This window comes from Numenius arquata, chromosome Z (genome assembly GCF_964106895.1).
Source record: "Numenius arquata chromosome Z, bNumArq3.hap1.1, whole genome shotgun sequence".
Lineage (NCBI taxonomy): Eukaryota > Metazoa > Chordata > Aves > Charadriiformes > Scolopacidae > Numenius > Numenius arquata.
This window is the reverse complement of record NC_133616.1, coordinates 22,409,220-22,697,577: the sequence shown is the minus strand read 5'-3', so window position 1 is coordinate 22,697,577 and position 288,358 is coordinate 22,409,220. Positions and strand designations below refer to the sequence as shown.

The window sequence follows — 288,358 nt, the reverse complement described above, 5'->3', positions numbered from 1 at the left end:
CTACGAACTGCACTTAGAATAGGACAAAAAGAAATCAGTGAGATTATAACACTAAATGATGACATAGGATTATAAACTGAAGATCCAATCTCTAACATAGCCTGGATAAACCAAATATGGTCTTTACTCCCTCCTCCTATTGTCTTTTTTGCAGCAAAGACGCAGGTAATTATGGCTGTCCTTCCCTCAGCTGTAGCAGTCCACATCATTACTCCATTATCAAAGTGTTTTCTAATTTACAGTATTAAGGCAAAAGAAACCAGTATTTACTGGTACCTCTGGCAGAAAGAATAGCTATGGCAGCTGAATTTCTGATTCTCTCTCCAATGCTTCCCCAAACAGTTACAACACCTGAAACACACTAGAAGATCACTCTGGAGTTCTGAATTTGGAGGTTGGCCAAAGATTTTATTTTTTTTCATAAGTAACTTATTCGCTGAAAAGCAGACTCCTGAGAATAAAAAAAAATTCAAATAAGTTAAATAGTTGAGACCTTTTTTTATCAAGTATTTTTTCATAATAATATGGTGTTTTTTTAGAAAATTGTCAATCCTTTGTTTTAATGATAATTCAATGGTATTTTTATATTTATTATCCCAGAATCATTGAGGTTGGATGGGAGCCCAAAATCCTGTTATCTCAGTGACCAAAATGAGAAATGTATAGCAGCCATTCTGGCAGTTTTCAATGTAGTGCTCATTGCTGTTTTCCCATAAAATAAGATATTTGCTGCAGAACTCTGAAGAACCTAAAAACCATGTCCCATAGTTACTGAGCTGAGTCTGCAAAACAGGTCACCTGCTTCATCGAAGCAGAACAACGGAGACATCCAATGGACCCTCATGTTTATTACAGCTGATTAGTTCTTCTTATCATTAGTTACACCAGTTACACGTCATATTTAACTGCACCTCTTGATCACACCCACGTGCTACATCTTCAGTCACCACACATCCTGCCTGTAGACACTGCTTTCCACATCAGAAAGCATTGGGATCTCTGACATGCTGTCATCAGGTTTTCTCCATTTTAGTGCATCTTAAAGTGTTCACACTTCATTGCATACAACAAGGTCCATCCGTATTAGAAAAAAAGATCTTTCTTTCCAATTTGCTATGTTTTGTTCCTTTGGATGTGACTGGATCTTAGGATGGCTTATTAGATCCTCTTCTAAATGCTGTCTGTTACTGTCTCCTTCCAAATTGCTAGAATTTTTTTATAGATTACTTTTTTCTTCTACTGACACATTTTCTGCAGAAATACAAAGATCAAATATTTCCCTTGTATACTGAAACCTGATACATTTACTTTCTATATCTGAATTCCTAATTGCAATCAAAAGTGAAGGCAAAGGCCTTAGGGTCTGGAATGGCTGCAACAGTGAATCTCACCCCACAGAGAGAGGGCTCTCCATGCCATTTCCACACCTAACTCCCAGTAGCCTCAGTACCAGTCTGCACAAGGATTATAGACATGATGGAGCCACAAGATTAACAATCTGATTGCATTAGCATTTTCCTTTTTACCTGATAATTAGAGTTGTTTCTATAAATATTTCCCAGGTAATTAATGGTATTCTGAATGTAAGTATTGCATAAATGTAGGCACATAGAGCTAAAGAATACTGCTTTTCCATTTGTAAATTCCTCAGGAAAAAGCACAAAAGAAGAGCAAAAGAAACATCTTTAGGTCCTTGCTCAAGTAACACTCTCAATCATTTCATTAAATCTAAAAAAAGGATGAAAATATGGATGTGGGATTGTTGCTATATACAGACACCAACTGTTACCGGGTGATTTATTGTGAAAGGGTTCTCTAGCTGATGTGGGAACGTCCGTGGTTGAAGCACAGGTAAAAACTGCAGAATTTGCCCTCTTGTAAATCTTTGCTTTGTATTGGATTCATAGATTCATAGGTTGCCCAGGGAGGTGGTTGAGGTCCCTTCCCTTGAGATATTCAAGGTGAAGCTCGACGAGGCCCTGGGCAAGCTCGTCTAGTTGGGGGTGCCCCTGCTGACTGCAGGAAGGTCGGACTAGATGACCTTTGGAGGTCCCTTCCGGCCTGGACCAATCTATGAACCTATGAATTGCAGAATTTGCCCTCTTGTAAAATCTTTGCTTTGTATTGGATTCTTTATATTTGGGGTTTTTTTTGGATGAATCTACTGATGACTGAAAATGAGTTGCTTCAGGATTGTAGATGCACTCAAATGAGACTCAAATACAGCAGTAGGTAACAGCTGATGTGCAGAGCAGAGGAATGACTCCACTTACGTCCAACACTCAAGATACGGGGACATTTCAACACACGGATGACCTGTGCTTTTGTGATTCCACAGTTTCACTTGTGCACTGATGTTAACCTCAAAGAAAATAATCCTTGACCAAAAAAAAAAAAATATTATATTTCTTGTGTTGTTAAAGACCCCAAAGATTTGTTCCATTACTGTATATATAATGCAATATAAGAATGTTTTCACTCAGTTTCTGTTCAATCTCAACTCAGGCAAAAATTCATAGCAACTCAAGGGGAAACATTTACCTTTGTGGAGTTGAGCACAGAACAGATCTCTAGATGTGACTTTTAATGGTTGTTTCTCCGTTGCTTTTTTACTCTGGATAGGTCCCAGCAGGCAGATTATTCTCACAAGTTTTTTGAAGAGCCAACTGGTGATTCAAAGAACTTCTAAAAATATGCAAGCAGAGCATACAAAAACCTGAAGGGCACAAACATGTAAAAAATACAGAAATCCAGAAGAGGAAATGGATTTCCCGTAGGTTATATCTCTGAGTGAACTGCCGTTCTTTGCTACTGCTGATCAATTATCCATCACAGATCACACAGGCTGCTGGACACACTCTCAAGAAAAAAGAAAAAAAAAAGAAAAAAAGTCATGTGCAAATGGAACAATGTAGTTGTTAAGCATTACTTAGTCTTTGTTATAGGATTGGCATAATGACTGCAAAGAGGGGGAGTCATATTTCTGCCAATAGAACTGGGGAGGCCCTATGACTAAACTGGAGCATATTGCAAGGACTATCCACTATGACAGAGAGGTGATTTTTACAGTGATTCTACAAGGCAATGGTCTGCTTGACTTGGAGTAAGAAGCTAGCTAGTTTCAGGGCACACTTCCCTGTTAAAAAGAAAAGTTCATTCACTTGTCCCACACTCAGGAAATTTTGGACAACCAACAGCTTTCCAGTTTAGAAATTATGCTACTTGGCTCACAAGAAACTTTCTGAATGTTTCTCCCCTTGTGTTGCGTGGCATGAAGTTTAGAAGATACTGATTTATAGTAACTATTTGTATTGCATGCCAAGTCGAATACACTCAGTAAATTAATGGACACCTATAGATCTTGCAGTTTCTCCTAGAATTCTATAAGCATTTTTATCATAAATTCCATTTGAAATGGGAATGTCATTTCAACCTTACAGACATGATAAGGCACTACAGGCTTCAAATGCAAGAAATTACATGAATCCTAAACAAGTGGAATAGGAAAAGATTCCCAACAGGAGTGCATTGCTGTTCACAGCACTTGTACGGAGTCAAGGCTGACCAGTAGAGTCAGCAAATCCCAAATCAATTATGCCTCATTCTAGCAGCAAGAGAACAGCAGTATCTTAGATCAGTAACAGTGAGCTATTTTTTGTTTTTCTTTCATGGTGAGGAGTGTGACTCACCACACCTCTCACAGGTACGAGCTTTCCTACGTCAAATATTACCACATTATGATCTTCCTAAATGACAAAGAGCTTCAGCAAGTCAGGGCATCTCTGCTGAACATCACAGTTTGCCCCAAGCTCCTGCTCCTTTTATGGCTCTAAAGGGCACAAATAACGACAAGAAAAGGTTCTTGGGCATTAGGAGCAAACCAATTTTGTGGCAATGTAACTACATTGGTTCCCAGCAGAACCTTTTAAAAAGTGGGAATAAACAGCTACAAAGCTAAATTGTGCTCTATATATTAGTCTAAAGTGCACTAAAAGTAACTTGTGTTTCTCTTTCTGTGTAAAAATAGATATAACAAAAAAGTTTTATTATGCTGAAAGCTCTTCTTCTACAACACAAGGTGCTATTACTTTAACCATATAAAATCATATAATGGCACATAATTAGAGTAAGCGTGGCTTAATTTACCTTTTTCTAAAGAAACAGCAAGCTCATTAAACATGCAGATTTAACCAAATATCCCTGCTTGTCTGTCATAAATACAGGAATGAAAAGCAAGGACCATGTAGGTAGTATGTAGCATTAGCTTTCCATCAGAGTGCAAATATCCCACTCCCAAAAACGTCGTTTTATTTCTCCCTCCTTTCCACTGTCATTATCTTCTTTTCTTCCTCCATCCTTTTAGATTTTGTCATTGTTTCATTTTGGTGATCACAAGAAATATGTAATTTTCATTGCTGATGTTCTCATTTGCAACTTATTTGCAGCGACAGAGAAATGTCATCTAGATGGGCAGTCAATTTCTGTTATTTTTCTAAGTGGATGAAACTCTGAAGGACAGGATTTCCTCCCAGGACGTGCCCCTTCATTCAGGGGAGAACTTACTGGTGTAACATCTCCAGGATTAACATGAAGATCAATGATCCCTTACTCCAAATTTGGTGAGACTGGAGCAGTCAAAAAATCCATCTCTTGGTCAAATCCCGCTCGCTGCCCACCCCACGTTGCTCTCCTTGCCGTTTGCCCTCTGTCTTGCTCTTTTACAGACCTTTCACCTTTTTTTCTCCTCTCGCCTATTCTAGCTTAAAATTCTCCCTTTCTCTTTAACCCACAAGTGATTTTTCAACTTGCTTTATTCTTGTACTTACTATCTGGCCTCTGGAAACTATAAAAAAAAAAAAAAAAAAAAAAAAGAAAGAAAAACAAGAGCCTGAATAGCCAGCAGAAATAAATACAGTTGCCTCTAGGAGCCACAGGCATGAACTGATGCAGAAACTGAAGTGCAAGTAAAAAAGGAGAGGGGAATTTAACTACAGTAAAAAATCTTCCCCCAAAGGTGTTTTTTGGCAAACATACTTAATTTTGCCTTCTCTTGGCTTATTAGTGGTGTTCAGGTTTAACATAGTCATCATTCTCCAATGTTAGAAGAAAGATAAAAAAATCATGAAAAGCCTTTTTTGCCTTATAGCAGCTACAAAACAAAAAGCTTTTTTGTATTAAAGATATTTATTACATATCACCAGCAGCATTTGAAGTGTATTTGCATAAATATTAAAACTATTTGTCTTAAATGATCCTCCATGAATGCAAGTATTTTTAATTTTAAATAAAGATGGAATTTTTCTGTGACATAAACATATTGAGTGTGCGACAACTTCTGCATTTATTCAGTTTAATAATATGTTAATAATAATGTCTTATAATACTTTACCGCACTCACCCCTGCAGCATGAATACTCATTTGAAAAGAAAGTTACATTATTTCTGCTTCATGCTTCATTCCCAGGAAATCAGCCAGGCCTCTCTGTCTTTTCTTACGTTTCTATTGTGGATTCTTTTAAACAAGAGTGAATGAGGTACATGGCAGACAGAGAAATCAGTTCTTCAATTCCAAGAGCTGTGTGAAAATAGGTACTGCTAAATGGCTTTTTTTTCTGTTAAAAAAAAAAAATATAGAAAACAAACCAGAGTTGTAAAGGTTTTAAGGCCTTTTTACTTTAAATTACTTGCCTTTTACATACTGGGACATCAGAGAGAAAGAATTATTTTCCCCCACTGAAAGTCTGTGGTTGTACAACAGTGTCACAAAACCCACCACTCGGAAAGACTGAAGGAAAGATTGGCAAGGTGGGCTTTTAGTTACTTCACTTACCTTAACTCCACTGGACTCAAATAGATCTGTCTATTTAGCTGTCAGTATTAAACCCCTAAAAACTCTCCACAATGACCCCTAGTAACTGGATCAACAAAGCTTGGAATTAACAAAGTATGATATAACTAGTTGATATAAAACAATGGGCAACCAAGTCCGTAGACAAAAGCATCCATAAAATTACATCAGCAAGGAAGGGATCTAGAAAACATGGAACAATTTCTTAAGACTATACCTATCCAGGGAAATGTCTTGCTATGTAACCATACCATTAGAAAAAAATCCTTTCGCGTTCTGATTTTGCAAAAAGGTTCACATAGGAACACCACAAAACTAGGATTCCTCGCTTGCCCTAGAGTTAGACTCAGGGGCTCTAGGGGGATTTTGTGCTTTTGATTGAAGAATTGAAGTTTGAAAGAAACCTTCCATCTGAAATCCACAACTGAGAAAGAAATAGCGAGCAAGAAAGAAAAAATAAGTCTACTGAGCCATTTCCATCAAAAGGGAAAACTAACACACTTTCAAAATAATCAGACTACTTTCCTGTCTAGTTCATCTTAATAAGGATGGCTTTTATCAGCTTGGATAGGGGCTTGAGCATCTCATGGACTAGTTTATTTGTATGTTGCTCCAGCAAATGTCTAGGCAACAGATGGAATATAAAATAAGCATCATAGTGAAACTTGGTTAATCTGGAATCATTTACAGTATATTTAATATTTTTAATTCTTTACTGCTTTAAGAGCCAGTGTTGCTAGCAGAGCAAAGCTGAGGGAGAGAACCCTGTAACAAAGCAAATTTGCTGCAGACTCTACTCTCCTGCAAATACATACACTTCTTTTACATAAACTCAAATATCAGTATATCATGCATAAAATAATTTAAATGGAAATTACTTAATGCATGAGAAAAAAGCATTAATCTATAGTGTTGGAAAGGTTGTGCTCTCATCCTTCTCTTACTGAGGAAAAGCTTGCGTTTAAAACATAAGCTTTGCAAAAAGCCAACATAATCTCTTCACCGTGGGTCCCTTTTTTGCTGCCTGAAATAACATGTATTTATTATTGGACCAGATAGCTAGACAAGGAAATTTCAGACACGCTTTAAAAGAAACAATGTCTTTGCAACTTCACTACAGTATAAGAAACTGGAATTGAGCATCAACATGAGCCAGTGGCAAGCTATGCGACTTTGTTTAGAATCTGGACAAATACTGACAAATAAACCGTTCTGTAAACTATCCAGACGGCTTCAGTCCCACCCATTTAGAACCCCCACAGACTAAGAGCAGGAAAGGAACAATTTCAGAAAGACCACAGTCACAGACTGCTCCATCACACTACTGAGATCAAACCCTATGAAGATTTTCATGTGAGAACAACAGAATTTGGACTTACTGTCAAGTGCACCACTGCAGTGATCATCAAGACTTCATAAAACTCTTCCTCTGTGATGAAATGACACACTATTTTTGTTCAAGAAGCTAAGCATACCATGCAGAACTAAGATGATATCATGATATTGTGTTCATGGGACATGTGATGTGAAGTAGAAATGCATTTTGTTTGAACTTTATAGTATTCCGCGTTCACTGAAAAGAAGACTGCACTCTGGCAAAGTTGTCTAGGATTCCCTTACAAATAATTCCTTTTACAATATTAAAAAATGACAAACTCACTATAACTGGAAAATTAAAGCTGTTTGACTAAATTACTTTTTAATTATAATTATGTTTTTATTTTATCATTTGACTGAAAATGTTATTTTTAAGTATTATAAAAAATGCAAAATATGTTATTCACCAGTCACTTTGCAGAGCAAAATTAGTATTCAGAGTGAGAGTGTGATAATTAGGTGTAATGTCTGTGTGCCTATGTGATTCACTAAAGTATTTTTCTCAATTCTATTTATGTTAATAGTTTTGAAAATTTATAATTTTCTATTTATGTATCCAAAGACTTAACTATGGCATTTTCTACAATGTAATAAAGAGAAACTGTTCAACTGAAGAAGATTAGAAGTATCAAAAACTGCAGTGTGTGAACTGTCTAAATATGAGTGAATTTTAGAGAGAAGGCAGAACTGGCCTTGATGTGTTGCATCTGAATTTCTTCAAATATCAGCTCTGGGACAGATCGCTGCTGGTGAGCTGTTTCACAGGCACAAGCAAATGGCATTCACTGAAGATGAACAACTGGAACTAGTTGAACTTGGTATAAAATGAAATTTCACAGGATAAATTACAGATTCAAGTCTCTTTGGCAAGATTCAGAGTGGTTATGTTAGTGTCCTAGCAGGATTTTAATGTTCAATGTACTTTTCAGAGAATCTCACATAAGCATGTGCAGAATTTGCTTTAACAGCAGGTAGATATTATCCTGAACACAGGAGGATATAAAGCGATATTTTGGATGCTGGATGGAGGAATGCACCCTTTCAAAAATCAAAAGAATGTCAGCCCATCCTATATACAGGGGAAACTGAAAGCCTTTCTTTTGAAAATTAAAGGTTTGATGGTAACTCTGTCCATTATTCCTCAGCCGTTTCTATTGCTACTCTGTTTATTTCTATGTTCTTGTCCTAGAAATACACAAAAAGCCCACATGGGGGCCAATCTATACATAGCTCTGCTATTCAGGCTGTCAAAGGGTAGGGGGTTTTGCAATGATGCAGAGGTTATAGGGGACATCTCTCATGAAAAGAACTTTCAAGTGACTGGCTGAAAACAAGCCAGCAGAGTATAAACTCGGTGCTTTTAGATCTTTTGGTTCCCTCCATGGTCTAAACCTGATGATGCCTCATGAGAGATGACACTGCTCAGACTTACAGACCTGGCTTCACAGTGTTGCTGCTGCAGTGCCATTGCCTGGAGACATCCCTCCCTTGAGAGTGGACTATCCTGTGTCTGCAGAGGGATGCAGCTCTAGGTTCAGTCCTCCATCTGTCTTAATTAGGATGCTTCAATAGAGAGATGGAGGCCTGTTTGGAGAACTTGGCCGCTTACCAGCATTGCACACCAGAGGAACACAACTGTCAAGTCAAGAAAAATTAAGAATAGCTCCTACACAATATTTTTCATTTGCATTTCTATGTGATGACAGACTGTCATCACCACATACTTTGCACCTTTTATTTATGAGAAATCATTGCCTCTTTTTAGGAATCTTTAGTAAGGCTGCATCAAGCACCAAAACCAACAATTTCGGAGCATACACTTTCCTGGAAAAACAGAACAAAGAGACCTTTACAGAAGAGTTCTCAATACCATTTCTTTAGACATGGATCTGAAGAAACCTAATATGCCTTTCAGCTCTATTAAACTAGCAGCCATTTCTGCTCACCACATTTCAGAGCTTTCCAATGATAAAATGTTAAAATGTGTTACAAAGGGATGTTTAAGTTGTTCTCACCTGTGGAAAATCCAGTCCATTACTAACCTGTATCTGGCTCTCAGGATCTTCCCAGGACCAGCTTTGGAGCCTACAGGCACACACACACCATTACACTTCCTTACGAGTGTGTTGTTCTTAGTGTTGGTGGTTTCTGTGGTGTGGATGGGAAGGGTATGTTACCAAAGGAAGAGCGGTCAAGAACATTTATCCTTTCCAGATGCATATTCCTGCGTGGCAGTCTAACTTATCCCCAGTTGCAACCTGAATTTCATCTTAATCACATAACAAATGTAGATGAGCATATCCCCCTCACCCCAAGTCTTTCCTAGCTGCATTATTATATTTCATCTCTTGACATCAGCCCCTTTTTTTTTTTCTATTTTTTATTTAATGAAAAGACACAGATCCTTCAGCTCATTCCTGGCCTTCCTTGTGCTGATAGATCCAGCCTCCCACCAGCAGGTGTTAAAAAGTAGAGCAGGTAGTACCAAAATCTGTTCCAAGTTGCCATCATGGACCTTCCACACAGTGATCAGGGCACGCTCTATGGGATACTAGTGACATCTCTGAGAAATGCCTCTCTTTCTGAGAGCTGCTGAGTGGCCATCTGGAGTTCCAGTTACACCGTCACTGCAGCAAAGCCGCGTACCACAGCAGCAGCAGAGGGAGCTGATGTAGCACTTGGTGGTTGGGCTCGCAGACCTCATTTGTGTGAAGGACTCAGAGACACACCTAGATGTGGCTGTGTGAGCACTGCTTAAGGCACACAATGCATAAATATTAATGCTGAATAGTCTCTCAAACATGCAAAAGGTGGGGTTATTTACTAGTAAACATACTTGCCTCAGTCGTTCTCATAAATCCCCCTCTTCTTCATAATTTTTCACCTTATGACCATCTCAGGCTTGTTGGCTGAGGTGGTGTCAGGCATCCTCTCCTCTTCTGATTGAAGCCTGAGAGATATAGAAAGCTTATGCTGGGTTCTGCAGAGGAAAACAACATCAACCCAAATAAAGTCAAAAACTTACGGTATGAATCCACATCACAAAACAACGTGGAAAACATATCCTATGTCAAGGTACAGAGTGAGCAGTTTAGGAAATGGTTTACATGCAGTAGAGGAACAGAGTGTAATAGCAAAAGTCCAACACACTTTGGTGACTTGCATTTTATATGGAACATTATTGACTTAGTCAGTACATTGTATCCTATGGCTGAACATCCCTGCACTTTCTACCCAAAGAGAGGATAAGGCTGAGCACAAGCAAATCCTGTCAGTTCTGAACCCTTTAACTGCATTCGCAGGGGTGGGCTTCACCATATGGATGGAGACAAATGGATGTTGTTGTAAAACAGGTCCTTCTTTTTTAAAAAAAGAGTGGATTTTAGAAGAGTTGATTCAAACAATTAACAAAAATGAGGACAGGTTCCTCTTGGAGAGCAAGTTTTGTGATCACCGGAGCAAAGGCAGCATGAAATGGCATTAAAATAATGGAGAGATGATCGCCTTTCACAGAGCACAGCAGAGGAGGGTTATCTTTCAAAAAATGTGCTAAAACTAAGGAACAGGTATTAAACCTTCCATCTCCTTGTGACACTAGGGATTTAGGTGGGGTGGCAAAAAGAACGTTATGTCAACAATGAGAGAAAAGGCAGAGTTGCAATCATTTCAGAGTCAGACGGCTTGACTGAGCATGGAAGATGTACTAGCACATAACAACTGAGGGCTGATTCACAAATAAAAGTTATTGATTGAAAAACAATTCTTTTCATTTCTTGGTTCATCGTGAAGCAAAGAAAGCCCAAAACTGGACAAGTATACAGAGAATAACAATTCAGTATGAGACACTAGTAAAGCACCATCATTTGCTCAGGTGGATAAAACCTCATATGGACACCTACAGTAATCTGTAATTTGTTGCAAGGCTGAATCTTGAATGCAGATGAACAAAACACTGCATGAGACCTTATTCAGAGCCAATTATGCTTCTTCAGAAGCAACGCGGCACAAGTGGATATACAATAGATACACAATATATTTTTATTATTTATAATACTAATAATTGTTATACAAACTATTTCTCTCTGACAACCAGAAAGCAGCATGCAAACATAATGCAGTTCAGGTACAAGACTGGGAGAGGTATGCAGACTTGTGCAGCAGCATCACAAAGACCCATATAATATAACCTCTGTGTAAGAGGAGGTGATTCTACCCCTCTACTCTGCACTCATGAGACCCCACCCGGAATACTGTGTCCAGCTTTGGAGTCCTCAACACAGGAAGGACATGGACCTGTTGGAATGGGTCCAGTGGAGGGCCACGAAGATGATCAGAGGGTTGGAGCACCTCCCCTATGAAGACATGCTGAGAGAGCTGGGGTTGTTCAGCCTGGAGAAGAGAAGGCTCCGGGGAGACCTCATAGCAGCCTTCCAATATCTGAAGGGAGCCTACAGGAGTGCCAGAGAGGGACTCTTTGTCAGGAAATGTAGTGACAGGACAAGGGGTAATGGTTTTAAATTGGAAAAGAGGAGATTTAGATTAGATATTAGGAGGAAATTCTTTACTGTGAGGGTGGTGAGGCACTGGAACAAGTTGCCCAGGGAAGTTGTGGATGCCCCATCCCTGGAAGTGTTTAAGGCCAGGCTGGATGGGGCTTTGAGCAACCTGCTCTAGTGGGAGGTGTCCCTGCCCTTGGTAGGGGGGTTGGAACTCGATGATCTTTAAGGTCCCTTACAACTCTAACCATTCTATGAGTCTATGATAATCTGACACTTGGTCAGTTGCATCATTCTCCGGCAAACTATATTAAATGCTTTAGCAAAATTATTCCTGTTGTTCATCATCTTCTCTAAAGGCGGAGTGTCACACTGGATTTCTTTGTGCCAAGTTGCTTCAGTCTGCTGCTATTGCAACACACAGAGCCGAGCATACAGACTACAAGGGCAGCTTTATGTCGCACATTCTGGGTTCAACATGACCAGTTGCGGTTAAGAGAATAGCTGGAATCAAACCCACTGTGTCTTGTCTTCGGCCGTGTCTTTGTGTTAGAGCCTCAAACTCCTTCTCTATGGATGATCTTGGAATTACAACTTCTGCAAAAGATGGTCAGAGATGGATCAAGCCTTTAACAGAATGTTGCTTCTTATGCATTGCATTTCTCACTCTTTAGATACATGCACCCTCTTGGCTCTAAGACTAAAGAAATTATGAAGATGATGAACTAAAATGAACCTTACTGAGAATGATAAAGAGGTTATTGATGTTAAAGAGAGAATGAGAAGCAGTAATACATGGCAATCTAGAGTTTTTCAAAATAAAAAGTTTTGATTAGACATAAAAGCCAGAGACTACAGCCTGTCTGGTTTGCTACAATCTTAGCAATAAAAAAAAAAATGATAAATTATTAATCTGCAATTTAATCAAAGGATGAATAATTAAAAAAAAAAAAATCACGAATAGGCAAATAAGCAGGTCACACTGGAATAGCCAAAACTGATACCAGGACAGGGAAATGTTTAGGAAATTTTAAACACATAATAAAGTTAGAATCTGCTTTTCATAAATCATGTGCATCAGCAGAGACACACATTAAAGCAGTACACCTGGTTATTAGGTAACTGGTGAGAATATGTTCATTGCTGATCTCAAACCAGAAATTTTGTGTATTATTTAATTACAGCATAACATAAAAATATGCTAGAAACAATTCAAGGTTATAAATGTGGCAGCAGCTGCTCTTCAGAACAGGCAAGTCTTGTCTATAATAGACACTGAAAAAAGACAATACTTCAAATGGGATATGATTTTCTCCATCTTTCTTCGCTTCGAGGAGGTAAAATGTGCACATAATATATATATATCTCATGTACATAATACATATTACAAGTTTAGCTTGAAAAATAGGAGTGTTAATGGTCTCTTGAGAAACTGTGTTCTCTCTCTGCTATTCAGAGAGCCTGGAATTAAATCCTCTGGGGGTTTATCATCTCAAATAAAAAGCAGTTAACCTATAAGTAGTGTTACTGATCTTGAAAAACAGCTGGTTCAGCCCATAGCAGATACCTGTCATAAGTCTGTGTAGCCTGCCTGCAGGCTCTTATGCAGCCTAATTTACATGAGAAAAGTGAAATGGTGAAACTCTTTGTAAGTTACTCTAGTAGTAAAATAAAAGATAAATGAATGTGTGAGTTAGAAGTACTCACACAGTTCAGGACCAATTCATTTTATAGATGAGAATGGCGTTTAAAGGAGGCTTGAAATCTTGTGTGTCTCTTCCTGCCTCTCAAAAGTGTCTTTGTTATGGTAACACTGTGCTGCCCCAAGTCAGAATGGCATTTTGCCAGTATCATACAAACACCGAATAAAATGACCTCAGTGAAACAGGGACCAAGAAATGAACGCAGGTTGGTGGAAGAGTGCACATGTACACACCCATGCCCTGGGACAGAGAATCGTGGATGGTTCAAAAAGCAGATAGCAAGATGATAAAATAACAGCACGACAGCTACAGGGATTCATCAGGTTGGGCGCACGTGGCTGACAGCAGCGTATCTGTAGGGGGCCAGCAGGCACGGCAGGCGCTGTTACACCCCCCACAGTCAGGGTGGCAGACAGCCATCGTGGTACCCCTGCAGACTGGCTGGGAAAAACGCTGGAGAATAACCCGCAAACCCCACAGCACCAGTCAGCTCACTTAGAGATTTGTAACACTTATATCATGCACCTCACAGATCCCAGAGAAACCTTTCCTCAACAAAAAAAGGAAAATTAAATAAAACAGTACACTTCAGTACATCAGGTTCAAGTGCCCCCTGTTTGCATATATATCTTGAGGACAAGCTTCTGAATATTGATCTTCCATGACATGCAGAGACTAGAGAAATCTTTGTAATTTGTCTGAAAAACATGCTTCTGTTAAGCGTATCGGCCAGCTGTCATTCACAATTTCCCGTTCAGGGTGATCTTCCCCCACTGTTAGTCTTGGCTGCTCACTCCTTTTGTGAAGAAACTCTTGACAAGGTGTTTTAGGAATGCTCTGCAGTGAATGAACAAGGTGACCACTTCTATCAGCCTTTTGCAACAGAGTTACAGGAGATGAAAGGGAAAATAGGTAGCAAATATATTTGAAAGGTAGTACATATTAAGGTTGAGCACCCAACAGTGCACAAATGGCTGCAATCCATAAAAGTTTCTCAATAAGTAGAAAATGAAGATTTATCTCAATCCAGCAGAAAAGGCAGAAGAAGCAAACTGTAGATTTTTACTGTAGGTTTTTCTTGCTTATTAGCTATTTCAAGCAATTTGTCTGTGGCTGTGTGACCTTAAAATGTGTTAAGGCTTGACAGCTCACAACTGCAGGAACATGTTTTCCTGTTCAGTCTACAAGATTCACAATATTTCTTTATGTAGGGTTTTTTGGTTTTTTTAAGTCTCACAGTGTATTCCAGCCATAGAAGTGTGTATCCTCTAGGGAGAAGAATTACTTATTTGTTCTGGGTTGAAGTTAAAGTCCTGTTGCCATAGGATGGTATCTCCTTCTGCACTGACCCATTGCTATTTTTATTGTGGGTCTGCTCCATCCCTGATATGAAGTAAAAAAAAACAAAAACAAAAACAAAAAAACCCATATATATATAGCATTCAGATCAAAATGGTGGAGAAATACCTTTTTTTAATGCTTTCCCTCTGAAGACTTGCAGCTTACTATGAAAACAGCACAACTTTCCTAGGGAGCCACCAATGAAAATATCCATACCATTACTCTGTAAAATGTTCAAGCACTCAATACCTCTTGACATTGAACTTACTGGAGAATCCTTCTACTGCCAGGTACAAAGATGGTTAAGAAACTTGAGAGCCCTTCAGCACAAAGTCCCATGCACTTTCTTCAGTTCATTACACAAAAAAGATGTGATACACACTTACTAGGGACACAGAATATCATTAGCACTTCCCTGCCTGGCACCCCAACAAATCACGAGACCTGAACGAGCCCTGCCGTGCAACAAGAGAAGGTATTTGGCTATAAAACAGACCTTAGTAAAACAGCCCACTAGCACCATGCGTGCAAAACATGCAAGAAATGCTTTTATGCAGACTTCTAACGTGTTTTTAATAGACTTGGAAAATGTCTCCACACAAATAGCAAATTGCATAACAACGCACACATTAAGTTAGATTCATGTCACGTTATCTTCAGCAATCACCTAACTCTTAAGAAAGCATTTTCCAAAGTGACCAAATAAGTCAATGGTAGAAAGGGAAGCGGAAATCCAGTTCTCTATTTTAATTTTTACAACATATTGCCTCCTGAAGATTATATTTTCCCACCAGCTACTTCAATATAAAAGACAAGGTAGAAGGTGTATTCTCTTTCGTCTCATAAACAGGTCTCTAAGTTAGAATAATGTGTAATTTCACTAATGAGGCAAAACAAAGAGTATGATGTCTACAAGGAGCTTGACAGTCATAGGTTTTAAGATTAGAAAGGCTTAATAGGGAATCTTGCCTCTGACAAAGTACACGTTAATTGATGTCACCTCTGCTCACAAATAAAGATTTGTTTAAGGCTGAAGAGCATGTATGCCTAAAGTTGGAGAATCATTACTCCCTCCATTTTCTAACTATGCAGTAAAACTAGATATCTAAAGGATATCACACTAGAAGTATTTTAACTTAGAAAAATTAGAAGAGTATTGGTAAATTGTTACATAATCTCAACTCTGAAATGCAACTTAGATACATCAATTGTTTGATAAATATTTCTACAGTTGAAGTAGTCAGTTTATCACAAATTTGAAGAGCAAAAGCACATGGCTAACACGTTCTGTAATGGTCAGTGTAAAAATAGTTAGAATCTAGCCCCGTTCTTATAGAGATTAAATAAAATTTAATACTCTCTTTAATGAAAACATAATAGAGCCTTTAATTTCCCATCAGAATTAATCATCAGCGCTGTCAATAAAATATTTTTTCTGAATATACATTTTGAAATTACAAGGCTGTTCTCAAGTCCTCCAAACACTTACTCCTTACATCTGAAATTACATTTTGGTTGATAGAAAGGGCTTTTTCAGCATTTCATATCATAGGCTTTCTTATAGAAGAGGTAACCTAAGACTCCCTCTGATACTTTTTCCTTGAGTGGCTTATGTCAGGTGCTTCAGTGGAAGGTGGGACATTGTACCATAAAAGAGAAGAAAATTCTTCCTTAGTCCACCTGATGTTTAGCTTAGGTCATGAAGCTTTTTGCTTCTGAAGTGCCAAAATGATAGTTTCACCCTTAGGAAGGAAATTACCATATTTCTGGTTTCTATATCTGTACTTTCTTTATGGAAAATATTGAAGATTTCTATTTTTATTACAGCAGAGTACCAAGAGAGAAAGCATCCCAACAACAATAAAACCAAGACATGTCTGCATCTCTTTAGTACATCATTTCAACCCACAAAAGCACACCATCCCAATACATGCACAGGTGCAGTTTAAAACATAGAATAGCATGCATTTTAATTGCTCTTCTCCTCAAGTACTCGTTTCGCAGAAAGATAGCAACAATTTAATGTGGTTTTGAAATAATATCTAACATATATGGGGTAATATTATCTATAGCACTACTCAGTGTATAACTTCATACTTTTGACTCCTGTCACATGCAATTAAATTCATTCTAAGAAACAAAAATAAAATGGATGAAGTAATATATACAAGTGACGGCAGCGACCAAAAGTACTCTCTACTTAAAAATTGCATTTGCATGTTATTGTGCATCTCTATAATAATACCTGCCTGCACCCCACAGCAATGAACAGCTCACAGCAGTCAGTAACATTGCCAGTAGTGCCCTCAAGGCCAATACCATTGCAAGGGACCAAACAGGTTCACATGCATATGATGATAAATACAGCCAGAAATCCACAGCTTTCCAGCCTCCTACTCTGAAATTCCTTGGCAAGACAGAAAAATGAAAGCTTCTAAAAACCTGTAATCTGGAAACTATTACCCACCCATGCTCCCTGCTGCGTACAGAGATCCGTGGGATCCAGTAGGTTGATTGGCTTGTGGGCACTGGAAGAGACCACTTTGTTTCTTTTGATCTGCATGTGGCAAGTGGCAGGAGTGGATCATAAAGTCACAGGAACATAAAATATGACAAACCCCTCATCTCAGCACTCAGAGCTCAGAGCTTCAGCACAACACATGTCTAAATTGCAAAGACAGTGCCCTGTGCAGCATGGAGAAGAATGGATTTAGAGAAGGCACTTCAGCCAGAAGGCCCTGGTACTGCGGAACTGCAGCAGCTGTGGTGGAAGGGTAGTTTTATCTGGGCTGGCATCAGAGGCAATTTCCAAGCCACCATGGACATCATGTCTACTTGCGAAGGTGTCAAAAGATTTTCATCCTCTTGTTATTTGAAAACACAGCAGTGAGCTGTACCCTTTCCCTGCTTTACCTGCTGGCTGACATAGTCTAAGTCTGTAGTTTAGAAGAGTATCCTCAGAGCAATGCCAGCAGTACTGCTCTACTCACTTGAGATTGTGTTAAACCGTCACCATCACAAGTCCACTTCCCTAGAGCTGCCATAAAATAACATTAAATGGTCTCTCATGAGGTGCAGAGTAGCTGTGCTGTTTATACTGTTCCCTTGGTGTTTGTACTAGGGTAATACTAGAGCACATACAGTGTTACGGGGAAAAAAGTCTGCACATGCTGTGGTTTACTTCACTCTTGCATTTATAAATAACTCTCATAGTATCTGAGTATTTTTGAAATGCAATACTTATTGTATGCATTGCACAGGGTTCTGTAATATTACAAAATCATGTGAGTGTTTATGACTGCTGAATTAAGAATCCCATCCAGGAACAGTATATTGAGTACACAAATGTCGTCGCACTAATCATTACAAAGGATTTTATTCTTGTTTTGTTGCTTTCTTGATTGCTTGCCTCGGTTTTTAAACACAGCCTAAGAGAATTAAAGCCTTCTCACATAATAAATTTTAAACCCTGAGTATTCAGTAGAGAGACAGGTATTTTAAAACATTTATATCCTGGATTAACTAGGGGAAAATTTTACTTCTTTCAAGAACAGGATTACTTCTTAAATATTTATGCACCACCACTGCATAGCTGGTTAACAGCAACGTGTTGCAAAGCTTAATTCCTGACTGAGAAAGATAAATCCATACCTTCCTGAGCTTAACAGAGAAATATTAAGTTACACTGTTTTAATTTCAAATTCCCTTTGAAAGGTTAACTTTGGATTCTTCACACTCACTGCATTTTTAGGAAAGAAAGCACCCTATGGATTTTATGACTTTCCTGTGAAAACAAACCTTTCAATGCTCCAGGAGCTTATGAAGTGTCTTTCCTACCTGGCTGGTTTTCATGTCATAAATTAAAGATTTTATATAAGCTAAACTAAAGATAATATTGAGCTTTCTTTGGGCTTCTTAGATTACCAGTCTGTACATGCCATCTGCCATAACATTATTATAGAAGGCTATCCTATAAACCTAGCCAACCAATTTACATTTGCTTCCCTCATGTACATTTCCAGACTTTCCTTCAAGCAATTCCCTCTTTTAGAAATCCCATCTGCCATCTTCTATCTTCTCTTCTTCTAAACCTCTCTTCAAAATGTTCTTACTTCAACAAACTTGAAAATGCCAATCTGCCCTCTTAAGATAGGTATGACAATTGATATTTTTGTTAAACCCATAAATTATATATTGCTCACCTATGTTGCAATCTGAAATTTATCGTGGTCATTTTTCTCACATCCTAGTACATTTCTAAATATTTTTAATTCTCTCATTTTTCAGCTGGCTTTTATGATGGGATACAGTTCTGTAAAGTTTAATAAGCTGAAAAAGTGCTTGCTGGAACCAAACATGAGTTTGCACAGGACCTGAATAAAACAGTGCCTTTGTCTGAAAAAAAACTAGTAGAGTAAGTGGGATTTTCAAAGATAAATACTTGCAATATTATGATGTCTAGTCTATAAAAAAAACCCACATTTGCGTACTCATTCATCAGAGCCGCTTGATATTTGCTGCTTCTTTCAGATCTGAAGAGGCCTCTCCTGGATAACAGTTTAGTCAATTTTTCCAACAGCACCATCAATCTACAGGGGATACCCTCTCTCAGCAGCCCTGCTTTTCTCATACCCTTTTCCCAGCATTGCTGCAAGACTTCTAGCATAAGTTCAAAAATACAAAACTTTTTAAATTAATTTGAAAAACATAAAAGATTACTTCCATAGAAAACTTAACCACACTGCATATACATTTTCTGTTCCTTAGTCAAGCTGGCAGCCAAATACCTCTGCTGCTCACTGCATACTATATAACATGCCTATGCAAACACTACTGTACTAATGTAATTTTAAGTATTTTGTGCTATGTAAGTATACTTATCTACATTTAATGACCAATATCTACAGAATCATAGAATCATAGAATTGTCTAGGTTGGAAGGGACCTTTAAGATCATCTAGTCCAACCATCAACCTAATAACCACCACTAAACCATGTCTCTAAGCACTATGTTAACAAGTCTTTTAAATACCTGTAGTGATGGTGTCTCAACCACTTCCCTGGGCAGCCCATTCCAATGCTTAATAACCTCTTTCAGTGTAAAAATTCTCCATAATATCCAATCTGAACTTCTCTTGGTGCAACTTGAGGCCATTTCTTCGTGTCCTATGGCCTGTGACATGGGAGAAGAGACCAACCCCCACCTCTCTACAACCTCCTTTCAGGTAGTTGTAGAGAGCAATAAGGTCTCCCCTCAGCCTCCTTTCCTCTAGGCTGAACATCCCCAGCTCCCTCAGCCTCTCCTCATAAGACTTAGTCTCCAAACCCCTCACCAGCTTCGTTGCCCTTCTCTGGCCCTGCTCCACCACCTCAATGTCTTTTTTGTGGTAAGCGGCCCAAAACTGAACATAGTACTCAAGGTGGGGCCTCACCAGTGCCGAGTACAGGGGGATGATCACCTCCCAAGTCCTACTTACCACGCTGTTCCTGATACAGGCCAAGATGCTGTTGGCCTTTTTGGTCCCCTAGGCACACTGCTGGCTCATGTTCAGCTGACAGTCGACCAACACCCCCAGGTCCTTTTCTGCCAGGCAGCTCTCCAGCCACTCTTCCCCAAGCCTGTAGCGCTGCCTGGGGTTGTTGTGAGCCAAGTGCAGGATGTGGCACTTGACCTTGTTGAACCTCATCCCATTGGCCTCAGCCCATTGATCCAGCCTGTCCAGATCCCCCTGCAAAGCCTTTCTGCCCTCAAGCAGATCAACACTCCCGCCCAACTTGGTGTTATCTGCAGACTTACTGAGGGTGCACTCAATCTTCTTGTCCAAATCATTGATAAAGATGTTAAGGAGAACCGGCCCCAATACAGAGCCCCGAGGGACACCACTCATGACCAGTCACTAACTGGATTTAGCTCCATTCACCACCACTCTCTGGGCCCAACCCTCCAGCCAGTTTTTAACCCAGCAGAGAGTACTCCCATCCAAGCCATGGGCAACCAGTTTCTCCAGGAGGATACTGGGGGAGACTGTATCAAAGGCCTTACTCAAGTCCAGGTAAACAACATACACAGCCTTTCCATCACCCACCAAGTGGGTCACTTACTTTGTCATAGAAGGAGACCAGGTTTGTCAAGCAGGACCTGCCTCTCATGAACCCATGTTGAGTGGGCCTGATCTCCTGGGTCTCCTTCATGCACCGCATAATGACACTCAGGGTGATCTGTTCCATGACCTTCCCAGGCACCGAGGTCAGACTGACAGGCCTGTAGTTCCCTGGGTCATCCTTCTGGCCCTTATTGTAGATGGGCATCACATTTGCTAGATGCCAGTTGGCTGGGACCTCCCCAGTTAGCCAGGACTGCTGGTAAACGATGGCAAGTGGCTCTGCAAGCACTTCTGCCAGCTCCCTCAGTACCCTCGGGTGGATCCCATCTGGTCCCATAGACTTGTTTATATCCAGGCATTGGAGCAGGTCCCTCACCACCTCCCTTTGGATTACGGGGGCTTCATTCTGCTCCCCGCCCCTGTCTGCTAGCTCAGGGGTCTGGGTGCTCAGGGAACAACTAACTCTACTACTAAAGACTGAGGCAAAGAAGGCATTAAGTACTTCAGCCATTTCCTCATCCTCTGTCACTGTGTTACCTCCTGCATCCAATAAAGGATGGAGAATCTCCCGAGTTCTCCTCTTGTTACTAATATATTTATAGAAATTCTTTTTATTGTTCTTAACATCCAGGGCCAGGTTAAGATATAGCTGGGCTTTGGCCTTTCTAATCTTTTCCCTACATAGCCTTATAACACCTTTGTAACCTTCCTGAGTAGCCTGCCCCTTTTTCCAAAGGCCATAAACTCTACTTTTTTCCCTGAGCTGTGACCATATCTCTTTGTTCAGCCAGGCCAGTCTTTTCCCCTGACGGCTCCTTTTACAGCACACAAGAACGGCCTGTTCCTGCGCTTTTAAGACTACATAAGCTAGCTCAGAGGAAGTCACTGGCTCAACTACTTGTGAATATGGCAGTAGATGTGCTCATCCTATACATTCAAGGATTCGCACAAATGTTGTATAGTGCTATGAGCCTTATTTGGTTTGTATCTAATACACAGGAACATATGGTTTAGTTGGAGGCTATTTCCTGGGAGGCTAAACCAAGCAGGACCCAGTATGGTTTGTATTGAGGTGACTGACTCTGCCAGCAAAAGACATCTTTAACATATACACTTTTCATAATATTGCAGGTGTAATGCAAGATGCAGGGGGAACCCTGGCATGATTTCCTGCCTTCCTTACTGTAAAGGACATATTTAGGGAAGATTTACAAATACATACCTTCATGAGATGTTAAAGATTTTCATACAGTAGAGATGGATTTTAATAGAGTAAAAACACAGAGGTGACAGCTTAAAGAGTTGCAACAATTTTCCCCTCATCTCCATCTAAAGTTCAAAAGTATTTTCCCACCTGGAAACTTTAATTGCTTTCCTTATAACTCAATGCAGAAAAGGCACTGCAACTATTTTTAAATGAAACATACATTTATTTTGTAAAGTTGTGATTAGATGAGAGAAAAACATTTAGCCCTCAAGAGCAATGTACCCCTTAACCTGTCTATCCACAGACCTCCACTGTACTGCAAGGATATCCAGACACATCTTCTTGAGTGTGCTTTGCAAAAAGCACGCCAAAATTGTCAGAAATTGAGTTACAATGCCCTTTGAAGTCCTTCATTTATCACATATCCTTACATTTCCAAAGATATAGCTATTTACAAGAAAGAGAATATTAAATTGTAATCTGTTCTGTCTCATAGCACTGTTAGTTTATCACATGGTCCACAGAAATTGTGAGGTTCAGTTCCTCCAGGGACTCAGCCCTTGTTCAGTTTCCCATTAATCCAGTGCCTATAATTCACAGCTACATCTTCAACTGCTGTTGGCTTTGTTTTCCCTAGGCAAATCCCAGTTTTTACATTTCTTTTGTTTGAACTGAAGAACAGGCAAAGCCAGAAAAACTGCACTGTTATATGTGTAAAAACTGAGGTGTACGTGGTGATTGACATACTGAGTGACAGTATGGAAATTATGATTATTGAGTCAGAGTCCAATATGTGCAATATAGCAGACATACAGCTACATCAAGCTAAAGTACAACATCAGGAAAGATATGTAGTTCAGTAGTACTTTTTCATTGGCTATTTTTATATTGAGAATCACATGTATGCTGCAATTTTATAAACTAAAACATACTAACACATTGCGAAATATTGTCTGTTCTATACATGATTCGAAGGTAACACAATTCAATCATGGAATCACAGAATTCTTAGAGTTGGAAGGGACCTCTAGAGATCATCTAGTCCAACTCCCCTGCTAAAGCAGGGCTGCCCAGAGCACATTACCCAGGACTGCATCAAGGCGGGTCTTGAAAATCTCCAGAGAGGGGCACTCCACAGCCTCCCTGGGCAGCCTGTTCCAGTGCTCTGTCACCCTCACCTTAAAGAAGTTTTTCCTTATATTTCAATGGAACTTCCAATGTTCCAGCTTGTGCCTGTTACCCCTCGCGTTATCGCTGGGAACCACTGAAAAGAGTCCGGCTCCATCCTCCTTCAACCCACCCTTTAGGTACTTGTAAACATAGATGAGGTCTCCCCTCAGCCTTCTTTTCTCCAGGCTAAAGAGCTCCAGCTCTTTGAGCCTTTTCTCATAAGGGAGGTGCTCTAATCCCTTAATCATCTTTGTTGCCCTAGGTTGGACTCTGTGCAGTAGTTCCCTGTCTCTTGAACTGGGGAACCCAGAACTGGATGCAATATTCCAGTTGTGGCCTCACCAGTGCAGAGTAAAGGGGCAGAATGACCTCCCTCAACCTACTGACCACGTTCTTCCCTATGCAACCCAGGATTCCATTGGCCCTCTTGGCAAAAAGGGCACATTGCTGGCTCATGGAAAGTTTGCTATCCATCAGGACCCCCAGATGCTTCTCTTCAGAAGTGCTTTCCAGCAGGTCCACCCCTGACCTATATTGGTGCCTGGGGTTCTTCCTCCCCAGGTGCAGGACCCTACAGTTGCCCTTGTTGAACCTCATTAGGTTCTTTGCTACACAGATACGCCAGACCACATATGAAAAACTTGCCTGCACTGCCCAGTGCATCACATGAGGCCAGTCTATTTCGTTGACTTCTGCAGCATTAGCTTAAGCCTAGACAAGCAATTCAGCTTTTACCAAGAAACAGGACAAGTCTCCAAGGCTATTAACCCAAACATCTCAATCTGTTAGCTCTGAGGGCTCCCTGACTGGGTTAGTGCAAAATAAACTCCTCCTCCCTATTCCTTGCTAGGTAATTTTAGGTCAAAATTTATATTCCTCAAGGATCATTAATGACAAAGGGATATATAAATCACCAGATTTACTGCAAAGTTTATAAGGTGAAGAACTTTATGGTTTCCCTGGCTTTTTCACAAGATTTGTACAGTAGTATAACGAAAATGAATGATGGGTTGCCATTAAATATCAGAGATTTTATGTGCCTGTCTACGTAGTAACGGTCTTAAAAGAGGAAGATGAAGAAAAAGTTCTTGTAAAACTGAGAAAAATGTACAGAAAGAAAAACACAAAAGGCAAACAGTAGAAAAATTTACAGAATTAGCAAAATCAGAACAAATAAAGAATCTACCTGCCATAAGGAAAAAGGAAATATTAGTCTCTCTAAGAAACAACTGAAAAGTGTAACTATCCAAAATAAGGAAAAATCTGGGCAAAGCAGTTGCAGAAAGAGAAAAGAGGAGAAGTTTATTGGAAAATTCACATAAAGTTACCTAAATAACTTTCTAAGCCTTGTAGAAGATGAAAAGAAAATCTTCCTGTCCTGAGCCAATACAAGTGGGGAGCAAAAGAAGCAGATGTGCCTTTTATATCCTTAGCACAAAGCATTGTGTAAGATGTGCTTCATCAGCATTTTACGTTGCCATTTCTACTTCTGTACTTTTACATCTCGAGCATTTGAAACTGGATAGCAATTATTTTCTTCTTCTAATTTATAACTGAAAATACGTTAGCTGCAGAAATGATGAAAACATTCCTAGGGCTCATCTCCCAAGCTGCAATACAGGATGGGAAAAAATAACTACTCTTCCCATGGCATCAGTGCTGCTGATATCTGAAGACCATGTTTTCACCAAAATTTGGCCTTCTGACTGTAGAAAACCAGGAGTATGTGCATATGAATGGCTAGTAATAAACTTTATTGTCTTTTCTTTATGGGCAAGCAAGAAAACTGCAGAGTTCACAGAGGCGCAAGTGTGTACCTGAGGTTTTGAAAGGCCAGTGCTGGTTCTTGCTACGGAACAAAGTAGGTACTGCTGTTTTCACTGGACATGGAGAGGAGCAGGTTCCACAAAGCAATCCCTCTCATTTTACTCGGACTGTTTGTAAGCTAAAATATAGTTCACCTCCCAGGATCTGGCATTTCAAATGCACACAGAAGACTGCTGTGCTGCATAGTCCTCTAGCATATGCAACATTCATTGGTACTACAATGCTTTTAAGATGGACTGATTGATTTATTGAAAAGTTTTATTTCTTGAACTGAAAGTGGTATTAGTATTTTGTTTGCATTAATCTAAAGGGAAGACTTAGAATCATCCCCTAAAAGTGCAAAATTCCAAATTGCGGCAACTCCCTGTTGTACTTCTCTATATGTGGATCCCTCTGGCAACAAGTAAATTTGCCTGCACTTACTCCGAGGCTTTATGATCTGTATTGTTTGATCTGTAACAATGGCTCACAGTGCAATTATTTATTTATTTATTTATTTATTTATTTATTTATTTATATTAAGTTGAAGCTTGATCCATTAGTTGGATCTGTGCCACCTGGGATATGTTCACCAGATCAGTGTCAGCCTCAGGGCAGATGATTTGCAGCAATCCCTTCTGAGACCTATGGCCCTTTTGGGAGAGAGGAAGACAAGTTTTGCAGCAAGCTGGAGGTCAGATGTGACACTTCTGGAAACTGCATCTTTGACTTAATGAAGCTTTGCAGAAATGTGACAAATCAGGTTGTATATCATCCCACCTTGCCCGGGCTGGCCTGGACCTCATACTTGAGCAATAACAATCCTGGTACCAGAAAAAAAAAAAAAAGAAAAAAAAAGAAAAAAAGAGTAATAAATCCACAGAACAAAGCAGAAAAGGGATGAAAGAAAAATGCCAAAGTCTGCATACAGGGAAAGATGAGCCCTTAGTTGGTTATTAATGCTCAGTAGTGAGACCTTGCAGGTGGGACAGTCTGTTGCACAAAACAAGCAGCTCTGAGTTCTGTAGCAGTCAAAAAACCAAGACATGCATTGGGAGTTTTTAAGATAGGAGCAGAGAACAAATCACAAAATGTAATTGCGTCACTGTACAAATCCTTTACTTGAATGTAATACCTTGAATACTTTGAGCAGTTTTGATAGCCCAGCTTCAAAGGAGATGCATTAGAACTGGAAAATTTTTGAGCGTAGGCAACAAAGATACTCAAAACTATAAAGCAGCTTTCATGTGAGGAATGGCAGAGCATTCTAAATTTAGACAGCTTGGAAAAAGGACAATGCTTGAGTGAAATGACAGGGGTTTATAAGATCATAATTATCACAGAAGGAGTGGATAGGGACTGGTTGTTTCCTCTGTTAATGCTGATGAAGCACATCTTGCACAATTTCTCATGCTTTGTGCTAAGGATATAAAAGGCACATCTGCTTCTTTTGCTCCCCACCTGTATTGGCTCAGGACAGGAAGATTTTCTTTTCATCTTCTACAAGGCTTAGAAAGTTATTTAGGCAACTTTATGTGAATTTTGTGTGAACTTTATGTGAAGGCAGAGGCCTTCAAACGAAAGTGTCTGGAGCCAGATTCAAAACCAGCAAAAGGTGGCCGCTTACAAAACCAGTCATACATAGACATGTGAAGCCCCTTGCCAGAGGATTCTGTGGATGCAGGAGCTTCAGTTGGCTTCAGTGAGTGCTTAAAAAAGCTGCTTTGAATTTTTTCAAAGCACCTGTGTAGCAACAATCAAAACAAGGCTCTGCAGCAACCAAAAGCTTCCCAGCAGCAGCTGAATCCTATCCAATGACAAGAACAATGTTTAAATAACCCCTTGCTTTACCTTGCTTCCATCCAATGTGCTGCAATCTCTAAGCTGTAGGTCTATCAAAGATTCAAGTCCTTTTTAACAGTTTGAAAGTTTAAACAATGTTGCGAAGAGGATGAACAGTGGTATGAACTAGTCACGCTCCTCTTCAGGTCTGGTTGTACTGCTCTGGTCCCTCTCACCACTCCATGGGCTCTCAGGACTGCAGACACCCAGACATGTTCCAAAAAATCATTTTCTCTGTAGATATGGTTATGTTGCATTTCACAATAATATGGGAAAAGGCAAGTATTTATCCCTTCAGGTGCAGGTCACCAACAATTCTGGTTACACTAGCAGATACTAGTAAGAAGTGAAGCACAGTAAGACAGTGAGGAAGCAGGGCATTCGGAATACATTTCAGAGAAATCTTACTTGCAATTCCTACTAACCTCAACATCACTGTCATGTACAAAAGCTAAATACTTATGATTTACGCTGCAGATTTACTACTGAAGGTGTTTTAAACTCTATCCTGCCTCCATTAAGTGGACTTATAATCTCAAACATAAAATTTAAAAGTTTAATATACAAAGGATTTTGACAGTCTTCATGCAGCGTTAGCTGAACAATGCTGTATTCCCTCATGTCAGAGCACTACAAGCCTAAAGCAGCCCATAGCAACCAATTCCTCAATTACAAAGAGCTTTGTCAAAGATATGCATATCACAAGGTACCTGACTACTCTCAGATTATGGGGTAATAGCAGCTCAGCCCTCACCATAGTGAAAACATGTCCCTGTTTGAAGAGAACTCGGGTAACATCCCCTCCAGCAGCAGCAGCAGAGTAGCTGAATGGGCCAATTCAAGACAAAAAAAGAGATGCAGCACAACCCCCAGAGCAAGCAGGCACGACCTTCCTTATCCCATTTCTAGTCATTCCTATACCTTCAGCTGACAGTGTCCCGTGACAAGCCCTGCTCCCTGCACATCCCAGCCTTAGGCAGCTCCCCAGTGAGCCCATTTTAAATGTCTGCTCTCCCCCCTTCGCTGCTCAGTGCAGTACAAAAGGTATATTTAATACTCCTCTCCCAATAGTTCAGTGTGCTAAAAATAGTTATCAGAGATTAAAAACCTGCCAAAAAGTTCAGCTTTACATTTTTGAAAGCTCCCCTGGAAACAAGGAGCAAGCTGATTTTGAGGTTATGAAGAATGCACAAAACTAGGGGAGACTGGGAAGTGAGAAAGAAACATCCTGGATACACGCTGGGTATGCACAGAGGTGCCAAGAGGTGCCAGAGGTGCTTGGGTATTTGCCAGGTACTTTTCCAGAGAGAGCTGCTAAGACAAAGTATCATCCACAGTGTTATCTACAGTACCTTCCTTCCCATGTCTACTGAACCTGTCATTTGAATTATCTCCTGTAAAATGTGAGGAAGAGAACAACCCAAATTAAACAAGCAGGCAGTCCTACCTTTCCAGTTTTGAATAAATGACAGCTCTGCCTAGCAATATCAGAACCCAAATCTATATTAAATTTTCACCAATATCTTTTGGAGCAGCAGTTTCATTTACTGAACAAGAAGGAGAGGAAATCAAAGGAGAAAATTAATTATACAAGGTATAAGGTTTACTTTCTCACTGCAAGAGGCAGTCAAAGCACCATAGCCAAACAGTCGTCAGGCAATGCAGAAAAACCATGGGACGTGTAAGCTAGTTTGCAGGTGAAGAATACAACAGGCCAGCATGGGATATGACAACAATCCAGCTCCTGTAGATGACGACAACATTGCTAACGGACCATCAAGCAGTCTGGGGTCAAACAGGTGAAAATGCTTATTATACTACTCATTCAGAGACAAGGCCACTATTTCACTAACAAGCAGGACTTGTTTGGGGAATTCTAGCTATATTCAGAATATGGAGACCAAAGTAATGAAGATTCTTATCTAAGATAAAAAATACAATTTTATTTTGCTCATAGTGATGAATGACAAGTCTCACAGCCTGAAATATTAACACCTTGTGAAGTGAAACAATTATTAAATGCCTTTATAATTATTTGTAATACATCAATAATCTGGTTTTGCAAGTTCTCATAGCAGATTCAAAATTTCTGTCCCTGATGTTTCACCTGCTTCAGCTTTTGGACAAATGCAATTACAGCAGCACAGGGCAGGTTTTCACAAACCTTTTAAAACCAAGTGTTAGGAAAGTCTGGCCCTTTGAACTGCTCCTATTTCAGTTTGATTTCACTGACAATGCCAGCATATTAAATTTTAAAAAGACAACAACTTTGAATGAAATAGAAAACAAATGTTCAACATTTCAATAAAATAAAATTGTTTCTATTGATTTGAAAAGGATTTGTTTGGAAGTTTCAAAATGTTGTGTCAAAATTATAAATCTAAATTGCCCAATTTAAAATTAAATTCAAAATGGATTTAAAGAATTACCATTTTTCTATTTTCATATCATTTTGTAATGCACCATATTATGGCATAATTGTCAAAAACTTTGTTTTGTGTGAATGTTTGCTATTGTATTTTCAACTTTAAGATTCATTTCTATAAAACTTTAGGATACTACAGCAAACGAAGGAGCAACATTGATCCAGAAGAAAAAATATATCATAACTAAGTAGCAGCAGTTCTTGGTAACTTTTACAAAAGTAAAATTAGAGCATGTAATCATTGCATGCCAGCAGCAGTGATAGCATGAACGAAGGCTTTTATAGGCTTAAGCTACTTCTAATAATAAAAATTAACACTTTTCACATTTTCGCTAATGAAGTAAAATTCTAGTACTTTATCTTATATTTAAACATATTTTTGCTTGAAAGTTTTTTGAGAATTTCCCAGAAATTTCACCAAAAAAACCCCAACAGCTTGAGTAAAATAATATACTCATCCAAAATCTAAAGCCTCTTACCTTATAAAAAACTTAAAATCATCAAATATTTGTATTTCCTCAGTATTTTTTTCCCCCTATGTAAAGAATGCAAAGCAAAGACACCTGAAAGAAAAGCCCACAGTATTTCTTTCCATAGAATATTAATCCTAAGGTGTCCAGGGGAAGAGACTATAGACAACATTTAATTCATTGTAAAATTACATGTCAGAACCATTGTTAGCTTAGAAAATGCACCTACAGTTTTAAACAAAATCAGTTCTAACTGGAAAGTAAGGAAGGAGATATATACGTGCATATGCAAGTTGTTCTCAACATTAATGAGATGTCACAGACAATATTGGAAGAGATGGTAGTCCAGGTATACTAGCTTATCTGTATCACTTAAATTTATGACTCTGTCAACTGGAATATATTTCTCTGATTTAGAAAGCTAAAAATAGGGTTTATATTTGCAGCCTACCTTCAGGAGAGCTTAAGACAGTGAAAATAATAACCATGACCTGTATAAGAAACAGTAGGACTTTTCCTCAAGTGACAGGATTTACCAGAATGATCTGTAAGACAGCATATGAAACCAGGGACCTTGTATTAATTGGAGCAGTCTTTCTGTTTCACCTCTTGACTAAAACTGTGAGACTCTGCTTCCTCTGTCATAGATTCCCTCTCTTCAGCCTGATGCTACAAATCCACTTTTTTCCCTTGCTATTCTTATTGTAGAGGAGAATCATGCTACATGACTTGTTGATGTACTTTAAGTTTAAAATTCTGGTTTTGGTGCCACATGTTGCACTCTCATTGGTAACAAGACTGGATTTTTGTATGTAGCTTAGCCAGATCACTGTACACAGATGTCTGATCTCCCTGTTAATCTTTTTTCCTTTACAATAATTATGGTAGGTGGACTATTTTTTTCTAGTTGATCAAGAGAGAGAAGACACAATCTTCTGAGAAATATTTATCTGGATTACTCCAGTCTGCCTTTAAGCCAAGCTTAAACAACATCAGGCATGGGTAAACTTATTTTTAGTGTCAAAATAATATTATGTAAACTGGCCAAACTTCTGTGCTTGAAGAGAGAATGAAATACTACGGTATAGCTAACTTGTAATTAGCCAGCATAAGATTTACATTAGAGAGAAACGAAAAAACCCTCAGAGAAGCTTTATCTTTCTCCTAGGTTTTGTCTTTCAACATTAAGATTTAAGTAATCATATGATAAATTTTTAGACTGACAGTTCAGCTACACTTACCTATTAACTTCCTTTTCATTTTTATATATGCAAATTTGTGCTTTTCCTTATATTAGAAAAAATTTGCTAAAAATACACAGTTAAATAACTGGCTCGGTTGCAGCTTCTCACCCACGTCTCTAATCATATCTTGTCACTACATTTATCCAGAAAATGGATGTATTTTATATGCAAAGCTGTAAAATAATCCTGTCCATTCCAAATGAATGAAAAAATAAAATCCAAAAATGTTTTTTCATTAATCAAACTGAAAATTTTCTTGTTGATTACTTCATACTAATTATGTTCAATCCTTTAACAGGAGAAAAAAGTCTGAAAAGACTTCAATTAAACTAATGAGACTATAATTCTATCGAAAAATAACATACTGCATAAAACTAGGTTAAGGAAAGGATCCTGCTAAACAGCAGCAATTCAGTTGGCTGACTTGGTACCACCTTTCACAAAGAACAAGGAGGGACTTCACATCAGCAGCAAGCGAGAAAATATTGTTGGCTGAAAAGGACCAGTTTAGCAGGACAGAGGTACAGTAAGGAGAAACCATGCCTGCCTTACTGCAAAATTGAGGGCATGCCAAACACTGTCCTTTCTGCTACCTAGCAGCACTTGCATCAGTGACTCACACCGACAACATACTCCATCAGAATTCCCTTCTCCACAGTCTCACACCCATCACACATGGACCCGCTATCTTGCACTCTTTTTCCCTCAAAAGTACTATTTCAAAAGTCCTGTCACAGAACCTTTGGGTATGGGTTGCTGAGAAACAGGCATATCTTGAATTCAAACCTTTTGGGGAGACATAACATTTTTATTCCAGATTCTGAGACAAAAGCCACCTAAGCAGGACCTAAGAAGCCCTTAAGAGGGCTGGCAGCTCTCAATGGTGGGTGCCCCATGCGGGGAGTCCTGCCTGTCACTTGGGAAGACAGACCGCAAGGCCAAAGGAAGGTCTCGTCCTTCTTCTTGCATGTTGGAGTTGCTCCCTTCCCAGCAGTGAACTGTTGCATTGTGAAACCTCTGATCCACACCACACAAAGTTCATTTGGAGAAGCAGCCACCCAAGGTGTTTGCGCAGCAGACCTTTCACCCATGAAGCCCGCTCCTCATAAGCAACCCTGCTGCAATGCATACAGTGGACAGGTAGCTGAAAGGAGAATTGGATTGCTCTCAGCAGCTGGGTATCCTGAAACTTCAGAGATCCCTCAGTCATATGTTCCTTCAGTTACAACAGAAGGATTTTTTTTTTCATTTCCTTGAAATGTCGCTAAATGACTTAACAGTCACTAACACAGACATTCATAAGGGGTATTAATAAGCAGAAATTTGTAATTGCCATTACCAATACTCTGTCCAAGTTAGTTGCCCATTTTTCCCTACTGCAAAAGCACACTCTACCGTTTCCTCCAGAGTGGGAGCTAACAGTCAGCCTCATCAGCCATCTCCGAAGTTGTGCTATTTCAATTTCCTCTCTTGTTTCTTGATGTACTCTTGCACAGCCTTTCAGAGCAACTCCGTGTCTGCAGCCTGTGTCAGAAGCTGCTGTGTGCAGTGGAGTTCATAAATCTCAGAGCCAATCAGATGAAAAAGGAACACCTGCACTGTGTTCCTGCAAGGGAAATTGTTAATTATGCAGCTGAATCACTTTCCTTATTCCTCTTAAGATCAGAGTGGTGGTGTTCTTCAGCACCCCTCAGTCCACACTACTAGTTGAAGACCCCTCTGGACAGTCATAATAAACATCCAAAGGCACAATACTTTTCAGCACCAGCAACCTCTGAACAAACTGCTGTAAAAACAAGAGTCACTTCAGGTGACATTACGGCATACCTGCTTCTTTCCAGTTCCTTCAGAAATGTTAGCTGAATGAGAATAGGGAGCTTGAGAGGAGACAAGAATAGGAATTATGTTAATACCTGCTCTGCTGAACTTATTTTGGAGAAGAAAAATGATGTGCTTCTCATATATACCAGCTTTTTGTAGTGGTATTTTCATAAAGTAGCACTTCAAAGATTCACTTGCAGTCAATTTAGTTGACTTGTATTGTAAGAACAAGTTCTTAATTAATTTATAATTTCCTTCAATAGTTCATTCTGTAAGTATTCCCTTGTATATTAGCACTGGGCAATGGACGCGTACAGCATTATTAATGTGTACAGGGCTGCACATTAGAGTTACCACTATTAAGCAATCACAGAACAAATAAGGAACACAACAGTGCTTAATTTCAGGATAATTTCTTTTCCTTGTTTCTCATTCATTGTTTCAAATTTGCTTATTCTCCACTAACCCTTTCTCTTTTCATTGGCAAATGAAACTATACAGTTATTTTAATTAAGTCATTTGACTTTTTTTTTATATTAAGAACTACAGTAATTAACTACGAAAACAACAAGTCCAGCTGAAATTACATCCTATGACCACACAAGATTTTCAGTGTATTCTGATTCATTTCCATTCCCAGGGGTGCTCTTGAGTGCTATTCTATAGCCACAGAAATTAAGCAAACTTGGAACACAAAGAGAAATACGCTACTGATGAAATGTATGCTATTTTAGCTGTGTGTAATTGGGCATCCTGCATACATTGATACCATTTAAGGGTCGCCATTTTAAAATTCAGTTCAGAACCTCCACATTATACTCACTCCTCATTAGCAAGCCAACTCTACATTTGTACTGGTTTTCAATTCTTAAAATAAAGGGACTTTTTTAGATTCTTCTCTTAACCTTTATGGAAAGTAACCACCTTTCATTTATTTAACAGTCACTCATTGTTAAAAAATGGTTCACTAATTTCATAGCATTGCACTTAAAATTTGGAATCTATGATCTCCAGAAAATACATCTTACCTGGAGCATTAAAGTCTGCGTCAGAAATTTTATTAAATTCTGTGTCTCTGTACCAACAGTACTCCTCAGAGAAGGATGACTGAAATCTTTTCCATGTGTAATAAATGAATGACGTTGTGTTGGCTATAGGTTCTTCAGTGTTTGTGAAACCAAAATTTAGCTGGATCTGTATTTACAATTTTTCTCCAGAGGTACATGTCTGCAGTGTCTTCCACTCTGCTGGTCTTCAGTCATTCCAGTGTGTATGATTTCCTTCCTTTAGCTGCATCTTTCTGAAATGCAGCATATTCCTCAGCATTATGCACCAACTGTAAGTAAATACATCCAATGAAACTGCACACTGATCCTACAGAAACATACATTTACAACATACACACTAAGATTGACAAACACATCTGAAGGCTGGCACTTCCCAAACTGCTTTTGAAGACATTGGTTTTATCTTCTTTGCTTACAAATGTATGGAAGATGGAAATTTTTATCAGCTAAATCATACATTTTCTAAACCATATGATATTTTTATATCATCATTATATGTGGTCTATATATTCTATCAACCCTATGTGATATAGAGGACATGGGGCAATTAGGTTATAATTTAAATTGGCTGATTGTGCATGCTTAAAACCTGTCATGCAGCTAAGCCTTAGCACTGTCTGCAGAAAAATTTATTCTGATATTTGCTATCTACTAATATTCCTGATACACAAAAATGATGGCAAAATATCAGAAGAAGGAATGAATAAGGCTGGAATGAATTATGTAAACATTTGAAAAAAAATATTCATGGAAACCCAGTTTCATTCTGGCTATGATCAGATTCTATGAACAAATAATTTCTAAAACCCAAAGAGATCATATCAAGCATAAGGAAAGAGTTGAGATTTTTTTTTTGTTTTGAACTCCACCTTTCCAATTCAAGTGTTTATTTTTCTAGTTTGAAAATTCAAATCCTAATCTTCAAAAATGTCTTTCCCACCTACAAATGCCACATTTCACCTGAGCAGTGGAATGCTGAGCTCTCCAAATGCACACATCAATAAATCAGAGTAAAACTGCAATGAAATCCCATGTCAGAGGTTTTATCTGTTTTTATAAATCATTAATTAAGCATTGACAGTTGATATGTTTGTTTGTGCACTATTCGTATTAAGATCCAGATATTTTTTACGCATTACTTTATATGCATTACTGTGCATATAACATACAACAAAACCATGAAGGAATAATACTTTTGGGAAACTTTTATTTGTTTTCTGGAAGGCTTATCTGAGATGCTTCTAAAAAGAATTCAAGCAACCAGTAACTCTGTTGTCATGCCACTGTAACCCGTAATCTGGGGTTCAGCTACTGTGACCCGGGGCCCAGCTGTGCAGCCCTGATTTATCTTTCTTGAAAAAACAGTTGTTGAGCTGTGACAGAGTATAATAAAGATAAACCCAGGCAAGACAGGAAACATTAAAAAAAAAAAAAAAGGTGGAATTTAAGTCAGTAATAGTAACTCAAGGACTGAAGAGAAAAATACAACATCAACAGTATGAAAACCTGAAGGAAAAAGCAAACGAACATGGCAATTAAGCAAGGCCGAGGAACAGCCTGTTTTGGGGTTGATAAAGACTGACATATCGTCACCTGGCTGACAACTGTCCAGACACCAGAGACCATTTAGGTGACCGCAGAGGGAAACATTTGATGTCTTTGGTCCCCAGCTGGAGCCAGTGCTATCTATTTATTATTTTTTTCAATACTTGCACAAGATCTCTGGTAGAGATGGCAGTCGTGGTTGTTACCAGCTGACAATTCTCATACCATTTTCTTTAGTTCAGTTACCATCAAATGCCCTGGGAACGATCAGGCTTTGGATGATGAGCAGCAGGCTGAAGCTAATGGCTGTAGAAGACTTGTTCAATTCATTGTCTCCACATTCAGTGATGGTAGGAAGACTACACATCAGCACTGTGCAAAACCCTGAAGACCTGTGGTTTTTCTCCTATGTTCAGAGCAGTGGTATCAGTTTCCAAATATTTGGGGTTTACTTTGTTTCCATGGTTTCTGTGGTTTTGTCCCCCTCCTCTCAGGCGGGAACTATTCATTTCCATCTCCACCATGGGCTGCTGTGACTCTCCATCCTTGAAGTTCAACATGAGGATGATGCAGGTATAACATCTGGAATCAGATGTGGCTGCCAGGCATTCCCATGATCCAGGCTGCTGTAGTTACCACACGCTTGACCTTGTGTTGTTCCCCAGGGACGTTCTCATGACATTGAAAGCTTTTAACTCTCATTTTCACTACTATTAATTGATGAAATCCAAGAAACATCAGAGAGACCATTTTTGGTCTGTGAAACACTGCAGTGGCTGCACTCTGTCAGGACAATAAAGACAACAAAGCCACAGGTAAGTCCTGTTATACTTGAAATAGGCAAAAGTACCTTGCTTCATTTCAACTGATGGTGATTGCAAAAACCTACAAAAGTTGTAGTGGAATCTGTTAACAACAAAATCTTCCATCACTTGTTTTCTGAAGAAATTACTCCAGCTCAGATGGGAATTTAGGAAAGGTCTAGATACTCTGTCAATAGGGGAGATCAAACCACATGAGCCACAATCGTTTCTAGCTTTATATTTTATGAGAAAAGGGCAAGAAAACATTCTCAGTAAGGAGATTAGACTACGGATCACCATAGAAATTAATTTAAAATTCTATGTATCTTCAGCTAACATTGCAAGAAACTTTTTCCACCAGTAGTAACACTCAAACTCCTGCTCTCACCCCTTCATCCAAATGGCATGCTACATTCTCCAATGCAAGGAAAAAGGAAAATGCAATCTTTAAGATTTCATCACCCCTGTTAATTTTACACAGAGGGTACAGTAAAGTTACCTACCTTCTGTAAGATTAAGCCTACTTTAAAACTTTTTAATGGGAAGTATGTTACACATAACTATAGTCTACCTGAACATTTTCCCGTGTTAAGGTCAGAAGACTTGACTGAACATCCCATACATGTCTGCACATCTGTTCATCACAGAATAGAGGATGATTCCAGGACCCATGCAACACAGACAACACATACACCTGAAAAAACCTTTTCCCACCATCTCGCTCCTTGCTATGCATTGCCAGACCCACTGAAACAACAGACCTGAAACATTATCTAGTCATTGCAGAGGGACACAGAAGACAGAGTCCAACTTGCTCCTTTGTCTACCTGCTCTATTGCTGCTGCTGGCCCTGACAGCAATGACTCTATCCTGAAATCCTCCTACACAATACATATATAATCAGCAACAAGAGAAGTCCAAGAAGATTTCGGTTTTATGATATTCCAACTGGAAAAAAAAAAAAAAAAAAAAAGGAAAAATAGATAATGTACAAAATGTAAAGACATTTCCAGAAGATACTACATGATCTGTACATTCTATGTTCTACTGGGAAGAATTTCCAAGAATTAATGATACTAACAAAGCTTTGGAGATCCTGAGCCTTTCATTTGCACATGTTAGTTCAATAGCTTATCATATCATATCCTGAATGGACAGAAAGCTAATTTTTAGGCATCATTCCTTACCAGACAGTCTCAGATATTACCAGAAAGACTTATTATTTTGTAAATGAACAACTGAAAGCTTTTGAAAATTTTTTTCACTGGGGATTTCAGCTCAAAAGAGGGGTTTATGCAGCAAAACATGTAATATTTTTTTGCCAGTAAGTATTTATCTGTATGAAAAAAAAAGGAGCTTCTATTCTTTCATTTTAGCTGAAGGCATAGGTGTTGAAATCATCTTTTCCAGAGCACGCATCTTCTTCTTAACTTCTAACTTCTTAGCTGAGTGCACATCACCAGCACACATCCAAGTATTCAACTCAGAATGCACACAAACTTTGGGCTCTGTGCATTATTTGTGTTTGGTCTTTAAAAAAAAAAAATAATTAGGACCTGGCTGGTGCTCTTCAGGCAAAAGCACTGAAGTATTACTACATGGAGTTCTGTTATCCTGGAGAGCTGCTGTATGTGCTGCCTGTGTGTTGAAAGACCACAGCATTAGTACTCCTGCAATTGTGCAGAAATGTGACATTAAAGGATAAACTGACATGTCTGAAGCTCAGCTCTTTTCAAGCAGCACTAGCCCTACTGAAACACTCTGGCACAGCCTTTGGACAGGGACAACGAGACCAGACCTTCTCAGTATTCCTTTCTTTTACCTCATTTTAGGGAAGCCAGGTCCAATCTGGTTCTCTGCTGTGGAATATATAGATTTTTTTTTTGTCTATAATACATTTCTTTTTCATCTTGCTTATCTCTTGTGTTACTGAGTTCTTTTTCTTCATCTTCTTGAACCAAACCCTAAAGTGTTAACTCAGACAAAGCTCTCGCAGGTGTCAGTAGGAGCTTTGTCAATGTCACTTTTGCTGTCACTTCAGCAGAGACTTCAGGTTTTATACCACATGATGACAAATTTCAGTAGCTACATTGAAACTTCAGAATTATTTACACATGCTTTCATCAAAACGAAGTTCCAAGGAGGGCTTGAGCCTTGAAAAAAAGCCTGCAGCATCAAACAAAAAAGAGTGTCCAAGTGCAGGAAAAAATCTATGGAGGATGGTCTGATGTTCTACAAAACACTGAAGTTTCTTCATAATAATTTAATTTTTTATTGTTGTTACTTCCCATAACCTGCACACTGATCTTATCTGGAAAAGCATCACTAAATCCAGCAATATTTACTATGGATTGTTAAAACACTTGCATCTGAACTACGGAACTCCTACAATGGTAAACACAGCTCTATGTTAGCATTGGCCCAAACCTGGAAATTCAAAGGGCAGCTTTCTACCAAGCCACTACTCCATGTGACTATTGTCTCACTTGAAAACCATCCACATTTTCTTATTCTGTCTTTCCTTCCTCAAAAACATCTGTAAGCACACTGATTCCTACAAAACTGTAGAACTATTTCACTCCGTAGAACAAAGTAGAATCAAAGTTCTGCTTTACTGATTTTTTAAATATATATCATTGTTTCATAGCAACTTATTTCCCATGTTATTATTCAAGTACCATCAGTGTTGTAAAGCCTGATGATGTGTTGCTTACAAGGTCATCACTAGCAATAGGTTAATGAGCTTCCAGTTTGCTACACACAACAGCTTCTGTTTCAGAACCTGTATTTGATTGTATCAAGTTGCACCTGTGTGGGCATTACAACTGTATCTCTAATCTGTTCCTTTGCCATTTTCCTCCAATATCAAGACAAATTCCAATGCTTATAAAACAATAACAAAGGTTCTCAGTAAAACATTCAGAAATCTACATAGAATTATTTTAACTCAAAGTAGGAATTTTTTATGGCTAATTTTGTACTTAAGTACTCGAGGGTTTTCATTCCAAATTTGCTATCAAAGCATTGCCAAAAGGAAAGAGAGAGGTGTGAGTGGGGGTGGTGCATTTTTACCATCACTGATGCTGTCATAATGGTTTAGGCTTCTGGTTTTATCGGCAAAAGTAGCAACGAGTGCTCTGATTTCACTGTTAGGCATTTTTCCAAGAAAGTATTTTTATTTGAAAATGTTTGATCATTTCATTATCTGACTTTCACTGGGGTTTATAAATTAAACACAAAAATACACTTAAAAATAATTACTGTTGCCCTCATTAGAACTAGTACTTCAACTTCTTTCTTGGTAACCAACCCAAAGCAAATAGTGAGCGTCTGTTCTAGTTCGAGGTAAAACAGGGCCAATTTTCTATTCGGTAATTTTACTTTTCAGTTAAGGCTTTTCTAATTAACTGAACTCTCTGAAACCAACTGCATATTTTTCAGACAGAATCCACTTCTAGCAAAGATAAGGCCTGATGTTTGTAGTTAATATCAAGGCAAGGTATACAAAGGGGATCCTGCTTATATTTGTTGCTATAACAACCAAGGTCAGCTCACTTTGTTGTATGTCTTGTTGGAGGGCTGGAAGCAGAAAAGCACAGAAGGGTTGCACCTGTGGGGAGGAGTCAACAGAACGGGTGACGCAAAACTGACCACCAGGGTATTCCACCCCATTTACATCATTCTCAGTATAAAGCTGAGGGATCAAAGGTCATCATCCTGGGAACTCAATATTGGTTTTGTATATATATTTCATTATTTTCTTTTTTGATATTATTATATTTTCTTTTTGTTATTTTGTTATTAATGTTTCATTAGAGTAAATTAGTTTCTCTGAAGCTCATAAGTCTCTTTTTTGTCCTTCTCTCTCTTAGCAGAGAGGTTAGGAAGAGCATCTGTCATTCATTTCAGTGGCCAGTCCAGCCCAAACCACCACACCATCCTTTGGGATGAAACAAAATTAATGAGACATTAGCATCTAATAAATATTCCACCTATATTGCCTAATGTGAAAAACCAAGCATGTAAAGTGCTTTCCACGAATACTACAGTACTTGACCCTGCCGCAGGAGACCACAGTTCTCAGCCTGGGAGGGCAAACAGTACCAGAGTGCACAGGCATCACAGTGGGAGGTAGGCTAGATTTTGGGACAATGCAATACAAAGAGCAGGAGCAAAAGAACCTTGGGACTTCTGGACACCATAACAGTACCCTTCAGGCTCCCTCATCATTTTTCTGTTGCTTTGGAATCTCTACTGAGAAGTAACAGCAGAGCTCCAGTAGCAATGGCACCTATCAACAAGCATGCCCTGAGCCTTCCTTTCAACGTGGCTACATTACCAGTCTTTCCCCCAATCACCCCATTTTACCTGATTCAGGTCAGTACTCCCAGAGGAATACAGCTCAAGCATCAAAGCTTCTTTCCCAGCAGGATACTTTTCTGACAACATTTTAAAAAATAAATAAATAAATAAATAAATAAAACACCAAAACAAAACAAAAAAAAAGCAAAACAAAACCCAAAAACCCACACAACAGAAAAAAACCCCATACCCCAAATTATTAACCATTCTCATATACATGTATTTGTGAAATTTGTGAAAAAAATAAGACAAATAAATTGAGAAGTGATGCTCTAAGGCAGCAGCATTTGATTCATCTGCCACCCATTGTTTTGTTTCATTAAATAAAATTTTACTTTTTAAAAATAATTTCTTATAATTTCCACAATAAAAAGGAAAATGCAGTTCAAGTACTAAACTTAATTTCCAGCAGCTTCCAAAAGCTGTTCTCAAATCTTTATTCCAATCTTTTAATCATACACCACAAATATGCTGAACAGAGAAACAAGTTAGTTGTTTTCTCTGGCATACATCAACTGAGCACTAGCTGGACCAAATCTCAGTTTAGCAGGAGTTGTTGTAGTAGAGATATTGCTGTTGAAAGAAAGGATCTGGATAAATCTCTGATCTGAAATGACTCCTTCCCAACAGTTCACAGTGACACCAAGAAATTCTTAGAGATGATGTAGAAAACTGTACAACATTTTCTATTAGTAGATACAAATACACCTGCAGATGAATGTGTACTCAATTACTTCGAGGCATTCCTTCATAGAAGGCCACCAAATTTGTCAGACATGATTTGCCCTTACTGAAGCCATGTTGGCTGTCACCATTCATCTGCTTATTTTCCTTGTGCCTTAGCACAGTTTCCAGGAGGATCTGCTCCATTATCTTGCCCAGGCACAAAGGTGAGACTGCCTGGCCTGTATTTCCCAGGGTCTTCCTTTTTTCCCTTTATAAAAATGGGGGTTATGTTTTTCAGTGGGAACTTCAGTCAGAGGGAACTTCACTGGACTGCCATGACTTCTCAAATGTGACAGATAGTGGCTTAACAACTTCATCCCTCACTTTCTTCAAGACCTGCAGATGCATCTCATCAGGTCCCATGGATCTGTGCACCTTCAGTGCACCTGATCTCCTACAGTGAGTTATCCTTCATTGTCCCAGTCCATGCCTTTGCCTTGTGATTTAGGCAATCCGGCTAGAGCACTTGCTTATGACGACTGAGGCAAAAACGTCTTTGAGCACCTCAGCCTTTTCCATATCCTGGGTGACCAGGTCTCCTGTTTCCTTCTGGAGAGGGCCCACATTTTCGCTAGTCTTCCTTTTATCAGTGATTCACCTATAGAAGCTTTTCTTGTCCCTGATGTCCCTGGCCAGATTTAATGCTATCAGGGCTTAGCTTTTCTAACCTGATCCCTGGCTGCTCAATTTCTCTGTATTCCTCCCAGACTACCTGTCCTTGCTTCCACCCACTGTAGGCTTCCTTTTTCTGCTTGAGCTCGTCTGGGAGCTCCTTCTTCACCCATGCAGGCCTCCTGGTGTTTTTGCCTGACTTTCTCTTTGTTGGGGTGCGTCACTCCTGAGCTCGGAGGAGGTGATCCTTGAATATTAACCAGCTTCCTTGAGCCCCTCTTCCTTCCAGGGCTTCATCCTATGGTACTCAGCCAAGCAGATCCCTGAAGATACCAAATTCTGCTCTCCTGAAGTCCAGGGTAGTGAGATTCCTGTGTGCTCTCCTCACTGCCCTAAGGGTCTTGAACTGAGTCATCTGCAGTACTAGAAGAAGAATATGATAGCTCTTATAATAGACGATAATTATAATATGTAATGTTAAATATTATAATAAAACTTAAAATAAAAATCTTAAGATGCTTGAACCAGTAATGAAAGCTTAAAACACCATTTTGCTCTAAATAGGGTTGAGAAACATTAACACCCATTGGCTTTTTAGGAAGACAAGGAGACCAGCATAGCGACATCCTACAGTCTCCTGATAGCTCTTACCCTTTTTCACTCTTACAAAAACCAAAGCTAGAACAGACATCATCAGATAGGTTGACTCAAAAAAAACCTTGAAAACAACTGGTCCCCGACCTGAGTGCACTCATCTGTCCCTTATCTCCAACTTTCTCTCTACAAAAATAGGCTTTGCAATGTGCCCTTGAAAGTTATTATTTTAATATCTTGAAAATAAATGAGCCATACTGACAGGACAATGAAGCAGAAACTGCACGTCCTCCTTTTGTGCTGCACTGTATTTATAAACAAAGTTTCATCACAAGCACACTATACTTACTGTTCATGCCATACCAGATAAAGGTGAACAGTGATCATGTATCAAGACGGCAGTTTAGAGGACATCAGAACCTCCAGTATGACCTGCTACAAGATCATCCATGTTTTTTAACATGAGTTCATTACTATTCACGCTGTGTGCCCTTTCAAGGTATTAGCCATCATCCCAAGTGTTCTTTTTGGGAAGGCAAGACTCATGCTGACAGCTGAGGGATTTAACATCAAATATTTCAGGACTGTAATACCTATATACAGGAATTTAACGCAATCCTGACCGGTATGTCAATACCCACAGTGTTCTAATGATAACTGTCCATGAGCGTTTCCAGGAATTTAAAGCTCAGCTGTGAGAATTTGGACTGAAATATGACATAATATCTGGAAGCAATAATCTGTACAAACTGTAATGTAGCTAGCTTGATCTTATTTAATTTCAAATGCTATATAGGTATGTTTACATTTAGTAGGTACAGAGGACTCCCTGCCCTCTTAAACAGTTTCTGATCAATCTCAATCTGCCTAAACCATCGTGCAAAGTGAAGTATGTGAGATACACATGAAACATTTGTACATATTTACGCATGGTGATTCTTAATTGTTGAAAACAAAGCCATGTTTATTAGATTTTTGTACTGCTGAATCATAATGCGGACAGTTCTCAGCTCTCCAAGAAAATACATGGACTCAAGTCCTAGTGTGCTAAATACCATGCAAGTATATAACGAGACATACTCTCTAACACAAAGTTTATAATCTGATAGTCTAATCAATGGTGAGATGCAATAAAGTCATGGAGGAATGGAGGAGAACAGAAAGTAAAATAAATAAAAGAACAGGCTCAGTAGAATATGTGAATAGACAGTGCAGTGGCTGTACTAAGTGATGGCATTGCTATGAAACATCATTAGATCCCACCCAAACTCAGCTTTTCCTTGTCTCTAAACGTGGTTTGATTCATATCCATGCTCTTCTGAGGACAACATGCGTCCTGAAACTTTACAGCAACTTTCTGCACGTTTATTCACCAAAGAGTATGTGTTGACATGTTTTCCATTCCTTTAAGAATTCATATGTACAAGTTTCTTAAGTATCATGACCACAGGAATAACTAGAGCATATTCAGTATTCAGCATTTAGGAGAGAAATTCCAAGGAAATGATCACTTTTTATAAGTCTAGAGTTGTTTCTTAGTAAAACGTTTTTGAACATATTTGTGGTTTTCTTCTCCTGGGGACCCTCACTGAAAGCTACAGTAGTAATTTATTTTAAAAGCAAACACGTGGAGATCCATGGAAAAACAGAGGTTTGTTTAATAACTCTTTTTTTTTTTTCACTTTGTTTCACTTGACAAGTTCTAGACAGCTTCCTTTAGGCCTGTAGGTAAGCTCCACTGAGCAGAATCCCATCCCACCACACTGCTTTGTGTCTCAGATTTAGCAACACATACTGCATATACAGCTACTGCAGAAAATAAGACGTGTACCTTTTCAGCGTGTATTTCTCAAAGGCTGGGTGAACGACAGCCAAGAGTGCAGAGTGGTTGCACTATTCCATCAGTTCTATAACAGCGCAATGCTTCCCTATGTTGTTATCATATTATGTTCTTCAGAGAGTGTCTGATTTAGCTTTCAATTTCAAATTAAAATAAGTAGACTAAATCAAGTGTAAATAGAACTGTGAAACTGGAAAGTGAACTACAAAGGATATTTCTTAAAGTTTTCTCACTTAGCTCAGCCTGGCTGTACCTGTTGCCAGCCCAGCAGTCAGATAAGATTTAATCTCTTTTCAAGTGAATCCTGGAGGGATATAATTACCCCTAATTTGTAATAAATTAAAGGAAACTGAGCAATAATATAATACTGCATCATGAATTTTTATTCAACAACTACTTTTAAAGAGAATGGTTTTACAGTCTTGGAAAAGTTGTAAGCCAGAGTTGCTGGCTTAGCAAACACACAACTGGATTTAAATTTTTTTCTCAGGGAGTGAAAATGGCAGCCCAGTACACCTCATCCTGATACAAACAGGTAGTAGCTATGTTGTTTTGCAGGCTGGCTGCTTTAGGAAAAAAAAAAGGCCAACAAGTAAGGCCACAGATGAGCCGGGTATTGTGCCAATTCAGTAGTGTCAGAAGGAAGGGAGTTCAAGAAGCCTTGCCTTCCTCAAAGCATGGCTCACCAGATTCTCAGGAATTCATCAGCTGCACGGCACCTCTGGGCTGCAAGTGCATGAAAGCCAGAAAGCAAGAAAAATACTAGTACATCTCTTTTCATCCTACAAGCTGATGGAAGAAGAATTATTGGCAAGGTAACAAACATGGAAAAACAGCTTTAAGACTATTTCATTTTGTAAACAGGAAATATTTTCTTTCCCCCTCAGATACCACAAAGATATGGCAAAAAAGTAACTTTGTTCTGTAACTGAGGTCACCCTTAGCACAGCAGGCATGGTATTCAGAAGTGTGAAGCACTAGACTCTGAGTCAGTAGGAGTGCAGACATTCATCAGTAATAAAAAGTTCTGAAAAAAGCATCAAACAAAGATGTTTATGATACAAAGTTCATGGGTTTGTTGGGATTTTTGTTTGTGGGGTTTTTCTTGGGTTTATTTCTTTGTTTTCTGGGTTTTTGTTGGTTTTGGTTTGGTTTGGTTTTGGGAGGGGGGTTGCGGGGTTTTTTGTTTGTTTGTTTTTTGTTTGGTTGGGTTTTTTTTATGGGGAGAATGCTAGTGTAAGAACTCATTTCTAGGCTTTATGGAACTTACTTGATCAGTTCTGTAGGTCTGCATTAGAAAGTAGCTAATCTCTATGCTCCTGCCCACCCTGCCCCACAGACTGCTACCAAGAAAAATTAAGGTTTTGTGACACAGAGGTAAACAGACTTGGGTTTCAACATCTTGACCTTACACAGTGCAGAGGAACTCTCTCTCAATAGAGAAAACCAACACAATTCATACTGAAAATAGGTGAGGTTGAGGAGGCTCATGTCTTTGAGGGTTTAATCACAGAGATTTCCAAGATGAAGAAACACTGAAGTTTTGTCTTTTTTTTATTTTGTTGGGCTATAGTTCGGTGGTGGCAAATCACTTGTCTAACGGTGCTTTTCCCACCAAGAGGTCATATACCAATTCAAGTTTAAAAAAGTTAGTGTTCTTTTTTTACATCCTATTATTAGGATAATCTTTAATATAGTCAACTACCATATATGTATGACCTTCATTAAGAGTACTAGTCCATGAAGAGATTTCTATTCAGTGCATAGATCATAGGACAATGAAATGTCAATGATCATTTTTCAAGAAAGCCAGTCTTCCATAATACAGCCAAACAATGCTCTATATACAATGGAATAATCGTCTCATTAGCTTCGTATGAAGGACACTGACATCTTCTCATTTTTCTCAGTGACATGAATCCTGACATCAACAAATTCTATAAACTCTCCTATGTATAGTCATCTTTTGATGAAGCACTTCCATTGAAGCTCTATTCCGTGAATGTTTTTGGCTTGTGTTTAATTTGGCATAATTATATTATGTATTATATTTATATATGTGAATAATCTCACTTAAAGTCAATGAACCAGCATAAGCATCCTCTGCACTTAGGATCAAACCCCTGGTTTGGAAGAATAGAGATAATTTTGCCCTCATTAAGAGCTGCACTTGTAAAACTGGGGCTAGAAGCAATCCTCAAAAGGTTTAAAATAATTACACATAATTTCCTGAAAAGCCTGTACCCCAAATAAAAACTGTATTCTAATAAATTAATTTTTATTCTCGTGTATTTCCTTCTGAACAGGAAGTCACTTGTTATGGAGCCTGTTTTTCCATAACAAAGCATTTAGATGTTCAAAAGATCTACAATGTGTTTCTCAGTTGTGTCCACATCTCTTCTCTTGCATTTGGCCCACTGATTCCAATAAAAGCCTCTAAATTGTATAAGCCTGCCTAGAATAACATTTCAGTTAGGTTTGGAAAGAGGTTTTTGTACATTTATTTTTATTAAATTATTAATTATTACTTTTTTTTTTTTTACTCTTTCTTCCTTCCTGACATTTTTTAGATGGGAGTATTAAACAGTTTCACTTGTAAAAAAACCTGCTAGATCCTTTACTATAGCTTTGTTTAAGTTCGTTTTAATAACTTTCTTGTAATAATGTCAACCATTCTTCAAGTACCTGCATCTTACAACCAGGCAGAATCTGAATTTCAGAACAAGCAGATTATAGCCCAAGTTTTTTATTATCAAGAACATTTATTTTTCCTCTCCAAATCAAAAAGGAGGTGAAAATTATGTCACCACAATTACTTTTTTCCTTGCAGATCATACTTGAAATGAAGAAGGATATAACATGATAGAAGAAAAGCAAGCAAATAAATAAACAAACCCCTAGAATAACTGTATTTTATTCTACCAGTTGTAGGTATTATCATAAAAAGCAATGAGTGTTCATCACACAGCTGATACACTTCCATAGACTCATCTGTTTCCTGTTAGCTGCTTTTGTAGTGCAGCAGTAATGCATTAAAAGCATTGATGTTCATAGATGAACTGGATATGGAGGACCTTTTTTATGCAAAAATGATATTCAATAAGATGAATAAGATGAAGAATCATATTCATTTTTAAAAAGCTTTGATCTTTACTGTGTGTATCATTCTTGTTAACTTTGGCCACTGTAACTTTCAAATATAGACTCACTGACATATGTGTCTCCTTTTATACAGTACTGTGTATTCTGAACTGATGTTTAGCAAACTTTCTCATCACAAAGGCTGGTCTTCATCATTTTAGTTACACAGAATCAACTGGACTGCAGGTGCCAAGGGGCATCTCAGTTCCTTGAGATCCAAACTTGCTCTCTAACTTGTTGCTTAGTTTGCAAAGAAGATACGCAATGTAAGTAGCTGCTCACAACTGCAGATTAGTTGAGGTTTTCCTTACCTCTGACATTGCCCACTCTGCACTAACTAACCACGAAAGCTGAGATTTGTGCAATAATGAAAATATAATTTAAAATATTTTCCAATAGTGTAAGACACAGACATAAAGCAAGCCATGTCAAAAAGGTTGCACTAGAAAAATCATAGAATCATAGAATGATTAGAGTTGGAAGGGACCTTAAAGATCATGGAGTTCCAGCCCCCCCACACACACACACCATGGGCAGGGACATCTCCCACTAGATCAGCTTATTTCTAATAAATGTGTTCTCTTAACTGAAAAGAAAATGCAAGGTTCTGAGCAAAAACAGAAAAAAGAAAAATTTGTCTTGCTATTTTTCTCCCAAGTAACTAATTATTTGTTTTAGTTATTTTTTTTTGTTATAAAGAAAAGTTATTCAAAGGTGGAATAAGATAGAAAAACATTGCTATTCCCAATCACGAAAAAATATCCCAAAGTCTCTGAAAAGAAAACAGCATCATAAAGAAGTACTACATACATCATAGTCTAATACAGTTTACAATGAATAGAATCATTCAGAGATTTTTCTTTTCTAATAATAAAAAAAGACCAGAACAAGAATTAAAATGAAGGCATGACTGACTTGGAAGAATGAGAACTAAGATGAGATCTACTTTGGTGTGAACTTCTGTTTGCTGATTTAGAGCATTTACAGTCTGGAAATTAAACAATGATGAAAGCATTTCAGCTTTAATTAAGTACCATAACAACATTGACATAATTCATTAATCATGAATGCTGACATTACTTAATGTTCCCTTCTGCAAGAAACCTTTTTAACTTGAATTATTTAACTCAGTTCTTCAGGTCTGTAAGTTTTCTTACTTTCTCCATTTTTTTCTTTAAATCCAGAGTGGTCAAATATCTAGAGAAATATCTTTGTGGAAAAGGCATCTATGTTTCTGGCAAAACACAACACCAGTAACAATAAATCTTTCTTCTTGTTCACAATCTCAACAGCCATCAACCTCTGATAACTATAAGATCTCTGTAGATCTGTACTTCTTCTGAACAGCTTCTACTGAGACCAAACTTTTAGAGGTCTTTATAAATAGTGCAGCTGTGTAATTTTATTTCACTTCCAACAAAAATCCAACCACCTTCGGCTGACTCCCTGGACATACGGTATAGCCATCTGTAATAAAAACAATTTGCCCCACTACAATGACTGGAATGGAGAGTTTGATGCTGGAAATTAATGGGCAAGTGAAAATAAGTTATTTAGTAACCAGTACCCAAATTCAAGTGTCTGCAGTGCATTCCTCTCCTGGGAATGTGAAAAATATTTTTGAACAAGAAGGCCTTGGGGCAACAGTAAATGGAAATCAGATGTCAAATATGCATGCTTCTCTCTGAAGGTAGCCTTTGAGTCCATGGACTTTGCCTTTGCATTAGCACTGAAGAAAAACTAAAGCATAGTGCTTCAAGCAATCTATATTTAACCTTTAGAATACGCAACCACAATCCCCCCATGTTTCTCAGTGTTGTAGGCTAGTAGTACTACATCAAAAACCCAGTAACAGCTAATTCCCCCTGTAACCCTATTGTTCCAACAAGACTATAAATTCTTTATAATTCTTTATAAGCCTTACATAAGTCTTACATAAGGAAAATATAGTTCTTTATAATTCTTACACAAGTCTTTAGAATTGAGGAAGCTGGGAGGAGGAGAGTAAGCTTTCATGGCACAGAAACCAAGACAGAAATGGAAGGAGCAGTAGGTGAGAATACCCAGGGGTAGGGGTGCCAGTAATGAAAATGCAAAGAGCAGTCAGGAAAGGAGCCTTTGAAAAATAATGCACTTACCTTGTATATAAAATGATACATCTGGATTTTTCCAGTAACACAGCAACTTTCCAACTGAAAACTTGACTGCTTTGGGCTGTTCTGCTTTTAAAAGCTGCACATTTGAAATATTCTGAAGTCCAAAACATCTCTGTTAAGAGAGCAACGCACTGGTATAAGGTGGCTTATCCCAAGTCGCAACTCTATCCTCTGTTTTGTTTTGGGGGTTTTTGTTTTTTGTTTTTTGTTTGGTTTGGTTTTGTGGGTTTTTTTGAATAACCAAATTGGTTTTATGACCTCTGTAGTAAGAATTTGAATAAGAATTTGCTACTGAATTTTCCCTTCAATCTTCTTTTTCCTTGTAAAACATTTCATCTTAGTTTTTCAATGAGGAAGCTCAGATTCTGGGTCCTTTCTGCTAACAGCTGCTTTTGTTTTGCCTCACCTAGCCACACTTCTGTAGCTGTCTTTCTACCTGCCTTTCACTCGCTCATCTATTGCTGGAAAACCTAGGTGCAAAGCAGAGCATTTGTATTTAGAATAAGCTTTTCAGTAGAATAAACAGTAATATAAAGTTATGAGGTGGACAAAAAGAAAATCTGATAATGTTTCTTAAAAGGAAATGTCAGAGGATTTCTTGAAAACGACCAGTAACTTCTGACATCTCATGCCCTCTGCTCATCTCCAACTCAACCTTTATTACAAAAGCCAACATATTCTGAAAATACAAGTCTGTAGGAACTAGTCCCTGTTTATAACACTGCTCTACAGCAACAAGAGAGTTGTCTTAAAATTAAAAGTATTACTAGACAAAGTAACACAATAAGGATACCTATTTGATATAAATTTACAACGATAACACACTTCTGGTAATAAAGGTCTTAAAAAGAAAGCAATCTCCAAAATGGAACTTTTCCTACAAAAATGTATTTCACAAAACTAAAAGAAACATGCCACTTGTACATTACAAAAGCAGCTCCAGTTCTGAAAACCACAGCAGGAGAATAAAAATAAATATCAAGATGCAGTAGTTTATAATTACAAACAACAAATACTCACAACAAATCCATAATCAGCCAAGCTAAAAAGCAGTTTAAAATGTAAAGGTCTGCTGCTCCTCAGCAAAGGAATATGAGGAATATGTACATACCTGTGCTACAAGACAAACTCCTAGTTTAAAGACAATTTCTGATGTGCTAATACTTTAAAACACCTGGCTTCAATACAGCATGAAACTCTTTTCAGAGGAGCCTTAAGTTTGCCCTCTTATCTTCCTCTAGTTCTTTTTGGAGAATTTTTTATTATCAGTAGTTTCTAATTCTGAAAGCTTGATTGGAAAATACTTGCACCTTCAAACCATTTTCCGTTCTGATTTTTAATCTTCTACTGGTGTGCACATGAAGACAGAAAAATAGCTTTTAGCTTTGAGTCACTTTGAATAAGTGGCCAACCCCATCAAAGTTGTGGCTTACTGAATGTTTTATGAGGTTAATTCTCCTTCAAAGCAGGTATTTAACCTGTAACTCCCACACTGAATTTTTCATAAGTGATCCTACAACATTTTGCTGGTAGGTTCAGTCAACATAGGTCTGGAACTGGAAATTTGTAATGTCATAAATCTACATGTATGTACATATTCTTTAAAGCCCATTAATAAAAATAACCATAGTAGAAAGGTATACCCACAATGAAACCAAAATTACTTAGAGAAAAACTTTTGACAAATTATTTTTCTCAGTGTTAGGTTGATGTTTGGACTCGATGATCTATAAGGTCCCTTCCAATCTAGACAATTCTATAATTCTATGATTTACTTTCCAACCCTTCAGAGCTCCAGCCTTAGGATCATCCCTCAGCAGGGCCAAGCCTCTCCCCTTGGCATTTTAATCTCTGATTAAAGGAAAAACATGGAGAAAATAGGAGAAATTTTTAATAACTTTTCTATTATCAAATGTATTTTATCTATAACCAGTACAATGCTATCCCACTTGTACAATGCTATCCTGCTTGACTGCATTCAAGAAGCATGTTGAAGAGCAACAGAACAGGAAAAAAAGACACTGCTAGAGGTAAGACACCTGTTTCACAACTTCAGAATAGTCAGAACATAGTGGCTAGGAAAGCCACTATTTTTCAGGTGCAAGAGAGTGATAGACTGATTTGCTAAACTTGAGACCCTGATGAGAAAAATTGTAAGTAGGTAAGGGGATGAGTCCATTTCAGGAAAGGAGGAGTAAGTTGACAGAAAATTCTACTAGGAAGAAAACTAGCAAATGTTTATCACAACATGAAAGAAAAAAGGTCTTTAAAGATAGGAAATAAAACTGATTTTTATAGTTTTATCTTGTCTTTATCTGCAATGTATCCCAAGTTGAATAAATAGCATATTCATAAGCTATTTTTGAACTAGTGATCATACAATATTTCAGGTTATGCATCACATGTACCATAGGTGCAAGAAGAGAATGGTTCAGTATATGGGCTTGCCTTGTTCCCATGACGATGGACACAGTATCCAGGTTTGTGTCTTAGCCCTTGGTCACTGTCTCCTCGGAGTGACTGGACTGCAGCTTTTCAGCCTTGCAACAGGAAAGAAGTCATGCCCATCTTCCCAAAGGTGCTCTCAGGAGAACTGGAAGGCATCTGAAGCAAGATATGTGCAGTCACCAAGATGAGGTACAAGGACATTTTCAGACACAAGGGCAAACCTGCTGGAATAGAAATGCACATGTTCATTCAGAGACAGGAATCAATGCAGCCATGTCCACCACTGCCCCTCCTGGCCTTCCTCCTGGCCTTCCTCCTGCCCCTGAACCAGCAGCAGAACAGCTGGGACACACATTACCCTGGCTGTTCAGCACAAGTTGACATCCTTTCCCCAACAAGTAAAGGGGTGAGCCAGTAAACTACATCTGCTTAAAGCTATAGTAATTACATGTTGAACATTGGGACACTCTAGGGAATGCACTGCAATGGATTGCTCTGCCACAAGTCCTCACTGACCAGCCAAACACCAGCTGGAAGGACAGAAAGTTGTATAGTTGGCAATGGATGTTCTGCTTCCCCACAAATCATCAAAGTATTTTCATCTCCTACCTGTGACTCTTTCCTCCTCTCATGAATAGCTAAATAATGAAACACATGCAGATTTTTGGGTAACGTCTACTCAGACTCAGCTTATTTCCATATGCAGAAGATGGGACACATTTTAAGTGAGAAAGAGCTCTCATTAACTCACCATGGATCACTCATCTTACAAAATACTGATGGCAGGAAAATCAAGTCCACCTCATCACCCCAAGGTAGTAAATTCAGACTGATGCACTAATAACACCTGCCTGTCTGAGACCTCTCACAAAGTGCTAAAGGAAAGTTCTTAAATTGTGCTCATTTAGGGACATCCAACCAGCAGTCTGCATACATAACAAATTTTATGGAAACAGCTGGGATCAGGTTATACAAACTGGATTTATTTTAATACAAGTACATGAAAACCATGAGTTTCCACATAGGCAAAATTCCCCAATAACAGCAAAGTGACTGAGTGGCACCCTTGTGATTTGATTTTTATTTCAAGGTCTCACTGACATTTATTTTTAGAACCTGCTTTCATTTCAAGTGCTACTGCTGCCATATAAAACTGAAGCACAGAACACACTGTTCATAACCACCTCATACAGAGTTTTACGTATATACATAAACTTACCTGATTTCTGTTTTATTTGCGCAGAGCTCTGGAGGTGGAGGTAAAAAATATGGATCATTTACTTACCTTGTTTTGCCAGCTCATCTGCCTTCTTGCTTATTATCCTGAACCATGATGATAACTGATGGCATGATTACTAGGAGTGTTTCAATTCCTGTGAAAAATTCCTGTGAGGTTTTTGCTCGAGGCTTACAAATGTGAAAAGATGGGGAAAGGACCTGAGTTATTACATATATGTATCATTCAGGTGTAATTTATATCTAACATAAAACACAAAGAAATTTTAAAAGTCATCTATGCTGACTCCCTGTTGAGTACATTCCAATACAACCCACTTAGCCCAACAGGACTTAACAACACACTTAATTCTGTGCATACTAGATCTTTCCTGCATCTAAAACCAGAAGAGGGGTATTTTTCAATAAATTCCTCTTTAGGCATTTCTGTCCAGTGTAGGCAGCACTCAGATTCACAAAGCTATAGGTTAGTAATGTTGTTTGTACCTCAATTGTACCTAATAAATTGGCCTTGATGTTTTACTTTCAATACATACATAGCTTGAGATGGCATTGTTGGCTTGGACATCTGGCCAACAGGTAGATTAAGCAAGCACAAATCCAGGAAACAATTTCCGAAGACAGGTTTAACATCACCCCTTCTTATTAACTAATCATTACAAAAGTGTAGGTGAACATCATCTCTGTCCACAACTGCCTTATCCTATTCATTATTCAAACAAAAATTAAAGTACATATTGGCAGAGTTGGCTCACTTGACCAAGTCTGATTTCTTACTACAGAAAAGCATTTAAGTGAAGATATGCACAAAAAAGACAGATGGTCTTGCAAGCTCTGCCAAGCCAACGGGTCTTACTATTAATAAATCAATGACAGAAGCTATGAAAATTAATTTACCTACTGATAATTTTATCTCCTTTAAAGGTGAATTCTCTGCAACTGCTAATAAATCCACTTATACCAGAGATTGTGTGTTTGATGGAAGGTTCAGAACAGGGAAGACAAGGGCTGCATTTCAAAAATTCAATATGTAATGAAGGTCCAGTGTGAGTAGCAAGAACTTCAAATTAAATATATGAAGCAGTGACATTTTTAATCAGTTTCCACACAGCACAGTTTTGAAGTAGAAGGCTGGTCAGTCTGTATTAGAAGAACTTGCGATGAAGACACCTTTGCAAAGTAACTCAAGACAAGTAGATGTACAATACTCTTTAATATTTATTGTAAGTACAATCACAACTAGGTACCAAGACAATCATCTTGATCACCACAGGCAGGTTATTCATGCCAAGGACAGGACTTCAGCTGCTGCACCTCATTAATGCTGCTGTGCAGGTTGCCAGTCATGGCTCTGGCAGCAGCTATACAAAGGAATTCGTCTCAGGAAAACAAGCAAAATAGCTGAGAAAGACCACCTATACTGGTTGTATGTAGAAAGATGTCAAGCTCAGTCATCATGTAGTCCAACACTTCTTAGCACTGCTTTTATTATCTACAATTAGCAAGGGGTCGATAATATAGAAGTATAATATATAAGTGTTACACACCAAAAAGATGTCTAAGCAATTAGGATTACAAGGGAAACAGTAAATCTGCCATCCCCTCAGTGGCTGTAGAAGAAAGTTGGAATATAAAACCTGGCACTGTGAAAATGACAAGACCTCAGTTTACCACCAGAATCCCTGGCAGATGACCTGGTCAGCCTTCAGCCCATGATGAAAACATAATTTTTGCTTCTCTTTTCTGCACAAATTCTTTTGTCCTGGTTTGAAAGCTTCTTTTTTTTTTCCTTTTTCTTTGCTTATTTTTTTTTTTTTAATAAATTCTAAAGCCCTGAACAAGTCTTCACGAACCATAACATTTACTGAAGAGTTGTGCAATTTATGAACTTCCCACTCGGAAGCATTTTTTTTGAGATTTTGGTCTTCATTATTATAAGTTAGATGAACGGTTTCCCTACATGTCCAAACATTGATTTATTTTTTTTTTCTAAGCTTTACTTCTACATCTTTGAGTTTCAAAAGACTAGAAATAAGAAGAAAAGGGGCTGGTAGGTTTAACATCAGCTGAAGAACAGAGGATAGCTAACTTTCCTTAACAGGAGTCACAAAAGATGCAATTTGCTAAAGATGAAAAATAAGCAGCTCAAAATCTAAGAAGTTAACAGCATTAAAAATTTTCTAGTTCATGTATCTATAGAGCTTATTCTATGAATCTTGAAGAATGGTGTTGGAAATGAGTTTAATGTCTTGCAGCTGAATAAATCCTGGTTGTGTAATATTAGATATTTGTTGTTTGTTTTTTTTTTTTTCTTTCTTCCTCAGATAAGCTTGCTCAATTCACAGACGTCAAAGCCTTTGGAGAGAAAATCTCAAAAGAAAACATTTATATTTTTGTAATACTGAGGATTTAAGTGCAGCGTGGAATATGCTATTGTTCATTCGAGATAGACTTGAGGGTAAAGTGTAAAAAGCTAAGCAAGCAGCTAATTAAAAACTTTCTTTTGCACACTCAATTAACCCTGGCCTGAATGCACATAATTTTAAATTATTACATGGATAGTTGATGGCCCTAAGGGGCTGACACGGAACTTGAAGAACAGTAGTAGCCAGGGTGGAGCTAACACCATCCTCTCCGGCTAGAGGCTCTCACTCTTTCCACCTCCCCCTGCCACCTCCATCAAGGTAGCAGGTTAGTCCCCAGTGCCACCCGCCGCTGACCAGCATCTCCTCCCTTTTTCTATTCCTGTTTCCCAGCAGTGCAAAGCCTGGTCTGGGTCCTGCCTTAAAGCAGGAAAGTAACAGTGTTGGATCAATCCTTGGCGAAAACTCTCTAAACACAACTAAAACATAATGAGGCATTACCAGCAAAATCCCAGAATTATGATGGGAATCAATAGTTTTGGTAAATGGTGAGAGAACTTTTAAGTACTCTTTTCTTCATTGCAGCTGAAATAATGCTGACAATCGTCAGGGCTGATTTATCTCCTAAGATATACAGTATGGACTAACTCTCAGGTACATTATCCATTTTCTTAAGTTATGAATTTTTTCCCATATCAGCAAAATTGATTTTATAACTACAAACAAATGAAAAAAAACTTTCTAAACTAAAATATTTCTATCTATAAGTCACCAGAACATCCACTCAGCCTAATTAACTACTCCAGTTCACTCGCATCAAGTCTGATTCATATCTGTGTTTTGCAGTGGCAAACATACAATCAATCCTTCTAATGCAGATGAACTTAGGCCAATAAGGACTGCCCAGGGACATATATCACAGTCTTTACACCCAGAGCACATATAGGATTTTGGGGAAATGGGTTCCTCACCACAGAGGCAAGCTCTCCAGGCGGGGTGCTCAGGGCTGTGCTGCTCCAGGACACACTCTAAATTTAAGAGCACTATTAAAAACACAGACTAACAAGTCAACCTTTTTCTTTTTCATGCCAAGTTCATTAATGGAGAGAAAGGCATCATGGCAAGGAAATATTAGTGGAGTCAGCTCTGTAGAAGGTAATATGAGGACAACCAACAGACTCACTGGAACAAAATCCTCATCACACACCTGTGAATAATTCTTGCCCTCCAAACTGAACTGATGCCAAGTCACCCCTTTATAAGCATACAGTTATCCCCTACAGCCATAGAGTAGATTTGCATGATCCTTGTGTCTCTAGGACACCTTTCCATATTCCTCATGAGCGGTTCCAGAGCAGTGAGCAGGAACACAGAAGCCCTGTGATAAGGGCTGGCGGTCTCTTGGGTAACATTTACTTGACAGATTCTGGCATCATATTTCTGTTGTTGCAGCAGAACAAGAGCAAGGTGCCTAGGGCCTGCTCTGCTGCTCTCAGTAAAGATGATCACTGCAGCAATGGTGATGCTACCATCACTCTAAGGATGCATCTGGAAGAGGGCAAGCAGTGCTTTTGCTCCCTCAGGTGGCTAAAGCTGTGCTGCTTCTCCCTTGTTATGCAAGTAGAGAACATGCTGTAGAACATGCTGTAGATGAAAAAGCAGTAGCAATTCTGCCTTATAGAATGAATCTATCCTTGACCAACATTAACATAAAAAGTACTGCACAGGGAGGGCTGGATATCACTGATTATTGACATATGTAGGAAAGAATAATCTAGTGGTTTCTCCTATTTTAACTCTAACACAAAGGGTATACAAACTTGAGCACTGATAACATCCATTTGATTTTTTAAATACAGTGTTCTCTTTCTGAAGCTAGTAGTAATTATTCTAGATCTGCAGGCCAAAAGAAAAAGTCAACTGAATGACAAGATTCAAAACTGTTGACCAGAGATATTTCAGGTCACTGGGCAATGGAAATAAACCAAAGAATTTTACACCTCTACTTCACTCTACCAGGAAAGAGACTGTTAGCCACGCATGCCATAAAGGGTAATGTCAGTGATGAAATCAACATTGCCTATAAAGCAAAAATTTCACAGAAAACTGAGAAATCTGTATGTCCATATATGTACACAAGTAACATTGTGTGTATATATATATGCATGTATATAAAATCAAATCATGCTTAACTAAATGTAAATCTCATTTTAGTCTAGTTCTCTCACCAAAGCCTGATCATCGCAAAGCAAACTGCAAATTCATAAGTGTATCTGAAAAATAGGTATGCAAATTTGAGATTTGATCCTCATAGCTGGATAGCAAACAAATGTTACTGCAGACTTATATTCCAATCATACCGGTTTTCCAAACACAGTACAGAGTCACCACTGATGTGAAATCTATCTGCAGTGCTTATAGTCTGCAATTTAAGCTACCTTTACTCATCCTGCTGAGATAGGTGGTAAAGAATATGCTTGTTTGTGAGCAATGAAGGGTCAAAAAATGCTAGACCTGTGAACCACACGCCTCATCCAGAGTCTGCTAGCAAAGCAACAGCAGTCAGAAGCTCACAGTCAAAGAGATTAGAGCTATAATGTCCTATTCATTCATCCCAGCTCATTCCCCTGAAAACTCAATATCCTTGCCAGAGCTTTGTGCAATTCCCTCTCACTATTTTTATTGTTGAAGCTTTTCCCTTCACCTTTAGGGTCAGAAACACACTGAGTAAACCTATTTGTATCTTTATCTGCAGATAACTATCTGCTCTCTCTTATAATCATAATCTCAGTTTATCAGAAAAATGGTAAGGAAAGGACAAGTGACTGTCTCATAATTTTTTCATCTTTTAAAATGATTACTACAGTTTATATTTCTGAGATGAATGAAAAAAAAAATCAATGTTATTTTGAGTGAACTTGAATTCTTCTGTTCTGATACCTTCTACCCTTTAAACTAATCATTTGGAAAAGAGATGAGTGTAACTGCTTCAGACACTTCTGATCTTTCTGTATTTTATTCAGGTTTGTGGTTTATACATTTTATCTTTTCACTCATTAACATATATTGCTTATATATTATACGAAACATAAGATGGTAAGGTATGTCAGCAGAAATGTACTTTAAAGTGAAGGGACCTTGTGACCTAGAATATCTAACAAATTTGTTATTCAAACAATGCAGATACACTAAAATTACAGAAAATGGGCCTGAACGGAAGCTCCTAAGGGAGGCATCACAAAATTAAGAAATGCATCATGGGAAATTTCTAGCTTCGGTCTAAATCAATCTTCATAATACCAAAGACTCAATTCTCAGACAAAACCAAAGACACAATTCTAAGTGTAGTTTTGCATTTCAAGAGAGTCTTATGAAAAGTCAACATAACACTTGAAATCCCTAATGAACACAGGTGCTTGATCTCTGAGGGCAAAAAAGTTAGACTTGATACCCAGGGGTGCAACAAAGAACCACCACTTCTTGAGCTGAAATATAGAATCAATTAGTTCCCTTCTTGAGTTGAAATACAGGATCAATTAACCCACAAACAAACTGCTGAATACAAACATGTTACTAGTTTCACATTAACAACAAAAATCATTATTCTCTAATAGCAGTTGCTGGTTAGCTCTCTCCAAAAACAATGATATGACGCAATGAGAGCTGGTGTTTTCCAGATTTATTTTTTGGGAAAAAGAAGTGAACTTTTGTTGCAACTAAATTCTTCAAGTATGACATAAGCTTCAGATGTGTCAATGGTCAGATGTGTGAGGAGAAATCACCGATCTTTGCAACAGATAGCTTCCCACTACCAGGCTGTATTTCCGAGCAAAAGTAGGGATAGGGAGAACGAGTGACTTCTGGATACAGTAACAGGGGCAGATTCGACCGTAGAAGAGATATTGAGAAGTAAGTATGTGAACAGGAAACCTACCTGTAAGCAGTATCTCTCTCTCTCTACATACCTAGCACGTCGGCCTGGCAAACACGTTCAAGCTCTAGCAAAATTGTGCATGGTAATAGCAAGGCAGGAAAAGTCCTGTTCAGTCTGCATTTTTGGACAAGCACTGCCTCCCAGAAGTAGTTTCAGCACCAGAAGAAGCTCCTTCACACACCCCACCCAAAAGCCGAAGTCACGCTCCTCCGCTTATGGGCAGGCTGTTCCAGGACCTCTCCCCGGTGCCAAAGCCACCAGCTCCCATGGATGGCAACACAGCACCTGGAGAAAGGACAGACAGTCTGGGATGTTAGCTATCTCAGCAGGAGCAGGAAAGTCTCCTACGCTTTGAGACTGCTTCCTAATCCACAGTGATCCAGAGAGGAAAAAAGTGGCTTTTCAGCTGAAACAGGGTGACAATATGGAGGCAGAGACAGTATGGCCGGCTCAGCCTGGCTCTTTCCCCATGCTTTCTGGCTTTACAACCTGTGTAAAAATAAAATCTCATCAAGGCAGAAGCACTACAAATAGTAAAAGTAACCATGAATGAAAGTTACCCCACCTCAGGAGATAAGAAGCTGTGAAAGTAGTTCCTGCTTCAGAAAAAAAGAATTATAAGAAACAGCACTTGTGCATCCTTTGAGGCTTTCCCGGGAAGTTTTGGTGCTAAATCCTGAGTCCTGCTGACCTAAACTTGTCTGCCAAAGAAACAAATGTTAATCCCTCAGCTCCCATATTTCAAAAAAGCACAAGGTTTCACTATGTGAGCTTTAGGTGGTTTAGGAAATGCACCCATATAAAGACCCCAAAGTTTGGATGCTTACCTAAAATTCAACACAACCAAATTGGTTTGTAAAACAGGACTGAAATCCCGTCTGAATTTTTTGTGACAAAAATTCTTTTTTCTGTCTGGACTCAGACACACATACAAATTTCTGCTGCCTTCTGTCCCACATTAGCTGGACCAAAGCAGCACACTTACATTTTTTTCTCCCTATTTCAACATCCTTTTTCTGACTCCAGAAACCCCACTCTACAAAAGAATACAGAAGTACAACAGTACTTATTTTAACAATATGTATCTTTTACTGTTTTATCAGCCCATCCCAATTTCTGCTCAACATGAATATAAAGGTCAACAACAAATCTTATTCTGGTTCCATCAAATCTTGTATCACCTTTTGAAACTTAGCAATCCCTGAAATCCTTTAGTCAAAATGAGGTTATTCTGATCTTTTTAAACAATATCACCGGCACTAACTAAATTAACCTCAGAACATGATATAACCTATGCAGCCATTATTGCCATTCACTAGACACTGCAGATGATGAACAGGAATTTCCCGAGGTTTGATAACCAAAAATGAGACCAAAATCCAGTTTATTAAGGCTCTCTGCCTCCTATTCTAACGTGCACGACACAAAAACTATCAGAATAAAGTGAAGGCACTGACAATGGTTTAGAAACCTGCAGAACTATCTCTGGCAAATCACTTCAACACTATAAAAATAGGATTGCCCATAACGGGTAATTGAGGAACAGTTACGAACCTCCCACTCAACATATGCACATACACACACTGCAATTATAATAGAAAAGCTGCAAATGGCAAGAAGTCCAAAGTGTTTAGTGTTTTTATTTTTAAACAATTGGCCCGTGACAAGAATCATCCTGTCAACAGGTTCTAGAGGAACAGAAGAGCTGAACTTCCAAACCTTCAAAAATTCTCCTGCTTATCCTATTTTTAGAATTCTATTAATACACTGGCCTGAATAGATAACTGATGACAAATTCCACCATCCCAAGTGGAATTTTTCGGTTGATATTTAAATAGGAGTTAATTTTAATTTTTTTTTTTATTTAAAAAGGACAGTTTCTTTCTGTCGTGTTCTCTCTTTGTGTTCACAAACACACTCAAACCACAGTGTTCTCAGCAAACCATCACATCATCTTTGTACCTTCATGAGCACTTCTTATTGAGCTTTGTCATCGTTACACACTATCACTAAAACGGCATCAAGAAAACCAGTTACTACGCACAAAGGTCAGCTTTTATTCACTGAAGGAGATTAAAACCCTCCTAAACCCCTTCATATCGTCAGCCCTGCCATGAGCATAGAGACTACTTCTCTCCTTTTTACAGCAAAAGGCCTTGCAAAGAAGAGGACTCACACCAAAGGAAACAGAAAAGAAAAACAAAATAAGGTGAAGTAGCCAAGGTATAGTAAAGTTGCTGCAGAAGTCTCTCTATACTAACAGATGGCAGTTTTATTTGAAAGTTATGTTTAGCTCAGCAGTCAAATATGCTTCATCAGTATGACTGCCTGCTTCTACTATATTAGTACCTTAAAACTCTCACAGGTTTCAGAGGCCCTTGCCCCAGGAAATCCTAGTTTCTGCATAGTAAGAACTGCAAATTCCATTTTACTATTAATGCTAATTCAACATTTGCAGTTGATAATCAGCGTGTTCCAGGCATATATTTTGCCATACAGTTGATTATTAATTCTCCCTTATTGACAAATGTTCAGAGGCCTAATTTTTATTTTCACGCATGGCAAATACAAACGATTGCGAGTTCTACTTCTGACTATACAACACCACCATTAACAGATTTGCAAACATAGAATTAGCATTAATAATAAAATGGAAATGAAGAACTGTATCCATACATTTTAAGGGCCAGAGTGCAAATCAGTGGAATACAGTCAACAGGGGCTGAAACTACCGGTCTTTATCCTCCACTTCAGAGAGTTTACCAGCCATAGAGGAATGTGAAAGAACTGTTTAAACAGCTTTAGGAGAGACATCAACAACAACAAACTATAAAGAAGGCTATTGCAGCCTTTTTATATATATTACAATGTGCAAAACACTAGTTTGCATTCCTCTAAGTACAAATAGTCTATTCCCCCATAGAGCAAACATATATGTATCTAGGTGCTGTACCGCTAATGCAGAGAAACTACTACTTCTGCATCTGATTTATCTGAATTATTTCAGACTATCACTTTCCAAGGACCTAAGACAACCAACTCTAACGTAAGCAGATGTACTCTGGGGCATCTACACTTCACAAGGCTCATCCCACTCTTTGTGCCTGTGTTAAGAGTTATGCAATTTCACAAGTATTTGCATACATGAAAACTATTCACACATTTCAAAAGGCTGTCCAGATATGCCATAGCCAAAAATCAAGTAAACTAAGACAGATTTTGTTTGAATACTGCATACTGTTAAGCTTATGATAGAAAACATACTATGCCAAGTAACACTATTTTCAGACATGCCACAAACTGGTTCTAAAGCTATATAAATACACACACATTGTCCCAGGTTTCTGAGTAATGATTTTCTAAAAATGCAAACCAGCTCACTCTTCATTGTGACAACCATCTCTTCTCCTCAATCATCATGAACTTCTCAAAAGCACATGCAGCTGGTGAACAGCTTTGTCCAACTGACTGATGCTTTTTCTGACACAAATGTTTTCCCCAGAGAAACAAATCTCCTACTCCTACCCATAATGGCCCTCACATTTACCTCAAACATATAGCCAGTATTATCAGAAGTTTTGTTCTCAAGCTACTTGTTGCCTCATGAGTGCCCAGAGAACTGACATTTGCAAGCAGTCTGGTGAGTTACTGAAACATTCCTTTGAAAAACTCAGAGCAGTGTTCTCATTGTATGTTGAAATGTTGTTCTCGTTGTTGAAACATCATACCATTAGAGAAGACAGCCCAGTATCTTTTACACAGTTCTGATACGTTTTTTTTTCCACACTGTGTGCAAAGAGGCTGTGCAACTCAATGTGACAGCAAATCTCTGATTAAAGGAATTAAAAATTTAAAAGGAGATTTATAAATGTACCAAGGATTTCAAAAGTTGCCATCAAGAACAACTGTACATTCTTTGTATATTCTGACCAAGGTTCTGGGATCCATAGTGATCCTGCAATAACTTGGGATCCACTTCTGATACTGGAGGAGAGCTGGAGCAAGGGTAGTGTTAAACTTAGAAACTAAAATTGCATTTGGTGTTTCTCTAGTTAAATGGCTCATCCTACCTCAGATAATACAATAGTGTTGCAAGCATATATCTCTTTTAGATACACATCTCTGCAATCCCTCTCTTTTTGCTCACAGCGGACATTTGTTATTGGATATAACTCCTGTCCAAGGTTGTATGTGGAACACATGTAATTTAGTTTTGAAAGAGACGAATTTAAATTTTGGTGCCTTGCAATTTGTTTGGAATTAAAACCACAAATTATGATTCTTCATGTGAAACACAGAACTTGCTTTTTGTCCTGAATATCAATTCCTGAGGTCATTACATCACTACAGAAAGAAAAGGAATTAAAAGGCACTTGCAGAAACTTTAAAACAAAAAAAAATACACATTCTGGATAGTTGAAGACATAGTAACTAAGATATCTGACCCTCTGAATACATGTTAAAACAAAAAAGTACATCTATTCTGCATCCTACTAGCCTGTTTCAAAAAATTACTCTCAGGAAAAGCAGGTGCGGCTTTTTTTTTTATGTATAAATAAAAGAGCCATCCTAAACGCGTACCTATGAAATCTTCATGAGATGATTTGCACCACATACTTTTCCCATATATGAAAAATCACTAATTTATAAACCAAAGTATTAGTTAGAGGAAAGTATTTGTAGGTTTCTACATTGCTGCATTGCAGGGACTGGTGGTGTGTGTCTGTTTAATTAGCAGAACTTCAGCTCTGCTAACAGCCTCTGCATTTGCACAGAAGCACCACAGCAGCAGTGCAATGGAACATGTAATACGATGGATTGGTGGTACTTGGGGTTGGTGGCGTTGCCCGTATTCAGCTGTAGAGTTGAATAAACAGGTCTGACAAAGCCTGCTAATGTAAGCAAGTCCAATAGATTTATTCCCTTTTGTCCTTCCTGAACATCAAAAGCAAAAACCTCTCAGGTATAATTGTGATTCTGTATTCAGAAACATTCTACCCCAAAGGAGAGCTACTAGTTATGTCTTTCCATTCATCAGCTATAGGAACAGAAAACCGTTTCATGCTGTTAGGATGTGCTATCATCCATTAAGATAATTATACTCAATACAGGATTATACCTCCTCCTCCTGTGTATTACCATTAAAAATTGCCATTATGCCACTTATATTGAGTTTGTTCTTCCTTTCTTCAGTTCCCTAAGCAGGAAGCTTTGATCAAGTGAGACTCTCCTACTTACAAAGCAGTTGTTCTCTGCTTATGCAGTGTCACTCAGCAAACATTTGCTTTCAGCAAATTTTATAGCAACTGGCTAAACTTGGGACTAATGCATATGTCACCTCTTAACTCATTCACATTGTCTGTAATTCACAGCGTGCCCCAAATTATAGCAATTTAACCAACAGAGGAATTTTCCTCGGTAGTTCTCGTATTTTTGGTAGACATCATTAGTGCCACATCAGTTAATAGCTCTTGAGTTGTCACACACCTGTTCATTTTTGCTTGTCAGTTTGATGTGATACAAAGCACGAAGCATCATCAAATAGAAGAGCCAAAGTTTTAGCTAGGCTGTTTTACTAGAACAGTAACAACCCTCACTTGTAAAGTGTAACACACAGAACACCACCACTTACTATGCCTAGGAACAGTAACAGGGCTCTAGAAGAATCTAGAGACAAAGCAAAAGATGAGAAGAGCAGCATTTCTGTCTGCTGTATCTTAACCACTACCTCTCTCACCTCAGTGAGTGTACACCACGTGGTGTGACATGACATCAGGCCCTTGATGTTGCCTAGCAGGAACCCACGATGCCCAACGCCTGCCTGTCCTAAGGACAGAAGTGATGAGGAAAATACTCAGACTGCAGCTATATAAATAATATGTGTAGTCAGAGCTCTGCACAGAGTCAGTATGAGTGAGCATGAAGCAGTTTTCTAATTCTTTTCACTGTCCAAGCCGTAGGACTTGTGTTGCTCCATTAAGAGCCTCCCAACTTAGAAGCCAAGTCAGGGTTGCTCTTCACACACCTCTCATCCAGCTCATGTACGCTCAAGCAGCCACAGTATGGAGATGGACTTAAAAGTTTCAGTACGTTTTCTGAAAACAAGATGAGTCCAAACAAAATTGGGTAACCTATGCATGAAGGGACCACAATTCATGTTATCTAGATCCCTGTTTCCTTTGCACCTCTACCAGCGCAGGCCAACTGTGGACAAGTTAGACCCATCAAGGTATTTTAAACTTGGCTTTAGTGTTGCTGATTTAGAGTTTTCAGTGATGCATCAGAACATCCAGGCTGCAGATTAAGAGGGCAGCAGGTATAGAAACATCCAAATTGCCATGCTGTTGCCGTGAGCTTGGTCTGGCAATGTTTATTAGCTCAGATATGAAGTAATTTGAGCATAATTTATAAACAAGAGGCTAATTCAGACAGATAAGCACTACTGCTGCTATGGGGGGACCATAAATAACAGGTCTTGTTTGGACCTACCCTAACACATGCAGATCCAAACATGGTGTTTCTGACCACCTTTCTTGACTTGGGAATGCTAGACACAATAGTGCAAGGACATCTGTAGCAAAGCCAGCTCAAGTGCAACTGATGGTTTCGGCTCTGCACAGCCTTCACTAGAGCTGTGCTGGTTCCTGCAGAGCTTGTTACCCGGGTTCTTGGAAAGCACAAAGCAGCAGACTGTGTCCAGCACTGGCACAGAGGCAGCAGAACCCCAGAACTCAAGTCCTGGAAGCACAGGATGCTAAGCAGCTCTGCAAGAGCAAGGACAGCCAGCTCCGACTTGGAGCTTTAAAACCCTGCTAAGGCTTCACTTGGTGTGACCAATATCTCTGCACTATTTCTCACTGTGTTGTCTAATACCAACATTATCCATGCAGTAAATTATAGTAATTCAGCTGTACGGGCTCCAAAACAACTTAACTGGGAAAACCAAATCTTCCCATCCCTTACCCCAAGCACAAGTAATTTGCCTATTCCTGACCTACGCTTTGCAATTTCACATCATAAAAGACAGACTGGAGAGGAACGGATGCCCTATCACTTACACCTACTACAGTTCTTAACAATTTCTTATAGTAATAGTGTCTGTTATCTTATTACTGTCACAGCTTTTTCACTTTAAATTCTGTCTCTACTTAGGATAGAGCTTCAACTAAAATCTATCCTATTTATTGGCTCTACAGCTTGTATTAATTATTTTATCCCAATTTACTGCAAAATAAAGATGAGTTAGAACTTCAATTTAATCTGGAAGCTGCACACGAAGTACCTGGACTTAGGATTGCTTAAGATTTTATTACTGTAAGATTTTATTGACTTTAAAGTGCAAATACAACCGTGGGCAAGGGGAAATAATATAGATTTCAGATATAATTTCTACTGGAAGAAGTGTTAAAGTAACTTTGAGTGAATTTAGTATTTGCTAGACTGAAAATTCCAGAGATAAGATCACACAAAACACTCACTCTCTGAAAGGGGAGGCAAATATCCTGCTGGGGTTTTATTGTTTGTTTGTTTCTTTGTTTCTTAATCAAACCCATACTTCAAAGCCATGTTTTTCACTGGCAATGCTTACAGTAAGGCTTTACTTCTAAATCTGGAATATGCAAGATGATCAAGAACAATCGTGTTATTGTCACTTGGTGATTTGGGACTGATTTGCTGCTGTTAATATCTGAAGCTCCACAATCCTGTGCACCTTTGGTGTGAGTTCATGGTGGTTTAAGCAAACGCATTGTACTTCCTGTTTAAAACAGGAGGAATCACACACAAACAGCATACCAAATCTACCAAGTGGTAACTTGATACGCTATGCTTTCTATTGCTACTGTATGAATACAGCTTTAAGCACTGAGTATCTTCTTTCTTCACAACTAGAGAGATTCTGGCAAGAATGTGCTCAAATGCAAGTTTCAAGGGCTTCCTTCACTGGGGAAGCTCTGAAAAATACAATAATCCTGGTAACAGTCACAGAAACATGTGAGACCATGCACACATGCCAGCATGTGTAACGAACAAAACATTATTATTACTCTGACATTGCTGCCTCTGTTTTTCCTGTTTTTCATCCCTTTGTATTTATCATTTTCATAGTTTAGTATAATTCACTTCTTGCCTCTGTTCCCACATCAGCTCTCATCACCTTCCTCTTTCTTTTTCTTTCCTACTATACTTTTCCTGTAGAACACTTTTTCTATCCTCTTCCTCCCTAAGGCAGTCCATTTCTCTTCAGCTCCTACTGAGAGTATCTTGTACTGCACCTGCTTTCTGTAAGCAGGCAGTTGAAATTATCCTACTCCAAGCTATGCAGAGAAACCACGCAGTAGAGAACACAACCTGGTTGTCTTCAAACTGCTGAGGAGTCACTGGAAGTAATATGCAATGCAGAGACAAATTAATCCACAGGAGTGACGCTGTGAGGTCCATGCTACCATCCCAATCTCCAGGCCAGACAGAGCTAGTTTAAAAATACATTAAATAAAAAAGCGCACCTGAAGTCATTCTCAAGTGCCAATAGAAGCAAACAGAATATTTCTGAAAGCCTGTGAGAATCTTCTTAATTTCTAACTATCAGTCCATATCCTCTTGTTACTATGGGTCCACCCAGTTTCCATACCCTAACTCCGAGCAGTTCTCTCTTCTGAGCCACAATCAATCTTGTTTCTTTTCCACACCAAGTAACCTTAAGATCCACTGAGTTTCACCATTTCACCTGCATTAGTGGGAGAATTTTTCCAGCCCATCATCTACTCTGCAATTTTTCCCCTGAAATATCTCCACAATAAAAGACTCTCAAATCTTGAGGGATCTTCACAGCACCTATAAATACCTGATGGGAGGGAATGAAGAAGAGGGAGATGGACTTTTCTCAGCAGTGCCCAATGACAACACAAGAGGCAGTGGGCTCGGACTGAAACACATGAAGTTCCATCTGAACACAAGAAAACACTTTTTCACTGTGAAGGTGATCGAACAAGTTGCTCAGAGAGGTTGTGGAGTCTCCATCTGTGGAGACACTCAAAAGCCAACCAGACATGGTTCCGGGCAACCATACTTTTCACATTGTACTGACAGAACCTCAAGAAAGATGCAAAAATAAACTTTCTGGGCCTGATTTCAAAAGTGAGACAATACATCAAAATGCTTCAACAAATGACCATAGCTAGCAGCAAAAAGTTAGAAAGCTCTTGGGATCCAGGGACTATTCACACATGTTGCATTACAGTATCATTGAATAAAGTGCATAAATAGCCTAATATTCTCTCTAATAAGAGAATGTAGGACTCTCACTGCTTCCTACACCCAATAGCTGTTAGATTGATTAATCTAACAGGCAGGAGATTGATTATTCTCCTGACTGTTTTATTGCTGACCAGAGTGCTCGGTGGCCTGCACGTAAGGATTTCATTTATGTATTTAAAAATTGAAAATCACAAGTGCTAGTGAACCAGCAGGCACTTGATACAGATGTAGTAAAAACTAGTACCTTCTGCTGGTACACGGAATGGGAAAACACAGGGCAGACCATTTCAGGAGCTGAATGAGACCAAAACGTTTTGCTGCATGGACACTTTATGCCTGTGTGATTCCGTGCACACCTGCCTACTGTTTAAAGATTTGGTGGGTGAACCATCACAGTGAAGGTGATGTTTTCAGGTCTCTAATGTTTCCCTTGCAAGCTCAGTTAGTTAGTCTGGAGTCATAAGCTCTGCATGCGTGTAGAAATTCCAACATTCCTGCTGTATTAGAGTTTCTAGTTTTCCTCAGTATCCTGGAAAAATGGGGAAAAAATATCTGCAAGATACCTTTGACAGATTTGTTTGAAAAAACAATAATCAAATGATAACTACAATAAATAGAATATTTCCAATTGAAAGAAAGACTATTTGGTTTAAAATACTTGAAGCACAACTTCAGAAATTACTCACTCTGTATTTTTGAAACACTGCCATGCTGCAAAATAATAAGATTTAGACTTTCTCTACCCAGAATTTACCTATTAGCAATTCCACTTTTCTCAGGTTGGTAAGGTAATGGATAATATGTCTGTGCCATATGATTGTTTTAGTTGGTTTCCTGAGTAACTTGTGAAACTTTCTTAGCTTTGACCACAACCACTGGCCACCAGACAGGCCCCATAGTGTTCTGTTACTTTCCCTGAGTAACACCAAAGATTTTGCTGGTGCAAATATTGAAAAAACAAATGTCACTTTTGGGTCAAACATTTGCTTCATTTAAACATTTTTTGTCTATTTTTAAATGCTGCTTTAATGATCTTTCTTGCTAGGAAGCAGTTAAAACTGCTGTGGGAAGTGATGACAACTCACAATCACAGTCAACATGACTAATTTTTTGTTGTTGTTTAAAACACCAACGTGTCCCTTTATTAGCACTACATTCCATAACAGAATTGGATAAACTTTCCAGAGGTTAATAAAACACAGGAACTGAAAACTACTTTCAAGTGGTAAGAAAAAATATGCAAGTTCAGCAAATTGTTTTACCTAAGAATATTTGTTTTAAATGTTCTAGGATTTTGACATGTTTAGAAGTGACAGCTTGACTTGAAAATCGGTTGGTATTTTATTAAAAACTAGTTAAAAAATCAAAAGAAAGAAATACAATATTAAACCTTGGGTCAAGTGGAACAATTTTGCCAACCTGCCATTTTTCCCCTGTTCAGAATGAAAAAGTCAATTACTTGCACAGCTCCGGGCCAGGAGACATGCTTTGCCACCTGCTGACAGCCACAGCTGACTTCAGAAATGACATATTCCTCAGTGTGGGATGTGATTTTATTTTGTATAATCAGCTGTTAAGGGGTATGCTTTACTTACGTTTATGTATTGGTGGTGGAATTTGCTTGTTTGCAGCAAATTCACTTTTGCTCCTTTTCACTTCATTTTAGACCACTCTTTGGAAACTGATCACCCATTTTGTGTAAATCTGAAGACTAATTCCTTCATGATCAATATTTTTAAGTAGTGTGTAATAGTCAGTGCAGCAGTATGCACTCAGCCTAAGCAAATGGTGCCTGGCCAGTGTGGAGAACAAAGGATGTAACATTTTTCAGCACTCCTTATGAATCAGCAATAAATTTTTAAAGGTGGCTGACTACAGTTAATTTGATTTCATTTTCCCCACGCGTCAGCAAAATCTGGTAAAAACAAGCTATTGTACCTTATGAAAAGTTTCTACAGAACCAGTAAAATCTGATTATCTGATGATTAGTCATCATTATTAATCACAGCTAGCAGTATGAAGGAAATTGTGAACGTTTTAAAATTAGTAATTAATCATTTATTTTTTGAAGCAGCAGTGTTGAAGCAAGACAAGTAAATGAGTTTGGAAAACCTTCAAAATGTGTACCTTAATTAAAAAGGTGCTGCTTCTACTAAGTGAAGATGTGGCATATTCAGCAGTTCAGAGAACACCATGAACTGCAATTTAGGAGCACCACAAGAGTTTGGAACCAAATAAAAATTAAAAAAGAAAAAAGTCAAGCATACAAAACATTCCTAAACTGAATGATATTGACTGTAAATCTGACAGCATGGCTGTGCTAATGTGATCCACAGAAGTGATTTTACCATTGCTGAACCATCAGAGAGATGAGCCCAAGAGTTACGATTTGCAGGTGTGAGCTGTGACTCTGCCTAGGACTTTGGCCGTCCCTCCTGCTACCCTGGGAGAAGATGTCTGAGCATCCCTTGGGACCAACAAGAAAACAAAAAGGATCTTCATGAGCAGCTCTGCTAGGGAGTAAACACTGTGGTGGTTCCTTTTGCAAATGAAAATTGTGGTTCAAACCTTGGAAAACAGACAACTTCACAAGAGGAAGGATGAAACCTTAGTGCTCTGACATCCTTTTCTTCAGGGCAGTACTAGAGCTCAAATAATGCAACCTGCAGAGCAACTGCAAAAGCTCTTCCTCAGTGAGACGCCAGAGCACTGCAGGAGCCGGGCTTCCCTCCTGAAAATCCTCTGAGGCTTCCCTGGAACCACCGAAACCCCCAACTGATGCATGGCTGAAAGAACAACTCTTGCCCTCCATCACCGACACCGCGGGCACTCACTTACCTGATGAGAAGGGGAGTTTTCTCCAACGGCTTTGCCCAAAATGGCTCCCAGGATGGTGTGTAGTGCTGCAGCATCTACAGGCACCCACCGCCCCGTGCTCTCCCCCTTCACCTTCTGGGCCACCACAATGGCGGAGGTCATCAGGAGATGGCCTGGCCCTTGGATTTGCTCGCCAATGACACAAAAAACCTCTACGGTGTCACTGAAGTGAAGGTAGGCGGCCACAGCCTCCCTGGCAGCGGGGCGCCGGCCATGAGGGGGGTGGCCGGAAGGAGCGGTCAGGCCTGGCCACCACACCAGCAACGTCACTGGCCCCAGTGGAAGAAACACCAGCGCCTGTTACCTCCCAGCCCCGTTTGTACACGATATATGTCTATCTACACGCACATTTTTATACACATACCTATATATATATATATATATATATAATTTTTATATTTCCCTTTACTTTGTAAATCTAGAGCTTTGAGACGATAACATTCCTTAGTTAGATAAGGATAAAGTTAGATCCCTCAGGTTATCTACCTTCAAGAATATCATACTTAAGGTTATCTACCATACCTCAGGTTATCTAACCTGAAAGTATTTCTAGGAGTAAAATTACTCCAGTAATTGTTCTGTATGAAACAAACGCCTGGACTGTCTAATAGAATTACATTGCAGTGTGGATAAAATTACCTTTAGAAGCTGAAAAAAACTTCAACAAGATACGAGATTAGATGGGTTATTAACATTTCAGTTAGGCAAAAGGCCTAAAAATGGTCACTTCATTGATACATCAAAGTTAACTTTTTGAAGATTATTAGAATTAGTCCTCTCAGTTTCTTTCAGCACGTACCTTCAAAGACATTTAACTCTTATCAGAGACAGAAAAAGCTTGTCTTCAACACACAGTCATTGCCTCTTCTAAAAGGTAAACTGATAAAATCTGTAAGCCTCAGGAGTTTAATTGTGCTGTAGAAAAAAAAAATATCCCAATTTAAATTATTTTTTGCCTTGAAAAACGAAGCTTAAAGGGCAATAGGATCAAAGACCCTTCCTCACGAGAATTTCAGAAACTGTATTTTACTGCTTCAGTGTCAGGCAATTTGTTGCATTTGGTTTCCCTTCTTCTCCAAGCGGCTAAAGTCAGAAATTTCAACAAGGACTAAAGCTTGCTGCTGTCCTAATCCACAACCTTCCAGGGAAAATTTAATCCTATATATAAGGATTTAATATATAAGGATATTATATATCATTTTTTCTGCTGTTTTAAGCTGAAATTTCTCTATTTTCTCAGTACTAGATTGCTGCTGAGCACAGACGGACACTTGTTTTGCTCTGTGCTAACTGACAGCGGTTGTCATACAAGCAGTTATGGTGATGACAATTGGTTTCATTTATAGTCCAAGCCTTGGAGTAAAATCTTCCAAGATGAAAAGCTAAACACCTAGTGACAAATTTAACTTGTTCCCTAATGCATATGAAAATGAATACATACACTTATTCAGAAACATTACTCAGAAAGTTAATCACAATGTTATCATGCCATTATTAGCCAAAAGTACATCCATCATCCCTGCCAGGGTCTGTGCCAGCATTAGTTACCATGGGCTAAAATAAGTTGCGGATCACACTCCACCACCATGTGAGGTAACGGGGGTTTGGATATCTCGGAGAGTGATGCAGGCAGGCAGGTCTGGCTCAGCTGCGCGCAGCCGTCCTGACAAGCTTGACCTGAGACTGCGAGATGCTGCACCGGGAGCCTGGATGCTCAGCCAGGCAGCAGAAATGCAGAGAGCAGCCTTTTGGCCAGGGCTGGACTACAGCAGGTAGGACCTCCCTCCGTCCGGAAGGTCAGGGAGCAGCACCATTCGGCGCTGTGCATGTCACTTTTTTTTTTACCAAACGGTGATAGAAAAGTATTGCTTCCCGACATGGTGTTTTTCTGTACACCATCCAGTCACGTGGTGCAGAGCCAAAGCTAGCGAGGCCGACCAGACCCATGCTGGGTTCACATCGAGCTGAAAGCTGGGGGTCTCTGCAAATAAACCATGCAACAAATGCAGTTTCAGTCAAATGCCACCAGGTTCTGCCAACCCTAGCTCACAGCTGAGAGGGACCGTTAGCACACCGAGTCCCTTCCCTTTCAAGTACCAAACATAACCAACCAAAACTCTTCATTTTGAGACCTGATGTTGGTGGATGACTGAGGAAATGACATGTAGATAACAGACAAATTGTAACAATTCTCCTAACCTCCCTCCACCAAGGTAAAAAGCCGGGAACTATGAATTATCAAACAACTTCTGCAGACAGATGCTGGCACCTGGGTACAGGAGAGGTTTTGCATTCAGAGATGCAAGAGCCTCAGCAGCCTCTGCCACTGAAGCCAAGAGAGCAGGAGGGAACGGTCAGGATTTCTCTGCAAACAGAAGGAAGGTTTCAAAAACAATTACTCCCCAAAAGGTCAGTATCAGTAAAGAAAAAGGCTCAGACTTTTAAAAGCATTTGGTAAGATTAACAAAAGCTTGTAGGTGTCTTTAAACAGCTAATCCCCTCTGGGAAAAAAAAATAAAAATCTGTCTTAATAGCTTAATCATCCCTTAGTGAAGCAAACAAAGTTCACTTCAACTTTGAAGGTGGAAGATCAGAACATAAAAGGAAAATCTCAGAATGGAAAAGAGCCTTCTCTCCTCCCTCCCACCCACAAGGTGCGAAAGACAAAGGCACATAGAAAAGAGCAGCTTTACCCTGTCATTCCTGCTGTCCAGGTAACTAATAAAGAATTAAAACTCAAAGTGAGCCTCATGTTTGCAAATAATTATCTCAATTGTGACCATCTCAGCTCAAACCTTTCAGTCGTAATTGTGAGGTATCCTGATCATATGCCTTTGATGAAAAAAAGCTGAACAACGGCAATTTTAAGTAGTCCGGGTACAGCCAAGAATTAATTTGAATTAATTACTCATCTACCTCGAGTTGAGTTTCCCTGTGTTATGACAGCTATAAGTGAGAGAGAAGGAACTCAAGAAAGCAAGAAATTTTTCGTAATAGAAATAAAGAAATTGGTAATAAAATTGAAGAGCCACATCTTCAGATAGAGATATACTTTCTCTAACACCTCTTCAAATACAATTCAAGCATTACAATCCAAGCTTCTTTTTCTCTGAGACAACTCAAAGAGGAATTATCTTTCTCCCATGAGGGAATATTTCTGCTCACAGTCTTACTGCTTTCCTAACTCTTTCTGTTGAATGTACAGTGAAGAAATGGTTGAATGTACAGTTGAATGTACAGTTGTATGGTTGAATGTACAGTGAAGAAATGGTAATAGGAAGGGGAGAAAGTTATAGGTATATAATATCAAGACAAGCACCTCCTGATACTGAATCACACTGCTGGATTAATAGACACTTCTCACTAATATGAATTACTAAGTTCCTTAAGACCTCTCAGTTTATGACAGCTTTGTGAACCAAAAAAGCCAGTAATTGTACCAAAAAAACCCGGTTGATCTAGGACAGTATATCCCATGTTAGGAATCATGGAAGTGTTACTTTGATGAAAAAACCCTAAGTACATTATTAAAAAATAACATAAAGCATTACCAAAGTTAGTTTAATAGCAACAACAGAAACTTATTTTTTATTTTTTAACACAAGTTATTTTCAGCTTTCCGTAGGCTCTTCCATACAAGATGGAAGGCTAGAGTTCTTTTGTATTTCTTTTTGAAGGGGAAATTGGACATAAAAAAAATCTTGTTTCTGCTTATTTAGAAGCCTTGTAAAAATTCTTGTAGCTGTGCAACAATTTCTGTATCCACGGTTTCCATAAGTGCCTGAAAACCTTGTTCTCCCAGTAATTCCTGCTGTGCCTTTAGCTTCTCATAGACGAACTGCTGCAATGACACAGTGTGTACAGGGTCCTTCAGTGCAAGCTGTGGAAAACATGCAACAGAAAAATATATAATAATGCGCTAAAACATTCTGTGACTTACTCATCTCCTTTGTAACCTGAGCTCAAGAAAGAAGTCTTCTGCTTTTCTTTGTACTTAATTGAGAAACAAGATGAAAGACTCATGTAAAGCAAAGATCAAATTAATTATTATCAAAAGCAAATATCAGTTTAAAACTATTTGAAACAGTCTCAAATCATACACTGTAAGATGTTACATCTGCTGTAAGATTTCACCCTTCTACAAGATAAAACAATTTCAAAGCTTCTTTGTTAATTACTGCTGAATGTGTTTCTCATAACTCCTAAAAAACACATCAGATGTTACCATGATAAGCACAAACTACAGTGATTTATATTTTATTATTTTATATTTATATTATTTATTATTTTATATTTATATTATTTATATTTTTTTATATTTTATTAGCAAAGAAACAAAACACTGAAAAATTGAACTAGTTCAGATTACATGACAAACAACAGCTAAAATAACTGTCCATGTGCATAGTCACGCTTCCTCAGTGGTAGTACCTATTCAACCCCATCAGTCCAGCTGGATCATGCAATTTTCTTTTGGGCAGGGAGGGATATAGCATTTGTCACTATTTTGCACACGTTAACCGCTTCTTAAGGAAAGCAAAAAGAGGTAAATGAAGGGGCTAACTTGACAGAGGACCTGTTCTTAATTTCAGTATCAGAAGACACGTGTGGGCAGCCTAAGGACACGGATAATTACGCAGCATTTGTCTCTCAGTCCACCAGGCTGGATGAAAGGGGATGGGAGGTGAGGACACCTGGAGCTGGCCACACCATAAAGAAGCAGGATGTTGAAATAAACAGGAAATTGCTGCAGACCCGTGATCTGTTCATCCTAGTATCAAAACCAAACAACACTACTATTTATGCTGGAAGCTCAGGAAACAAAATATAATGCCAGATCTCAAAGCCCACTGAAATAGGAGACTTCTGAGCTCGTAACACCCTGCTATCCTGCTATTTCCAAAGAAATGAGGCATATTGAACTTGCACAACTGCTCTTTTGGCATGACACAAAAAAAGAAATATTTGAATGTTAATATGGAGTGAAAGACATCAAACCTTAAGATTATTTACTTATTTATTAAATAATATTACACCCAAAACAGGGGGAAATACTGATTGAAGACAGAGTAAAACACCCAAAAACATCGTAATTACCACAAAAGAGAAGTTAGTCTTATTTCTTATGAACAACTCCAGTGAAAAAGCAGGCTGCTTTTTAGCCTCTTCCATCAGTACTTGCAAGTTATTCTTTCTTATTATGGTCACCTCACCTTTCATATTGTAAATCTCTTAATCGTTCCCTCAGTATTCCTAATATTGGCTTTTTAGGCTTTGATACTTCACCATTTTCTACTCTCCAGCTATTTTACATTTCAAAGGTAAGATATGATCTTTTTATGACTTATTCCTAATGTTGAACTCTTTTGAAAAGGGGAGTAATTGTAATAGTAGTTTGGTATTCTGCCATAATTATTCTCAGTAAATCTAATCTGGTCTCTAGATTATAAACACACTTTTCAAATTCAAATTTCAAATTTCTAAACCACAGCTACTCTAATCAAGATTTGCCAAGGTTAGTGTTATCCCTTTGTAACAGCATTGGCACAATCTACAGGGTCAAAAAAAGACTGTCTAGCCAAGCAGGGAATCTACCAGTTTCTGAACAATTTGCATTTGTTAACCAACAACTGTAATTTGGGACGTATAACACATTTCTAATTAGTTTCAGTAAGTTCATAGCTCTAAACAGTCATGTATAAAATTTCTGTAGGGAATGCTGCACAGAAAACCAGGTATTAAAACTGCCATAGACAATTGTTCTCATCATTGTGACCCTGACCCAGCAATAACTACATAAAAGGCATGCATTACCAAGTCTCCTCGGGAAGCAAAACCAAAAAGCCATTCTTTAACAACCTTTCAACACACAAACCAATAAGTCTACATATTTAGTATGTATGACTTCTATGACCCTAACATAACCCCTTGTTTAAGTTAAAGTACTCAGAATTAGAATGGGAAGTCAGAACAATTTGCCTTAAGGTATCAACTTCGGGTAATTTTTCTATCAAGAAAAATTCATCTAATCAGCAATTTCATATCACAAAGTTTATTCTCCTGATACTTATTTTCTTTACTTTATTTCTTTCTTTTTTTTTTAGGTAAGTAAATAAACCTCTCATTTCTCATATGCCAATGTTCACTAATAAGCCTCAACGTAAGTCCAAATTTTTTTCCCAATTTTAACGTGCTACTAGAATATAAGTATGTGTTAGCTGTTCTAGCACCCAATGGTTGTTTTCAAACTCTGAACAGAAGCGCTGTATTGTTTTGAAACTTAAGTGTTTGAATCCTTGCATATTTGCAATGCTTGCTGGTACTTCAACTTCTGCTATGTCTAGCATCTAAGAGGTGCTCTCTAGCATCTCCCAGAGCTGCTAACCCTTTCGGACCTGCGTCATAAGAGGTGATAATGGGCTTCCAGATAATCCTCTGAATCATCTCTGCCATACTACTGAAAAATAATTAATCTTGAAAAAACAAAGTGACAAAGATGACAAAACAACATATTGCAGAATTCAAAGTTAGTATTTTTCATTCCTAATGAAGCTGCTGGATTTGCAAAATGCTGGGAGTTACAGGAATAGGCTATCATGTGCCCTGCAACTGTGGTACAAAATTACTTTGATTTTAGAAGTAGTATAATTCCACATTTTCACAAAACTTCAGTGAAGCTATTCAACTTTATATGTAGTCTTTCCATCAGATAGGAAAGCAACTGAAACACTTCTGCTGCGTATTCACTAACATATGTTCTATCAGGACAAATGAGATATTGTACAAAACTCTGCTCAGTTAATTGCAACAAGCATAAACCCATTCCTCGCAGTTCAAAGCAGCAGCACTGTAAGCCAGTAGGGACTTTTGTAGTATGATTAATGCCTGCTGCTAGAAGCAGGATGCCTGTAAGCCTTGTCATACCCGTATTGGTTCTGGCTTCTCCTTACCAAAGCACAGTCATTTCTCTTTATTCAAATGGCCATTGAGTGACCTCATTATAACTGTGTTCATCAACACTATACTGGTGCGTTGTATCATTTAGCAAGGAAGAATGATACAGGTCATAAATCAACATGCCCTGCTTTTCATTTTGCCTGATATAGCCACATTGAAGGTAGTCTATAGTAAATCTACCAAGTCTAAATTTCTAAATCCATATCCCAACTATTAAAGGCAACCTGTAACTGAAAAATTAAGAGAATTTCTGCAAGAAAGTTATTAAAAATTTTGTCAGCCAGAGAAAAATAAAATTTGACTATATTAAAAAAAACACCTAAGAACAAGAAAGGAGTCTTTTAAAATTCATTTTATGTTTTTTAAATCTGATTAAGACTCTCCATATTGATATATAGATATATCGATCCCTATCGAGGAAGACATATGTATCTATCTACGACAAATACTTTCATTAAACCTAGACTATAATTTAAGCCCACAAGCTGGAAGAAAAACCAAGTTTAACAGAGTCTAGAGATGCTTTTAAGAGTACCTGAATTATAGAACTATCTAATACATTTTTAAGGACCATAGAAAATAACATTTCTGTGGTTTTTTTTAAGTCTGAAATCGCGAAACACTAGGAATTTCTCTTAAGGCATTACTATTAGCAGAGCAATATGTGAGAGGTTTTGTGTCACGTTTTTTTTTTATTTAAAGGAACCATATATTGATTAGTATTTTAAAGAAAGGCCTAATAACAAAACAAAAGCATCCCATGGCTTAAAAACCCTCAAATTAAAACAAACTACCAGAAGTCATCCAAACTCTTTGCTGCTCCTACAAGAAGAAATAAAGTACTAAAGTAGTGTCCCCAAGTATTCATTTGGATACATATAGGTCAGTTAAATCAAATGTTGATAGGGCTACACTCATCTACTCAATTACCCAATTCCACATTTTGCAATTACTCAATGCCAAGCAGTTCAGACTCTATTTTATTCCACAGTATTTGCACACTGCAGTTTTCTGTGTGAGGAACCAGCTTCCCTGAATTCACAGATTCGGTTGGACAAAAATAGCATAATTGTATGGTACCTAATCCAGATATCTTCATTTAAATCAATGCTCCTTATTAAGAATTCTTCACATTAGAAAGAGGTTTTATGCAAGTATATGGCTCAATAGCCATTCAGATAAAACCTATAATCCAATATAATAAAGATTGTTTTAAATATGAGAAATTTGTCCTGCAATGACATTTCAGTAAGCTTTAGTTCCCTGCATTTTTCCATAAACCATTTTTATAGTGTCTTAGTATAATGATGTCCAGATTTTGTGAACAGATGATGTTTATTTTGGCAACATTTTCTAAGACTCAAAAGGAATGCAGAAGCATAAGTGTTGTGGCAGCAAAGTTTGCCATCAAAGCATTTTCTTTTTTTGATTCAAGAGATGAATTTTCCAAGAACAATAGATGAACCAAATCCAAAGGCAAAGAATTTAGTCTAACACAAGTGAATCACATAATCAGTTGAATTGAATAATTGAGTAACAGATGTAAAACTCACCATTTTTTTCCTTTTGTCTTGTTCTGTGGGAGGTTCCTCATCTTCTGTAGCTGTGGGCTCTTCAAAATGAGACATCAACATGCAGCTAAGAATGGGAATAAGAGTAGTTTTAACATACATTATCATTAAAAATTATTTTAAAGCACTTTTGAAAACACAGGACAGATATGAGGGAGTTTGATGAAAGTCAGGCAATCTCTGTTAGTCCGTAACTTTTTTCTGAGAACAGTGAATCTAAAGAAGCCTGAGTGCATGTTCTGTGTCATCTACACCCATGTGACAATCTCAGTTATCCTCCATATCTTAGCTCTGTTTAATTGCTGCATTCCATTACGAGGTGAAATGCTCCTGCAGCTAAATTGAATAACCTGCTTTAAAGTTACTAAAACGAAAAAATGCTGTGATTGTATGTGAAAATGTTCAGATTTACTCTGTTTATATATTCAGTTTTCTATTAACATGTATTTAGAGTTCTGTGAAACGCTTGCTAAACAGCATGGAAAAAGGGTCAAATGCCATTTGATGCCATTTCCAATGAAGGCATTAGTTATTTCAAAACAATACAGCAAATCTCATGTCTGCTCTCTTCATAAATGGCATGATTTCTTGCAGCTCAGTTTATTAAAAAAAAAGGAGACAAAAATATATCAATTGCCGAAACACACATTATTGAATTAACTTTTTCAGAGCTTGATAAATTTTAGGTACCACAAAGAATAATTAAAAAAACTAGGAGAGCAGGGAATAAAAAAAAAAAAATTTAAAAAAGAGAAGCAAGATGATAAAATTGGAAAAAACGTGAATATTGGTGAGACAGGACTACAGCAATGGAATGCTCCCCTTTCCAGAAAATCTGAGGTTTTTAGAGCTTTCTTGTAATTATTGCTACAATGAAAAACATAAATGCTAGGAAACTGGTCTGAGTGTAATCCCTTTGTATTGTAAGCCAAGGCACCGTGTAAGCATTTTCATAACCTGATCAAAATTCCACCTAAAAACTGGTAAGACCTTTATCTCTGCATTTTTATTTGGAAAGGCTCTTCCAAAATCTCATTGCTCGAATCTAACTACAACAGTTTATTCAGATTTCCAGTTTAAATGTATTCATGGTCAGCTTCTACTAATGCCAACACTGTAATTTAATTTGTACAGTTTTCCCTGTGCTTGTTCACCTCCTTTTCATCCTTTAGCGGCTGCAGTTTTATATTCCTTCAGCCTTGATCTTCCTGTGATAAACGTGCATGTTGTTTTAGTCTCTGCACTACAATAATTAGATATTATGATAATCAGTGGAGTGCACAATTTTTTTTCTGAACCAGTTCAGACTTAAAGTCATTCTTCTTCAACCTGGAGAGCCAGAGTAGCAGACACAATTCCAGATGAGTGCTCTCACTTTATTTACTTTCTGATGATGTCAAAACGTATAACACAAATGTCAGAATCTTTCAAGCAGCCCATTCAGTATCTGTCAACAAAAATATGTCCTTGGTTCAGTTTGCCTGTATTTTATAAAGCAAAAGAATGCCCAGAGTTTGGAAAAGTACAGTGACAAGTTCTACAAGTCTTCAAGCTTAAAATATGAAATGAACTAGGACAAAGTTTTATTTATGTGAGAACTCTTTTCAACAAGTGCTGGCAAGGCAATGTGTTTAGAAAGAGAAGGAACTCTGTAATAATGTCCCCGATAGTAAATAGAACACAGTGCCAAAGCACATTCTCAGACTTTGGAGTTGCATCTTCTATACTGATATTTAGGAAAAAAAAAATAATGCACTTCTGCAAGCAACTCTTGGGTATAGTTCAGGCTCAGCATGAGTGTGGACCATTCTCAGCGCACTCTTATGTGCAGACCACCTGTTTTAAGTGGAAAAAAACTTAATTGATTGCATGCAGGCTGTTCTGTGCCAGATAGCTTGAGTGCCAGCAAACATTTCCTTAAGCAATTAACTAATTAGTCCAGATACAGTCTGATCCATCTCCAGGTAATTACCTGAAAGTTAGAAAACGTTTGATTCTTAGCATCTGATAAATACTGTTATTAGAATATAGTGTCTGTGGGTATGTATTGCAAAGCACCTGTTTTTAATGTCTTACAACTTTCCATCATTCTAAACTGTGAAGTCATTACAAAGAAAAAACAACAGTAAGATCTCTGTCCTAAAAAAAAATCCCCATTATTCAGTGTTTTGTTTTTTTTTTTTTTTTTTACTTTTTTAGCTTTAATGGAGTATCCCCAGTAACGTGGGAAGCAGCAAGAGATGGATGAGTGTGGTGCCAGGTGTCAGTGCACTCTGAGCACTCCTGACACAACCTTCTTGCCACAAACAAACGCTTGCTCCCGGCTCTGGAAACTGTCTTTTGAGGTATGCCCTGTAGCAGCGGGTGTGTTAAGTGGAACAACTGAAGGGGAAGAATTGTCCTCGTGGGATAGGTTTTCAGGTTCTCCAGGCTGTGAAGTGTTGTACCCTGGGTCCACTCAATGGGGCTGAGGCATTTAGGAAAAGATCTTGGTTAAACTCCAGATGTCACACTCCAAAAATCTGAGCTACCATCCTATCAACGCACCAGTTTGTTGGATTGTAGTTTTAGATAATAGTCAAGTGAGCAAAAAGCAAATCTAAGCATATGAACATTTTAAGACGTCATTTGGTAGATAATGAACAACATAAAATTACACTGACTGTCATTTAAAACCCTTGCTCCCCTATTACAAATATTTTTTCTTCAGACTAAAAATTTCCTATCTTACTAAAACATTCACTCCTGTGAAAACAGAACTCTTATGAACATGTCTTAACTGCCTACAGATTTTTCCAATCAAAACACACATATAAAACAGTACTACCACTGTTAAACTCACAAAAATTAATTAGATTTTCCACTTACTCTTTATATGTTCCTGTTTCGGGATCTTCAGTCATAACATCATGCAGTCCTTCCACTGAAATGTTGATGATACCACAAAATTTATCTTGGATAACACTGGAAAAGAACAAAATTTATCTTGGATAACATTGGAAAAGAACAGGAAAGTGACTTAGCTAAAGGAACTAAACAGGAAATTTGCTCAATAACTGTAGAACACATTTACTAAGCAGTATTTTCATTGCTTAATGCTTAGCTGAGCATGCTATCAAGCAGCTAATTCAGAACTTTTTTTAATTATACAAAAGCTTCAAAAAGATGCAAGAAACATTATTCTTAAATAGAATAAAACCTCATATGCCACTGCTGAAAACCCAGAAATAATTGCAAATGGAATAACAGAATAAATACACTAGCACAAGGCTAAAGAACTGAGCGGGGAGGGCATGCTCCTGCTAGCAGGGAGGTCAGAGTATTGGCTTCTATTCCTGACACATTTACACATTTTCTCCCATCGCTATTCAATGCAAAATCTACACACAAACCCTTGAGCAAAGGGCAGTGTGTAAAGATGGTACAATCCCCTATTTTTTCCCTGCCCAGCCTTCACCGTCCCAGGCAGATGGATGACTCCCCATAGAGGGTGAAAAATATCAGCACCCACTTCTGCCATCAATGCCACTTCCCTGACTATAGAGAGAAAGGTGGGGTAGGATGTCTCTGCTTAAACACGGGCATCTCCTGCCATTTGCAACACTAGGCTATTGAAGACAACTACGAAGGGCTGGTAGGTATCACTCAGGACTTAAGAGATAAGCACCTTTTCCCAGCATGAGCTGAAGGCCAGACCGGGTACGCCCACAACGCCCAAAATGACACTTAAACACCTGCATTTAGACACTTACCCCGGCCTTGAGAATTCATGTGCCTGTAGGGTAAGGGCGTAGAAACATGACCTCCCCCTGATGGATAAAGTAGGTGCCACCAGCTCCCAGTTAACAGGAAGTACTGTCACTGCTGTGTCTGCTGAATTTCCTGCTACTGTCTGTCTAATGCCAGAGATGAGCAACTGTGGGACTTCAGTGCATAGACTCCTACTCTGTGAACTAGAAAATGGTGAAGACACACCACAACTGAAAAGATGTTCATCTTGGGAAGACTGAAAAAGTTCCAGCTACAAGCAGAAAAGAAACAGAAATGGTCTAACTGGTGATAGTGAACTACAACTCTCTTCCCAGGTCTGCCACTGAATGAAGCACTTTATTACTCCCTGTTTGGAATTTCAGGCTTAATTTTCCCCAAAAGGTGCTGCTGCCGTCTAGTAGGCAGAAGCATACTAGACAGCATATTTGTTTAAAGGTACTGATACTAAGTTCATCTACTGTAGTTTGATCCTTTGTGTTTTAATGTAGTCAAATGTATTTCTTAATATTCTTCCATTTGCTTTTTGTATTTGGGATGAAAACTGAAAAACTGAGTAAGCCTTAGCTCCTTGTACCTTAGTTACTGCGTTTGAAAAAATTCTTGTCAGACATACAACAAAATTTTAAGTATATGATAAACAGACTTTATATAGCAATGAAAAAACATGTAGCAAGTTAGAATACTAAGCATATAAAGTATTTCTTTAAAATTTGTTTTGATAAGATTATGATTCAACTCATGATCATTTTGTTTCCAAAGGATTATTTTTGTTCCCTTTTTTATTCAGCTGCTGTGGAATGCTAAGATCTGAACTGTATCTTGTATAATGCAACTTGAAACTCCTGAGTTCCACAAAATGAAAACTGACACAATTTTCATTCAGTCTGGCTTATTCTTATTATCATTGTCAAGTATGTATTTTAAGAGGGTTTCTCCCTTGCCGAAAAGCTTCCCATCTCATTCAGAACAGCAAAGTGTTACATGTCGAGAGACTGCACCTCTGGTGGGGTTCTGCAGACAGCAGGCAAGCAGCCCACCGACCACACAGGGCTGTGAGGAAAGCGAGTGCTGCCGGCTCTGCAGCCTGCAGAACGAGCCCTTCGGAGAGACAGAAGGCTCCTGCACTCGCGTCAGATGTTCCTACCCAGCACACCTCCCATTAAAGCTCTTTTGCCTCCTTCCTCTTTTTCGAAACACATCTAGGAAAACGCCATTAAATGTGGCTAATATTTTCCAACATGAGAAAGGAAACAGCTGTCCTCAGATTCATGTCAATAGAGGACAAGGGGCATGCAGCTGAGAACAAATGCAAACACTTTGCACCCTGGAGAGGTAAACTGTCCTGTATGTATGCGCTATTTAATTAATAACACAGGTTGCTACCCGTTACCTGGTAGTTATATTTCTTCCTTCCAAGCTGCATGAAGAATCCCTGACTGCCACAGAAATTTTATATTGGGAAGGAAGAGAAAAGTGTTTGACCCCAGCGTTTTCATCAGCTGCAGGGCTAATTATGGTCTATCTATTCAGGGACGTTACTTTAATTAACCAACATGTAAATAAATACTGTAGGCCTGGTGCTTATTAACTTTATGGGGTTTTTTTGAAGATTGATAGGAGGAACACATCAGGAAGCCCACTCCAGGAACTTGCATTCCCAAGGATCTGTGATATTTCAAGAAGAAACTGAGGATAGTGGTTGAAGATCCAAAATACTGTTCTTGATAGTTAGCTCCAAAGCACAAAGAGAAATCATTCATTTTTTAACTTGCAGGAGATATTTTTACTTTATGGCATAGGTAAGGAATTCTTTTTTTGAAGAAAGCAAAGGTAATGGCGTAGCTGCTGCTCGCAGCTTTCAGTAAAGACAGTATCTTCTAATTTCTCCCCCTTCTTTTTCCCTTTAAATGGGACATGAAGTTTCTTCCTACCAAAGACTCACTGAAATGTTTACCAAGTATGGAATCATTAAACAATGGAACTATTTTTAGAACACAAGACACATGCTGGTGAAAAATAAAGACAGCACAGGCTCATTGTGCTTTGAAAAAAAGAAACCCCAATTAAAGTTCAATGGCAATATAAAATGCCTTATTACTCAGGCCTTATCTTCATAGAAAAGAAAGAGCCATGCAAATCAATGTAATACGTTTTCAAAGAGATTAAAATTAGCCTGCATGTTTCAAGAAATACATTAGAAAGTCATATGAGTAGAAAAGACACAGACACTGTATTTAGATGAACTTTCAAAATGGAAGAGTTAATTCTGTCCATACTAAAATCTTAACTCAGGAGGAAGGCAGCATTTGAGCAGTTCTGCCCTTGAATTGCATGTAATCCAGATCAGTAGTGGAAGAAATAACAGCATCAAGTTATAACTCATTTTAGAACTAACCAAGTTTCCCTGAGCTATTGGGACAAAACCTCATTTGGTAAGCAGTACAAATTACCAAAAAGACAGGCTCAGAATTAGAGGATTTAAACTTCTATAAACTTGTTAGGATCTAAAACACTCTAGAATCCAGTTTCAAAGATATAATTAACATGCATTAACATTATTTTTTATTACAGAAAGGATCTTTTATGCTGTCTGTAAATAAAATTCACCTTGCCTATAAAGGAAAAAAAAAAGGTAGCAAACATTTAGAACAGCTTGTACATGAATAATCTCAAACCTTTTATTTCAAAGTTTGCATAATTTGTCAGATAAAAGAATAAAAGCTTTGCAAAGGAAAAGAAAAAGATGATCAGAACATCAGTTCTGAAAAAAGTATTATTTGCTTTTTCTCATTCTGTCTATCACTTCTCAGCTATCTATTCAGCATTTTTATTATCCTGAGGTTTTATGCAAAAAATTAGAATTTGGATTTCAATTACATAGATAGCCACTGTAAATAAAGCTTTACCATCATTTTAATAAAATATATATCATGATAAATTTTTAGGGGTAATTAAATAAAATGATCCCCATGTCTGATACGCATCGTCCTCAGTCTATCAGAAAGGGAGAAAAAATTCTGCATGGGAAAACATACTATTTTAGAGATTAAAAGGAAGACGAGAAATTATTTTCTGTTTTTCTACATTTACCAGGACGAAGCAGTAAACACCAAAAAAGGGAAAAGCTTAATTTCACATCTTTACTAGTGTACAGCAGATTTGAGAAAAATTAATCAATCCTTTATTGTTATCTCATTATCCAAGGAAAGAGGTGGAATCGGACAAATGGAGATTACTTTGCACGTACCGCAAGCAACATAAACGATTATTCCATGCAGCCCCCCAACACCCCAGGAGATGCACAGGCTGAGGAGCTCCTAAAGCGGTAACATAGCAGCTAAGGCAACATTTCCAGGGGAGTTCTATGGCTGACCATAAACCCGATGAACATAAAGTGCCATTTTGACTCATGAGGGCAGACTCAACTAAGTCTTCTAATGCATTTTCTAATGCATTAGAAAATGTAACTATAATAGTTACACAGATGAACCACAGATGTACATGAAAGGATCCGTTTCCTAGCGTGAACATTTAAATACAAAAGCTACTAACTGCAAAAGAAAGGCATTTCCCCCACAACTGCATAATGACCCTCTCAATTCCTTGTTAGTCTAATCCAAATTGTTGCCAAGCTGGATATTGGAGGAAGACTCCATTCCAAAGGATGGCCAGCAGCAGCTCCATCACTTTGCCAGCACAAACAGCTCTGACAGCATCGGTTTCCTTTCACGCTCCATCACTACATGTGGTGAGACTCATACCTGGCAAACAACTCCTACAGCAGCTTGTCAGTGCACAGGATGCACCTTCAGAGAGAACCTCTCATGCTCTTCTGTAGAGAGCAGCTGTCAAAACCAGAGCCTAAAACAACAGAGCTGTCCCCTGACAGATTTCTTCAAGAGCTAGGCTTGTTCAGCCTGAACCTTTGCCCACTCCCAAAACTCCTCTCTAAAAAAGGCACAGCAGCATTTCTAGCAATTAAAACTTAGTTAACTAGCTTCCACTGAATTTTAAGTCCATTATTTCTGAAGACATCCATACAAAATTGAAAATTTAGAAATATAGTACATAAAACTGCAGAACCTACTACTGTGCAATCATTGATTGCGCAGCTGTTACTAAATGAAAATGAATCAAATGCTTATGAGGTGTTATGTAGGAGAGGCAGAAAGTAACAAAAATGTGTTAAAGATGAAAAGACCGTAATGGATTAGCCACCTAAAAAAAAAATTAAGCACAAATTAGAGTCAATCTTTTTCCTCCTTAAAAACATTTACCCATTATATTTAATATTTGACCTACAAGTAGAAAGTAATAAAAAATAATTTCTAGTCAAGTAATCCAAAGCAGTTGAAGATTTTGCCCAAGTAGCTGAATTAATTGTTCCATAAAATAGAAGTATTTGATCTATTATAAGGTAAACTACAGTAAAATATAATATTACGATATAGTAAATTGATATTTCGTTACATTCAACAGAGACACGTAACTAGCAGCAACAGAGGCACACTTGCACATTCACACCCACACAGTGCAGTCAAGGTCTATAGGTGTACTAGTAGCAGATAATATGTGTCATTCCTGGAAATGACCTGGAGGTGGACAAACAGGGTGAGAAGGAGCAGCGCAACATGGGCCACAGACACGAGTTACACTGGCAGAAAGCAGGCAGGCTAGAAGAAGAACCTTGAGGACAGCTCTGGTTCATCTGGAGAATGCCCTGGCCTCCAGGCTGGATCCTGGAACAGCGAGATACTTCTACATAACTTAAATTGACCCCATGGAGGACAGACTATCAAAACATTGTTCTTCATTTTTCCTTGAGCAAAATGATCTGTCAACTGTGTTTCTTATAAACCTAGTGGTTGAAGTCTCTCGGGCACAGGCCTGTAGAAGACAAACAGTGTCTATAAAAGTAAGTCCTATTCAGCTAGCTGAAAATTTTACAAGATTGGACTATTTGGAACATATATTCACTACTTATTCTTGAATTACTGGAGTAACAATGAGAAAAAAAAAAGTCAGGTTGAAAATAAAGCTACAACACACCTGACATAGCCTGACAACAACGTAAACAGAATATCAATATTTGCAATAAAAATAAAAAGTTAAAACAAATGCAAACTACACAGTAAAATAATAACCATGTTTTGGAGATGAAGTCTTAAATTAGGTCTTCACTATGAAAACAGACTTTGACCTGACACTTCCAAATATACACCACAAATATGTAAATCTGCAGCAATTAATCTTGAACTATGTATTTAAAGTGTAGCATATTTCTTCAGTATATACCTCTTATCTAGACAAAAACTCCCTCAAACTATTACTATATAGATGACAAAATATCTTTTATTGACAATAATTAACCAGCTCTATTACCTTACACATAATAAACTTGGTCAATTTTTCATTCCAACAGGAATTCCCCATTAACTCCATTTTAGTTATTATCATAAAATTATACAGATACACACTAACAAAAAATTCACTATAACATATTCATTATACAGACTGAATACATAATTTTTTATATTAAAATATGTCATAGGTATGAATGAAATCTGTATCCTTTTAAAAGTTTCTTTTCCTTGAGACTCTGAACATGCTAGATGCAAATACGCTTACTTTTTTTTCCCCACTGTGACGATTAATAGAGGCAGAGTAGAAACTGCATTACAATAAATAAATGAAGCATCGCTTTTTTCCTCATTCCCTGGCTTCATGATCCTGGTAAAAAGTGATGATTTGCTTGCTTCAAGCTTCAAGTTAATTATGGAATTTCTATATAAACTTATACTGTGAAGTACTGCAAAATCAAAATAAATATATGTGTACTTTATACTGCACGTTTACTTGAGTTGCAGGTGAACAATTCCTACAACAAGGATAGAGGATGACATACCCATCCATGTCAGATTTAAATGACATCTAATAAAAATCAATAAGCTTCAAAACTTTCAGGAGGCAATCGACAATGCAGAGCCCAAATTATACCATTTTCCATAATTCTACCAAGCAGTCGATTTTCATCAGTGAAGATGTATTTTGAAAAATTGTGTTCTTAATTTCTTGACATTTCAGATCACCATAAAGTTAACATCAAATCAAATGAGACAAATTACAAAGATGAATGTTCAAACAATATGACCTGTGCCTGACTTTCAGATGCTGTTCGCTTGAGCAGCCTAATTTGATCGAGCTCTGAATGCCCCACTGAATTCCGAGTTAGAGACTGCACTGGGTCAGTTATGCTGTATCTCCCAGGCTGATAAAAACCGTAATATTCTATTCTCTTTTCCCCTGAGTTTTCTAGAACCTTTAGTTTCTGCCTAAACTGAATAATTTTACAGGTTAAGAACAGGATCACAGCACAAGCCAGAATAAAAAAGGCTAGTAAAATGTCAAAAGCCTGATTCAGGTTTTCAACCTGTTGTGAACAAAGTAGGGATGTTTTTAATGATACAGGAGCAGCATCTGTTGGAAATAACCCTTCTTCTTCTAGGGTTCTGTTAACAGGTATAACCTGTGCTGGTATTTGCGTGGGTAATGTTGACAATACTGTAGTTGACCGTGATGGAGTCTCAGCAGCATTTTTGTCGAAGGTCAATGGGTTAGCAGATGTAGCTGCAGTTCCTTCCCAGAAAGCAACATGTTTAGTTTCTGCATTGGCAAACTGTTCAAGTGTGCTGTGCCTGTTTCCCTTATGCCACGCCATCAGCAAAGTGGTAGCGCTGTGATGGACACCTACGGCCCCCAGACCCCAGGCTGTCTCTGGGCTGGCAGTAGGGCTACCGCAGTTTGCAAACTGAGTCCACTTGATGTAACGCAAAGGTCTACCACGCATACTTGGGGGATTCTGGCAATGAATTTTTACGGAGACAGGAGACGATGCCAGCCAATTAAGTAACCCAAGCATTTTGCAGCTGCAGTTCCAAGGATTATAATTTACCTGTAAATGCGTTAAAGACACTAAGGGCTTGAGCACTTCAGGTTGCAACTCTGTCATATTATTGAATGCTAAACTGAGTATTTTAAGTGACTGACCCATTTTTTCAAAGGTACCATCACCAATGCTGGTTATTTTATTTCTGTCTAGCTGCAGATACATTAAATTGTTCAATAAAGTAAAAGTGCTGGAATTGATATTTTCTAAATCATTATAACTTAAGATTAACTGGCTAAGGTTGTGTAATCCAAAAAAAACATTTACAGCAATACATTTTAGCTTTACATTTTTTAAAGACAGATATCTAAGCTTGGTAAGTCCTTTAAATGCAAAAGGATGTATTGATCCAATGGGATTGTGAGACAAAGAAAGTCTTTCAAGATTTTTGAGCCTTCCAATAGCATTCGACGGCACAAATGTTAAGTTGTTACCTTCAAGGAACAAATATGCAAGGTTTTCAAGATGATGAAATGCTGAATCTGATATCCGTGAAATCTTATTATTGGCTAGGTTAAGTGTTTGGAGACTTATCATTCCCAAGAAAGTCCCACTTCCAAGGACACTGAGACGATTTCTTTGAAGTGTTAAATACCTAACAGAAAGGAGATCACTAAATAATCCCCTGGGAACAAAAGCTATTTGATTATTCTGAAGGTATAAACAATGAAGATTGGAAAGACCTTCAAAGATTCCTGGATCCAGGCGTTTAATATTATTGTTATTTAGATGCAAGTAGTACAGTTTGGGGAGTTCCACAAAAGCTTTCGGGTGTACATACAGAATACTGGAGTTATCCATGTGGAGAGCAGCAAGCTTCTGAAGGCCTCTCAGTTCATTTGGAGTAACACGCGATATATTATTCCCACTGAGGTACACAAGAATTGTCGTTTTTGGAAAGTTCCGCGGGATGCTCGAAAGCCCTAAATTACGACAGCTAACTTGTCTCCCTGTGCAGAGCTGGCAAGCAGCTGGACAGCCAAGAGCCTCCTTCTGGAGCAGCAACAAAAGAAAACAATTAAGGATATACAGGAATGCTCCCGGGCAGGGTGGAGAACTTTGCAGACCACACATATCCCTGTCTTTGGCCTTCTCACTCATCTCTGACTTTGCTAGTAGAGATAAAAAGAATTTTATAAACATTATTAATTTGAATGTTTAAAGATTCTACGTGTACAGTTCTTTAAAATATAAACATTGTTCTCAAGATTGGTATTCTATATAGTCTCCTTCAATACCAAATAAGCAGTTTAAAAATAAAACTTAAGAAGTTTAAACTACACTGAAAAACTTTCCAAAGTAAATAAACAACTAAACAAATGTACTGCCAGCCTAGCCAGAAAATATTTAATTGGTTGCAACATGAAAGCAACTAAGCTGCTGAAATAGCGGCTTCTAGTAAATTCAAAATACTGCTTATTAACTACTTTTTAAAGCTAAGAATGACTAGGAAATGTTTCAATAGCATTCAAGTAGAAATGCCAGCTGGAAACAAGGTTCTTTTCACTGGCGGCTCATTTATAATTTGAATTTTACTTTTATAAAGCTGAATTACATTCAAAATAAATAAAAACAATTCCTTACCCCAAATCTGAAGTTCATGATTTCTGTTATCTTGTGGTTTTGCAGTTCACTGGACTAAGTTACAAGCTGACTGACTATACTCATTGGTGAAACCTTTGTAAAGGCAGTACTGCTGCATACTGAAGTGCTCACATTTTGCCCCAGGATTTGCAACTGTTCACTCAGGAAACTAAGGAAGAAGTGGTTAAAGTCAGGTTGCCATGGATACAGGAAACCCTGGGACAGGAAGCCATTTTATCTGTGCTTCAGAAGTATTGTTGGAAAGGAAATCTCAATGATTTGTTTCTAGAAAACCAAGAACTATCTTAGTTTGTAACTGTTACTGGTTTCGTTGTTTTTTGGTTTTTTTTTTAAACTTCTGTTTTTAACTAGGAGAGCTCAAGAAAGTTTTACATAAACTAGGTATAACTTTTAGAATAAAGCATACCTGTTTGTAACAGCACTGTTGCATTATCCACGAGTCCTTTATCTTTCAGCTGGAATCTGAAATGTTCTACTAAGTCAATAGCAACACACATACTATTCTCTCTGCAGAGCCAAACTGCCGCCACCACACACACACCGGGTCCAGCAGGGCAGAGCCCAGGTGCCCCCCGCACAGCACATCCTGCCAGCAGCCCCAGGGAAGCTCAGGAAGTTTTGGAGACGAGAACCGTGTGATGCGGTACTAGCGCAGTTGTTGTATTTCGATGTCATGACCCAGGCACTTTGTTAAGTCTCAGTTTAGACTACCTTCTTTTAAAGACAATTTATCGACAGAGGACTGTATGTCCTGACAGCCACACCTTTGGTCAACAGCTTTCATTTCCTGCAGTGTCCCTTGTGCAGATAAACACTTATAGTGCAAACGTGTGCTATTAATAACCCCCTCGCTTAATTACCGGAGATTACATCCTCAGTTTATTCATCACAGGGACTAAATAGCTACAAAGTCCAGTCACATCACCAAAGGGGTAAAGCAGAAACAACAAAAGGAGAGATGGTAAATTAGAGATGAAGCCTACAAATAGCAATGTAACTACAAAATCATGATTTATATTGTAACAAGACCTTCAACTCAGCAAAATGAAGATTATGAAGCCCATCAGTAGCCATAGCCAAGGAAGAAACACAACAGCAGAAGAATCAAGTCACTTCAGCTACAATGATCTCACACAGGAAGCAGGACTTCACGTAAGGGGCGAAATATCACCCAAATATCTTTGTAACAATCCAAGCTAAAACGCATGAAGCATACAAGCAACGGAAGCGGAACAGCTTTTGAAGAGGCTTTCTTCTGAATTCTGCCAAAAGAAACTCAACATTTCTGGAGTTTTCAAAAAAAGGTTTTTGACCACCTATACCTGGCTTTGTATTGTAGAAATCTGTAAAACATTCAATATTAAGAGAAATACTCCTTCAGTTTTTCAATTTCAGCTCGCCAAAATCACCAAGAGTTGGGATGGTGGGGAATGTTTAAATAAGAAAGACAAAAATAAACAACCTTCAATTCTGTCAGAGTCAATATGTCTTACAGTATCTAGTCTAAAGTAAGAAATCAGCAGGACCATTAAAATTGCTCCATGGGCCACTTTAGACAATGCCTGTATCACTTACAACCCAGAATGCATTTGAACTGCATTTGGTTCCTTTTTCTGAGACCATTAAGCCAATAGGAAAACTAATTGCTCTTTAGATTTAACTATTTATTTTCACATTTTAATTTTTCACAATATTTAAAATAACAATTGATATAAAGGAAAGTAAAATAAAATGGCATGTCATTTCCTTAATGGGAAAACACTGCATAGTTTTGAACAGTTCCTAGGATGATAAGGGAAATATCCTGGATAGGGGGAAGAGAACAGTAACAGCAATTGAAAAAGATTATCCAGTTTAAATAGTGTGAGGTGAGGAGAAAAACACAGATTGACCGAAAATGAAAAATTACTTCAAACTGGAAATTATCTCCTACCTAAGCTTCACTACCTGCAGCCTTATTTATGCTGATATTTACTTGGGTAAAGAAATAATTAAAAATTATTTCTTGCAAGATCTGCTGTGTGAAACAACCCCATGGGGCTAAAAGAAGCAAGTCCCAATTAAAAAAAAAAAAAGTTTTAAAAGACAAATATTAACAGATCTCCCTTTTGTCCAATATACCAGAATTAACATATTTAGAAAGACCGAAGTAGTTGATGAAGGTCTGTGGGATATCAAATAGCATGGAAATTTAAAGAAACCTATAAAGTAGCAGCCAGATAAATGAAAGTTGGTGCCCAGTAAGTGGCTGCATGTCTCTGTGGTCTTGTACTAAAGGCACCTTATCAATATTAATAAAAATTTTAATTAAACCCTAGATGCCACTGTGTTTCTGGGTGTACTACTGACCTTACTGATTCTCAGATCCCATGCACAAAATAAGGAAGAAAAATCTTAATCCAGGTCATGGCTCCTTTCAATTTGTACTACAAAATCTGGAGGATGTCCTGTCTTGCACTTTGTTAATATGGCACCTGGAGGCCTGCAGATCCGATCAGTATCAGTATCTGAAAGCAACATCTGTTACGAACGAGAGGCAAAATAACATGCCACATAACTGATACCATTTTTGGGAAAACTATAAAAAAAGACTGGGATACACATATAACTGGGACTGGTATTTCTCAAACTGGCTTGTACTTAAACAATAAAATTCATTACCAGTTGAAAACTGAAAACTTAAACAAGAAAACCCCAGACACTTATTTCAAACAAGCTTAGGAAGCTCCAACAGTGGTATATTTTATTCATTGCAAATTTTGTTCTCCAGTGACAGAAATACCAGGTTTATGTCTGAACACAGCTTCACAAGGCAACAGAGAAAATTAATTTTTGAATCCTGAAGTGAATTTTATCTTAATATGCTAACATTGATAAAGTTACTAATGTCATTGCTTTTTAACATATTAAAATCTACTTCAGCAATGACTCCTTGTCAATACAAGCACAAAATCTGAGCAACAGCAATTTGTCAAATTGTACATAAGATGACAGGTCAAAGTAACTGAAAGAACACGCAAGCACTGCACTCAGTGCAGCCTTCACAAACCACTTCTATTTTCTCACTGATCCATGTTACATTAAAACAAAATAATTCAGGTATGAATATTATCTAGCACAAATAGTCACTCAACTCCAATTTATGTATAGCAGAAAAACATGCAACAAGTTCAAAAATAGGTTCTAAAGTTACCCATCCATGAAATGTATTAAGGACAAAATTTGAAGAGGGAATTCATTCTCATAATCACTACAAAAATTTTAAGACTCAGAAAATGGAGGAAAACCATTTTTTAGCGCTGTAATTATTCTTTTGAGCTTATATGAGTGAAATTATCTGTTGCCCTCCCGTTGTGTATTTACCAAGTAATTCCTCTTGCAGGTCTTCCTTCCTTCTGCTTTTACTCACCCCAGGTGAGCTATGATACAACTTTCTTGTTTTGTTTTCAAATACCTACCACCTTCCGCCCGTATCACTCTCCAGCTATCACTGCAAGTCAAAATAATGCAGCTACTAACCTACTGCTGTGGTAGCATACACATCAACATTCAATCTCATTTCACCTACCTACATCCAGTAGCTCCTGATATGGTCACCTTATTAATGTTAACTTATCAGACCTCAAAACCCTTTCTGTTTTTCTCATTGTCATCCATATTATCTCAAAATTTCTGACTATCTCAAATAGTGCAGACTCCTCCTAGTATTTCATATCCATGCCTAAGTAAAAAAATCTTGATTTGCTGGTTCAGTTGTTGAAAATTTGTCTGTTCCACAGAGTGCTAATCCACTCCCATAATAGCAACAGTGATAGTTACAAAGGGGAGACACAGGCACAGAAATTGTAATTCCAAATTAATAACCCAGCAAAACTATTCCTGTTTAATAAACCCATGGTACTAAACATTTGTATATGTAAACATACATCACAAAATCTATTTCAAAATTATGAAGCTGTCTTTGTAACTTATTTTCCTTTTTAACCTTGGCATTTATTATTTTTGATTAAATTATCAAGCAGGTTTTGCAACATGCTGAGAAATATGAAGAAGTGAAAAATACAGGATTATTTTGCTCATTAAGGATAAGGAAACAAGTTTCCCTTCTATAAGTCCTATTTGGCTCTAGACTCCAGTAAAATAATATGACAAAAGCTTTTATGAAAGTAAGAGCTCACTCTGAGAAATTTCTCATCTAGTAGTAAATAATTATTGCACCAATGAACTGCATTTTTCATGCAAACTGACAAAAAAAATAAAGTCTTTATGGAGCGAGCAGTAAGACTGTGAACAAAACAAGGACTTGGGGGTGCTGGCAGATGAGAAGCTCAATGTGACTCAGCAATGTGTGCTTGCAGCCCAAAAAGCCAACCGTATCCTGCACCACATCAAATGAAGAGTGGCCAGCAGGCCGAGGGAGGTGATTCTACCCCTCTACTCTGCTCTGGTAAGACCCCACCTGGAGTACTGTATCCAGCTCTGGAGTCAACACAGGAAGGACATGGACCTGTTGGAACAGGTCCAGCGGAGGGCCATGAAGATGATCAGAGGGATGGAGCACCTATGCTACAAGAACAGGCTGAGAGAACTGGGGTTGTTCAGCCTAGAGGAGAGAAGGCTCCAGGGAGACCTTATAGCAGCCTTCCAGTACCTGAAGGGGGCCTACAGGAGAGATGGGGAGGGACTCTTTATCAGAGAGTGTAGTGATAGGACAAAGGGTAATGGTTTTAAACTGAAAGAGGGGAGATTTAGATTAGATATTAGGAAGAAATTCTTTACTGGGAGGGTGGTGAGACACTGGAACAGGTTGCCCGGAGAAGTTGTGGATGCCCCATCCCTGGAAGTGTCCAAGACCAGGCTGGATGGGGCTTTGGGCAACCTGGTCTAGTGGAAGGTGTCCCTACCCATGGCAGGGGGGTTGGAACTAGATGGTCTTTAAGGTCCCTTCCAACCCAAACCATTCTACGGTATTTTATCTTTAGCGTTTACTATTCACTGCAATATTTAGTAAACTCTGTTCAAACAATAAAAGCAGTAAGAAATCTACTCAATATGAATGCAATTCAAACCAAAACATTTAAAGAACTCAAAACAAAGTAATTTCCCAAATATCAACCAGAATAACTAACTCACCTTCTAGAAATTGATCGAAAACTAAATCCAATTGTACAGCTTTCAACAGCACACTGCCTGCTAGTTTAGGAGACAGGATGAGCATGAACTTGGCCTTAGCAACTGATAGGTTCTAAAATTTTACCGAAAGAGAAAGCAACTACTGCATTTCATGAAAACTACTACAGAGAATACCCACACACAAAAACTATTTCTTCCTTAAAAATACATTCTTTACACTAGACATTTCCTTAATACCAAAACCTGGTGTTTTATTTTAAACCCTCCCTTTCTCATTAAATTGCTTGAGTATGAAATGTTAATTTTTAAGACAATACTTATTTGCAGAAGTTCCTGTAGTGACATGGGTTGTGTCTTATCATAATAGTCTGGCACTCTTAAAGAAAAGTCACCAAAAATCTCAGCTACTCTCAGGCAGTCTCAGATTTCACAGAGTGTAGAGCAGAAAGATAAGCAGGTGTACCAAAACAGCTCAGAATACTCAGATGGAAAACCACCTAAAAATTGGTATGAATTTTTTTTGAAAGCTTATTGCAATCTTGTGATTTTTAAACATTTTTTATACTATATTATACTTTAGTCACTGTTTATTCAATAACTAATTTGAAAACATGTAAACCGCACATTACAAAGGACATAGTTTGAAGAAAGCTATTTAGTCCACTGTCATCTTTGGCTGTCTTTTATATAATTAAAATGTTCAATTTTAGGATAAATTGTACGTAGAAGAGTTTCAGGAAAGACTTCTGAAATTCTTTATCTGGGCCACAAACAAAAGCAAGATATCAGTAGCAATCAATCCCTTATTACTGCAGTTTGCTTTCTGCAGCAGTTCAGCTGCGTTTAGTGACATAATCCCTTGCCATCAGTTGGTACATTTTCCTTGTAAACAAGCCTTATGAGTCTTAGGGGAAATGATAATTTGTTCCTGACCAGTCCACACTAATGATCAGACGTTGGATAAAAATTAATGGAGATTGTGAACAAGGAAAGTTTAAAGAGTGCACCCTCTTGCCAATGCTATGATGTGGCATATAATTAAGGAAGGTATAGTACTTTATGTAATATTCTGAATGATGTTGACTCTGATACTCCAACTAAGACCAAAGCCACATTTTTCACCCCTATCAGTAACACTGCACTGTCATCTGGGAAGCAAACTAAACAAATCCAAGGCCAAGCATGGATGACAAATGGAAAATGATAATTTAAAGAGGTGCCTTTTATACTAATAGTTTATTAGATGTGTGAGTGAGCAGTGAGCACACCTTTGACTAGAGGTATGAAAAAAAAAAAAAAGGAGGGTAAGATATGGAAATGGCTTGAGAGTATCATCATAAGGAGGATGTACAAGTTAGTTGTATAACAAATTCTGACTTTATAAACTACCCTCAAGGAGAACAAGGCATTTCATTAGGCACTTTCTCGCCATTTCCTAACATTACATATAGACAACTTCTTGAGAAGAAAATTAAATTGCTAGCAAAGTAACTTTAACAAATGACAGAGGAAAAACTTCTGTAATAACCTAATGAAGATTTGTAATTGCATACTGTAAGTACTTATACTCACAGAATGTCAATTATCTACCTGGCAGAACTCATACTGTCTGACATATCAGACTTGATACACAATGAGAAAAAGCAAGCATAATTTACATTATGATTAGAAATGAGCAGAGCAACCTGGACAACCTTTTAGGTTCTTAACCTCTTCCTCACAATAGATTTTTCCAGACAAATACAGTTGATTCATAGGGGAAAAATTAACACTGGCATCTGGAAATACTACTTGTTTACGACAAATTAAAAAGACAAGATCAATTCAAATGCTTCATATTTCAAGCTCAGTAGAGTCAAGTCTCCTCTATGGAGTGGTAGGCCCACCAAGAATGAACTACCCCTCTACAGTGGTAAATCCACCAAGAATGAATCTATTCTCAAGCACCAAAATTAATGGACTATTTTGGAAAGCACTGACTTTGAGTAAAAGTAAACTTGGCAACTTCCAATTCAAGAATGACAGGCATAGCATTAATAACACGTACCAGCAAAAGTCAAGTGCTTAGCTTTCAACATGGTGTCAAATGCCACCCATGCTTAGTTAGGTACCACACCAAGCTAAGCTAACCATTGACACGCTATCTTTTCAAATTCTGTTTATCTTTCCTATCAGAGACTAAAATATTCCCATCACTTTTAAGCATCTTTCGGTATTGTTTGTGTTCTACCAAGATACACAGATAATAACTGGGGGAATAAAGAAGAAATCTATTTTGCTAAATAAATCATTAAAAGCTTTCAATATCCCAACAATAAGGGCATTCCAAAACCTTGTAATGCTGACACTATACAAACTGACAAAAGCACAATAAGCAAGCTGATTAAGATTATTTATAGGAGAAGAGGTACAACTTTAGCCACTTCAGTCTCAGGAAATACAGAGAGTGCCGAAAATGCTATCTCAAAACATTGCACCTCAGACAGTGTTAGGGGCCCACATCCATTCCACAGTGGCCTAAAGAAAAGTTGGGCTGCTGCTCCTGACCATGTTCACTAGGTGCCGTTTTGGGGACCAAGGGCACATCTAACAAAACCCAACTACATCTACTGTACTGTACTAGAAGAGTACTCTTGAAGCTGTAGGTTCACAAACAAGCCATGAACATTGTAGACAAACGGGAATATGACTGAACCAGACCAGGAAATTAGGACATTTGCAAATGCATTCATCCAAGTTGCTGTCACCCCTCATGTCTCGCATTCTAGTTCAGACATGATTCTGCTCCACCAAATTTCAAGCCCTTTCATGCTTTTTTTCAAAAAACCCTCACTGTTCTAGCTATTGTGTGTCCATCCATACTTCCCTTGTGTGCTGAACATGGTGACACCATTACTCTTTAAGTGCATCCTGACTGCCTAAATTTTGTTACTGGACCCTACTATTATATGTATCAGTTTAAAGACAAAGGTCTTTAATTTATTTTATGAAGTACCAAGAGCTTTTAATAAATGAATAAAAATGCACGTGGATAGATATGAGTGGGAAACAGACAGTAAGAGTACAAAATGTGGAAAATAACACAGATGTGTATCTGTTAGACACAAAAATGCTAACATTGAATGGCCAGGCTCAGATAGAAAATGCAGATTATCAGGTAGCATTTAGTTTATGCAAAAATCCCAAGTAATACCAGGAAATTACTGCTAAGCGCAATGGTGTTGCAACACACTAATCAGGAAAGAAGCAGCTATTTTTCTTTTTGTAATATCAGCTTCTCAAGACTAACACAATGTGTAGCTGTGTGCAGAAAGATAAACAGGATGCTGGATTGAAAGACTATATGTGTACATGATAAAATGCAATAGTACTGTTGGTACTAAAGACATGTCATTGTATGTATCTCTGGATGATATTGCCTAAACAAGAAAGATGTAGTTTGGCTAATGAGCTGTCACTCTATAACCTGCTTAGTCCAACTAATTGGCCCGAGAACCACCATGAACTACAACTACTCTGCAGTGATTCCCATCTTACCTTCTCTAATGCATGATGCTCATCATGCTGTCAAAGGCGCTATATTTGAAATAGGAAATTATTTTGCCATACTGGTTTTAAATCAATAATGATGGAAGCGTTAGCTTCCCCTAAAAAGCAGAAAGTCCCAAGTCCACATATGTGTAGGTATAAACACAACCACTAACTAGAAAAGTACCTGAGAGCAATGAAGTAATACTATAGAGTTTAGAGGGAGAATAAAAAAAGATCGCTCTTCTTTGACACTTTCCCCAACATTTTATCCATGAAGTAACTCTGAGGGAACAATGAGAATACATGTTATCTTCATTTTTCCCCCAGTACTTTTGTTTATTTGCTCCCTTTCCTCTCTAAAATAACCTGATGATCTTGGGATAGCTCCAGCTATAGGCAAGAAGAAGCAACTGGCAAAAAAGAGCAAAATCCTCAGGAAGTGCTAAACACAGTGCAGATGCCTGTTTTCCCTGTAGCAGAATCTTGAAAATCTGAGCTTGCTTCTGGTATGACCCCTGACCATCGTACAGGAGCAAGCTGAAGATAGAACCTCACCCTCAGCTTGGCCATCCCAAACAAGCCTGTCTTATGGCCATCCTTGGGAGACAAAATTCTGTACTGTGTCTACAGCTGAGAAATCTTGAACTGGTTTAGATGTCCAAAGTAATATCTAATCAGGAACCTGGTTAGCAAGGGTACTCCAACATGAAAAAATACTTAGCTGTTTATGTGAATCAAAGTGTTTTGTTTAAATACTGTATTATATTTAAAACATTTTTGCTTAAACTCTGCAAATGAATTTGCAGAAGCAGCCTGCTTTTGAAAAATTTTATTTTTAACACAAGTTTCAGATGTGACATGCAGCAAGCATATGTAATATAATCCCTACAAAATGGCAAAACCAGAGTGACTCATATTTTTCAGTAGTAGAAGGAACAATCACTTGACAGAAACAATTTCACACATTCTGTCTGAAGGTATGTTTGGCCCTGGCAGTCTATCAATTGTACAGTAAAATTTTTGTAGCTTTGACATAAATATGTCCACTAAAGAGAGGCTTTTTATTTGAGAAACGGCTTTCTTACGTGATTTGCAAAACTGAAAAATAAACCTGTCATTTGTAGAAGGCTTTATTATGTTATGGACTGCCAGAAATAATTGGCTCTTACAGCAGGAAATTTGGAGCAGCTGAAGGTAGTTCAAAATAACACAGTTATCTAAAGCAACTTGTTTTTTCCTTCGCCTCTTTAAAAGAAACTTCACAGGAAGACAGGCATGCAATTCAGCACCTTCAATTTTAGATTACACCTCTTTAAGAACATTTCAAATGTACTCAAAAGCGATATAACATTGTTACATTTATTGAAAAAAACAAGAGCTTTCTCATAAAGTAGCTGCTTGGTTCACCTTTGGCTAGATGTTTGTCCTGATGATCTGAGACGAAAAAAGGAAAGCTTCTGTGCACATTAAAAGCAATGAAGCCTCTTAAGTTTTACATGTGAAAGTTCCCTGATTTTTTAGGTATGACTACATATCCACGGAATCACGGAATTGTCAGAGTTGGAAGGGACCTTCTAGAGATCATCTAGTCCAACTCCCCTGCGAAAGCAGGATTGCCCAGAGCACATTACTCAGGACTGCATCCAGGCAGGTCTTGAAGATCTCCAGAGAAGGGGACTCCACAACCTCCCTGGGCAGCCTGTTCCAGGGCTCTGTCACCCTCACCGTAAAGAAGTTTTTCCTCATATTTGAGTGGAACTTCCTATGTTCCAGCTTGTGCCCGTTGCCCCTCATTCTGTCACAGCTGTCTACAGCTGTAAAACTGTCTACAGCTTTACGGATACTAACGTAGCTTTAGGATTTGTGAGCAGCCGCCTAAATTCCCATTAGACAAGACTTTTCAGGAAATCCGGCAGACTAAATGTAAACTCATGCAATCTTGTCTTCCTGACTTTCAAATGGACAAGAATAATCTGAAGGTAACTATGGACTGAACTCTCACCTAAACATGTGTTATACGTGAATTCTAGTGATGGCAGTTTAGAAGTCAGTGTAATACTATTCAGCGTTTTCATTAAAAACTTTCATTTTGTATGTATATATTCAGCAATGACAATGACTAGAGAAAGGACAATACTAAAAGCTGCTTGTTATACAAAGTCTTTCACAGTAGAAAGTTTCACTACAGAAAGTTTCACAGTCTTTTACAGCAACTCTTCCATTTAATGTAAAAAAGGGCAAAAACAGGATTTTCATCACTTTCGTTCCGATCTACCCACAACAGGAAATAAAACTGAATAAACACTGTTCCCTGGAAGGGACTCCAAAATGCTAACAAGCCAACTAAAGCAACCACTTAATCAATATGAGAAAAGCAGCTAGTTCAGTATTAATATGAGAATGGACAATAAAATGTGCAGTGCTGTTTTCTCAATTTTACTAGATGACATTTTCCATGAAATAGAAGAAAGTTTATTATGTTGCTATAAAAAGTTAATATAGCATGAAAAAACAGCATGAAAATTCTACCTTTTTAAGTTTCTCTTGGCAAAAAGGCAATAAAACTACTTATCTTGGAATATTTATCTGCAGAATTGTGAAATGCCTTAAAAATCATCTTAAGGGCCTTTAAGGCATTCATATTTAAGGCACTATACGTCTGCTTACCTATTCAATGATGGCAGGAGTGAAAGCAATGCCAAAGCAGAAAGTTTCCTTCTTTCTGGCTGAGTGATGTTATCCATTCGATCAACCCACATTTCAATCACATTACTGAGAATTTGGTCCAACTGCAATGGGAAGCAGAATGTTCCTTTTCATTTATGAGTACTTCAGCATATTTAGAAAATCACTTATTTTAATTTTTCTAGCAACTGAATACACTATTCAACCTGAGAAAGACACCATACAGTCATGCATACCTGACAGAAACCTGACAGTTTTCTATGACAGTGCCTCCAAACCCTGAACCCTTCTCACCATTAATTGTAACCCAGAAGTTAGAAACGTATTTAATTCATGGTCAGAGCCCTGATTCAGAACAGTGAAAGAAAATTACTAAAATTTCACTTAAAGACATAGTAGAACACTTGTAGTGCCGCGATTGAGAGACAGGACACAGCTTGATGCAAGCAAGATGTCGATTTTATTATAATTCTTTACATATATTTATACTAGTCCTAAGGTAGCGTGTTCTAAGCTGATTGGTACACATTCCACATTAGGCATTCACAGATTGGCTAATGCTGATGCTAATGCGAAAAGTATTTTTCTAAACACTTATTTCTTCTAATTGTATCAATCTATCTTGAGCAAGGACAATAGTTTCTCTTTTACAGGATAATTGTTTTACAGTCTCACCAGCTGTCCTTGTATGAAGTCAGTACTCCCTATTCTGAAGGTTTTTATCTTATCCTTCCCAGGGCCTGTGGCCAACAAGTTCCAGCACATTTTCTTTTATCAACTGAGCAGTGCTGGGGGTTTTGCTGAGACCAGCCGAATCCTGTCCCACATTGTAGCAAAAGAACCTCTGCAACCTCATCAGTGAAACCAGAGCACACTGAACCTGATACTCTTAGAAACTCACCGGAGAACGATTACACCATTATCCCTGGTACAAGACACATCAGGATGGCACAAGGAAAGAGGCTCTCACCCTGCCATACTATGCAAACTGAAACGGTTTATTTGGCTTATTGTGGAATGCAGCAGAAAGAGAATTTAGAGATTATATACAACTTTTAATGAGATCTTTTAAATTAATTGTTGGAACATGTAAAACTTGTTATAGGATGTTCAGTGGAAGGACAAAAGGAAGGGAAAGGGCCCCTTTCAAAGGTGGCCTGGGGAGCAATAAGCATGGAAAACAGAGGGAAAAGTTATTTTGTGTCAAAAGAAAGCAATACTTCCACATGCAAGCCAGATAAAATATCGACACAAAAATTCTTACCTCCTGACCCAGTTCACATGCCATCTGGCTCAAAAGTAATGAAAAAAAACTTGCATTTTGCAGTAGAACTCTACCCACAATCCCCAGATAAGTAGACATCACCACTGGGTATCTCTGAAACAAAACAAAATACAGGGGGCTTAGTAAAACAAAACAAAGGGTCTTCTGCTTACAGAGCAGAAACACATGGAAAATACTTCCATGCATCCCTTATGTATTTTATGAAATTTGAAATCGTAAATTGTAATTTTGAAGCCTCTAAGAACACAAGACTGAGCAAGCAAGCAATCATTACCAGAGTTTCTCAATTCTTATGGTAACAAAACTATGGCTATCCCAAAGTCAGTTTCCTCCAAACAGCCAAGACAACTTGCAAGGGGAGTTTACTTTAAATTTTAAAACTGGCATCTTAGGAATAAACAGAATATTATACTATCAAAAAATTACTTTCAAAGTTGATTATGGTTCAAAATTACTGTTTACAATTTTAGTAACATTAAGAGGGGCTTAATATTTCTGAAGTTGTTCTTTCTTATTTCACTATGAGAAACTAATACATTTGTCAACAACTAATTTGCGTCTCAAAATTAACTAGTTTATTACCTTTTGTTATTACTTTTAATTTTAAAAGAAGATACATGTCTTCTTGTATTAAATTCAGCATCTAACAGCATAAAAGTAGTTATTTTGCAGAATTGCCTACTTGAAAAACAAATGCCAACGTTTACCTGAAAAAGTTAACCCAGATTAATACCTTTTTGAATAGAGAGCAATGAATTTGTTACAGTCTTAAATCAGAAGACATTTTAGTAATATACTCGAGTTTTGTGTCTTCTTAATCTGCAAACTGCTCACACAAACTGTCCTTTTGTGTTCTATACAGCAAAAAGTAAATCGCTAAGTAATATAACTTGGCTTAATCTTGGAAATATATTATTAAACTCAATAATAATGGGAGCCAAACATTGATAACTGAAAGTCTTCAACTCTGAAAAGAACAGTTTTTGACAAAAAAAGTCAAGAGAAAAAAGAATTCCAGCCACTGATTCTGCTCATTATTTTTTTTCTCCTGCTAGTACTTCAAGGTCCAACACAGTTAAAGCATATTGAATTTTACTCCTTTTTATACAACATGGAAACTTGTGAAGGCAAAGAGAGAGAAAATGAAGAACTTCAGACATACAAGCAAGCAAAATCTTGAAGCCTCTTCTATCTCACACAGAGCATTTTCACATCCTTCAGCTCTTCAAATTAGATATGTCAATTAGAAAAAGAATCATAGAATCACATGGAAGGGACCTTAAAGATCATCAAGTTCCAACCCCCCTGCCATAGGCAGGGACACCTCCACTACAGCAGGTTGTGCAAAGCCCCATCCAGCCTGGCCTTAAACACTTCCAGGGATGGGGCATCCACAACTTCCCTGGGCAACCTGTTCTAGTGCCTCACCAGAAGCAGGTCAGCAGGTCAGAAGAAGGTCAAATCAATCTTCTCCTTGACCAGTTTGTTTTTCTCTGGTCTAGGTACACTTAAAAAGGAGTAGTATAACCACCTTTAAAAACCCTAACATAAAACTCCAATGCCTATGAAGGATCTGACTGTAGAGGCACATTATCAGTGTTGATAGTGAAGGAATGGAAGAATGAAATTCACATTATTTTATTAAAATAAACACTAAATGACAAAAGAAGTGATGGATACGTTGCTCTAACTCTTGCACTACTATATTACTTTTACAGACTTTTAGAACACCTGTCAAAGATCTATCAGATGCTCTTAAAACAAGAGAAAATGCAACACCAATATGAAAAAACTGGGCCTGATAGTGGAAGATACTTTCCTGTTTAAAAGCAAAAGTTGAGAGTTAAGAGTAACTCTTACCTCCCCATCTAAAATCCCCTTGAATATTGATGGCAGGAGGGGCTGAAACACTTGAGGACCCAAAACAGGGTTTACTTTTAGGACATTTTCCACAACCTTAAAAACAAAAGCAATTTATACAATTAGTAAGTTACATTTAAAAACCTCAATTGAAGCTTTAAAACTACATATACTGGTCTATAAATAAAGTCCTGGTAGGATGTTTACCATTAAATACCAGCAAACCTTAGGATTGCTGAAAGTAAATTTTAGCAAAGTACTCTGCAAAGCTGATCTGCGTAACAGACTTGATGAAAACTTACATGCCAAGTGAAACCCACCTAGCAAGAACCTCCTCCTGGCCCTGGCAAAGGTGCTGAGATGGGCTGGAAGGAGGGACTTTGATAAGGCTCCACGAAAAGCAGCTTAATGAGGTGGGTTGGCAAGGAAAACTACAGGCAGATTAAGGCTTATTTCCATACCTTTGTCCTGTCACTTTTTTGAAGAACCATTCATTAGGATCTACCATCCCTTGGCAGGTGATTAAGTAACCACAAGTGCCCTCAGATGTGCTATTCTCAGTACCCTGCTCTCGCTGCCAGTTTTTACATTCTTTACTCTTTGCTTCTCAGCTCTTTTTTCCCCCCCCATGAGCTGTTCCCTGAAGTAATTTTTTTTCTGTGTTCTTCAGGCTTTCTTTCACCCAGCTGTTTGGGCTCTCTCCTTGTACCAAGACAGAGAGGGGAAGAGGCTGTGAAAATAACAGGCAGTAGAGTCACCTATTCACTCCTAAAGAAAAGACCGAGACCACACATCTATACACTGATGTGTATAAAGTATATATAGGTACCATAAAGGTACCTCCCTCCCTCAGACACTCTTCTCAGTTTCCACCTACTTTCAGCTCACAGGAACTTCCTCAAGGAACTACTCTTCCGTGCTCTTGTCCAGTCTCCCCTAAATCTTTTTTTAAACCTTGTCCCTACTAGCTTCAGTTAATGCCCTCTATGTCTTGCCTTGAGAGAGGTTTTAAGCAGTTGACCCCTTTCAGTACCTCTCAGTTTTTGTAGACCTTTACTCCTACATGGAGGTGAACGTAATTTTTCTCCCACTCATCTTTTCCGGGCACCAGAAGTTTTGGCTTACTCATTTGTTCCTTGTACACAATCTTTTCAAACATTTTATTGTGTCTCAGATAACTAGAAAATCAAGTCACATCAAGCCTCAGCAACCTTGCAATAAATCATTTTATCAGTCCAAATTAGTGTTTTTCAACCTTATCCATATATGTACTGTTCTAATGTCTATTCTCAATCCAGCCAAAGCTCTTTGTAGGAAAACATTTCAGAGAACGCTCCTGGGTGTTTCTGTTCCCAATATTTATCTTCGGCAGTTTTTGTTTAACAAGTCAGCATAGTGATGCCTGACAAAACATTTTCCTTATTGTAAAAATACTTACATGGATTATAGTTCAGTTATCCCTCTGAAAATAAGTAGGCATATTGGAAAGGTGTTTGAAGTATACTGGACAAACCTTGTGGCTAATGCGAGGCCACACTGGGAGCCAAGTGGATAAACGATACTACATTAGCAGCATCACTCTATTTAAGAGATCTGACTAAAAGCTGCTGCACCAAACATTTACCCAACTATAGAATCTAAATAACAGTATTGATAAGAGGAATTGATATTTTAAATTCCAGAACTAGAGTCCTTAAGCTCCTTGCAGCAGGAACTACAAATGGCTAGGGCTATCAACTCCTCCTGTTGTTTTCTGTTCTGGGATTCTGCAAGCACTTTTGCAATCCACCGAAGAGCTATATGGGATCTAATCTTTTTCCTGCATTGCATTTACAATGAACTGAATTCACGTCCAAGGTTTTATAAGCAACACAGAGCTCCCAGTTAGTGCAGCCACTGGAAACGTGACTAGTAATACACTATGGTTTTTACTCAACTTTCAGTGCATACTCCAACTTTATTTCCTGAAATTTTTCAAAAGGCACATTTTTAATATTTAAATAAGTAGTTAAAACATCACTGACTCCGATGTCAGTGTGTGCTAAATAAGCTTTTTTTGTACGTTCTACATTCATCATACTTGAAAACATTACTCTAACCTGAAAAAACACTAGCAAGAATAATGGATGCACAGAGCTGAATATCTGGGTATTATTTTTATTACACTCTACCTTTAAAACTTGAACTTGACCTTCAGTAGTTATATCCTCCAAAAGTTCACAAAATGACCTGCATAGGCCAGCAGCATACATCTGAAATTAAATTAAAAATCAGGTATTATGCAAACACGTTTTATATTTATGTATATATTTCAAAACTCAACATATTAGGGATTACATATGTCCAAAGAAAGGGCTTCTCTTAATTTGCTAAAATGCTCATCTTTCCTAAACTAATTAAAACCCAATCTAAGCATTTTGGTTTTTTTTAACATCGCAGGTTTTTTAAACAATCATTCTCAATGAATTTTCTAAAGAAAGCTGTGAGAAAAAGGCATAATACCTCTTCTTCAATTTTTGCTAGATTTATGATTATAATTGTAATCTGGTAGGATAATTAGAGTAACTACTACTACCCTGCAGAGGACCTTCTCAGGTACCAAAGTAATAAATGAATCCACAAAATATTAATTCTATATAATTATCTTTCTCAAATCTGATTTGACTGAGTGTCCATCATGTGCCACAAAGAGTTGACATTAGGACAATATGCTTGTGTACACATAAATGAATAAAAGTATAAATGTTTGTGTGTACAAAATGGTTTGCCAGTAGGGACCTAAGGTGCTAATACGAATCTTTATATAATGGTAACATACCTGTAAAAATTCAGATGATGATAAGAAAATATAAGCATTGATGATCTTAAAGCAATTTTTGAGGTTTTCTGAACTAAGCTCTGGAAAAAAAGAGATCACAATTCACAACCTCATCATAAATTGAAGTATAACTAAAATGATTCACTTCTAAAAGTTTTTTTCTCACACAGCTTTTAAGTGCCTGATGCCTGCAAAAAGAAAAAAGTTTCCTTAGATTCAGTATACCATTCAGGTCCTCTGTCCCTGCCAGAGAGAACGTGCTGGTTTTGGCTGGGGTAGAGTTAATTTTCTTCACAGTAGCTAGTATGGAGTTGTGTTTTGGATTTGTGCCGGACGCAGTGTTGATAACACAGGGATGTTTTAGCTGTTGCTGAGCAGTGTTTACACAGAGTCAAGGCCTTTTCTGCTCCTCACACCACCCCACCAGCAAGGAGACCCGGGGTGCACAAGAAGCTGAGAGGAAACACAGCCAGGACAGCTGACCCCAGGGATATTCCATACCATATGGCATCGTGCTCATCATATAAAGTTGGAAGACGGAGAAAGAAAGGCAGGAGGACATTCAGAGTTACGGTGTTTTGTCTTCCCAAGTAACCGTTACGCATGATGGAGCCCTGCTTTCCTGGACATCTGCCTGATGATGGGAACAGTGAATGAATTCCTTGTTTTGCTTTGCATGTGTGTGCGGCTTTTGTTTTACCTATTAAACTGTCTTTATCGCAACTCATGAGTTTTCTGTCTTTTACTCTTCTGATTCTCTTCCCCACCTCGCCATGGCGGGGAGTGAGCAAATGGCTGTGTGGTGTTTAGCTGCTGGTTGGGGTTAAACCACAACAGACAATAACAAGAGGAACGATAACAGCTCTCAATGGGAGCACAAGAAATCCCATGACCTCAAAAGCCAATGCTAATAAAAAAATAATAAAACAAAAAAAGTTAAGTTTTGGATGTGATAGTGGGCTTAGAAGTTACTACAGAATGAACAAATGAAACACATACATAAGAGACCTGCAATTACTGATAAGTGATCTCTCTCACATTTGAGTCAGTTGATGTTGAGCAGAAAGACTGAAATAATGATTGCAGTTCTGCTCTTCTGACCCAGGCACAACATCAAAAGGCATTGAGCTTTAGGCCATACCTTGAGTATTTCGGTAAGGAAAGCATATCTATTTAAGAGACAGATACACACAGGAGATGTTATACAGCAGCGGTTTGAAGAGAGAAAAATAGACATGTCCTCAGGCAGTACCTGTAAGACTGTTTTGAAAAAAAAGCCACCCCAGAGCATCTATAAACAAAAGGTTTCAAAGTTTCACATGGAGGTTAATACTAATGCTGAAAGCCAACAACCCTTGGTGTCTAAAAAAAAAAAAGACAACTAAAAAAACCTCAAAGGGTTTGCTAAATTTTCGTAAAACTAGTTTGGAAGTCAGATTATTCTTGGTAAAGTAAACAGACTTCTGCTCCACCACCTTTAATTAATATTCCAATAAAATCATCATAGAGAGCCAACAGGAAAATACTTCTATATATGTTTTAAAAAAACTTTTCAACATATTTTAAACATTAGCACCAGTGCTGATATGAAGACCAAGTATGACAATTATGCTGTGAACAGTCATTGTACATCAGTGATAGCACCACAATCTTTGAAGGAAGGTGAGTTATGCAAGTGAAATCAAGCCTTCATATCAAATGCAATGTTCTACTCCTCTATCTTTATGATTTAAGAATTGCATTGATTACTTTAAAAGGCAAATCTAATTGATTCATACAACTGCTCTGCCACCCAGTTCCAACAGTAGTAGTATCCTGAAATGGACATGAAAGACAAATGTATCTGGAAAGGAATAACTACATATTACTTTCAGACTAGTTAAAAAAGAAAAATCAGTAACATTTCTATAGTTTTCCCCTTTCAGCTGATTGTTAAAAATTAAAGAGATGTCACTTCACTAAGGTATACCTATGAAGACTTACGTCACAGGCCTGTGACATGGCCAGGACAAAGGCATGTTCAAATAATGAAAAACCTAGCATGAATGAATGAATCACTAAAAAAAAAAAAAAATCAACTAAATATCAAACCATTTTTTATGCATCACACATTGAAATTGCTTGCCAGCAGATAAAGCATGTTTAAAAAAAAAAAATAAAATCTCCTAAGGGACTCGGGAGAAGAAATGGCAAGCAATTACTTCTCTAGGCTGTCATTTAAGTTAGGAATGAAAGTCAAAGAATATATACTGAATATATTCTTGTCGATAAGACAATTGAATCTGGCAGAGAAGGCATGAAAGGAGGCAGCATAGAGGCCTTCAAAGTTCAGATTTCTAAGGTATTACTTGATGGGCCAGGAAGCAATGACAGATAAGCAAGTGCTTGTGCGGTACACATAGTCTTGGCAAGCATCTTAAGAGCATTTAAATAAAAAAACCTGTGCAACAGATGATATATTCATTTGCAGTCATTTGAACATGTATTCACCAACAGGAAAAAAAAAAAAAAAAAACCCACACAGCAACACCTTGCTCTTAGTTTTTGAAGTATGCTGTGGATATCACCTATCAGAGATAATTTGCACATAATGTACCTAATTCAGTTTTATATCACTTTGCTGAAGAAAACATACTGTTATAACACAGAAATCACAAATCAAGTTTTGTACTTTGATTGTTAAAGCTAAACTCCCAAATCCAATGGGAAACACTAGAAGCTCAAAGAGTTCTTAAGGGTCCTGAATTGGAACCAGCAATCTATCACTACACACCTTCCGAATTTTCTGAAAAAGTATTGTGTACAGTCACAATCAAGTCCCAGAGGACCTTGCCCACAAAGGTAATTAAAGCAAAGCAAAAATTACAACACAATGAATAATCAAAAACCTGAATAATAGACAAGCCAGTCTATTGTCTGTACCTCCTTAAACATAGCCAAACTGTCTACTTCAGTATAAATGGTTATCAATACCATTTTCCACTGTATCGCATGAGGGCTTGGGAGGACAGGGTAGGAAGAAAATAGCAACAGCAAATGTAAACAAGCCACAGATACAGCATATTTCTGAATTTTACTTAAGCAGATCTCAGCAGTGTGACACAACTATGAAAATCACAGCCATTGGTATCGTGCAAGCTTCCTGTACCAGATACTATCTACTACTAACACAGAACAACCAGGAGGAACGGTAGGTGTGTAGATATGAATGAAGACAAATAGTAAGTATTTGGCAGCTACAGAACCTAAGAGGGAACTCTGGAGTAAAATACTGAAACCACTACAAAACACTACTTTCCTGAGCAGTCTTGTCATTAGAGATCTAGTATACACAGAGAAGTAACAGAAGGTGTTATCTTGCACCTACCTACCATGATGTAACTTTCTATTGACATTTAGTCAGAATAAAATATTAAGTGCTGAAAACAATTAAAAAGTAACTTCCGTAATTTTATACACCCATTCCTGTAAAAACAGAATCAATTTTCTGTATTACCTTCACAACCTATAAAAGCATGGCTAAAAATTTCATTACACAAAACCATATTTACATTATAAAATTAAACCACATAATTTTTATACTCCCTGGAATTGCAAAGCAAAAGCACCCCAAATATCAGTATTTCCTAAGCACTGATTCTTAATCCTCAATAATGAATTCATATTTTGTCAACAATTCAAACAAAACTACCGCTTTTAATTTCAATGCTGCTTGACCAAAACATTTCCACAAAATGGAAAACCTAATAATGAAAACTTTAGTTCTTCAGACTCGAAAACATCATTCTGGTTGTAAGCAGAACAGGTAAATATTCCATATAATCAATCTCACTAAAACTCAGCATATTTAGTGTTAAATTTCAGGTACTTCTTAAAAAAAAAACTCTGAAACGATAAATTGACATTTGCCTTACCTTTTGGGTACAAAGCAGCTTCAAATTATTTAAAAAGAGAACTAGGGTAAATAGATAATAAATATTAAAGAAGATTGAAAAATCAAAACAATAAAAACCTGTTCTTCATCTTCTAGTAGTTAGAATTTTGCAAGCCCCCTTACCTCTTGTAGCTACAGCAGCATTACTTAATGCATGAACAACACAGGCAGTAGAAAAAACAAACCATGACATTTTATTAGTACAAGACTTACCAAGAAGGGCAGACATGTTCTGAAAAATTCTCAGGAGCTCAGGTGTAAGACATGGACTATTCTCCAACGTCACTAACCTAAGAATAGATTAACAAAATATTTTAGATGATCTATGAGTAACATTGAGCAATCATTTTGACAGATGGAAAACTTTATAACTTCCAGTAACCATATTTATGATCTTTAAATAATGTGTAACAATTACTTGAAGCACATTTCAAGTACAGCAGTAGTCTTTACAACACACCCATAAGTATAGGCATTGGCCTTGCTAAGGTAGGAGAACAACGAAAAACATGCCATCTTTTTAAAGGCAACATAACCTCCAAAATACAGCAGAAAGAATAGCTAAGTATCCAACTTGGGAACTCAGAGGTGGGTAGAGAGGAATATTCATGGTGTAAGGACAAGGTGTGTAGTGCTCTTTACCTCTGACAAGGAGCTGTGGTAGTAACCAGCTCAAATCTTTACTTTCTTTTTTTTTGGAGGTCTGAAATGATGCCTTGATTACCATACAATAAAGCATAACTATATGCTTAGCATTGTTTGTATCAGTTTAAAATTCCTGAGGTCTGAAAACAGTAACTATAAATTAAATTCATACTGAAAGCCACAGCAACATATTCCAGTTTGTTCCTAGATTTTAGGTGTGGGATTACTGTATTTAAATAACATTTCTGATTATGTTAATTATCTTAGCTGTTCTCCTGCTCTTGGTTCAGGAAGCCATTAGAGTCCCAACTGTCTGCCAGCTCGATTCAGGTTCCTCTGACGCTCTAGGACATCTTAAAATTTCATTCTTCCGCATAGGCATCAGAATAACAACCTCAAGATCAGTATTATTAAGAAGATAAAAAAGTTCTGAACTGATATATTAAAGAGGTCCCTGCCTCTAAATTTTGTGATGATCTTGCACTTTGACTTGCTGCCCCACCATCAAAAGCATTATAAATCTTAATTTTGCTGCACACAGAACAGATCATTTATAGGTTAAGTATTTGTAATTCAAATCTCATCTACAATTTAGGTCAAAGGAATACCTCACTATTTCAAGACAAACTCAATATATTCCTATTCTGCAGGAAAGAGATGTGCTGAATTCAGTCCAGGTAACAGTTTCCTCTTCCTAGAGTGTCAGCTGCACCAGAAACAAACAAATTAGGCTCATGGCAAACTGATCACAGTGCCACTTCTTGTTTCATGTTTAGTTAGCAAATAGCTTGAGATCTGGAAGATAACTTCCACATTTTATCCTTGAAAACTTGCCATCTCTCCAGCAACCAGATCTGAGAATGACTGGGTTATTGCACTCCTGAAGTCAAGCACATCAAATTGTTAGTTTAGCACGCACATTATACTGAGTCTAGACTTTTTGACTTGCTGTTCCGTTATCAAAACAGAACTATTTCTCACTATCAACTGCCTGAAAATGGATTACCTACTCAGTTATTTTTAATTGTGTTTCTTTTATTAACTTCCTAATCTCATCTTGTCTGAGAAAAGGTATGATATACATGATGTCAAGGTAAGATAACAAGAACATATAAATTCTTAATATAGTCAAAGCTTTTTTTAGTTGTTTGTTTGGTTTTTTTTCTCTTCTGTGGATACAAAAATTAACATTTTAAAAATTAGAAACTGGTAAAGAACATTCTTACCACAACTCTAAACCATCTTCCAAAAGATAGACATGTGGAGGCTGAGAAACATCTGTACTTAGCTGAATAACTGGAAGTAGAAAAGGATAGAGATTTTTGCTGTCTGTTCCCAGTCCCTGTAAAAATAAATAAAAAATGAAAAATATTCAAAAACTTCAAACCAATAAATTATCTGTCACAGTAAAATTCTCAAAAGAAGAAAAAAAGAATCAAAGAGATTGAAACACAAATAACGGGACATGATACAAATGGATTATGTAACAAAGCAGGCAGCTCAGAGCTGCTATTATCTCTGTTCTACGTAACACATGAACAAAGCAGAAGAGAACATCAGAAAAACTAAAACATTTAAGAAGGGATGAAATAAAGTGTTTCATGTGATTCCATGATTCCCATATGCTATATAAAAATATTGCAGAAATCACTGCGAAAGGACATCATAGGTATCAGAGGTTATGCAACAGACAGGTAATGGTAACAATAAAAGGGTTGGAATTCAAAATAAACAGGATGACCCTCAATTAAGTCAAAGCCAACAACACCACTGAGAGACATTAAACCTAACGGTTATGATTTAAACAAGAAACATTTGATGCTAATCAAAATTAAAAAGCAAATTTAAAGAACAGGCAAAGTGAAACTTGCCATGGTGGCCCGTATCTTTGCCTATGATTTGAAAATGGCTCATCTTCACAGAAAGTTTGCAACCAAAATAGAAATCCCAAGTCCCTGGGAGCTGAATGGAAAGCAATAGGGAAACAGAGGTGCCTACACTGCAGAATCAAGTCTGAACCATACACATGGACTGTAAGAAGAGACCGACACTCCCAATGCCATGTGGGAAATACAGGAAGCCAGAACAAGCTTCTTCACATAGGCTATGAAGTCACTAAAGGAGGTTCAATTCCAGGATTACAAAACCGAAACCCTCCAGAACACAAGCAAATCTGCGCAAAGAACTGCTTTTACTGAACAAGCCCCTGGAAACAAAATAGTTAAGTGCTTAAGATTAGCTATGTTTCCCTCCACCATCAGAGAACCTTGTCTTTATTGTAAGACTGAAAAGCATTTAGAAATAGCGTACAAAACCAAAGCGTACCTTAATTTTACCTATATATATATACACACAGGAGAACATGTAGGCATGTCTGGAGAAAGAATCATAGGAGATACTGACAACATTTATGTGATTCTGACCCCTTACCTGGACAAGATGGATTAAAGTGGTTAGAATGGCACATCGTAGCATATTGTGCTCCTCACTCTGTTTCCAAAGGAGCGGTAAATACTGAACCAAACATCCTACATATGGTCGTATCTGAAGTTCAGAACACAAATTTGTTTCTTAGTGTGCGAAATCAGGCCATTAATTTATACCATGCGTAATTCTTGAAATATCTAAGAGCTGCTTTTGTTACAGTAAAAAAAAAAAAAAAAAGAGATTGCTTTAATTTATTCCTCTTTCCTCTTCCTAAAACACCATATTCCATACTCTGTGACTGAAGTAACTTCTGACTGCACAATGGTTTGAAAAGAATATATTACTTACGGTAACATTTGTGCATGGCAACCAGGCTTAAGTAGTAAATAGAACATAACAAGTACTTAATTTGATAACAAGAGATATTTTCATATCAATATATTCTTTGCTTAGACGGGCTTCCTAAATAATGGTATCCTTTAAGAAGACCAGAAAGAGTTCCAATAAAAAAAAAAAAAAAAAAAAAATCCTGAATAACCTCCAAAGCTACCCATGCTTTGGAGAGGGGCTGGACTACATAATCCCCAGAGGTTTCTCCCAACCTAAATTTTTTCTATGATCCCCTACAATACTAAAAGGTTAATCTATTTGTCTTCTAAAGTATTTAATTAGGAATTAACCTAGAGACTCAAAGGTTCTTTCTCAACTTGTTTTTTTCTGCTAATTCTCTAGCTGATCTAAAATCCAGGGAAATCTGCTGCCATGTTGACTTTTCCCACAAGGGACAATTAGGAAAGCTTCATTTGGCTCTCAGACAGGATTACTGGTAGAAAGAGGAGATAAGCTCAAAACCATGCATTATCTGTCCTTAATACAGTTAATACTGCAAAAAAAAAAAAAAAACCCTGAGACAAAAGCAGTCAACAATTCATTTTTAAATTCTGCAAAAATATTTTCAATTTCTTTATGTATAAGCTGAAGGATATAATTTAACACTAAGAAGTATCATAATGTGAACTTAAAACTTTTCATGCAATTAAGGAGAGTGTTGTATAGGCTATTGTGATCCATACAGGTGTCAATGTGAGACTACAAATTTAACCGCGCAGTCCCTTAGAGTGTGAGGCATTTTGTCCCCCAAAATATATCTTATAATATGTAAGATTTAATAAAATACTAGATCAGATATAAGATGAGACAACTAGAATAAATTACAATTTAAAAAAAATTGCAAGAAAAGCAGTAAGATAAGCAGTGAAAGTCTTTCTGTACTCTAACAGATGAGCCAATAAAAAAAATACATAGTAAATAAGGAAAAGTAGTAATCGAGAAAGAATATTTTACACAAAAGATAAATGAAAACTGAAAAGGGAAAAGAGAACCAAGTAATGTGAACAATGTAGGCATCTACGATAACAATAACCAGTCTATCAATCAATAACATTTTTCTACCATTTTTGTATAAGCCAGAAACATCAAGTCCTACTCTGTGTTCTTAGTACAAGCTTACACTGAAATCTAAAAAAAAAAATAAAAAACCATACCTGCATATTGACTCTTTCAATCACACAAGACAGAACATGAAGAACATGCATTTTGGTGTCACACTGTGTTACTTCCTGCAGTAGCTGAAAGAGCAGTGTAAACATGGATTCCAGGTACTAAAAAAAAAAAAAACAAAAACAAAACCAAATACAGATTAGACCATCAAAAATACAACTGGTGATATGAATTGGTGATTTTCCTTTATGCTTACAACTCTTACAACAAGACATCTACGAACTTCGAAAGACACTTAGCAAGTGTGCAAAATGTTACTCTTTCATTTGGAAAAATGCACACTAGCCAATCACTGCCGAAGCAAGATAAAAAATTCAGGTACACTTACATTACAGTTCAAACATGATCATTTCAAACATATATGATTTTCATGTTTTGCAAGTGTAAATATGACTTCACAGATAGAATACTACAAAGCTGAAGGCCATCTCACCAGAAGAAGCACTTTGTTAGGGTCAAAGAAAGGTATGGTCTTCCAGCTTTTGAGTCAATAGACAAGATGTATATATTTAACTGAAAAAGACATCTTAAACAATTCCAATGTTTACAGTGTAGATGCACTCTGCATTTTTGTTCCTTTTTTTTTTCTCAAGAGAGTTGCAATTAACATAGAAGTCATAATCAAATGAGAAGAAAAAGCACCTGCTAAATTTGAATGATCAAAATAAATCTTTGCTGTATTTATAGCTAACATCTCATTATTTATTTAATGGCACTAGTAATGACCACTGTAAAGAACACAAACATTGGAGACCAAGAAACTCTGTGTTTTTAAGGCCCTATTTTAACCACACACTTAATAGTATTTATGTGAAACAGCAGGTTAGAAAGTACTGCATGAAACAGGCATACTGGAAAGTCACATTGGTGTGGAAACCTATTTGCTAAAGACAGCATTCACATTGTCTTAGCGTGAAGAAACTTAGTATCTGGTAACACATAGTAAATATAATACTAAACACAATGCTAGGAAGTTGCAATAGTCATAATACTAAAAGGTTTTCAATTGTCTGTATATTGCACATTAGCAACTTTAACAGCAGCAGTATGAATCTTTATATGTTTTGATGAAGACTGAAAAAAATACATACACACACAATTATTAGTAAATAGTGTAGCTTAAAATGAAATTGGAAATTATTTTTATCCTGGTTTAAAATGAAATTGGAAAATATTTTTTTCCTGATTTCCTCTATGGATCTATCCGCTCATTAGAATATGCCCATATAAATGCTCTTACCGGTAAGAACTGGTCAGTTCTGAACTCAAAGTCATCTACAGGTAAACAACCATTGAGGAAAAATAATACAGATTGCAGGTGGATAGAAGAGTCAAATAAGCAAATAGTCCACGGATACACAAAAATTATCATGTGAAGAATTCAGTAGTAAGATTAAAATTGTTTATTTTCCAGTAACTCTGAATGAAGAACTAATCAAACATCTTTGCGAATAAAAGGATATTTAACTTCAGTGTCGTAGCTGTCTCAATACGCACCTGAAAGACAAAAGTCAAGAAACATCACACATACATCAACTTTTGATTATCAACATAATAGCTGACAATATCAAATCAGTTGCTGCTTTACCAATTGAATCATTCTATGTGTTCTGTCATCCTCTAAGAAATATAGTTAGTTCAACTCAAACATTTTCATTTGCTTTCATTTTAGTATCCTTCACAGTCTTTTTGGCATTGCTAAAGCGGTATCACCTGCACAAACTATTCAGGCAAAATCTTCATGAAGGTCAAGAAAGACTTAATCAAGAAGATATCTAGCCTATGATAAAAACCTCTTGCAATAAAGAAGGAGTTTAACTTGGGATTATCTCATGCCTTGTTGTCACCCAAAAAGTACAGAATCAAACAAACCCACCAAGTTCACATGTTCTTCCATGGTAGATGTTCAAATGCTCAGAAAGCATTAACTGAAAACAGTCATAATATTGACACTGAAACATACCCTGCTCTGCTAAAACTGTCTGGAATCACAGAAATAACTGTTATGACTGCCAATTGCTAATATTTAATTAACAAACTAGCTAGGTTTATTTGGTTTAGTTGTTGACTGCTAGCAAAACCAGCTTCTCAGCTCGATTTCACCTGTTGGTAAACTGATATTGTAGCTTAAAACCACAGAATTGTACTCAACCAGCTTAGCAACTAATGCCATTTATCATATTCTGCTAACAGATAACTATGTTGATGCTTAAATAATATTGTATTCTGAAGAGACCAGTCACAGAATAACACTGTTTTAGCTACACAAAGTGTTTATTTATTAATTATTTCTCCCAAGACAATTCACAACTTTCTTCTTACAAAACCTAGACCATTGCTATTGCCATTCATTTTCCCACTGAAGCCACCAGCTAGCAAACATCTTAAGGGCTCATTTCACGTCTTTGACTTTATTGTTCAACATCTCCACAATTAAACACCCCCACAACTTCCCAACAGATTATCTTTTGGAAGACACAACAAACTTTAAGGTGTAATGCTATGAAATTCTCAACCAAGTTTACAAAAGGTGTGCTATTTATGTTTTGCCTGTGTTTACAGAACAAAGGTAACGTGACTTATTTATACTTACCACTAAGTCCTGGTCTTGAAGCAAGTTACGAATTGCCTCATATAACATAGGTCTCAAGTCTGATTTGAATCTTACAGAAATCCACTGTCCAATCAGCCAAATTACTCGTCGGCGTATTGGTTTATATCTTTAAAAGCAGGGGGAAAAAAATGTACTCATTAACTCATTATACTTGCTGTTCTGGAATACTTTGATGAAAAAGAAATCTAAGAATCACTAGGAAAACATTATTCCCCAAAACAATTATCAAAAGATTTAGTTTGTCAAGCCCAGCTTCAAAACTTTAGCGCAGAAATCTTTTTCATCAAAATTCTTCACTATAAGGCTCAGGAAATGCCAACTTAGTCTGAAAAAGATGACTTTCATCCTAAATGACTGCATCTTGAAGGTCTCACTGGAGATACAGTTTATTCTGCACATCACATGCCAATAAAAGAAACTAAAAATAAATCTTATATTTATTACTGCCATCATGGTGACTACTGTTTTCGCCACACTTTCCAGCAATCTCTTTGACATTCCTTTTATGCTTAAAATTTTAGGTCAGAAACAATTTAAAAACGCAACTTATGTACTGCATTACAGCAACTGCCAGAGTATTTCATGTCATCAGTCTAAAACTGTTCTTAGAAAGAACTGACGTTACCTAATCTTGCACCACTGCCGCAACAAGGGCACAGTCCAAACCACTTTAGAGTCAACGGTAAGAAGTAAGAACCAGAACGACAATGAGCTGAATTGCATAACACAATGACTGAGAACAGCATTCCATAGACCTGCTATTTTTCTCCACTGATTATAAAAGCTGATCAGGAAGAGTAGCTCAGATTTAAATGTTTAATTTGCAGATATATAACGTTAGCGAAGATTAACCCTATTCACAGAATTTTAACTCACAAGTTATTTTGCCTCGTTATCCTAAATGTATTTTTCACTTGATGAAAGGTGTCTGCCTTGTAAGACACCAAGACAGCAATTTAAACAGAAATTATTGAGGCTTCCTTACATTTAGTAGTTGTGATTTAGTAAACATTTCCATAACCATGAGATAATTAACAAAGCACACCTTCAGAGAACATGAAAATTGTGGATGCAGCACATATACAGCAGTTCATAGGACTGGAACACAGGCCTAACGAGGAATAACGTTCCAGTGTTGCCTTAAGTTTACTGAGTGGCAGAGGAGCATGAACAACCCATGCTGAAGTAAGGGCTTAGGCAAGATGTTGCCTTACTAACACGTCCTTCTATTTATTAGAGAAGCTGCGGTGATGCAACTTTTTCTATTCTTACAATGCCCATACATAACCTTGTGGAAATCAGAATATTAAAAACTAAGAGTTTTTTCTTGAGATTGGCATTGGATAGTTTTCAAACCGCTATCATAGAAAGAAAATTTTTAAATGATGTAAGCATATAACCATCTGCTGACAGTAAGGATTTTCAGCTCTGGTGGTATCTGTTGTACAATCCATACATCCTACCTCCATCTTTATATTCTTTCTCTCTCTTTATATTCTTTCTCTCTCTCTCTCTCAAAAGATAGTGTAGTTTTGAGTTTTGGGAGTGATCTGTCTGTGTGTGTTTGGGTTTTGTTTGGGATTTTTTGTTCAGGTTTGTTTTTTAAAAAGGACTTAAGTTCCTAGAAATTCTTCTGCTTTTGAGGTTTTTGGGGGTGGGTGTGTGTTTGGATTTTTTTTTGGACTTAAGTTCCTAGAAACTCTTCTGCTCACAGGTGCTCATTTTTAAGGTCTTACCTTTTCTACAACCAATACTTCTGGGAAAAGTTCACGTCTTAGAACTTCATTAGTTTTTACACTAAGAACACACTCTGACTAAGCGTAAGGAGGTTGAGCCTGCTGAACCTAAAGCCCACACGGGAAAAGTGACCATATTCCAAAATAAGGCAGCTTCTGTTGCAATAGTCATAGGATGGTAGCTTTAAGCAGTTTGGACATCATTCAGACATTCAAGTCAAAAGTATCTTAATTGATACCAAAGTAGTAAGTGTCACATCAATGGGAAAAGTTGTTTTAAGATTGAATTATTAAGAAAAATTGTATTCAGTGAACTTTCTTCATATTTAATGGAAAAGTTTCTCCTTAATCAGAACAAAACTATTATGGCAAGTGATAAATTTGGCAATGCAATCTTTCTCAAAGTATTTTAAAATATTTTTACATTCATCCCATATTTCTCCTACTGCTACGGTCATGGTCAACAGCCTCACTATCAACAGACAACGAAACAGACAAAGAAAACAAAACACAGTAAACTCTACAGTCACTGCTGACAACACACAGGTTTGTGTTCCCAAAAATGAAGCAGTTTGCACACAAGCATTCTAATCGCTATGGGACACTCTGTGGAACAGCTGGTTATACCCTCCAATCAGCTTTATCTGAACTGCATATATACTCCTGAAGCTGTCCTTAAAGCAGCACTCCATGCAAACTACTAACACCGCCTCCCTTATTGCCATGGTGGTCACCAACAATGCTGGCAGTAGAAGCAGTCCAAGCAAACAAGGCTTCAGACTTCTGGATGACTTCTACTGCAAGCTTCTGTCCCCTCAGGTATTTCACCCTGGGATATCACAAATGCCTACCAAATAGTCAAATCAGGTGTCTTCCCTACTGTAAATAGAACTGTATCAACCATAGAAGACTTTTGTCCATTTTACTTATGCTATATGGGAAGATAGCATAAAAATGCCAAAGCCAGAAATACCATGGCAGCTTTATTCAATAGAGATTGGTGCTGGTGTGGCACAACAACAAAGTACCAATCATATATGCAAGACCTCTCAGTTTTTCCTGCTCTTCTGACATTTAGTCTAACCATTAGAGTACTTGGCCACTGCTAGACAGCAAGGTGAAGTTGAGGTCATACAAAAAAAAAAAAAAAAAAGACTAAAGAGAAAAAGAATACAAACATTAGGAAACACCAGGTAAACAACTGTGGCAATCATTCTGTGACTCTAAAGTAAGGCTATATATCCAAAAGTATATAGTTAATTTTTTAAAAAGTACATTGTAATAAAAAGCATTTTAATGTTTGGAAGTTTAGCACTGCTCTTCCACTCTACATGAAATTGAACTGTATTTGTAAAGAAGGTGTTTATAACTGGCATTTGGAAATTAAAAAAAAAAGCTGGCTAGTAACTCATTATGAAAAATCATTTACAATGTATAGTAGCTCCTGCAGATATTAGCAAACAAATTACGTTATGTTTCAGATAACAATTATGTCTGGTAAGACAAATTGCAAATGTAGAAGAAAAAAAATAGTAAAATTCTTGAAAGGACATTGGGTCACTGCTAATGACTCTGATGAGGAAAAACATGACATAGTTATTCAGAGTCAAAGGGTGATTTGGAACTCATCTGATGAGGACTAGCACCAGGTACAATAGCGGTCGCTGCCCTTCCCCTGAGGGAAGAGCGACAGCTGGAGGAATAAGGAGGAACACTGTCTTTTAGTCAGTTGTAGAGATGGACAGCTCAGTCTGTACCATGAGGCCAAAACTGATCTTTGAAAATACCCTATAATGTCTGCTAAACAAAAATAAAGAAAAAAGTACTCATGTGAAGACCATCTAAATGAAAGGGACCTTGGTGAGAGGGAAACCCCACAGCAGATGGGAAACATTCTTTATGTAGAATGAGCCTGTAATCATTCACCCTTTACAATACAACCCAAATCCTTACTTCCCCACTTTATTGCTGGCAAAATTAACTGAAGAGTGTTACAGATGACTTATAGAGAAGAACAAATCACTGCTTTGGCTAAGCTACAGTTTTGCAGACATTATTTTCACAGATTTCAGCTGGACTTCACTGCCTGAAGGGCTCTGGGTACTCAAGAGACCTATATATCTTTCTTTAAACGAGCAAAGGTGGTTGTCCTGGAGACCATTTACTCAACTCAAATACATGCAAGAAGACCAACTTACAATATTTTTACAGAACCATGGAAGTATCTACCACACACTAATTTAAACATAAACAGAAAACGTCACGAGCACTGTCACTTCTGTGACTTTATCAGTTACCTGTATGTATTTCATACCTCTGCTCACTTAGTGGATATGTTTAAATATTGAGTATTTTTCAAGTCTGCAGTTATTAGACATTATGTCTTACTAGAATTGTATCAACAGTTCATATTTAAATGATGAAGGCATAATAAACCAAGGTGTTTACCTGTTATGAGAAACCTGTAGTTCTGCTAATAGTTGATTTTTAAACCACTGATCAAAATCCACACTATCAAATAGTTCATAAGCAGCCAGTCCAACCGCATTATACACTGGGGAAAAACAATAGTTATGCTTATCGTCTGCTTAGATGTTTGATTTTTAATACTAAGTAATCTGACTAATTTAAGTTTCAAAAAACATTTTTGATAACCTGAACGTAATAAAGAAAACAAAACTAAAGCATATCTTTCTGAAGAAAGATATCAGACCATGGTGAAGGGAACTCTGGAGGAAATTTTAGTAAAAGAAAGGTATTACAGAAGAAAATTCAGATTCTTTAAAACAGTTAAGTCATAAGAACAACAAAGATCTTATTCTAACATCAAGAATGGTTCCATCAGAGGTCTTGGACAATTCTTTTCTTTTGCCATAAGATCTCCTTACTTGTAAAATGGACAGAGTATCTGCATGGAAGCACTGTAGCTCATTTATTTGCAGAGAAGGAAGGACAGGACAGTAAGGGAGATTGTTTAAGGGTCTGTTTTACAAAAAAAAGCTGAAAAAAGCACCATGTTTTTACATAAGCTTTTTGAAAAGTGAGGACTGACATCAAGTGAACGGAGAAATAGGATTTAGGTCCTACTTTCCAAGTGTCTTAAAAAAATATCTTGCAAAGTCTTCAAATAATTTTTAAGAAGTCAAGCACATACACAGAAGTGGCTCTGCTGCTTCAAAGGTAAAGTAAAATTTAATTTACCAGCATCTTTAATCAGTATAGCACTGGTATCTTCCATGTTGGTAGATCCTACAAGACAAAGTTAAAATAAAGAAGAAAAACATAACTGAAACAAAGAACACAAGCAACTTTGGACTTACACACTTTAAGCATGCTGTGAATTAAGACTGTTTCACTATTTTTGTTTTATTCACAAGTTTAGTTATTTCGGTTTCAATAATTTCTTCAGTGAATATACTACAATTAAATCTCTGCTTTCACACTATTTTTGACTGACTTCTTCGGAGCTGAACATTTTTAACAACAACATGCATATAAGTCAGAAGCATGTAGTTTAAATGAACAGACTCAAAACCTGCAAATGGCTGAAGACTATCGACCATGTGTCGACCATTTCCAACAGTCCTAGACCTACTTCCTATATACTTTATATATGTGTGCATGTGTACTTACAATGTATAAGTAATGATTTTCCAAAATCATAAGAATTAATGAATTATTAATATCATCTAGTACTTCAACAGTAACTCTCAAGTTGGAAACATCCAGAAATGGCTACTAGGAGCTTCAGGAGAAAAAGAAAAAAAAAGTATGTGTACGGTTTAGCATGGAATTACTAACTTCCATAATTCTTTGAAAACAAAATAATTGTCAACCCTGTTGTAAGGAACCTTTTACCATTCCCAGTACCACAGCACAGCGAGCTACCCTGAAACATGTACACAATGTGTTTTATGAAGAGATTCTGTGAAGTCAGAAATCGCTCTCAAATAATGAGTGTTTACTTCTATTTAATAGAAAGTACTGACCCATTCTCACAAGTTCAAATATAACTGTTTTCAGTCAGGTAAGGTACAACCTGGCGAAACAACCTAAGCTGAGATGTTGGGGAAAACAAAGTGGCAGCTACCACTCATTGTCTTTCATGGCCACTACAAAACTTAGTTTGGGGGTGAAAAATCATAGAATAGAATAAAAGAAAACTTGAATCGTTCATCAGTCTATGAAGACTTCAGTCTTCATGCAGAAAAACACTGAATTTTTTAAGAGATTCTTCAGATTTGGAAAGTCCTCTAGACTCTCCAAAACGACAGCATAACTTGAACTTTTTCTTTTAAAGGTTTTTTTTCCCAGGATTTTTGCAGAGATGTGACAGAAGTACCATAAACTCCCTTGCAACATTTGAATAGGAAGTTCCCAGTAAAAAACAACCTACAGAATTTACTAAGCTTGTCAACCCCTCTCAAGAAAGCCTGAAACCTCATGAAAGTAGAAATGCCCCAAATTCTGTCAGTCATCTAAAACAGTTATGACAAAAAGTAAATAAACCTTACGATTATTCATAGATACACACTGCATTTTCCTTATGGTAGGTTTAGAAATAATTTTAATTTTTGTCCTTTCAAAAATACAGACTGAATGCACTATATAAAATTAGATATCACAAGGTAAAATTGTTTAACAGTTGACGAAAGCAAATGTAAAGAATTCTACATTTTACAGTTCCTTTATCTTTTAAAGAACTTACCTTGTAGACCGCGAACCATTTCCAAAAGCACAGGGGTAAGAGTCTGATTATATTCATGGAAAATATCAATAAAAAGAACTTCTGTGCATGGCTGAAAAATTAAAAAATCTGTTTTAGAATATATCAAAATAAGGACAATTAAAACACATGTTATTTAAGTGCTGAGTACCTCAAACCAGAGGTCATAATTTAAAATGCAATATACTGTAGCAAAATTAGTACTATATGAACTACCACTGTCCCTACTACTCACTATGCTTAACCCTAGCAAGAGTTTGATGGCTGTACCTATACCAGCCACTTCTGCAGCAGAAGAACAACCGGTCTGTGGAGCAAAACAGCTGGTGTTGAGGAGCCAGTGACCATAATGTGGGTATGTTACAGTTTACTTTTGGATTAGTTCTAGTGGAATCATCTGGACTGAATACCCGTTTGCACATGGAACACACTAGATGCACAGGGTTTGAGGTTTTTAGTTTTAAAATGAGAGTAATCCAGCAAATAAACTTTGAGATCTCTCGGCAAAGCAAAGCAAATCACAGCAGAGATAACTGGGAGATTCAGTACAACAGCATACTTTTGATCTGAACTAAAATGCTAAGGTAGATGCATCTGAAACTTTCTTCATTCATCATGTCTACTAACAAAGTCATAAGTGATACTACCAGTTACCAGTTTAAAGAGACAACTCCTATTGGGTTTAATCACCATCAGATACTACACAATACAAATGCTGAAGCACGCTCCTTTTCTCTCCTGCCTAAAATGTGAAGTGCATAGTTTCCAGTGTATTTCAGCATGTTTGAACATCGACAAAGGAACAGGGTTAATTTATACTAATTCTAATGAAATTTCCTTAAATAAAGATATTTTTTTTTAAAGCACAAGCTTATCTTTCTACCAAGTATCGTATTTCTTGGCTACAAGATTATCAAGAAATGCATCCAGAAATGTTGAATGGTTTTCTGTCAAATAGAAACACTTACTCTGAGACTGTATTTCCAAGAATCTCCTCCTGTCTCTTCTACAGCTATTATTTCACAACAAAGAAGAAAAAGTATTATCATTATTATTATTAACTATGGTTCAAATAAAGTTTAATATTTAGAAATGTGGGTATCAAACTACTAAGAAATCTCTTGTTATGAAAACAATCTCTAGAGACTGCAGGAAATAAATCAGTCAATATTGCAATAAGCAATTTGTAGAAACAATGTGGATACGAAACTCTTACACTAATATCAAAATAAACCGCAACCAAGTATTCAACGCATTTCTTACTAAAGCCTTCTGGGTCCTCTTCCCACATGGTTAATTCTTCCTTTGTCAGCAAGAAATAGTGAGTGACTAATCTTCTACATATTTCCATTAGTGTTGGATATGTGAAAAATGCTGTCTTTATCTTATGTGCTTCAAGAGTTTCAGGACTGCTATCTGAAATAAAACACGGACAATTCCAAATTACAATTAAGTGGCTTAGTGATTAAATAGTAGTCTAGTAAAATTAGAAAGAAATCGATAGGAAATTCTTATCCTCAGAGGAAAAATAGAAAAAAAAATACATTTTCATGGCAGACTTTCATAACAGACTTTCAGGTGGTACTTTTTTTAAGGAAGTCAAACTCCCAAATTAATTTACTTTTAAGAGAGTTCTTTTACAGCACAATTACACTGAATGATCATTAAGGCTTCACAAAGTATTTATGTAATGCTTTTCAGCTGCTATGTAGATGAAAAGAAAAACTATTACCTGCTGGTTTTAGAAATTTTTTTTCATTTAGCGTTACTGAATTTAAAAGCACACAGAACTCAAAGAAAGATTCATTTATACCTAATCAGAAAGTTTATCCGAATACAATCTTAAAAATAACTTGGGTTTTTAGGAGTTAACAGTGCTTAAAGAAAGCATCAATAAATTCAAATACTGGACGTTATACAGCCAACACAAACACTATATACCAGTCAGAAATTAAGAAAAATAAATATTCTATTTTAACTTTTTTTCATCACCCGGTACTCAGAAAGTCAAATACTATAGCCTCTATCAGAATGTGCAATATTCTTTTTGTCTCAAATGCCCACATTTCTATTTCAAAACTTCAAACACAACTATGAACTTTTGCAATTAGAAATTTCTGTTAATAATCAGTGGATTTAGAACATTTTAATGTATAGTAAAGTTATGGAATAACACTGAAATACATCAGTATTTTGAAGAATTTTAAAGGCTGGGTTTGTGAAATCTTTCTGACGCATACCAGTGTCATGTATGTCCATGTTCATGAAACTTTTTTTTTTTCAAATTTAGAAAGAGAATGTTAATTGTTATCTAGGAATTGTCAAATACCAAACTAATATGCAAGGTTGTTTTTTTTCTTTAATACAGTTCAATTCTATTTTTCATTATCCCCACATTCAGCGTCATATGAAGATTCAGAATGACACACAGTCCTACAAAGCAGAATACTTAAACAGCTTTATACTCAACTGCATGCCACATTCACTGTGTTACCGTATTTCAGACTGCTGGTATTATTTAATTACAGCAAATACCTCATTTTATCAAACATTTCTCAAGGGAAAGATGCATCAAACCACTTGATGAAAATAAACCAAATTCCATACCTCAACACTTTTTAAAATTAGTTCAATGAATACTAAACAATCAACAGAGGAAAGATATTCATGCTCCTTCCGTATTTAAAATTACTTTAGCAAGTCAATGTCTTTATATATTAATACTTTAACCACCAAATTAAAAATTGTCAATATAGAGACAGAAGCACATATTACTAAATATTAAAACATGAAGTACTTCAAAAGAATGTCTTTAAGGAGTTTTACTCTTGGGAAAAACTAGCAAAACGTTTCTCTAGATATAAAAAAAATTTTTTAGTAAATAACAGCAGTACCTTCAATATTCTTGGATGGCTTGTAAGCATAATTTTTTACAATCATCTTAATGAGGTTCATGCACTGTACAATAAACCGCTCAAATACAATTCCTTCACCAGCTTCTGTGAAAACATAGCTTACAGCAAACTCCAATGACCTCTGAATCAAAGGGGTGAATGAAAAAGGATGTTGATCCAGGAAGTCCAAAAGCTAAAAATTAAGGAAGTAGAAGGGCGAGAAATAGAGAAATCAAATTACTTTTTGTGCAAGTCTTATTAAATGCTTTCATAAACTAGTTATCAAAAACAAGTGCCAATTTATATAAAATTATAGAAAACACACAGACAGGAGAAGAGATCAGTATTAATGGTTAACAAAACATTAATTTGTCCTGACTTTTTTGATTCTTGTTCAAAATTACTTTTTTTAAGCAACAATATCCATTTTCAACTAGACCAGCTTGCTAGCAACACAGTATATAAAACATATCAGTCCCACTCAAAACCCTGAACATTTTAGCAGGTAATTCATCCCTATTAGAATTATTCTAAGTAAAAGAGACATGAGGGAAATAACGTTTTAGTCTTTTTTTCTCCCCCTCCACTGCAGTACAAGCACTTACTTCCTCAGCTTAGCTTTTCCAACTAGTGGTCTAGAATGCACAGGTCAATTCCTTTAATCTCCTCTACCACTGCAAACATGCTTAAGCCTGAATTCTTGCATCTGAATTTCTACAGGTGGTAGATTATCTATTAATAAAGTGTATTGTCTCTTCAGGTCTATGAAAAAAAGATGCACATGCCTCACATACATATAGGAAGTACTATAACAAAGACTAAAAATGTTGGGTCAGAGCACCTTCAGTTCAATTTTGGTGAAGCTGACAGGTGCCTCCCACTTCTGATAATTAGGGTGAATATTTAATTATGATACATGGCCCCAAAATAGAATCTGAAAACAATAGGAATTCTGTAGGTTTTGTATCTTTCAAAAACAGAGCAAGTGACAATGCTAAAATTACCTTCCAATAATATATGCAATTAATGGTTACACAGAATTAGCTGACAACTCCGAATGTATTATATAACACAAAAGTAACAAAGGGTAAGAGAGGTTTTTTTGTTAATTTTCTTTCAATAAACTAGAAGTGGCCAGTTATTCCATAGAACTAACAGGGCCTTAGAAATTGCAATCTAACTACTTATAAAAGACAGGATGAAAAGTTTATCTCTTCATTATTCATCAATGCTGATACCAATGTTCTAGCAAAACTTCCAGAATTCTTTTCTGAGCAAAATCCTAGCTAAATAATTCACTTATGGAATGCATTTGACTTGTTTGAGCTAAGGAAATGTATTCTTCACTCCTGCAACTTATGTTAGCATGAGTAAACAGACATTATTTTCCTTAAAAAAATTTCAAAAATTTATTTCATGACAAAGAATTTTTAAGTTGTAGTTCCTTCCTTATCTTTAAAAGATCTGAAACCTATTGGCTTTAAGGCACATAAATATCTGAACAGGGACTGCTCCTCCAGCACAGTAAACTATTCAGTAACCGAACACAGAATTTACTTACCACTTTAGTGAAAAGAATTATAGTCTTTTCTAGACGATCTCTGCATACATTTTCTGCTCTTATACTTCTACCTGGTAAATCAGATATTTAAAAACTATCACTTTTTCAGACTTTCCTTTTCTTTCTGGAGAGCTCAGTTTTAAAAAATTAGCATGGGAGAACAACTTGTTTTATCTGTAGTTGAGGGATTACAACAGCCAGAAAAAAGTTCTATGGCAGAATAAATTCAAAGTCAAATTCAAGGTAATGAGTACAGGGGAAAAAATAAATAAAAATATCTAACCATTACTTTCAGCTGCAGTGAAATTCTCTGTAACTGATCAGAATAAAACAATTGGGACATCATTACAGACAATTCAAGTATAAAAGACAGTTAAAATAATGCAAGTAAATGCTAGCATAGACAAGAAGCAAAAAGGCATTGAAAAGTTGAAAATGCCCTTTTAATGAAACCAAGATATATTCCTACTACATAATAGTACACGCTTTTCTAGAAACTCCACCTTAAAAAATAATTGATTATGGACACAGGAAAACATTCTGAATTTACAAAAAAACAAATTAAGTTTTTTTTAAAAAAGAGAAAAACAAAAAGAGCCATAATGAAGGCATGCAGGCAAAACCAATGATATAATAAATGTAAACACTAATCTTGTAAGGTAGTTGTGCCTGCTTTTACAAAACAACTTATTGATTAGAAAAGTGGAAATGGGAAGCTTCAGCTTAGTTCTTAACTCAGGACATTCAAAACCCCACACTCCTAATGTTCTAGGGGACTATGATAAACACCAAGCTTCAGGATGGGATGGCCTCAATTCAGTCTATCAAAGTTAGGCAACTATCTTGCCAAAAATCAAAGAAGGGCCAGAAAAAGCATGACTACAGTTTAGCAAAAGGAGCAAACAGTTGAATGCAAAGAAGTTGGCATTTTAGAAGAGCAAAAAAGCTATTTTATTTTGGCACTGAACACAGTGGCAGCTTCCATCTTTTCTAGAAACAAGGCTCAGACTCCAAATCAATCCCGCTTGCCTAATTACAGAATCCTGAGTCCAAGTACATTCATTTGTATCAAAAAGTTCTTTCTACTCAGTTTCGACATCTACTCGCAGAAAAAGTGCTGTTGAATCCTAAAAGAATGACCAGGCAGGCTTCAAATGAAGGAATGGCTCACATCAGGTCTTCTACAAGTACACACGCAAGAAAAGAGAAGTGAGTTAAGCTAGCGCTGAGCAACACTGCCGAACATCTCCCTTTTGATTGCTTCAGGTAACTTCCCTTCAAAAGCACTAACACCTGCTAATTATGCTTATATTTCTGTTGACTGTGCTAACCTGCGGTTGCCTGTCTCAGACTACTGCTCTTCCAGTTATAAAGTACATGCATCTGAATGTGGCCTGTATTTCCCATTTGATACTTAGCAAAAATATATGGCAAACTCCAGAAAAAAAGAAAAAACATAAAACTCTCCCAAAGAAGAAAACTCAAGATGATCTCAGTTATGGTAGCATCTCCATATTTTAGTATGGACACCTTGTCAAACCATGGCTTAATTTTTTTTTCAATTGGCTTTATCACACCAAGTATAATTTTAATGGGATTTTGGTCTGTTGATATAGAAGGTCATTTTTAACAAAGTCTTTTCAAATAGTTTCAGCAGCATTTAAAGTAATAGTTTTGCACTTATAAAAAAAAACCCTTGCACTTAAATGATTATTGATGATGTACTAAACTGTATTACGCTTTCATCCAGCTTCTAATATTGAACAACCAATACAAGGAAAAATATCCAGATACTTACTACACTCCAGAAACTGTTTTAGCCGTTCAAACACTGCATGTAAAAAACCCTGAAAAATATAAAAGCATAAGTGTCTTTTAAAGATGAAGCTTATTTTGCACTGTATTATGAGAAGTTGAACCAAACTGAAGTCAGTTCAGATCTATTACTAGCTCAGACTTCACCTTATCACTTTTAACTGAACTCATTCATTTTCTTGGACAAACAATTTCTTCATAAAACAAATAACTAGGTCACTAGCACACTGCATCAATGATCCAAACTGACCTTACTGGTACTATACAAACAGCATAGCATCTCTAATAGAAGGAGGTATAGGTAAATATAAACATATGTTTTACAATCTGCTTATCCAGATCTTTCCTAGTTTAGGATGTAGGTTGTAGGTACCCAATTCCTCCAAAGCAGGCATTGTCTGGGGTTAAGTAAGATGCTTGGGTTTCTTTCTTCCCCCCAATGGGCTGCATACCACAGGCTTTCATCTCAATCAGACAAATTCTGGTTTATTCTATCAATAGAATTTGACAGGACAAATGTGCCATTACGTTCATCATTAAATGAAAACACCCTCTTCAAATGATGGGGGAGAGTACATATAAGGCATCTTTCAGTAGGCAACAGGGGTGTCACTATCATGTAAATTTCCATTTTTAAACATCATACCATTGGCGTCACAGAGTTTAGAAACTACCTCGGATCTGATAGTTCTTAACTGATGGGAGGACAACTTTCAGAGCGTATTGCTTGATCTTGCTTTACATAACACAAATGTGTGCCTTTCAACAATTTTTAAACACTGCTCTAACAACACTCAAAATCATCACATAGGATTTCTAATCTAGAACTAGAAACAGATATATGGCACTTACCATCACCTCCACATTCCAATGAGGTTCTACAAACCCATGGACTGTCAGTTTACGAAGCACTAGGAAAAAAACCAGTTACTTGTACAGATATTTCTTAGCCCATGTTCCAACAGATTTCAGAAAGCAATTACAGTTACAGTTGCCGTGCCTTTCTTCCAATTCTCCATATTAAAAAATACATTTAATTTTGGGCCTTTGGATGACTCAACCATACCTAATATGAATCTAATCTTAGTGAAATAACTTTAAAGATCAGTACATTATGTGTAAAACAATGAAGAGAATTCCAAGAATTACTGCATCAAGAATTATGCAAAAGCTGCAAGTATTCAACCTCTGAAAAGTCCTGCAGCAGGAAAAGGGCCAAGTAAAGTCAATTAGGGCCCATAAGCCATCTTGTGAATTTTCTCAGGTTTAGCACTGCCAATAACCCAGAGAAGCTACATGCTGCACCTTCTGAAACAATTCAAGAGTGGTATCATCTATGTTGCAAGCACTGTACACAAATATCTCAATTCTTCAAAGCAGCAAAGTACAGCAAGTATATGTATACATGTTCTTGACCATTGGCCTAATATCTAAACTGACTGCTAAGGCTACGTCTTGACTAAGCACAAGGTAAACATATCCCAACAAAAGCTGTAACTCAGCTTCCTCTGTCAAGTGCCTACAGACGGATAGATGCAAACCTAAATTACAACACATGTAAAAAAGCATCCTGTTATGTCCTACACTTTCCCACCTCCTAGACATTGACTTCTTACAACATGCATATCAGAATGGTACATACTGAGAAATAAGAGTACATTCTCACCCTTCCGTGTGAATAACCCTCCTTGTGCCTTGCTAAAGGTACAAGTAAAATAAACCAAGATTACTGTTTTTTCCAACAGGCATGGCTTTGTTAAAGAATGCTAACTCTTTACCAAAGAAATCTTAATCATTCATTGTGAAGAAACTTAATTGATTCCTTATAGTTAATATCATTTTGTATTATTACCTTTCAACGACAACAAGGTTCTTTCTAGTGAATTTGTGGCTGCAGCTTCATCCCCCGCACAAACTTGCTGTAGGAATGTATCGGTATGATGATTCCACAGGGAACACGCAAAGCTATAAATACCTGATGCAAGCTGCAAAAAGAAGAAAAGACCAACAATATATTTGATTACTGAATTTGGCTATAGCATAATCAATTCCTAAATTTTAAAGGCCAGTTTAGAATGTTAAAAATATTTAATCCACCTTCTTGTAGATCATGGGCCATAGTGTTTCGCTTGCTTCTTTGTTGTACTGAGTTGTACTGATCCAAAGATCTGAAGATGTTATGATAGCCTCACCTGCTTCCTTGATTACTTGGTCCATGACTCTACCACTTCAAAGATAACTAAATAGGCCTTCTTTCTTATCTGATTTTCATTAAAAACAGCCTCAGTCAATAGTAGGGTATGAGGCTTCAAAAAACTATCAGCTCTCTTTATCGCTTCCTCTCCCACAAGATTTAAACTGTTTGTCTTAACAGCATAGTTAATATCTGAATCAGCTTATTCTGGGACACAGTGGTTACATGCCTTTAATAAATACAGTATTGAAATGCCTACACTGAAACTTTATTTTTTTTTATAGCTGCAAACCCTGACTTTTTGCCTCAAAGTATTTAAAATACCAAATGACAAACAGTTTCTAATCAGCTAGCACTGAACAGATCTCAGACTTAATTCACGTTAGAGTTTCCAAACAGTGCTTACCTAATAAGATATCTAAAGTATAAACAGAAGATAAAGAATTTCTTATTCAGTTATGGTAGCACTTGACAACTTCATAGTTAAAGGAAGAAACTGCACTTAGTCTGCTACATGTTACATCAATGGGATCAAAAGCACATATGACCTGTTTATTTGGTTTCTTTGACTGAGTAAAGTGAGACAGTAAAAACTCTTGATAACTATTCAGTGATGTGTTTGTGGAATTGCAGAAACACATCACTGCATAACTACCAGTGGTTTCAACCTACTCATGTTTTGGGGTTAGACTCTGGGTATTGGGGCAGGTGTCTCTTAAACAGAATACACTAATACTAACCATAATAGTAACCAGTAACAATTCAGATGAAAAAAAAAAAACCACAAGAAAACAAAACAACAACAAAAAAACCCACAAAACCAAACTCAGAGCAGCAACAGTAGTCCTAATAATAGAATATACTGCGAATAAACTCATTTGTTAGTCATCAGATCAGTGTACTTTAGTACTAAAAAAATTTAAAACAATAATTGCTTTATAAAAATTGGAGGGACAGAACCACAAACGCACATACTATCCACTAGGAGGGTCCACCACATTTTTACATTTGAGGTCATTCAACTAGCAATTATAATTTGTATTACTGCAGGACCTAAAGACTTAGTCAAGGGGCAAGGCTGCCTTAAATTCCTCCAGTTGGTAAAACATGCAAAGTGTGATGGTGGTGGTAAAAAGATACCCAAGCTAAAGAATAAATATGAAATAGCTTCATAAATGAAAACTGTTCACGACGAATAGTAAAAGAAAAGAGGGCAGAGCTGTTCAATGTTGGATATTCAATGTTGTTCAATGTAAAAGGCTGCCAAAGATCATGAGGATTCCTATACAAGATTCCTATTTACTAGTGTATTTCAAAGATTCAGCAATTTCCAAAGCAGAAAAGAAATCAGAACAATCACAGAAACCCTCACTGAAGTTCAGCAGAGAGACTAAACTGAATGGTGTGTATCCAGTAGCAGAGAAGGTACCCAAAACCTTCTCGTACTTTATGGCAGGACTGTAAAGAAAAGTGGTTCTAGACAGAAGTTGTGCAGAACATCACAGTCAGGTAAAAAAAAAAAAAAAAAAAAAAGTTTTTCAGAGAAACTGTAAAAATTTGACAGCATTCTTTCAAAACCAGGGCCAAGAAGTAACAGGAAGACTCAAAAGCTAACTGTCAAATGGATTAAGGGAAAAAAACATAACTGGTATTTTTGATTATTTGCAGTAATTTTGTGATGTCACTTCTCCAGTATGTGCTATATGGCTATGTGCTATTACTAAAAAAAAAAAAAAAATATTCAAATACTAGAGGTTTTAACACATGCAATCAATTTATTCCAAAAAGTAGCATACATTTCTATTAAATAGAAAAATAAAACTCACTGGTTTTACTTCCAAGGGCCACCATCCTCATTTAACAGACTAAGTCCAGAAAAATAGGCTCAAAAGAAAGTAGATGTTTTTAAGCGTACCACCAATGGTATAAAACCAGATGTCACATTTTTCTGTTTGTACTAAAGCAGTCCATTCTACCTTGAAGACTGTTAACGTTGTTACAGTCATAACTGTATTACTCAGCAGAAAGATGAAGTTATAAATAAGCTTCATTTACAAGTTAGAGTATCATAATCTGTATCATTTTTCTTTTTAAACCTCAGGTAACAGAGTTCAGTTATTCGCACGTCTGAAGCGGTCTCACTCTAAGAATAAAAAAATATTCAAAGAAAATACCAGGCTGGAAAAATGGCATTCCGTAAGGAAAATGGTGTTACAAACTTAATGAGCTTCTTGGAAATGGTAAGATGGTGGAAATACAGCAAAGGTACTGTTGGACACGACAACTTTAAGGACAAATGCTGTAAATTCCTGTAGTGCTTGCATCCTGTAAATTCATTTCTATCCCTCTATTGGGACAGAAAGATGCTATGGATTTGGCTACTTTATCAAGGTGGGGCTTGGGTTTTGATTTTTTGCTACATCCTGAGCATTAACAGTATTTTCAGCTGCATAACCAGGCTGTAAAAGCAACACTTTGATTTAGGAGAACTCTAGAAAATAAGTCACTATCTCGCTCACTTTATTGCTTTGGAATTAGTATCTGTGAATATGTCGAAACCGGTATTGTTCAGTTATCCAGATCATGTATTATGGCCGAACAAATTTCAAAATAGAAACAAATATTTCCTATGCAGAGATTATATTCATCCATACCTATGACAATAGAGGCAGAGAGAGAAAACACTGTTCCTTTACACACCCAGTTCATAGGAACATATCATCATTTCAGTCCCACCCTGTTAGAAGAGCCAGCATGCAATTCCTCAAACTCCTGACGAAATCTCACCTTAATGATTACACTGACAGAATTTTTTTAATACATAGATAAATAGGTAACACCTCAGAAAGAGTCTTCATTATCTGCACAATAATCTTTCCTTTAAAATGAAAGAATAAAATAAAATTCTGAAAATTCAAACACAACATGTTGTAAAGGACGTTTAGCTCACTACATTCAGTTAACTGTACTACATCATTGCCTAACTCCATATGTGACTGGAAATGCAACAGCCTACAGCCAAAGGTAAATCTGTGTTCTAATTAGTGGATTCTTACAATGGAGAATTTTAAGCTGCGTGAAATAAGATCTGGCATTTGCATTGACATCTTGCCTTTTAGTTAACCTGGAGAAAAGTTGATCTGGGAAAACCCCAATCAAACACATTCCCACTGGTGATAAAAGCCAAAAATACTGTAGTATGGAAGCCTAAAAATGAGTTTTTAAAGACTATATTGAATGATGAATCCAGAGCACACTTCCAAAACCACTGGAAATTCATATGTAATAAGATCTGCTGTATGGCATGATAACATAAGGCTGACATGCAGATATTGTTCTGCAAATGAAGCTCTGCTTCTTAACACAAGTTATTACAATAATACGCAAGCTGCATGCAAAACTAATAAAGATCTCAAAAACATTTCAACTAGAAACTGACTTCCAGTTGTTTCATAGTGTACACATAATCACCAAAGTAAGAGCACTTCCGTATCAAAAGCAGGCATTAAAGTCAATGTATCTGCCACTAATGCACGGCCAGCTAACCACTGGAAGTGGCAAGCATGTGAAGTACATGGTTTGCACGCTCCACAATATTGCATCGCATTACTTACATCGTAGAAAAGTTTCCTATCTGCAGCGAGCCGTTTGGATGCCAGAGTCTTTGTAACATGATAAAAGGTAAGCAGCGCTCTGTGTTGTCGAAGATCATCCTGGACTTTCACAGATTCTAGAAGAGTGGGTATAAGTTCTGGCCATTGCCTCGGGCAGTCCACCCTGGCAACTTTAGCAATCAGTACAGAGATCTGAGTTGCTATCTGCAAAAAAGCAAAATAAAAAGCAAAATAAAACAGATACCATAGAAGTCAAAGATAATTTAGGAAATTTACAATGCAGAAATGAATAGCCAAATAAAACCTGAATAAAATAAAAAAGCAGTGTGCATTCCTAGATTTTTGTGTAGTTTTTCTCGAAGTATTTTTAAGTTTGCTGAATGCAAATAAATGTGGAGAAAAAAAAAATTGTCTTCCATCTTACGTTTATAGTAAATATTTGCATGAAGCGCTAAGCTGGGTACCTTGTTCAAATTTTACATAAAGATCACTAAATTTATTTGTTCTAGAAACCACTTAAATGAAGAAATAGATATTTGGGAACCACTTTTTACTTAGTGATCTTTTCTATGGCTTTCTACAAACAAACACAGGCTGCTGAATACAAACTACCCTTCTTTCTGCTGTACCTGAGTTTTAGGTTTTAGACAGAGATGTTCCCTTCCTCCAGGCACACGTACCTGTAAGCCATGGTCCTCTCCCAGTGGCTGAAGGTGGGACTCTCACTTGTTCCTCCAGATCCTCACACCAGGGGCAGCTACACCACCCCCACCATCTGACCCCCACTCGCACCGGTGTTGCCAGTAGCTGGCACCTAGTCCTTGCAGCCACAACACACAATCAACAGTGAGGCTACAAAGATAGTTAAGGGATTCAAGCAGAAGGCAGGACAGATGGTGGAAATTAGGCACAGGGCTTGTTCAGACACTGGTACTGACCAGACATGGTTTACACATGACTGGCCCTTTTCATACCCTCTGTCTATTCCCCACTTCACTGCTCCACAACTCCCTTCCCCTAAACATTCCTCAGTAAATTTTGTATGGTCCTTCATAACGCCACCTCAAAACAGCCAAAAACGTCATGTTCTTGTTTCTCCGTTCTTATCCCATTCTCATTGAAAAGGCGTCAACATTTGATTGGAAAACCTTAATGAAGCAGATGCTCTCACCAACATACCCTTACAATTACCAACATGCTTCCAGCCTAGAGAAGAAGGCGCCTTCTTAATGCTATCAAAAAAAATCCAAGCAACTTAGGGGCATATGAGGGAATAGCCATACCCTCCTTTACTGCTCCCTTAGCTGTTTCATCTGATGCCTGACCACCCCACAAAACTTCCTTCAATATTCACTCCCACCCACTTGCTTAGGAAGAATTAATTGCTTCAGAAAACTGACATCAACGTTTGCAAAGAAGAGCTGTAGGTCATATTTATTTTTGGATCAAGTGATGTTGATCAGCAGGAGGGAGCAAATAATCTCTTTTCCATATAACAACTTCTCCAGGGATGCTAAGAGTACTTTTTCCTTGAGGACTGGCTTTTTAAGTGAAACAAAATCTTCTGTCATACATTTTGAGCAGTATTTTGCTCCTCTGTTCCCTCCATATGGTAAATATCTTCAGAAGGCATGGAAATTATGCTCCAAACATATGGTATGTTCTGTTTTTCTTCTCCCCCTCCCCTGGAAGTCAGCTCATATCATCACATCTCAATACTATGTCTAATTCTTTTTTTTTTTCTTTTTATATATAAAATGGTCATAATTTCTCTACCTTCAATGATGCAGAAAGCACAAGCAGATAGCAACTGTGTTATGAAGTATCTGTGACTGGAAAAGAGCACTCATCGGGAACACAACATACCAAAATTCAGGCATATCAAGCAGACTGGGGACTAAATGAAAGGTGCCTCTGAAAAGAAACCTCAAGATATCTACAACACGTACTGGGGAACAGGGAAGAAAGGGAGATGGACTCTGTGAAGATACTTGAATATCCCAACAATTGTTTGGGTGGTCATTTAGAAGCAGGCTGCTGGCATAAAATAAAACAAAATCCTCCACATCTGAAAAGACTACATCCCAAAAGTATCATAAGGAGAGAAAAATAAATAAATAAAGCTGCTAGTCTATAAACTGTCAGTTAAAAAGGTTCCAATCTCAGCCTGCAACTATAGTCTCAGAAGTTCACAATGGTTCATTTATAGTTATAAATTACACTATTGTCTTAGCAGGCAAACTGATTAGATACTAATGGAGGTATGCAAAAATAATTGATAAAAAGTTTGAACTGTGTTAATTACAACGCATTTAACATTTGATTTTTAGAAATTTAAATGTCATGGAACCACTTCAAAATTAAATATTTGATAAATTTTATACTACCTAGTAGCAGCATAAATGACACACACTTTATGGCCCAACATAATATACTTCATAGTTATTTTTAGTTGAAATAAAGAAAAAAGTAGTATTTAGTCATGTTTTTTACATTGAAACTATACCTGCACAACAAGATGCTTTCTATGTCTACCTACATTTTAAAAAATTGCATTTGAAACAAAAACTTTAAATTCTAGTCAAAATTGTCATTGCATCAAGGTCTTCTACAAAGAATAAATTACCCTAATTTTGATACGTTGCTCTAGTCCTACAGATAACATTAATCCTACCAAAGGATCCTGAAAAAATGAAACTGAACTATCTGCAAATGGAAGCTTGTTTGCTGTACTTTTTTTTTAAGCTTTACCTTATGCAAATCATTTCTATATTTTCTTAAAATCATTCTTTAAGACCTAGTTTAAAACATTAGACCATACTTCCTTACAGAATCTCATACTTACATGAGCAAGAATAAGTTAGCAGAAGGAAGACTGATTCATATAGAGTATTTTGAGCCCCTAACATTAGCTCTATTCTCAATTTAACAACAAATCCTTATTCTAACGAAAATAGTAGCTTAATATTAGTCTCTTTATGTAAAACAAGAGACTATGATACTGAAGCTTTATTATGCCTATGTAAATTCATTAATGCTGTGATTAGACAAGTGACAGCAATACTCTTAGGTGGGTTTATGCAGCAGCATTCTCAACAGCTCATTCCTGCTACACTACCACCACACTTCCTTGTATGGCTATGCTGGAGTCAGATCAGGGAACAGATACAGCTGAAAAAAGAAAAATCACGCAGGGAGAGAAGGTTATTTTTGAACTCCATCCATTCCCTCAACCCCATCACCAAATGGTTGCATAAACAGCGAGGGACAACATAAGCTGCTACTGCAACAGAAAACAAACCAAAGAGACAAAACATGTTGAATTATGATCTATTGGAAAAAGATCTCACCTCAATATAAAGATCTGTCTGAAAGGCAACACATGAATTGCCACTTGTAAACTTTAATATTATTATTATTAAAAACTTTGTAAAGAGAGAAATCAAATTACATATCAATACAACCGTTTGCTGGGAAAGCAATAATTGTTCACTACTAACCTGATTCACGGGCTCATTAAAGTTGGTGATGAGTCCAGCACGCAATGTAGTTTTTTCTTCTTCAGAAAGCGCACTGACAAGATATATTTATTAGAATATTGTTTCATTTTCAATAAAAGCAACAATTCACATTTATAATTATTTTCTCACTTATTTGCTAGACACAGAAGTTAAAAGATCACTTCCATTTGTACATCTGTGTTTGACTGGATAAAGATTATTTTTACACACCATTTTCTTTAAACTGTTGTATTTCAGTTTGATAATCTATCAAGAGAACATCCCTTGTTTTTCCACTCTCTCAAAGATATTTTAAAAGAACACTGAAATAGACAAATATTTATGAGGCCTTTTAACCTCAGGTTTTGATGTGACCTTTGTAAACACAAATGGCAAAAGAGAATATTCACAAAGGTAACCAGATATATTATGAAAATAAGGAAAAACTGTACAAAATATAAACTGATTGTTATTATACAGTCATTACTGTATGACTGCCTATTGACTTGAGCATTATTTTGTCCCTGTATACTAACTAACAGATAATTACAAAAAGGTATAAGGCAATCATGGTACCAGATGACAGCTCTTTTTGAAAAAGCAATAATCTTTTTCCACTACAAATCCTTTTCTCCAAGCAAGTCATATAGGTACACTTAAAAATATGCATCTTATGAAAAGCAAACCTTTGAGGGAAAGACATATTTATATAGTCTTAAAAAATGTAAGAAAAACTAGTAAGAATGATAAAATCTAAGCCCTAAAGGTTAACTTTCTTTCAAGTGAAGCTTTAAACTCAGTTTAAGGCTACAAATTACAGTATCAGATCATTCCTCCACTACTTCATACTTTGTATGACCCATGTAATCAAACTGCTTTTAAAAATGCTTTATTGGTATTTATAAATTATACAATCAGAAAAAAAATAAATCAACTTGCATTTACTGATAGCAGCTAGAAAGCTGTTTCTTGTACATGAAACACTTAAGTTATCATACAGGGTTGTTTAGATGAAACTGTTTTACCTACCGTTGCAATGATTTAGAAGCATGCATTCAATCATGACATCTAATCATGACATCTCAAAGAAGTCTAGTGGCTGGAAACCAAGATTAAACACACTAACAAAACTACTTCCTGTTGTCTTATCTCAGACACAGATACTAACCTATTAGTTTTGTACAGTGAGATTTAAAATGATGCCTAAAGCTCCCTAAAACGGAGCTTTTACACTAATCTAGAAAAATACTAAATATTCATCTCAAAGTAATAAAAAACAGAGATAGGATTTATCCTAAGATCGAACATTTGCAACAATATTCTAGTTTTCACTTTTATCCCCTCTGCATATAACAAAAGTACTCACCGTTTCCTAAATCATAGGCTTATCATTCTTAGTACACAAGGGGGGCAAATTATTGTTTCACTGGTGACTCTGAACTGCACACTAGGTTTTATTTTCAAAGGCAGTTTATAGCACTCAGGAACCACATTTAAATGATTATTTTTTTTTAATCAAGACTTAAGCTTTAAGATATTTTTACATAAAATTAAGTTATGCCCAAAAACATTTTGGGTAAAGCTTAGAAATATTTCTACAATAGTAAAAGTTTTTCTGTAGGGAACTATTTCAGTTATTAATCTAAAATGACTAGATGACATTCTAGGGAAATAAATTCCTACGGGTTTTTTGGGGTTTTTTTTGGTTTTGTGGGGTTTTTTTTAATACAAAAATGCAATATATAATTTCCACACATACAGGCAAACTACTATTAACGCAATTAAGAAATCTAATCTCATTTAAATGTAGCTTGTACAATAACTCACTTTCAGGGATACCTGAAAGCACCTTAAAAAAACTGGTTTGTTAAGAAAAAATTGCTCTACTGTATTATTTCATTTCGCTTACTTCGAGCTCATGAGAACCCTGCCCTAATTATTTTTTCATAACTATAATAATCATATCAGATGCATATACCAAGAGCAGCAAGCATTCAATTTGTTACTGAAAATAAATAAAAACGCTGTAAACAAGCTTTTGCCATTTTACAAGCAAAACACAGGAAGAAAAGCAGGATGAACACCTCAAATAGAAAAGCTTGTGATAAGCAAAGTTGGCAACGAGTAATGAAAAAATAAAATCTAAGAAATCGGTGCAGACGCAAGCGTTATGCTGCTTTGTGTGACAGGAACCGGGGGATCTCCAAGGGCCGTTCAGGCGATGGGACAGCGACATCTCCTGGAGACAGTATGTCCCGCCACGGGGACACACACCCCCCTCGCAGGAAGCACCGACATCCCCACCGGCAGCACCCTCTTCTCCCGCCTTTAACGCGCTGCAACCCAGGTCCAGGCAGGAGTTCGCTGATGATTCCAAACTGGGAGGGCTGGCCGACACTCCAGAGGGCTGTACCACCATCCAGCGTGACCTGGACAGGCTGGAGAGCTGGGCAGAGAAGAACCTAATGCGGTTCAACAAGGGCAAGTGTAGGGTCCTGCACCTGGGGAGGAAGAACCCCAGGCACCAATACAGGTCAGGGGTGGACCTGCTGGAAAGCACTTCTGAGGAGAAGGATCTGGGGGTCCTGGTGGATAGTAAACTATCCATGAGCCAGCAATGTGTCGTTGTTGCCAAGAGGGCCAATGGAATCCTGGGCTGCATAGGGAAGAACGTACCCAGTAGGTCAAGGGAGGTCATTCTCCCCCTCTACTCTGCACTGTAGAGTGAGGCCGCAACTGGCCACAACTGGAGTACTGTTGTGAGGCCACAACTGGAATACTGCATCCAGTTCTGGGCTCCCCAGTTCAAGAGAGACAGCGCAGGGCAACAAGGATGATTAAAGGATTGGAGCACCTCCCTTAGGAGGAAAGGCTCAAAGAGCTGGGGCTCTTTAGCCTGGAGAAAAGAAGGCTGAGGGGAGACCTCATCTATGTTTACAAGTACCTAAAGGGTGGGTTGAAGGAGGATAGAGCTGGACTCTTTTCAGTGGTTTCCAGCGAGAAGACGAGGGACAATGGGCACAAGCTGGAACATAGGAAGTTCTACTCAAATATGAGGAAAAACTTCTTTACAGTGAGGGTGACAGAGCACTGGAACAGGCTGCCCAGGGAGGCTGTGGAGTGCCCTTCTCTGGAGATTTTCAAGACCCGCCTTGATGCAGTCCTGGGTAATGTGCTCTGGGCAATCCTGCTTTAGCAGGGGAGTTGGACTAGATGATCTCTAGAGGTCCCTTCCAACTCTGACAATTCCGTGATTCCGTGAGTTACAGGCAGGCCAGCAATTGGGAAGGGTGCCGGTCACTCAACTGAACTACAAAAATTAAAGCAAGTTCTTCTAGAGATGAACTTCGAGGTATTTATGTTGTCATCTTTCACAATTTGCAATTTCAAAGTTCCTGATCTTTTTCTGTGTTTTGTGGTATGGGGAAACACATACCCAAATATTTTTAAAAAGTTCTTTTGGAAGTTTTCTTTTTTAAAAGTCTACTATTTCATAAACCAGAAATTCAAATCTGAAGGGCTATTTATAGTTATCATGCAAACTTAAAATGCTGGATTTGAGAAGTATTATTAAAGTTGCCAACATGGTAATCAAATCAGAGAACAAAGTCCACAAAAGACAGGATTTAACAGTAATTTACTTTAAAATCAAAAACACATTCAAGAGAAGTTCTTAACAACACTTAAATCAAGAAAAGCTATTTCTGAAGAAATCAAAACCACCTAAAAAATCATAAACTGAGACCACCTTTTGAGAAGGCTGAGAACGATTTGAAAAATGGGCCAAATTGCCTGGAAAGAGGCTATGACGACCCTAGGCTCCTCGCCACAGAAATCTGGAAAGCTGCCTGAGAAAGCAGGAGGGAGAAAGTTCACAGGCCCATCTATAAAGTCACTCTCACTGGAGAATGCTGCTTTAAGTCCACAGCATATGGAGAGTAAGTAGCATAAACAGGACAGACAATACCGGTGAACATGTGCAAAATGCAAAATACTTGAGAAGCCTCATTTTTTCTAATTAAAAAAAAAAAAAAATTGTTTGCATTCGTTGTTCTGTATCTATGTACTTTAGCAAAATGAAACACTCAACTACTGTACCGTCCAAGGAATTCACAATCTCACCAATTTTCCTGCTTTGTAGAACTAGCAGCTGAGAAAACATGAATGCTCAGCAGAAGGGTAAAGCCGAAGGGTAAAGCCAGTCCTGCTTGCTTCATCTGAAACTAACTTCAGCACTCTTGTACAATAGACGTATTTAACTTATCGGGGAAGTTCTTCAGAGCCTGAAAGTTCTCCAAAAGCACACAAATATTCAAGAAAAATTGTTCTTAAAGAAACCATCTTCAGCACTGATTTAATAAGAAATTAAGGCTCTATGACCATATCTGTCTGCAAGAACTCTCCTCCAATTCTCGTAAGTCTTCAAACTATCCGGTGAACTTCAACTACATTTGGCAAAGAGCAGAAAGGTCAATGGTATTTTTTCCTTAGATCTTTTGAAAATCAACAGCTGAGTAAAGCAGATCAGAGAAAAAAAATCAGGTATCAGTCCTTTCCTTTGAGAGGCAGCAGAAACCAGACACCTCCTAACCCAACATCTGCTCTACCAAATAGGCTGGGTAGATCAGAACTTTGAGGTACTACCACGGATGGACATGGGACAGCTGCTGATGTGACAGACCAGATGAACGATGAGAATTTTGCAAGGACAACAAAAATACAGCCTTTACAATGAAACCTTCAAAAATCATGGTATCCAAACACAACCGTTCGCAAAATTATCAACCGAGAAATCACAGTTTAAAAGCAGCATTTCTCAAAATGTCCTCAACATATTCTGTTAAGAGTGACCCGGATAACTGCAAAATACTGACAAGATGTCACATACGAGAAATTTAGAAAGCAAATTAGGAATGGAGAAAAAATTGGACATACAATGGAAATTTAATACGTATTTACCACATGGAATCTTTAACAGCAGACATTTTCAAAACTTTATTTTAAACATTGTGTTAAATTTGCAATAGAAAAATTAGAAATAGGAAAAATTGGACTTCTACTAGAAATTTAATATAGATTTACCCCATAGAATCATTAATAATAGTCAGTGATTTATTTTTTTTAATCACATTAAATTTGCAACAGGAGTAGTATATTGCAAGACTGTTACTAAATTTTTATGTCAGTTCAAACTAAAATTTTAGTCATTACTTCTGCAGGAAATGACCCATGTTTTTTTCCACCAGAAGTGCTACTAATCTAAAAATATTAACAAATTGGAACAATGTATTTTAATTGCCCTGAATAATGCTTGCTAAGTGTCAGTAATGTAAGCAGCATTACCTCATCACTTAAAGCAGAAATGTTAAAGATCCACGCCATCTGCTACGCAAAAGATACTATTTTCCTCTTGAATAAAAGAGAACCTGAATGCCTACAGGTGTTTTGCAATTGTATACTAATCCACATATACAAAAACTCTAGTGCTTTACGTAATAATGGAGTACTACAGTATTTAAGATGTCCTATAGATGCAGGATTTCACTTTTTCCTCTTTTGGTGGATCTTCAGAAAAAGCATACAATGTAAAGCAAGACACTTTACACTATCTCAAACAAACAACATAAAATCACGTCATACTTTCTGAACTAGCTTAGATTCCTGAGCCATAAAAACTGGACCTGGAATTCCAATTTACACCCTACGCAACCTGACAGTGATGTCCCACCTATCTATATTATTTAAGAGATGGACTGAACTCTTCCAGGCTTGCTGGCATCAGGTGGGATTCACCTTTCTCAAAAGGGAAAGAGGGTCTTTGCTCACAAGCTAATGGGGCTTATTGACAGAGCTTTAAACTAGGCTTGAAGTGGGGAGGATAACATCAGGCTTGCCCGTGACAAGCTGTGGGATGACATGCCAAGGTTAGCGGTATGGGGTGCTAGCAAAGGCCCTCAGCCTGTCACTCGGAGATGCTCTGGCTACATGGCAGCACCACAATTGCAGTCTTACGGAGATGAGCCAACAGGGAAAAAACATTGAAATACCTCACAGGAATTAAGGGGTGCTCCTCTGAAAAGGTGACAGAGCTGACATACCAGCTGAATATAGCATCGTAGAATGGTCAGAGTTGGAAGGGACCTTAAAGATCATCAAGTTCCAACCCCCCTACCAAGGGCAGGGACACCTCCCACTAGAGCAGGTTGCTCAAAGCCCCATCCAGCCTGGCCTTAAACACTTCCAGGGATGGGGCATCCACAACTTCCCTGGGCAACCTGTTCCAGTGCTTCACCACCCTCACAGTAAAGAATTTCTTCCTAATATCTAATCTAAATCTCCTCTCTTCCAATTTAAAACCATTACCCCTTGTTCTGTCACTACACTTCCTGACAAAGAGTCCCTCTCCGGCTCTCCTGTAGGCTCCCTTCAGATATTGGAAGGCTGCTATGAGGTCTCCCCGGAGCCTTTTCTTCTCCAGGCTGAACAACCCCAGCTCTCTCAGCCTGCCTTCACAGGGGAGGTGCTCCATCCCTCTGATCATCTTTGTGGCCCTCCGCTGGACCCGTTCCAACAGGTCCATGTCCTTCCTGTGTTGAGGACTCCAAAGTTGGACACAGTATTCGAGGTGGGGTCTCACGAGCGCAGAGTAGAGGGGTGGAATCACCTCCTGCGACCTGCTGGCCACACTTCTCTTGATGCAGCCCAGGATGCGGCTGGCTTTCTGGGCTGCCAGAAAGCCTCTGAAGTGCCTCTACACCAATGCACACAGCATGGGCAACAAACAGGAGGAGCTGGAAGCCACCATGTTGCTAGAAAGCTACGACCCAGTTGCCATTACTGAAATTTGTTGGGACCAACCCCATGACTGTAGTGCAGCTATCAGTGGCTACAGGCTGTGCAAAGGGACAGGCGAGGAAAGAGGGGTGGTGGCATTGGCCTCTACATCTAGAAATGGATGGAGTGTGAAGAGCTGTCTCCGAAGAATAGCCATGAACAGGTTGAAAGGTAAGAATTAGGGACTGAGGCAACAAAGGGAGCCTTGTGGTTGGTGTCCACTACAGGCCGCCTGATCAAGGGAAACCTATTGACAAAGCCTTCTTACTCCAGCTACAGGAGACATCATGCTCACAGGCTCTCAGCCTGCTGGGGGACTTCAACCACCCTGCTGGAAAAGTAGCACGATGAGCTGTAGGCAATGCAGGAGACTCCCAGAATGCACTTAGGATAACTTCTTCAGCCAGGCAACAGACAGCCCCACCAGAGGGGATGTGATACTGGACCTGACGGTCACCAATGCATGTGAGCTCATTGGTAACGCCAAGCTTGGCCAACCAGAAGCACCTGAACAAGCTCAAGAAGGGGCCCATGTGAACCTCAGGACGTTCAACAAGGCCAAGTGCAAGGTCCTAGGTTAGGGCAACCTCCAGTATCAATACAGGCTGGGGATGAAGGGATTGAGAGCAGCCCTGCTGAGAATGGCAGATGAAAAGCTGGACATGAGCTGGCAATGTGCACTCGCAGCTCAAAGTCAATTGTATCCTGGGCTGCATCAAAAGCAGCATGGCCAGCAGGTCGAGGGAGGTGATTCTGCCCCTCTACTCTGCTGTTGCGAGAACCCTGGAGTACTGCATCCAGCTCTAGAGTCCTCAGCACAGAAAGACATGCACACACTGGAGAGTGCCCAGAGGAAGACCACAAAAATGATCAGGCTGGAACAGCTCTTCTATGAGGACAGGCTGAGAGAACTGGGGCCGTTCAGCCTGGAGAACAGAAGGCTCTGAGGAGACCTTATTGCAGCTTTTCAGTACCTTAAAAGGGGCTTATAAGAAAGACAGTGACAAAAATTTTTTAGGGCCAGAAGCAGTAGCACGAGGGCTAACCGTCTTAAACTGAAAGAGGGTAAATTCAGACTATATATAAGGAAGAAATGTTTTACAATGAAGGTGGTGAAACACTGGAACAGGCTGCCCAGAGAGGCAGTAGATGCCCCATCCCTGGAAACATTCCAGGTCAGGTTGGACAGGGCTCTGAGCAACCTGATCTAGTTGAAGATGTCCCTGCTCATTGCAGGGGTATGACCTTTAAAGGTCTCCCTTCCAACCCAAATTATTCTGTGATTCTATGAAAAACTGTAATGGCATTATTTGTAACTTTTAAGTAAGTGATTTGTTGCTTGAGAATACTGGTTAGATTTTTAGCTTCTCTGCAGAACTTTTTGACCTACATTATCAGAACCCACATATCAGAACAACAGAAGAGCAGAACTTGCTATCATGATAGCTACTTCCTCCTTCTCAAGTACATATTCAATAGAATCAGCTTAAATGAAATGTGTCCTTAATAATCTTTCAAGAGACTTCCTACCTTTCACATCTGCCACTATCATAAAGTCCAGGTGTTGACTTCGTAAAGCTTATAAAGTCATTTCAAAATCTGGGTTCTATGAAATAGCCTTCTATCTCAGTTTTTAAAAGTAAAACATAAAGAGAGTTGTAAGAAGTAATATGGAAACAGACTGGTTCACTAGTGAGTCCTAACGTAGAAACATTTTATCAGTTTCACCACGAATTCTTAAGTAACTTCTATCAACCAAGGAATTTGCTCTTTTCCAGTCTGGCAAGTGTAACAAAACCTACTGTAAAAGGTGCAATGGAAGAAAATCAGAACTCACTGTGGTGCGACTCGTCTCCAGTAGCGATCAATTCCATTTTTAAAGTACAGGACAGCTAACCATCTTACATTCACATCCAGGGTATGATTTGTAAAGATATTCTGGTTAAAAAAAGAAGATTAAGTTAAAAAGTGTTCCATACGCCATAGAGGGGATAGAAATTTTATTAACACGTGCACTAGCATACATATAAATACACACACCTCCATATGTACAGGTGTATATAAACAAAATGCATTAGTCAGCATTTGACAGACAAGTGAAACAATGTGTTAAACATTAATTCTTATAGATTACAAAATGCTTATCACTAGCCCTAATACTTGATTTGTAAAAATAAACCCAACATAAAGGGCAAATGTATTAGCAATCTTGTCTGGCTGAGCAGGGAATAAAAGGATAATAATTACTTGCACCAGCCAGTTATTACACTCTTTAATGACATAGCTGGATTCTGACTAGAATAAGAAATTATTTATTGTTCAGTGCCACAGACTTCCAAGACCTTTCAGGAGATTTCTTCAGTATCTTGCCATGTGCTGAACCCAATGCTGGCTGCAAAACAGAGACCTGGTAGAACAGCAACTCTCAAACTTGCCTGTGCTTATTCTAGGAAATTAGTTTCTACTACTAAAAAGCTATATATCTATAAACATACATATATCTGTATCTACCTACATTCACTTTTATGTACCTTTACATATATATAGACAAACACAGAGGGATTGTTTTATGTAGTAACGCTGTAAAATTAGCCAAGCGGGAAAAGCTAAAATAAAGGCAGGCTACTGACTCTTAATACAGGCACTACTCTGAACAGCAGCTCTCCTGTTCTCCACTACATCAGATAGGTCCTTCTTGAGGGGGTGAGACGTTACTCACTCCTTTAGGGAGCAAACAGGTGTGAGCTCAGTGGATTTATTATACAGCGAACTGCAGAAAAAAGCGCACCACTTGTATCAACTGCTTTTAGAAGGCTGCTAAGAAAGGACATCAAAAATGCAGGGATTCAGGTCAAGAGCTACTGTTGGGTGCTGTGGCTGAAGAACTATAAATAAACCCTTGAAAGAACTCAGCACTATAGACACCTGGGACCTCATCAAGCATTTTCACTATGAATTCAAAACTTAACCTTCTCTCAAACTCTATTTCTGTAACAGTAACAGCTTTCCAGATATAATGCCCAACATGAAAAACAAACCTCAAAAACTCCAATCACGAGAAAGCAGACAGACTTACAGGCCAACAAAGGTACCAACTCCAAAACTAGCAACTTTTAGAAAAACACCAAAAAGGTTGTAGCCCACTGATAAACATCACACAACATGAAAAGCATCTGTATGTAACACATCTTCCTTTCCCGAGGCTCATTTAGGAAAAGGAATTGAATCTCTGCAAGATTTGACCTTTCCCAAGTGCAACTTAAACATTTTATGGTAAAAACAGGAAACTTCAAACACTGCTGTAGTCTTATATCCGTGAAAACCATTGCAAACAAATGAAATGTGGAAAAGAAAACCACTTGTTCTGAAACTCCCATTGAGCCTTCTAATTACCATTCCCGTCCTTGCTCAAATACTCATTTGGAAGCAAAGCTCCCTCAAATCAAAATACCATACACCTAGATCAGACCTGGGCAAGAAATGCAAAAAAAGCCCACGCTATCTACGCAAGAACCAATGAAACCTCTCTATATACTCTGTATCAATACGAGCTTCCTAAAACATAGTATTTCATATAACACACTAATGCTGTTGCAGAAGTAACAGGAATGAAGCTAAACAATTCATAAACTGATACAATGGGTAAAGGGCAGAGGTTGCTTTTCAAAAACAGCCACTCCGACTTTTCAGCTCTGTTCTTCAAAAGAGGGGTACATAACACCTTCAAAAGAGAAGCACAGAAACTAATACTAGTAACTCCACCAGGTACTAAAAATTGTAGATTCAAAGATGCGTGTTTCATTGTTCATTATAATTTTCCCTATCCTGATCATCCCAGAGCCAACGTATCTGACAGTAAGTAATGATATTACTTTCTATACCCCATAGAGATTAAATGTCTTACCAACTCTCCATTTATCATCATCTGCTTCCCCTCACCCTTTTCAGCTCCACCAAGAAGGTGCCAACTATATCTTCTCCCAGGCAGTCCTCCTATCACAATCAAGTTAAACAAACAAGTACAGATTCTGTACTTCTATTAAATGTGGAAGATTACTGCTTATATTTCACACTTGAAGAAAGGCTGATGTGTTCCCAAACGGGGCTACTTAACCACATTAGTAGAATTAACAGAATTTCACCCTTTCAAACCCCACATTTTTAGGCCTTATATTTAAATCTAATTTGCATCAACTTCAGCTACACCTGTAAGTGCTCAACTTGTCTACAACCTGAGCTGTGAGCTCTCACTGTACACATCCAGAAAAAGAATGCCCAGTTTTCTATCAAGATCTTTTATCACCACAGAAACACTACGGCAAAGGCAGTGGGTAAAGTGAAATTTCACAGCTCGAAAGTCAGATTTTTTTTTCCCCTTTCCCTAAATCCCCTGACTTGCCTTTAACTTTCCAAGCAAATGAAACATAGGGTCTATAGAGAACAGAACATGTCACTCCACAACTCTTGAGTCATTCATCCTACGCACTGAAGACAGATGTTTGTAGGAAAAGCAGTTTATCTGTGTTTTTAAGACTACTAGAAATATACACATAGGAATCAGAGAATTACAACACTGTTTGCTTCTGAGTGTCTTCTCTGAAACCTTTGGGTCTCCTTCTTTGACTATGTTTTCATCACCTTGCACCATATTAATGCCTCTATTTCATCAATGGTACCTTTAGAAGTATTCCCCTTTCCCATTTCAGGAACGTTACTACCAGCCCAGTCAGCTAATCTCCCTGGGATCCTCTCTCTGCTGACAAGAAGGAAAGCAATCCCAGCTGGGTATCAAACTTAGGGCAATGAAAAGCACAAGGTAACTTCTATGAAAACAGCCATAACGCGGCATCTCCACAATAAAGAAAAGGTGGTTAATGCCTTGGTATATATAAGTGTCTCTGCCTCACGGTGTAAAGGTAATTCCTTTGAAAAGGGTCCTCTTGGCCTTCTCTTATCTAGAATTCACAGCAGGACAACAACAGGTTTAGCACTAGAGCCCACCCTCTCATGCAGCTAGAAGTTGGATTTCCTCCTTCTCCTGAACGCCTGGGAAAAGAGCCTGCTTTGAGACACACAGATGGCAATGCCCACTGCTGCACAGCATAAGGACACTAGAAACCGGACCATGACGACTCAGGACTTCACTCAGCCAGAGGTCACGGTCCAACAGTATTCTGGACAGCCACATTCAAAATTACTCAGCTTACTTAATAGCACTTTTACACTGTATCTTACCAACAAGACCGAATAGAAACCTGGCTGCGTCTCCCACTGCTTCAGTTGCTCCTCAGCCGGCTTCAACACTGCAGTATCTTGACTAGTAGCTTGGGTCAAGACTTGCAAAACAATAGTGCTAGCACTATTGAGATCCATGAAAATCTGAGAACATTTGAAAAGGAAGAAAAACACTTAAAAAAAGACAACAAATACAGTCAGGTATTTTCCATTCATATTACCTAAACACCCCACACTAATTTTTCATGAGACTACACTATGTAAGATAGCACTACACCCACTCACAGGCAGTGTCAGGGTACGGTGATTAAACCATTTTGCTTTCAGAAATCTGTTAGCAGAAAGCATTAAGTCTATCATTACAAGCACATTTACTAGATCTGAGGAATTACAAGAAATATTTTGATTTTAAACCAGTTACCTCTCCTGTGAAGCACAGCAAACTAAGAGCAAAACCTCAACTAGCGATGACTTCAGCTGCAGGCAGAGCAAACCATGGGTTTGTCTGAAAGAAGCAAAGATGCAGAGTAATAACATTTTTGTATTTTCTGAATAATTTTTCCCCAAAAGAGAAAATGACCCATTTCAGATAGTTAAATTCTATAATTCAGATTGATCTAGATATTTTATATCCATTAAGAGGATGAATTACATTTTCACAATTAAGAGTCCTAAATGAAATTGAATTTTTCTCAGTATATTTGTATTCCTTCATTAGCTATTCAGCATACAAAACGCTAATCAGCTGAACTAGGAAATCAGGCAATTGGTATTCTAACATATATGCATTCTCGTACTCTATAAAGACAAAACAAAACATTGCTCTCCAGATGACACACAGATTACACTTATTAAGACCATGGAAACAGCATTACAACAAATTAGAGAAACATATATAAAAGCAACTGTGAAGTCTGACAATTAAAACTGGGTTTCTGTCTATAAAAACTTCTGCTTATAACCTATGCAAACTTTTCATAATACAGATACATGTAAAATGTTTATATCCTGAAGGTTTCTAAATAAACAATCAAGCACAGTTTCTCTTTAACAAACAGGCTTGAGGATGTGCTTCTGTTTAATCATAGAATCATGGAATTGTGAGAGTTGGAAGGGACCTCTAGAGATCATCTAGTCCAACTCCCCTGCGAAAGCAGGATTGCCCAGAGCACATTACTCAGGTCTGCATCCAGGCGGGTCTTGAAAATCTCCAGAGAAGGGCACTCCAAAACCTCCCTGGGCAGCCTGTTCCAGTGCTCTGTCACCCTCACTGTAAAGAAGTTTTTCCTCATATTTGAGTGGAACTTCCTATGTTCCAGCTTGTGCCTGTTGCCCCTCATCCTATCGCTAGAAACCACTGGAAAGAGTCCAGCTCCATCCTCTTTCAACCCACCCTTTAGGTACTTGTAAACATAACAACATAAACATAAACAACAACATAAACATCAACACCCAAAAAAAGTTCATTTTTCCAACCTTCAGGAAAAAAAAAAACACCAAGGTGTGAAATTGTTATGGTCATAGTAAGAAAGCTAGAGAAATCTTATTCTGACATAGGTTTATTTTTTTGATTTTTTGAAAAAACAACCACCTTAACAACAAAACTAGCAACAAGATTAAATACCTTTTATACTGGTAATGGCCCTGCACAATTAAAAAAAACTAAACCAAACCACAAAAAAAAAACCCCAAACAAATAAAAATCTAAGAACTTACAATCTCTAAGTCTCCAATCAACCCCAAAAAGCAGACCAAAAACTGAAGGTCCTAATGTTAAAGAAAGTGTACTTCCAAAACTACGAACCAGAATATCAGACCTCCCTTTACAATAACCGAACAGAACAAGTAACTCAACCTCTGCTTTATGCTTCCCATGTGACACATCTTTACCTCTCTGCTTTAACCACCCTGTGTACCGGGTTTGCACAGCAAGGTTTTGGAAGCAGTGGGGCTACAGGGGTGGTTTCTATGAGAAGATGCCAGAAGCTGCCCCTATGTCCAATAGAGCCAGTGCCAGCTGGCTCTAAGACAGACCTACCACTGGCCAAGGCTGAGCCTATCAGCAATGGTGGTAGCACCTCTGTGATAACGTATTTAAGAAGGGGGAAAAATTCATTTTAAAGGAAACAAAACAGATTATGGGGCATTCATGTACCAGGTGATTTCACACTACAAAACTAAAATCATGTCAGCTAAATTAAATTATTTCTCAGCTATATTCAAATCCAAAGCAGAACAGGAGGGTTTCCCCCCACAGGAACAGTGCTTCTACTAAAAATTTATATACTTCACCTAGAACAGTTCTCACCAGAAGACTTACTTGTTGCAGTTAGTACAGGACAAACACAAAAACCATGAGGCTTTTTTTCATTTTCTTATTTCAAAATAATTAGCTGACAAATCTAAAGATAACAACAACAACAAAAAAAAAATCAAAAGACAAATATTCACAAAGTTTCTTTTTTATTAATGCTTCTCTATTCTTGAAAAGGTGTGTATTTTCATTTAAAAATTGGAGCAGCTATAGCTGCTCCAAAAAGAACCAAACCAACCTTTGCAGGTCAGAACAAAACCTCATTTAACTCAGTGTTCTTTCTCTGTCAAAAACCACAGTAGATGCCCAGGCCAGAATGGGCCAATCTTCTAGTGATATTTCTGAAGAATGCGCTCCCATCCTTTAGAAAACTGTGGTTCAAGGATTTCCTAGTAAGGGGCAGTGAATTTAAATTTAATAGCCCTCAATAGATTAAGTCTTCGATGAACTTGCACAGTTGCTTTTTGACCCCATGTAAACATCAGTCCTCGCACAACATTGGATGAGGCTGTCCAAAGCAAAATAAAATCAAAGATAAAAATAAGAATCACCCTGAAGACGAGGCAACTTTTGGATAATATTTATAAACACTGTAAAATATTTAAGGAAGCAGTATTTTCTGTATGGTTTGGGTGGCAAAAAATTAACTGGAAAAACATCTGATACCTGGACAGCAAATACAAATGGCAAGATGCACAAATGGCAATAATGCTTCATTACGGCTTGGATTTTGCAAAGTCCATTGCAAACTTATGAGAACCCATACAAGAAGCTGTCCACTGCTTTTACATTTAAGAAATTCCTCTAAACAGTTTCTGCTAGAGTTTTATTTATAGTTATCTTGCTTCTTTTTAAAATAAAAAAAGAAAGATTAAAAAAAAACCCCAAACTATTTCAAATCAACCTTTACTGTACCAAACTTGAATTTGCAGTTCAAGCTAACTACAAATAAGTTAAGCTGATATTAAGTACGGCCATCAAAACCACTAGTACAACCCTCTGCTGTCCCAGCACCCCTTAAACACCTGAAGCGGGAGGGAGTGGGGAAAATGCAGTTTTTTGGTTGGATCAAGCTCCCCAATCACATCCCCACCACTCTGCTAATCAGGTAAATGTGCTCAGCATGCAAAAAGCAGGCAGAACAGACAAAAGCAGCTTCTTCACTGTGCAACAAATGCTCATGCCTGCTTAAGGTGTTCACCAAACTGCAATTTTAAGAGACACTATGACAACTATTGGGAGATCCGCGACTTTATATTAGGGTGCTTACCAGTACTGGGAGAGTGAATGAGTCGCCACATTTAGAGATCTCCCTTCTCAGCGAAATTCAACGCTGGGGTATTATCAACCCCCTTTTTCTCACAAAAATCAGTCTTAACACTAGAGGGGAAAAAAATAAAGCAATTTTTTTCTTCAACTCTAAAAAATTAAAAACAATCAATTACCAGATTCAGACACAGAAAAACAAAACAATAGCATGCCATCAAGATGGCTTCAGCACTCCTGTCAGCTAGAGGACGTTCAAGTAAAACTAATTCCTAAAAAGTAAAACCACAAGCTCCTGGGATCTAATCCTGTGTATCAACCTTCTTTTACTTCTCTGTTTTACCAAAATTTGAAGTGAACTTAGAGCAAACTTACATATTAGGGCAGAGCCAACTTAATAATTGTCCCCAAAAGGCCAAAAAGGGGAACTGGGGGGATGAACCAGACAAAAAAACAAGCCAAAGAGATAAGCCACCTGAGCACACTGTTCCACAGACATCAGAAGGTGAGAAAGGAGGAATATGAGACTTCCAGCCGTGACAAGCCATTACAGGCTCTGGTCCTAAAAGGCAATTTCAACTCTGACATAGTCTCCCCTTGCATTCCCTTCTCACCAAGAGGATTTCTATTGGGAACTTATGTTCTGCATGCACTCTATAAAGATGACTGACTCAATGAGCTCATACCTCATGTTAACAGGATCCGCCCAAAACACAGTTTTAATTACTGCCATGTACAGATACTTCTGTGAAAACAATTCCTGCAGATAGAACAGAGCTGTGCTTTAGGATTTTAAACCCACATCTCTGAAATTTGAATTTGTTGTGACCCTACCCTTTTTATTTATTTTTTTTTAAATTTATGGCCCTGGGCCTCTTCAGATCATAATTTATGCAGATGCTTCTAGATGCCACAGAACAGCACAGGCCCATGAATATTGTGGCTCTAATATTGTGAGATGGAGACAATTTCGATCTCTGACAAATCAGGCTTTTCTGTTGCACAGCAAAGGCAGAAGGAGATGGGTTACACCACAGGGACAGGGATTTCCTTGACAGTCTGTTGGGTACTTCTAGAGCTTAACTCACTGTTGAACAAGTTCTACAAGACTGTCCTAGAGATGAATCAGAGGAGGTGAGTATTAAATAGCTGCCATCTTTCAGGTATCTTCACAGCCATGGGGCGTGTATAGAAATGCTGGTAGAGTCTGTTAATCTCATGAGCAGCATTTTCTTAGAAGGAAGGCAGGGAGCTGGCAGAAGTCATTGCTGAGCCGCTCTCCATCATCTTCAAAAGGTCCTGGAGAACAGGCGAGGTGCCTGAGGACTGGAGGAAAGCCAATGTCATCCCAGTCTTCAAAAAGGCCAAGAAGGAGGACTCACGAAAATACAGGCCGGTCAGCCTCACCTCCATCCCTGGAAAGATGATGGAATGACTCGTTCTGGGCATCATATCAAAGCATATGGAGGGAAAGAAAGCTATCAGAAGTAGTCAACATGGATTCACCAAGGGGAAGTCATGTCTGACTAACCCCATACAGCCTTCTGTGATGGCATGACTGGTTGGATAGATGAGGGGAGGGCAATGGATGTTGTCTACCTTGACTTCAGCCAAGGCTTTTGACAGTCTCCCACAGCATCCTCATAGGTAAGCTTAGGAAGTGTGGATTAGAGGAATGGACAGTGAGGTGGATTGAAAACTGGCTGAAAGACAGAGTTCAGAGGGTTGTTATTAGGCGCACAGAATCTAGCTGGAGGTCTGTAACAACTGGAGTCCCCCAGGGGTCAGTACTGGGTCCAGTCTTCTTCAATATATTCATCAATGACCTGGATGAGGGGATGGAGTGTACCCTCAGCGAGTTTGCTGACGATACAAAACTGGGAGGGGTCATTGACACGCCGAGGGCTGTGCTGCCATACAGCGAGACCTGGACAGGCTGGAGAGTTGGGCAGAGAGGAACCTGATGAAATTCAACAGGGGCAAGTGTAGGTTGCTGCACCTGGGGAGAAATAACCCCATGCACCAGTACAGGTTGGGGGCTGAGTTGCCGGAGCACACCTCTGAGGAGAAAGACCTAGGAGTCCTGGTGGACAATAGGATGACCATGAGCTGACAATGTGCCCTTGTGGCCAAGAAGGCCAATGGCTGGGGTGCATCAGGAAGAGTGTGACCAGCAGGTCGAGAGAGGTTATCCTCCCCCTCTACTCTGCCCTGGTGAGGCCCCGTCTGGAGTACTGTGTCCAGTTCTGGGCTCCCCAGTTCAAGAAGGACAGGCAACTACTGGAGAAGGTACAGTAGAGGGCTACAAAGATGATTAGGGGCCTGGAGCATCTCTCTTATGAGGAAAGGCCGAGGGACTCGGGTCTTTTTAGTCTAGAGAAGGCTGAGGGGGGGATCTGATCAATGCTTATAAATACTTAAAGGGTGGGTGTCAAGAGGAGGGGGCCAGTCTTTTTTCAGTGGTGCCCAGGGATAGGACAAGAGGAAATGGGCACAAACTTGAATATAAGAAGTTCCACCTAACCATGAGGAGGAACTTCTTCACTTTGAGGGTGGCAGAGCACTGGAATAGGCTGCCCAGAGAGGTGGTGGACTCTCCTTCTCTGAAGACCTTCAAAACCCGCCTGGACAAGTTCCTGTGCAACCTGCTCTAGGTTGACCTGCTCTGGCAGGGGGGTTGGACTAGATGATCTCCAAGGGTCCCGTCCAACCCCATGTGATTCTGTAATTCTGTCTACACTTTTAGTCACAACAGCCAGAATTTCCAAATTTGATCATTGGGTAAGGTTAGCGTTTCCCATCTTACTTACTAATCTCAAACTGTGTCTTCACAACAAACATTGAGCAATTGCAGGAATATTGCTTGCTTTCTGCCACTTTTTATACCCATTGCTATCATAACTAAGTAGCACATGTCTGGTGGGGGAGGAAGGAGAAGAAATCCCTTCAACTAGAAAGTGTTCAGTACTCTCAGCTGCAAATCCAAGCATGGCTCTATTGCCATGTCAAAATTTCTTCTTGTATGCGGCAAAAGAGACTAATCACACATAACAAGGAAAAGCTGCTCTCTAAGACCCCACTGAATATGCACAAGACTGAAACAACAGCATATTCTCAACTCTCAGCTGACAGGAAAAAAACCACCCCTCAGTTACACCTAAAAGAAAAGCCACCCCTCGGCACAATGAGACAGCGTCTTCAGAAACCACAAGTACCAATACCAGCCCATCATCATTACTATGTGATGTCCTGCACTACATTCTCACTCCTTCATCTCCTTTTGCTTGCAAAAATCCAAGACTCACTTCTGTTCTACCTTTCACTCTTTAATTCCCTTTCTAAGGAAGTATCTGCATACACAGTTTACTTTAGAGAATATTCCAAGTCTCTTAAATGTTCTGCCATACTAGTTTAATGTTTTTCCTGAGCAGTCAATCCTTTTGATAGAGGCAAAAGAGTATCTATTTAGTTTTCCCGTAACACAGAAATACATCCAAATTTTAGAATCACATCTCAGTTCTGAAAACAAATCAGATCTTGCTATAGATCTGCAAGGGAACAAAACAAAGGATTTCATCAGTAAATGCCTCCACATTTCACTTTTTCTTGACTGCAAAGAATGCGGTAGGACAACGCACTCATATACACACAATTAATTCTGTCTATTTTTTGTTATCTTTTGTTAAAATTCAATAAATTCTTTCCCCGGTAATGAGGTGCAAGAATGGATTCAGTTAAGATTCTCTGAAGTCAGAAGGAGAGAAAATGCATTCTCACTGAAAATGCAAATACATACTGAGCTACTTTAAGAGGAATGGGGCAAGCGGCTCTAGGGATGTTGTTACCCTCCTTTTCTAAGCAGTATCTGAGACTGCTTCTAGAGTAACATCTTCAATTTTGTCATCATAGTTCTCCCTTTTCACAGTTCAAGAAAAAAGTGTAGAAACTGGGGAGAGGCCAGAGCTACTAAGATGATCTGGGATCTAAAGCAAACTACCTGTGAGGAGAGGTTGAGGACTTGTTTAGTAAAGCAGAAGCTAAGGGAAGACTTTGTAGACACAACTAACATCCTGAAAGGCACTTACAAAGAGGACAGAGCCAAACGCTTCTTGCCAGCAGGTTATATAACTAATAAATAAACACAAAACGACCAACTGCAGCTTGGGAGGTTCCAGTAGAAACTTAAGACCATCTTTTGTTGTACATTTGTCTTAAGGAAAACATGAAAAACAAAGTTTCCATTCCAAAAAGCTGCAAGAACCACTTACGGGTCACCTTCTGAAACAAGTAACACGAATGCTAGCATTCATAGTGATATTGATATGTCATACTAGCACTGCTTTTAAGGATACTGCCAATTTCAGGAACAGTTGGTAGTTATACCAATCTCTCTCCAGTCTTCTATAAACTTTCCCATGAGCCTCTTTTCTAACATTATAGTATCTGTATCAAACATTTCTACTGAGCAGTAAGACCAAAAGAACTGCCAGTATCCCTGCTACCCAAGGTACTACTTAAAAACACTAATGACTACACTAATGATTACAATCACTACAATGACTAATGTCAGTCATTACCAAGATTTTTCAAAAGCAACAGATTAATTTTTCTTTGTGTAAATGAACAAGGCTGTCTATATTTTGCTCAATTTAAGCCACAGTAAAGAAGACAAATAAAAATATCAAGTAGGAAATAGTTACAGGGCTTTTTTTCCCCATTCTGCTACTGACAGAGGAATAGAACTTCTACAAATTTATTTTTATAAAAACATAACATTTAATTGAAATCTAGGTCTGAAACACATCAGCACGAAGAAGACACAAAGGATCAAAGGACAAAGACCAAGAATGAACACAGGAATCAAGAACAGCAGTGAGCAAGACTGACAATAATATCCTGGGAAGTAAGTCAGATTACATTAAAAATATTGAGAAGAATAGCTTTTCAGGTTAAATGGAAAGCACCGAACTGACCACAAACTCCTGACAGAAAAAACAGGCAGTAAAAAAAACTACAGTGGGACTATTCCAAGGATTTGCTTGGATATGATTCATAAGAACCTCTGCCATAGCGTTCAGTATTGATGGCACAGAAAAAGCTGAAGGAATAGTATACACAGAGACAACAGAAGAATATTCTTAACGTTTAATAGTAAACTTACAGGAAGGCAACTCTTACAAGACCAATCTCATTCCTTTGACTTCTTCCTAGTTCACTGCATCTTAACAAATTTTCAAAAAGATATGGCAGAACTTCATAAAAAAGTACTGTGCAACACCTAAAGCCGAAATGCAAGTTTCAGTCTGCCCTCATGCTCTGGAATGGATTTAAACCATTTCAGCTTAACCACAGTTAAAGGCCGCTTCTTATGATACGGTTTTAAAATTTTATATGTAAAACTTGCGTAACAAAAACTTTTATTATGTCATTTGCACATATGGTGTTAAGCGCCCTGCTGCAGAATGGGACATCGAAAGAATGCGGGAAGAAAAGCGACGACAGCTGTGAAAAAAGAAAACTGGTGTGGGAATGAAGTTTCAAGAAACCGAAGCGCACAGGGAGCAGGCTACCCGTAAAGGCTGGAACAGGTCTCACGTATTGCGACTGCTAAGCTTGAAAGACACGGCAAACACATCACAGGCATCACTTCGCCTATGCGACACGGGAAGCAAGGCAAAGAGAGGTGGAAGTTGGGGGGCAGCATCAGTACTGAGCTTGGGGCCATGGTCTCACATTCCAGGCACGCTGCTGCCTCCGTGAGAGAATAAACCGCAGAAATAACTCACCGCTGCTGCACCAGCCCTACCTTTGGTTCGGGGAAGAACCTGCTTTACAGTCAAAACTTCCAACCGCCGCTCTCCGACCTGCGGGGAGAGAACCACCACCTTCAGTAAAGGCCCAGACTCGCCCTTTCCCACGTTTTGCCCCCAAAACCGCGCCGCTTAACGCCTCGCGGCCTCCTGACGCCCTTCCCGCCGACTCTACCCAGGCCCAGAAAAACGGTTTAAAGGCCAAGCACCTCACCCTCTCCCCCGGCCTGCCCGCCAGCCCAACCACCCACCACCGGCTCCGCGTCGCGCCAACCCTGACGGGACCTGCCGCCGCTACGGCGACCCGCCTCCCTCCTCCGTCGCGCCGCTGTGACGTCATTGCCCGGCGACACACAACCCCCTCCGGTGGGAGGTGCACGTGGCGGCCTCCCCCTTTCCCGCCGCTCGGCGGGAGGAGGGGGCCGCCGCATACACTTCCCACTGTGCGTTTCCCCCCTCATTTCGTTGCTCCTCCGTCGTCACGTCAGCCTCTGACACCGCTCCTGGGTGCGGCACGCCTCGCAACTTCGCGGGAGCCGCCGGCCCGCCAGGGGGCGCTGTTCGCCGCCACGTCCCCGCGCGGTGCAGGTCGGGAGTTGTAGTCCCCGCCCGGCACGTGTGAGGGGAGGCCGGGCCCAGCCGCCGCCATGCCCAAGGTCCGGGCGAGCAAGCGGCCGCGGCGGGAGGGTCGAGAGGGCCGCGCCACGGGTGAGTTGAGGGGCCGGGCCGCGCTGAACGGCGGCGCACCTGGGAACGGAGGTCGGGGCCGGGGCCTGCCCCTCCGCGCTCAGGGGACGCCTCGGTGGGTCTCCTAAAGGGAAGGCGGGGGGAGCGCGGTTTGAGCCGGCAGCGGGATTAACACCGCTCTCCGCCCTCAGGCATCCTCTTCAACACCGGGGCCGGTCAGCACATCCTGAAGAACCCCCTCGTCGTCAACAGCATCATTGAGAAGGTTGCCGGGGGAGCGGGGCGGAGGTGGCGGGGGAGCGGGGACCCCCCCGGGCAGAGCTGGTCGCCGGGTGCCCGGCCTCTGCCCTCGCTGGGGCTGTAGAGGGACCTTCCTCCTGCACTCCCTTCCCGCCTGCATAACCCCTTTTTTAACTTATTTTTTTAACATGTGACTGCTTGCTCATTTTTCTATGCTTGGCCAAAGATGTCTCACAAATAAACTAGCTTTAAGGCATTCCTGTTCTCACCGTTTCCCTCTCCTCCCTTCCTTTTCACTCTCCTCTGCTCGCTGATCTCGGCTTTTGACTGAGCTGCACCCACCTTTCGTGATGAAATTAAGTCCTTGCTTGAAATCAGTTCAAGGAAAATAACTGAAAGTACCCTTTGTTCTTAGGCTGCCCTACGACGCACAGATGTCGTTCTGGAAGTAGGCCCGGGAACTGGTAACCTGACAGTAAAGATGTTGGAGAAAGTAAAAAAAGTAAGTGCAAATTTCCCCCCCCACCCACCTTCCCGAGCTCAAATCACATTGTGGCTTAGACTTTGGCACACAGAAGTTTCCTCATCTGCTTGATTCAAATAAGTAGAATTACTTTATGGCAGCTTTTCTTAACATTCACATAATTCTAGTGAGTTTTTAGCTGTTTGTGTAAGTCTTGTATGGTTTTGTCAAAGTACATTGCTGTTAATCCATTTATGTGGTAAGGCTTGCATGTTTTTGGGGAGGGAGGAAGATGCATAGCCCAGTAGGGAATTTTTAAGGCTTATTGAACCCAGTAGCAATTGATATTGGGTTTTTTTACAATTGGAATTTTAATCCCAGATAAGAGGAGTTATATAAAGTGACAAATATATACTTTGTTTTCAGGTTATTGCTTGTGAAATTGACCCTAGACTTGTTGGAGAACTTCAGAAGAGAGTCCAGGGCACGTGAGTATTAACTGTGGAAACAGCGAGCCCTTAAAGCAGTGGAGCTGCTTTGGCATAAAACTTTGGCAACATGCTGAGTATAACCACAGTGTATTTTCCCCCAGGTGTCTGGCAAACAAACTGGAAATCAAGGTTGGAGATGTCTTGAAAACAGAGTTACCATTCTTTGATGCATGTGTAGCTAACTTGCCTTATCAGGTATGAGCTAAACAACATGGAAAAACTTTTTTTCTTTTTAAATTATAATTGCCCAGAAGTTATAATAACCCTATTACTCTTTTCCTCAGATTTCTTCGCCTTTTGTTTTCAAGTTGTTGCTTCATAGACCTTTTTTCAGGTACGTGAAAGAATGGAACTCTATATTACCTGATAGAAAAAAAATAATTTAAAAATATCCCCAAATAAAAATCTTTGAGTTCTTAAAATATCAATTTGATGGATCGTAGCAGCACCAGAATTTTTCTGTAATATAAAATCTGCCAGTGCCTGGAAATAAGTTTATGCCAATGTATCAAGCACACGGAAAAAATTTAGTCTTGGCATCAGTGAGTGTCCAGCTGCTGAAAACAGGCTATTTACGCTAGTATTGTAACTAACCATTATTCCAGGGATAAGTAGGGCATTGTGGCATTTCAGATGCCTTCCTGCCAGAGAAAGGAAGAGTGGAAAGGGTAGGATCAAAGCCAAAACACTTCCTGTTGTTTGGTCTAAAAATATGACTGCCCAGGTACTTCTGTGTGTTGTTCAATGTGTCAGCAGTTCTTGATTTCCCTTACTGAAGCACTACTGTTAGTGACATTACTGGTCAATTTTTGGAGCTGGAGAGTTCAGGTTTGTAGGACTCATCAGGGAATTATTCAAAATTATTTGTTACAGTCAGGCACAAAACTTTGAGAGTAGCCTCTGTCTCTCTGATCCTGATCCATTTAGCAGTATAAATAATCAAATTCTATTGGAGCTTTAAGGAGATTTAGATGGTTTCACCAAGTTTTGTGGTTTGTTTTTTAACACACTCCAAGCTAATTAAGGCAGAATTTGTGTATGATGAAATCTTACTGCTTCTAAGCGCTGAGGTAAATCCTGTGTTTTCCAAGTGTTAGTTGGCTTTTGATGTAAAATTTTATTATTTAAAATTCATTTTCTTGTTTCTGTTATTCTCAGGTGTGCAATACTTATGTTTCAAAGGGAATTTGCACTTCGTTTGGTTGCCAAACCAGGAACTAAACTATACTGCAGACTCTCTATTAATACTCAGTTATTAGCTCGAGTGGACCATCTGATGAAGGTATGTCATTCTGCATTAGCTAACAGAGCTATCAGAGATAGCAGAACGTTTCTAGGAATTTGAGGATTTGGTGTTTATTCATACAGCTGCCTGACTTCTCCTGACTAACAGGTTGGAAAGAACAACTTCAGACCACCTCCCAAAGTTGAATCCAGTGTTGTCAGAATAGAGCCAAAGAACCCACCACCGCCTATCAACTTCCAGGTGAGGGTTGTATACTCTAATAACAACGTAACACACGAGTGATGATACTTAATTTCATTTTTCTTTTCACTTATTTCTCAGTTCCCTGTGCTGTTTTCACTACCAAGTACCAGCTATTCATTGGCATTTACATAATTCCAAAATACTTGTTCCTCTATTGCTCACGCTTGTGTTAAAGCATTACCCAAATGTGCCACCCTCAGTTTGCGTGCACCTTTGTGTCCAGTATTTCTGACAAAACTGAGGTACCGTTTCCAGGTCTGTTGGAGAGGTGCTACTAATAATGTCCCTTTCATCGTGGTTTGTATCTCCCAGAGACCCTTCTGGCTGATGACTTTGTTGGTTATGATCAAGGGAGTGTCTATGACAAGTCTTCTCTTTAGATGTGCGTGTATAATCTCAGAAGACAAATGTTACAGGATATTATTCTTAAAGTTAATTTTTAAAATGTTTTGATCTTCGAGACCATTTCAGCCTCGCCCAGGATTAGCCAGATTTTCTTCAGGTGTCTTCAGGCATTCTCAGCACTAAGATCTGGCCAATAGTGCCTAGGCACAAAAAAGAACAATGTGAAGGTTTTTGTGGGTGAAGTATTTTTTCCTCCACTTGTATTGCTTTGTCCAAGACAGGACTGGTTTTGTATTGTTGAGAAAGAGATATTTTCCTGAAAGATTTTTCCTTGTGTTCAATAGTGTTGTGAAATTGCCAATAGTGACTGTTCTTGTTTGTAGTAGCTGTATGTTCCTTTCGGTAAATTCTGGAATTTTTAATTTCAGGAGTGGGATGGTCTGGTAAGGATAGCCTTTGTTAGGAAAAACAAGACACTCTCTGCAGCATTTAAGTAAGTAACTTCTATTAAAGGAAATCTTTCCAAAGTTTGAGAGCCCATCCAGTTAACCATTTCTTTTGTGCAAATGCATAGCAGTGTTATATGCATGCCAGCACAGATAAACCATGATAGAGGATTTATGCTGAGGATCACAAGCTTTTTCTTTTAGAAGAAAACTCGGCAGCTGTTCAAAAAGAACAGCTCTGTGTAGTTGTTACGTTTTTTTATAGTAAAGATTAACAAGTAATCAAGTGAAAAAAAGTTAAAAAATCAAGTGAAAAAAAAACCACCTAGTTAAAGCTCAGTTTTCATTATAAACTTGTATTTCTTTCAGGTCAAGTGCTGTAGAACAGTTGCTGGATCATAATTACCGAATTCATTGCTCCTTACATAATACAGTAAGTTCCTTTTTTAATATATTAAGTTCTGTTTCTGTGTACTGTGGCCTACTTATAAGAGTAAAAAATTAACATGGAAAAGCTTAACATGTTAAAATTTTTCTGAGAGAGTTTGAGGGAGGAAGGAACTTCTTTTCTTAGAGAAAAATCTAAAAGGGTCACTAAATTACAGTGAAAAAGCTGTCTGTTATTAATATATTTGCTGTACACATCTCAAGGACTTTTACTGATCTAGTAAGAAAACTTTGTGTCTGCTTAGCAATACTGTTATCATTCATTTGTAGTGAATGAGCTGAGGTATAAAATTTCAGATACAAGAATAGAAGAATACATGAAAAAATACCACTTCTTTCTATCACTTGAAACGAACTATTCTAAAAGCAGGAAAAGAATAGATGATTTAAATGAACCTTCTTCTGTGCTATGTATAGAAAATAAATTTATCTTGTATTTTTCATCGACAGGAAATACCTGAAAACTTCAAAATTGCAGAGAAAATACAGACAGTCCTAAAAAATACAGGTTACTCTGATAAACGAGCCCGTTCAATGGATATAGATGATTTCATTAGGTATTTTTTTTTCTCTTTATGCCTTTCTTTTAAGCTCCTTCAGATTCTACCTGTATCTGTAGCTGTATGGCACAGATTAGTATTGTGTTACACAGGAACAGTACTAACTCTATTTTCCTCTCAATACCAGACACCCCTTGTTTCCAGTCCTGAACATGAACAAATACTTAAACCCTGTAGATATATTTTAACTGCTGCTTACAGTATTGAGAAGCAAGTAGCTGAAGATCCCCATTTCTGGTATTTGTGTACTAGATCCTTCTACATCTCCTCTGAAAATGGCTTTAATGGAATTGGTTATTATAATTTCCCTGGAGACTTATGCAGCCCTTCTCTGTCCGCCTTGTGGGTTAGGCTGTAGTATATTAGGCTCTCTGGCCACCCAGAGAGTGGTGGTGAGTGGAGTTCAATCCAGTTGGCAGCCGGTCACTAGTGGTGTCCCCCAGGGCTCGGTATTGGGGCCGGTTCTCTTTAGCATATTTATCAATGATCTGGACAAGGGGATCAAGTGCACCCTCAGTCAGTTTGCAGATGACACCAAATTGGGTGGGAGTGTTGACCTGGCTGGAGGGTAGAAAGGCTTTGCAGAGGGATCTGGACAGGCTGGGTCAATGGGCTGAGGCCAATGGGATGAGGTTCAACAAGGCCAAGTGCTGGGTCCTGCACTTGGCTCACAACAACCCCATGCAGCGCTACAGGCTTGGGGCAGAGTGGCTGGAAAGGTGCCTAGCAGAAAAGGACCTGGGGGTGTTGGTCAAGTGTCGGCTGAACATGAGCCAGCAGTGTGCCCAGGGGTCCAAGAAGGCCAACAGCATCCTGGCCTGTATCAGGAACAGTGTGGCGAGTAGGACTCGGGAGGTGATCATGCCCCTGTGCTGGGCACTGGTGAGGCTCTACCTCGAGTATTGTGTCCAGTTTTGGGCCCCCTACCACAAAAAAGACGTTGAGGTGGTGGAGCAGGGCCAGAGAAGGGCAACGAAGCTGGTGAGGGGTTTGGAGACTAAGTCTTATGAGGAGACACTGAGGGAGCTGGGGTTGTTCAGCCTGGAGAAAAGGAGGCTGAGGGGAGACCTTATTGCTCTCTACAACTACCTGAAAGGAGGGTGTAGAGAGGCGGGGGTTGGTCTCTTCTCCCAAGTCACAGGTGATAGGCCAAGAGGAAACGGCCTCAAGTTGCACCAGGGGAAGTTCAGATTGGATATTAGGAAAAATTTTTACACTGAAAGGGTTATTAAGCATTGGAATGGGCTGCCCAGGGAACTGGTTGAGGCACCATCCCTGGAGGTGTTCAAAAGATGGTAGTGACATAGTGACATAGTGCTGGGGGACATGGTTTAGTAATGTGGGGGGTTCTTTTGTATGGTTTTCTTTGGGTTTTTTGTTTTTTGTTAACAGAGCTAGGTTGATGGTTGGACTAGATGATCTTAAAGGTCCCTTCCAACCTAGACGATTCTATGATTCTATGTAGCATAATTTGGAAATTTGAATAATGAACTGCTATATTCTGCTCTTACTTCTGGTCAGTTAATTTAAGCAGCCACGTGAATCCTCTCCTACTTTAAGAGAAATTCCTAGCGATTTCTCAGTGTGACAAATAATACAGCTACTGCTCTTTAAAGAAACATAGCCTGGTAGGAAGCCGTACACTAACTGCACTGAAAATATACTGCATCTCTAAAATGGCAGAATTGCTATTAACTTCCAGTGTAAGATTTGTAACAATTCTTTATGGTAGTTGAACAGTAATGGCTGCTTTCATGCTGTTTTCCTTTATTCCTTGCCAGCCAGCACATCTTGGAAATGCCTTAATCCAAAGTATAAACTAGTAGAAATTGTAACATAAATATTTCACTCTTTCAGACTGCTGCACGGCTTCAATTCAGAAGGCATCCATTTCTCATAGATTCTACTAGAAGAATGAAAGATATTCTGTATTTTGCCACCGAAGTCTTACCTAAGACAGAGTGACTGCAATGGGACAATCTCTTCTTACACGGCAGTGGACAGAATACAGCGTGCACACTCTGGTTGTTATTAAAACCTTACACGCAATTTGTATCACAGGTGGTAGGCAAGGTGCTGCTGCTCTGTGTTTTAAAAGTGATAAATTCTTTTATGACTGAAGTGAAGTACTGGACTTCCACATGACAGTGTATTTTTAAACATACCCAATAACAAGGATTGATGCTGCCATAATTGAAATATATGTTCTCCAATCATGGACTTAATCTCAGTATATTCTTGCACAATACTCAACAGTACAACCCCTAAGTCTGGTCTGGGCAACAAAACCAGAATTGTATTCATTCCATTTGTTTGCAATTTTTGTTTTAAAGTGTATTTAAACACTTTTGATTTGAAATGCCTGTCTCTTCCATTTGTCCTCTGGTAGCTAACCGCATTCCAAGTCTGATAGTAATCTGCTTCTTTTGGAGAAATCCCAGTTTCTCAGAAACAAGAGCGTTTATCTTGTGGGCTGAGTATCATCTACAAAAACATTATGGAGGTACCTGAAACTACCAGGGTCATCTCCTTAATCCCTTCCTTATTACCATCAAACCACTATAGGAACCAGCAGAAACCTACCCAAGGGCCAGTGCTTATAAGCATAGCCAGAAGGGAGGCGTTTGTCAATGGTAAACTCAAGCAGCTATTTTTATAAGAAAACTGCTTCACCCTTCAAGGCAAGAAGGAGTTTTAGCATAGATCAAAGCTTTCATCGAGTCTGGGAGTAACGCATGCCTGTGTCCTGACAGAAAGACTTACTCAAGTGTCTTAATATAGTTTGGATTATAGATATTTGTTACTAAGGACAAAGCAAAGTTTTCCCAGGGAAGTTTGCATTAACCCTGCATAGCAGCTGCCAAAATAAAAATCCACTTTGGTCTGTCTAATGATTCAGGAAAACAGTAGCTATTAACTCTAGCATCATGCAGGGGCGAAGGCACGAGTCTGTGTATTAACCTTTTCATGTATAGCGTATCTCCTTCCATAAGACCACAGTAAGGGGAGAAGAGGCAAATTAGCAAAAACTCTTCGAAGATATAACTTCATTTAATACACATCCAGTGTCAGTTCTTTAAAAGTCATTGATTCACAAGCATGTACAGAAATATGCACTTGAATTTGCAGTCATGCTGAGAGGTTGTCTTGGAAAACTGAAGTGCTCATTGATTTTAGGATGTAATTAATTCTAATGCTGCTTCACTGCATAGAGAACCAATTAATGAGTGAGGCAGGTAGCCACCGCAATGTGTTCAGACTAATGCTGAAGGAACAAGTGCTGCAGATTTGTGTCACGTTTCCTAAATGCTTGTTTTACAGGACAGGAACGAAGTCTGAGTCCTGTTGAAGTAATTCCAGTCCATCACAGCAATGGGCTACAGCAATTCAAGTTCTGTAACCAGCCGTATCGGAGTAGATCTAACCTTTACAGCAGGCTCTGTCACAAAGGCTGTCTCATAACAGTCCCAAGAAAGCAGACGCAATTTCAGCTCGCATCTGCTACCTGACAGGGCACAGGTCGTTTACAAGGCTTAGCAAAAAGCTGCTGAAATTGGTCTAACTGCCTCTGTCCTCCCCCTGGTCACCTTTGGCAGCCGGTGTAAACCACAGCCTGGCTGCGGCTCTGGGCTTGCAGGGAGGAAGAGTAGCGAAGGCCCTGTTTCTCACGTAGGATGTCTCGCTCTTCAGAGGCTTTTTAGAAAGTAAGATTTCTCTAGAGCAGCTTCAAAGAAACCCGCTGGTATTATATGATAACCTGCACTATCACCTGCTAACAAAAGTTGCTGCCTTCTGTTTCATTGTTTTTTTCTTTTAACTGTAATGGATGAAGTTCTTAAACAAATGCTCAGAAAGATGTGTGATGTTTCTTTTAAGGCCTGCTGCCAAGCTAAAGTCAGGACAGTGCTCTGGGGAACTTCTTCCTGTATGACACATTTGTACAGAAGAGTCAGCTCCAGAAGAAAACACTCACTCTGAAATCAGAGGCCCTCGCAAAAGTGTAACCCTAACGTGCTTACGAAGTGAAACCCTTCCCGAAGCACAACAGAACTTTCATAGAAGTAAATTCTCATCTGTAGTTCATTTAATAGCTTAATTTATTAAACACATTATGTAAAATCTACATTGTTTCAGTTTTCATGTTTACACACAGGAGGATTTTTTTTTTTATTTTCCACCATGATGCGACAAGAGCTTCCCATAGCCTACCTTCCTATGGGAGATACAAACATTAAACACTACAAGAATTCCTGGCTCATTTAACTCTCTTTTCATTGCCTTCCCTTGATTTCCCTCCAGCCTGGCACAGACAAGCAGGCTTATGTTCCAAAAGTAATTTTTAAACAGTTCCAAGGGAAAGTCTGCTGATACAAACTCCTGGAAACAGGGAGAACTCCTAGAGAGGTCTACAATTCTTCATCTGACAAGAAGTTCTTACATGAAAGGTCAATCTTTTTTGGATACTGACTTGCAAAAATAACTCAAGTGCCACCACCTAAAAAGTGCTGATACACATGGCCCCATTTGTAAGAATTCAGTTACTTATGGGATTTCCATGAGCGCTAGGTAGAGGTATTGTGCAGAATCCCCAAATGATGCAACTCCACCCCACTTTTCAGCTGCTGGCACTGTACAAAGGGAAAAATAGGTATTAGCCACTTTTTTTTTTTTTTTTTTAAAAGCAACAGAGCTACTCAAACTACCTGCAAACTACGGTTAATGTACATGTAAGTTTGTCATGCATCAAAAGCCAAATTTTAACAGTATGTGAAAGGCCGGTTACGTACGTATTTAGCTCGATCCCTGAACTTTGTGACAGTTGTCCTGTCCGCACGCAGAGGTGAGATCGTACCTTTACTCTGACAGCATTATCATACCATACACATACTGTATATCTGCATTACCCTAAGATACAACTCTCCTCAGTACTTAAACATTACCCTTTATTATACATCAACTAATTTATATTTGTGGGTTTTTGTTCTTTTTTTTTTTTTTAATTATTACAGAGAGAAATGTTAGAATTATATAACCATTCAACATGGTATTCAAATAAATCTAGATTCCAGATTTTTACAAGGAGCATGGAATGTCCAGCTGTTTGTCCATTCTAACAGCTCTTGCAGTTCCTACTCGAATGATATGGCACGTCCTGTGAAATGAGACTAGCCACCAAAAAAAAAAAAGTCTCAAAACACATTAAAAATGTACACACACTAAAAGTAATTTATATTGACAAATAAGGAATGTTGTTCATTAAAGCTGTGCTTCAGAAAGAGGATGTTTAGGGTTAAGTAGCCTTCATCAAGGCACAGAATGGGAAGAGGAAAGCACAGCTGTCTGTAGAAGAGAACTTATGTACAACCACTAGTGAGGTGTGCATGCACGCAAACACAATTTTAAAACTGCACAGCTGGTCTTTGTAACAAAACTGAACATAGTCAAAAGGAAATACTGTGACTTCTTAATGGCCACAGTTTTACTTTGTTATTAAAAACGTGGCAAATATTTCCAAACATAAAATTCACAATTTGAATAAATGAACTATTTTAGACAAAGTGCTTCACAGATCTGAACCCTGCATGGTTGTGCTGTCTGGTCTAGAAGCATTTTGTAGACATCATAGGAGCATTTCACACAAAACTGAAAATGTCATTCAGGTGAATAAGAAAGAGGACATTTCCACAGACAATTCTAACATTTTTACACTTTCAAGTAGTTGAGTTCTTACGGCCGCTGGGTTTTGTAACAAATGTGTGCTACAGCAGTACGGGTTCGTGGATTCCTTTAGCAGCAAAGGCCCGTTTCAAAGGGCACGTGGTCTCTTCGGGTTGATCTGTTTACTGGCCTGTTCCTCCTCTTGCAGAGCTGCCCGGAAAGATTTCACTTTATCTTTAACGAAAAAGAGAGAATGAGTACTGATGTGCCTGCGCTCCATGTAGATCTTGAAACTAAGCCCTGATGCTCCACATCCCAGCCCCAACGCACAACAAAGAGCATTCCTCCACAAAAACAGCTGACACTACAAACTACAAGAGGATTGAGATAAGCTTAAATTCAATACTCACCAGAGAAACAGGTTGCTTAGCAACTTAGTCCCTTCTTAGATGCTACCCCTGTCTCTAGGCAGGATAGGTTTGGAAACTGCACAACTGCATTCCCAGCATGTAACCTGTTCACACTTAAATTCTGCTTCTCACTTACAGAGTCTGGGCAGACACACACCACATACATCCTTTTACTTCCCAGCACCTTCCAAACCATCCTCAAGAGGCACACAAAATTGCATTCAGTGTACGCTCAGTCACTTCTGTACATTTTAAATCGCGGCAGAGTAAATTCTACTCCCCCCTGTCTTTCTATGAATGTGAAAAGCACTTGTGAATTAATTTTGGAAGTTACTCACTGTAAATACATAAATATATCATTCATTTGTTTCATCATAAATGTAACGAGAACGGGAGAAATCTGAGAAAGGAAGTGTGGCACCCTTTTGTATTTCTATTTCTGTCCCGCTCCACTCCCCAGTAATATGCCCAAGAGCAGGTAGAAGGAAACTAAAGTGACAGCATAAAGGTGTCAGTCCCCAAGTGACAGGAATAAAAGCTGAAATATTCAGTGACCATTATGTGTCATGAGCAGAACACAGAAGATACTGGGAGAAAGTATTTTTGACTTAATAGTTCTTCCCTCCTGTAAAGCTATACCTGTATCATGCTGCCTGTAAAAATGCAAGGATCTCTTAGATAGCCTTTACCTCCAGTACCTTGTTTCAAAATCATTATCTAATAAGTTTTTGAAGAACAGGGAGTCATCTAAACTGTATTTTTTCGCTGCTGGCATCTCCAATTGTCTTCTTCTGAAGAGGAGCCATCGTCCATAAAAAGCAAAGGAATGTACCTCCAATTCTTTGCTAAGGTACACTGCTGCCAGTGCGTGCTTACAAGACAAGCAGGCCACATCTGATTTGCTTGATGTATTCTTCTAACTTACAGCACATACTCAGACTGAGTAAAAAGTAAGATTTTATCTTAAAAGGAGTTTTCTAACACAGATTAAAAAAAAAAACCACAAAAAAACCCACCCCTCTGCTCGCACCCCCACCTTTGAATTTTTACCAGTACAGCATGTCTCTTAGAGCCCAGTTACAGAAACTAAAATGAAAAATTCATCTCCATGAAGTACCAAGCTGACAGGCTGATTTTAGAAGACAAGTGGAAGAGTCAATTTTGAGCACTAAGAATTATCTGCAGTTTGTTTTTGCAAGGAAGGGAGGCTGACAAAATTCAGACAGAAAGGCTGCTAAAGAAAAAACTAATCCAACAACCAAGCTACTTGTAGCTCGATGCCCCTATTAAGCACAGCCTTAAAAGTGACAGCGGGCTCCATGCTACACTGCAGAATACAACAGAGCAGGCACTGGGAGTTCCTACTACTTTTTCCTCATTGCCTTACCTTCTTTCTTCTTACAGTTAATTTGGGTTTTCTTTTCCCTTCCTTTATTGTTTTGGAACAAGGGAAAAGAAAAGGAAAGTTGCAAGATAAGTTTATGCTTCATGGAGGTAAAGCAGATTTTTCCTTTAAACTAGGATGAACTTAGCACAGGCGTGAACTTGCTCTTAGGCAACAGAATAAATATTCCTTCCACAGGACACCGCAGGGCATCATAAGGGGAAAAAAGACCCTAAAACATAACCACACTTTTTTTTCTCGTCAGTACTACTGCAAGTCTCCGTGGTGTATGGAAACACACTGCTAGTAAGGCACACAAAAGCAGTCTACCTCTAAGCTCAGTCAGAATGTCAATTTTTTGCTCTAGAATTGCTTCAAGTTGGGTAGCGTAAGAGTCCACATCATAGTCAACTTCTTCTGTCATCTCAAGAAGAGCTTTTTCATCTTCCAGCCATTTAATAGATTCCTAGATAAAAGTTAAAAAAAGACAGCTAAATACATTAGCAAGTTTCAAGACAAGTTTCAAGGGAAAGAGCTGAATTAAACCTTGTCTCAAGATGACCACCTTTTTACTGTCTAATCATGTCAATATAACAAATTTCAATCCTCAAATGAAATCCTATTCCTAATTCAGCAGAATAGAAACCTTACTCCTAATTCAGCAAAATTGTATGTTTTCTACATTGTTTCTTAACTCCAGTGGTCATACCAGCAACAGGTAAACCCCAGCTATCCCAGTTCTCTTCAAATCCAGAACATTAGGTGGCTGTAAAGCTAAGAAAGTCAGAGAAACTAAGAGAACAGAACTTTATGTCACGGTTATGTCCCCTTAGGCAGGTATCAAACTTTGAAGTCAGGCTCCAATTTTAAGTATGGGCTGGTTGGCACTGACTATAATCACAGTATCATTACTACAGTCAGGGAGCCAAGATAATTCTATCCATAATCAAAACCAGTTTTGAGAGAACCTGTATAAAAGGAGTTATTTTAAGCTCACTATTTCATGAGCTAACTCTCCAGATTGATTACAGTATGGTAAAGGTTGGTTAAAGCAGCTATTAGGCACCTTTGCGCTCTGAGTATTACAAAAAAGAAGAGAAAAAAATCTTGCAGCAAAGAAGACTACAGCCAGGAGCTTAAAGAACCACGCAAAGAACTGATCCCATTGGAAATGCTTTGATTTTAAAAAAGAAAGCAGCTGACAGTTCTAGGCATGCTTGCCCTGAAATACTAAAATTAAGTCTTTCCCTCTGTGCTCAGCAGCTTAAGTAATATTGAAAGCACAGTCCAAATCCCATGCACATTTTTGGCTTTCAGGACAGATGGAGCTCTCATTGGGATAGGATTCATCTCATCTAATGTAAACTCATACATCCAAGACACAAAGGAAGACGAACACCTCTAGAGCACGACTCATTCCACTGATTGATTTTAGACATTTTTCTCAGGGAAGGATTTTTTGTATCAACAGTTTCCAGGAGGAAGCTGAAAGAGGACAACTTCTTCCTCGTGCAGCTGGTAGATTTTGTATTGGTGCAGCCCATCCCCACCCATGACATAAACTAACAAGCCATGCTGCAAATGAAGGGAGCCGAGGCTCAGATACATTTCCTTCCAGTGACTGCTGGGAGGAGCAGTAATCTCCAGCAGAAGGCCAGATGGACACACAGAGACAGCAGCATCTTAAATTCATGCAGTTTGTCCCTCCAGAAGCCACAAGCGTTAGCTATGGCATATGGCATATGACTTCACACTTCTGCGTATTTTACTTCAGGGCTAATGTTTCATAACAACTAAATCTCTACATCTGTTGTAAAATGTGTTATCTAGCATCCTGCTGTATTATGAACACACATCAATGTTCCACTAAGTTAGATATCTAAATTGAGGCAATGTGTGTATTCCCTACAGGTCTAACGCTCTGCTGTTCTCTGGCAGCAGAGGTGCCAGACAGCCTGCTGAAAGACTCTACGGTCACAGAAGAAATTCACATTTCCTTCTGAAAACTAGTATCTCATACTTATTACTGCAATTTATTTTGTGAATGTAAAAGGCTCCGTGGCACTACACGGCATGGGCAGTGTTCCTTCCAAAGACCCTGACCTAACAGCAAGTGAAAACCTTATGTATCTGTAAAAGGGAAGCAAACAGGCAGTCAGAAATATACGTGTTTTCTTCTGGATCTCAGTAGGAGACGTCACAAAAGCATACTCAGATGAGATACTTGGAGGGACCACTGCAGTATCATAAAGAAAGAGGACCAAACAGAAATGGTGCTGATAGAGACATTATTGTTAATTGCCAGCTCTGGCATAGGAATACTGGCATAGATCACACAGTGAAATTGAAAATTTCAAGACCAATCTGCGTAAAGTCCCTGCAACTAGAAAAACAAATGAAAAAAAACAACAACATACAGTCACTAATGCTGGAAAGGAACTACAACAGAAACTATGGTGAATAGTAGAAATAGTAAAAAGAAAACAGCAACTTTTCTTACAATAAACACAGTCTATTTACGAATGTTTGTTGAGAAGAAAATTTTACTAATTTTCTGGGATTATATAAAAATATGCTTCTCTTTCATACTGAAGACAAAGATTAGTGGTTATGGGTTCTGTCCCTATTTGTTTGCTACAATGGTCTTAGCATACTAAAACAATTTAGAAATGTCTGACAGCAGCAGAATGACCAGATGATATCCTACATCTTCAAGAGTATGCACTTTCATTGGGAAAACCCAAATTCCTGGATTAGGATAAAACAAAGCAGAGCTCCATCTTTTACCTGGAAGACAGCCCTGTGGTCTTCTACTACTTGCTCTTCCATTTCTACCATCTGTGACACAGCTTCATGGAAAGTAAACAACTGCGGAGAAACTTCCTCTTCCTAAAAACAATAGTTAAGCTTGTTAGTCTGGAAAGAACTGTGGCTACAGGAAATATATCGAATGTGATCCATTTCATTGCAGAACATGTCAAAAATAGAATTTAATACTTCTAACAGGAAAATCTCCAGAAATGAGCAGAGGGCAATAAAATCAAAGTGTTCACAGTGTTAAATATAATTCATATTCACTAAAAATTTCCAGCCAATAATCCAAGGGAATACCAGAAAAAAGAATATTCCACATTGAAAAAACAAATTAAAATAGTGGGAAGAGGAAGTCCCAAAGGAAGAATGCTAACTTCTTGTAGGTTTTAATGCCTACAGAAAACTCTGGTTTTCTGTCAGGCTTTTTGTTGTGCACATTGCAATTGACAGACAACTATTTAAAAAAAAAAGAGAACAGCAATTACATTCAATACATGTTAGGAAATCAAAATTAAATTAATCCTTTGGAAAAGCAGCAGAACAAACGTAAAGTGAGAAATCTAAAATGCATATAGTGGTCAATACATTAGAAGAATGCATAACGTGGTTTTACAAAGTGGGGCAAACAGGGCTTCTTTAGAAATGAACAGTTAACAATCAAGGGGGAAAGTGCTAGGTAGGCTGTAATTAATGTTTTAGCAAGACAGTATAGTTCTTTCTATGATGCCTTTGAAATATTTTTTAAAACATATTGTAAAGCTTAGTTTAATTCCACATGAACAATGAAAAAGTACAATATGAAAGGATATCTGGCTGCAAGGACTGTCCAGTGGGAAGCTCTGGGAATCACTAGCATGTTCTTATAAACCAGAGTTCTGGAAGAGACGGTTACTAAAATGAGGAATACAGCAGACTCATGAAGATGTGTCTGAGAAAGCACAGAGCCTTACAAAAAATAACTTAGGATAGTAAGGATTTTCCTTTTCTCTCTTTCACCAGCATTTTCACAAATCAAGTTTCAATCACTGCTGAACATTTAAGGAACCAGGACTAGAGCCAATAATCAGCAATGAGGGGAAAACGCCTTTTAGAAGATGCCTCAGCTCCCCACTCCTGCTGCCCAGGGAGACATGCTGGGAACATGATCTGGCTCTCTCCCAAACAGTGCACTGGGGTTTCAACCCATGAAAATCAGATGTCAGGAAGGGGAATGATGGGTGGCCAGATTTATAAATGTTGAGAAAGGCAAACTCACTTGAAATGGTTGTTGCGTGCAGGAAAAATAATGCTCAAAAAACACAACAGTGTTAAATAAAACAGGATACTTCTAACTGCCCAAAAAAAAGATGAAGCTATACTGGAAAAAACACAAACTAAAGAATGCCAGAGCCTAGACTAGACCCTGCAAGGACATTAAAAGCCCTAATCAGCAAGGAAGATAAAGAAAAGTAAAACATTATCCTCTCAGCCTTCAAGAAATGTTTTGAGTTTGGTTGTGGGTTTTTTTTGTATGGGAATGAACATAAGACCATAAAGTGAAAAGGTGAAGAGGCATGCTGTATTTTCTCAATGATCTCGCTAACAGGCTATAAATATATGCTACTCTGGATTTGTTCTACCACTGTATTTATCATCATCTCTTTCCGTGTAACGCTGTAAATTACTCACGTTTTGTTCACAAAGCAGTTTGAGATCATCCCTCTGAGGAGAGCTCCCCACACCCCACTGTGTCTCCAAGTCATCGATCTGACTGGGAGTGTGGTGTATAATGGGACGGATATCTCCTGCGGCACTAGGATCCACCGTCAGCTCCTTCACCCTACGAGCAGAAAATGTTTCGTTTGTAAATTAGTAACTTCCTGTGCAAAACAGTCACAACTGAAAACAAAGCTCTATGGGTTTATGCACAATTAATTCACTTAATAAGGATGATGGTGATGTCAGCTTCACAAATTTAATGCACTTCCCGTGACAAAAAGATGTTAGTCCAACTCCTAAAAAGCATGGACCATTGAATTTCAACCACTTGCAGGTGGATTACAGTCCATCTTCTAGCAAGAGGCATTTTCTGATTGAAATACTACTACTTGTTAACAGTTAAGAGGGCAAAAATCTCCAAACCCTCAACATTAAGTCCTTAAGAATGAGGAATATTTGAAAGAAAAGTTCATTCAGCACCCTAAACCTGAGCATCTTTCTTTTTCTGTGCGCACAATTCTGCTTTAAAAAAGTCAGTCAATCAGTACCCTGCCAGATGTTATAAAGAAATCCACCAAGAATTCTGAAGGAAACAATAATATGCTAGCAGGTATATCAGAGAATTAATGGATCTTTTAACTAAAATAATTCCAAAGGTGAAAATTTCTGGTTAAAATCTTAGGCTCTTGCTGCATGAAAATAGTTTGAAAGATTGATACTGATTCTGTCAAGAAAAAGCCCATTTAAAAGCAAGTTTATGAAACAAACACATCAAAGTCTGCAAGTGTAGCAAGTTTTAGAACACATTCTTCATTTTCTAAAAAAGAAAAATGTTTTTTCAACTAGCACTTACTTACTACTTACTTTCAACACACACTTACTACTGTGTTTTTCATTCACATTCAGTGACAAAAAGTTTTAGAAAATATATAAGTATGAAAATTTTTTTCTTTTTTTAATTAGAGATATTAAAATTACCCTAAACATAGACTTGCCAGATTTGGTCCACTAAATGTACAAAGGTGACATCACCATTTTTAAAAAAATGTATGAAGGAAACTAGCAAGCCTGGATACAGAGTGTGGATATGTAAGGAGGGTGAACAAAATACTGGGAAGATGATTGCAGATCATGCAGAACCATCACCTGCCAAACAAAATAAAAACAAAGTATGTGTGACTCAAGGTGAGGGGACTAATGAAAGGTTGGTCTGTAAAATTACATAGCCAAAAAGAAAACTTAAAAATAAAGATTCCATGTATAGAATGAAGTAGACCTGGTGATTGAAGGAGAAAAGTCGTCATACTCATAGGAAGGAGAGAGATCAGAGCGACTGCCACTACCCTGTGAGAAGGGAATGTCCGAAGGACTAATTCCAAATTCCTTTACTCTGCAGCAGCAAAATATAGCAGCAAATTAAAAGAAAATGTTCTTACAAACAGTTAAAATGACAACTCTTTGTTTAGCATACTTCTTTAATGGTTTAACTATAAAATAATTTTTATATTAAAACACAAGTGTACCAATATATTCAAACCTTCTGCAAACAGCGTTATAGTTCACTAACAAAACTGTACAAAACCAGTGCTGCTACTTTGCAGGGGACTATAAAAGCAGTGTTTTCAGAAGAGTAATTCCAGATTCCAGTTAGTGCAGTTAACGAAATTTCCTCTACATTCAGTACTCCACTAAATGGCTCCTTCTAAAATATCAAACCACTATAGCTACAAAACTTTAAATTCTGTTCTGCTCCTCCTGTCTTACACTGCACACACACTGGTGTCCAGCACCTAAGAACTAATTGTACTATGAAAGTGATGTGTTGCTAGAAAAAACTAAAATACTACACAAAGCACATCAAGCGACTTTACAGTGACAGGCATTTACTCCATAACAACACACGAATTTAACACCAAGAGGAAGAAACAGTGGCAGCACAACTACTTAGTATACTAGAAACAGGCGTTTAATTAGTTTTGCAGCATCTTTTTCTGGAGTCACTTCAGCAACGCATATTCTGTAGGGGGTAAAAGATCCAACGAGCCTTGATGAATGTGCAAGGTCCTCGTTATGTCTCTGTAAGCAGGACAGGAGATGCCTCCTTCTCACCAGGAAGGAAACCACAAAGACTGGTCCAAGCCAGGCAGATTTGCTACTAGCTCCCTCGATCCACACACAGAGACATTCGGATAACAAGAGGAGCGGGCAGTAAGCTTTCCCAGCCACCCTTTGTGCCCAACTGGCCACTGGCTGGGCTGCCCAGCCGCTCAAGAGAAGATCTGGTTCTGTCCCGTTTTTCACTGTGGCAAGCAGGCCACTAGACGGTAGCCTCTTCTGCCAAAACCAGGGTTTCTGATGGCCCAGAGGCTTGTTTGCCTCCTTTGCTCTTTGTACCAAAGCGTGGAGGGGGTCTCTGGGTCGCAGGTCTGACTGCAGGGACACCCAGGACCTGATCAGCCCATCTCCACAAACATCAAACGAAGGAGAGCTGCATCAGGGGAAGGCTCCTTTCGCACTCACTGAAGAGGGTGAACATTTCCAGAGAGCTGTACAGCTCTCAGAGGTGCTGCATCAGCCTTTGGAGGTGCTAATTTCTCTATGCTGGTTAAAAAGTCTCTATATTTAGGGGTCTCAGATATCTGCCTGAAGTCGGGAAGTTTAAAGTTTCGTATATACATATAAAAACAGATGGGCAACTGCGTGCAATTCCACCAAGGGGATGAAAAAAAAATAAAAGTCACTTCGCAGAAAGGTGTATTCCCAGGGAATCATCATGAATACCAACTACCCCTAATGTAAGAGATGGTGCCTCCAGAGCAGGGTCAAAACTAAGTGGCACCTCCCACATTCCTCGCAATACTCATTATCCATCTCTGGATAATGGCTTAAATGCAGTTTCTATTGATTCTTTTGTAATATTTCTAAAAAGTGACAATTTAAAGTAAATGTGAGCCTGCATCAGTAATTTGGTTTTAATCTTATTAAGAAATGCGAGTATGATAAATAGGTAGCTAAAATATACATCATGGAACAGCACTACTCAAATGTCAGTGATCAACAGCCAGTACAGCTATAAGCAATAACATTTTCCATACCTATTTGCATATCTCAAGGTATTTAGAGTATTTTCACATGATGCCATCCCTGGAGAAATGGTAGCGATCTGGAGAAAACAAGCCACACGTTAATACATCACTACATATGGATGAAATTTTTTTTTTTTTAATTTCCAGTTTCATTTGAGATCATCTACAAAAACTGTCTGCTATGCACACCTGTCCTTACACAATGTCATTTCAAGGAGACAGATGTCAAGTCAAAGCTTCAATTTAATTTTTTAACCATACGTGGAACATTAAGAATTCATAGAAATTCAGTAAATTTCCCCCATCTGACTGACTGTCTTGGTAACATAATATGTAAATGCGAAACTCTAACTGAAAAAATAGACTCCTCAAAAAGGGAAATACATAACTCAGTAGAAAGTAAGCCTAATATATCCTGCAAACAATTACCAGATATTTTTTTTTTTACATATATTTGTAGGCTGTTCTCCATTCAAGCAAGACTGTATACTGATTTGAGAGATCTATTCTGGCCACAGTCCAAAACTGTACTTAATAGTATTAAAGACAAGCATGTGTTTAACTCACGTGTTTAACTATTTTCCTAAGTAAGGAATTTTTTTTCTCTCAATTAGAAGTTGTCTGTAAACAATAATTGATGGTTAACTTATCAGACATATCTGCAATCTACAGGTCTTTCCTTTTCCACTTAAATAAAATACCCTGAAGATCACACCTTCTTTCCAGCACTCAGCAAAAATACTAACTGTGATCAGGTAACAGTGGCATTGTTTTTTGTCCTAGCTTCTCTTACTAGTCCAATTTTCTCACCTGTGCTCCTTTCAGGAGAGTCATAAAGGCATTACCCAGGAGAAACAACTCTATAATCCTACATACTACCATTTTTTGTGGCGGCACAGCATCAGGAGACTGAAACTGATGAAGATTAGATAATCCTGATCTTCTCTTTTATCCTGCTGCTGACATTACTGTACAAAAGCACAGGCAGTCATCCTGAGAGGAGTTTCTCCTACTGGGGGGGTAAGGAAAAGTATGTGGTGGGAGGGAGAAAGTCAAAAGAGCCTGCTACCATACAGACATAACTTTAAAGCTCTAATACTGGTACACATCAATTACTAATGGAAGCAACAAGTGTAGACTTAAAAAGATCATATGATTGCACATGTCTTTATAAAAGTGTTCTGCGTGGTAATTAAAAAAAAACCTACAAGCTCCTAATCATTCAACGTCAAAGACGCACACATCTCTTCCGTCAGTTCAATGTCCAGACCATACCACACACAGCACATGGAGGACTCCGACCTCTCTGTCACTCACGTCCTCATTCGTAATTCCAAATGAGGATAGAAAAAGCTGCGCTATATAGGGATGGGAATATCTTTAAGTCCCGTAATTACCATTCTTCTTATTTCGAACATGTCTACATTGCTTATAAGCCATCACAGTGGGATCAATGGCCCTTTTGCGATACTGAAGTCTGTAGGCTCCTACTCCCAGCCCTGGAGGTCTGAGTGGTCTGGCACTTCAGCTGTGACTGCAGCATGTCAAGGATGCAGCATTGGTTAAAAAATGAGACTATTCTATGCAGCCACCTTGCTAATTTCAAATGATGATACATTATACTACTACCTAACTCTTCAAAAACAACTTTAAATTGTTTTTGAAACTATTTAAGGACAAGAACTTCAGAAAAACTGCAATGACTAATAAAGTTCAAAACAACCTATTTATGCTGACTGTATGTCTCTGGATTTTTTTAGAATGAAGCAGACTCATACTTATAACTGTCCACGTTATGAAGTATTTTCAAAATATTTTTCTGAAATTTGAAAAAAAAAAAAGGTTAACAAATCATACTTTAACCTTATACAAAGAAAAGAAAAGAATGCTCCATTCCTAAAGATGTAATTTTTAAAACTGCAACAGGAAATCCATAAATCACATAAAACATCAAATAAAAATGAAGTGTAGAAATTGTATTTCTATGACCATCAAATAAATTTGACTCAGATATCCCGCTTACAGATTCGTACATCAGAAAGCAAGTGGAAAAGCCCCAGCAGGTATTTTATACCAGGACATTTCAAGAATCTCTTAGAAAGTTAAAAATCACAAGTTTTTACTACATCATTTTATATGCATTCCATATTGAAAAGCACCACATATTTGCAAAATGTCTTACTCTCTAACAGCACATTAGAACACTAGATCAAATCTTTGTCTTGTTGAGGAGTCCCTTTACAATAAACGCCTCTTCACCGACAAGAAAAACAGCCTCTTGAAGAGAGACTTTTAAAAGTTCGAAGCACCACAGTTAATTACACGGTTCTGCTGCAAAATAGCAGTCAGCACACCTGCAGGGTAAGTACTCTTTTAATTTAATAAAATATTGTTCATCTTCAGCTGTCATATACCATAAGAACTTGCCCTTCTCCTTCCCTATAAATTCCATCAGTAAAATTTTGCCAGTGTATGATATAAAACCTACACATGGACATGCTCACAAACCAGGCACAAAGCAAGGAGCCAACTGGAAAGCTGAATAAATTGTCTTGATAAAAGAGGCAAAGGAAGCCTCAGAAAAGAGGTGAAGCTGCTGATGATTATTCACTATTCCCACACTTGGCCACTGAAGGGGACTGGAGGTAATTCCAGGCTAAGGTATCTCCAACACTTCCCTCAATTCAATATATATTGTTCAGAAACCTGTCAGATCTTTAGACAGGCAGCTTTATTCTGCAGTTATTGCAGGAACAAGTGCTACAAAAGTGAGAGCTCAATTCAAACAAACGCAAAGATGCATTGCAGTTTTCTTGTCTCTCCCTACTTCCTTTCAATTAAGCTACAACCACCCAACTGTTCTTCCCGCATCAGTATCTTAAAAATTTTGCTGATGAAATTCTTGATAAAAATTATGTGTAAACAAACAGTAAAACCCGAATGTCACAAGTAGTCCTAGTACTGAGAAACTACGTGAAAAAGGAACAGAAGAATGAGTTTGAAAGCAGTTTCTCATCATGAAAGGCTTTTCTTATTTTTAATTGTAATGTGATTGTAGTTATGTGAATGGGAAAATAAAAAAAACTAATTCTAGCATATTTCAACTCGCTTTCAGAGGGAAATTTTCCCCTTAATTTAGAACTATATCGAATATAAAATAAAGAAATTCAAGCTTTATCAGAAATTGAACACCTATAGATCACAGATTATTCCAAATGGCATTCTCACACATTTAAATAGTGAAAAAATATTATGGCAACTCTAAGAGAAGAGTAATAATTAAATAAAAAAGCTTCATCAAAACAAAGACAGCTTCTAAGCATTTTAAGGAGGTAAAGGGTAACGAGGATGATTCAAGGATTGAATTGGATTCAAGGATTGAATTGGATTCAAGGATTGGAGCATCTCCCTTATGAAGAAAGGCTGAGAGAGCTGGGACTCTTTAGCCTGGAGAAGAGAAGGCTGAGGGGAGACCTTATCAATGCTTATAAGTATTTGAAGGGTGGGTTGAAGGAGGAGGGATCCAGACTCTTTTCAGTGGTTGCCAGTGAGAGGACAAGGGGCAACGGGCACAAGCTGGAACATAGGAGGTTCCACCCAAATATGAGAAGAAACTTCTTTACGGTGAGGGTGACAGAGCCCTGGAACAGGCTGCCCAGGGAGGTTGTGGAGTCCCCTTCTCTGGAGATTTTCAAGACAAGACCCGCCTGGATGCAGTCCTGAGTAACATGCTCTGACATGCTCTGGGCAATCCTGCTTTGGCAGGGGAGTTGGACTAGATGATCTTTATGGTCCCTTCCAACTCTAAAAATTCAGTGAAATTCAGTGAAATTCAGTAAAGGTGATGGTGAGAACTTCATGAAATATTCACAAGTATTCTACGTACACAGTAATTTCCAACAGATTAACTTTTCAAACCTTCTTCAGCAGTGTGGATACACTAGCTAGAGATGCACAATTTAGCTTTCTGATCCTGCATAGGATTTATGAAGTTATAGAATCATAGAATACTTTGGGTTGAAAGGGACATTTAAAGGTCATCTAGTCCAACCCCCCTGGAGTGAGCAGGGACATCTTCAACTAGATCAAGTATGTCTCAGTGGGAAAGAAAAGAATCCTGCTTTTCATCAGAAAACTGAAGGAGAAAAAAAGATTAATAGGAAGTGCTATTTTACCACCATTTTCAAATTAGAACTTTACATAACAGATAAAGGGAAGACTAGGCTGCCCTAACACCATGGTTTTCATGTTGTGGTCTGCAGGCTTCTCTGGCCTCTGGAGTAATTAATTCCAAGGAGCTTGTGAAAAGTAACCAAATCAAACAAGCCTAGCAATCGGTGTCCATTGCAGAGAGTTTGAATTTCCATAAGGACAAATGCTAAGGATGCACAAATAAAATGACTGGACAGCAGTGCTTTTATCTCTTCTTTCCCCCATCTCACAGAATAATTCTACTTTTCAGATTGATGCAAATGCACATTGATACAATACACAACTATTCATCCCATCTCTCCCAACTACTTCCCCTCTCAACAGCCTAACACATATTCTGAAACCTTTGACACCAACTTTAAATTTGTCTTTGTCTTTTAAAGATATTAACTCACCACTGTATTTCCACTCTACACAACCTTTTCCAAAGTTCTGAGTCAACAAACAATACTCTCATATAATTAAGACATTATTAAAAACAAACAAACAAGCAAACAAAAAGCCTCCCCAAGCTAGAAGTGTTCCTAGCTAGGTGCCTAGCTAGAAAATTAGAACGAGCAATAAGAAAGGCCAATATGAAGTGGGAAGGGAGCAAGAAAGTTTCACTCCACAATAGCGTCAGTGGATAAACTTAAATCCAACACATTGTGAGCAGAAAGTGACCAATTTTAAACACAAAAGCCTAAATTCCCAGCATCTTTTCTCTTTGTAATTGTTAGAACAAACAGTTAACCAAGTCAACTTACCATACAGGTACGTGAGTTTTCTCCTATGAATGAATCTCTTAGCACCTGAGTAAGTTTACTTGCTCTGAAGGGCGTATGAGGTTTATTTCGGCCTAAGGCTCTAATGCACTCCTGAAAGAACAAACAGGTTCATGCATTTTCACTTAACATGTGTTGAATAAATATAATATAAATGCAATTCAAAATCAGACAATACATGCCTTAGTTATGTTGCTGTTCTCTAAGGTATCATTAAAATTCACCATCAACGCTTCGATTCTAGAAGTGTTAGGCTTTTCCTTCTTATTAAGTTCAACAGAGAGGTAGGGACTTAAAAAAGGACACAGGACCCTAAAACTTTCTTTACAGCTCAGAAGAAAATAAACTTTCTGAAAGCTTCCACAGGTCACAAACCTATTAAGCATAGCTCTCTATTGATGTACTTAATATTGGAAGGCACTTGAAAATACAAGCCATTCCCTCTTTTAAAATATTCTTCTTGTGAAAAATCAGGGATAAGGTCTCCTCTTTCACTCATAAGGGTATGGGGCTAAACTAGTATTTGCAATTGGCTGGAGCATTCCAGTAGCAAATACTGCACAGACGTAAATATTGTGAAATTACTATAGAAGTTACAGCAGCAGCAAAGTACAACAGTGCAAACCAAGATCACACCAATCTAAACATCACTTCTGCCCACTCAGAGCTCTAACATCAGCTGATAAATTACTTCTTATGCAAAGAAAATTTAAATGTCTGTGGTGATGGTGTTGTCATCATATTTTGATCATTAATTCCAGTTTCTGCCTTTGCCTTTGTGCACAGGCACCTCTTCAGATGCATGGCTTCCTTGGTACAGTTTTAACACGTCTACACACAGAACTTCTTCAAACAACCATACTTCAAAAGCTTTTCAAATTAGAGCTTTGCTTTTAGTAGCACTAACAGATGCAATGGATTTTGTGTTACATGAAAAGTTCTACAGTAGTTCAGCTAATCCGTCAGCTGCAGCCATATCCTTGTGGCATTTTGAAATTTCCTAGAAACAGCCTCTTCCAAAAGCCAGGCTAGAAACTGTGGGATGATAAAGCAAGAAAGCATTGCAACTGCAAAACAGCACAAAACAGAACTAAAATTGGGCTCAGAATAAAATTGCCATGATATAGAACAGAACAAATACACAGGCAAGTCACCTCCAACTAAAGTGACTATTTTAAAAACTCGCCAGCTGAATTTTATAGAATGGACAAAGCTCAGATAAACAGAAAGACTGAAGCTTGTTGAATGTGAATTCCACATGCAAATGCTAAAAAGGACTCAATAATTAAAGGTGAGCAAGGTAGTGCATTCCTTGAATTTTTTGAATTTGTACATTACTACTGTACTTAAAAAGGAGAAAAACAGATTAGACAGGAAGAGGGGCAACAGATTTTCAACGAGTGACATTACAAACTAAAAACAGTAACAAATGTGTATGTTGAATTATTGATACAGCAACCAACAAGTTTAATAAAGATATTTGAATTTACTGTAATGATTTTTAGTTTGCTTACTCCTGAAAAATTAGGATTGGATTATCTCCTTATTAGTAAAAGGATTATAGGACATGCTAGTTTAACTTGAACTTCACAGTAACTTCAAGGGTCTTGAATGCAAATGGGAAAGGCTGTGTACTGTTTTTGGGACAGATGAAAAATGGAAAACTAACTTATCACTGAGAAACTTGTATCTTCTTGCACCACTGTTTAGACCCCTGCAAGACCTCCAATTATTTTTATTTCCCCTTGCCCATGTAATTTAAATCCCAACCACTAGTACGGCAGCAGCAGAACCTTTCGCTATAGTTAAAAAGGCAAGTTGTATGAAAATGAGCTAAGTATGTTGTGTGAGTATTGCACTGAAGGCACTAGCCAGTACAAAATCAACAACTAAACTGAAATTAAAAAAAAAAAAAATCCAAAAAACCAAAACCAAACCAACTTTATTCAGTTACATTTGGAAACAAGTGATAACGTCAACACAATATTGCTTGCGTTATTTACTTTGATTCTACATCAAAAAAGGCCACAGTTTTGGAACTGCAGTTTCCAATTTTTCAACATGCCCTCCAATTTCGGAATGACACATTATACTCTACAATTTTGTAGTGTTTTATGAAATCTGCTTAGAGTCAGATACGAGTCTTCTCTCAAGCTTATACTGGGGATAAAAAAAGTAAGCACAGTGATTTTGGGGTTCATATTCTTCATATAAACCCACAGTGCTGGTGCTGAGAGTAGTAAACCTAAGCAAAACTAACCAACAACAGAGACAAGTTCTGAGACATTCCCCAGTTGAGACGAAATAATTACTTTCCCTGTTTAGACTGAACTACTTCTGAGCATTCTAAAACAAACAAAAAAAGGCATATGAATATTTAACTGATATTTCGTAGCTCTCTTGATGTGTCCTGGATTAACGTATGAAAATCTATAAAGTCACTCTATCAGACAGTTTGCTATAAAGAAGAGTAGTCAAAAATGGATCCCGACTTACATGGGTTATTTTAATCTATTTGTTAGTTCTTGCTGGATATGTTGCTGTTGTGTTGCTTTAGTGAATGCATTAACAGCAGTAAATAAATATGTTGTAACTTCATTTTTTTATTAAAAAGAAGCAAATACTTGCATCAGTAAGAATATTTCCAGTTAGCATTTCAGACTTTGAGCACTAAAGTAAGGCATCTGTCCTCCCATTTTAGATATATATCAGAAAAGTATTCACATTCAAGCACTGAGGACTTTTTGTTGGGGTTTTGGGAGGGTTTTTTTTAAACTACAATTAAGTTGATAGCACAATGTTCCTGCAATGTTTCTACTTGGTAATTACCAAGTGTTCCTTCAAGCATTTAGAGGAAAAATCAATACATTATTTTACCTGTCACATCAGTAGACAACGTAGACAAGCAAAGCCTGCAAAAACACTAATTTTGGTAGTCATTGCTATTATATGTAGAAGGCTTCCACCTACTCAAAGGCAATGGAAACATTTCAGTTACCTTGAGTGCTAAAAGGCTCTTGTTAATTTCCGCACCTTCCAGTCGCGTCTGCCTATCTGCACTGGAAGTATCTGCTCCTCTTTCATTGCCAGCCAAATCAATCAGGGAAAATTTACCATGCAATTTCCCTTTCCTTCTGAGAATAATCTGAAACACTGCATGGCTTCGAGATGAGTGTGCATTTGCAGATGTCTGGCCAGATGTCCTTTAAACAAAAGGAGAAAAAGGGAAGGACATATGAACAGGCGAAGGACCATACATCTTAAACACAGTAACCTCAGAATGTTAATTTTTTCAGGTCAGAGTCCTGTATTTTCTTACATATGTTGACAGCATGTCTAACGTTCTTGAGGACACTAAAGATACAACCCTAATAATTAGATGTACATAGTACAATTATACCTATTTTTCCACCTCTTCAAACAGAAATGGAAGATTAGTAATATTTTGCCTCCCTTTTAAAAGTAAGAATAATCAGATCTTCAAAGATTTCAGATTATCACGGGGTTTACATCTAAAACGCTGATGGCGTTTTTAACTGATCAGGCAGCAGTCTAAGCACAAGGCTAATTTAAAAACAATGAAGCTGGATTCTTAACAAAAAATAAAAAAATTATGCTTAACGTCTGTCACTATGTATCAAGGCCTTTTAGAGTTGAAGTATCTGGCAGTATTCCAGATAATAAATAATGCGAATTTAAGTCAGTAAGCTGCTTACATAATGCATGCAGTTCACATCCTGGAGAAAAATTAGTTACTTCTCTCTAGGAGACAGAAAAACTGTAAATATCTTTATTTAAAAGGTAGGCAGATTCCTTATGTGCAGCCAACATCACCAAAAAACCCACTGCATATTAAAACGCCATCACTATGAAGGGACCCCCAGAAAATCTTTTTCTAATTCTTTAATGTATAATGAAAAACTGGTGTAAACTATGGGAGATACCTGCAGCTGTTGCCTATTTCAATAAGCTTAAGAACATCTTCAACACATTTGACTTCCCGTTCCTGTAATCCCACCACCTGGACTTGCTGTTTACCATCTTCTAACACTCTTAACTTTGTCTTCCTGTTCAACAAGTCAAAAACCTTAGGGAGGGGGGGGGAAACAGAACAGTTAAAGAGGAGCTTTAAAAAACACTTTTGTTTCAAATCCCGCATCAAAATATGCAAAGCATTCCACAGAAAAACATGATTGGAAGGGAAGTGTAAAGAATTATTTGAAATAAAGCTTTTAGTACAGAGGGGAAAAAAGTCTTTTATGCGACAAGCTCAAGGTCTTGCCTGTGAAAAGGAAATTCCCCCTTCCTCAGAGAAAGATCAGGTACTTACTTTACCACTGTAGATCTCAAAAAATGTTGCATATACTTGAAGTTCTAACTTCTTATAGTTTGGTTTCTTTAGCATTAAAAAGACATCTCGAGCTGTGAATACATTTCCAGAATAAAACAAAAGCTTGTTATGTATCTTTATTTAATGAAGACTCATTAGTGCATAACAGTCTCTTTTAAGGCACCTCTCATATTTTGCAAGTGTAACAGATAAGATCAGTCAGCCAAGTCTAAAACATTGCAGTTTATACTGCCACATTACATCAGAAGATGCAGAAGACCCCAAAGTATACATTTAATTAATCACCCGTTATATTTGTTACACTTTTTAAAGTAATCTATATATAAATTTACTTTACTGTGTAAAGACCACATATTTAGGAACTAATTTTGTTGTTACCAAAGCTCCACTGTAATGTAAAATCTGCAGATCCTTATGTTTTGTACAACAGGGAGTAGAAAATTTATTGATCTCAAGTAATCTGAAAAAAGTCAAAACGACCAATTAAATCTCACCTGCAAGTGCATATATTCCTTTAGAACAATCTTGGTTCTTTCCTGAAAAGTCACCACCCATAGTCTAAATTACAAGAAAAAAAAAAAAACAACTAACCAATCAATCAAAAATACACTATAAAAATCACAGAGGTGTAGCTCATGTATTCGTTACTTATTAGAACTTATCTAAGTGTATCATACATAAAAAGAAGTCTATTGCTGACATGTAGAAGAAATACTTACATGGGTTTTTCCACTGCCTGTTTGCCCATACGCAAAACAAGTGGCCATCCCCCTTTCAAATATGGTCTCCACTAATGGTCGAGCTGTAAACCTTAAATACAAAAAAAACAAGAGTACTTTAGAAACTGAATTACTTTAAGATGATACTACCACAAGGACGCTATAAATTTTAAGGCCAGAAGCAACAAAACTGGTCCTGTACTTTGACACGTCACAGGACATCCCAACATTAATTCCTGAACTAAAAAGACTACCAGCTCTAAGGCATTATAATATACAAAACAATCAAATAAAAACTACAAGGTCTCTACCATTTATTTCACAACAATATTATCCTTCTTTAAACCCTAAGATCCTTGCTTTAATGATGTAACACAGCACAGAATAATACATGGAGTCTGGAGCTCACTTAAGAAGATAGAAGATGTCAAAGTAGAGCAGTGGAGCAGATAAATCTTTAGGTTTTGCCAATATTAAAATTCTGCTATAATTTGTTTTTGGTTTTTTCTCCTCCCCAAATCAGCTTCCAAGATTAAATTTAGAAGACAAGTGGCCAAAACAACATTGCACATCTGATGTTTTGAGAACATACATAGACTGACAAAAGGCTCAAAAAAATGGATGCCCAAGTTCCTCAGAATGGAAAAATCTAGTTAGCCCTGAAGTATTATTTGATGTGTCAAAAATATTACTCAAAGTATTGTTTTCCTATTTTAGAGAATTAATTTTTATGTTAACAAAATACAGAGTTATTGTTCCCACTTTGGCTGCCTATCACCATTATTTCATTAAAAACTCCAAAAGCAAAGGGTAAACTAATGGAGGGAGGTAAAAGTCTCTCTGGAAAAGTCTCTCTTTCTAACCTTTTCCCTGTACTTTGACACGTCACAGGACATCCCAACATTAATTCCTGCACTAAAAAGACTACCAGCTCTAAGGCACTATAATATACAAAACAATAATTTGTTTTGTATATTTGTTTTGTAAACAGGCATTTACATATAATTCAGTGACAGAAACAGGAACAATTTCTTACAGAAACATGCAGGTGTTACAATCTTCTTTCATTCCACTTTGGAACAAACACAAGATCACTTAAAAAAACAATATGGGCAAGACCCAGCCATTCAGCAACTGAGGGTTACACAAAAATCTAAGTTTAAGTGAATCACGAATTTTCATCAAAAAAATACCAGACGATTCCTGATATGCTTTAGTCTTTCCTTTTTGCTTCTTCTAAAAATATGTCCTTTGTCCCCAAGAGGATATTCCCATGTTTCGAAGTTTGGTTTTTTTTTTATGAGAAATATAAAATTTCACAAAGCCTATTCACCTACGAATCACACTCCATTATCTCTGTTTAATTGAGTTTGACATTATTTCTCTTGCTGATTTATAAAAAAGGGACTTAATTATACTTCTTCTAAAGTAAGACAAAATAGAAACATCTAGAAAAATTTTCATAAAGCATTATACAACTCCAAATGGTACCACGCCAGAACATTCCAACTCTACTTTTACTAGAACCTTTATTTGCAATCTTGATCTTTCAGAAATGTAAACTCTGGTTCTCCTTTAAAACTCAGAAGGTGTACCCATTCAAACTAATGCATGTTTTAAATATCAATGAAAACTTGCAAATCAGTGTTGTGGCTCGTGGATTCAAAAATACTTAAAATACAGCTTAAGCAAAATAATAACAATTTAAAAAGAGTAGTACTTTTCTCCCTCAAAATGAAGCATGTTTTTCAGTACAGAAATACAGTGAGCAATTTTAGTGTACTGGACAAAACTGGAGTAACTTACTCCAAACTTGGAGTAACTATTTTTTTCCCCACTGTGACCCTGAAGTTTGGGTGAGAGCAGATGATACCTGCCTTGCTCTTACTTCTGCTATTACAGGAGGCCTTGAAGCAGATTGCCCTTCAAGCAGTATCATAATTGTGCCATATGAGAGAGAAGGAGAAAGCTTGTACTGCTACACAGAATAGAGATTTACTGTTGCAGTATGAATACAAGCATCTTTCAATATTTTCTCATATTACCATTAATGTACTATGTAACTAATAAAAATTGTCTGGAGAAAACTTAGTACAAAAATACAACAATGCTGTATGCCAAAAAACACCCCTCAGAGTTAAACACTATGCTCGCAAAGATAAGTAACAGGAAGGAGGGAGATTGGAAGAACTGATTGTTAAGCAGGAGGAGAACTATGGCAAGAGGTACACATCACCAGCTAGATCACCCTCCTGCAGCTCTTCAGTATCGAGAAAGGAAAGATGCCACCAGTAGACAACCGTGAGAGAGAGAAATCTCCAAGGGTACAGCTTTGCTGTTTGGAAGTCTTTTGTTCATGGAAACTAAGAGACTACATAGATTTTCCTTTTGCCACCCTTCTCCTCCTAATTATATCAAGCATAAACCAGAATTTTTCATTTTCAAGGACTTTTAATAATTCTTTTATGGTGAGTTTTCTGTTATCCACTGACAGGATGTTCACATCCAACATCAATCAGGATATGATGCTAACTTTCATTTCCTAGTTGTTGCATTAAAAGGAAGAATTAAGATATTTCTCTGTCACTACTCCTTAAGGCTATAGGAACCATTTTCCAAGCATAATGAAAATTATCTGCATCAAATTCCTTTCTAATATCAGTATTACCTGCAAAAAGCTTCAAAGTATTTAGACTGCACATCAAGATTATGACATGTCATGGTGTTTAACCTTGCCTGCTACTGTATCTCCTCCATTTAGTGACTTGTACAAGGCAAACTGCTACTTCTAACCACATTTTTTAAAGTGCTGTGTGTGTTATTCTGTGCCAGCTGTAGAAGTGACAAGGAAAAATAAAGAAGAAAATGGAGATCCAAATACCTTGAGGCTGAAAGTGGGTATATGTCTTTGTTGCTGGTTGTATTTTTTTTTAAATTAGAAAGATTCAGCATTTTGAGTAAGATAACTTAGATCCATGCACCTCCATGTTACATCAGCCAGTCTGCTTCCAGCAGCCAAGCTAGCTCAGGTATCTCAGCAATATAACCTCTTTTGCTTTCTTTGTACTTTTTCCCCAAGCTCTCCTTATTTGTTTCCATCTCTGCATTATCTTATATTGAAACTGCAAGCTCTTTGGGGCTGGGGCTGTCCTTTTCTTCCAAGTTTCCTGAAGACCAAAAGCCATGACTCAGGTTTCTCAGGTGTGGCACGCACGCACACACACACACACAGAGTAGAGCCTGGACACCAGCAGGGCTTGGCGGAGGACTAAGAGCAGGACTGATGTCCATGGAGGTGAAGAGGACATTTCAGGTGAAGAATTCAGGATCAAGAGTTAAAACAGAAGTAAATAGGCAAAAGAATGGAGGTAGCAATATACATGTCTGGTAACACAGAGAATAGCACTGAAGTCCATGACCAAGGTAAGCCCACAGTTATTGCCATGGGAGATACATGAGAAAAAAGATCACGTAAAAAAAAAGCATATACACATACCTGTAAACCATTTCATTAGGAGCCGTGTCATCAAAGGCATAATCAAAACGAAAAGTTTGGTTTTCTAGGTACCTTGTTAAATCCACCTTTTGTTTTGGTTCATGTACCATCACAACATCTTTACTAGGAATTGTTATTACATCAAGGTCTTTCATTAAAGTTTCTATAAAATAAGTGAAATAGACATTTAACTAGCAACATATCATTATTGTTTACATTTTTTTCATTCTTTACACACTTACAACATCTTAGATAACACAGCTCCTCCAAGTAACAACACTGCAATGGATTTGGTCTTCCAGTGCCGAGACAGTAATCTGCTAAGTAAGAGATTTCATTTTGGAAGTCTAGCCATTCTATCCTACCAATTGCTAGAAATGAAAGAGATCTTGTACAAAGCTAATTAGAAAAACTGAGATCGTTAACTATAGGACTATCATCGTAGCCTGTTATGGATTCTGTACGAACACTTTCCACGGACTTGAGTTCTTTTTCCTCGGGTCTTCTATACTGTTTTATAGATTACTTACATATTCTTTCAGTTTTTATAAATAAACTGAGCTTGGACTGGCAAACTTAAAAACACAATGAAATTCATATCCTTATACTAATCTGCTTTATTTTAAAATTTTATCTTTTTATTTTCCCTAAATCCTTAACGCTACAGTCATATGTTCCAAATTTCAAAACCAAAAATCTTGCTTTCATTCTACACAGACATTTTCATTTGTTTATTCCTCCTGGAACCCAAAGTATACTTCTATAGTATAGAATTTCTCAAAAGTAAAATCCTCTCTAAAAATTACCTTGTAAGCAGAAAAAGCTGAATATGCTAATGATCATTCCTGTCACTGGGAATGAACAAAAGCCATCTAGATGTGATTTCAACAGAGATATCCCAGGTTGTAATTACTACACAGTACTACAATTTACTGTTAATTGTTGTTCGAGATATGAGTCAGCAAAGCAGAGAACACAATGATCCATTACATGCACAAAAATAAAGATCCTTTGTGTGTACAGTCAGGATCACCAGTGTGACCTATTTGCATTTCTATGTAAAATTTCTTGAGGCATACAGTTCAAGAATTTGATGTGGCTTTATACAGTCAGATAGAAATCTTTTCATCGGTTAATATACTGATCAAACAGTACAATGGTTACCAATGCATAACATTACACATCAACAGAAATATGCATTCAAGTCACTATAATATAAATTTTTCAATGGCACTGCAATAAAATAAAATGCAATTTTTCTGCAGTAATCATAGAGAAGAAATAAGGAATAGTGATTAAAAGAGATGTATGAAGGTCAACTCTTTGCAGCAAAAGCTTTTTAGTTTAAGCAGTCAAAAGCTGATTTTTCTTAAAGAAGTGTTTGGAATAAGACATTGGCCTACTCCTAGCTACTTTTTATGAGAACTCATAATCCTTGCTGATGAAAATTTGGAATAGTGTCTCTGAAACCCACCACACATTTCTCAAATATAAATATACATCACTAAAATAAAATCTTAAAATGTCAATCTGAACACCTACTTCTTGCAAAGCCAATCCACAGAACGACTGGTGTTGAGAACACCTAAAGATTTTGATGGTAATTCTGTGTTTGTGAGACTGACTAATCCTATTTTTTCTCTTCAGGGAGTTACACACTAGTATTTTAGATTCTTTTATACTCTTCCATTTTAGTACATCCATGAGAATTACTGTTCTTATGAAGTGTGTGTTTTCAGAAGATCGTATCATCTGGGTACTAGATTATCTCTAAGGTTCATCTCCTGCAAAGATTATTTCATTAATACCTTTTTACTATAGCTTGTTCTTAAAAATGCAAAGTAACTTTAGTGCCAACCTCATTTTTACTTAGACACTCAACTTCCTACAAGCACGTCTGAACTATTTTTTCAATAGCTACAAACCAGTAATACCTAAGATATGCAACTTCCACAAAATCAAATCTTACATCGGAATCTCAACTCACACCCCATGACAACTTGCTCTCATTTACTGCAATTTCACTTTGTCCACCTTAGGCACAGGTAGAAGGTGACGTTTCTCCCAAATGTATCAGATTTCTAAGTCATATTTGATGAAAGATAACTTCCAATGCTGAAACAGGAATTCAATTCTGCTACCAGACTTGCAGGTTGAATGCTTTTATTAAATAGGTTGCGCAAAATAGTTTCCATTAACCAATTTTTGAAATTATGCATTCCTTTCAGATAAATAAAAGAAAAAAATTAAAGGGAACAAAAAAACAGTATGGGAAAAATGAGGAAAAAAATAAAGTAGGGGAAGCAGTGAAGTGGAGGGAAAAAAATAAGACAAAAACTAACCATATACTGGTATCAACGTATGTTTTCCCTTTCCTACACAACTCTCCCATTTTCGTCTGGATATGCTCCACATAATCCTCAATGTGTAGTTCTGACAGCACAAAATAATAAATGCATCCAATGTTGGTTCAGAGTTAGGCACCTCACGCGTCATAAAACATCATCATTTAGGCACCTGAATTGCTCCCTTGATGTCTGATTCATGACCACTTGAAAGTATAAAAATGCAAGTACAAAAAATGTGTATGGAAGTTTTCACTGGGTGGCTCTCTCTTCAGGAGATCACTTGAAGGATAGCTTAAAAGAATTGTGATCCTAACGCAATGTAAGAATACTGGAGAATTTACATTAGAATTAATTCCCAGATCAGCTAAATGTATCCTGGATGACCTTAGAAAAAAACTGCAGCCCCTCTGCGCCTCAGCTCCCAATCCGTAAAATGGTGGCAGTTAAACTACTTTCTTCCCCATCTTTACCCAAGTTATGGCGAGTTTATGAATTTTCTGGGTCCGTCACACATATTGTCTACTATAACAATTTCAGCTTTTATCAGTATTTCTACATCTCTTTAATAGCTTTTCAGAAAAAAAAAAAATCAGAAAAATGGTCATACCTTTTTTATTGAGTGGTCGTTTTCGTACACAAACACATATCCTGTGCTCATCAATCTGCAAAGGAAACAGTCTTTCAGTGAACTATACTCCAATTCCAGTTATATGCCTTTTTACTTAATTTTACTTCTGTTATTAAGTAACCAATTATTTAAACAAAGAGAAATTTCCAAGACAGTCAGCCATCTGAATGTGTAAAAGCCCCTCGTGTCTGTACGATAGCCAAGAACACAAAAGGGAGAGCCACACATTAGCAGAACTCCCTGCAGACAGTGATCTAATCCTGTAGAGTACCTGGTACATCCTGGAACATCGCAGCAAATCCAAGTCTAACAGAGCAGATACGCTATTGTCAGAAATTGTCACAATCTCTGATTTCCACAGAGATCTGACAATCTTCTTCATTTAAGAATTCTGCTCCTGTGACTTCTCCGCAAACCAAAGGCCTTCATCACTTTCAAAATCAAATATTAATCTTCATACTCAACAGGGTTTTCCAGAGAAGTTTAATGGTTTTGTGTGCACATCCTCTAGCATTTCAGGAAAATATATAATGCAGAGGCTGAGTGACTACTTAGTATATATTGGTATTATTTTATAGGCAAAAGATATTTAAATGACATAATTAACAATAATTTAGTAACCTAGGACTTCCAATACTTACTAATTCAAATATAATCAAATTACAGAAGAAATAGAACCATGTTATTATGAACACTGATATATATTAAAACTACTTATTTTTCACATTTACAGACAGAGGTATACATTGAAAAAACTGAAAACACATAGCAAAAATACAGAAGGATAAAAAATTCCCATGTTGCTGGGGTACTTACAGGATCTGCAGTTGTCAGTGGTCTATAATCCAAACTTCCCCTGAAATCTCTTATCATACACATAATTTCATAATTTGGGTTTGTAGCATCAACATCCTAGGGAAGAAATCAACAGAATTTCTAATGAATTTTTAATTCTAATTTCAGTATGTATTAACTGAAATCTTATTTTTTCTCCAAAACACCAGAAATGTCTCAAATGCAAGTTTAATATCTTTTTCCATTCTGATGCACCAAATTTACTGATCACAAAGCAAAGCAATTATATGCCTTCTATTCCACGTTTATGGTTGGCATGCAATAGAAAATACTTTTTAATTGAGGTCTCATTAACAGTCTGCTCACGAAATAGAAATGACTCCCACCTTTGCCAAACCTTCACAGTAAAGAAACAGGTCCGAACAACTGCCCGCCAGCAGAGAGCATTTACATTCAATGTGTCTCAGCCTGAGAGGAGGCGGTCCGAGGGGTGAAGGGACACACTCCGTTACACAGGTACAACACCCACCGCATACAATCCCTGCTGGATCCGAGTCAGTTACAGGAGCTTGATTCAACTACTGGTCTCAAGTTTAACTCCTACAGTCACCTGCATGCACTGGAACCTCTTCTAACACTTCTAGACCACCCAAAAAGCAGAAGGAATCCCAAGGATATACAGTAGGCTACACCCAGGCTCAGAAGACCTTCCGCCACTACACCTGGAGCCATCAGTGCCGGAGTGAATGGACACACAAGAGGCCACGCATAGCCTTGCTAAGCCTGAGTCTGCTGTCGGATGAGCTGGTCTCTCTGCAGAATCGAGCAGACATCGTTCCTGTCACCTCTCCCCACGACTGTCAGTTTTTACAACATTTCAGGACACGCTGCTGATGCCATACATAGCCAGCTCTGGTGCTCAGACCTGATTAAGTTCTGCATGGCTCCCCCCAGATGATAGCAAACTCCTTCTGGATCACAGCTGCTTGTGGAAACAGCGTGGGCGCTCTCAGAAAGCACTGCGTTGGGGTTAACAAGCTGAAAGGGAGCCAGCTCATCACATCTCTGCGCCTGGGACACAGCTGATCCCCACTTCAGATAAAACTGTGTCCTGATCATCAGGAGTTGACCGTACCTTGATGTTGTTCACCCTGACTACAGTAAAATAAAACTGCAGACAGTAAGGCCCCACAATAAGTTTTCCTGCTGAAACACTTCCTTTTCTTTCTAACATTCAGAAAGGAGTATTGCTTATTATGGAAAAAAGCGTTTGTCTGATAGTCTTCAAACCCTGCTAAAAGGTCTTCCCCACTAGAAGGCAGTGCTTGGCTAATTATTGCTGCATTTCACAACAACAACAACAACAGAACACATACAGCAACAGGAAGCACAGGTACATATAGGTCACCAAGACAAACAGAGCTTCCCCATACAGAAGTTTAAGACTCAGATACAAAGGGAGTCTTCACAGGAGCGATAAAAAGAAAATTTTAGGTGTAATACCATGTCAAAGTGTTTTAATTGCAAAAAATATTTGCTCCTCACACATAAAGACATAGTAATGTTTTGCATTTGTGTAAATGGATGAAAATCGGAGAACATGAATTCAACATAGGTGATTTTAGGTCAACTTAGAAACACCATTAAACCATGAAGTAAATTGCTTGAATTATTTACTTGGTGGTGGTTGTACTTCTCCTGTCAGTAGCGGATTTGTAGTATCTCTTTAGAGACTAACACATACGCACAGGGCTGCCAACAAGATTACCCTACTAGTTTTGCTAAAGCTTTTACACCACTGTGACAGAAAGTCATTTAATATTAAGGGATCCTTCTCACAGGATTAGCAACTTCATTTCTTTCACACAAGTTTCTAACAACTTGCTGCCAAGCTGCTTGCATGATGCAAAGGCAAATTATAAATGTGTAGACTGGCTTGAAGAAAAAAACATAAAAGTCATGGTTCAAACATGAGCCTCTAATAGATCTCCTGTAAAGCATTAAAGATCATACAGAACAATGTTTTAATACCTCCTGTAGGATAACAGCCCTATTTAAAAGCCAAAGATCTGATTACTTTCAACAATATATTTTCCCTAAGAAAGAGCTATCATCCGTACCTGATCTTTAGAAAACACACAGCAAAATAAGCAATTTTAAGCAATTTGTAAGAAGAAAAAGAGGGGGAAAACTGTCTAAAGTAATAGCTATGAGAGCAATGCAACCAATCACCAAAATATTTATCAAACTTATGTACAGGATGAAAACATTTAATTTCAAGATTATTACAGTTTATAAAAATTATTAAAGACCAAAAAAAGCACAACGATTTTGGAAACTTCTTCTCTTGCTGACATACGTTTTCCATCCAAGCTAAAAGTACTAACCTGAGCTCTTTTTTCTCTAAGTTCTTGCTGCTGTAACCTTCTTTTTTCACGTTTCTCTTGCAATTTTTCAACCTCTTTTACACAATTAGATTTTCTACGCGCTTAAAGAAAATGATACAATTTTAAAATATTTTCAGCGTTGCACAAATTTAGTATTTATACTGTATAACTTCAATTATATTAATTTATCAGTAATTAGAATGCATTTATATCAACTATCTTTTCAAGCAAACCAGTATTAGTACAGAATAATTATGGCAATTTAATTGCTGAATTGCTGAAATTCATAAAATAAATGAATTATAAAAAAGTCATGGGAATGGGACAACAATCACACAACCAAAAATACAACTCAAAAAATATTTGGATAAATACATGTGATCTCTTGGTGCGAATTAAAAGAAAGCCCGGGCAAATCAGAAACGAACAAACAACATTGCCATGGTAAAAAAAAAAAAACAAAAAAAACAAAAAAAAAACAAAACATAAAAGGCAAAACAAATTCCAAATACTAGCACAACTATGACAGAAGTGACCATTTGTTTGGCGGCAGCGCTCTGAAAAAGCCCCTTGAGGAAGCCCGCTGACAACTGCGCGCGTGGACCATTTGTCATTTACGGACAACAACATAATCCAAGAGAATGTACATGTAACGCCCGGAATGAATGAATCCTTGATACACGGTTTACATACAAGGGGGTCCAAATTCCTTTTTTGCAGCTTGAACTGGAGATATATCTGAAACAGTACCATTCTGTTGAGAGGAGGAGGACTGCTCGGGAAGCTGCGTAGGCCGCGCGCGTGCAGAACCCACCACTGCAAAGGAAAAGCACAAAGCTCACGTGGACACGGAGGAGTAACATCTTCTACCCGATTCTGACATGCCTCGTGTGTGACGAGATAAAATGTGGCCCCCTCCCAGACACAACAATTCATTGTGGGTGAAGGGAGCCATACGTGTAGGAAGTCTATTCATAAAGACATTTGGTATGAGGCCTTTTTTTATCCTAGTGTTATGTTATACACAACATAATTATCAAGTACCAATGCTGCACGTGTGTATTTTTAAATGCCCTACTGCAGAATTAGTACAACTTATTATGTGCAGAGTGAAGCGTGAACTTGGAGATATGCAGTCCTGAAGCTTAAAGAGCTAAAATTTTATTTATATTGTGATTACACTCAAAAACTAAGAAAATAAGCCCTGCTGTTCCACATCCTCTAGATGTTACAAAATGGTCCCACCCCACTGAGTCTACCATCTCTGGAGGTGCAAAGGGATAGAGTGGTCAGGCACTGGAACGGGCTGCCCAGGGAGGTGGTGGAGTTGCCATCCCTGGAGGTATTTAAGAAACGTGTAGACATGGCACTTCAGGGCATGCTCCAGCACCCGAGATTGTTGGTTTGTGTCTGTTTGTGGGGTTTTTTTGGTGTGTGGGGTTTTTTTGGTTGTGGGGTTTTTTTTTTGTGGTTGGACTCGATGATCTCAAAGGTCCCTTCCAACCATGAAGATTCTGTGCAAGGCAGCAACCTGCAGCTCAATCTGTGAGTGGAAGACACAAACCTTTTTAACACTATACTGGAAGGGATACAGATACAATCGCATGTCTAAACTTATGCATTGATTCTATATATGCTAAGGATGCCAATTTCTGAAGAGGCAGTGCTGTCTGTTCCCAGTGAATAGAGTGGGAGTGGTGAGCAAAGCCTCTCTGGTTGAGCTGAATGCTTTTAATTGTTTTTCAAAGAGTTGCTTCAAGCAGCTTTGCTTCAGCTGGCCCTTTTGCTGCACACGCTCCTAACAGAGTCTGCCAGAAGAGCCCGAAAGTGAAGGTATCAGCTTTGATTAGCAGCCAGAGATGACACTCCAAATGACGGCCAGTTCACCGTGCAACACGGAGACAACTGGAAAGAAGGTATCGAACGGGACAGACAAGACAAATGCCCAGATCATTCCAAGTGTGATAGGAGATCTAGTTTATAGCACAAATTGATTACACGAAATAAGACAGTGTGCTGAGAAAAGCTCATGGCCAACAAAGAATAAATACTCAGGCCAACTGTGAATAGTAAGATTCATAGGACCTATTAAAATACAAGTTACAGGGTTATTCCATACCAAACAGATCATATACTACAAATGACAACATGTATGGATGTGAGGAAAGCTGATCAATAAGATGTCTCAAATTTAAACCATGCTATTTTGAAAACAATTATCCCATCTTCACGAGATTTTTCATTTAACACCGCCAGAGGCAAATGGCAGCAAGGAGAAAGTGGTCCCAATCATCCACCAGAAGAGTATAAACAGTTGCAAAAATATGCAAGCCCACTTGTTTTTTAAATTTCAACAGATGGACTGGAATCTAGTCTGATTTAATGATAATAGATTAAAATTTGGAGGAAGAATCATCACCATCATCAGTACAAGTTAGTTTAGTTTAACGCAGGAGAGAAAATGAAAACAATAAGGAGTAACTATTCTTTCTCAAGTTATAGATGCATTACATCTGTATTCATCCAATACATACTTTTCACCTATCCTCCTGTGGTATTTCAGCATTTTTTGTAGATTTTTTTGCTATTAACTGTAGAGTGAGAAATAACCTGTAGAGCTTAAGTACTCTTTGAATGAATGCTTCCACACGGACTATTACAAAACTAAGTTATAAAATTGAGTTATAAAATAAGTGCACTACTCAATGTATATCAAAACACTCCATTAAGCTGAAGAATGCTTTAACCTGGAAAAGTCCACACATGATGTAATTAGCATAATTAATTAACTTCAAATGTTTTAACTTTCCATTCATTCAGCTTAACCTTCCTAATGCTACATAGCTTAAACTTGCATACAAATACTATTTGTATAGTATAAATTCCTAAATATACATAGGAATAATTCTAGGAATGATGCACCACATCTTATACGTGTCACATGCATACATACCAAATGAGAAATGCAGAACTATTAAGGAATGTTACATGAGTAGGGGATTAAAATGTTCCCATATTTTTTACTTCCTTGAAATGGAAAGAGATAACATTTACCTCTGTTATCTCTGGCAGGGGTGTCATTCTTAACAGGTGCCACAGTTCGTCGAATCTATAGAGAAAGAAGTATCTGTTGTTTGATCACCATATAACTGAAAACATTGAGCAATTGAAACTGCAGACCCACCTCTGCTTCTTTCCAGTGAATAAAGGTAACATGACATCAGAAACACAGAGAAGTGATTGCTGCCAAATCCCTCCCTGAAGAGCCCAGGGTGAAGAGTGCTTGAACTATATGTACTGTTTTAAAACAATCTCCAAAACCTTCTCTGTATTTTTCCTGGAGATATATTTAGTTATATAAATATTAGTTCCAAACTCCCTCTCTGCCAAACCAGTTCTTAAATTTTTTTTAGAAACCCCTATTCACCACAGGAAAAAGAAAGGAACACACTTAGCAAATAGCTCCACAGACACAAAAGTTAAAGTTAAAAATCCAAGCATGACAACATGTATAGGAATACTGTATGTTTAACATGAACATGTTGCATAGATATTACCAACCTTCACGATTTTGTTTACTTTGGCTAATGGAGCAGGTGGTGGTGGTGTCTCTGGACTAGGTTCAATATCTTCATCAGCGGCAAGATCTGGGTTAAGTGAAAATATGCTCTCCAAGTCAATCTGTGTAAAAGAATATAAAATGCATTGATATGTCTTAAAACAATATTCGCCCTCTCCATTTTTCCTGTTATGTTGAGAATAAACAGGAAATATATTTAGTGGTTTTACCACACAATCTGTTAATTCTAAAACCTGAATGATCTGTTTTATGTTCACTAAAAAAAGTGTAACCTTTGGTCTCTGTATTAGTTGAAAACACAACCTTCAGAAAAGGGATGAATTAAAAATGACCACTAGATACTCATAATTTTGTAAAGTGATTAAATTAAAACAGAAGTAGCTAGTATTACTGCCAGAAATTTGACAATCACTGCTAAATACAAAAGACATTCTGTAACATAAAGAGATCTCAATTATTTGAAATTTCCCAGGCAGTGCAAAAGAAACATACAAATTACAACCACCCAAAAAATAAAAGCCATCAAACCATGTCAATTTTATCACGCTAATTTTTTTTTCTATTTAAGTGTTCCTCATTCAAAATGCCGTAAAATGTAAGGGGGGAGGGGCAGGATCATAAAAATAGCTGGCTTCAGATCTATTGAAACTTGGTTTCCTAAAAATCTTAAATAGCTTTGGTCTCTATAGGCTGCAATTTCCCCTGACCGGACCTTTCAAAGACCCCACTACTGTATGGATTCTGTGTTTCTAGAGGAATGAGCTCAGCTGATGAGATCACCAGGACCTTCTCACAATTTTTTTTTTCTTTTTCCTGTCTTTTCACAAAACTGGTTAAGTGTAATTATTTCTGAGATGCTTCTCCAAATCTCAGCTGAAACTCACTAACATGATCCAAAATTTAAAGGAAAAGGGGATAGCAAACGATTACACACAAAGACACCGTTTCTCAAGGAAAGCAAGGCTGGAAAATTATTGCCAAAAATATATAAATAAGCAAATGAACTAGCAGTTCAATTCTTCAATAATACAAACACAAAAAGATTTCTAATCTAGCTCTCCCACTAGTTTCCTGTCCAAACTTCAAGTCCTTCTCCCTCTCAAAAATTTGATTTTTCTACTTGTAAAAAAGGATAACAAGGTCAGCCTTTGTAATCTGCTTCAAAATGAACAGATGAAAAGAACTATTTAAAAGCTATGACACAGAGCTCAGGAAGTCAAATTTAATACAACAGGAACCAGCATTTGCCCAGCAGCTCCCATGCAAAACAGTCTGTAACCAAAGAATCATCAAATAAATTACTTCTTTTTGTTTCTAATGCAAATTCCAAAGTAATATTCATGTAGATTACACATTTTTTAAAAGAGGAAAGTTCCAAAATAATTAAGTGTACCTCTTTTCCTTTAGTATCTCCATTTTCAATCCATTCAACAGTTACGCTTTCATTATCTTCATTTAGGGATGTTACCATAGCTTGGTGAATTCGGCCTAGAAAGCAAACACAAATAATCTTTTATTAACTGGTGGAAAAACTTTCCAGAAGTGATTTTCATCCCTGCACTGAGACATGCAAGGAGAGGCAGGAAGAAGAGCGTTAAAAAACATGAGGCGATAAATAGACAATTCCTGGCCACACACACTGTGAAGTGGCTCCAACCTGACCCACCAGCAGAGGCTCTAACGGGACAGTCAGCATATAAGTGAAAAGTTCAATGAACATAAAACTAAGTCGCAAGTAAACACCACACCACTTAGACTCTCTTTTCTTTAGAGAAGAAATCTCCAGTCCCACGAGTGTCCCATGAGCAGTAAAGTCTCCTGAGGTGTGTTCCACAAAGGCCTGTTTGTCCCCCTGCTAGGCCGGTACAACATTACATGTCCCAACATAGCAGTGAAGCTCTCTGAAACTGTATTCCGGTATCCGTTTCTTTTGGGCATCCAATCAGCTAGTGATTCAACTAGAATTAAACTGCCTGCAACAATAACACAAGTCACCATTTTACAAACAGCCGCTTACACAGCGTGCTGAGCTGGAGCTCAGGTGCAATTGCTTTGACTTCTCCCAAAGCCAGCAAGCTCCCATAAAGTACAATAAAACCAGTAACTTTTCAGTACAAATAAGGACTTTTATTCTTAAGTATCTAGTGTAGCGCAACTTTTTTTTCATGTCCTATTTCCTATGCACAGCAGCGAGGAGAAAACGGAAGAGCAGAGCAGCCATGCACTGACACAAAACCATCAAGACAGAGGTGTCACATTGATTTCACATCACTGCTTTGTACCAGTGTACAAGAGTACCAAAAATTGGGGTTTCTGAAGAACACGAGCCCAATGCAACTGCTCCTCTAACGAGCCATAGGATAATCAAGCAGCCCCTCACTCGACCCACTCCAAGACACCTCCAGGCGCCCAAGGGCCACAGGCAGCTCCCGCAGGACGAGTGACCGTCCCGGAGCAGTCCATGCACACACTGCGGCCAGGGGTTAAACACCGCGTGGTCCTCACACATGTGCCCTGGTCTGCATCTCCTTCACCTCGCACCTTCTCCTCTCCCAGCCTCCCAAACCCACTCCAGTTTTCTCCTCCGCCGATTGTTTCAAACTTCTGTTTTAGCCACCTCAATCATAATTTGACAGTTTTCCAAAGTTAATGTTTCTATACAGCTTAAGACTCTCTGGGCCTGCTGTGGACAGAAAGGAAGAAAAACCTTGACTGATACCCCAAATTATCTCACCACACGGCACAAGTAACACATGCAAACTGTTAATATTTCTTTTATTACAAAGGCTGCCTAAGCATGCACACGCAGTGACAAGCAAGAAGAGAGACTACGGGAAAGCGTGATGGGAGGCAACAGCCAATCTGTGCACTGTAGGACAATGTGCAGAGGAGGAGACTAACGGGCACGTCAGGTGGAGCGTGGCACCTGTGGGGACTCGCAGCGCGGCCGGCACCCCCGGGCAGCAGGGATTTACAGCTGCGGTGACCACCGTGCCCAAAACAAGCACCACGTACACATTCACAACCTCCACGCTTCTCCCTGCCCAAAGCACAAGATGCATTCCGCCACTACAGAAGGTTTTTTTACTTAGGAAAAAAAAAAAAAAACACCAAAACGGAACAAAACAACATAAGAATCCCCCCCCACCAAGCTTTGCTTCGCTTGGTTCCTGTCCTCTAGCACTTGCTAGTTTTTATTTCCCTGACCTGTGTTTTGCCTGAACAAACCCTTCCATTTGTGGTTCCTGAGCACCCTTCTCCCAACCTGAGTGCTCTCCAGGGACGCTCCAGCCAGTGTTCCCCACCAAGGCTCTGCCTGGAGACGTGCTGGCAGGGACGCCGTGCCCTCCCCTCCGCTCTCCCCTCTCCCCCTCACCCACAGAGGCTGGGCAGGCACGCATCCCGACCACAGAAACACAACAGAGTCCTGCTGGTGGCTGGGCTGATGCAGACTCTCACACCTTATTTCCTTGGATGAGCGTCTTTGTGCAAGTTTTCTTCATGCAAGGTCCTCATACGCCTCTCCACTAATTTCTTCCTGTATTTAATAACACCTAAGAACTTAATTTTGTGCAAGAACACCCTGTTCTAGAACTGTTGCAATTAGCCATCTGGTCCATCAGCAATGTAGCACCAGAAGCCGCTGTCTTCCTGCAGCAGTGCCACTCCTGCCACTTCTACAAAGAGCGTGCTGGGGCCACAAGGACACAGAAACTGTGGGAAATGGAAGACTCCCCAAGCTTACGTTGGTATCATCTTCTGCTACTCTTTTAAGGCTGGGTCCAGTTGTCAATACAAAATCAAGAGAAAAATTATATATGAAAAAATCTAAGTTTAGCAAAACATTTTATACTAATCATCTTTAGTATGTTTACCAAATTTCATAAATATTGGTAATTATTCATAATAAGAAAAGCACTGTTCACAGCTGAAACCTGTGACACTGTGTTAGCCACAGAGCCATCATCTAAGTCCTATTACCTGCGTCTGTGCTCCATTACTTTTAACAGAGAACGCATAATAATTAGAAAAGGTTTAATCTTTGCCATAACAAGTGAAAGGAGATCAAAGTAGGCTGATGAATGAATAGAGAATACTGAACACTCTCACAAACACAGTAAGCCAGCATGCCATAACAAAAGAATCACAATAAACCTCCCATCTCTGTGCCAAACTTCATCCATTCCGTGGCCAAGAAAGTCAGGACCGAATAAAAAAAAACATAACAAAAATAAAAGTTATGTCCATCTTCCAAATACTCTCAGCTTGAATTGAAAATGTATACTATAATGTTTAAGCTGGCAAGGTACCCATGCAATTTGTTCCTAAAAATTCTTTGTGTTACTAAAAGTTTACATGTTATTGAAGTGCCAGAAAGCACATTTACATCTTTACAATTGCCTCTTGCTCTCCGCAAACAGTATTCCATTATATTTTTCTAGTACACAGCTGAATACAGCAGCTGTGAAATTCAGGAATGCCAGCAACCAATTAGGCTGGCATAAACCTCGTCTAGCATATAAAGCAAGACCAAGCTGCAAATGCTAAACCGTAAGAGGCAAACCAATCTGCAGAGTGGTTGAAGGAAACATCCCTGATTTCTGTTACATTTTGTAGAGTTGGTATCAAAATCTGAAATGCAAACCTGTCTATGTAAACATGAACATGCATTATGACAAACTGAAAAAGGAACAATTTATTAGAGAATGACTCTCTTCACACACATCTCAAAAAAGAAAGAGGGAAGTAGAGCCATAGTGCTGATACACCGGCTCTTCACTCAGCGCTTCTTTAATTTGTAGTGCCTCTCCTCACATGATTAGAATTCACATCACAGGCAAAACTTTTTCTAGAAAATTGTTCCTTTGCTATAGGGCTCAAAACTAATGGAGAAGTTACCTGAAAAGGTTATTATTTGTATAAATATGTTCTGTTGTACAGCATGTAACACCTGGCTTATCTCCTATTGACTACGGCATGCAGAATATGTTGTTGCAAATACAGCAGTAAGACAACATGAACATATGTGGATCCAACACTTTACAGTTACCTTAAATACATATATGTTATGATATTCTCACCCTAATCAACATAAGTGAAGAACATCAGCTCTCCCTCTCTTCATAGTCATCTGATGGACACTGAACAAACAGAACAAAGCAAGCAGAAACATCTGCAGAAATACCACATAAATCTCTATTCTAAAAGCCTTTAGGGTAGCTATCAGTGCAGAAAAAGGTTTAGGAAGCCCCAGCAAAAGCAAATAATCAGGGCTAAGTCAAACATTTTAACTAACCCTCAACCTGGGTAGCAGTGCCAACTGATCACAATTACCAAGCTGTACTTAGATCTTTGCCTCTAAGCCAATTGAGCACTTTCTACCCGCAAAACTTCTCCAAGCCACCACAATTTTGAAGCAGTGATCAATGACAGTACTAAAACCGTGGCATTTTCATCTTCCTAATACTTTTCAGAAATGTCAGTTATCCATGTTAAATATGGGTTGGTGTTTTCTAGGTTACAGTCTGGGCTAAAACGTTGGCTGGCAAATTACTCAAACCTCTTTGTGCTCTCCCAGGTGACTCAAGAAATAAGTCTGGAAGAAGACTGCAGCCTTCCCCACCCTGCCACATAGAGTGTACCACCCCAAAAGACACTGTACTTGCACTTCTCATGCAAAAGTCTTGCATTCTCAGGCAAAAGTTTTGTGAAGTCTTGGAGATGTCTTTGAGCTGTAGTAATTAAAAATTTACATACAGGCTCTGGATCAGGCCATGGAAAAGAAAGGTTCCTAATTTCCACTATAACCCTCTCTTTCCTCCCGAAAAGACAGTACCAGGACCCTGCCTGGCAATGTTACCCTATGACCATCACACAGTCATTTAAGCATTGTCAGCTAAAACCCAGGCAATTATATTTAGCAGGACTGGGATATGGCAACGTTAATGGATCCAACACTCAGTAAAGGAAACTCACAGCTTATGTTACATCCTCTGAACCTGCTACTTCTTTAGGAGCACAAATGTGTTATATTAGCTCAGGCAGTGGTCTGGTCAGCCAAGAATTTAGTTTTTCTAACTGTATCAACTGTAGATGTTTCACGGATGAATAAAAAAATAAATGCAACTTAACATCTGCTACAGAGGATGACCACTGCAACAGAAGCTACCCATCCCTTAAAGGATTACAATGGGCATTTGTGAAATAGCCAGGATTTTCCTAATCACATTCATGAGGGACTAACATGAATGTTATCTCACCTAGAGGCACTAGGACATTATTGACCTTCACCCTCTGCCACTCGTATTCAAAAATTAAAATTACAGAAAGTAGAATTTTCTTCACTGTCTTTTAAAAATCATACAAACCCCAAGTTTTTTATATATATATATTTATTTTTTTATATATATATATATAAAAAAAAAAACAAACCACCAAACATGTTTAGGAGAAACATGACGCTGCAAATCCAGAAGCACCATTTACTGGAATTACTGTGGTCCAGAAAATCATCTCCTGCACTACGGGCTCCAATTGGGGTGACTCTGGTGGAAAGGCTTTCCTGCTCTCACAGAGCTCAGGGAGGAAAAAAAGTAATGCTTTACCCACCAAACAATGTCTATAGCAATCTTCCAGTAAAAAATCCCAAGGAAAAAAGAGAATTCCAGGCTCAGTGTCTCCAGCGGTGATGTCCCCATTCCCACAATCAGCATTTTTCATGGTCCTCCCTAAACTACAGGGACACTCCTACTGCTAATACCTCCAGGAAAAACTGACAGTTACTAGTGACAGATGTTTCTTTCTCCGTAAGGCTAAACATGCTTGATTTTATTTTGTTTCTAAGTTTCTTTTATCCACAAAAAAGTAGCCTTTTATTTTCTTTCTATCTACCACAGTTATGCTTCCCTTTTGTTTTACTTTATCATATATAGATTCATTTTGGTTTTGCCAGCCTTCCTTTTTGTCTTGTCTGTTACCTTACCTGCAGTGTTAAACATACACAGTACCTAACGTATTTCTATAGCAAGTTCTTAAATATTAAAAATAATCCATATATTTTTAATTAATGATATATAGAATCATAGAATGGTTAGAGTTGGAAGGGACCTTAAAGATCATCAAGTTCCAACCCCCCTGCCACGGGCAGGGACACCTCCCACTAGACCAGGTTGCTCAAAGCCCCATCCAGCCTGGCCTTGAACACTTCCAGGGATGGGGCATCCACAACCTCCCTGGGCAACCTGTTCCAGTGCTTCACCACCCTCACAGTAAAGAATTTCTTTCTGGTATCTAATCTAAATCTCCACTCTAATGTTACTATTTATTTTTGTTAATGTTCTCTAGCTACCAATTCATTTTGCTTTATTCTCTAAATTATCACAGCAATCCCCAAATCCTTCAAATGGCCTTCAAAAGCATGTTACAACCACATGCTGCAGTCTCTGTAAACCTCTATGACATAACGGACAAGCATTTTGATAACAGAAACCAGCACTATCCAAATGAAGTTTCCCGTATCTGCCTGTGTATTTCAACTTTGAATTAAAATCCAACTTAATCTACTCTTGCCTCCATCTAGAAAGTTGTCAAACTCAAAAAAATCCCTAAGATATGTATCTAATTTCTGTGCAAAACCCAATCAAATGTAGTGCTTTAGAAAACCAAAATTCACAGATCTTACTGATGGTCTGCCAACAAGCGGAAGAATGAGACAGATACGCCATCCAACTGTGTAAAATATTTAGATTCAAAATACTAACAGTACATTTAATGTCCCTATATGCAGTAAGTAGGACTTTTTGCTTCTCCTGCATTCAACGCCAACAAGCCCCTCCACACCCAACCACTAAACTATAATTTGCCTTGCTCGGTCTCGCTGAGCTTGTTAGATGTCCACACTGATGCACCTCCTCTAAAGCAGTTGCCTACAGCTACATCCCAGCACTGCTGTCACAGTTTTCGCTTCTCCAGTAATTGTTAAATCTCCAATCTTTTTGAATCGTGATTCATCGGGTTTTTCTGCTGACCTTTCATTTTGCAAGCCGGTCTCCAAAATTTCCTTTACATTCAAAACAAGTTTCCGGTGGTTTCCCCAGTTAGAGGAACACTTTGTTTTTTACTTCCCTTCAAGGTAGGTCCAGTTTCTTTTGGGGGTAGGGAGCTAATACTCTTTTAAGCACATTTCAAAGGGAATTATTTTACAGCAGTGAGCTCATTCTAAAACATCTGCCCTTTATTTGCTTTCAGAAGCTTCAATTGCCAGTGAAATCAATAGCAGTCACTCCACTGGTTTTACAAAGGGTTGTCAAGAGCATCTCACCACCACGGCATTTAGAAGCTACGACTACATATTGCCTCTGCAGGTGTCAGCATCAGAGCAAGGGGGGAGATGTGCTTCTGAAGCAGCTCATTTCATAAAGAAGTATCACATCACCACAGCCCACAGATGCACTGATATTTAGATATTTATCAGCAAGTCATCTCAGCTGTACTGCTCCAGTCATCCTATCGTTTTTAAGGGTGGATAAGTTCTCTACATATAACTTAGCCACAGAAAAAGATATTTGGAAGGAAGCACCTGTCCAATCATAGCTAATACATACTAGATCCCCTAGAAGCCCTTCAATAAACAGAACACATTTCACTTTTATGTTACCAAGCAGTCCGCCTCTGCTACTCACCCCAGAAAGCTGCACCAGCACCTCACTTTCAACATATACAAACTTTTTTCCAGATTACATATGTTCACAGTCATTTAATACTCCCATGCTTTCTTTTATAGTTTGTACAAACATGCCTCTAACATGCCTCTCTCTTCCTGTTTCAGTCTTCTAGGAGTATCTCCTTTTCCAATGCTGGCAACCAGAAGGAGGTGCAATACCCCTCAGGGGCTCCAGACAGCTTTCCACAGGACCACTCATGGCCAAATAACAGTAATTCTGAAATTTACACCCACTTTTCCCCTTGTCACTTCACCCTGGTAGTCCACGCTGATTTTGTGATTTACTAGAACATCAAGACTTTTCTCTTGTCATTTACAATTTATGATTCCCCAGTCTATAGCAAAAGCACGTTTACTTTATGCCATGTTTTACCCCAGTTGTTTCATTCCGTATTTCCTAACCTTCCCGCACGATATAAATCTCCACAGAGATGATACTCCCACTCTAGCATAGTAATGAAGTTTCCCGAGACCAATGTTACTTTCTGTGTTATGACCAGGAATAAATAACTATAATGGACGAAAAAAACAGCCAGCCGGTTCCAAAACTGATCCCAGAAGGGAGACTACTAGATAGAAATTATTAGGCATGCTATCATCACCTGTCTTAAAATACATTACTGTTCTTGCATTAAACTTCATCTGAGTAATTTTTCACACTCTACAAAACATTTTATTGACACTGAGAGACAAGTACGGCTGACCTTCATAATGGGCGCATCGTCTCTCCCACCCTGATGTGCTGGCAGTGACCTGGGTGACCTCAGGGCAGTGACCTCAGGCCAGGTCACCCCGTGCTTGGCTCCAGCAGTCAGCCCCGCATTTACCTGCTCCACCTCTAGGACGCCAGGCTGGAACATAGAGACTAGAAGCACTTTGTTATCTGCCCTCTGCCATTTGCTGCTACTTTTAGACAAGGAACTGTAAGTTCCTCGAACAGTGGAGTGCCTTCGATTAGATTTGTAATTTTCCCCCTCATTTTAGTGCAAAGTCAAGCTGGATGAGCTGTAATCGCTTCTGAAATTGATGTTAGTGTGATGGACAATTGTTCTACAACCTAAAATGCTTTTACTCGGTTATTCTGGTTTTGTCGTTAGGGTACCGCAATAGTTGGTCTTTTTCTGTAGGGAGCGGAGGCAACTCCTACGAGGCTCTGTCACTTTCTGTCCAGTTAGACTGTGTCATGCTCTTACCAAAACGTGGCATAACCCATGACTCTTAATTCTCAAGCAGCAGGCAGCACTAGGTGATCCTGGAGATCCTTTTTTCCAGACCACACCATGGACAGAAACCCTAGGACAACCCGTATGGGTTGGTTTGCGTCCACAAGACCTCTGGAACAGCATCCTTCATGGCACATTGATCGCAACTACAGCACTCAGCATTCAACCCAGGTCCCTCAGGTGTGCCTATGGTAGCAAGCAGGGTTCTGTACCAGGAGGAGATTTGCAGAGCGAAGCAGGTGATGAGGATCACACATTCACACCGCTTGTTTTGGAGGCGAGTCAGGGGCCGGGGGGGGGCTCTAGTGCCACAGACCGAACACCCCTTGTTGGAGTACATCACATACATACTTGGGAGTGCACCCTCCAGCTAAATTTCATCTAAAAGGAATTTAGTGTGCTCCAAGGCTGTTTCCAAAGTGAACCAAAGCATAGCACGACAACGTAAAGAATAATCACAAGACAGATGTTAAACGCCCATTTTTAATCTCAACTGAAATGCTTGTATAGGTGCACCCCTGTTGTCCCAAGCAGCATGCCTAGAGCCCTGAGACCTTTTAAATTATTATGTCTATTCACTTTGACCTAAGCAAGACAGTGAGAAAACTGCATTGCAACCTCCCACTATGATGCCTTTAGAGCATGAACATGAGCACAGACTGTATATGCCAAGGGATGTGTACCAGAACATGAAAGTGTGATGCTTACTAAAACGCAGATGGACTGTCCAAGCAGTGATAGCCAAAACGGTGCAGTTCAAGTCTCTTCTCACAAACCAGTCAAGGAAGTTTAAATTTCCTACAACAGACAGGTCATCCAGCTGACTCCAGATGGGAGCCTGGAAGTGACCTAGCACATGTGCAATGAGAATGATCACGGTACCAGAACGCCAGACTAAAACAAGGTACAAGATAAATTCACAATCAGAAGAGTCCTGGCCATGAAATACTTTAACCCCCTGTACAAGAAGATTACATGCAAACAAGTGCTAATGAAGGAGGGGATTCAGAAAGTGAAGCAGTGTTTTCTTTTACGATACACGACTTCCAAAACATTAGCTGGAAACTTAGACATCATCTTCCAGCCTGGTGTTCAGTTACACGCTGAATTATGCTAAATTTGGGATCTGATCCTTTGACAAGACAGCTTTTTGGGTACTCCAATGCCATGACTTCAAAAGGGCTCCTGAAAAATAAGGGAGTACACAAAAAGGTGGCAGAGGAGCTTCAACAGGGACAAAACAAACATAAGGCACCCAGAGAAAAATAACCTAACTTATGGGTACATAATGCTAAAACTGTAACTAGAAGTTACCAGTCAAGTAAGAGAACCTTAAGTTAACACTTACAGTTCTCTAAAATCATTTACTCAACATGCAGATGCAACCAAAAAAGAGCCAACGAAACACTGGCCATCATCAGGAAGCTAGAGAGTAAAAACAAGTGTCATTTTTAAACTATAAATAAAACTTTGGTGCACCCACATCTCAAGTCCTGTGACACCAGTCTTCACATCTCAAAAAAGATGTAGCAGCATTAGAGGAGGTAAAGAAAAGGACAACTAAGAAGACGAAGAAAACAAAGCAAGTAGACATGAAGGTGGGTGATACTGCTCACTTTTGAGGAAAAGGCTGTGGGTGGATTTGGTTTAGCTTTATAACCATGAAGGACAAAATAAGTGGAAACTTACCCACCAAATCCTGCAACACTAGAGGTAGGAGCAGTCTCTTAAGGCAGATTGGTTTCAGGCAGACAAAAGCAGTAATGTACATTTCTGTGCAGCAAGCAGGGAACTTCACAATCTTGCTTCCACAAGAGGTTGTGGAGGCAGACAGTGTGAGTTGGGTCAGAAAGGTATTCAATAAATTCACAGACAGTAGATCTATAAATGTATATTTCAGAGGAATTGGCAGAGCTGTACTTCTAATATCCCAGATAAAAATCTGGATATTGGGGGAAGACAAAGACTGGGGACTGTGGCAAGGCTGACCTGCTTTCCCTAAATAGCCTCTCCTACTGCCATTGGGCTAGATGAACCATCGGTCTGATCAACTAGAGCACTTCTTATAGTAGTGATGAGCATACTTTAAGGAGATGAAGGAACCTCCAAAAAGGCAGAAACACCTCATAAGCTTCTTAAAAAAAAAGTCATGTTCTCCAAATTCAGTAAGTCTTATAAAGACAGAGAGAAAAACAGTTGTTTTAATTTGCTTTTCATAAAGTAATCTTCATTTTGTCATATATTCACATGGCAATCTTGCTTCCAAAGTGTAAGAAAAAAAAAAAGCCTAAACCAAACCAACAATAATCCACCAGTTTTCAACATTTCTGCAATGTTTTCCAACACCTACAGGTCTCTTTTATGGCCCATATGAACCCCCAGCAGTACTCAGATTTGAGGAAGATTAAGCAATTACAGCTGCAAACTTTATTCAAATAGAAGACGACATTAATGTATGCCATGATAGTATTTTCTGGCCTCTAACACATTTTTCTTTTACTGCCACTGCATAAGTGAAGGTTTTCATTCAATTCCTGGTAATGACATTCACATCTTTCCCATGAGTTGACAACTTGTTTACAAGTTGCAGGATAGTTCAATGTCTTTTTACATATATACATATATATTTAATTTTGTAAAACTAAACATAATCTGACATCTTCTTGCACACTTACTCAGCAGTTCCTTGGGGTCCTTTAGAACAATTTTGCAGGCAGCTTCTTTAAAATCTTTTAAAACTGCTTCTGAAAGTTCCTCACCAGAATATGTTGTTATATAGTTTTATAGATCAAGGTCCTCTGTGTTCAGGATAAATTTCAACACAGTTATGGTAAGTAGGAGTAAAAGCAGATTCAGTCAAGTATCTTCTCCAAACAGCATTGGGCTGTGGTGGTTGTTGAATGTTTTATTTTAGCTTTTCTACAACAGGATTTAAGATTGTGGTGGAATGGAATACTGTGGTGAATACCCTCTGCCAAAAGATTGGGATGAGTTGGCCAGTCTTCTCCCTCCCTTCCCCCTTTCCCATTTTGTTTGTTGCTTGAATAGATGGCAGAGACCTCCTTTTCATGATTTTCTGTGCCTTCTCTGAAGCTGTCAGTAGCTGCCTGGAAACAATAGCTTCTTGCATCACATAGAAAATGTCTACCAGCACCTTCTACAGATGTTTCCAACTGGTACCATTTGCCTTTCATGACCCGCCCTGTCAAATAGTGGTTTGTTTGGGTTTTTTTAATTGCCCTTACTTTACACTATTACCTTTCGTAAGAACATTTATCATTATTCAATTTATCACAGAGCTGCCAACTGTTGCTCCAGGTTAAAAGTCAGAAGCCTTATTCTCATACAAGTTTAAAGCCTGTGTTTTTTCCCTTATCTTAACAAGGTTCTGAAAGCTCAACCCAGTAAGAAAACTTTGAGTAATGTTTTAATTCTTCTCTGTGGTTTGATTAAATATTATTGTAACTTAAAAATCATCAGGTTGTGATTTATATTCATCTTATTCATCACCACCCGAATTCCTATCCTATTAAAAATGTCAAGGTGAACTGGGAAGTGCAATTCATAACATATACAAGAACATGCAAACATAACCCAAAAATGAATCAGAAACTTGGGAGTATTTCAAAATAAAAGCGTCCATTTGTTTTTCAAACTGAATTCATTTCCACTGCCCTCTTCACAGAGCCAGAGATCCTCAGCACAGCATCAATATGCATGCCTGCATCTCTAGCAAACACTTTTATATATCTGTCAGAAATACACCTTAAACTCCTTATGCAGCTCAGCCACAAGGGGAAAGTAACACATTTTAGTGATTGCAACACATGCAGCGCTGCGCAACAAAAATTCTAGATCCAACCTCTGCAAGGGCACAAGCAAGGTACGCACCTCACTCCTCAAGAGAAAACTATAGTCAAACCTCCCTCCATTCACATATACCTTCAGTGTGTTCATCCGCTGAAAACAACTTTTAGCATATTATCCTGTAAGTAACAGAAGAGACTGACAACACTCACACTTCTGATACCTGGGATTACACAGAGCTGTCAGTGCCTGATGGGAGCCATGAGAAACTGGCACTTGATAAAGCTTCTATGGGAGTACTGATAACTTGAAACCAAGTTACATTATTCCCCTTGGGAAAAGCATGACCACCCACTGACAAAAATGAAACCAAAGTCAAATATATTTTGTTATATGCCAGTTACCTGAAGCAACTTTGTTACTGCTTGAGATTATTAGTTTTACAGAGTTGGCCTTGGCAAGGAATGCAGCAGACTGGTCCCTTTACAAGTCTGGGAAACTTAAAAGCAGCTTATGCCTGATGCCACCAGAACTGCCACTAAACAAAAATAATAACCTATACTGAAAGCATATTATTTGAATAAAGCAAGACATATATATAAAAAAAACCAACTTACTACCATATTCAAGCCTTTAAGCAGCAAAATCCTTCAGTATTCTCAAGAGTCAAATATATGATCCGGATCAGCATTGCTAAACAAGACCCCATTACCAAAAAAAAAAAAAAAAAAAAAAACCCAAAAAACTGATAAAGTGGTTTATTTATTAAATCTATCTGATAATTTGGATTTTTTAAGATGCCACTTAAATTTTCTCATAGACATACAACTGCGCAGTTACCTTCAAGAACCTCTACTTACTCCTTTTAACTAGACAACTCTAAAATTAACTTGGCTTCCTAGCAACATAAAAGAACAACTGAATTTAGACTGCAATAGTAGAGTTACTTAAAGTCTTCTAGGAGTGTCCTGCTCATGTAAATGATTCAGTTCACTACAAACATTAAAAAAGCCTTAATAAGCCTAAGCCTGACAAATTCATTCTCTTTTCCAGGAAAGGTAATTCTAACGTAATTTTTCACACAGCTTTATTACCTTTTGTCTAACAGATGTAAAAAACTAGTTTCACATACTTAGCAATGACCAAATTCAAAGACAGCAAAGGTAACTCACAGGACACTTTTCAACAGGGAAATGGCAATGCCATCCCTCCCAGAGAACTCCCTGTGGCTGCCCTGACTCCCAGGAGTGATTACCAGGCATGGAGAAGAGCCCCGCAAGAGAAGAACATCTACCCCCCTGTTCTGCCTCCAATGGTGGCTCCACTTGAGAAGAGCATCTAACATGGCAGGTGTACTTCACCATCTCCTGGTAAATCAATGGCTTATGGATGTTCTGAGCCACAACTGACCTGTTTATCATGATACCTTCTGGGCATCTGAGCAAAATGCATTTCCAGGGTATTAGACACTGTCAGTATTGTCTCATAGCTACACACCCACCACAGAATTCAAAGCCTCCCTTTACAGAGGCCAAAGGCATAGGAAAATGATGTCAATCGCCTGTCTCTCTGTACTGGGAACACTATAGCAAGCTATAGGCTTTTAAAATCTTCAAGTGAAAATAAAACAGCAGTATAACAACTGTGAATGTTTTAAGGAAAGGAATGTGGACAGAAAAAGAAGAACCTGTGTACGTACAGTAAGAACAGGTTCGAGGATGTAACTAGCAGCAGTTTAAGACAGCCTACCTATGGGTTACCATAGTTTTATTTCCCTGCTCTTCCTCCCTCACGTCCCTACAACACATTTAGCTGAAAACTAACACTGATGCAGTGGAGAGATAAAAGCAGCCCAGAGTTAAACATCTTAAACAGCTATGGAATCACAACCATCGGCAAAATTAACTGTAGCTAAATTAATTACGATGAGTGCCTAACAGTCCTAAGTAAGTATAAAAATCTCTACCAACACCCAGGAGAAATTGATTCAAACAATAAAGTTAGGAATATTTGTTCTAGTGTCTATGACCAGTTCAGTATTGAGAACAATTTAAAGTCACAATTAAACACAGAGGTTTTGAATACACAACTGCAAGCAAATTTTTTAAAAAGGACACCAGAAGGAACTGTAACTATTCCCTCCTAAAAACTAAAAAGAAATGCAAGGGAACATTCACTTCTGAAAAGACACAAGTGGTAAAACTGTAAAACATAGATAAGCTTTCAAACAAGCAAAAAGAATTGTTTATATACCTGAAAGCTTGGTTGTGTTTTTGAAATAGATGAACAGATATAGCAAAAAATGTATTACAGCTCCATAAAACCCTTCTACCCTACATCTGTAAATACACACTGAAAGCATCTACACTTTCAAATAATTTTAACTATGCTACAGAGACATTATGAGAAATTGATTATTAAAGGCAAATTATCTTCTTAAAAACTCCTTAATTATAGAAGTTACAAACACCACTATGCCTGACCACATATTTTGTTTACTACACATTCTCATTAATGGACAAAGTTAAGACTGCTTGCGAATCCTTACTGAAGACTTCCATATCTTAATTTTTGCAATATGTTAGAAATGTAACAACTCTGAAAAGTGAACGTAAGCCTTTAATTTATTAAAAATTATTGAATTCTCTTCCTCTATGGACTAAACATCTTGCAGACATTTTTGCTCTACAGCACATTTTACTGTTCACAATGGGTTGGCCACAGCATCCTCTTTCCTCATTCCGAGTCCAGCCGTACAGTATGGTGAGGAAGACAAGATACCCCAACAAACAATAAGATAAAAAAAAGTTTAAAAAGAAAAATCACACTTTATGATATAAGCAGTAAACATTTACAAAGGAAGAACTTAAATAGGGACACGACAATCAAGCAAGTTTACTCCATTCTGTTACTAACTTTTCAAGCACAAAAAAATCGGTGGCACATTCCACAGGTCAAGTCACCAAAAATGCTACAGATTTTGTGCTCCCAGGAAGAAGCTCACCTGTTAAATAGTTCACACACTTCACTCACTTCTTGACATTGTCCTGTGGTAAGTGGATATATTAAAATAACTGAAAAGGCTAATTTATCTTCTAGAGCAAACAGAGATATTTTTGCAATGACATTACTCTTCGGTCAGATATGACCTCTTCCCAATGATTTATCGTCTGTTCCCACCTCAGCAAGGTGGGAAGCCATGCCTGGTGCCACAGCAGAATGGCAAAGTCTTCAGTTCATAAAGTCATAAGAAGAAAAGACTAGTAAGACTGGGCCCAGGTAACAGGCCACCATAGAGATATAGTGGGTGGAAAGAGCAGTAACGTTACCTACCCCATAGAAGCAAAGGATAGATTCCCTCACAACATGATTAGAGGGGGAAAAAACATGCAACACAAGCTGTGTAATCCTAGTAGCCATATACAGGTCTAAAGACATTATTGCCTGTATGTAATGCTGTATTAAACACGCTTATTGAACAAAGATGAGAATATTCTTAACTCTTGTCATTCAAAAGCTATTTATACAAAATACAGAAGGGCTACATAAATATCTGAGTATCTGCAAGTTACAGTGAAAATCCACTTAGTGCATAACAAGAGCTGAATGATTTCAAAAGGGACACACAGAATGTAACACATCCTCCTCGTCAACACTTCTGTAGGAACAATCCCCAGAAACTCTGGATCTAACAATACGAGGACCTACACTGGATAAGCAAGACTAAATGTTGGATCCATTAGCTGGACCACCATTAGCAGACTTGAAACCCTGCGTGTGATCTGGCCACTATGGAAGGACAAAGACATGCTGTGTCCGTATGGCTTACATAGGGATTAGGTAATTGAGTCAAACGATTTAAATGTGGTAACAAAAAAGTCTTAATCACAGGGAATGAATAGATGTATGTCACCAAAGGAAAGAGTAAAAGCACATTACCATTTCAATTTGTCCTCAAGAGTTTGTAAAATAGGGTGACTACCCAAACCTGAACAGAATTTTTATAGCGTCGTTATATCTTCTATCCTGCTATAAAACCGTTGTTGCTATTGGGACTTGTACATGAAGATCAAGATCACCATACAGGATTACCCAAAAGACAGAGGATGCTACAGACCTCTCAACTCTGAGAAACATCAATTTTACAGAAGGTGGGCTTTTAAGAAAAAAAACAAAACAAAACAAAAACAAAAACAAACACAGCCTTTACCGTTACAAAAATTAGTCTTGTTTCTGTTTGAAGGCAAAAGTTACCAAGATGTTTTGGCAAGCCTAAGGAGAGAGGAGCTGCCAGTAGGTTTATGGACTAGATGGATTATCTTTGACCGTGACCTGTTCCAGCTGCTTCAGAAACAAGTGAAGAAAATTCTCAAGCAAGCAATTACTAAATAACACAGCCACAGGCAAGATTTCTTCCTACCTCCTGTCAGTTAGAGGTTATTTAAACTACAGACTCAAGAATAAATGAAACTACCTTTTAGGGTTGCTGGTGTATTTTTAAAATTTTTCGTGTAAAACTGGATATTCCTACCACCCTTCTTAAAATTCTGCTCTGCTTCTAGCCTTCATCTCCTCTGGCAACAAGCCCCACGTGATAACTGTACCTCATCTATTCTCCTTTATCAGTTTTAAGTTTTCTCTTTCAAACACTGACAGCTCTGGTGTTCTTGTATTTTGAAAAAATGGGCAGAAACTCATGATCTTTTTTACACCATTCGATGGTTAGTCCCTAAAAATTCAGAGTTTTGACTTTCCTGGAAATTCAGTCAAATCTTTAGTCCCTCTTCCCATTACAGGAATGTCCCTTCTCCTTCTTTCACATTATTTCTGACAGCGAAACCAGAATTGTATTCCCCCTCCATACTCTCCCTTTGAGAGGAATGGGAGTCTCCCTTGCTGTATATGCAATGAGCTGTATATCCAAATGAGCAAACAAATAATTAAATTCTCTGTCCTTCTAGGTATTATTTCAGATCTGCAAAGACAGAGAGAATAGGAACAGCCCGAGGAGGAAATGGACAGAACACAATTGGACTGAAAAAGTAACAGAAAACCACCAACCAGCCTACTACAGGGCCGCAGGGATATTTATCCTACTTCAGCAAAAGACTGGATATATGTCTGTGGGAAAAAAGTGAGGTATTCTTTCTCTGAGTAGTTATATAGGTCTTTGTCACCACCTATGGGATAACGCACAAGAAGGGGAGGTACAGGTGTAAGTTGACAGGTAAAGCAGTGGGCTACTATTATCTAAGTAAAGGGAATTTGTCAACAGAGACATGCCCGTATGTAGACATCAACACGGAGCGTCTTCTGGGCAGCAGCATTACAGTGGGTCTTGCCCCTTGTCCCCAGGGGACCTTCTGGCCCCCTCTCTCCTTCCCTAAGCTTCCGTGTGGCAAGGAACAATTTCCAAGAATGGAAATGCAGCCCATTCTTAGCGACCCGCAACCTAAAACAAACCAACCCTTTCCAGTTTCCAAGACAGATTACCAAGGTTTATTTCAAGCAACACACATAAAATACACTGAAGTAAGTAGTAAATTTCAGTATCAGTAATTATTCTCAACAGCCAAATTAGCTGACCACTTAATACGCTCTTACATGACATGAACATAACTAGCTATTCCAATTATAACTGGAAATATTATCTGCAGCTCTAGACAACATTTATACCAATGTTTACCCACTGAGAAAAAACAGATACACAGCAAGCAGCTCTGCAGCGTCAGTCCGCGAAAATGTTGGTTTTTATCCAAACGCTGGTTTTCATGTGTTTTTGGCCATGAGTTCTAACAATGCCTTTCCTTTGTACAACATCTATTTTCTATTCAGTCCTATAAGAAATCTCTCATGAAACACTTAAGTGTAATTAGACCTTGTCAAAATGACAGAATACATAACTTTTCTTTCCAGAATGTTCTGGTCTCATTCTCACATTTATTGCATTTTGCATGCCTTTGCAATTTTGTTGTAGTGAACAAGTATGACCTGTAACATTGATGTTTCACTAAAACAAAACAAAACGCTTTTCTGTTAGGTTTTCTTTTTATTTAATGAAAAATAGAGTTATCTGGAATTAATAAAGCTCTGTATTCAGAAAAGTGTTTAACATAACTGGCGGACAGATGGGAAAAAAACTTTATTCTTCTCTGGATTCAGCCAATAAACAGGTAATGAAGGAAATTCTAAAGAATTACTATACCTACCTCTAAAAATAATATTTATTTTTAAAAAAGGACTCCCTACAGACAAGATAGCATGTGAAAAAAAAAAAAAAAAAAAAAAAAGCCCAGATCAACACACCGCTTTCTCCAAAACTTTCTTAAAAGTGTTTTAATTGTGCTTTCAGCCAAGGGTGGCTGGTATGGCACACAGCCCTGTTTCTACCTAGGATACAGTTCCGGGTAGAGGTCGCTCCCTGTTACTGAACCAGAAGATCATATGTGAAGAGTTCCACTTCATTGTGGCCATGCACTTCCCACACACCAACACTGCTGGGGCCACAGATCCCTCTGAGAGCTATTGGAACTCACTAATCATGTAGAAAACTAGCACATGCAGAATTTTTCTACTGTGTTTAGTGAATCAAATCATCAATCAATGTCTTAAATCATCATCAGAAAAAAAAAAAAAAAATCACTGGCCACACTGGAAGGGAGAAAGAGTCTGTAGGACCAACGCAGCTGACAGAGGCACAGGCAGCAAGACCCTGCCTCCCCCTGTCAGAAGCAGCTAGATGATGAGACACAGCTCAGGTTGGAAACCTGCCTTCTGAGAGGCAATGCAATCTGCTGCTGACTGTCCTTCGATACCTTTCTCAAAATGCTCCCCTCCACTTACCTAGGAGAAACTGTCCTACACTTTAATGGGGAGAGAATGACAGAAGGCTGTGGCAGCCTGAGCCAGAACAGGGCATCTCCAGTCCCGAGTTAAAGAAACAAGCAAGCCTCACAACAACCAGGACCCACCAGCTCTGGTATGACACTGCAGTCTGGTCGCTCACACAAGGACCAAGTTAACACAAATGCTCAAAACCCTACGGTTTGAGCAACTGCTGTGAAGGCATACCCACAGCATGTTACTGACGTGTAATGTACTAATGTGCTGCACTGCATGTGTGATACAGCAAAATATGTGAATTGTTAACAGTAATGAAAATTAGTATTGCTATGTTCAAGAGTTACTGCCCTCACTTCTGATAGTAGAAGTGAGGAAAACACTGCAGGGGTGGGGAGGGAGCAGCTAAGCATTCCCATGCCTTATTTTCCAAAGGCATACAAACCAAACAGTAACATTAATGAGAAGTTCGCATAGCCCTCAGAAAAACAGCTTTACAAGTTGCTACGGGGAGTTTTTCTGAAACCTCAGGCAGAGATCTGCAGGAGTTAGGCAAATAACTGCCAGATATATCAGATTCTTCACGTGACACACAAGTCATTAAGCACAAATTGAGGGGTTAGGTTTAGCATAGTGTCCAGCCAACACCAACCATTATTTTATTGTAGGGTTCAGCTGCAGCATGGGACACAAGAAAGACAAGCTGCATAAAGCTTGTTGGCTGCTTGTTTCCTGCCTCATGACAAAACCACACTAACTTCAGTGCCTTTGACCTCCAGACCTTTCTTCCCTTAGAAACATCTGCTTATTCTTTAGCAAGCTCCTGAACCCTGGAAGGAAAAATAAATAAAAAAAAAAAAGACGACTTTCCAGAAAATCCCAGCAGAACCCCACCCCAGTTTAGCAGGCTTCACAGACCTCACAGAGACCGAGAGCAGATGACATATTCCCACTCAAATGAAACGAGCTGAAGTCACGAGTGACCTGCCACTGATGCAGCCAGTGAACTTCCCATTTCGGTTCTCTCCTTCCAGACAAACATGAAGCATTAGCACCCTACACCTGACACACACGCCTCCTTTATTCACATGTGTTTCTAGACAGCACCACACATCCTCCTGCCAGGAGATGCTGGGCAAGATGAGAAACCCTGGATCCCCCATGGAGAAATAACAACTCACGGGCATAAACAGCAACCGCTCTTCTTGCATTTTAATCATAAAGAACATCTGAAATAATAACATCCAGCTTTTCTTTCAAGTGATGGACATATCCAAAGGCATTTCTGTCAGGGCACACTGTCGTGCCATTTTTTCAGAGCACGGCTGGTACGCCAGGACCAAGGAGAAGTTATTCTTTTACATTAAAGGCCTTTCCTCCCTCCATCACCTCACCCTCTCCCTAAGGCCCTCCCACCAGCTCCCCAGCCTTCCCTCCCCACCCACGCCCCGAACCCCCCCCCCCTTAAATCCCCCTCATCACCCCATCCACAGCCTCCCCCCCCCGGCTCTCACACCCCACCTCCCCCGTCCTCCCCTCCCCCAGGAGCCCAGCCCCTCTCCCCAGTCCTCAGCCCCCCCCGCCCCCGGCCCTGTCGCAGCCTCCCCGTCCCCAGCCGCCGCCGCTCGCGCCCCGCGCAACCGCTCTGCGCCGCCAAGCGCGAGCGCTCCCCTGACAACCGCAGCGCGCGCCAGGCCCGGCCACTCCCCGGCCCCGCGCACACAATGGGCCCCGCGCGCAGCCCCTTCCCCGCTCTCCCCTCCTCCCCCCCTCCCCCCCCCCGATCTGCACCGCGCACCGGGGCGGCGGCGGTGGCGGCGGGCAGCCGGGGTCTGCGGCCGCTGCGGCGGGCCGGCCCCTCCCGCTGCCGCTGCCCCTGCCCCACTGACCATCGCTGCGCTTGATCTCCACGTAGATCCCTATCTGGATCTTGCCGAAGTTGGCCGCTGCCATCGCTTCATGGGGCAGACTGGGGAGATCGGAGGCGCGGCCGGCCCGGCGCACAGGGAGGGGGGGAGGGCGGGCACGGCAGCGGCGGCACCGAGAGCGGCGGCTCTGGGAGGGAGGGAGGGAAGGAGGAGGGAGGGAGGGAGGGATGGGGAGAGGGAGGAGGGGGAAGAGAGAAAAGGCGCCGGCCGGATACAACAGGCGCTGGCAGCCGCTGCGCCTGCGCGCCGGGCCGCGGCGTCACGGCGGGGCCGCCTCTCGGCGGGGGCGGAGGCGCCGCCGCGGCCTTCCTCAGCCGACCGCCGCCCCCCCCTCCTCCTCCTCAGCCTCCTCCTCCTGCCTAGACGGAAGCGGGGGCGCGGCCCAGGCGGGTCACCAGCCGGGTCCCCTCCCGTCACGGTGTCCCCACCCCGCGGCCGCTGGGAGCCCCGCCTCATACCTGTTTTTGCTGCCGCAGCTGTTCCCTCGCAGCCGCCCTCGGCCGGGCTGGCCCAAGATGGTGGTACCCCGCTGCCCTGGGGCCGGCGCCCCGCGGGAAAGCCCCGCTGCTGGGCCGCCCTGCCCGCTTCCCCGCTCGCCCGGGCCCGCAGGCCGGCTGTGTGAGCCTCCACCTCTTGGACCTGCCCCCGCCTTAGGAACGCACACACAGACGCACCCGTTTGGCACCAGATGGTGACTGAGCTGCTCTGAAGTTTTAATGTAATAGCTTTATCTACCTGCTGTCTGCTCGCACGGCTCCCGAGTGCCAAGTCGAGCAGCGTAGAAGCATTCTCTGTGCTCCCCAGCCTGCCAGCAGCTCTGAGGCCCAAGGAAGGCCACGCTGTCAACAGCATTCATCCATCTTCGCCTCATGACTGCCCTGTGCCTCTGCACAGCTTAAATAAAAACCAAAACACGCTTCATGTTCCTCATTTCCCTGCAGTGACTCCTGTACCTCAGGCAAGCCACCTTGTTAAACATTGTCCCTTGGGTTTCTCCTCCGAGGGCAGTTACTGACATGAAGCCACCACCAGTTTAAAATTGTCCTTCCTGCCCAGCTTCCAGGTCACCTTGAGCAGCATCACAGTAAATACCCTGAACACACAGCCTCTTCTTGCCCAGCAAAGCCAGTCTATTAAAAATAATCCCCCAATCTGTGCATCAACAGATAATACATAATGATGGCTGACACCATGCCACCCCGCTGTGAGCTGCGCCCTCCCAGCCGGCCTGTCACCTTCCCTGCCGCACGTCTCCTCCTGCCTCCTCCGCCGGTCTCCTACTGAAATCAGTACAATACCCGGCAAGTACGGTACCCCTGTGAAGGGTCACCGGTCAGCAGGAGAGCACCTGGAGCACAGCACAATGCCAGAGTCAAGGAATTATAGCTGCCAATTCCTACAGGCGATATATATATATATGTACATAGGGAGAGAACAGTCTTGCAGAGAAGGACTTGGGGGTACTGGTGGGTGAAAAGCTGGACATGAGCTGGTAATGTGTGCTCACAGCCCTGAAGGCCAGCCATATCCTGGGCTGCATCTAAAGAAGAGTGGCCAGCAGGTTGAGGGAGGTGATGTTGCCCCTCTGCTCTGCTCTGCTCTGGTGAGACCACACCTGCAGTACTGCATCCAGCTCTGGGGCCCCCAACAGAAGAAGGACATGGACCTGTTGGAGCGGGTCCAGAGGAAGGCCACAAAGATGATCAGAGGGATGGAGCACCTCTGCTATGAAGACAGGCTGAGAGAGTTGGGGTTGTTCAGCCTGGAGAAGGGAAGGCTCCACAGAGACCTTATTGTGGCCTTTCAATACTTAAAGGGGGGTTATAACAAAGGAGGAGAGGAACTCTTTACCAGGGCCTATAGCAATAGGACAAGGGGCAATGGTTTTAAACTGAAATGGGGTACGTTTATGTTGGATATAAGGAACAAATATTTTGCAATGAGGGTGGTGAGGCACTGGAACAGGTTGCCCAGAGAAGTTGTGGATGCCCCATCCCTGGAAGTGTTCAAGACCAGGCTGGATGGGGCTTTGACAAGCCTGGTCTGGTGGGAGCTGTCCCTGCCCATGGCAGGGGGGTTGGAACTAGATGATCTTCAAGGTCCCTTTGACCCCAACCATTCCGTGATTCTATATACACACAAGAGAGCCTGAAGAGGAACTGACAGAAAGTTAAACAGCAACAACCGTCTTGCACAACTTGGTTGCTACCTGTATTGGCTCTACCTTGTATAAATCATCCTTTTGGTGAAATGTTAAGGAAAATTAAAAGACTGAAAGTTTAACACTTTTAAAAACTGGATCTTCCTCTCTTATACTTGCTCCTCTTCGGTTTTAACAGGAGAAATTTAGGTCTGAATTACATGACTGATGGAAGGCATTGCTTACTATGGTTATGGTAGAATTATAATATCAAGGGTATCAAGATATGCCCAGCAAATCTACTGCAGCTTTTTAGTTTAGTCACTGTCCATTTTATTTAGACTACTGACAAACACTGGGAAGAAGTATCTCTTTGAAGAAGATCTGGTGCAAGCAATACCATGAAGAGTCCAGTGGCTTTAAGAAGGCCTCTTCTAATTATAACAGAATTAAGGATATGGTCTCTTTATAGATGGTTTTGAAATAAAACAAAAATGCAACCAACGTTTTAGACTTTTGTAAGAATTAGGCAAGGACTAGCTCTGAATTGGAAAAAAAAGTTTCTTCTATGCACTATAATTCCATGGCATTTCAATCACTTGAACAGAACACTCAATAATGTTCTTTTAAAACAAATTCTACCACATAGACATACCTTTTACAGTTCAGCTTTGTTTTGGAGAAGTACCTATGACAGACTTGGATAGCTACTGCTTGGTTTCTGTTTAACTGTTATATTTATGATCAATTTGATTAATCCTTTTCTGATTTTTTTATGTAATGTAAAAATAAAAACATTCAGATTTTAAGATTAGATGCAGAATAATTGAAAAGCATCTCATTTGAAAGAGTTAAATAAGAAAGGATAAATTATTTTTCATACTATTTTCTCTCTATTTCACAAAGGTTAAACTGAAAAATTTGAGAGGTAAATTATATATAATTTTCTGAAAATTATCTGAGTCCTGTCACTGCAGAAATAGATTATTACTTTTACACACAAATCATCCCACTGATGTAAAGAAGGTGTAACTTAGAAACACATACACAGCAAGAAGTATTTACAAAACCAGGTGCTACTCTAAAGTAAAATAGAACTTAAATACATATCAATCTGGAGTTAATCCTGAAATCTTTAAATTGCTTTGGCCTTAGTCCAGCAAATCATTTAAGAATGTTCTAAATTTAAATACAAATTTGAAGTTGATTAATGAAAATAAGACTCAAAGTTATTATTTTGTTGTAGGCTCTTTGACAACTTAGATTTCTGTTACTTTCATAAAGCACACGTGGAGACTTTCATAGAACAAGTCAGCAATGGCCAGAAAATCACTTGTGTGTGCTTAGAAAATGAACAGCAGTAGTAGTAAATAAATTAAAATATTTTTAAAATATATCAGAGCATTATAGGAAGTTTTGTTATGCAAATCAAGATCTCTAATAGTTGGGTTATTTTTTTTTTAATGAGTATTTTATCCAAAACTGTAATCCTTTCTGAAAACCAGGTCTTTCTTACAAATATTCTACATATATGTCTCTTTTCACAGTTTTGGTTAACAATACATATTCAATCCTGCATTAGATAGGAGAACAAAAGCTTTGAGATCCAAAATTTAGTTATACATTTTTAATTGAGGTACAGGAAAAATTTCTTGTACAGAGTATTCCATTTTATTGGCCAGCTAACATTGACTTTCTGTGACTAATTTTTAGAAAGTATATTTGTGGTTTCTACAATAATATTTGCAAAATTCCAAGAGCAGTACATACCTGCTTTTCATGTGTCAGTACATGGTGCTCTTGATAATACAGATAAATAATACAATTACTGAACCTTTGGCATTCAGTTCAAATCTTTGGCTGCTTTTGGATTAGTAAGATATCAAAAATAGTGGAAAATGATCATGCACCAGTTATGTTTCTACTCTTAGCAGGAATTCTTCAGTTTTCAACAAACACTAACATCTGCTTGCATTTCACACAGACACAATCATATTAATTGAAATTCTTAATTCACTGTATTTTGATGTCAAAATCAAGTAATGAATATCAGTCTAACTCCTTGATAACTTAAAAGTCATTGATTAATAAGTATTTGAACTATTTCACAGCACTAATGAACAAATACAAGGAATCGTAGTACACATTTGTAATCATACTAATATGAAATGTTTTCTTTTTAAAGCTCAACTCGAAAAATATTTTCCTAGTTACATGAATGTAATTGGTATCGAAAGTGTGTACAGGGCAGTCAACAGTCAGGTTAATGAACATATGGTTGCTTGTAAGATTTAAAAAAAAATCATCAACATATGTATTACATAGAAACAATTTTAAAAAGGAGCCACCATAATACTGTAGCTTCTGGGGTCACCACAAGAACCTGTAGCAGTATTAAAAAAAATTGCAAAATTAATAATAGATGATTTCCTCCACTTAAGAATCAGTAAATATGCAAAAAGTGCCTGTAGTAGTTTGAGATCCCAGTTGCCCACTTAGACTGATAGTCTCTTCTTGTCCAGTTCAGTACCTTTGTGAAACAGTAACAGCTGGGCTGTCTTACAGATCCTTTCCTGCTCTTTTTTTCCTTTTAGGCATCTCTTCATCTGTATTGTATTGCTATTTAAAACTACCCCCTGCTGGACACAGCACTTCATGAGTAATGGCACTATACAATAGTATCAGAAAGAGATAAAAAGAGGAGAACTGCCTTACTTATAGAGATAAAATATTTTAATATATTTCCCACTGCTCTATTAGATATAAAAATCTGATTTTCATGTAACTACCTCTGAGTAATAATAAACTATTGTGATATTCATAACTTTGCATAGCTGCCTTATCTGACAGTCAAAATGTTTTAAACTGGGCACTCAAAGCTTCCTAATTAACCTTTTGTCTTCCACAAATGCATTCTAGATTCCATTGCATTAAGTGTCTACAAATTCTGCTGTCTTCAACAAGTGAACTAATGATTCACTTGAGTAACAATCCTTTTGGCATTATAATTAACTAATTATGCATTACAAACAACATAAATGGTTTTCTGATTTAAACAAATATATCTAAGCATAATAGCTTTCTCTGAATTAGAGAATGCAGGTGCTGAAAGAGTTGCTGTAAAACTTGTCGTATGTCCACCTTAATAGAGCTGTCAGTGAGCTACCAGTATTCATGCCAATATGAGAATCGTAGAATCATAGAATGGTTTGGGTTGGAAGGGACCTTGAAGATCACCTTGGAAGCCTTCACTTCTTGTTCTTCACCAGTGTTTTACTAACAGAACAAGAAAAAAAAAAAATTTAAGCAAAAGCTTCAATAATTGCACTGCTGGTCACCAGTGTCATCCCACAGCACTCCAATAACTCCTGACATGGCTTTTCTGGTCACTTCTCTGTATGCTCCCTAAGAAAGTGAGGTTTTCTGCAAGCCTCTCATCTGCATGATTGGGGTTAAAGTGATCTGTTTGTATGTTTTTGCAATTCTGGCTACTTTTATTACTTTATTCCAATGCAGTTTCTCAAGGTAATTTGAGATGTTTTCTTACAAGGATCCATCTCGCAGCATGCATAGAGCCAGCATAAGGGTGCATGATCAGGCCAAAGACAGTAAGAAAATGTGCGGCTCACTGACCTCTGCTGTTGTGAAGATCATCACTCCACATATAGCAGGTTTTGTACACTTATAGTGGTTTGGATTATCAGCCAAAAATGTGGAGAAAAATAATTATTGAGCAAATTTTCCCCTGAAGCAAATGCAAGTATACAAATAAAATTGTTGTTTCACTTATTGCTTTATTATTCCAGACTGAGCTGCGCTCCTAGAGAACTTTTGCATGCAGGAAAGTGGAGCACTGCTATGTACTAGTTGAAGAATCAAAAAGTGAAGAAGGGTTTGAATGCATTCTGGTCTCTTCAAAGAAAAAGACATGAGAGAAACACAGTATGTTAGGGAAAAGCACACCTCCCTCTTTTGCCATGACCTTCACTCCAGCTTTACGTTTGTAGCCACAGTGACAACATCTTTTGCTCTTGCTTGTACTCACAGGTACTTGTGCGCATTGGCCGGGTTAGTCATAACAGGCAGCTCGGGTTAAAATGACAGTCCGGTAAAACTACACTAGTTCAAATGTCACAAGATGATAGAAGCACTGAAGAATAACAAAGGTGGATGTGCTTATTGCAGTCGACAGTAGTGTGGCCATTATGGCTCTGGCACATACATTACTTATTCTCTTATTCATTCCATATGCTGCTGCTGAGCGTCTGGCCCAAGGCGGCTATGTGTCTGGGGTCACATTTCATTACGCTTTCCTATTGATTGCATGCAACACAGGCAGAATTTCTGCTAGATAGCAAACTGCTTCAGAAAAAAACATGAGCAAACACAGATGAAGACTCCATCTCTGTCCAAGCTACTTGCTGCTTACAGGTAAGCCCAGAACAACCATCCTGCGGATATTTATATTTACTCATCATCCTCCTCTCCTTTCTTTCCTCCCTTCTCTCCCCTCTCCAAATCTTGAAGGGAAATCTCAGAGGGTTTGTGATAAAAGTGTTCTAGTCAAGCTGTTCAACTGAATGGTAAATGCACATTTCCTACATCCTTCTGCTATCCAGAGTAACTTTTCTGTCAGAAGGAAATATCCTGTATCATATTACCTGTGAAAATAATTTTAGCATGAATGGATCTGCCTTGTAGCTTTATCTAATAATTACATCCTGTCTGCGCCCCACTAGTAAGGCTTCTGCAGCACGTCTTGTAAACCTAATTTGCATTGTAAAAACTGAATGTTTTCTTTACTTGTTCTCAGAAGTTATCCTGTAGCTTTCTATATACTCCTGCATCATTAGCACACAATATTAGCAAAACCAGATAGTCATACCTGAGTTATTTTTGTCTTAATACACAATGTCTTAGCACATTTTTGTATTGAAATTGGAATTCATATAGATTGTCAACATGCTGGTTTATGATTTTACTCCTTTTTAATGTCCTTTCATAAATCCAGTTTAACATCTGTGTAATTAGCTAGAACTACATTGTGTAATACTATGGCAACACCCAAACAGGCCCTAGGCTTGGTAGTGCACCCGGAGGACAGGGAACTCAGTCCTCAATATGCCCGTTCCTCAACACAGAACAGTGAGGTGAAAAAAAAATATAAAAAGAGCTATTTGCAGTTTCTCAGTCATGAGACATTCAGGACCTAAATTCAAGCTAAAAGGGTATTCTAAAAGAAGGCAGCCAGTGATTCCACATATCCTGGAAGATAGAGAACATTTGAAATAAGTATGATACAGCAATCCCAAGCTTTCTTCTAAGCACTAGCACAAATCTCTGACAGTAGACATCCCTCTGCTGGTACCCTGACTGTGCCACTGGAGCACATGTCTAACTATAATGATGCATATTTTAATGAAGTAAAAATAGCAAGACAAATTTTTCATCTAAGTCATTAAAATTGTACAGTTCTTCCCTACCATTCTGCAAGACAGAATTTGGTGCAATCAGGTATATTTTTGTTCCCTGTTTCCATATGACAAACTTGCATCAAATCTTCTAAAAAAAAGAAGATAGTAAAAGTTGCTTTATAAAAAAACCACTAGTAAATACAATTATTTGCTTAAAATGCAACTGTCTAGTAATTTGATTAAAATACCTGTCTACTCTTTCTTGACAGATTCCTTGGAAAAATGAAGAAATTTGCTTGTAAATGGATTCATGCATGTTTTTATCTTCATTAATGTCAGACAACAAAAAAAAAAGTTGAAAAGATTTATCAGCTTTGATACCCTTGCAAATCTGACTGCATTTCCCATCCATTCACCTTGGAAAATAGACAGAAATGATATATGCAGAATATTCTGATCAGTTGTGCATTTGACAAATAAAGCTGCTTGCATTTATCATAATAAAGATTTGTAAAAGCATTATAACAAAGACTCTTTATGCTTAGGGAGCTCTTAGGGGTTATGAGCTTAGCAAACCTAATGTTTTGTCCTTAAAGTAAAAAAAAAAAAATCTCAAACATTGTAATTACTTACTGTAATAACCAGAAAAGCTAAAAGTTATTAATGCCCTGTCTTCTGTTGTAACCCAGCCCATTCATTATTTTTCTATGTAATAAATAAAGGGGTATAGACAAACTTTGTGTCCTTTTTCCTGGATTTCAGAAATGGTGAAGCTTATAAAATTGAATAACCCCACTGTCTTTCAGTCCCTAAGCAAAGTTCTTATCACTTCTCACATTGCCAAAGCAATGAGAAAGAAATATTACGATTGGAAGAAATTACTGCAGTAACTTCCCTGTCAAAGTACATGTTAACCTCAGCACAGTTACAGCTGAACTGCTTTTTATGTTTATTTGACATCAAGGATTCTTTGACACAACCCACTGAAAGAATTCAGGCTTTTTGTGGCAGGTGACATGGATTAACACTGAAATCCTACGTATTTCTAAGAAATAAGTGGCATTGGAATGGATTCCATGGCACAGGTATCTGTCAGGGTCAAAATACAAATGGGGTGAGATTGCACTTTGGTGTGGAAGGGCTCTGGCAGGCATCAGTGCTTGGGCAAGTCCTTTTCTGCTCAGAGGAGGTGGCAGGAGCTCTGGGTCTCCCTGAAGCTGGAGGCACAAAAGCTGTCATTTTGAGCTATGGAGAGAGGCACCTTCAAAGAAGACGCCGTGTCTTGCTGAAAGTCACAGCATGGCTATGGTCAGATACCATAGGTGGTAGAGGAGTTGTTGGGAAATACCGGCACACCTCGATACACCGTGAATCTAGTGTACAGTTTCTTGACCTGAATGTTCATAATGGCATTCAAAAGTTTCCAAGCTCACTGGATCAAGTGCATGAAGGAAGAAGTGAGACCAGAATATTTTGGAGCCAGCTACTGGAATATATTTAAATATATTTAAGCTTTTTACACTCGTACTAAGTAGCACACATGTAGTGAAAGTATATTGAGGAGAAAACTGCTTCTTATGTTTAGCTCTGATAGTGGTTAGGCAATGTTTTGAGGCTGTTCTCTTCTTTCAGCTTAAAGAAATGTATTCATATTAATTTCTGGTTACTAAATTTCTGGATCTATACTTGTGGAGTTCTGTAGAGTATCACCTGAGTCCCAGGGCCTTCCCTAAGGAAGATAATTGCTTGCTTTTCTTATTTCCTCTGGCAAAGATATTATTAAATTTCTGGGTTGTAATGCAGCATTGATGAAAACTCAGGCAAATAGTAGAAGGGCTTGTGAAAGATAAGCAAGTTTCATTTTATGTCCTTTGGACTTGCTCAGAACAATACTCTGTAAAGTGCCTTGAAGAGTCCATCCACAAGACATCCTTTTTTTTCCCCCAAGTTTCATTTTAAAAGTGACATTTTTTCCTTCTTCTTAACATGCTGTTAGAAAAGAGGGAGCAGTTCAAAGAGTGTAGATAGACACGCAAGTGTAGATAGAATTGTGAATACCTCAAAAATGTAACCTCAAAGAGCAGCTTCGTCCAAACTTGAGGAACTTTATCCTACACAGCTTCTGACAGGAGCTGAAACGAGGGTGCTGTGACGGCGCCAGCTGGCCTGGCAGGCAGGCTGGTCCAGCACAAGCAGCCTGTTGAGATACTGGGCATGTGGAAGAAAGTTACAATTCCCGAAAACTAATACATCAAGATGATGATATGTGATAATGACAATGTTAGACTCACGAACAGGAAGTCAGATATTCAAATGTACTACTCTAGGAGGCAGTAATAGTGCTTTGAAAATTCCCCTGGTTTATACCGTAACCATGCCGAATACAAGCCAGTGACATGCTCTTGCAGAAGCAGTAGCTGGTGCAGGCTGGATGTGGTCATGAAGAGTACTGTGGGGTACGTTACAGGAAAAAACTTTCTGTTTAAGTATAGTGTAAGCATAGTTAAGACTTGAATCAGATTATACAGGGCATTTGTCATAATTCGCTGGTGAAGGTGATTCAAGAGGAGGTTAAGTGTCTCTTGGAGACGGTGTATACCCTGTCTCTGAGCAGGAGGATGGGCTGGATGACCTCTTTCAGATCCTGGCAGACTTACATTTCTATTGTATTTGTGACAAATCCTTTTCCTCCTGTCTAAACTCTCTCCCTCACCTGGATTAACAGATTTCATTTGAACTTCGTGGCTGTTCTAATTTTAGCGATGAGTTTAATACTGTGTTCAACCACCACCCATGTGATTTACCTGATAAATTGGGTGTGCCTGTAGTAAGGCATCTGGAGGAAGAATCCCTGCCTTTCAATATGTTGGCAGAAGAGGCAGAGGCTTTTTTTTTCCCGAATAATTATATACAAAACCGCTGAAGTGCCCTTCAGGGGCATTAAAATGAAGTTACTTAGTAATTACTGCAGTTGTTACAGTTGCTATCATTTTTCATTTATAATTCTGAGGTTATAACCTCATCTAAGGAAGGAGAAACAGCAGACAAAACCAGGCAAACCCAGGCAATTCCAGGAAATGCAGTACATGTACGCCTATATCAGAAATTTTCCTGACAAGTTGTTTTCTATTTGCTTACAGGACAAGAGTCATCGATTCAAAGCAAATAGAAAACAACAGGACCCAGTTAAGATCAGAATAAAATCCCTATCCTGTAACTTTCCACCCTCCATAACTTACAAATTCTTTATATTAACTTCTTTGTAAAAGAGATTTACACAAAGAGGTGAAGTTTTTTGCAAACTGTTCATCCTCAGAGATGAAAAAACCAGCATACTGAGAAATGATGAAATGGGGAAGATACGGGCTTCCGCTCTGCATGTCACAACCCAAGAAGTTATAACACATTTTAGAGAATGTTGTTTAATTCCCAGGTGTTAGCTTACAGGAACTGTAACTTTTTGTTCTCAGCTGTGATTACTTATTAAAAAAAAAAAAAAAAGAGAAGAAAAAAAAATATCTTTGAAGTATTTCATTCTTATAGGTCTAACGAGGGCAACTGTGGGCAATAAACACTCTGAGAATGAGGGGTTGTGGGCGATGATTGATCAGGACACAACTGTACGCAATAAGCAGATGCAGGAGCAGAAGCAGCAAAAGCAGAAACAGAAGTACAAGCACTAAGCACCACACAAGCAGCACTTTATTCACATACACGAAGCTATATAGAGAGAGCTAGTTTCTGAGCCATTTTGCCAAACAGGATGAGCACTCTCATTCTCATGGTATGCGACTGTCTTCAGCCACATCTTTCTACACACACTCCTCCAGGCCGTTTTCCATCCTGGCCTTCACAGACACACACAATGTTTTTCTCTCCTACCTGGCCAGCTCAAAACAATCTTATTCTTAAAGCAACATAGTCTTATTTCTGATCAAGTTTTGCTTGTTCTGCGACATGCTCAGAAGGGTTCCAAAATCAGTCTTAATCGATCTTCCAAATGTTCTGCGTGGCCCCAACAATGTATAGAGTCCCAGGGGCACCAGTGGGTCCCTGCCTGGATGGGCACCAGCTAGGCTGGCTCTGGGGCTGGTTTCTCACTCTCCTGCTGGCCAGGTCGTGTGGCCCCAACAGGGTTGTCATTAGATATTTAATTTCATGTGCCCAGGAGGTAAAAAATAATCTCATAACTTCATTATGTTATTAGCTTATAGCTTGTCACGTCTTTATTAAGCCATCTTTCCACAATGTCCCAGTGTTCACCAGATGAAGCAAACGGAATGACTCTGGATGATGATGGCAGTCAGCAGACCATGGTCAACAACGTGCAGCTTTTGGCATTCACACAAATATATTTTATTGGTAATAATCCTTTATAATGACCTGTCACTGCACACAGACACATAAGGCACTGGCATTGGAATAATTTATAAAGAAAACTTGGGTCTCTGCAAAGTAGCTGCCACTGGAAGACTGTGGTAAAAACAGTATAGGACTATTGGAAAAGTTTATTTTGAATAAGCAACAAAATGACAGCTTGAAGCCAGTCGTACCAAGGGGATGGCTCAGCACCAGCAGATCCCGGAGTCTGACTGGTAGATAAGCCTAGTGAAATACAGTTGCTGCGTGGAAACAGAGTGCTCACTAGGCCTGGAAAATACAGGAAATTAAGGCATCCTCTACAAGTTGACTTTTACTTAGACTGATGACACTTAGAGCAGTGATGCTAACTGGTGTTAGGGCATGAGGATGGTGCAGAGTTATGCCCCCAAACAAGAATATCATCATTCAGCAGACCTCCATGGGGCCAGATAACACAAGACCACGAATGCCAGTGTTATCTCTGTTGTCTTATTTCTGCTAGAATAAACTTGTCCTTCTAATCTAAACTGGCATTTGGGAAAATTAAGCTAATTATTAAATTTGTTGCTATGGCCCAAGTTTGTTTCTTGTATCCCAGGAAACCTGAGGCATGAGGGGTCCTCCTATCTAAGTACACTGATAGGAAGAAAATAATGAGTACTCACAGAAGGCCAGCATTTCACATATTCCTTGCGCTACATGGGTTTGTCGTGAGGATTGGGCATCCATAGAATTTCATCTGCCAGTTGACATTTTCTCCAGTGTGGAATTGTTGGTACATATAAAGTTCCATGTTAAAGATTGTGATGGTCCTAATGACAATACAAACTGTCATTGTTGCCAGTCAGTAATGGAAATAGTACAGTGGAGCACTATTTGCCGAGATAAATTCTCAAATATCATGATCTTGTGTTTTACTAAGGAATCTCACTAGTTCCAGTAGATAAACAGAGTACCTCTGTTGGTCCAAGGCTGTGATTTATTACCTGGGAGGTTTTTCACATTTTCTATCTTTTTCTTATTGAGAGATGCCACTTTCAAAGCTCAGCAGTTTGTACTAAGCATTGCTGTATTATATTGTTTAGGTAAGATAGGATCCTTTCTTTTAATTGAATTTCTTTCAACAGTTCAAAGATTTCTCTGAAAAAATGATTTCTGTCAGACAAATTTCATTTTATTACATTCTTTCTCAGTCTCTTTGTGGATATAAAGCTTCAGGTTCATCCTTATTTGAGCTTTTCCTTTATGACTTTCATTTCTCTCACTGCTACCAGAGCACGTTGGCAGGAATGCATTTCCAAATGATGGCACTTTTCTGTAGAAATTGTGGATTTCAACCAGATAGAAAAAAATAATGTGACTCCTCCCTTAAAAGAAACTCCGGTCTTGCTTTACAAGCCTCTCTTTAACCCCATAGCTCACTTACTAACACAACAGGAGGTGTGAAGAGGACAGGAAGTTACCTGCACAACTGGCTCAGAAACAGATTTGTAAAAAACACTGAGGAAATTGCACAAAAGTACATAAGAGCACTGCGGGGAAGATAACAGAAGGAGCTATTGTCATCTGAAGAATAAAGAATCATGAGCTTGATTTATTTTTTATTTTCCCAAGGAGAAAGAAGGGATGTATCAAAATGGTATTATTTTTGCTCCTGCTCAGTCTTTATGTGGACCCAATTTATTCCTAAAATGAACTGTATCCTTTCCTAGAAAATGTTCTAAAACAGTATTAAAGGAACTCTATTTTTCTACTCACATCTTTATATTTTCTGTTGAAACAGTCTCAAAAGTCAATTAATAACTTCAGGGCTGTCAACTTTTTGCTTTGCTTCATTTTTTAAATTGTGACTGCTATTATATATAGGATTTTCTTTATAAACTCATTTTCTGGACTTGTGTAGTTAAAGGAAAAATAATTTGAAATAACAAGTGTTGTTCCCTGCTTTTATATTTATACTAGTCCTTAGTATTTTATAGGACCTTAAGTATCCAAAGTATAGTGCAAACATTTATCAACACTTACAAAACCACAGGTATTGTCTAGGAGAACAAGAGTTCTATGGAATAACAGCAATAAAACTGGAAAATGTAGAGGTTAATGGTATGCTCCTAAGAGATGGAATAAATGATCAGAGATTCAGTGCATGTCACTTCTTGCCTCTTAGCTCCACTCCTCTCAGCTTACAAGCCCCTCTGCAGTGTGAAGTGCAGCAGCTCACCCTCATCCTGAAGTGTTCTGGAGTGCCATGTTAAGAAGTCACCCCAGTCCTTGTCTGTGACACCCACCAGGAGCAACTCTTTGTGTATTCATTTTACCCTCCATATAGTCTGTTATTATTTCACGTGCATTTGCAGCCTTCTCTCCTCCTGAAAAAGTGTGACCAAGATCCAGCAACCTGTCCTTATTCAATAACATACCATATCACCTTGTCATTGTCCTCTCCAGACAATTTCGCATTAATTAAGGAATCACAGTGATTTACCAATTCCTCAAACGTGTTTTTCCAGGAACCCTGCTGGGGTGACTAGTGTGCGTACCACGCATGCTGGTTGTAGTCCAGCTCAGAGGTTTCCACCATGGCAGCTGAGCTCACCTTTCCAGCACTTACCAGACTGGTGGCTTTGGGTCCCTGTTGCTGGACCTGCGCACAAGGAAGCTTGCTCTGGGAGAGCTGTAGCACTGTCTGTTCCCCTGTCTTCTGTGATGCAGTTCCAGACGTTGCCCAGACAAACCCCTTTGAAGACCCTAGCAGTAGTGCTTGTCATTGTAATACATACTTCCCTGAAACTCCAGTTTTGTGATGTTCTTCAGTATCTTCATTTTTTAAGACCAAAGCCATAATTTCTATTCACTATCATTCGAGAATTTTTAAATCCCAAACCTAGCTACTCAAAGAGAAAAAAAAAATTATCAGCTTCAGCAAGGCCATCATCAAAGATGCCTTTTTGGAATGAGAGTCTTCCTGGTTAACTACTAACCAGGTTAGTGATGACAGCGATACGTCAGCCACATATTACTATCCTCTGAAATTTAAGTCCTTGAAAGGATCACAGACTGCATTGAAAATGGAGTTTACAGTCAGATAGAGAAGTCTAGTTGCCAGGATCAATCAGAATTCACAAGCTTTTTAAAGACAGGTTTCCTGTACGATTACACATTTCTGAAATTCCCTAAACTGGTTCCTAGAAGCTGTATGTGGAGAAACACATTTCCAGTTTTTCTCATGGATTGTCTCAAATTAGATCTGAAAATGCTCATGAAATAAGTAATCATGTATAGAAAGTGATGCTAGCTTTGTGGCCATATGTGGAATTTTACTGAAAATATTTTTGAAACTGGGTCACTTTTATGAGAAGTGCTAAATATTTAAATTCAGACTTAATCCTTGAAGTGTGCTAATTCTGTCTTTTAAAGAATTTGATAGTACTTGCAAGCCAAATTCTAATCACGACTAAAGCAAAAAACTATATGAATCAAAAAAAAAGTATATCCCTTAGTATAAAAATAACAGGAATTTTGCAAGCTGAATTGCATCTTTTTACTCCAGTATAAACTCAAACCACACAATAGTTTCATGTTTAAAATCAACAGTGACTTCCATGTGTGAGGAGAGATGAAGGATAAATTGGTTGCAGTTCTCCACATGCCCAATTTAAAACAGTAACATATTCGTAATCAGTATTCCTTAAGCATAATTTTTTTTACACTGAAAAGAAGTGTTCAGATTTGACTTCTGAATACTATAAAATATGTAATCACAGTCATTGAGGACAATTTGTCTCTGTGTTTCATACCATTTTGGTGTCATTAACAGGCAAGAATCATGAACATGGCAGTGGCTGGAAGAGGAAGAAAAATAATTTGTAGGAAGCACGGCAGAATTAGGGTCCTTGTTCGTACAGTCTATGGCAGATAATTTTGTTCAGCAGAAAGGTGGCATATACGAGGCATAAATAGATGAGAAATATAGAAGAAAGTTTATAGAATGTATTTCTAAGTAGTTTAAGGAAATAAATAAAAAATCAGCTTCTTCAGAAATTATCTATTTTTAATACTTTAAAAGTTTGAAATGTTTAAATTGTACTGGCTTGGCCAAAGTGATAATGTTTGCCACTGCTGTGATGAATTTTGATGAAATGTCACTACTGAGTGCAGATGCCAGTTCCCCTTTCACTTGACAAATATATTTGGAAGCAGTGTAGCTTAGAGAGACACGGCATCTCCCAAGAGATGATTCAGAGAACCTTAAGACAGTCCACTTACTAGTTAATATTTTAGGAAAGGATTTGAGAGTTTAATTCTTTTTGTGAAGAAAAAGCTGTTGAATTTTAAAGCTGAACAGTATGGTATCATCTTGGATACATGAAAAGAAATCCTCTTTCACAGATGAAGAAGAAACTGTCATTGCCTCGTAGCTTAAACTTTATCTGAATATTCTTGTGCCCTAGATTTTTCCTCAACACTCAGTACATGTTTTGAGATTAAAGTTGTTCTTTTTGATAGCCAGAAATAATGAATGTAACTGCAGTAGCTTCATACAGTGTAATTGTACTAGTTTTGGCAGTACTTTGGACCTCCAAAAATCAAAAACTATTAAAAAACATAGGAAAACATACCACGAAGGATACAGAAGATGATTCCTCTGTCCCCTTTGCATTTTACCTTATTATTTTGCTTGTTGATGGGCTGCACAGGCTTTGTTTTGTTTAGTTCTCTACAAGCTTGGTATGCACCTACAAGGCACAATTGTTGGTGCCTGGAAATTAGTCGTTGCTGTATCAGTCTTTGAGCTCGGCCCAACAGTGACACCTAGAATCCTGTGCTAGCCACCCATTTTTCCTGCTCACCCTATGTCATGGTTTCAGCTGGGATAGAGTTAGATTTCTTGCTGGCAGCTGGTGTGATGCTGTGTTTTGGATTTGGGATGAGAGTGATGTTGATGGAGCACTGGTGTTTTCAGTTGTTGCTCAGCAGTTAAGGTCGTTTCTGCTCCTCACACCGTCCCACCAGCGAACAGGCTGGGGGCGCACAAAAAGTTGGGAGGAGACACAGCCGGGACAGCTCACCCCAAATGACCACAGGGATATTCCATACCATTTGACATCATGCTCAGTATATAAAGCTGGGAGAAGAAGAGGGAATAGGGGGTTGTTCAGAGTTATGGCATTTTGTTTTCCCAAGTAACCACTATGGATGATGGAGCCCTGCTTTCCTGGAGACAGCTGAACACCTGCCTGATGATAGGAAGCAGTGAATGAATTACTTGTTTTGCTTCACTTGCCTGTGCAGCTTTTGCTTTACTTATTAAACTGTTTTTGTCTCAACCCATGAGTTTGCTTTTTTTGCTTTCCCCTCCTTTTCTCCTTCTTCTCTGTACCCTGCTGGGGGGAGGGGGGAGAATTGAGTGAGCTGCTGGCTGGGGTTAAACCACAACACCCCAGAAAATGATCATAATGTTTCCAGCTCAAGACAGCATCTAAACCCGCTGTGTGCTGAGCGGGGAGCCTCTGGGCTAGGTGGCTACGCTGACGGTGTTTCTGGCAGGCATGCTGGAGAGCATCCCATTACTCTGGGGTTTAGCAGTGACCCCAGCTCACAGCCATCCTCTCTGGGACAGAAGGAGCGTGATTAAACTGCTCCCTCACTGCAGGGCAAGATTGGTCTCAATGCAAGCTTTTTCGTGGAGATACTAATTCATAGGATCCCTCAGAGCACCTACATTTTTGGGACATCATGAGCATCTGGACCATGTTATCTAAAATGATCACTGTACCAAAAAAGGTGTATTGACTTTTAATCCACCGAAATCGGCACTGACTAGTCTCTCCATTTCATGTGTGAATTCTGTCTATTTTAAAGATCTTTATGCTCTCTAGTACTTAAAATCTATGACACTTATTTATGAAACTTAATTTTAAAATGTTTTATAAGAACACAAATGAACTTGGCAAACTCACTGTGTGTGTAAAATGCACTGATATTTGTATGTCACTGTCACATACACCAAAAAACAGCCAAGCACCAGTCACTACTTTTTCAACAAATTTGCACAAAATTTTGTATAATACATGTAATATTTGGGTTTTTTAACAGACAATGTGATTCTTTAATCCAAATGACAACTATATCACAATAATAAATTGATTACACTTAAGTGCACATTAAAAAAAAAAAAAAGAAGGGGTAATTCTTTCTTAAATTCCTTTGTACTGGCCTTTAGCATGTTAGGAGTCACATACCATTAATCTTTTTGAAAAGCTTTTGATGTTCTGTGACGCTGACAGCTTTCCTATTACTTTGAGAACAATCCATGATATTTAGTTATATATTGTTCTAAAGTTTCTGTACATAGGTAATGGGCCTTGATGATTTCATGGAGCCTGCAGAGAGGGTAAGTCACGTCCCAGTCAATTATTTCCAGAGAGACCTTTCAACAGGGATGTGATTCTGCGGTAGCTAAAGTAGGTTTCTAATTGACTTGTCTGAGGGCTGAATTGAATGCAACAGGGGGGGGGCGAGACTTCATTGCCTAAATGAAGCATAGGAGTAAAGTTATTCTTTGCTAAAGAGATGCTCAAGAAAGCCGTGAGGCTTTCAAAAATTCTAAAAATGGTGTTTTGTTGTGCAAAGTGTTTTGTTCTCATCAGCACAAATCTTACTCTATAATTTTGGTGGGTTAACACTGAGAATATTACCAGTTGAAGATTTGGTGTGTAAATGTATGTAAAAACAAAGGTGGAATGATGCTGACATGTCTAATATTAAACTTTTCAAGTTTGGCACTCAAGACACTGTAGAGGTTTTGAGATAAATTTGCCAGTGTAAGAGACTAAATGGTACAACTTTGGTAAAAGAAACAAGAGGAGAAAAGAAGGCTTGTTGGAACAGGGTAAGCAGAAACTGAAGAAACTGTTTGGATCGTTTCTAGCACTTCTGCGGAGCGCATTTCTGCAGTTTGTTGTCCCCAGAAGACAGCAACCAAAAAGAGCCCGTGCTGGAGTCTGATGCTTATTTTTATGGTAAGCCACAAAAAGCATCTTTGATGTTTACAGTGGGAAGCAAGATCAGAGTTGATCAGACAGCTGCTGACAAGCTTCCCTGAAAGCACAGCACAATGAGGTTGCTATAGTCAAGAATCTATTTCTGTTTCTGTTAGAATGAAACTAATTTGTTTTGTACAATATTAGGAGGAAAATCTTCAAAGTGAAGACTGGAAAGTTCCATTTCCTGCTTTTTGCCCTTGGTTAGCTGTCTCATAATAGTTAATAAAACTTGTGGTTAAATGACTAGCTCCCCAATATATGATGAATTTACATTTCAGAAATTATCTTTTGTTTAAGTATAATAAAGAACTTTTTGAGCAGCTTGATTTAATTACTATCTTCTCTTAGAGTAAAGGAGGAAAAATGAACAAGAAGCCTATAAACGCAGAGGAAGAAGAACCCTTTGAAAGCTTCCTTGTCCCTTCTTTTCTAAAGCTCTGTAGATAACAACTCAGTGGGCACAGAAATTTCATAGCAAGTGAAAAAAACCCAACAAGTATCAGTCTAATAACAATGTCACTGTCCTTGAAATGTTTTTCCTATGTAACAGCAGGTCTGATATTAGTCAAAACCCAATCTTTTGTAGGATATGAAAAAAATACAAACCATTACCCTCATCAGAGCTAATTAGGAGTTAGACATTGTCATTCCATAGATTTTGAAACATCCACAGATGAGTGTCTGGAGAAGGAGACTCTTGTGGATATGCTACCATTATTCTGGAAATTTTTAGGGTGAGAGTGCTCCATTTAGACCACGGCAGGAGCCCACGCACTAAATGGTAGAGGCCACTGTATTATTCCATTGTGTTATTCCACTAAGCAAGTAACTGGTTAGTGAAAGAAATTACAGTGGCAGATTAGTGTCAGTAATGCATAACTTTTTATAATTCATTCATTTTTTGAAAAACGCTACTGTATAATTTTCAGATTTGGAAATGCTATTTTATTATTTAAAAATATCAAATCTGAAACCCTCAAAGTTTATGCACAAAGCAAGCAGGACCTCCCTGTAGCTGCTGAAATACTGTTGAGACAGGAAGAACTTGGAATTCATTTGCATCGTTCTCGATAAATGTGATTTCTGAATCACCTGGTTCTTGGCAAGAAAAAGAGTGCTGGAAGAAACCACAGATGTTAGTATTCTATACAACAAGAGAGCATAAAATTCTAAGTACAGATTTGCACGCATGCTTTACTGTTGAGCACCTGCATAAAGAGGTGATTTAACCTCTGGGTGGATGGAGTGTAGAAATGACCCCAGTTGCCCAGATGGATTTTTGCAGTGACTTTTGTTTCGTGTGCATTCAGTTACAATATTTTAACCTAGCAGACATTCTTTAGGACAGGAGCTACAAAAATAGGCCTGTGTGCTTGTATCTCAGTGGATCTTTGTTGACGATTTATCTTTTAATTCAGAGGTCTTTATTTTCTACTGTGATTATGTTTTTTTTCATGTGTTCCATTTTTTCACTCAGAAGTCTGTAGTATTCTTGACTTTCTATAGGAATGAAGCCTGACAAAATATGTTTAAATATAGCTGTGTGAACATTGAAGTCAGCCTGTTGAAATGATGCTATTCATTTCAAAAGCTTGATAAAAATGTTGTCACAGAATAGAGCTATAGAAGGTGTTTTGGCAGCTGCAGCAGTAGCATTCGAAGCATCTTTGTAATTAGTGTTATCTAAAGCTTATTTACTATTCAAATTCACTGAACATTGCTGCCAAATTAACAGTTTTTGCTGTCTTAGGACTTTTTAAATAACATGGTCCGGCACACAGTTTTATTTACAGCTTGCCTCAGTGTTCTTTTTTAATTTTTTAATGAAGCTGATTATTTGCTTATGTCTTTTATTCTCATTTTCTGATGTGCTGTCTTTTTTTTTTTTGACAAAGTTCGAAGTAAAACATGTACAAATTTGGGACTGATATGGACAAACTCCACAAGCATGAAAAAGTATAAAGGAATGAAGACAAAACCTGGTGCTTAATGTATATGAGTGCAACTGTTGTCTTTCCTGGCCTGAGCTTTTACCTGGTAACTGAGGCAATCTGTTAGGAGATATTAATGATGCAGGAAAGCCCTTTTATTACTGCAGGCATAGTCTAAATCTTTTTGTTGGAAATGAAAACTTAATTTATGAAGAGGGGATAGAGTGTAGCAATATCTTTTTGGCAAGTGCCAAAAAAACCCTGCCATTTTCTCACAAAGGCAAATGGACTCCAAAACTGTGGCTGACAGATTGGTTTTGTGGTAGAGAGGATTAAGCTAAGAGTTTACCACTTGACTTTTTAGTCCTATGTGGGAAAAAGATTTAATTCATTCCTTCTCAGTTCATTGCTCTATTTCCAGAAAGGCTGACATCGAGCTTACCTTTCCCAGATTCAGCCCTAGCCAGATGAGGTGAAGTCCTAGTGCCAGAGCACACCTGCCTGTGAGTCAGCACTCACTGTAGTCGATTGAAGTCTTCTCCCTAACTGAAGTGGTCTTTCGGTTGTGGCATCCAAGGAAGAAATCTCTGCCTGTTGGGTTGTGCCTTCTTGTGGGGACCCAAAACGGCTACATGAAACAGCAGAACAGCATTGTCTACTAGCACTTCTGTGTACTTCCTAATGAAAAAAAGACACGAGAGCAGGCCATACTGATCACTGCTGGTCACCACCAGAGTTCAGCAGCTGTAGAGTGGATCACATGCACCTTCCTTGAACTGGTATCAGAAGTTGAGAACAGAAGACTGTTCCCCTATGCCACTCCCCAGTGCTGACTCCATGTCAAAAGCCACAATGAGGTGCTCTGTTGTTTTGCAAGTGATAAATTGTCATACTGTAAGATGTAAGGCTTGAGGAGCCAACTACTGGAATTAACCTCCTTTTACTGCTTTGCGGTGATATCAAACCCTGGCCTTTCTGGTGTGCTGTGTATTACTACTTCAGAGACCATCCATTCCTTTGAGAAGGGTCTAGAGCCTTGATAAAAACTTAAACAACAGGTATCCTTCAGAAGCATAAAACGGAAATGTGCACTGCAACTTGCGGCAGGTTGTCAGATTTTTTAATGCCCCGAGTGGGATCTTTTTGAAGTTTTCTGAGATTTTCTCATGGAGATTTATTTCTGTCTGAGTTTTGAGAATATAAGTCTGCAAAATGCTTGCTTTTTCCTTCTTTCTGTGATTTGTTAGTAAAGAGAAATGAATGCTAAATATTGTATTTCCCTGTCTAACAAATCCATATTTCATAGCATTCACAGAAGCTTTGTCAGTGTGCTACCAACATTTAAAAGAAGGTTTAAAATGTGTGAAGCTAAATTGGACAATATTGTTCAATAGTCCTACATCTAAAAGACATGCGTGTGCTCTTCTGAATTCTTTGCAAAAGGCTCTGCTCAAGATAAGTAATAATAAAAGAGTAATACTTTTCGGTTCGCTTCTTATCCAAGTTATGGAAGGAGAAAGAGAATAGATGTCAGGTGGTTTAATTAACCCATAATTTTCTTAATTCTTCTGTAAATACCACCTGGCACTAGATAACCTATTGCAGATCATCTGTCATGCAGTGAAACACCAGTGGGCTATCTCTGGCTTGCTTCTTTGAGAAAGGGCTGGAAAAGCACGTGTGAAGGACAGTGTGGCTCCTGCCTGGTGCAGGGCTAGAGCTGAAGGGCTTTTCCCCCATCCTCTGGCTCTGTGGCTCTCTGGCACTTCTCTTCTTCTTCAGATTTGAGACAGCTGCCCTTAGCCACCCCTCTTCAAGTGTGACACTGGCCTGTGGTTGGGATCCTGCTGTTGTCCCCAGACAAGTAATGTAGCTGTGCATGGGTGGGTTTGGATGCCGCATAATGGGAGGGTATACGCCACCTCCTGCCTCATATTGCAGGTGCCTCCAACCCTTTTTGCTGTGTCCTGAGTGACATTTTCCCCATTGCTGTTTCCTGCTTTGATCAATATATTGAGGATCTAGTCACACTTCAGTAGAGAGTAGCAGTGCTGGGAACGTGATGTTTTGTATAGTACGTCAGCCATTTTGGAGCGGTGGGCCCTACTCTCCTTCCAGTGTGCTTTTCCCTGAGCTGCATGTGGGCCTTGTCATACCTCCTCTGCTAGAAAGCTGATGTGGAGATGCTGGACATGGGTCGATGATGGACAGCTGCGTTTTGGGAGGGCTTTGTTACTCTTGCCTTGCAAGTGGCAGAGCAGTGTAGGGTCTGGCAGCTCCCCAGGGCAGGGACCACGGCGACTTCCCAGGGCAGCAGGGAATCCTCACAGCCCCCAGCCAAGGAGCTGGGCAGGATGGGGGGCAGTGAGACAGCCCTCTCCCCAGGTTTTGGGCATCGCCCTGGGACAGGGATGAGCCAATATCCAAAGCGGGATGCCACACCTTTATATATATAAAGCATATGCTTGATCTGAAAGCAGCAAGACACAGCTTTAACATGAGCATAACGTGTTAACAAAGGTCCTAAAATTTCTCTTTAGTGCTCTACTTGCCACTTTTGTAGTACAGCGTCACTACTTTCACTGGGAAAAAGGGAACCAGAGGCACTACAGCAGCTCTCTGTAACTTTACTGAAACTAAATGGTGCCTTTTAAAAAAGTAACTTACTCCAGGGACTCTGTTAAAGGCCACCAGGCAGTGGACAAAGCACATGACCCATTAATCAATCAAGTCCGTTACTGTTCCCTCCAGCCATGTTTCCCCTCCCAAGCACCTCAGGTGTTCTGCTGCTGCTAAAAATCCATTCCTGTTCTCTCAAATGCTTTGAAATCTCAGTGACCAAACTACAAGTCTCTGAAATAGAGAAATTATGCTTAAGGTGATAATAGAAGTTACAGAAGTACAAAGACTGATACTTTCAGAAAATGACAGCTGACAGCAGCAAGGTTTACGAATCCGCTATTGCCCAGTAAGGAACAAGCATCCATCAGTGCACAAGCACCTGACCCCATTGAAATCCATAACAAAACCCCCATTGACTTGTAGGGAACTGGGATTTCAGCTCTCATATTTAGCAATTCAGCTGCAGAATTTGTGGCAGAGAGCAAGGTATTTGTATGCAACACTGACCACCCAAGAGACGGGACCACAGCCCTGGCAGAGAGCATAGAACAAAGGAGTGTTGAGCTGGATCCACATGCGCTGCACAATACTCTGGCTGCGTTTGTACAATTAACCCATCATGACGTGAGTCACGGATAATAAAGAGCTGTCTGTAATCCCACGCAGCAGCAGCAGCAGCAGCAGAGCATGAGGAGCTGCGGCAGTGGCTCTGCAGGCAGGATTCCTTAAAGAAGCGTAATCAGGTCACTTGACATATGTTGGACATCCGTACGGCCAAGTAAACAACTCAGCCAAACACCTGGAAACATCATGGGATTGGTAAAAACAGATGTGTGACTAACAGTAAAATCCTGCAATTCCAGTTTCCCCTTCAATGCTTTCAAAACTCATTTTCCTCATGCACTCACTCGGGCAAATACAGATCCATATCCCTTTTTTTTGTAATTAAACTAATTTTCTTTTTTTTTTTAATGAGTGAAAGGTTCTGCTACTCTCAAGGACATGAGTCCCAGATGAGTGTAAATTACCCAGAGCAAGAAGTTTTTCAGAAAATGTTACCTCAGCTTGTCAGGACTCCAGTCTCAGTCAGCATACGTTATCCTTTCACACATGTGCGGGAGTGCCTTTTATTGTTTAGCTTCATGCTTTGTTCATTTGTGAACCCTTATAGAGGCAGATGTCAACTTGGCTAGCTTGACAGAAAACCAACAGTTCTCTCCTCTCTGCCACTGCTCTTGTAGACTGAACTGGTTTAATCTTAAATTGCCTAAATAAAGTCCACAGGAACAGGCCCATTCTGAGGGCATGTTCTTTGCTCAGCACAGAGGAAATATCTGTAAGTCTGGATAGGGCTAGCTAGATTTTTTTATTGCTCATATTCATCAGAGAGAGGTTAGAAACCGATTTAGGAAAAATATTGTTTGCATTTAAACATTCAGTACATAAACCTCCCAGATCGATGTTGTGTTAGGGCCTCTCTACTCCCATCTGATGGTGAGCAGCGATCACAGCAACTCTGGCACCTGAGAGCCTAGCCCTGGAATGTCTGTATTTTGTGGGAACTGCAGACATTTCCGAAATATATTCATTCCGTATGGGCCAAAATGTCAAATAAAATCACCTTCTAGAATAAGATTTCTCCAAGTGATACACTTTAAAATAAAATGTCCTGGTTTATTTACATCATCTGAAGGTATTCCCTTGCTTTGAAGAGAAGCATTAGTGCTTCAAATCCACTCTCTAATGCTTCTGAGGAAAAAAAAATCATCTGTGAATTATAGTGAATAGTACAATTGAATGAGAAAGAAGGTAGATCACATGCAACTCCACCTTTTATGAATTGCTCCTGCTTGGAGAACCAGTCATTCCCTCAGTGACGTGTCTTCTGAGAATGACCAAGAAGGTCACTCCTTTCTTCTCAGTCACACCTACATTTTAGGAGTAGCATGGTAATACCCCATTTCCAGAGGCAGATCTCCTTAACAGAAATGAAACAATTTATTTCCTTCTTAACAGTGGAATAAATACTGCATATTTTTCTGTGCCTGACCCAAGGATCCACAACTGAGCCCTCAGAAGCCATGACAAGACCTATTTCAAAGCTCAACTGTGAAATATCCCTCTTGGTTCTTGGGAAGTGCTCATGTTGCCGTGTCTGACATGCAGAGCTGTGGTTGGAGGAAGTCAGTTTTAGTCAACATCCTCATCAAACTGATGCTTTAGTCCATAATCACTGATTGCTTTACATGTCTGCAATTTTAGCTCATCCAGGGTGAGCCAACTGACTCCCTCAGTGAGGAAACCTGGGCGTAGCAGTGGGCTGGCTTTCTCCCATATGTCCCTGTACTGACCGACCTTCAGGGCTCAAAACTTTACAGCGTCTTCTCATAGACGTGAAACTCTGTTGCCCTTCTTGGTGTATGAGGGAGCTCCTTCAGTGATGGGAGACCGGCATGTCAGTTTGCCTCTTGAGGGGTTTTGTGCAGAAGCACACTTTGGGGTTAGCCAGTTGATCAGGTGCCATGGGGGAGACTTATGGGGTTTGGCTAGCAGTAATGGCTGACCAGAAGACTCTAAAAAAGCATAAGGATATTCACTTTAAGATGAAGAATTGAATCAGGTCACAGGCTTTTTTCTGATGGGGTGTGGGCATGTCTGGCATCCAAGGCAGAGGGAACTGGCCAACAGCACACCACCAAGAAGGATGAATCCTGCCCAATATCACATCAGCCCACTGAGCCTTACTCCAGCGCTGCCTTGGAGCCTGGAAAAGGGAAAATTTGTGCCAGCTACATCTATTAGGAAAAGTTAGAGAAGAATCTGGGACTAGAGACTCCTCTGATTTCTCTGGACTTGGACAGGGGTGAGACCTGTAAATGATGAGGATCCATGGTCCCTGGGAAAATTCTGTATGTCCTTGAGAGGTAACTAAGTGAAGCAGTGCTATTGCCAGGCATCTTACATTGGTGTATACAGCCATGGTGAACTTTTAGAGAGATCTGCATGCTGAAAAAGGCTGGAGACCTGTTCTGTTTGATTCCTTTGGATTAAAACAAGGGCTAAGAGTCCTCTATTTTATTTGTTTGGTCTGTAAGGTGAGGAGCCTCTGTTTGATTTTAACTGACCTGTTAAAGGCACGTTGACACTATGCACATAAGTTCATGTTATTGACTTGTTCTGCTGTAGTAGACAATATGCAGCCTCTTCTAGCCCTGAAAACACTTCGTTCTATGTCCTGAATTCCTCAGGGAAAGGTGGTGGTGTTTATTGACCCAGAAAACATTTATTTCCTAGGTACCTAAGGCGATGGTATTGGCCTCTTCTGGCCTTATCTTGTTACTTTGCCATGATGGCTTGTGATGTGCATTTTGCCTTAAGGTTTCTTTATTACTTGCCTCTTGATGCAGGCCAAAAATGGTCAGTTTTGTCATCTTCCTGAAGGAATTAATAAATTTGTCCTGTCAGAATCATCTGTTACCTCTTGCTCCTCAAGACCTTACTGGGGCCTTACTGTTACCATTTCCCTCACCATCAGTCTTGCCATCCTACAGAAGAAGGACCCTAGGGGTAGGATGTATAGTGGGAGAAGTCATAGGTGGCATGGAGTATGGGGAAGAAGAGAGATTACACACTTTTGAAAGTAGGGTATGGAAAAGGACAGGCTGTGAGAGAGGGAAATGCGTAGGGGTGTGAGCAGACCCATCCAGAGGAATGATGCTTGTGCCATGTAGGTTCAGAAATTGTGCACTTTGCTACCGAGTAATGGAAATACAGCTAATCCCAAGAATGGGCTTCCCTCACAGAAGCCCTGACATCTGTAGTGGTGCTTTCAAGATGGATTCATGAGGTCCTGAGTGCTCTGTCCTGGTGACAAGATTTCTCACCGGCATCAGAGGAATGGTCCAGCGTGTGATGGATTGTGATGGTGCACACAGTGCTAGGGATGCTGGCAGGCAGACAGGCAGTCTCTAGCTCAGTGTGGGTGTGGGCGCATGGAGACATGCTCCACACCCACACTGTGGGGACTGAGGGGTACCAAATGAGGGCTGGCATCAGGTGAGCAGGAGCACATGATTGGACTGGCACCGGGTTTATAGCGTCATGTGCTGTGTGGGCTCCTCTTTGTGAGAAGGAAGATGGCATTATCTGGCCCAGGCTAAAAATAGCCCCTATGGCAGAATTCACCTGTATGTCCTGGGTTTAACCCTATTAATAGTATTTTCTTCTGAAAACTACTTGTCTTTATTAGTGTAACCCCTATTTATGGTTAAAAAGAAAATACACCAAGATAAACCTTTTTGATCCTGTAATCCTGTGTTACTTTCTGATTCCAACCAATCCTGCAAGTCCAAGCTTGGCAAGTTAAGCAGTTTTTCTCTTGCGTTTCTTTAAATAAATTTTGCAGGAGCCAGTTGTGTAAACCCTTTTGGTCATTTTTTTTTCCCCAGTTAGTATATTCTAAGCCAACGAGTTATAGGGCCATAGAGAGATTGAATGATACCAATTAAACTAAAGATCTGACAATCTTTTCGTAAGTAGAGCAAAAGATTTGGTTCAAAAGGCACTTCAAATTGTTTTCTCTTACAGGATGCTACTTGCAATCAAAATAGACTTTATGGGGCTAAGATCTATTTTTGGTTATGCTGGTGCACAGCCATGGCAAACCAATGAAAACTCCTGCAAGTGGAAATGGGTGTATTTCAGAGCCGTCTGAGTTGCTCCGTACAGAACCTGGTGTCAAAGCAGGTGTCAGACCTCTCTCACATTGGCTTTATATTTGGAATGAGATGGCTGTCGTTAAGCACTCAAGCAAACACGCTTGCTTGTGATATTCTGTATTGGGAGCTGAGAGAGGTACTCATTTCAGCTTTCAGAAACTCTTCCATATTCCTTTTAGGAAAAACCATTTTTCACAGCTAAATTTGACATTTGGAAGGCTATATTTATAGACAGTTGAAAGTGTTTCTTTAGCTGTATCTGAAAAAAGCAACACAGTGGGAACTTAAGTATTTCAGGATCATACTTAGAATTTGTTGAGTTTTAGAGGCCAATTAAGTAATTAAATTTTCTTTCTCGATATATGATCTAATCATACATGTCCTTATTAAACTAATTTCATTAAAGCCAAAGACATTTCTTATGTGAATACATTCATGCAAAATTAATTTCATTTTCAGAGGTTCATTTCTCAAATTCAGAGCTATTTTTCCTAAAATAAATTAATGAATATTTTAAAATGTCAATAGTCTAAACAATCATGAGCAATGCTATAATAAGCCAGCACTTTTGAATGCAGCAGACATTTACTTTAGTGAAGGAATAGATTTAATCTTGGAGTCCCCAACAGGTCATATGTAAAAAGTAATGGGTCAAATTAAATTCTAGTTTGGGGATTTTTTTCATTGTGTTCATTCATGCAGTATCTGAGCACTGATTTATACCAAATGGGCATCACAAGAAAAAAATTTGTGGGAAAAACCAAAGCTGTACCACCACCCCTAAGCAGAACCTAATGTCATGGAAAGACTGCAGGCTTTCCTGAGGAGGGCAAGGCAGTACGGGGAGGCTGTTGCATGCATATAAAAAAATGTTGATTTAAACAGAGACAGGCAAGCAGCTCTGCCTGTGCCCGGTGCAGGAGCCTGGCTGTCTGGTGTTGACTGCGCCCAGGTAAATCTGTTCCTGGTAGTGCAAAGGGCAGCCAGTTCAAATTAAAGGACTTTGAGCAATGATTAAGCACAGGTGAAAGTCTAATTGTGTGGGTGACTCAGAGCGAGTGAGAGCAGCTGAGGGCAGGGAGGAGAGCACGAGGAGGTCTGGGCAGACTGAGCAACCTGCAGGTGCCATGATTGGGAGAGGGATTCGACCACTCTGAATTAAAGTCCTCTGGACAGGAGATGCTGAACTCTTCGTCAATGTGCTCAGCTCTAAGACAAGGGAGATGTTTTGGGGCAGAGGAAACAGCATGGCAGATATTGCTGTGATGTGAAAGGAAACATCTTTTCAAATCAGTCAGGATAGGAAACAAAGCGGGGAAAATGCCGGAAAAGTACAATGCTATTTCATATTATATGTGTGAACTTTTTGAGGTAAAATGCTTCCCTCTTCCTAACTTAAAAGACCCTAGTTTAACAGAGACATCCATTGAGCGAAGAGAGATACTTAAGAAGTATTCACTATTTCCTTAGATGGGAGCATCTATTGCTGAATTAGAGAGGTTTCAAAACTGAGTGAGATAGATATACTCATTTTCCAAACCATATATCAGCTGCTAAGTGCCAAAGAGGTGAAGAAAGGTCTATAAAAAGTGACTTCCTAACTGGTCAGTACAGATTTTGTGATAATCTAGCTCCCTGGTCTGGCCATGGATGGGATTATGTTCATCGTGATGTTCCTCTTTCCCAGCTGCAAGAGCACTGCCGTCACTCCTGCTGCTCCCCAGCATGGTTCTTTCCAGCAGGCTGTGCAAATTGGCCATTAATTAGCCTCAGGAGATTAAAAGCTTAAAAATGAATAGCACCAGTAAATTAAAAAAAAAAAAAACAAACCAAAAAACGAACAACAAACCAACAGGTGAAAGCTAAGCATCATTTTAAATATGAAAAATTAATTTGCATAATGCTGAATAGGCATCCACCTGACTCTAGAGGAAATACATTTCAATGCTCTTAATAAATATATTCATAAGGCCTTTTTTCTTTCCTCAAAATGAAAAGGTCAAGATTAGCTCTTCCTCTGTGTCCTTTCTGAGGAGCATTATCGTATCACACTTGTTGATTACAACATGAAAACTAAAGGTATATTGGCTGCAGTGCCTACAGCAATAATTTTTACCTTCAACACTTTTACATTATAACTCATTCTGTTTCTATATTATTCTTCATTCTATATCATAATTTAAGTGATTATAAATATATATTATTATATGTTAGCAATAGCTCTAAGAGCATCCAAGAGTACTTTATAAACTGTCTTAATTTATTAAATTAATTATGATTAGTTTATTTTGGCATGTCTTTCCTCTGTCTAGGTCTTTTGGCATTATGTTTTTGCAATTTGGGCAATGTTTCCAGAGCCTGTACGTGTGACCTACTGAGAAGTCTAATAGCTTGCATATATTCCTGTAAAAAAATAGGCAAGATCAGCCTTTACAAACTCCACTACAGAACCATGGATGAGATTCATTCACATTAGTATGGTAGGCATATCTTAAACAAGCAGGTTTCTTCTGTTGGAGAAAGCAGTGCGACCACTGCAGGTGATAAATACTTTCATTACTATCCACTGCAAATGGCTATTTTCCATCACAGCTAAATCACCACATTCAGTGACATCCTTAGGAGATTGGAGTGACAGTCATGTCATTATTTTGGGTTTTTCTAAACTTAGGACTCATTTTATATAAACGAGGGACAGGGGATTTTGAACTTCCTGCTATAAACTGGTGTTCCTGGCAATTATTGCCAAACAGCTGAAAGACAAAAAGAGGAAAATGTTCCACTGAGTAACTTGTTCACTAGCCTAGAACTCAGATTCATCATTACCATACCATACCTTTACAAATGTCCACAATTTAATCATCTCAGTCTCCACAAGAGCTGTGTAAGTATGACATACAGTAATCCTCATTTTACAGCTAAACGAAATGGTATCAAATGATGAAATTACTCATCTGATGAAGCTGGGTAATGAAAGGAATCACTATTAAGAGTCTCTCCTTCTGCATTTGTCTGTATTTCAGTGGACTACCCCACTTTAGATGTTCTCTCACGATCTGCCCATGGTTGCCCGTTGGTTTAGATGGTCCTAATGGGTAGGAAGAGGTGTGAGGCAGTGATGCATAAGCCAAGACTGGCTTCCTGGGCTAGCTCAGGTGAGGGTGGGCAGGAGCAGTTGAGGGGCTCAACGGGGCGACTGCAGGGACTCCTGAACCTGCCCAGGAGCCCTTTAGGAAGGTACAGGCTGGTCCAGGCCAGAAGCGCACCAGGGGCTCTTACAGCAGCTCATCACTGCAGAAGACCGTGTTCCACTTTTGGGATTCCACTTTTGGGTACTTCTGAATTCGGACATAACCATGTAACTAACCCCTCAGAACCATCCCATCTATAGGCTCTTGAACACCATAATGGTTCACGATATGGTGTCTGACACCCTTGAGACTATCTAAGCAATTAAAACCATAGAAATTTGTTTTATAGCTAGAGAAAGGGTAAAAAAAAACCCAGGAAACTGATCCTTGAAAATTTTGGCTTTCCTGGAAAACAGAAAGATTGTGCATGTTGGTGGCACAGTTTCCCAAAGGCAGCCTTGGGATGACTGGATGACTGCATTGCTGTCTGTCTGCCTGTGCATAAGCAAACGCTGAACGCGGTAGCTTTTAGTCTTCATAGATTATGGACATACACAAACTAAGAGCATTTAGGGTTTAAGGAGACTCATCTTAAAAGTTTCTTTTCAGATTGAAGGCAATGCACACTTGATATAATGGTCCAAAAAATGAGAGAAATAAGTTTATGGTGCTTTTCTATCATATACGAAAGCAATAGGTTTCCATTCATGGATCAGTAAGAGCAATTAACCTTGTATGGCATTGATGTGCTAGGTTTGAAATGTTTGTAAACTAGGAAATGGTACTGTTTAAGCATCAAGTGTCCTTACAAGACACTAATGAAGGAATGTTATGTTTTAAGATAATCAGTGTTGTCAGACATTCATTCCCTGGTATCTGGTGATCTTATAAGAGGAACGTCACAAGTGAAGTGATAAACAGGAGGATTAGCTGTAGGAAGTACGGAGCAGTTGTGGCGAATGCATGTGTTTGTAAATGCCACTGCTGGGGATAATGGCAACACGTCTACAGATTTGGTTGTAGAACTGTTTTCCCACAAAGATATATCTGATAGCTCTCATTTAGCTTCTGTTAAACTAAAGTTCTGTAAACTTATAACATATAAGACAGACGTTGCTTTCACCAGGCTTATGCAAGTCCTTTTATGATGTTAGGAACTGGGTGAGGCACAACTCGCAGGCATCTGGCCAACTACAAGTTGAGGTGCCTACTGTGAGCTGGTTGACCAGGCTGTCTCTAGGGCACAGATGGGCTTTTCCAGGAGGTAGTTTGTTGTACTGGGTTTAGAAAACTGTTGCAAGGGGAAGGACCCCAGCAGTGTCTCTCTGCCTCACCGATCATGGAGGGATCTTACCTGACTAGCTTAGACTAGATGCCCTACCTTCCAGATGGCCTAAATTAAATAGGAGAATATTAAGCTTTGATCTTGCTGTGCTTATTGCACAAGCATACACTGCTTCTTTTAATAACTTCAGTGACATACATGACCGTTTAGGAGGAGGAAGCTAATTAACAACAGATATTTCACTGTCCTATCTTTATCGTTAGCTGAGAGTCTTACTGTACCCTACACCCAACTTTAATATGAAAGCAATTATTTATGATAATAAAATGCTGGAGAGAAGCCAATTCTACATACACAATGTGGTTTTTAGCTGGAATTTATTCAGCTTCCTAAATGCATACTGTAACTTCTATCTGGGTTTTTCTTAAAATTAAGAAAAACAAATTTTAATTTAAAAAGTACAAACAATCTCAAATAGGTTCTGTAAAATCTGGCAGACTGTGCAAAGTAATGAGGTTGTGAACTTACGTTGTACATGGTACTTTCTGATTTCACTGTAAGGTATTATAGTCACGTGGCTCAGAGCTGTGGGTTACAGCAACAGGCCAGTCCTCACTCTCAGACCGTCTCAGCGATGTGGGAGAGAAAAGCAAGGGAATGCATTGACTTGCTATGCATATGATGCATATAGTCAGGATTTTTTGGGGTGAACGTAACAATACATGTGACCATTTCTTAAAATGCATCTTCCAATTTGTGGAGTTTCTAAAACATAATTTGAACTGATTTTTCACATTTATAACTGGGGTTTTGACCAACACTCAGCTGTAAACCTGTGGAGTCCCAACAATTCTCAGAAACTTGAAATCTGCAAACAATATTGCTGCAGCTCTCCAGGTGGTGGCACCCCAGCCCTGTTTTTCTCTAAGGCAAAAATGTGCTCCGAGAAGTCTAAAGGAAGCAAATGTTTTGTTTCATATAATTTGTTTCATTTGTAAATAAGCATTTAAACTTCATTTTAAGAGTCACACTTGAAAGGAACCATTAGTAAAACAAAACAAGGATTTCTTACTATTGCTACCTATGACACCTCATTTCTTTTCTTCAAGCTTTTTTAAATACACTGTCATTCTGTGCATTGAGACTGTTTATTATTTCATGCACTATTTACTCATGTTAAAAAATGAAGTGAGAAAGAATAGAGGCAAAGGTCCCCTGCTTGCAAGGAATGGTGGATAAATATATTTGTTTGTACTATGGGATTGCAGTTCCACTAGAAGGAACACTTGACATTTTGATGAGTGTCTCCAGGGAAAAAAGGTACTAACTTCAGAACTTAGTTTTAATTATACTAAGGAGATTACATTATTCAAAAGCATCCCACTGGTAAGGTGCAGCATTTCCTGAAACAGTTTAGTGGAAAATGCCACATTAATCAGTTCAGGATTTCACGCAAAAGGCTTAATGATGGGAAGAAGTTGAAAGCACTGTAGTACGACAAAAAAAAAAAAAAAAAAGAGACAGAATGTTCATTTAAGTGAGTAGGATCACATTTAAATGACCTCTTTCAAGAGTAAGTTTTAGAGAGGGAATGACAGCAGGGAGGAGGCAATGCTATTTTATTCTTGATGTGCTGCTACCCGCAATGGGTCTGGTGCTGTTCTCAGTTGGAAGAAGAGGCATGCCTGAGGACCTCGCAGCCCTGCAAGTTGTGACCATGGCCTTTCACTGACTAGTTGCAGTGTAAATATAATCTGTCATTGGCATTTATACTGTTGGGATCAGAACTCTGTTTAATGAAGAGGGCAGATCAAGCATCTCCAGACCCACTGTGGATTGTCTGCTGTTACAGTTAAAACACAAGACCACAAGGGTTCAGATGGAGTTGTTTCTCTTCTCTTCAGAAATAAAAAGGCCAGTCATTTGGGATCAACTCTTTTTGAATAGTCAAAGAAATGAACATGAGGTATATGAGTTTGAGTTATGGCTTTGTGCAGTCAATGCACTTCTGCATTTCACATACAGATCTGGCCATTTTTATCTTCTCATGTGCCCTCCACAGGCATTTGTGATAGCTCTGTTAATGACACACAGCATTACCCATGTGTTTTGCTGTCAGATTCATGTGCCTAAACTTTTTATTACGCTGTCCTTTCTCCTCATGTTCCCTCATTCCCATCTGTATCCCTAGTCCATCAGAAAAGAGTTTGCACAGCTGGTTCAGTCCCAACCTGCATGAAGTGAAATCAAGTTGTCAGTCAAACTATTAAAGTTGTAAAGGATCAAACTGTGGGGTGCAATTTTTCTGAAGCAGTGACACACAAAGGTCTCTCCACACGGAGTAATGACACCCTTAGTGGTACAAGTGCCTCTTGTGCAGGTGGGGCTAAGAGAACATTCAGCTACGATAAGCAAGGAGTCACACTACAATTTTTGGTCACACCACTTGTCTGGTCACACCACTTTGTCTGGTCCTCTTCAGACAAGGAGGAAGGATGCAGTAAAGGGTCATTTTAGTAATGATATTGATAGAGAAGATAAATGCAGGAAAACAGGAGGATGCTGGAAGTCCTCCCTTGACTCGCTGCCACTGAGACACATCCAAATTACACTTTCTGCATTTTGCTAATGTACACGCTCTAGGAAAGAACCTGTAAGTTCACAAAGTGGTAAGTAACTGCCATCATGGATTTGTCAAGAGCAGACCATGTCAAACCGGTCTAGTTTCCTTCAATGACAGTATAAGTGGCTTTGTACTAAAAGCAGAAGCCAGAGATGTGATATATGTTGACTTTAGTGTGTCTTTTTATACTGTCTCCTATGCCGTGGTCATAGGCAGAGTAGTGTAATATGGTCCAGGGGAAACTGCTGGCAGTGAAAGCCAGCACATAGGCCTTGAGAACAGCGATCACCGGCTCACCGGCAGCTTGGCCACACGTATCAAGTGGGGTTGTACAGGTGTCAGTCTTGTGTTGGCTAGTATTGAAAAAAGACTTGGTTGACAAACAAGAGAGAATGCCTGCTATGTTTTCATGTAAGTGTAAGACAGGAAGGATTGCAAGTATTTTAGATGACAGGGCTAACATTCAAAAGGATCTGTATGAATAGAGATAAACAGACTGAAATAAATAGGCTGCCATTCAGTGAGGATAAGTGGAAGTCTCTACCCATTGACTGAAGAAATGAACTGCAGTGCTGGGGGGTGCGGGGAGGGGCAATGAAACAGGCATAAGGATCTCCAGCTTTTAGCAAGTCACAAACTGAACACAAATTAGCAGTGTCATGATGCTGAAAAAAAGCAAACCTCACAGTGGCATATATAAAACCAGAACTCTGTCAGGCACGTAAAGCATGCCTTCTCTTCTGGCAAGGCCACAGCTGGACAATAGCCTCCATGTTTGCATGGCACACATAAAGAAACATATTACGAGAAATATCTCTCAATCTGCAGAAACCAATGTAAAAAGGGAGGCAGTACAGAGATTTTATCTTACTAGGACTCCTACGGTCAGAAATGTGTTGTAGAATATTACTGTATGTTTTCAAGTATTAGAAATCGTTAGGACTAACCTGAGAAGCAAAAAAATGAGGGCAAAGGAGGTGGAGATTTTCGGGCAAGATTAGCAGAGTTAAAGGTGTATGGTTTGCTTAGGCAATCATTACAAACGAAAACTTGCAAACAGTACAGTAATTGGGAACAGTAAGAATAATTTTGCACCTTACACACATGTAAATAGGGAGTAATGGTGGCAATCAGAGCTAGGAGTTGGGCTAATATTAGAGACATCCCAGCCCTTGTGAACATGCAGTATTATTAAGTAGTCTCCATCAGGACGTACTGGAAGCCCAGCATAAACCAGTCTGTTACTGTCACCCCTCTGTGCCTCAGTAGGGAACAATTCCGGCTTCACTGTTAGTGAGAAAGATTACTGCACACAGGAATTATCTTTCTCTAACTTTTAAGATCCTATGAAAAAAACCAACACCCAAACCTGTGTGTTTCTTTTACTGTCATGTTATTTACAAATTCTGTAACTCCCAGTAGGTTTTCCACCCATTAGTCCAAATTAATACATGTATCTTTAAATAGTGATCACTTCAAACCAAGATCATCATATTTGATGTTCACTAAGCACACACACACAAAAGTTGCTACATTTAGAGATTCACAAAGGACTCCTGTTTGCTCTAACTGCTTGGGTGACTATCTGAATTCCTCCAGTTTGGCCCCCCCCCTTTCTCATAATTTCTGGGATTTCTAGTTGATCGTTGCTGAATAAGAGTCCGGGGCTCCTTTTTGAAGGGAGAACTGCAGCTAACGGTCAGGTCATGCACACAAACATAGCCAGTCAGAAGCTGACCTGTGTTTATAGGGTGTATAAGGTAATGCTATTGTTACTGGTGTTAGACAATTCCTCTCACACACCAGAGCTAGTGCCATGCCTCTTGACTTGTCAGTATGTCATCCTGAACTTATGCCAGCCATGTCTTTGGGGGTGAAGAAACTATCACCTACATCAAAAACAAAATAGCCTTTTGATGTCTCCAGACACTAACAAATATTGAGCCCAATAACTGAGATGGGCCAGCAGAGTTTTGCAGTGCATACTCAGAGGTACACTACAGCTGGTGCCTTTCTAGTTGTCTTTCTCCTCTTTCTTCCTGATTTTGCCCTTGAATTCCGCCACTGGGAGTGTTGGGAGCCCTTCCTTCCTTTGCCACTTCCTAATCCCATGTGCACACAACATGTTCAGTAGTGATTTGCTGTGGAGATTTAGGCTTTTACTACCTGTGGGATGTCTGGTTTTCTAGGGTTTAACATTTTTGGAATAATACCTAATTTGGTCAGGTTTGTGCTCTCCTTACCACTTCAGTTCCTTTTTGCATTAGTACTGTAGCTACTTTCCTATTGGTAGAGAAATACAAGAAAAATGCCATGAAAGGACATTCCAGAATGGGAGAAGCCAACCTTTTGCTTTCTGCTTCCTCCTCTCCTTTTTAACACCGCCCTTCAAAACCTTTTCCTCAAACATCCTCCTGGTGGCTAGAAAAGAAAAGAAGCCATCACTTTTATTCTTAAAAAAATATAAAAAGAATAAATAATCGCTTTCCCGCCAGCCATGAGCTGTTGCGGGTACCTCCGTCGCGAAGCACTGCATGGGGTCAGCCGTGCTGCCTGGCGCGGGCTGTCCCTAGGATGGCTCCTCTGCAGAACCACGGCTCCAACCCCAAGCAGAATTGCTACTTCTTAATGCAGCCTTTCAGCCTGGAGACTCTGTTCATCTCAAGGATTATATATCTTATCCTTCACCTTCTTCTCTTGAGCTTTAAAACATAAGCTTGCATTTCTTTTGTATTTCAGCCACTTCAAATGGGCGTTGTGGTTATGAAGCCCTCAGGGCATTAAAAATCTGTTTCATAGTAACAAGCAGATTTTTTTTCTTGGGGTTTCCAGCTGAAATTCTGTACATCTCTGCCCACTCTTGACGTTTACCTTTCCCGCTTACTCTAATTATCCCCAAGGGTACAAATAAGCAGGTACTCAGTTGCCACCAATGGACGCTTGGCTGCCACTGCTTTTTCTTGATTATGAAATTTAAAAACTCACATGGGAAAAAGTAGTCATACTTTCTTTATGAAGTGCTGACAGTCTGAGGTTTAGCCATTACAGCTACTTTGTAATGTAATGTAAGTCTACATTCTGTCATTTCAAATAATGGTCAAAACTCTGTTGTCAGTTATCTTTGGAAAACTCCCCAGATTTTACCAGGCTTACATCTCTTCAGGAGAGAGCAGGCTTTCCCCCCGTGTTTTCTTGCATAAGTACCAGCTGGATAGAATCTGTAAGGATACTGAAGAAAGAGTATTGACAGCACTGATGGGAAATGGAAGCAGTATAAAATCCAAGAGAGGATGCTTACACAGATCAGTCTCTGACTTTACTATAATTTTGTAACACAACACTGTAAATTGACTAGTGTTGCTTGAGCTACTCCGGAGTCACACTGTGAAACCTGAGGATTTCACCTGGCCTCTGCAAGCAGAGGTCACCAGAACAGGAGAGAAATGGGAAGATAGGTTTTTTTGTGCTCAATCTGAGTTACAGTTACAGCTTCTCTTCATTTATCTGCCAATAAGGATTTCAGGAAAGACAGCAGACAAGAGAGAGAAAGAATGAGAGGAAGCCTAATTTAGAGCCAAAGGAGTTGCAAGAAGATTTGGCTGAGTGGTGCCTGGTGCTTTCACTGTGGGAACTGGGAGGGCAGGACCTTCAGGAGTGATTACAGGTAACGATTTTCTGTGGATGTGGAGAGCACCTCCTTATCAAAATATGGGAGAAGGAAGACTCCTTAAAGTGAAAAGATTTTATTTGTGGAAGCAATGCAAGCAAGTGGAAGAAACAAAGCAAGGAAAATGAGAATTCAGACAAGTATTTAATCTGAAAAAAATCCCTGGGATTAGACCAGGAGACAAAGGTTCTGGATATCTGAGGTCTCCCCCATACTTTCTGAAGCCAGGTAATCTGTACATCAGGTCACTTTGGTCATGGGAGTTTGGATCTCACATGTCGCTTAGCCTGAATTTGCCAGTGAACAAAATAAAATGCAAAACCACAGAAAACTCCATGAAGGAACCAACCCAACACCCTCCCCAACCAGTAATGTGCCATTTCTGCAGTGCTACAGGACAGACTGTACGGTCTTCCCTGTGGTTTGTTCATTGTGCAGTTACTGAGAGCTGGAGGTGACGTTCCAAGGCAAGTAATAATAAAAATCCCCCTCATATCAAGGAGAAAACCTTCAAGGACAAGCGCTTCTGTAAGGAAGCGTCACTGAAGCTTCATAAGCAGTTACTGCAGATGAGCTTTTAATTAAAAGAAGAATAAAGAGAAATGGCAGAAGAAAGGTAATCAAAGGAGAAAGAAAAATCAGAGAAGCCTCCTTGATATTTCTTTTGGTTGGTTGTTGGGTTGTTGTTTTTTTTTTTTTCAATGCTGCTTTTTATTGTTTATGAAGCAAATGCTTAAACAAGCACTACTGGTGTTGTCAGTAATACTGTAACATTTGCCTTCAGTCCTTTTGTTGCTCAGGGAACATGTCAGATTTTCAGCACATTTAGCCTGCCATTTACTTCACAAATCACAGCTGCAGAATTGTACAACCAAGCCAATTTTACTAGAAATGAAATGCTGATGAAATGAAATTTCTCCAGTGGTGTTTCCAGGTATTCTGAGTTTAGGGTAATCTTTTTGTTAATCTGGTACAGCAAAGAGATAAACTGTAAAAACACAGTATTCCTGTAAGATTAAATAATAAAGATCACCAGTGACAGTTAAAGAATACAACATTTGTACCTTTGTGGGTCCTAGTGGAAGTCTGTATCAACAGAATATTTTTCAGAATTTAAACACCCGATATCAAAAAGGCGAGTAACAAGAGATGGATGTGAGAGACAAAAACTCTGAAGCCCTCAATGTAAATTCACAAGCTGGCGTTTGAATTAAAATGAAATGCACCCTTCTAAATTAAATGCCTTTAGTCAAGGTATTTCTTGTTATAAATATTTTACCTTGGATAATAACAATAAACTTTATTTTTAAGGCATTTGCAGTGACCTTCAGGGCAGACAGTGGGAAGAAGTTGGTTGCACTGAATGAAACATTGTTGCTGAATTCCAGATGTGGGGCACAGGTAGATTATGAAGCTGTTTCTGGTTAATCCAGCAGCTAGAAAGCAACGCTAGATGAATGTGCCATTTTTTACCCAACAGGAATTTAATTCTATGTTTCTTTTGCACGGGTTGAAGAGATCAAGGAGCAAGAAAATGAGAAAGGAAGCTTATTTTCTTCCTCATGTGTGAGAACTGCAAGTAATTCTAATCAACTTTAGCTGAGGTCAACTGCGCACTGTCTCACAACAGAGTAACAGCCATGGGCAAAAATGTTCCTAAACCGCAGTGGTACTGTAATAAGACCAAGACACTCAGAAACAGTCACTTGACTTAACTCTTGTCTTACTGAAGCCAAGGTTTCCAAAGTTCCCTTCAGGATTTTCACTACTATTTAAAGTTTGATTTGGAAAGCTCTGGGAGACAAAGGTGGTGGGTGACAACATAAAGCCCCCAGGCCTCTGAACACATGCATACCAAGGAGAAGAGCAGACTGAAGGTCCAGTGCATTTGAAAATCCACTTGAATGCTTTCAGTGCCTTCTATGGAATAAGAATATTTCCTTCCCTCATAGTATGACATAGTAACTTGGTAGCAGAGAAATCAATGTTTATTTGCGAGCATGGTGTCATTTTGATGTTGCATGAAAGCTTGCACAATGTTAGACACTTTATTTTAAAATACCTGTTTTTGAAATGAAGTGCAGGTTACTATATAAGAGAACCACAGTAATAACTTGTCATAGTTTTTTAGTCTATAAAACACAAAGTTTGAATTCAGATAAATACTCACAATAGAAGTTTGGTCAAACATAAATGCAACTAATTAAGCCAATTAGATTTTCTCCCTCATCGTTATTCTGATAACTGGTATATAGTAATGGCTTTTATGTAATAGAGGAGGTGATTTTGCAATTTTTTTTACAGTAAGAAAACTGCAATAAGTCACCTGAATACTCAGGTGTAGGCTCAATCCATATCTCACATATTCTTTTAATATTATGGATCCTGTGTCTCCACAGAAGCATTATAAATATTTAAAAAAATATTTGGAAGTATATATATATTAGTAAATTTCTTTACAGAATTTTTATATGATAATATTTCTTATTATAGAAAACAATAATATCACTTGACAAAATTCAGGTTTCAAAATACTTAGGTTTTTGGACTTTTTTCCTGTTTCTCCAATCTTATTTCACTGTGAGGCACATTTGCATTGATACTATCCCTATTCCATAATTCCTTCTTCAGTTTAATTTTTATCTGATATACACCATTATTGTTTTGCAGTTTGTTTGTTGAGTGAAGAGAGGAGAAACTGCAGGAAGGAAGCAATGAAGATTAAGCAAACTGTGCTATATCCTACTTTTACCTGTGAATTATATTCTAGGCAACCATCTCTTTTCTTTTCATATAAACATACACAAGTGCTCCTACCCACAGAATTGCACATTGGTGGAAATCAGTTTCCAAGATGTATTAATTTTCTCCCTTATGCCACTGCTGGCATCAGAAATAAATTTGTCTGGAAACGCAGGCATAATTGAACAGGTGTCTTGCTATCGATTTCAGCAAGATCCATTGTTTAGCTCTGCATTTCCGTGTCCCGTATTCCAGATTATTTCTCTGAACAGAGGACTACTCAGAACACAGAGCCACGTGTGCATAACTGAGGAATCTTTGCCTTTAATGAAGCATTTTCTGGAGTGTTAAAATTCAAGTGTCCCAGGGTCAGTGGTTGCTGTGCACTTCAGAAACACTTCTTGGTCTGAGTTTAGTCTTTGTCCCTTCCGTGGCATGGCTGGATCTCTTCAGTGCCAGCTTTAGCTGTTCACTCACTGATTCTGTAGCCACAGACAAAGTTGCCATCTTGTGTGTTAGATGTCCTGTGCTTCACATCAGTAATCCGTTCACAAAGTTGTTCCATTTGGAAGTGACACACCTGATTCGCTTAATGTTCCCTTTTGCAGCAGGGCAAAATTGGGGGTAAAACTGGAGGCAGAGCACTAGCTGATGACAGAAGCAATAAGGAAAAAAGGGGCATTGTGAGAAAACAGGAAGAGTTTTAAAGCAAACTAACCCTGTTTTCAATTAACAGCAACCTGTGGAGAAAAACCTTCCAAGTGGATGAAGTGATGACACCTTCATAGGGTGAGTGTCTTAGTTAGAAATACTCCTTAATGTATAAATATGGTATCCAAAATTATTTCGTACCATTGAAAACATATTACAGAGGTTAAAAGAATAAGGATGCTTCCCACCAAACAGTCTATTCAAATAATGTAGGCTACAGTATTTCTTATTCAAGTTGTCAAATTGTGTACAGTTAATTATCTGATTGAGTGAGCATCCCAGCGTGTTTAAAATATGATCAAGAAGCCAGCAAAACTCAACATCAGTCTTCGAGTGACTTTTAAATAAGCCAGTGGCAAAAACAGAAGACACTGCTACAAGACCATGTTGGGCAATGGAGTACTAGTAAGGCCGTGATGGCTCTGGACCAGGCAGGTCCAGTCCACAGTCCCAACAGCAGGAACAGCAACATGGAGAGTACAGGTAGCAGATACATCTCAAAATGCATTTATAAAGGCACTTTGAAAGTCTGAGTAATGCACCTGTGTGCAGTACTTCATGCTTAAAAATGGAGACGCATAAAGTGCAGGTTGTCAGCAGAATGCTAGCTCTAGAAACTCCTCGTTTAGTGTTTCACAATCTCCCTGCCACCAACTGCCACCTTGCTGAATATGTGCTCTCTGCCTGCAGTTGTGAAGTTTTCTCCTCCAGATGCCCTGGATTCTCCTCGAGCCCTTGTTCTGCCCTTCCTGATACTCACCGGGGACTGTAACCTCAGTCTCACAAACACCTCATCCCCTACCAGCATCTTTCTGTTCCTTCTGATGTTCCTGAATATGCACGACGTCTGAAGCTCTTGCTGACCCTCCTTTCTATGGTGCTGTCTTCTCTTGTGTCTATTCCTCCTCCCTAGCACTACTTTAAGATTTCTTTTAGCTATCCCCCCTTTTCCCTTCTGGAGAACAGTCCTTGGTCCCTGACCGCTCTCACTTTATGACCTTTCTTTGGATGATATCATCTGCCTAATATCCTTCAACTACTATATTTAACCTTAAACAAACCCACAATTCTTTTAACCTATTCTTTTACCCACAAGTTAGACTCCTTTGATCAAATACAGTATTTCTTTCTTCTTGTCTTCAGTTTTCTGGTCATCAGCTTGAACTTTACTTGGCCAAAACTGAGCTCCTTTCAATCCTTTGCGAACTCCCATGGTTTTCTCAGTCACTGATCACACCAGTACTTTATTTTCTGGCGCTCTGAAGTCTGACTGCAGGTTTTAACACTTCTTTCTCCCTTGCTCTCTATATCTAGGTTTTGCCACGTTTTTCTTCCCAGTACTTTTAGGATTGTAGTCTTTCCTATCAGCTGTTCTTATTTAACAGTTCCAGCCAGATCATCACCTGCATGCAACTTGGATACAGTACCTTCCTGCTGGCCTTTCCCAAACTTACGGCATCATCCTTCAGCATTCAAAGAACAGATTAACTCATTTTCCTCACTTACTGTGAATCTTTTCTTTACCCTCCTATTCACCATCACATGAAAGTTCTTGTTTTGCATCTCACTTGTATTCACTGTATCAGTGATTATTTCTTTGAAAGTCCAATTTCCCACTGATTCACAAACACCTTTACTTTATTCCCCCCTGCTGTTTCTTGCACTCAAATTGCTGCCTTAGATTAAAGAGGAAAGCATAGCAGATATACGGATCAAGATCTAGTTCAGTCACATAAAACAAGAACAAAACACCCAAGAAAACAACAAAGCCACCTACAATGGCTGCATGGGAAGCCATAGGAGTGGGATATAAGGTTTATTTAATTTAGAGTTTTCAAATGATTCAGAATGATGAGGTTGCAGCCCAGGTTTTATTATTGTCCTTTTAATAGCTGTGCCTTCTCCCACTGTCTGATGTGCCATGACTTGTCTAACTTCCAAATATTTTGCAACACCCAGCTGCATGACCAACTGTTGATGAAGTTTACATTCTCAAAAGTGGGTCTTGAAGTTAAAATTAAAACAAGGTGGCCCTATTTGTGGCTGATGTTTAAAATTGTGCTAATAATCAAATGGTAGGGGATGAGGATAAGGTGTTACTGCTTCAGTTAACTTTTATCTTGCATCCCTCCTGTTCATGTACAGTTAAAAGTATGTCAAGGGCATTACAACTCAATTATCAGTATATTCTGAGTAAACACATTCAAATAAATAAACATTCCCATTTGCATTTATACAGTCTCTTCAAGTTTCTCATAGACTGAAGCAACATGCAGACATAAGAGGAAAGACAACCCATTCTCCAAAGGGTTTATAACCTTAACATAAGGTAAGATGCAGTAGCTGAAACAAACAAAAGGAAACTCAGGAGGTAATGGGTATCCAGAGGTCCCCAGCAGTCGCACAGCCGGTTTTGGGAAGGCTGGTGATGCAAATATAGGGCTTTTATGTTGTTATCAGAGACAAAGGAACAGGTCAAACACAGGTATTTTAGTTTTTCCCTGCCCAACTCAGACTAAGCAAGCAGTGTTTAAAGGTCATCATGCTATGTGAATCATAGGGAAAGATTTGAAAGAAGAACACCTCCTGAATTTGGGTAAAATACTGCACTTTTTACTGTTACTTCAGTCCCTTTCTCCTCTCTCTCTTTTTTTCACACTCACTTACACTTCCTCTGAGATGTTCATATTTAACAGTTCATCGTAAGCAGAGGCTGTATCCATCTTTGTGGCTGCACAGTCCTTAATACAAGGGAGCCCTAACCAAGGTGCAGACGGTAGTTACTAGGAAAACTACCATCACACCACTTCTGCACAACTGTGCCCTTTGCTTTGCTTGCAAAGTTAAACGAGAAAGAGAAAGACCAACGTTCAGAGCACTGAAATCTTTAAACCCCTGCTCGTATGTGCCTCCTGGACACTGAACAGGGCATAAGCTGATGGAAAGCTTATATCTGGGCATACCATTTAAACTGATGATAAAAATGGTCAAAAATACCTAGGTCCTTAAATCACTTGAAGAGGTTTAATACTAGTATCTTGATCCCACAGGTCATGCATCAAAATCTTCATATGGCACCATTGCACCTGTATCACATAGCCCCAAGGGAGGAGGATGAGTTCTCCCCCACACTGCAGGGCAGGGGGCAGGAGAGAGTAGAGACAGATGAAGAGTGCCCCACCAGCTCCATCTCCACCTTGAGACTTCCCTTCACTGCCAGAGATGGACACCGCATACTGCACACCATGTGCCGTGCACCCTGCACCACACACCCAGCACTGTGCACCGCACACCACGTGCTGCAACTCTACGTGCTGCAGCACCGCACACGGCTCATTGCTCACCAGCCCCACACGCACTACCTGCTCTGGAGCTACGCGCTAACCATCCCCCCTCCCCATACGACCTACCTCAAAGGGTACAACTGCATGACTACCTTAAGTCAGGTGTTTCACAACATTCAACCACTTGACTTCACAATTCTAAATCATATTCACTTTATTTGTAATTTATTTTTTGTTTAAGATGCTGGAAATAAATTCTGTGGGGTACACTGGGACCACTGCCGCTTTTCCTCAGTGTGGACTGAACCACAAGCTTTCAGCAAAGAGCTGCTGGCACTCTGTAAAAGTTCAAGAGCTTTTAAAGAGCTCTTGAACTTTATAAAAACAACCAGATTTGCTGTTCCCAGCTGATGTCTGTTACCTTAAAGGAGTGGCTGGCTGCTGGGTACATGTGCTTGGACCAAGAGGTGGTCATGGTAGCACAGTCTCTGTTATGCCCTTCTGGTGTGTTTCTGCTCCACTATCATCTCAGCATGCTGTCAAAATTTTCCTGAACCAAATGAGCCAGAATAGGGACATAGTGACTTCTGGCAGTGTGTACTTTAACAAAATCTAGACAGACTTCCTGGAGCGAAGTAGATGGTCTCTGTAACCTGTGGGTTTTCTCCCCACTCAACCATGTGGCTGACAGGCTGAGAGAGCTGGCATTGTTCAGCCTGGAGAAGAGAAGGCTCTGGGGACACCTTATAGCAACCTTCCAATATCTGAAGGGACCCTACAGGAGAGCTGGAGAGGGACTCTTTGTCAGGAAGTGTAGTGACAGGACAAGGGATAACGGTTTTAAATTGGAAGAGGGGAGATTTAGATTAGATACCAGAAAGAAATTCTTTATTGTGAGGGTGGTGAAGCACTGGAACAGGTTGCCCAGGGAAGTTGTGGATGCCCCATCCCTGGAAGTGTTTAAGTCCAGGCTGGATGGGGCTTTGAGCAACCTGGTCTAGTGGGAGGTGTCCCTGCCCATGGCAGGGGGGTGGGAACTCGATGATCTTTAAGGTCCCTTCCAACTCTAACCATTCTATGATTCTACGATTCTATGTGATGCATGCAATAGTGCTAGTGGCTCAGAAAAGAGAAGACTAGAAACAAGACTAAATAAATGAATTAATTAATGGAACGTTATAGGCAGGGAGCCTGAACATAGGAGTTAATATATGCAATCACAATAATATATCAATCAGGTCATAGTTTGGCTAATGAGTTCCCAGTCAAGAATGGAAAAAGGACCCTCAGGTTGGATGGTCCCATCCAGAGGGTTGTGAGCAACAGCTCAATGTCCAGATGGAGATCATTGACAAGTGGTGTCTCTCAGGGGTCTGTATTGGGACCAGGCTGTTTCATATCTATATCAGTGAGATAGACAGTGGGATTGAGTGCATACTTAGCAAGTTTGCAGATGACACCAAGCTGAGTGGTGTGGTGGACGTGCCTGAGGGACAGGATGCCATCCAGCAGAACCTGGACAAGCTTGAGAAGTGGGCCCATGTGAACCTCAGGAGGTTCAACAAGGCCAAGTGCAGGGTCCTGCACCTGGGATGGGGCAACCTCCAGTATCAATACAGGTTGGGGGATGACGGGATTGAGAGCAGCTCTGCTGAGAATGGTGGATGAAAATCTGGACACGAGCTGTCAATGTGCGCTTGCAGCCCAGAAAATCAATTGTATCCTGGGCTGCATCAAAAGCAGCATTGCTAGTAGGTTGAGGGAGGTGATTCTGCCCCTCTACTCTGCTGTCGTTGAGACCCTACCTGGTGTACTGCATCCAGCTCTGGAGTCCTCAGCACAGGAAAGACATGAACCTGTTGGTGTGTGTCCAGACAAGGGCCACAAAAATGACCAGAGGGCTGGAACAGCTCTCCTATGAGGAAAGGCTGAGAAAGCTGGGGTTATTTAGCTTGAAGAAGGCTCCAGGGAGACCTTATTGTTCCCTTTCAGTGCTTAAGAGGGGCTTATAAGAAAGATGGGAACAGACTTTTTAGGAGGACCTGCAGGGATAGGACAAGGGGTAATAGTTTTAAACTAAAAGAGGGTAGATTCAGACTAAATATAAGGAAGAAATGTTTTATGATGAAGATGGTGAAACAGTGGAACATGTTGCTCAGAGAGGTGATAGTTGCCCTATCCCTGGAAACATTCAAGGTCAGGTTAGACGGGGCTCTGAGCAACCTGATCTAGGTTGAAAATGTCCCTGCTCATTGCAGGGAAGGTTGACTAGATGACCTTTGAAGGTCTATTCCAACCTGAACTATTTTATGATTCTATGATTCTATGTTGGGAAGTTATCTCCATTCCTTTATCAGTTCTTAGATGGTGTGTTGGCACCCTACTGAGGATGAAAAGCTGAACAGAGCAGAATCCTTCACTAGCTATTTGCAAGCTACTTAAGGGGAAGCAATGGATATATCTCTCCCAGTATTTAACATATACTACTTCACCAAGTCAATGTATTGCAGGGCAATACAGCTACATACCTCAGTAAATAATTTTTTAAGACAGAAAATGTGAAAGGATTTTAAATGTTAAGAAAATATTAATAATGTGGCTGGACGTTACTATTACACAACTACTACACCAGTATGAAAGTGTTGCTTTCCTTTTACATTAGTAATATCGAGGAAGGAACATGTAGTCTGTAGAGAGGGAGGATAGAATCTGTATTTCAGAGGGTAACTGATTCTGAGTGATTTGCGGGGAGTAATCCAGATACAGACCTATGTTCTGTAAATTAGTGCTGTTGTTAAGTAAAGGGTAAAACATTGTTAACTATACTCACAGTGAAGGTATGCAATAAACACTGGGATGTAGATAAATCTTCAGCACTTACCAGATGAACTGAGTTGCTAACTGAAGGGGGTTTCTGTCCTCCTTCAACAGCCTGACTGTTTTTGAAATTTCTTTCTATGTATTGTGCTGCTTTTGTGCTTATAGAAATGCACTTTTCCCTGTAGCTTGCCCTTATCAAACCAGCTTTTTTATGGAAGTCTGTTTAATGGCAGGCAGACATAATTTCAATCGTTTAAGGTCATGGTGCTCTCTTCAAAGGTTAGGACATATGCTAGAGTTAGGCTGACTTTTTGAGGTAGCTACATTATGGCTTTTAAAGAAAGACTTGTAATGGGCAACATATTCCTATGGAAATGCCATGTATTATTTAAAAATCATAGTTGTCAAGGAATTTACTCCCATAGATAATTTATGAAATGTAACCTATCTCTATTTACTGATAGTTTAAAGGAAGGTGTTCTTTCTCACATTTATAACTGGCATGTAGTAAACACATTAATACTAACCAGTCAGCAATTAACAACTTCACAGAACACACCTGGCTTTCCCGAAATCTGCAAAAACATAAAATGGTGGGCAGCCTGAGATTAAAGCTCTCAGCAAGAATAAAACCAAGCCAGCGATCTCTGAAGCAAAAATCTGAGTGTCTGGAGATGTCTGCCCCGGAGTGAGCAGTGCTGACACCTGTCACATCTTTGGGGAAGTGGCTTCTTGAGTCATGGTCTTTGCCAATAATATGAAGTCTTAATAGCATTTCCTATCTTTATTGAAAAAAAAAATATTAAAATTAAAGACCCCTCCCATTTTGGCTTATTCCTCTCTATATAACTCCTTACACTCACCTACAGGGCCCAAGCGAGAAATAGAAATTCCAGGTCAAATATTAAGGGGTTTGAGTAATTTCTAGTATTTCATAATGACTTATGAAGCCTTTTACATCCCACACGTGAGAAAGACTTAATGCAATCATATCTAGAGTCACTTGTTAAGGTATCACAATCTGTCATAATAGGATGTGGTTAGAAAAGTGGTCTTCTAGGTTTTCAAGTTTAATTGGTCTGGAAGACTCGATGTAATCCCTATTACCAGTTCTAGAAAATGTGTCAACTAAAATGTACTCATGAAGAAGAGAAGACTTATTTGGATTTAAACTCTAAATCAGGCCAAAGGGGATTTCTCCATTTTGTCTTAGTTTATACTTCTAAGCAATATTCTCCTGGAGCCCAAAGATGAACACATTAGTTTCAACCAGACTGGAGGTCACAAATTTACAGATCTTTTCTAAGGTCTTTATCAAAAAACAATCTATTTGTTTAAGAACAGCTTTGAAAAACGGCAGTTCTTCTCTTTAGGACATTGCAGTTTCAGAAAGAACCAGATCTCCACAACCAGATCTCTGGATCTTCTCTGCATGGAAGTTTCCAGAGTAGTTATGCAGGAATCAGGATTAAAACTGGTGTATTAAATGTTTTCCTCAGTGAACTGGAGGTAAGTGTAGCATTACAATGATCTAAAATTTGTGGGAGGCAAAATAAGTAGAGTGCTAGATAAAACTGTGGCCAGGACAGTCACAAAAAGAGGTGTCTTAACCCAAGCTGCTCCTTATATACAAGTGAAGGAGTATCAGATAGGAGCAAGAGGATAGTCCTAACTGGGACTGTGGTGTTGCTGGGGCTGTGTGGAGGTCTGGTTGTATCCATCCGAGAAGAACATTGGCAAATTGGATTCAGAAATGGGTCCAGAAAATTTTTAGGGGAACTTTTATACAGTGAAAAACTTCAAGAGCTTAACCTATTTATCTTACCAAAATTATTAGTGAAAAATAACTTGGTTTTAATGTATAGATGCCTACAGGGGAGAAAATATAAGCTATTATAGGTACCTTATCTTCCCAGAGAAACACATGGGAAAAAAGATATGGTTATGCTGAAGCCAATTGAATTCAATTTACTCTGATTTTAATAGTGAGGATGGTTAGCGACAGAGGGGGATGGGTCCAAATTCTTGCTTCTCAATTTTTCAGAGGAGGGTTATGACCCAAGGCTGCCCATGTGTTCTTGGAGCTTTGACGAAGCTGATCCAAGGCTCCAGGGAGGGGTGAATGCATCAGGGTCAGGTCCTGAGGAAACTGTTGGGAATCTGGTGAGTCTTAGCTAACTCCCTCCAGTTCCGAAAAAGTCCATCTCTTATCTTTGAATCACAATTTGAAAGCTGCATGAGGGATAAAAATGTTTCTAATTTAAACAACTCTGTGCAAAATTGTTTCATAAATAGAAAAATAATTCAATATTCCAGGAAGAATTTTCTCAAACTGGACTCAACTTGCTGCATCGTGGCTCACAAATCTTCTTTTACTCCAATCCAAGCTGATACGTTTTTTGTTCTTCAAGAAAATTGAAACCAAATGTTGTAGACAACATTAAAATCTATTTTCTCTTCATTATCATTATTATTGCTGTTATTATTGTTACTCTGATGATATTTGATTTTTTTTATTATCCTTTGTTAAATTTTCACAACCTGCTCCGTATTGTAGAAGATGCAGTAGACAGCACCTGCCCCTGAGTGCATATAATTTCAGCCTCTGATCTGGCAATTTAAAATGCATGGCTGGAATCCACATTAAAGTTAATGGTGCTCTGCTTGAGCACAGCGGTCTGCCTGAGCATTATAAATTGCAGGATCGGGGCCGTAAGTATTTGCATGTGGATATAAGATTCCCCTTAGTGTCTTAAAGCTTACGGCTAGAGCAGAGGGTGCGATTTCCATACCTTGGAAAGATACGAGAACTGCTCTGAAACCAGGTGTACAGCTTTATGGATTTGTGGTGGGTGGAAACCTTTCTCTGACCTGAATTTCGTGTGAACCAGCGGCTCCTTCAGCCCAGCAGCCTGCTAATGAAATGACTGCCAGTGTTTGCTTTGCCATGGACAGGGGCTCTGGAAAACACCCATGGCTCTGGGGAAGAGCTAGGAGGTGCTGCCAAGAGGAACCCGGAAGCTCTTGTCATCCCTCACTGTGGAGGGACAGGCCAGCAGCACTTGCTGCAGGGCTGGGAGTCTGGTCCCTGGACCAGTCCTGCACCTCATGGGGACACCTACATCTCATGAAGACATCTGCACCACTCCAGGTCTCCTTGACAGGAGCTGCTAGGAACACTGAATCTGTCTCTGGGGTCACTGAAAGGGCCACCCCAAGATGTTTTGAAGAAAGCTATTTAGGTTTAGTGAACTGGTGTTTCTGGAGGAAATTGTGTTCATCAGAAAAAAATTCTCCTTGGATCTTTAATTACTCATATCTGTTTGAGTCTTATTTACTTGTGTGCTTAAAATAGAAAAATGCATGAATAAAAAAGAAGAATATAGCCAGCGGAAATGAATTCCCTGTTGCACTTTTGTTTCACTAATTAAAGAAAGAGATACTGATGCAGCTGAGGACGAGGAAGGCTGTGGAAGTGATTTGCACACCAGGCATTTGGGAAGGGCACTGTTGCTGTGCAGTGCTGTGAATCTGAACAGAGTGCGCAGCATCCACCACCAAGCCCATGCTTCTATATTTAGAGGAGCATAGCAAAACCTACTGAGTATAGGATGTTGAACAGAAACAGCAATTTTCATCAGTGTATTATCTTCTCCCTCTTTACAGTGATTCTTCAGGAGAAAACAGCCAGCTAAACTCTAGCTGCTATTAGCAAAAATAGCAGCAACCCAAGTGGAAGTAATTTCACTGTTGAGTGCATTGCAGTGTATACAACTGATTCCGTTCCAGATTCGGGAGAGAGCAAAAACGTCATGGCTGTGTTGTCCTTGACCTTTGCCAGGTGCAGCTAGTCTCCTGGCCCAGTCATTGTGATGCAGGAATAATATTTCTCTCTGTGAAATGGCAAGTGTCTTTTTTTTCCTTTCCTCCTCTCAGGTTACCTATGAATTTTCAGGCCAGCTCCAGAAGCTTAGTGGAACTGAGCTGCCTCTTGTTAACTGGGCTGTCAATGGCCCCATCCCTTTTTACTTCCAATGCGAGCCTGCCTTCCTCCTCTCTGTCCCCTGACTGAGTTTCAATTTCCAATTTGCTTTTCTTGTGTGCTACCCTCTTGGACCAGAAAATATCCTTCAAAGTCACTGGGCCACTTCTGTTAGAATATAAGATCACAAAAGTTACAGCTGGAGAAGAGCACACTGCCCTCTTAAATGTGAGAAGGTGAGTGTAGCACTGGGTCAGGTGCTGCCCTCAATTATGCCCGTACAGATCTGGGGGAATTTTGTTTTCTTCAACAACATTCATCCTGTTAACTGAAAGTCAAGAGCAGTGCCTGCACATTTCCCTTTGTACCCCTTCCCCTTCTCCGCTTCAGTTTATAAATGATTCCTATCATAAAGGATTTGGGGATATTCTGTATAGCAGAAGGTTTATAAATATTAATGCTATCATATCCTGGATGATGCAAGACACAAGACAGGTGGTCTGTTTAGAAAGAGATCATTTATCCTCTGTAGGCATTGCAAGCACGGCCAATCCAAGAGACCTAGAATGTGTGAGGTGCAGAGATTTCAGGGAAAGGGAGCACTATGTATTCACTTGTTCCTGGAAATCTAAAACTGTCCTGCTTCAACACAGGGTTTGATCTCCCAGGTTAGGCTCACAGTCTCTGCAAGAAAATATCTTCTCCAGAATTTTTAAAGATGGAAGATGTGCCTTACCGCTCATGTCACTTCCTCACGTTGCCTCTTTGGGTCTTTCCTGCTCTTCTGTCTTTCCACCTTCTGGTCTTTGCCTCTCCTCCCTGTATAGCCCCTCTCTCCCTGTTCTCCTAATTTATCCAGAGCTTTCTTCACTTCAGTCACTTTTGTTTCTCTGCTTGCTGAAGAAGGCCCATTTCCTATATGTGTTTTCAGGTTGTGAAGAGGAGAAATTTACCTTAGATGCTTGTGTAATTACTTCACCTTTTTAGGAAGCACAGCTTGGAAAAATTGCTCTAATTTGTGTAATTTTTCTGGAATCACGCTAGCACAAAATTTAAGTAATTGGAATATGCTTTTAAACTAAAAAACCACCACACTGGATGCTTCTTTAACAATTTCTGTTTGTAGTTGGATAATTACCATTATCTATATACTCTCCTCAGTTCTGCAGTGTTTTGCAAGTGAAATTTCTGTGGAAACTTTGTTTGGATGTCAAAGTAACCGAGGGGCCCTGACTGGATGCTCTGTGCCTGCCTGGGACTGTCAGTTGTTTTCTCACAAGCTGAATTGCTCCCCCATGGGAGCTGCCTCCCATGTGGCCACAACCTGCAATAAAAACTTAGCTGTGTGTCAGGGCTGTTAAGAGTACTGAATGTGCATCTATAATTAATGCCTGTATTCTTCAGCAGAGCTGGTCCTGAGTGGACAGAGTGGGAAGTTATCACCTGTCCTGTATAAAACAGCCTCAAACACAAAGATGTTCAAACTTCGTCCCACAGCTTCGGTGGTGGACTGTGCCCCATAAGCGCACAACAATATAGACAGTTGTTTCCAAGGCCCCCCCTTTTTTTTTTCACTCAGAAGGAAAGCTCTTCCCTCAATCTATACATATTTTTTTCCATATTTTGTCTTTTCCCACATTATTATTAAACATAAGCAATTTCTGCTTGGGAAAATACCAAAACTCTCTGCATTGAAGCTGAAGATAAAGCTTAGCATTCCTTGGGGGCCCAGGGTCTCCCCCAACCCTGCTTGATATGAGTCACCTCACCACAGGCACTAAAGTATCCAGATATAGAGCAGAACATCTCTGTCTCTAGATTTCATGCTGGTTCAGCTGTGTTTTCCCTGAAGTTAAAACTGACATGCTTTAGTACTTGTATTTATGTCCAGTTTTACACATCTAAACCAGGCGGACCTTAAGCATTCAGTTTTGGGCTAAAAACTCTCCTGAAGCCATCTTAAACCTTCCCTTCACTTCCTGACTTTTTGCCTTGTGATGGTGACACTGAAGGGAAGCAGGGGTGTCTGTGCAGGGGGGTCCCACTGGACAATCAGCTGAAATGGCTGAAGAAGACCTATGTCAGCATGGCTGGTGGTTATACGGGACATATGTTGGTTTGCTAGGAGCTCTGTGGTATCTCTCAGCCAACAGGCACAGGCATACGCAGGTTCATTGCTACCTTATTGGTGCACCGGGAGCAGCGGCCATCCCTGTATAAAAGCCACAGAATTAGACTCAGAAAAATGACCCACCCTAGAACTTAGGGAGCACTATAGCGTGTTTTACTCCAAATAATTAGATATGTATTCAGGCAAGAGCTTTGCAGAAACAAATACACCTGCCAGTTGTGCAGTGTTTTCTGATGCATCAGGATTCCAGGTACAGCTGTGAGACTGACAGGGCTTTTTACAGTGGCCAGGCAGTAGACACAGCAAAAATATGCACCACACATCAGGAAAGAAAATAAATTTGATTTAAAGATCCTGTTGTTTTTAAAAAGCAAAGATATTCTGAAAGTATTTTAAAACTAGTATCTTAAATGTGTCAGTTTCCATTAAATTCAGTAAGAAAATTCATGAAAATGATAGGCACTAAATAAATTTATACAGAATTTTAGTAATTAAAGAAAATGTCTCTATCCATTTGAAAAGTACTCTGAAGATATTGAGAAATTTAGTACATCAGAACAACAGTTCTCTAATAACTTCCTTTATCTCTCTTGCATAAAATACAGCTGCTTTGTTGGCTCTGTAGATATTTATGTATAACGCTGCATTTTAAATATAAACTGATGTGATAGGACTTTTTTTTTCTTCTTGTTTGTTTTGAACTAATAGAACATATGCTAGCTTCTTATTAGAAATCAGAGGAAAATTAGAGAAAATTGTTTTGTGAATAAGCAAATTACTTTGAAATAAATGAGTAACAAAGCCATCTACAGCTTTGGTCTCATTCACACCATGGATTAACTGTTCAATAATTCTGTCATCATGGAATCCATTTGTGCATTGGGTTTTTTTTCAGTTATTTATCTGAAAGATAGGCATAAAAAGAGTTATTTACCAAACCAGTGCTTTGTGTTTCCCCCTAAGTTAAAAAATCATTTACAATGACAATCCTGGATTAAAAAAAAAAAAAAAAAAAAATTATCTTCATGCTCAGGCAATTACCACAGACACGCCACAAAACAACTCAGGTAGAACATTTTAGACTTACCAGTTTTGGGACAAATGTGAAGACAACATTTAAGTAATGCCAATTTACTCTTGTTTTCCAACTGCTTTCCAATTCCCAACTGTTTTACATAAAAGAACAGAATGTTTTAAAGTAAACATTGCAAAATAGCTCCACTGATCTACTTCTGCTTAAAAACTAGTCAAAATCCAACAAACCGCCAGAAGAAAATCACTGCAAAGCAATGAGGTGGTTTTCCTCTGTACACATCCAGAAAAGGGTGGTCTGGACAATGCAAGGTAAAAAACAAAGTGAATGCCAATTTAAAACTCAATAGTCTGGAAATTTACCAGATGGCTTCTGCCTTAAAGGCAGCCTAAAAGGCTTTTGAATCCCTTCGCAAATATTTTTCGCCCCCATCATCTGAACTTTTTCATTGTTCCTTTACAAAAGCCACGGGATATGTGATTGCTGCCTCTGCAAGTCCCTTGGAAGTACTTGGGAGAATGTACACAGCATTCGGCTCTCCAAGACTGCGGTTAAATCCCAGGGTTGCTTGTCAGGTCAAGAATTGTGTCTGAGGAAACTTCAAGAGCTCAGCATCTTTGGACTGATTGTCCATAGCAGGGCTAAAACCCCAGGGAAGATTTCAGATTTCTGTGTACAGCTGAGATAGGTTAGTCTCTGTAACAGTGATCAACATTGGCAGGGCTCCACTTTAGGGAAGCCAGCAGTGATGTTGCTTTTCATCACCACCAGCAGACATATCACTCTTCATACCAGCTCAGGAGAGCTAAAAAGGAGAGAAAACCGAGTTTCAGGAGGAACCTCTGAAAGAGTGAGCAAACGAGATATAATCTGCAGATGCTGGGAGGGAAGTGAGGGCCTTGGTACCACTCGCATGGGAAATTTGGAGCAAGGGAAGCTCCTTTTTAACTCTCACTCCTTCCTCGGGCTTTAGAGGGACTTTGTTTTAGGAAAGTATGTTGCCACGTCCTGACCTCCTGCTGCTGCTGCGGAGTGGGAGGCCAGGAGGAATAATGACGCCAGAATGACGCAGTGATGCCAACAGGAGTATTCAGAGGGGACCCAGCCTGAGCAGCAGGGTCAAGCCCCTCCACGGTGCTTTGTAATGGATGGTCATGACTCTAGAGTTGTCTCGACTCTGCATCTGCTACTCAAAACAAAGGCTCTGTACCTGTTTCCATAGTGTATAAATATGGAGTAACTTGGGGGTTTGAATGGTTTTATTCCTCATTTCACCTACTCCCATAGAACACAGAGTTTGACCCAGATAAACCGGTGAAAAAGTCACAGGCTTGGTAATGGATTGTAAAATTCCACCATTCCACATGGGATGTGACCTTCTTATTAATTACAAAATGCTCTGGCTGATTAATTTGATTCCATAGTTTAAATATCTTCTGTGAGAAACAGAATTTGGGTGGGAAAAAATGAGAGTAAAGAAGGAGATTTTGTTCTTTGCAGCAGTCCCATCTGTTCTGGATGTTCTGTGCTTTATTTCTAATTGCACAAGGACAAGCCCACCCGGGAAGTGACATTTGTAGAGTTAGCCCACCCCGGGATGTCAAATTTTTCAAACTGCAGAATAAAAAATATAAAACATTAACAAGGAAGATGTAATGGACCCCAAAGAGATTTTTCTATTTTAATCTATGTAAAGTAGTAGATGTAAATCTATGTAATCTTTTCCCTAGACAATCTACATGTTTTACCTTTCTCAGACAAGCAAGGAATCATGTCTGTAGTATTGCCATCTTGTTATCATCAGGCTGAAATAATCTGCACAATCCTCAACAATATGCCAGTGAAAAAGTTATTATTCTCCCTTGCATTGCAATGGTTTTATGCCAGGTAACTCTGCTGATGTCAATATTGAGACACATTGCTGTATGACTGACATAACTCAGACTTTGTATATTTATTACAAAAACAGCTTAATAAGTACCATATGGTCTAGGGTGTGGAAGCACAGTGAACATTTCAAGAGACTATGAAAAAACACATCTGA

The 288,358-nt window shown here is 38.8% G+C and overlaps 4 protein-coding genes across 6 annotated transcripts; 1 reads left to right on the top strand and 3 right to left on the bottom strand.

Moving 5' to 3' along the window:
• Positions 1 to 75,363: 75,363 nt before the first annotated feature.
• On the bottom strand, positions 75,364 to 155,769 carry IPO11 (importin 11). Its single transcript, XM_074165828.1, has 30 exons — positions 155,686 to 155,769; positions 155,265 to 155,408; positions 151,867 to 151,967; positions 143,196 to 143,268; positions 139,696 to 139,899; positions 135,740 to 135,872; positions 134,740 to 134,798; positions 133,871 to 133,919; positions 132,073 to 132,143; positions 130,512 to 130,704; positions 128,881 to 129,033; positions 128,586 to 128,629; positions 127,600 to 127,690; positions 126,093 to 126,140; positions 125,340 to 125,445; positions 121,135 to 121,261; positions 120,005 to 120,038; positions 119,782 to 119,822; positions 118,526 to 118,642; positions 116,985 to 117,098; positions 115,781 to 115,896; positions 114,123 to 114,199; positions 109,976 to 110,055; positions 109,329 to 109,409; positions 107,158 to 107,253; positions 105,277 to 105,390; positions 103,995 to 104,116; positions 83,210 to 83,305; positions 80,324 to 80,408; positions 75,364 to 75,693 (listed from the first exon to the last, which is right to left on the bottom strand). Exons 2-30 carry the CDS (start codon positions 155,400 to 155,402, stop codon positions 75,529 to 75,531), a joined length of 2,928 nt encoding a protein of 975 aa, XP_074021929.1. The 5' UTR covers positions 155,403 to 155,408; positions 155,686 to 155,769; the 3' UTR covers positions 75,364 to 75,528.
• On the bottom strand, positions 89,454 to 92,159 carry LRRC70 (leucine rich repeat containing 70). Its single transcript, XM_074165829.1, has one exon. It carries the CDS (start codon positions 92,157 to 92,159, stop codon positions 90,234 to 90,236), a length of 1,926 nt encoding a protein of 641 aa, XP_074021930.1. The 3' UTR covers positions 89,454 to 90,233.
• A 9,532-nt stretch (positions 155,770 to 165,301) lies between the features above and the next one.
• DIMT1 (DIM1 rRNA methyltransferase and ribosome maturation factor) lies at positions 165,302 to 172,178 on the top strand. Its single transcript, XM_074166187.1, has 12 exons — positions 165,302 to 165,362; positions 165,533 to 165,606; positions 165,997 to 166,083; positions 166,471 to 166,532; positions 166,637 to 166,730; positions 166,820 to 166,869; positions 167,694 to 167,817; positions 167,929 to 168,021; positions 168,798 to 168,862; positions 169,185 to 169,248; positions 169,713 to 169,819; positions 171,680 to 172,178. The coding sequence occupies exons 1-12, from the start codon at positions 165,302 to 165,304 to the stop codon at positions 171,720 to 171,722; spliced, it is 924 nt and encodes a 307-aa protein (XP_074022288.1). The 3' UTR covers positions 171,723 to 172,178.
• A 1,719-nt stretch (positions 172,179 to 173,897) lies between these two features.
• KIF2A (kinesin family member 2A) lies at positions 173,898 to 230,741 on the bottom strand. 3 transcript variants are annotated; one of them, XM_074166844.1, is made up of 21 exons: positions 230,634 to 230,741; positions 209,546 to 209,640; positions 208,134 to 208,253; positions 207,627 to 207,681; positions 205,266 to 205,388; positions 204,573 to 204,673; positions 202,207 to 202,302; positions 201,370 to 201,424; positions 198,415 to 198,577; positions 194,919 to 195,009; positions 194,694 to 194,757; positions 194,179 to 194,270; positions 193,793 to 193,935; positions 192,847 to 193,051; positions 189,831 to 189,941; positions 184,882 to 184,949; positions 183,063 to 183,176; positions 181,757 to 181,907; positions 180,062 to 180,163; positions 177,605 to 177,740; positions 173,898 to 175,714 (listed from the first exon to the last, which is right to left on the bottom strand). In XM_074166844.1, exons 1-21 carry the CDS (start codon positions 230,695 to 230,697, stop codon positions 175,629 to 175,631), a joined length of 2,235 nt encoding a protein of 744 aa, XP_074022945.1. In that variant the 5' UTR covers positions 230,698 to 230,741; the 3' UTR covers positions 173,898 to 175,628. The 3 variants fall into 3 exon arrangements, with proteins under 3 accessions (XP_074022945.1, XP_074022946.1, XP_074022948.1); XM_074166845.1 differs by lacking the exon at positions 183,063 to 183,176; XM_074166847.1 differs by lacking the exon at positions 183,063 to 183,176 and having other exon boundaries at positions 205,323 to 205,388; positions 230,634 to 230,697.
• Positions 230,742 to 288,358: the final 57,617 nt, after the last annotated feature.

What these genes read in the sequence shown, in the direction of transcription:
- LRRC70 (XM_074165829.1), bottom strand. Translation starts at nt 92,159, where the DNA reads ATGAGTGAGAAGGCCAAAGACAGGGATATGTGTGGTCTGCAAAGTTCT.
- IPO11 (XM_074165828.1), bottom strand. Translation starts at nt 155,402, where the DNA reads ATGGATCTCAATAGTGCTAGCACTATTGTTTTGCAAGTCTTGACCCAA. An exon ending in TGGAGACGAGTCGCACCACA is followed by an intron (nt 143,269 to 151,866) that starts GTGAGTTCTGAT and finishes ATATCTTGTCAG; the next exon opens with TGCGCTTTCTGAAGAAGAAA. An exon ending in AGCTACGACACTGAAGTTAA is followed by an intron (nt 119,823 to 120,004) that starts ATATCCTTTTAT and finishes ATGGTTGTTTAC; the next exon opens with CTGTAGATGACTTTGAGTTC.
- DIMT1 (XM_074166187.1), top strand. Translation starts at nt 165,302, where the DNA reads ATGCCCAAGGTCCGGGCGAGCAAGCGGCCGCGGCGGGAGGGTCGAGAG. An exon ending in TGTTGGAGAAAGTAAAAAAA is followed by an intron (nt 166,084 to 166,470) that starts GTAAGTGCAAAT and finishes CTTTGTTTTCAG; the next exon opens with GTTATTGCTTGTGAAATTGA. An exon ending in CACCGCCTATCAACTTCCAG is followed by an intron (nt 168,022 to 168,797) that starts GTGAGGGTTGTA and finishes TTTTAATTTCAG; the next exon opens with GAGTGGGATGGTCTGGTAAG.
- KIF2A (XM_074166844.1), bottom strand. Translation starts at nt 230,697, where the DNA reads ATGGCAGCGGCCAACTTCGGCAAGATCCAGATAGGGATCTACGTGGAG. An exon ending in TTGAGATCTACAGTGGTAAA is followed by an intron (nt 193,936 to 194,178) that starts GTAAGTACCTGA and finishes CCCCTCCCTAAG; the next exon opens with GTTTTTGACTTGTTGAACAG. An exon ending in TTTTCTCCTTCAATCACCAG is followed by an intron (nt 181,908 to 183,062) that starts GTCTACTTCATT and finishes TTCTGCTCGTAG; the next exon opens with GGTGAAGGAGCTGACGGTGG.